The sequence below is a fragment of the Spermophilus citellus genome (genome assembly GCF_964194105.1).
Source record: "Spermophilus citellus genome assembly, chromosome: 4".
NCBI classification, from domain to species: Eukaryota; Metazoa; Chordata; class Mammalia; order Rodentia; family Sciuridae; genus Spermophilus; species Spermophilus citellus.
The window spans coordinates 215,603,397-215,863,900 of NC_138185.1; the positions used below are offsets into that span (position 1 = coordinate 215,603,397).

The 260,504-nt window shown below is 50.0% G+C and overlaps 3 protein-coding genes across 4 annotated transcripts; 2 read left to right on the plus strand and 1 right to left on the minus strand.

The window, feature by feature from the left end:
• The first annotated feature begins 19,222 nt into the window (after nt 1–19,222).
• On the plus strand, nt 19,223–136,251 carry RIN3 (Ras and Rab interactor 3). Of its 2 annotated transcripts, XM_081288687.1 has the most exons (10): nt 19,223–19,743; nt 53,771–53,972; nt 65,894–66,011; nt 94,549–94,621; nt 100,732–100,823; nt 108,426–109,925; nt 112,223–112,531; nt 125,486–125,617; nt 132,326–132,489; nt 135,107–136,251. In XM_081288687.1, the coding sequence occupies exons 1-10, from the start codon at nt 19,433–19,435 to the stop codon at nt 135,425–135,427; spliced, it is 3,222 nt and encodes a 1,073-aa protein (XP_081144813.1). In that variant the 5' UTR covers nt 19,223–19,432; the 3' UTR covers nt 135,428–136,251. The 2 variants fall into 2 exon arrangements, with proteins under 2 accessions (XP_081144813.1, XP_081144814.1); XM_081288688.1 differs by lacking the exon at nt 19,223–19,743 and having other exon boundaries at nt 53,793–53,932.
• A 7,355-nt stretch (nt 136,252–143,606) lies between these two features.
• LGMN (legumain) lies at nt 143,607–173,851 on the minus strand. The gene is made up of 14 exons (XM_081291019.1): nt 173,716–173,851; nt 163,900–164,065; nt 153,486–153,583; nt 152,617–152,698; nt 150,986–151,071; nt 149,975–150,050; nt 149,309–149,371; nt 147,676–147,742; nt 146,565–146,683; nt 146,391–146,480; nt 146,029–146,229; nt 144,990–145,160; nt 144,428–144,495; nt 143,607–144,160 (listed from the first exon to the last, which is right to left on the minus strand). The coding sequence occupies exons 2-14, from the start codon at nt 164,035–164,037 to the stop codon at nt 144,118–144,120; spliced, it is 1,302 nt and encodes a 433-aa protein (XP_081147145.1). The 5' UTR covers nt 164,038–164,065; nt 173,716–173,851; the 3' UTR covers nt 143,607–144,117.
• A 28,963-nt stretch (nt 173,852–202,814) lies between these two features.
• GOLGA5 (golgin A5) lies at nt 202,815–239,353 on the plus strand. Its single transcript, XM_081291077.1, has 13 exons — nt 202,815–203,126; nt 205,574–206,147; nt 213,382–213,609; nt 215,162–215,381; nt 215,839–215,962; nt 218,477–218,680; nt 222,716–222,886; nt 225,153–225,281; nt 228,950–229,048; nt 232,588–232,798; nt 234,723–234,828; nt 236,668–236,731; nt 238,806–239,353. The coding sequence occupies exons 2-13, from the start codon at nt 205,604–205,606 to the stop codon at nt 238,884–238,886; spliced, it is 2,181 nt and encodes a 726-aa protein (XP_081147203.1). The 5' UTR covers nt 202,815–203,126; nt 205,574–205,603; the 3' UTR covers nt 238,887–239,353.
• The last annotated feature ends 21,151 nt before the right edge of the window (nt 239,354–260,504 follow it).

Genomic DNA, 260,504 nt, shown 5'->3' on the forward strand with positions numbered 1-260,504 from the left:
CAGACCTTCTGTGTGAGGCAATGCACTGTCTGTCCAGGTTTGTCATTTCTTTAATGTTTTAGCTTCATAACCCCCTTGTGGAAAGACGCAGTTCTTTATATGCCCAGCCAATTTCAGAACTGATGGTTTTAGTGACAAGAAGAGAGATTTCCTTCAAAACCATGAATTGCTCTCCCGTTAGCTGGAGGCAAGTCTGAAAACCATATCTTGGAATTTTTAGAGCTAATTTTCTTGAAACTCATAGTTTACTACATATGAAAGGCCGGGGATAGGAGACTGATTAAAAAATAGAGAAGCATGGAACTATGTTCAACTGCTTCGTAGCTCTAAAATGTATACTGAAAAGATTTATGAACACAAACCTTTCTTGGGTTCTCAAAAGCAAGCACAAATTAATTTTCTATAGAGAGTGTTCTTTTATTTTTTTAACGTTTCTATCGCAAAAGTCTACCGGATCTGATGCACTTTTAATATTGAGATATTTTGCACAGGAGAAGATGTGGGAGCCACCCCTGTCGATGTCAGAGGAAAGGTTTTTAGTGATTCACCAGAAATCGCTTTAAACTTGGCAATGAGTTTAACTCCAGTAGCTAACCCCCTCCTGAGACACCAAGCTCATGACCCATGTTGGAATTTGTGACTATGCTCTGTAAGGCCTCCGGAATTCCAAAAGGAGGAAGTGTTCGAGCCTGCGTCCCCAAGTTCCCTTAAGCATGACCCTGTGGTGGGACTTGGCTCCCGGCACCAGTTCCCATCCAGGACTCACATCAGTATTAGAGGGACACCATATCAATGCTTCTCTTTCTGTTTCTCTACCCAGAGCCTGGGCTCAGGGGCCTTCAAATCGAGAAAAAAAGGATTTTCCTAAGAAATTGGCTAAGCAGGATGGGAGGGAGCCCATGCAGCAGTAGAAACTTAGCTGCAAGAGGTTTCAGAGCCACTGGGGACCAGTCTGGGTCTGAATAGCTTAGTTCAAAACACATACACCACACACACACACACACACACACACACACACACGGGGATAGTTTTTCCCACATATTCATTTAGTCTTGGGCAGGTCAAGTGATCTAGTTTAGTGGCCAACGGTAGCATGCTTGTCCAAGCGCCACGCCACCGCCCCTCCCCAGCTGAGCCAGTGCACGTGGGTTGGCCAGCCTGGGGCAGCAGGCATGGGCGTGAGTTTGCACTTGTGGTTGGTTCTTTTCGTTTAAGTCAGAACCTCATCAAATATTTAACTGACTCCTGGATTCCCCAGATCATCTCCTAAGATCTGTTCTTATCTGAAGTCTTTTTTCTTTTTCTGAAAAAGACTAAAAATCATTTTTAGATATGACAAGGACCAAGGTACATGGTCCCTGAAGATGTCCCTGTTGGTTTTCAATTCACTGAGTCCCTGTGTAACTTTCAGAGAATATATCCTAATCGCCCTCTTCTCTGCAGAATCCATTTGAGGTTATAAAGTCGACTACAGCTGCAGTTAGAGACTATGAAATCATGTTTTTAATACGTAGTATGCTCCTCTTAGCTAATGTTCTTTGGACTTTAATGTGCCAACGTAATGTCCTTAAAAGGCTCTATGCATTTATCAAACCTAAAATACTCTATGAACAGTGTAGGTGAAAAATACTCTGTTTTTAACTATATATATTTCCATCACAAGTTTAACAGTTGCTTGATGATTTAGGCCTTCATTTTTTAACTTACGCTTTCAGCCCATGCCGGATCACTCCCTTTATTTTTATCTCCAAAGCTAATTAGCATGGGGTAATTATTTCTGCTACAAAATAGACAAAAAATACATTAAGCTCTTCTCTGGGGGTCAGAAAAGCAAAAGGAACCATGTACTCAGGTAGAAAGTGTCTATAGAACAGGGGCAGGTGATTCCTGCTTCTGGTCTGGAATTTGTCCTTACTGGCCCAAGGATTAGGGTGGACAGTGTGAAGTGTCTTGGGGACCTGACCCTGAAGGAAGGTTCTGGGTCAGCGGCTGTGAGAGATGGAAGGTTCAGGGCACTGTGGACAGTACAGCACCTGTGCACACACCTGGCTACAGGTGTGTGTCTGCACCTGCTCATTCCCGTCCCCACCTGTGAGGGCTCTTCCTGGCTTTTGCCTGTCCACCCCTGCCTTTACAGACCCGAGCAGCCGGTAGGCGCTCACCTTCCCAGAGCCCTCGCCAGGGTTTGCACACCACCCAAGCACAGTCCTGAAGACAGGGACCAAAAGCCCCAGCCTGGGCTGCCTGGGGTCTAGGTTTTTCCGACCTTCTCTTCCCTGGACACAAGGATTTGCAAGCTCGATCACTGCAGCAGCCCACCCTTCAGGGAACCCTGGACTCCCCAGCAGGCAGGAACTCGGGAAGGGTGTAGGTGGCATCTTGGCCCCACACCTGTCTTTCCTCTTGGCCTTCCTCCTCCTGGAACCACAAGGCCCCTCCCTCTCTTCAAGATGGGGGCAAAGAAGGCCAGAAGGACAGGAGAGGGTCAGCTCATTGCTTCTGGGGAAAGTGGGAGAGAAGCCCAGTACTAGCAGGGAGCAGATGCATCCGGGATGCCTGTGGTTCCTGTCTGGAGCAGCCCTGTTGCCACGTCGTGTCCTTAGAAACTTCTAGAAATTCCTGGAAATGCTCTCTGGTTAGCTCTTGGGTGGCAGGAGGTCCTCATCCCCACACTCCTTGGACCCACTGCCCTCTCCATATGGACTCGCCCAAAGAGCATCCGAGCCCTCGCCAGGCGAGAGCGCTCCCTCCTGGGGTTTCTGGTCTCTGCGGCTCCTCACATGAGCCCCTGGAGCGTGAGGCCTACAGCCGTGGGGCAGGGGCTTCCTGTTCTCTGGGTCACTATGCCCCACGGTGTCAGTTGTGTGGGAACGAGAGGGGGGTCTTTCACAGTACAGATCTACAAGGCGGAGAACCAGGGTCCGCGGCCTCCCGCCAGGTCTTGTCACGGGAACCTTGGCCTCATGCAAAGGACTCTTCCCCACAGGGCCCATTCCACGGGTGCAGATTTTTAAAAGGCATTTCCATTTAGGTTGTTGTAGTTGCTTGTTAATAAAGAAACCTGAAACTGGATGCTAGCTTCATACTTCACCTCGAACCTGGCAGCTTGCTAGCGGGTGGACATGGGGCTTGTCACAGTGCCGCCCAGCTCCAGCAAGTGGGTGCCGCGTGAGATCGGGAGGGACGCCCTCTCCACCCCAGGTGGAGCAGTCTTTCCCAGGAAGCCAGCTGAGTGGTATCCAAGCTCTGATTCTTCTATGAAGATTTTTAAAAATCCTGACTTTTCCATCACAGATGGCTTGCGGGTTCTACTCACTGCTGCCAAGCCCTCACACGTCCTAGGCACACACCGCTAGAGACTAGTGGCCCTGCTTGGTGTCCTCTTTGACCTTCGTGCTTCTAGGACATTGTGTCCACTCTTACAGAGTGAGTATCCAGTTGTCCAGGTTGTGAATCTTTATCCCGCCTCATGTCCACCTGAAATCCCACCCTCCTCCAGTCCCTGTAGCCTCCAAGAAGCATCTCTGAAGGGCAGGGCCTCAACCGTGTGGCTGTTCCCATCCATTGGATTTTCGGGGCTGGGGATTGGCTACTCCTTCTTTAAAAGCCCGGTGACAAATTCCAGCATAATCCACACCTATCCCACAGTGTTGCCAGAATCCAAGCAACTGTTCCTTATGCACCTGGGTGGTTGGGACTTTTCCATTTATAAGGCCAACAAACTTGTTGATTCTGGGGGGAGTATGTGCCCTCCCCACCCCGTCTCCGAAAAACAACATTTTAAAGCTACCAGAGGAACGTGCAGCTTTTGGTTTCTAGATGCAGGGCTTGGTATGACCAGCCTTTGCGCACAGAGGGAGGGACCCAGATAGCAGAGCCCTCCTGCCAGCACTCCAGGGGAATCCCCCAGGGGACACGTGGTCCCCTTTTAACAGGAGGAGGCCTCTCCTCCCCCTGAAAATTCAAGGCTTTTCTGTTTTTCCAAATAAAATTTCCTAGGGTTTTTTTTTTCCCCTGACCACTGGGCATCCTGTCTCACCTTCCATCCCTGACCCTCTGAGCTGTAGACTCTGTGACCACACTGTCCACACTACCCAAGGCTTGTACCAGGGAATTTGGGGATCCAGCAAACAGAGATGTGGCTGAGCTTCTTTGGGGGAATCCCTGTGGGTGGCTGCTAGTCTAGGATCCCAAATCTCCAGCTCAGAGCACAGGCTCCCTGGCAGGGTGCCCTCTGCCTCACCTCCCTTCCAGCTGGGAGTAGCTGCTGGTGTCTGCGCACAAAGGGAGCTTTGATTCCCTAGAGAGGAGGAGGCTGCTGGCCACTTGGGTCCAGGCCCGTGGGCAGATGCAGGATCACCAAGGCAAGGACCCAGGTGCAGAGGCCAGGCACTACGAGGTGCCAAGAGGCAGGCTGGGCATGGCTTCCCCCAGGTATTTGGATCTTCCTAGGGCCCTCCTGACTTACCAAGTAGCAGGTGATCAGGGTTGTCTTGGGTCCTGAAAGGACCTTGTTAAAAAACAGCGCAGACCAAGAACATCTAGGGCAGGCCACACATGGCCTGGGTCCCCCACAAGACACTTTGAGCGCGCTGGGCTGCACCCTTATATTTGTTCATTCTCTCAGAGCAGGAGCAACGGGTTGGAAAGTTGTAAATAATAAATATATTTATGCCGCTATTTATTTTTTCAATAACTGTGACCTCCTGCACTGTGAATGCTCTGTGACATGAAATTCTTAGTTTAATAAAACTGACATTAAATTTGAATGAATTGACATTCTTGGTTCCTAAACACTGGCATGAGTTTACTTTTGTTGTAAAGAAAAATCTAGAGTAAATACAAACTGAACCTTTATGAGAAATCTGGCGGTCAGTATTGTAATGCAATATATCAAAAGTCTGTACACTGTCAATAAAATAAGTGACCACAAATTGTCTTTCCCTACACAGAACTTCCACTCATGTTTTCATAGACCTACATATTTGTATTTTTTGAAAGAATTACACTGGAATAAGAGCCATTGAAAACCATTTTTATTTGCATATGGAGAAAAAAAATAAACGTCAAAAAGGATGAGAAGTTGGAGCTTTTAATTACAATGGTTGGAAATGAATAAAGCAAATGATGTATCTGGCTAGCATGATGGGGCCCAGAATGACCTTTCTTACCTCGCCAGCTCCATGAACATGGGACCTGTGGTCCCTTCCACCCCCGTCAGAAGGGCCCCCACTTGCTTGTGTCGCCATCTTGAAATTCTTAAGACCTTTTAGAAAGGGGTCCCATGTTCACATTTTGCACTGGGCTCTGTAAATTATGTAGGCAGTCCTGTTGCTCAGGAAGACGGTTTCTGTCTTCTGCTCTTGTGTGGTGGGAGATGGTGTCTGGGAGATGGAAGTTCTGGCTAATTCCTTCATCCTGTGCTCCACCCACCCTGGCGGCCACCACTCACCTTAGCACGCCTGTGAATTGCTTGGGCATCTTGTGAAAAAGCAGACTCTGGGTCAACAGGAGAGGGCAGGACCCCAGGCACTGCAGTTCTAGCAAGTTCCCAGGATGCAGCCGGTCCAGGCCAAGAGAAGATAGGTCGGTGTGATCTTGCCACCCGAGCTGGCTCCCAAGCTCCATCTGCAGTGAGACAAATACAGAAATTGAGGGAGAATATACACATTGATGGCAATTTGATGGAAACTGATTTTTGTTGCGTTTCCCTAGTTATTTTATTTCATTGTAGTTGATGGGGTTAGCTTTTCATCACTGTGACCAAAATACCTGACAAGAGCAACGTGGAGGCAGGAAGGTTTATGGTTCTAGAGGTTTCAGTCCCTGGTCGCCAGATTGCATTGCTGTGTGCCTGAGGTGAGGCAGAGCCCATGGTGGTGGGAACGTGAGCAGAGGAGACAGTTAAGAAGATGAGAGAGAGAGGAAGGTATTGGGGACAAGACACCCAGTGACTCACTACTTCTTCCAGCTGGGTCCTGCCTCCCAGTGGCTCCCTCAGCCATCAACGGATTAATCCACTGACAAGGTCAACGGATCCAATCACTTCCCCAAAGCCCCACCTCTGAACACCTGAGACTCTGTGGGACATTCAAGGTCCAAACGGTGGCATTTGTAGATATAGTCTACCATGAATTAATCTTTTAAAAATAATTTCAAAACTTTCCCATGGTTGGTTTGAGAAGTTGAGAGTCAGATGCTGTTTCTTCTTCACTCACTTCCTGTTGAGAGGGAGTCGACCATGTGGGAAGGCCTTTGTCTCAGAATCCCAGTCAATCTTGTCAACTTTTGGGATTTGCTGGCTCCAAAAGTCTGGATACCCCAGTGTCCCTCCGTCTGTCTATGTGACGCTTCATGCTTTATAAAAGCAGTGAACGCAGGATGGGTTCTGTCCCCAGGGCACAGATGAGGATGGTGGGGCAGATGGGGCAGGTGACCGCGGGAACCAGTGTCGGGAGCCACATCTCCTCCCGTCACAGGCAGCACAGACCTGACCTGGTGACGGAGGTTGGCTGACTGTGACCTGCTGGGTGTCCAGGCCCTATCAGTTTGTCTTTGATGTTTTCTAAGAGTTGTTCCAGTCATTTCCAAGTTCACTGGGAGTCCTGGGGCAGGCAGACTGCTGGTCCTCGGCTCTTAAGAAGCAGACCTTTGCCAGGGTTCTGTCACCCACCCCTGTTGGCCAGTGTTCACCATGAAGAGCAAAGGGGAGCACGGAGGAGGGTCCAGGTCTGGGTTCTGACCTCCCTCTGTCCTCACCTGAGCTCTCTCCTGAGACCCCCACGACACTCGCTGACCATGAGGTCTCACGTTCTGCCATCCACCCTAAATGGGCCCCCCGGGTCACGGCGACCCTGGGCTCTCGTTCCCAGCCCTCTGCAGGTGTCACTGCTGTGGGTGTTGTCCTTGCTGATGAACAAGCTCCTTCTCCTGGTGCTCCTCCTCTTCTCCATTTCCCCATCCCCTTGCCCAGTTCTCCTCCACCTTCTTAAAAGTGTTTCTCTGCAATCTGTCCTGGAGCCTCCTTCTTCTACCCAGTGGTCCTCCATCCTGGCTGCCACTGGTGTCCTCCGAAGAGGACAGAGACACTGAGGGCCCATCCTGGAAGTGAACCAATGGGCCTGGACATGCAGATCATTGAAAGCTCTCCCAGTGATTCTAATGCACAGCCAAGGTCAAGAACCAGGGACCAGCTCAACACACCCCAGAGCCCTCCCAGGTGGAGCAAGGGCCAGCCCAACTGCTACTGTCCCCAAAATTGACACTTCTAGCCCCAAGGTTCAGAGTCCTCCCTCCAGAGATGCCCCCTACGCATCTGACCTCCTGGGCTCTTGGGCTAGGTGCCTCCCCTGCCCTGCCAAGTCAGCATCACCAGTAATAAACTTGTACAAACCAAGTTTTTTTTTTAATAAGAAAATTTTCTCAACAGATTATTCAAAATATCCCAAATCTTAAAACAACTCGAATGGTCATCAACCAATGGGTGGAATGAAAAATAAATTCTAAATAAATGCTAAAATAATCAGGATAAAAACACCTTAAAAGACAAATCTTGAGCTCTAGTTAGTGCAAAAGCATTTAGAGGTTGAGCATACCAGTGTCTGCAACCTACTTTGAAACACATTAAAACAAAGTGGGCCAGGCGTGGTGGCACATGTCTACAATCCCTGTAGCTCAGGAGGCTGAGGCAGGAGGATCTTAAGTTCAAAGCCAGCCTCAGGAACAGTGAGGCACTAAGCAACTCAGTAAGACCTGCCTCTAAATAAAATACAAAATAGGGCTGGGGATGGGGCTCATTGTTAAGGTGCCCCTGAGTTCAAACCACAGTACTCCCCCGACACACATACATACACACACACACCAAAAAAAAAAAAAAAAAAAACCACAAGATGGATGGACGCAGTCGGAGAGCAGACAGACGTGTGATAAAGCAGATTCAGTTACAACTCACTAGAAGAATGGAGATGGGAGTATACAGGTGTTCATTGTTCAATTGTTTTCTACTTTATGTTTAGAAATTTTCACATTATATTGGGGAAAAGTCAATTCGTGCTCCCAGCCTAAATCCACCCTGTTGTACATCAGAATTATTTGCACTGAAAAATGTCAAGCCTCCCCCCACCCAGGGTCGGGCACATTCTGGGTCCTCTCATCTCTTCCGGTGTCCTTTTTGCAATCTCTCCCTTTCGGCCTCAGCAGTCCCTGTCCCCCTGTGAGTCCAAGCTATCAGTTCCTGGCTGGCCTCCTGCTCCCCTCCCCTGTCCTCCCGATCCTCCCTCCACTCAGCCAGAGAGACCTTCAAATCAGGCGGCTGATTGGTCCCTCTCCTGCTCAGAAACATCACGAACTCCCAGGTGCCTCAGGGCCACTTCAGGTCCTCCAGTGTCATCCCCCACGTGGCTCCTGTCCCTCTTCACCTTGCGTGACCCCGTGCTTGTCCTCAGGCTCTTCCCTCTGCCTGAAACACCTTCCCTGCCCCTGTCCTGAAGAAAAGGGCCCACATGTGTTTGGAGGCCTCCCCAGACCCAGACCAGAATGAATCACTTGCCTCTGTTTTTATCATCATCCCCACCATCACCACCAGTTTGTAAGCTTCTACTATTTTTAGGCAATTACTCATTCCGAATGTTCTGGAAGAATTGCAGTTTGAAATATATTCACTCTGTGCCTCTGCCAACCATGGAAGGCCATCAATTGTGGAGTGTTTCAACTACACCTCTCTGGCCCCCGAAACTTAGAAGTGGCACAACACACTTTGTCCCTCATTGATTCATGCATAAACACGTACTCAGGGCCTACTGTGTCCCAAGCATCATCCCAACTGCTCGTTGTAGAGATAGAGGGAGACGAGAGCCCTAAGATTGGGAGGCAGTGAGCTCCGGAGGCTGCAGGAGCCCAGAGAGGGAGCACCCAACCTTCCTGGAGCTCAGGAGAGGCAGCAGCTCAAACTGGCTTCCAGAAGGAAGGTGAACAGGGAGGGCAGGGGAGGGAGGTGTGGAGAAGGCAGGAGCCATGATAAGGAAACACACTGCAACCACAGCACATATTTGGGGATTGAAAAGAGACAATGAATAACCAAGAAAACACATAGATAGTCAAAGGTTTCCAAGCAGCCTCTGGTAGGCAGGAAAACGGCCCCCACACATGTCCATGTCCTGCTCTGTGGAGCCATGAATACACTGTCTTCCGTGGTGAAGGGGAATTTGCAGATGTGGTTAAGGGAGGGCTCCTGGGTTGTCTGGGTGGGCTCCATGAAGTCACAGGGGTGAGAGGGTCCAAGGAGGCAGATGTGGGGGTGGAAGCAGCGGCCATCAAGGGGCAGGGCTGTGAGCCACGGGATACAGGCAGCTCCCCGAGGCTGGCAGAGGCAGCAAGTGGATTGGCCCCAGGACCCCCAGAAGGAAGGCAGCCCCCCTGACACCCTGGCCTTAGCCCTTTAGAGCCCATTTGGAACTCCTGACCTCCAGGACACAAGCTCATAAACTGTGGAGTTTTAAGCCAACAACTTTATGGAAATTTATTACATCAGCCACAAGAAATGAACACAAGGCCCCAGGAGTGAGAGCAGCAAATGACAAGTGGAGGATGTAGGTCAGTGTGAGCCTGAGGGGGGAGGGTCTCGGGGGTGGGGTGGGGGGGTTGTGGTTTCTGAAGTGTCACTCGGAGCACAGCGTGCAGATGTGGCTGGGATGCAGGAGTGGCACCAACCAGGGGTCCAAAGCCGAGAAAGAAAATCTGGGGGTTTGCAGAGGAGAGACAGGCAGGGCTGGGAGCCCAGTGTTTGCCCAGTCACTTGGGGCCCATGGTCAGGTGCCACAGGATTTGGGAACCGACTGTCCAGGTAACGGAGACACAGGGGGAAAGGAAGGCTACCAGCTCTCCGACACTGAAGCCACCACAGGAGCAAGTTGGGGACCTGGAGACGGTGGGTTTCATTTGGGACCTGGAGATTGTGGGTTTCATTTGGGACCTGTGGATCTGGAATTTGGGCTTTTTGATTTAGCCTCTCAGAGACCCTGTCCCCTCCTCTGAAAAAGAGGATGCTAACCCTCCTGCACAGGGTTGTTGAACCTGGGGATCTGGAAAGGAAGAGGGTGGGTCTCAAACGGCCTTCTTCAGGATTTTGCCCTGGAAGGGAGAGTGCATATGGGGGGAAAGAAAGTCCAGGGCTCTGGTCACACTGCTCCTTGGGGTCCAGTCGGAGCCAGCTGGGCTAACCCACAGAGTCCCTGGTGGCCAGCGTGATGGACACACAGGAGGCTGCTCCTAGGAGCAGAACCCAGAGGCCCCTGTGGGGCTGCTGATCTGCACCCAGGGGCTGGCGACGAGGCACTTCCAGATGTGGCGGGACCAGCAGGGGACACTGGAGGCTGAGCTGGTTCAGTGCAGCTGCCGGGCTGTGACCAAGGTGGCCCTGGAACACGTGTTCCTGAGAAGCCCCTCAGACTGGGCAAAGTAAGGGAGTTGGTGGGCCTGGGGCCAGGGCTCTTCACAGACCCCTTGCTAAGAGGGTCCCCACACTGGAAGGGCCTCAGTCAGCTGAGTGCTGTCCTGCACTGTCTTGAGGGCTTGCCCGGTTCACTTTGCACTGGCCCTTGGACATTGTGTAGCTGTTGGCCAAGGTCGTTGCGAGGACCACACCCCGCAGCGTCAGTGTCTACAGCTTCAGTAGAGAGACCTTGGGAGGCAGGATGTCACATGGCCCGGCCCTTTCGGCTCCTCACCACGCCTTCTCCAATGGCAGCTGAATGCCCCAAACACATCTCTTGGGACACCTGCCCAGGCACAGAGCACCAGGGTACCAAAGAGCCCACAGAACTGGGCATCTGCTCTCCATGGATTGCTCTCCCTGCGTTGATTTTTGCAATTCAAGAATTTTTCTCTCTCACTGATTTTGTCATGAGCCTGCAACTTCAGAGTCACTGTCAGTCGCCTTCCATCAGATCCCTCCAAGCAGCTGTGGGGCGGGAGACCCCCACAGCCATCTTCCAAAAGAGGAAACTTGGGCCCAAAGAGGCCAAGAAACTGTGCCTTAAAAGCAAAAGAGGAGCTGAGACTAGAACCCCTGGTGTGTGGTTCCAACGCAGCCAGAGGGTCCCACCCCACCACCACAGCCTCCTCGGCAGCTCTTTGAGGAGGGGAGTCCCCAGTTGGGAATGTTCTTAGCTCCCACGAAGTGCACACCTGTCCATAGACTCTCACTTGAGATGCAGCCCAAGCACAGGCTGAGGCTGCAGGAGACCAGTGTGGGACCCGGTTTCCCTCAGCTGGCCGGCCTGTTGTCACACACGGTTTTGAAGGAGCACCCTGATTTTTCAAAGTGGAAGAAGTCCTGCGGACACCACACTTGATTTCCAGGGGAAGTAGGTACCCCGGAGGGAGAAGTGAGACTAAGCCAAATCACGTCCACACTGAGGAGGCAGAGCCAAGGACTCAGCCGGCTCCGGCAAGAATCAGTCAGGAATCACCGCGCCGGGGCTAATTCCTGTCCTCTCGCCACTAGTTGGAGAAAGAAGGGGGGTCCCGCTCCTGGACCTTTCCTTCCACCAGTCCCCCCCCCCCCACACTAGGATCCTACCCATTAGAATCCTACTCCAGGTTTTCCGACTCCAGGAAAACCTCCAGATAACAGTGGCTGAGACGGGTAGGACTTTATTTCTCCCTCTCAGAGAAGATGAGAATGCTCAGTCCAGGGCTGGGGCCTCGCTCCAGGGCGCAGTGACCCACCTTCTCTGCTGCTCTGCCTTCCTCAGCAAATAGCTTCTGCCTCATGGTCCAGAAGAGCTACCCAGCTTCATTTTGGCTGCAACCTCAGGACCGACCCTGAACCAGGACTGCTACCAGTTCCTGACCCACAGAAACTCTTAATATTAAACAAGAAAAAAAAAAAAAAAGAAGAAGAAGAAAAAAGAAAAAAAAACCTCATTGTTATTTAAAGTTGTTAAGTTAGGGGTCACTTGTTATGCATCATTGTGAGCTAATGCTGTGTGTGCAGTTTGGCTTTTTTCCACTTATTCAAGAGTCCTGAGCCCCAACCTAGGCATTCATGGATGGATCCCTATTGTTAAAGATCGCCTATCCGGATCCCGGTTCCTATGGAAACTCTTGCAATGGGCAAGGTTCACAGTAGGATAGTGGTCCTGTTACACAGCTGGAGTTCTGCTTCCAGAGAAAAGCCCGGCCTCTGGCTCTCCCGGTGGACAAGCCAGCTTACAGATGATGAGCTGCTAATGCTTAATCACTGGCCTCTCGTCAAAAATGTGGCTGTTTCCCAGAGGTCACTGTTGCAAAGCCTCTTTCCATTCCCTCACTCCCAGTCCTGCCAAGAGCAAGGACAACGGCCAACCCAGCCAGCAGGGCCTGTCTGAGCCCCTGCCTTCTGCCTGCAGGGCACTGGTGGGGTGCCTTCAGGGGGCAAAGAAAGGAAACTTCCAGAAAGGTATCTCCTTGTACCCAACCTTTACGAACATGTTGTCAGAGCAACTTGAGTTACACCTCTAATTCATGGCCTCAATTTTTTTTTTAAATAATAAAATAAATAATATCCTTTACTATAATTTGCTAATCTTGAGTTTTTCTTGTTTTTTTTTTTTCATTTGTTTGTTTATTTGTTTTGTACTAGAAATTGAACCCAGGGGCATTTTACCCCTGCGCCAGTCTTATTTATTTAGCTATTTATTTTTGGTGCCAGGGATTGAACCCAGGGGTACTTAACCACTGAGCCACATCCCCAACCCTTTTTATTTTTTATTTTATTTTTAAATTTTGAGACAGGGTCTTGATAAGTTGCTGAGGCTGGCCTCAAACTTGCGAGCCCCCTGCCTCGGCCTCCCAAGTAGCTGGGATAACAGGCGTGCACCACCATGCCAAGTTCTGCTAGGACTTTTTAAATCCCGATTCAGAAACGTATTTATATGCATCTTAAAAAAGCCGACACATCCTGCACCAGTCATTCCTATATGCAGTGGGCCATTTTTGTCAGAGACTGTTCTAGAAAATGTGAACCAAGAGGTTGACCAGCAGCACCTAGAGGGGTCAGGAGAGGAAGCCACGTGCGGTTGCCCTCCGAGGCAGCCAGGCCTCCTCCTGGGGCCCGTGAGCTTGGTGTTCCTAGGCCTAGTTCGTATGTAGGAGCGTCAGAACCCTGAGGTTTAGACACAGGAGCATGAGCAGAGCTGGGGGGTCACGCAGCTGGCCACCTCAAGACCCCTTCTAGGACAGCCCTGCCCTCTCACTCTCTCCTCAGCCTGTCACCTCACAAACAGAACTGAAGTGGGTCAGAGAAGAGAGTAACTGTCGCTGGAACCTCTTTTCCTTGCCAAAGTCCAAACTCCTATTAGGACTAGAAGTTCCTACTGTCCGGCGCAGGACGGGAAGCTCATCGCAGGGGAAACCAGTATCCAGGAGAAGAGTGCTAGGAGAAAGAAAAACATTATTCAGAGGCCAGAGAAGAGAGAAGAGGGGGCTTCTCCACTCAGGGTGGGGGGGCTTTAGATGCAGGCCCGGCTCGGTGACGGAGAGCGGAGGCTGATGGAGGAGGAACATTCACACTCTTCTGGGATTGGCGAAGACCTTCCGGGAACCCAGGTGACCTCTCTTCGTTCCTCCCAGGTCTGTTGATTCTGGTCAGGATGGCTGGCATGTGTCTTCAGCCTTAAGAGCCCCGGGTGGGGGCCAGGGGAGACCAGGCATGACTAGGTCAAGCGAAGCCTAGGGTATAGCTTTGCAGGAAGCATTTCTCGGGTGTTCAACAGGCCTCCTTGCAGAGCTGAGTAAACTCTGACCCAAAGGTTAAGGCAGCCAAGGAGACAGGTACAACACGGAGACAGAGAGGCCAGGCCTCCACTCCTGTATTCCAGTCACCCACAGATGTCTGCAGGCCTGAGTGAATCAGCGACTCCAGGAGAAGCCCCCCAGGTCCCTGCAGCCGGGTCATCATGGCCACACCTCAGTCCTTTCACCTTCCTCTCTGCATTTCCTGATGCTCCCAGGCTGCTACAGACATCCCTGTCTCTTGGGGGCATGGCAGAGGACACGAGTTAATATGCCACAAAGCCTAGCTGTGCCTTTGAACAGCCTTCACTCTGAGGCTACTTCCCTCCTCCTTTCCTTGGTTTTTAAACAATTCTTTTCTGAAATTATAGTGAAAATAAATAGGTGGGTGTGTCTTCTAACGTTCTCATTGAAGAAATCAAAGCCCTCCACCTCGCCTGGCCTGGGATACTCCGGAGTTTGGAGACGGCTGTCCTACAGGGTGAAGGTGAAGTTCCCAGGGGTCATGCTGCCTGCCTGGCCTGAGCCAGCAGAGGTTCCTGGGGCTGAGGCTTCTGGGGTGGCCTCCAAGCAGCTCTGCTGTCCCAAGGTACTACCGCTGGCCTCACCCTCTCTCCCAGTCCTCTGAGGTCCTTGCCCATGCTGGAGCCCACCTGCGAGGTGTGTGGCAGGCTGCTGCACTGCCCATGACCTGGGCTGTGGTATCCACCACTAGCCGGCCCATCCGCACTGTAGCAGCCAGGCACTGGACTCCTGCACCCACTTTTGATTGTTGAATGAATAAATAAACCACATGCCCTGGAAGTGCCCTCCCAGCTCTGCTCCTCGGGGTCTCCACCAAGACAGAACCTGAGTTGAGGACATTACATCAGCAGGTACAGGTCTAACCCTTGCTGTGCAGGCCGCTGGCTGCATAAATCTCACAGAAGCCCCTCATCAGTAGCCTCCTCCCCCGCGCCCATGGGAGACCTTGATTGTATGAGATCCAACATGGAAGGCTCTGAGATCTTGGGGAAACCCGCAAATAATGAAAAATGACTTCTGCAAGGGGACGCAGGAACACTCCACAGGGTGCTGGAATGGAGTGTGGGGACAAGGACAGTGCAGTGGTGCAGCTGGCCCCAGGCAGTGGTGCTGGGGTCTCCATCCAGCAACTGCAGGCCCAGGCCTCCTGCCAAACTCACGTGTAACCAACGCCTGCTTGCCGTTGATGAAGATACGGGTAAATGAACACATTCTCATTTCCACGCAATGGGTCTGACCCCAGCAAAATGATAAAGACATAAGTCAGAACTTGACCCACTCATCCGTGATGGGAACGACTTTGCTGCAGAATCAGATATGTTTTTGGAAACTGGAAGAGCGATTGTTTAGGTTTTGTGCTTTCAAATCATAATGGCTACAGCGATGGCAGAACAGTTTTGCTGAAGTATAATCTACAAACAGGAAGGGGACAAGTTGAAAGCATACACTTTGAGAAGCCTTGATGTCCATATGTGGATACACAGGAGCCCATCACCATCATCGACACAATGAACCTATCTGCCAACCCCACGTCTCCTTGTGTGGCTTTGAGTTTGTGGTCATTTCTACACAGAGGTAATGGGAGAATGTTCTATTCTCATTTCAATATCCTTCTTTTCTTCCTTTCTGAAAGAGTCTTGATTTTTTGATCAGGTTTTAATCCCCCCAACATGATCCAGGAGAAAGGCACCCCAGAACCCTAGGGCCAAGTTTGAATCCTCATTAACCTAAACAGGTAAGTGCATGATATTCTCTTGTTGACCAGGGCAGGCCTGTGATCCAAAGTGACCAGTCATACTCCACAACTTCTATTCCCTGGGTAGGAGGGAGGCTTTCCCCCTTTCCTGCAGAATGAACCCAGGGAGTAGGATCCCAATTGCCAGTAGAAGCTATCTTGGAACTGTAGGAAAACTGGGATTAAGAAGGAGTCAGCTCTGAGGTCAGAGCAGAGATTGGAGCCCACCTCAGTGACCAATGACTACACAAAGTCCCTGATTATTTAGCACACAAGCCTGCCCATAGCAGACAGCATCCCAGATGGCTACTCAGGATTCCTGCCTCCTGCTCTCCATGCCAGTTAGACACCCTTCCCTTGAGCGTGAACAGCATCAGTGATTTGCTTCTAACCAACAGAACAGGGCCAGGGTGAGGTGGTATCACTTCTGTGATTTGATTCTACAAGGCAGGGACTTTTGTCTTCCAATGAAAATGCATTGTCTCAATTGGTTTCTCAGCTGCCCACTCTGAGGAATCCAGGGGCCTTGTTGGAGAGGCTCTGAGGATGGCCTCCAGTCACCAACCAGGAAGCAATGGAGGCCCCCTCTCCAACAGCCCTCAAGGAACTGAATCCTGCAACAACCATGTTTGGAAATAGAGTGTCCCCCAGCTGGGCATTCAGATGAGACCCCAGCCCTGGACAGCAGTTTGATCACAGCCTGTGAGAGACCACCAGATGGTTACTGGGGCAACTATCAATCCTGTGCCAACACACCCAACACAGGGACTGTGGTGCCTATCACATCTATCCTACCCTCATCCCCATGGATAGGTGCCAGCAAGAACAGAGAAGAAGCTGCTCCTTCTGCCAGAGTGAGCCCCGGTTCACCCCAGACCCAGCTCAAGATGGGCAGACATTTTTGTTCCTGTCTGATTTTGCAACAATAGCACTCTCTTGTTCTCTGTTTCTCCAAATACTCAGGCATTGGAGAGGTGGGAGCTTGCTGGGAATCAGAAGAACATAGAAAAGCCCCGGAGAAGCTGTTTTCCGCTGATCTAGTTTTACAAAACGAAATATCCCAAACAGTAACCTTTTTATTATAATTTACAATTTTACCAGTCAGGAATTCAGGAAGGGCTCATCAGGTTATTCTTCTATCCCACGCAACATTGACAGCCTGGACTGAGGTGCCCTTTCCTCCCTATTGAGGAAGGGCAATCTCTGCTGTCCTTCTGGGTCTGGTCACCACCTCACTCCTCATCCTTTGGGCTGAGGACAGTCACAATTTCAGGGTCATGGCAGTCTCTCAGATATAACTGCCTACACATTTCTTTTCTTTTCTTTTCCTTTCATGGTGCTGGGGATTGAAGCCAGGGCCTCAAGAATGCTAGGCTAGCACTTTACTATTGAGCTACATCCCCAACCTGCTACCTATACATTTCTTAAATCATCCTAATCAGAGGAGCTATTTGTTTCCTGGGAGACCTGACTGATACATCAAGGGCCTCTGCCATGGTACAAATCATAGCCAATATGTATTGAGCAATATGTATTGAGCACTTACTATGTTCCAAGCACTGTCTAAAGCACCTCACCTCCACTTCATTAGCTCCAGTATAAGGTAGGCACAAAAGGGAAGGAGTTTGAGGGCCCCAATAACACCAGATTCTCGCTTCTATACAGGAGTCCATGTATAGAATGTATGAGATCCATGGCTAGGGAAGAAGATGGGGGGTTGGGAACTTGGGAAGGAAAATGGGATTCAGGAAGTGGGGCAAGGACAAGCCTGGGTTGACATCACCCCAGGATGCACCAGAGACCACACCTAACAGCACCTGCTCAGATTTCTGTAATCTTGGCAGTTGTCAGTAACAGGGTTGCCTTGGGGCCTCATCTGGTGTGCACCTGAGGAACTTGGGCTTCTCAGAGAAGGTGAGCAGTGAACTTCAGAAGGCCTCCGTGGTGACGTGATGAGAGCCTAGGGTTGCTTCCATGGGACCCACACTTTGAAGGGCCTGCTCTGTTGACTCGGGGAGTGGAAGGAAATCTATTCCTGGAGAGGTCAGACAGCACACGGTTACTCATAGTCTAGATCAGCCTAGAGGGCTTTCAAACCCATTCCAGGTGCGGTGGTTGGATACACCCCTTCTCTGGGGCACAAAGAGATCTAAGAGTGGCTTTTAGGCTTGTCTTAGGAACAACAAAGGAATCATAATGGTGCCCACCTTATCTGTGCTCATCACTATTGCAGATGAGCACACTGAGGCTCTGGGAAGGGACTTGCCCAAGGCCACCCAGTTAGAAGGTCTTTGGGTTGGATATGAACATGGGCCTGTCCTCAAAACCCATTTTCAAATGGGAAGCTACAGGCCTGTTGAGGGGTATGGTGCAGGGAGGAGTAGACAAGCCAATGGCATCTGGTCATGGCCCAGCCAGGGGTCTGAAGGGATCTGGGCTACAGAGGGGGTATCGTTGTGGGCTTTCGCAGTCAGGGTGGTCTCCTGGAGACCATGCTTTTTGTGCCTTTTTAAAAGAAAATAGTTTTATTGGGATACAATTTGCATACCATACAATTTACCCACTTAGAGCGTATAATTCAATGGTTTTTAGTGTAGCCACAGAGTTGTGCAACCAACACCACAATCAATTTCAGGACATTTTCATCACCTCCCCCCAAACAACCCTGTAACCATGAACAGTCATTCCTCACTTTCTCTTCTGCTCCCAGTTTCTTTGCAACCACCAGTGACTGTCTCTGTGAATCTGCCTGTTCTGAGTATTTGCTTAGTCAGTTTTCAAGGGTCATCCATGTTGTAACATGTTATCAGTGCTTCTTTCCTTAGGGATGGCCAAATAATATCCCCTGACATAACGGCACCACCCTGTGCTCACTGCTCATCAACCAAGGGACACTGTCACTTACAGGCTTTGACTGCTGGGAACAATGCTGATATAAACACTCATGTGCAAGTTTCTGTGTAGAGGAGTTGTCATTTCTCTTGGGTATGGACCTGGGAGGGAGTCACTCGATCACAGGACGACTCTGTTTTGCCTTCTGAGGAACTACCAGACTGTCCCCAAACCTCAAGGGCTGCACCATGACACACTGCCACCAGAAGGCTCCATTTAACAGAGGGGTGGTGTGTTGCTGGCATCTAGTGGGTAGAGGTGAAGGGCACTGCTAAGCATCCCACCACAGTGCATCAAGTGGCCCAACAGCAAAACATTAACTTGCCCCTACTGTCCATAGTGCTCAGGTGGAGAGAAACCCTGCTTTAGAGGGACTGATTCCCTAAGGTCCATCACTCGGCAAAATGCTCTGGGAGCACAGCAGGCTCAAAATGGAGCATTTTTTGAGTGCTTGAAGGGAGGTCTCCGGGGGGCCACCTGGGTTGCTGAGGATGTCCCCTGCTGGCCTTCTCCCTCTGCCAGCATCTAGGTGCCCCGTGGCACAGATGAGTCATTGCCAGCCTTATTAGATAAGGAGCTCATAGAGGAGGAGGGATCCAAGACAAGACAGAGGCCACCTGTCAGAGATGCCAAGGAGGCGCCCTGCCTCCAGTCTGAGGCTGTCCTTGAATGATTTCCAAACCCTTCAGACCGGAGGCAAAGCCCTGGCTTCCCGTGGGACCAAGGAACTCCCGCTCCAGGCCTCCCCACCTGCCGGCAGAGGTCGGGGCGGGTCGGAGGGGAGAGGGCCTCCTTTCCCAGCCCAGTTGGGTTCATTTAGGTTTCCCTCTCCGGAGCCCGCAGGCTGCCCGGGCTGCAGCCCCAGCGGGCGGAGGCGGCACCCCGAGACTGGGCGCCCGCGCTGGGGGCCTCTGCCCGGGCACCGCCCGCTGCCAGGCCCGGCCCCGGGGGCGCGGCCGCCCGGCTTCCGTGTGCCCCAGGGGGCTCCGGGCCGCGAGCCGCCGCCGAATGGCTTTTGACAAAAAAACCCTTGACCACCAAGGCCAGCCTCTTCCTGAAAGCCCCGCTCGCTGCGATACAGGAAGTGGAAGGGAGCGAAAGCCCCAGAGCGCGGCGGCGGCGGCGGCTTCCCCACTCGGCGCGGGGCTGGCGGCGGCGCCGGCCGGGGCCCATCCCGAGGGCCAGCGCCAGGGACATGTGGGCACCGGGGCCACCGCGTTCCGCGCCTCGCGGCGCCTGAGCCCTTCCCAGCACCGTGCCCGAGCTGCCGGCGGCATGATCCGACGGGCCGGGGCGCCCGCGCGCGGGGACCCCCAGGGGTAAGTCGGGGCGGGCGCCGCTCTCCCGGCGGGCTGCTCGGCCTCCCCACTCCACTTCTCCGTCCCCGGGAGTCCTCGGGCTCGGAGACCCTGTACCGCGCACTTCGGGCCGTGTGGGAACCCAGCCGCGGCCGAGGCCAGCCCGCGGTTCCTCGGGGAAGGGTGACTCTGCAGCAACCGACGACTTGGCTAAACTTTTCAGCCCGGACACCGGGAGACCAGCACACGCTCGCGGCCGGGCGCTGGGCTTTCTAGGGTTGCGCCTCTACCTGCCAGAGCCCCGGCGCGGGTGTTGACGCGGCTGTCCCCTCTGGCTCCTGCCTGGTCTGAACTTTGCGTGCGAGTGTGCGCGGCCAGGGCCCCGCCAGCCTGCAGCACCGCAGCTCCGCCTGAGCCCCGGAGCGCGCCCTTGGTCCTGGGGTCCCTCCGAGCGCGGGATAGGGGGCCCAAGGCCCCAGCAATTTCAGGCGATCCACAATTTCAGCTGATCCGCTTGCCCGGAAAGAGGGCCCACCATGATCCCCTCCCCCGCTGAACTGGCCGGGCCTGGGGCAATGACCTTTGGACGGGACTTTGCGGAGCCTAGTGGTTGGGGAGGGTCCAGGGTGCACCGGGTGGGTATGATCTTGCAGGGCCCTGGAGCGGGGGACACAGCTTTGAGCGCATAAAGCTGAAAGGTTTGGGAACCGACTTCCCAGAGGGCTCCCTAGCATCTGATTTCACCTCCCCCTCGCCTGCCCCCACCTTGCAATCTCATGCATTAGGGTTGCGCTCCGCAGAGAAACCTGTCGCCCGATCCATCCCAGAGGGCGCCAGGGAAGCTTCAAGTTTGTTAAGGCAGATTCCTGGGAGAGCCTTTTGGAATCTTTTTGGGTGCCATGGTCCATGAGCGCGTCTGGGGGATCCATTCCCTGCTTTGCAGTTTGAAAGTCCCGGGTCTGTTTCATGATGGACACCCTGCCGCTGCCTCCTCTAGCCTTGTGACCTCATCTCCCAGGGCCTCAGTTCTAAGCCCAACAGAAGAGTTGGGCGGATCTTGTGCAAGCGGAGATTGGGGGACAGCTGGAGGTGAGGACCCCTTGGGTGGGAGGGACTGGGAGTGCCTTGGAGGGGTCCTTAATCTCTTCTGGAAGCCTCCCTTCTTCTAAACTCCTTCCCTTCCTCCACTGCAGCCCCAGCCCACAAATTCTGGACCCTGAATGCTTGCTTTTCCTTGGAAGCCACCCTGCAAAGACAAATACCATCTTGTGGGAAGGACTGGGGATTCCAATGGGGAAGGGGCCCCGGAGGCAAGTGTCTGCCACACCCCAGATTGCAGGGTGGAATTGGCCAGGATCTGGGAGGAGGGAGGACAAGTGGCTGGGGCCTGACCTTACCTACTTCCCATTTTTCCCAGGGATGACCTAGCCTGACCCATTTCCTCTTACCTTTCATTGTTCTTTACCTATTCAGTTATTTAGCCTGTCTGTGCTTCAGTTTACTTCATGAGACTATGCAGTATTAACTCCTCTTTGCTGTTGTTTTAAGTATTAAATCCAGAGAAATGGTGTAGCACATTGGCCTATTGGGAAAACCCTCAATAGTTATTGTAAAATAAAAAGGTGTGATCCTCCTTTTGCTCACTTGGACTAGAGAGCTTGCCTTTCCCTCTCTGTAAATCCAACACCACCGGCTGCATAGGATTGCTTCCTGGACTGGATGAGTTGTATTTAAGCAGCTGCCCACAGGCAGCATGAGGTTATCGTGCCATTTCAGAATGCACCTGCTCAGAGCTCTGCCTGGTCCATCCTAAACACTCTGAGAGTTTTGATTTGCTGCTAACCATGCGGCTCTAGTGCAGAGGATCTTTTGGGTTGGAAGGGTTCATAGGTAGCATCTTCTTTAACCTTGCCCCAGGCAAAGGAATGCCCTTGACAACCTTCTTGAAATGCACTTGCTTAGCTCTAGTGACAGAGGGACAGCCTTTCCAACTGGCAGAAGTCTAGGAAACTTGAGCAGTGCAATCTGTCTTGTCTGATTTCTACCCTGTTCTTCTGATAGGAGCCTGATCCTTCTTGACCCTCAAGTACTACAGTGCAGTTTGGGGGTATGACCCCCACATTCATTGCTTCTTATTGGCATACCCCAGACGTTACAGGACCCAAAGATCAGAAGGCAAAGACTCAAAGGCCCTTCCCCCCCAAGCCACTCAAGGTGGTGTCCTGAGTCCTTGGTGGCATGTGTCCTTCCACCCTGCTGTTCCAGAGCCCCTCCTTCCTTCTGGGGGGAGGATGCTCGGATAACTAGGGAATGCATCCTGCCTCACCTCCACGGGGTTAGGAAGCTGCCACTTAAGTGTTGGTCCCTGGAGGATCTTTGCAAGTAAACCCTACCTACTTCTTTTTGAAAACATTGGCTAGGCAGAGAGAAAATGCAGATAGGTTGCCTAGTGCCCTGGGTGCAGGGACTTCCTCTCACCTTTCAGACTCTGCCATTCATTCAATATTCATTTAGCAGTCTGCACTGGGCAAGGCTGGGCCCAGGCTTCAACCATGCCCCTGCCCCTGCAAGGCTGGTGTTCTACCAAGAAGAGACAGAAAGTCAGCCTAGGAGGTGTGGGGAGCCCAGGGAGACATCTGGACACGTGGGCAGGAGCGGCCACAGCGTGGACAGGACATTTAGCAGAGGCCTTAAAGCAAGAGCAATCCCAGGAGGATGTGGCTGGCTGGGGAGCAGAGAGTCAGGACAGAGGGAGGTGGGGCCCCAGAGGGCCGGAAAGGCTTTGGTGGGTTCTCTGAGCAAGCCAGGGCCACAGGACAGTTTGCACAGAGGGTGACAGACTGTAGGTGGAACGGAAACAGAAGCGGAGAAACCCGTGACAGGCCTTGAAGGGCCAGGAGAGGCCAGGACGAGGTGGGCAGTGGTGACACAAGACAACAGAGCCTCTGGATTTGCTGATGGATTCCAGGTGACATGGAGGGAAAGAAGAGCCGGGAATGACAAGCGAGGCTGAGATGGCTAAGGGACCGGGGCTTCAGGGCTCAGATGCCCAATGGAGTGGAGAAGTCACCTGAGACGATCTTCTCTTAGAGGGCATTAGGGCCAGTGGTTTGGGGCTCAGGGGAGACCTGGCTGTCACCCCACGCTGCCCCACCATGGCAGGCACCAGGTGCATTTCCACAGGTTTGCTGTTTGAGTGTCTGTGTGAAGTTTCATCTGCAAAAGAACCCGCCTTGGGAAGAAATGTGCCTGTCACAGCCCTAATCCAAGCCCCCAGTGTAACAACCAGGGAATGGAGACCCCGCAGAGAAGAGTGGAACTCAGGTCCAGGCCTGAGATGGTAGAGGGGTCCTGCCGAAGCCCTCAGGAGCCCTCCCATCACTCCAGGCGCCCAGATGGGGCTCTCCCCGGGCAGGGCCAGCGAAGATTCAGTCTGAGCCAGTGGCTCAGCTCTGTGCCCTGACCTGGGCCTCCTGGCTTTGAAGGTCTGGTGTTCCCACGTGTCCTTCCAGACCCTGAAGGAGACTCTGGCCACAGCAGCGAAGGCTTCTCACCAGCCCTGGCCCCGAGAAGCCCCAGTACATCCCCCAAGAAGCAGCTGAGAGGACAGGGGAGGCAGGCAGGTCTGCTTGTGATGAGGGGACCCAGCCCCTCTCCCCCTGAGGCCCTCCTCCCCCGTACCCTGACCTGGGCCTGGAGCCCTATGCAGTGATCGTCACTGAAGCAACAAGTGTTAAAAGCTTAAAATCCCCCCACCCCCTGCAGCCCCAGGATACCCTCCTGTTAATCCAGGAGATCCCCAGATCCACAGTGGAGGCCCCCAGGACCTGGTCTTCAGGAAGCAGAAGGAGGCCCCAGGAGCCCTCAACCTCCTCCCCTGGAGCTCCATGTGGCAGACAGGGTCCCAGCCCCGCTGCAGGGCCTCCCAGCCACAGGCCAGAGCAGCGAGGAGTAAGAAATGAGTGACAAATGACCACAGATTCTTCCCTCTGACACTGTCGTGGCTAGTGAGTCATCCCTCTGCGCCTGTCATCTAGACAGTGACAACTGAGGTGGGCAGCCGGCAAGGAGGGAGGGGGAGGGCAGGAGAGAAAGCCCCAGCAAAGGTCCGGAGGTGGGGCGGTGGGGGACAGGGCCGGGCAGGGAGGGCACCTGGGTTGTGGACCCGGAGCTGGGTGACAGGTGGCTTCCCAGAGGGCCTGACACCAGTCAGCTGGGAAGTAAAAGCTGGCCGGGGAGATGGGTGAGCGCAGCAGGGCATGTGGGGGCCGCCCACAGCGCGGTCCTGGGCACTCTAGGGATGGGGCTATGTGCCAGAGAGAGCCCAGGGAGGGAAGTGACCCAGACAACCCCTTGCCCTCTGGTTTGCCTCCTCTGCCAGCCCCCTGCCCCCTGTTGGGAGGGTCATCTTCAGAAAGAAGGGGCCACAAATCGTCTTGTTCTTGGGGGCCACTCCATGCTGATCTGGTGGCCAATTCTAGAATGTTTGGTGATGTCCTGTTACCCCAAGCCTGCTATTTGATCTGAGAACCAGGAAATGGCACTGCTCCTGTCCCCAGGGGCATCTGAAACGTGGAGGGTCCCAAGAGCCACTGAAGGCAAGAGGGGTCACTTCCATGCATGCGCCACACTGCTGGTCCCCACCCACTCCCTGCAATGAGCCCTTTTGGTGGCAAGGTTCTCGCTGGTGAAGACAGAAGGTGCTCATGCCAGGCAGGGGGGGAAAGCCTGTCCCCCGAGGCCCCCTGGTCACCCTGAGGTGTCTTGCTGTCTTATTGCAAGGCCTTTGGGGAGCCCAGTCTAGCTCGAAGCCACACACAGCTCACCTCCTCTGTCCTCCCCAGTGTGTCACCTCACGCCTTTGCCCATGAAGGTCCTGCAGGCCAGGGTGACCTCTGCACTCCTTCTGCCTCTTTTAAAGGGCCCACCTCCTCCGGGAAGCCCTCCACCTGGGCAGGCTCATGGGATTCCTCTTTGGGGAACCTTTGTAACTTCTTTGTCATGAACCCCTTTTTTCCTAGCAAATTTAAAGAAGCCAAAACCCATTCAATATCACGTCTTCCTACTCAGATTATAAAATTCTATACACGAGTCAGATCTCCCGTGTCCATATCCTGTGTCCTGCACACAGTCGGCACTCGGTAAGTGCCTGTGGGCTGTGGTATCCTGAGTGGAGTCTGAAAATCTCCGAGCCAGTTTCTCTTTTGTGCCCCAAGGCCCCTGAACTCTGGAGGGATTTGTAAAACTGCCCAGACCTGGGGGTGGGGAGGGTCAGGCCTGGGGATGGGGTGCCCAGCAGCTCCCCTCTCCATCAGGTGGTGACCCTCCAAGGCCACCACACCCCCTCCCCCAACCCAGAAGGAGGAGGATGGCTGGTCACCCAGGGAATTGAGTGGGGACCCTGCTTAGCCCCTTCTCCCTCTCCCAAATGCAGGTCTCTGGGCCACTGAGAAACCAGGAATCTAAGGGTGTGTGTGTGTGTGTGTGTGTGTGTGTGTGTGTGTGTGTGTATACACAAGGTGCCCACACTGTCCTTTTCTGGAACTGTCCTTTGCTGATTAGGAAGATGCTTGGGGAGCTGGGTGCTAGAGGACTGTCAGTAGGGACCGGAGGGTATTCCAGGGTCCTGTGCCCTGTGGTGTTGGGGATTCTTTTCCTAGGCAGTCTGTCCCTCTTCTCTCTGGCCTCAGTTTCCCACGTGAGGTGTGAGCTCGAGATCTCCGAGGTCCCTGCTCCGTCTGACGTTCAGGGATTCCCTGCAGTACCAGCTCCCAGGCAGGCAAAGGGTCAGGGGTTGAAGTGCCGCTGCAGATGGGCAGCCTCTTCCCACCCATGCTGGAAGGGCAGCCTGAGGAACAGTCCAGAACACCTAGGTACACTTTTCTCAGAAACAGAGACCCAGGAAGGAGACTTCTGGGTCATCTCCCTGACCAAGGACCTGGAAGGACACATCTTTTCACTGCTGTGGGTTTATTTTGAAAACTCTTCTTGGAAAGCCTGTTTGCTTGGTAGCCCCCTACCTTGGGACAAGGCCCAGGGCTTCCTGCGAGAACCTGCTGACGGGACGTGGGTCGGGGTGTCTCCCGGGAGGGGGGGGCCTTGGTCTGGCATTGAGGTGCCTGGAGCAGTGAGTGGAGCCCCTTGGGGACATGGAGATGGGGGACATGGTGGTGGCCTGGGGGCCTCCTAAGGTCCCCCCGGAGGCTGCGCAGAGGTGAGGTGCTGCCAGGCTGAGCCTCCCTCCAGCTGCCCCTGTGCAGGTGGGGCTGGTGACCCTGACCTCTCCACAGTGTCACCAGGTGAAACCCAGGGTGGCCCCTGAGGAGGGGAGCCTGCCCCCAGAGCAAAAATTAGGCTAGTGTTCAGGAGAGCCCCGCTTCCCCCTTGCCAGCGATTCCCGGGGGCTCACGAACCCCACTCAGCAGAATTTGAAAGAATGAACGGCTCTCCTGCAGAATGTCAGCTCCTTCTAGACTAAACGGCCTGGGGAGCAGCTGTGGTGGAAGCTTGGGTACATTGGAAGCGGTGGCAGACACCCTCAGGCCCCACCCCAAGGGGTGCCGGCACCAGCCTCCGGGACACGGCCCCAGCCTCCCGTCCAGGGACCAGGCCAGGCCAGAGGTCCCCAGCGCTGGCTCCATCCACAAGCGTGGAGCCCGTCAGCAAGGAATCGAGGAGAGGGTGGCAGGAGTGGGGACCCTGAACCCACCAGGAGGGGACACACAAGAGGGGCCCTTCTGCAGGACATGCTCCCCGTCCTACCACTGATTCTGAGCAAAGCCAAGAACTTTTGATTCTGTAGTTAAGAGATGTGAGACTTCAAACGCCCAGCTCCTGATCGTCGTGGACAGGCGGTGTCTGGACAGATGGAGGAGCCTGTTCCAAAAGACCAGGGAGGGGAAGAGGAGAGGGGAGCCCAGGAGAAGGACAGGGGACGACAGTGACAGAGAAGCCCTGCCCTCCTCCACAGGCTTCCCAGGGCTCCATGCCTGGGTCACCAAAGGTCATCCCCATTGTTCCAAGGGACTTTGCGTCTGAATTCACAACCTGATGGCCTCTGGCTAAAGGTCAGGCTGCCAAGAAAGTATTCACCGAGGACCTCTTTCCCCAACCTCCAGGTCCCCGTTTCCTTACTCTCAGTGTCACAGGCGGATCTTGTAGATGTCTCTAGGATGTTGCAGTTCAAAGCAAGGACAGTTCAAAGCCGTTGGCATCTGAAGGTCACATTGATTATGTTTGTATCTTTCTGATCTGGACATTTTGGACAGAGCATCAATCTGAAATGAATGCAGGCATTTTTTTTTTCCCTTGGTGAATGTCTTCCTCACCTAACCTCCTACCCATCCGTCCATCCATCCACCAATCTACCAACCCTCCACCCATCCATCCACCCATCCATCCACCCATCCATCCACCCCTTTCCTGAACACTTGGACTTTCAGGAGTTGGCACTTTACAGGGAGGTAGGAGAGAGGTGCACATAATTAAAGGCGAGGGTCCCCTGCAGAGGTGCGGAGCTCCATCACACGTGGCTGTGGTCATCGGGGAGGACTCCCTGGCAAAGGTGGCATTCACAGAGACATTGGGCAGGTGCAGAGGGGGGAATTCGGGGAGGAGGAGGGTACTGAGTGGGAAAGTGGGTGGGACAAGTGAGTGGGGCCCTGCTGAGCCTGCCCCGGGGTAGGGAAGGGTGCTGAGTGTGAAGGGCCTGGCCACACGGGGAAGAGTGACCTACTGACCTTGGTGACCTTGGTGACGGAGCCCACAGGCCCACACCTCACTTGGAAGCTCAGTGACCCTGGGCAAGACGCTGCACTTGAACCTGCCGTGAACCCTTGTCCTCTCCTAGGCAGGGGGTGGCCACTGCCTCCCCAGTGTGTTGTCAGAGCACCTGAGATGGTTGCTCTTAGCTCTTTAGGCTCTGAGGCTGCTGAGGCCTGTGGTAATGTGTGTGTGTGTGTGTGTGTGTGTGTGTGTGTGTGTGTGTGGACACTATTGATTTTAAAAATGTGGCGTCTGTTCTACACTTGAAAAGAGTTCAAACACAGAGACACAAAGTGGAATTGAAAGCACTGGGATCTGTGCCTGGTCCAGGGTGCTCTGTTCGCCTGGGCGGGCACGCTCATGGTGGTTCTCTGCCACCTTGCCCCGTGTGTGCTGTGGACATGCACTGCCCACCCCCATCGCCACAGCCATCGTGAGTGATCCCGTCAGTGGGTGGAGCTGCCTAGTCCTGTGCCTGCGTGGACTTCTTGGTTTCTTTCCAAGTCTCCTGTCTTAAATGAAGATCCTGAATACCTCTGTGGGTCTAGGGTTTGGGGACCACTTCTTTGAAATGGGTCACTATCCTGGAATCTTTGAGCTGGAGGGTGGCGCAGAGCCTGTGCATTGGCCCCTGAATCTTAGCTAGGTGTAAGTTTTAGCCAAACTTTTCCTGATTTCCTTAAAGTGAGATGTGTCCTTGTGAGCTATCGGTGGGGAGTGCAGTTTGCTTGAAGATGCCTTAAAGTGGAAGGGAATGTCCTTCTCTTTCCTGTTGACTTGAATCCAGAGATAATGGTGGGAGCTAAAGCAGCCATATTAGACTCTGAGGTAAACTTAAGAGTAGAATCTGTACAGCGTGGGATAACAGTACAGTAAAGGTCCCAAACACGTTGGGGCATCATTTTACCAAGAGTTTTATATAGGAGAGGAATACATATGTATCTTGCTTAAGTCACTATTATTTTAGATTTTCTGTCACTTCCAGACAAACTTAATTCTAACTAACAGAATGTTCTCTCTCTTGTCCAGAGCACCAGACACGCCTATCCATACGTTCTCATTTCCTAGCAGAGGTGGGAAGGAGGAAGAGAGCAGAGAGGTAGTTTTGCACTGACAGGCTCATGTTTCAGGGATTAGATTGCAAATCTTTTTTTTCGTATTGCATGTTTGTGAGTTTTAGATTTCACTAGAAACTTCCGCCTGTTCATTCCGTGTGTGTTTGTGACTCCCGGATCCTGTGCTTTGATGATTAAAGTAGCCCTGCTCTCGCCCAGCCTCGGCTTCCCCGTCCAGAGCTCTCCTGGGCAGACCGTCCCTGTGCAGATGTTCTGCGGCTCCTGGGAGCAGGTCTGCGCTGTGGCTGTGTCCTTGCCGGCTGCCCCCTTGTGCTCAGGACCCCCTCTTCACTGAGTATTACTGGGGGCCAGGCCAGGTTTAGGCTGACCTTCAGTGGCCACCTCCCTTCTTGGCCTGGACTTGGGAGAGGCTTGTCCTGACCTGGCTGGGCCTTGACCCCCCTTTCCGGGTAGAGCAGTCTCATTCTGAGCCCGGAAGAGCCTCTGAGGTCCGGGAAGGGCTGGGGTTGTGTGTGAGAGGCCCAGTGTGGCCTGGGATTAGGCAGGGTGGGCTGTGTCCACATGCTGGGCCAGGGCCTTCAACAGGGCTTGAAGGACAGGGGGGGTCTTGTTTCCGATGGCTGGAGCAACGCCTGCCCTTGCTTACCTCAACCAGCAAGGGTTGATGGGAAATTGAGAAAAGACAAATGGACACACAGAGAGGAAAACCTGGGGCCAGGTGGGGCCTCGTCCTCCCATGGAGGAGCAGGACCAGAGCTGGCTCAGCACGTTATTCTATAGGTTTTGCCATCAAAGCTTACTTATGACAAAATTTCAGTAAAGCAGAATTCTCTCTCCCCGGGACCTGGTGTCTGGGCTCAAGGTCCCAACTGGTACAGCTCCGCACCGGGCGTCACCCTAGCAGCTGGGCCATCTTGACCTGCACCTTTGCACAGGAAGTTCCCGGCACAAACGCAGCCATGAGTCATGAGAAAGCACAGCTCAAGTCACGGCCCTCCACTCCTGCTCCAGCAAGAGTTCATTGTCCCAGAGGTCCCCGACCCCCGGGCCCCCTGCTACAGATGAGTCTGTGGCTCAGAGATGGGAAGTGGTTTCCCCGAGGCAGGCCTGGGTAGGCCAGTCCTTTATGAGGCCCCAGGGATGAGAGCCTTCACTGGCTGCCACTCTCCAGCCTGTGGAAGGGGCTGAGCTCTTTCCTTTCTCAGGCCCCACCTCCACCTCCTATATGTCAGGCCTCTGGGCTGTCATATACCATGGTTCAGGTTGTTCACTGCTCAAATGTACCTGGCTGAGAAAAAGGCAGGTGGGAGCAAAATTCCATGCTCCTGTGACATGACAGCTGTTGGGAGAGGGGCAGGGGCTGACCTACACCACAGCGGAGTAAAGAGCATATTTCTCTAATTTATGCAGAGGTGCCATTGGGTGGTCAGGGACGCTGGCCCTCGGGAGACCCACCAGCACACTCTGCCTGGCAGCTGGTCCTGCAGCAGCCAGCTCGCCCGCTGTGGCTGGTGAGACCGTGAGCCCCCTTGGCAGGGTAGTGACTCCTGGTGGAGAGTGGGCTGTGGCTGCCGGATCAGCACCCTGCAGGGGCAGATGTCAACCCCGAGGACACTGTGCTGAGTGGCAGTCGCTAGGGCCGGTAAGGAACACCCAGAGCAGGGCAGGCAGGTGCTCATTGGGTGAGCATGTGGCAGGTTGGCGCCCAGGAGAGGGCTGAGGAGGGGCTGCCTCAGGCCAGAAGGACCCAGGAGAAGGGCAGGGACCCACGGGTGGCCTGAGAAGCAGGGTGGGCCCCAGAGGCTTGTGAGCAGGGGCTGTGGCTGGAGAGGCCGAGGTGCACCTGGACAGGCCCTCTGCAGGGCCAGGGCGGAGCCAAGCACCACGAGGCGTGGCCGAGCCGTTCCTCCAGCCCTCGGCACCATGTCCCGGAGAGAGGCGCCCCCCTCGCCTCCTGGGTGCTACCAACAATGACCGGGGACCCTCAGTCCCCTGGGATTCTCGCCATTCAGAGTGGGCCTGACGAGGCACCGACTGTCTGAGGTCACTTCACCAGGAGCTCTTAGTTCGCCATCCCAGGTCCCCGGGAGGTGGGTGGCAGTGCCCAGCTGACAGGCAAGGAAACCGAGGTCAGCAAGTGGCTGGACGGAAGAGCTCAGGTGGAGTGGCAGAGCCAGGCCCTGAATCCAGGTCTGTCCAAGGCCAGAGCCTCTGCTTAGCCCCCTGCGGGCATCTCAGTGCTGCTCCCTGAGGCTCTGGGGCTGCTGCAGAGCCCTGAGATTTAGGGGTGCCTGGACCCTGAAAGGCCGCTGCTGGGACCTACACAGGCTCCCCGGCCTCCCCAGCCTCCCTAGCTGCCCCAGCCTCCCCAGCCGCCCCAGCCTCCCCAGCCTCCCCAAGCTGACCTGATGCAAACAGGCACCAGGAAAAACCTGGGAGGTGCAGAAAGGTGAGGCAGGCCTGACCTTGACCTCTGCTGGCAGCCCTGTCCTTGGAGTCCCTGGAGGACATTGTAGCTGGGTGGTGTGCAGTGTGCCCTGCAGCCCCAGGACTCCTCCTCATAGCTGGGCAGCTTTACCACCATGGACATGCCCTTCTCCCAGCCCCAGGGCAGGAAGTCCAAGATCAAGGTGAAGGTGGGTTCAGTGTCTGGAGAGGCCACTTCCTGGTTCGGGGACAGCCCTCTTCCTGCACAAGGGGTGCTCTGGGCCTCTGTCCTAAGGGCCCCACCTTGTAACTCCGTCATGCTGGGGGACATACATGCACATTAGGGGACACAGACCTTCAGTCTGCAGCAGCCAGGGTCCTCAGCTTCTCCTGCCTCCCAAAACCCCACCGAGGTTGACGCCAGGCCTCGCCATGGAGGGCCCAGCCGACTGACGGGGGCAGTGGGCCACAGGTTGATGGGGAACGGGAGCCCATTGGTGGGTTTCAGGCCAGGGGAGGCGGCCTGCCGAGGGCTGTGCCAGGTGGGCCTGGGCCAGGAGGCGCCCACCATCAGCCTGAGGCACACACGTCACACTGATCCCCCCGAAGAGGAAATGTGGTCACAGCAGCAGTTAGGTGGGCCGCGGGTGGCTCAGTATCACGGGGTTGGGGGGAGGTATCACACCTACAGGGTCAGGTCAGGGCTGTGTCCCTGCTCCTACCTCCTGATGCTGGCAGTATCCCCTGGGAGGGCGGCTTTGGAGAGCCAGGCTGACTCCCCTCATGTCCTGCCCTACGCGGTCATTTTCACCCTCCTGGCAGCCCGGGAAGCAGGTGGGGCCAAGTAACCTTTCTCTTATTTTACTGCTGAGAAGATGAGGCCCAGAGAGAGAGGGAGACTTGCCCAAGGTCACACAGCAAGCCTGTGCTGTGCGTGCTTCTGGTGGGGACTGAGGACCCACCCAGCTGTCTGAGCCCCAGAGCTTCTTGCTCCTGTTTTCCCAGCCTGGTTCATCCTGGGGAGGAGACCACCAAAGCAAGGCTGGCCTAGGATCTGGGTCTCTAGAAGCCAGGGGACTGTAGGGGACAAGCCTAGGAAGGACAGGGTCTGTGCAAAGCCAGGCTGTGACATGTAGCTAGCCTGGTGGAGCCACTCCCAAGAGCAGGGGCCATCAGACACCAGGACAAATGACCCAGGGCTGGAATTTCCTTTCCAAAGAATGTTCCGAATATAGCGACGGTGATGGAAATAACACCCGGCGTGCATGGAGCCTTAAAGTCATTTCTTTTCTTTCTAGTTGAAAACAAACCTGGCAAGTACACACACATACACACACACACACTGAAGAGATTGGAACAATCGAAATGTCTAGACTTGCCACGTCCAGTGTGGAAGCCAGCAGCCGGGGGTAGCTATTTTCCACATCGAATGACATCGATTTCAGTAAGATGACTTTGCGGTGTTTCGTGGGCTCAGTGGCCACATGTGACCGAAGGTGACTGTTGGAGGGTGCACATACAGAACGTCTCCATCGTCGCTCAGATTCTGTTAGACGCACTGGCTAGAGTGTGAACCAGGGAAACCCACCACCCCCAGAAATGAAGTCTGGAGTCAGTCTAATTCCTTCAGTCTGCGTGGTGTCTACCCAGAGAGACCGCCTTCCTCTGCGTGTACACCCTCTCCATTTAGAGGATCCTGTCTGATCTGCGCTGCTTCTTCAGCCTGTGATCACGAGAATAGTTCAGGAAACTGAGGCACAGGGAAAGCCAACAGGCCCCAGTTGGGGCGGGCGAGCGGCCGGTTTGCTCCCTGGGTGAGGCCTGCTTGTCCAGGGGGCTGGGGTGCAGCCAGGCAGCGGGGCTCCCTCCCCATCCCTGCTCGTCCCTCTGTATCGTGGGGGGGGGGGGCTCCGGCAGAGCCATGAGTCTCGCTTCTGGGTCACTGGTCTTCCATTTTTATTGTGTCCCTGAAATTTTCACCTGTTATTTTCTGATAACAGTAATTAATGATCATAAGAGCAGGCTGGTTGTTCCAGTTCGGTGTGTTGCGAAAGTGTAAAAGAGGAAGGAATCTCACTCTTGGCCCTCGGAGCTGCCTTCGTGCCGGCCTCTGCTGCCACGCAGAGCCACGGTGGGTACCGTGGTTCCTGCATGTCCTCGAGGTCCACGGGGTCTTCCTTCCCGTGACCCCTCCCCCGGGCTCTCACGGGAGTGTTGAGATCCCCCGATTCCCCGAGCTGCTGAGAGTCTTTCGGGGGTTTGGTGGCCTTTGGACACCCTCTGGGTGACGGGCCAGGCCACGCCGCTCACCCACTTTCCTATTGCGGTGCTGCCTTCCCCTTAGCGATGGGCATGAGTCGCGCATGTGACCAGGTGCGGAACTGGGCTCCTGCGTGGCTAGATGGCGCTCCACTCCACACCTTCCAGGGGGTCCTGCTTGACCCATTCACGCCTTGGGTCAAGGTCGGGATGTGTGGGTGTGTGAGTGTGTGCATGTATGTGAGTGTGTGCATGTGGGTGTGTGAGTGTGTGCATGTGTGTGAGTGTGCATGTATGTGAGTGTTGCATATGTGTGAGTGTGCATGTGAGTGTGTGCATGTATGTGAGTGTGCATGTATATGCATCTGGGTGTGCATGTGTGTGAGTGTGCATGTGTGTGTGCACTGTTATAAGTCTCTCCATCATCAGGTGGTGTTGGTGTCCCTCTGTATCTTCTGGAAGCTTCTTTGTTTGGTCTCCGCCTTTCTCTGCACAGGCTGCTAGAGATGCCGAGGGTCTCGTGTTCCCCACGTGGGCACCCCATCATCCTGGTTCACACCCAGCCCGGCCGCCTGCTACCTCTGCAGACTCAGTGCTTACGTCCCTAGCTCGGTTTCCCCCTCTGTGGAATGGGGCTGATACCAGGGTTGCCCTCTGGGTTCCTTCTACAGGGCTAACTTATTCCTGTGTGCAGAGCAGTTAGAGTGATGCGTGGCCGCAGGACACAGTAAGCCATGGGAACATAACCAAGTTCTTTTTGAGTAGGTAATATGTTCATAGGATTCAGAATAAAAATATATAAAGAAAAAGATGTACAGGAAAAATGTATTCCCACCTTCGCCGCCTCCCCTGCCTCACTAATGGTTTCCTGTGTCTTCATCCAGTTGTTGTTGTTGTTTTCTCAATGCAGATGCAAACAATTCTTCTTTTTATTTTTTTCCAAAAAGGGAGTATGGACTGCATACAGGTCTGCACTTTGCTTTTGCCACTCACAAACCCTGGAAGTCTTTCCATATCCATGCACAGACCTTCCTCATTTTTTGCAGTTGCATAATCTTCCATTTGTTTACCTGGTCCCCAGCTGATGGATATTTAGGTTGTTTCCAATCACTTCTCCTTTACGGACAATGCTCCAGTGAATCCACCACGTGTCGTCCTCACGCGGGGTTCTGTCTATAAAGACAAGTCTCCACAATCACAGGGTCAAAGGGCTTGTGTGTTTGCAGTCCTGGTTAGAAGTTACTGATTAGCCTTCCATGAAGGCTGTGCCCTGAGCATGTGTGAGAATGACATTATTTCCGTACTTTTTAGTCAGTTGAATATCTAAAGTTGCTTCCTCCGTAGATCAGAAGTGGATGAACATTGCAACCTCCAGTGGTACTAATATTTCCTAACCACTCAGTGGTTAAACGTCTTTCTCTTGAACTCCCGTCCTGCACCAGGCCGAGCACACGATTGCAGAGGAGCCAGGCGCTAGAACACAGAGCGCGGGGAGGCTGGCCAGCACCAGGGCGGGTTCTAGTTTTTCACAGTGTAAGTCGCACTGCAGGGGGCAGCTCTGCCCATTAAGCTTTATTTGCATTTTTGCAATATCTCCTTGCGGCAGGGTCTAGGAGGAAATTGGCCTTCCTCGTGGAGTCCTCACTGAAAGGAGCCCAGAGTCCTCTGAATCGTTCCCCCCAGAGCCGGCTAGGCGGCACCCTGAGATCCTGCTACGGAGAACTTTTCTTTTTCAGAGTTTTAAGTCATTTTAATTGTCCTTTGAACAGGCAGCATAGTTACAAGGTTCAAATTCCTACAAACAGGTATGAGGGAGGATTCTCTGTCCCACCTGTTGCCCTGCCCCCCTGGGACACCCCTCGTCCTTGCCTGTCCCAACAGGCCTGCGTGACAGATGTGCACAGGGCCTCTCATTGCCCTTGGTGGTTCCTGTGCCCTGAGCCTCCAGCTTCAGTTCTGGCCATGTTTGTCTCCCACATTCTGTCTTCTCTAGTAACTTCTTCACGTTCAGTGACATTTGGGGGGGTCTTGGGGGAGCGTGGACAGGATGATGAGTTCCACGGGCATCTGCCCTGTGGTGGGTGCCCTAATTGCACTCAAGTCATTGAACATTGCTAGGCACCAGTGTCCCGAGCCCTTTACAACAGCCACATTAGGTGGCCATGCTGATGTTCCCTACTGAAGATATATGCAGATTGAGGCTGAGAGGTAAGATCACCTGCAAAGGCCACCACGCTGACACTCTCATTCAGGCTTCCTGGTTTTCAAGCCCTCACTGAAACCACTAGGCCACACAGCTGTTGTCATACTGAAGTCCTCACTGCACACAGCACTGGGGACAGAACTGATACCATCATCTGTGAGCTGGGCCCCAACATGAGTGGACTGTCCGACCAAAGCCTTGCAGGGTGGGTGGTCAGCAGGCCTGGCTGAATTAGCCAGGTGTGGGCATTTAGAGGCTGGGACCTGTGAGCCAAAGGAGGCTCTAGAGGGAGGTAGAAGGACTCAGCTCAGGTCCTCAGGATGCTACGGGTGCCCAGGCTGTCCAGCAGAGACCCAGGTGAAGACAGAGCAGCCAGGTCAGAGGCCACAAAGAGCCTGAGGCTGTGCGCCCTTAGTCAGGGCATCTGAGAAACAGGTCCAGGGACAGGTGAGGCACAGTGGAGCAGCTGCCAGAGGGTTCCACGCTGAACCAGCTCTGCAGGCAGGATTCAAGAAGAGCAGAGCACCTGGCTGGGTTAGGAAGGCCAGGCCGGGGCGGGCAGTGCCCAGCAGCCACTCCGAGCAGCAGAAGGCCTGTGGCACACAGATGTGGAAAATTTGGAAGCCTTTGACCTGCTAGGTCCCTTGATGTGGGCTGTGACGTGTGAACCCAGAGAGCCTGACCTGGCCTCAGCACTTCCGGGCCCAGAAGACCTGTTCAAAGTGATTTCCGCTGAGAGGCTGTGGGCAGGGCGCAGAGCTGTCCAGGTTCCTGGGCTAACCCACCAAGGACCAGGCCTCCAGATGCACCTGGGCCCACATCGTCATGGAAGGCATTTTGGTTTTCTGCGTAAGGAGAAACCCCGGGAACCATCTCAGAACAGGGTTTTCCGAGCGCTGTACAAAGAGCCCAAGCGCCTGTGGAGCGGCCGAGGCCTCGTGCCGTCATTCAGCTCCTGAAACCAGGCTGCAGGCTTTTGTCAGGCGTTTGTGAGGAGGTTTCTCAAGTGGCTACTTTTCCTTCACCCCCATGGACCTCTGTGGTCAGCCTGTAGCTGTGGTGTGGATCCTGTATGTACCCAAGCCTGGCCAGGGGTGGGAGGGGACAGCAGCCAGGGCTCAGCGTCACACTTGTTCAGGAAAAAGGATCTGGCAGAGAGGAACCACAGAGGCTGGCCTGGCCGCCCGCCCTCTCCGGCTCTGCCCTGGGGCAGGGCCAGCCTGGCTTGGAACAGGAGCCTCGGGTGGCCCCTGGCCAAGGGTCTGCTGAGTCAGAAAGTCGTGGAATTTTTAGTGCTGGAGGGAGCCTCAGCCCAGCCCTGACGCTCCCCTCCCTGCAGAGTCCTGTGGACATCTCTGGCAGGTCCCCACATCCTCTGTCTCCAGGGCGACCATCTCAGCAATACCACCAAGAAACGGGAGTTCACGCGGAAATTCACCCTCCTCGCATCCTGGATCCGGTTCAGCCCTCTCATCTTACAGACTAGGCTGCGGAGAGTTGCCCAGGGGCACGTGGAGAGCAAGAGTGGCCTGTGGTCTCCTGACTGCAGCCACAGCACCCCTTTCTCGCAGCGCCCCTTCCTCTGCACCACCCCTTCCTCACAGCGCCCCTTCCTCTGCACCACCCCTTCCTCACAGCGCCCCTTCCTCTGCGCCACCCCTTCCTCGCAGCGCCCCTTCCTCTGCGCCACCCCTTCCTCACAGCGCCCCTGCTCTCCCAAGGAGCTCAGAGTTGGCGCTGCTCATCTCAGACACCTGCCTTACCTCCCTTTGTCTCCACAGTGTGATCCCATCCTCCAATCCAAAGAACTGTGTAGCTCAGGCTGAGGGTGTAGCTCAGTAGTAGGGGGGTGGCCTAGCATGTGAAGACCCTGGGTTCAAACCCCAACATTGCCAAAAAAAGAAAAAGAAAGAAAGAAAAGAAAAATGCCCCAAGTATTGTCGCTGTAGAAAACCCAACACTGTCGTAGAGGATGAGCGTCCAGAAGAGATGGCTACAAGCCTTTCAGTGTGACAGGTCATCGCCCTGCCAAGCTTCAGAGACGCAGAGTCAGAAGGATGCACAGTATGGTCAGAAGCACAGCAAGAGTATGACAAGAGGACCCAAAACTACTCCGTAACTTGTAGTCAGTTGATATTTAAAAATCTGACAAGAAAATTCGATAGAGAAAGAATTGTCTTTTCCACACATGGAGCTGGAACTACTTGATATCCATATGCAAAAGAATGGAGTTGGACCCCTACCTCACACCACACACAGATTAACTCAAAATAGAACGCAGACCCAAAGGCAAGAGCTAAAGCCAAAAAACTCTTAGTATATTTTCATGGCCTCGGAGTAGGTAATGGATTCTTACGCGTGCACCCAAACTATAAGCAACCGAAGGAAAAAGACACAAATGGGACTTGTCCAAGATTTAAAACTTCTGTGTTTCAAAAGACACTCCCAGGAAAGTGAAAGGACAAACCACCATGGTGGCCCACGCCTGTAATTCCAGTGACTCTGGAGGCTGAGACAGGAGGATCAGAAGATCAAGGCTAGGCTCAGTAAGTTAGTGAGACCCTGAGCAACTTTAGGAGATGGAATATCAAAATAAAAAAATACCACTGGGGATGTGGCTCAGTGGTTCCATCCTGGGTTCACTCCTCAGTATCCCTCTCTCCCCGCCCCAAAATAAGAATGGAACAAATATTTGTAAATTAAAGGCACTTAACATTGATAGCCATCAGGGAATTGCAAATCAAAGCTGCAAGGAGATGCTGCGTCACATGCACTGCAGTGCCTACCATAAAAAAGACAGATATAACAAGGGTTGGAACGTATGGGGTGTTAGAACCCTTATCTGTGGCTGGTGGCAGTGTCAGGTGGCACAGCTGCTGTGGAAAACAGGAAGTCGGTTACCATATGTCCTGACAACTCCTTTCTGGATATATTCCCAAGGGCACTGAAGACATCTTCCATGCAGAAACTTGCACATGAATGTCACCAGCATTATTTGTAAAGTCCCCAAAGTGGAAACAACACACACGTCCATCAACAGCTGAATGGATAACTTAAATGTAGTATGATTTGTCAACTAAACATTGATATGGAAGCCCTGATCAATTCTGCTGGCCCCTCCAACACGGATGGGCCTCGAAAACACTCTGCCGAGTGAAAGAAACAGCACACGTATGGTCCCGTGTAGAGGAAATACCCAGAGCAGGCGGATCCGTAAAGACAGACGGTAGAGCACCGAAGATGGCGGTGAAGGGAGTGCAGCACCCCAGTGTGCTGCGCCACTGTGCGGGAGAAACACGAGGTGAAACGGCTGAAGGCTACCTTGGTGGGAATCCCCAGTGAAATTGAGGTGCTCCAGAATCTAGAGGACAGAATTCCAGCGTGCGGGATTCGGCTGCAGGGGCTTGGTCGCGGGCGATTTCTCCGCACGGAGGGAAGCAGTACCTGGTCGGCGGACCGCCCTGTGGATGGAGTCTGGGACGTGCCCGAGTTAATTAGCCGCGAGGTAGCAGAGCGGGATTACAGCGAAGCGGATTCTGGAGGCTCCTGCCAGTGGCGCACTGGCCGCGCTGAGTGCTGAGTTCCAGCTTTGAAACAGAGGAGAGAACCGGTCCAGTTCGATTCCCGACACCGGTTGGAACACGGAGGAGGACAGCAGCCGCCATCATGGAGAGCTGATGCAATCATCCCTGTTTTCTACTGATCTCAGCTCATTCAACTACGGAACAGGTGATTCCAGGCTGGTATTTGCCTGCGTCGCGCAGACAGATCGCTCAGGCTCGGGACTGGAAAATCTGAGGAGAATACTCTTCGGGCCTCACCCCTGGCAAGGCGGGCGCCGGACTTTGAGCGGCCAGATTCTAGTTCCCCGGGTTGCTTTGGCCCAGGGCGGGAGATCCTTCGGGGACTCCGGGCGGAGGCCAGTTACAAGTGGATTGTGCGCTGAGGGGCGGCGTGGCTCTAACTCCCGGAACAGTTTTGGCTTGGGGCCAGGGAACCCACGGGGACTGCGTCTTTGACCCTGCCCCTGGCTGAGCGTACACTGAGCTGGGAGAGGTTGGAGCTGCCAGGCTCGGGCTCCCGGGGCTGCTTGGGCCTGACGCTGGGGTACCTCTATGGAGCCTGCTCCTAGCAGAGTGTGGCAGGGATCGGAGAGGCTGGGTTCTGGCTCTCGTGGCTGCTTGAGCCCAGGGCCGCGGAGCCTGCGGGGACCGCGAGCTGAGGCCAGCCACAAGTGAAACTTGCGACGAGGGGCAGCGGGACTCTGTCTCCTGGAACAGTTTTGGCCCGGAGCTGGGGAGCCCGGGGGAAGTGCATCTTAGGCTCTGCTCCCAGCGGAGCGTGCACCGAGCAGGGAGAGTCTGGTGCGGCCAGGCTTGGGCACCGAGCAGGGAGAGTCTGGTGCGGCCAGGCTTGGGCTCCCGGGGCTGCTTTGGCCTGGGATTGGGGAACCCGCGGCGGTTGCTCTGAGGAGCCTGCTCCTAGCAGAACGTGGCGGGGATCGGAGAGACCGGCTCCTGGCTCCCGATGCGGCTCTGGCTCAGGGTTGGGGATCCTACAGGGACTGCTTCTTGGTCCGGGTCCTGCTGGGTGCTGCGGGGGCCTGGGGGACAGAGTGGAGCTGCCTCCTGCGCCCAGAGCAGGCTAAGGGTCCCGCCGGTGTGGTATCGCGACACCCCAACTGCAGCTGGGGCCGAGGAGAGTAGCCGCCCACGCCTGGAACAGGACCAGCGATCCGACGGCAGGGTAGCCAAGTCAACCCACTTGGAGTGGAGGCCGTGAAGAGCTGCCGTCTGATCCTGCAAGGTAGGCAGTCCTGCGTCCCACTGGCAGGACAGGCTCGGCAGCCTGCCAGTGTGGTGGACGAGTAGCATCGAGGCAGTCACGTCACACTGGTTGGAGTGGGGGTTGAACAGAGCCGCCGCCAGCATCCGGAAGGAGCCCAGAGACCTGTTGGAGAGGCAGTTAGGTACCCCCACTGGGAGTGGGGGTTGAGCAAAACTCCCGCCCAGGCCCGCAGGGTGGGCAGATCTGAGACCCACTGGCGGAACAGGCTTGGAGGCCGACCAGCGTGGTAGACACGTCACATCAATTGGAGTAGGGGTGGAGAAGAGCTGCCGCCCACATCCGGATCAGGACCAACGATCCGAGGATGTGGTAGGAACGTCACCGCAATTGGAGTGGGGGCAGAGTAGAGCAGCCACCCGTGCCCGCAGGGCGGGCAGACCTACGACCAACCAGCGTAGTGGATAGATCACCCTGATTAGAGGAGGATCACAGCCACTACCCGCCCTACAAGAGAGATATCCCAACTATACAAGAGCAACATAAATAAACAGGGGGAAAAATTTCAAAAACACACCAGTTTCACCAAGCAGAAAGAAACGCAAGCAACATGAAAAGACAAGGAAGGAAAGGACCACAAGCAATGCAGGTCAACTCAACTCTAGAAGAGGTAATAGCTGCAACAGATGGAATGTCAGATAAAGAGTTCAGGATATACATGCTTCAGATGATCTGGACTCTCAAGGAAGACATGAGACAGCAAAATCAGACAATGAAAGATCACATTGACAAGGAACTACAGAAACAAATCCAGGAAGTAAAAGATCAATTTCACAGGGAGTTAGAAGTAATAAAAAACAAACAAATAGAAATCCTAGAAATGCAGGAAGCAATAAATCAACTTAAAACCTCAATTGACAATACTACCAGCAGAATAGATCACTTAGAAGATAGAACATCAGACAATGAAGACAAAGTATTTCAACTTGAGAAGAACATAGACAGTTCAGCAAGACTGCTAAGAAACCATGAGCAGAACATTCAAGAAATATGGGATAACATTAAAAGACCAAACTTAAGAGTCATTGGGATACAGGAGGGCACAGAGCTCCAAACCAGAGGAATGAACAATCTATTCAATGAAATAATACGAGAAAACTTCCCAGACTTGAAGAATGAAACAGAATCCCATATCCTAGAAGCCTACAGGACGCCAAAAGTGCAAAATCATAAGAGATCCACACCTAGACACATTATAATGAAGATGCCCAACATACAGAATAAGGAGAGAATTTTAAAAGCTACAAGAGAAAGAAAGCAGATTACATTTAGGGGCAAACCAATCAGGATAACAGCTGATCTCTCAACACAGACTCTGAAAGCTAGAAGATCCTGGAATAACATATTTCAAACACTGAAAGAAAATGGGCTCCAACCAAGAATCGTGTATCCGGCGAAATTAAGCTTCAGGATGGAAGATGAAATTAAAACCTTTCACGATAAACAAAAGTTAAAAGAATTCGCAGCTAGAAAACCATCTCTTCAAAAAATCCTTGGAAAAACATTACAGGAAGAGGAAACTGAAAATAACATTGAAAACCATCAGTGGGAGGTAGGACAGTAAAGGGGGGAAAGTAATCAAAGAGGAAAACTAATCAGGTTTAGTAACATAAATAAACAAATATGACTGGAGGAACAAACCAAATCTCAATAATAACCCTAAATGTTAATGGCTTAAACTCACCAATTAAGAGACACAGGCTAGTCGAATGGATCACAAAACAAGATCCAACAATATGTTGCCTACAGGAGACGCATTTGATAGGAAAAGATATACATAGACTGAAGGTGAAAGGCTGGGAAAAATCATTCCACTCATATGGACTGCAGAAACAAGCAGGAGTGTCCATACTCATATCAAACAAAATAGATTTCAAGCCAGAGTTAATCAAAAAGGATAAAGAAGGACACTGCATACTGCTCAAGGGAACCATACACCAACAAGACATAACAATCATAAATATATATGCCCCAAACAATGGGGCAGCTATGTTCATCAAGCAAACTCTTCTCAAGTACAAGAGTCTAATAGACCACCATACAATAATCATGGGAGACTTCAACACACCTCTCTCACCACTGGACAGATCTTCCAAACAAAAGTTAAATAAGGAAACTATAGAACTCAACAACACAATTAACAACCTAGACTTAATTGACATATATAGAATATACCACCCAACATCAAGTAGTTACACTTTTTTCTCAGCAGCACATGGATCCTTCACAAAAATAGATCATATATTATGTCACAGGGCAACTCTTAGACAATATAAAGGAGTAGAAATAATACCATGCATCTTATCTGATCATAATGGAATGAAACTGAAAATCAACGATAAAAGAAGGAAGGAAAAATCATGCATCACTTGGAGAATGAACAATAGGTTACTGAATGATCAATGGGTCATAGAAGACATTAAGGAGGAAATTAAAAACTTCTTAGAGTTAAATGAAATCACAGACACAACATATCGGAATCTATGGGACACATTGAAAGCAGTTTTAAGAGGAAAATTCATTGCTTGGAGCGCATTCCTTAAAAAAAGAAAAAACCAACAAATAAACGATCTCATATATCATCTCAAAATCCTAGAAAAAGAAGAGCAAAATAACAGCAAAAGAAGTAGAAGGCAAGAAATAATTAAAATCAGAGCTGAAATTAATGAAATCGAAACAAAAGAAACAATTGAAAAAATTGACAAAACCAAAAGTTGGTTCTTTGAAAAAATAAATAAAATCGACAGACCCTTAGCCATGCTAACGAAGAGAAGAAGAGAGAGAACCCAAATTACTAGCATACGGGATGAAAAAGGCAATATCACAACAGACACTTCAGAAATACAGAAGATAATCAGAAATTACTTTGAATCCTTATACTCCAATAAAATAGAAGATAGTGAAGGCATCGATAAATTTCTTAAGTCATATGATCTGCCCAGATTGAGTCAGGAAGATATAGACAGCCTAAACAGACCAATAACAATAGAGGAAATAGAAGAAACCATCAAAAGACTACCAACTAAGAAAAGCCCAGGACCGGACGGGTATACAGCAGAGTTTTACAAAACCTTTAAAGAGGAACTAACACCAATACTTTTCAAGCTATTTCAGGAAATAGAAAAAGAGGGAGAACTTCCAAAGACATTCTACGAGGCCAACATCACCCTGATATCTAAACCAGACAGAGACACTTCAAAGAAAGAAAACTACAGACCAATATCTCTAATGAACCTAGATGCAAAAATCCTCAATAAAATCCTGGCGAATCGGATTCAAAATCGTATCAAAAAAAATTATACACCATGATCAAGTAGGATTCATCCCTGGGATGCAAGCCTGGTTCAATATACGGAAATCAATAAATGTTATTCACTACATCAATAGACTTAAAAATAAGAACCATATGATCATCTCGATAGATGAAGAAAAAGCATTCGACAAAGTACAGCATCCCTTTATGTTCAAAACTCTAGAAAAATTAGGGATAACAGGATCATACCTCAACATTGTTAAAGCAATCTATGATAAGCCACAGGCCAGCATCATTCTGAATGGAGAAAAATTGAAGGCATTCCCTCTAAGATCTGGTACAAGACAGGGATGCCCTCTCTCACCACTTCTGTTCAACATAGTCCTCGAAACACTGGCCAGAGCAATTAGACAGACGAAAGAAATTAAAGGCATAAAAATAGGAAAAGAAGAACTTAAATTATCACTATTTGCAGACGATATGATTCTATACCTAACAGACCCAAAAGGGTCTACAAAGAAACTATTAGAGTTAATAAATGAATTCAGCAAAGTGGCGGGATATAAAATCAACACGCATAAATCAAATGCATTCCTGTATATCAGCGACAAATCCTCTGAAACGGAAATGAGGACAACTACTCCATTCATAATATCCCCCCCAAAAATAAAATACCTGGGAATCAACCTAACAAAAGAGGTGAAAGACCTATACAATGAAAACTACAGAACCCTAAAAAGAGACATAGAAGAAGACCTCAGAAGATGGAAAAATATACCCTGTTCATGGATAGGCAGAACTAACATCATCAAAATGGCGATATTACCAAAAGTTCTCTATAAGTTCAATGCTATCCCAATCAAAATCCCAACAGCATTTCTTGTAGATATAGATAAAACAATCAGGAAATTCATATGGAATAATAAAAGACCCAGAATAGCAAAAACAATGCTAAGCAGGAAGTGTGAATCAGGCGGTATAGCGATACCAGACTTCAAACTATACTACAGAGCAATAGTAACAAAACAGCATGGTACTGGTACCAAAACAGGCGAGTGGACCAATGGTACAGAATAGAAGACACAATAACCAATCCGCAAAACTACAACTATCTTATATTTGATAAAGGGGCTAAAAGCATGCAATGGAGGAAGGATAGCATCTTCAACAAATGGTGCTGGGAAAACTGGAAATCCACTTGCATCAAAATGAAACTGAATCCCTTTCTCTCGCCATGCACAAAAGTTAACTCAAAATGGATCAAGGAGCTCGATATTAAATCAGAGACACGGCATCTGATAGAAGAAAAAGTCGGCTATGATCTACATACTGTGGGGTCAGGCTCCAAATTCCTCAATAGGACACCCATAGCGCAAGAGTTAACAACCAGAATCAACAAATGGGACTTACTCAAACTAAAAAGTTTTCTCTCAACAAAAGAAACAATAAGAGAGATAAACAGGGAGCCTACATCCTGGGAACAAATCTTTACCCCACACACTTCAGATAGAGCCCTAATATCCAGAGTATACAAAGAACTCAAAAAATTAGATAATAAGATAACAAATAACCCAATCAACAAATGGGCCAAGGACCTGAACAGACACTTCTCAGAGGAGGACATACAATCAATCAACAAGTACATGAAAAAATGCTCAACATCGCTAGCAGTCAGAGAAATGCAAATCAAAACCACCCTAAGATACCATCTCACTCCAGTAAGATTGGCAGCCATTAAGAAGTCCAACAACAACAAGTGCTGGCGTGGATGCGGGGAAATGGGTACACTTGTTCATTGTTGGTGGGACTGCAAAATGGTGCAGCCAATTTGGAAAGCAGTATGGAGATTTCTTGGAAAGCTGGGAATGGAACCACCATTTGACCCAGCTATTCCCCTTCTCCGTCTATTCCCTAAAGACCTAACAAGAGCATGCTACAGGGACACTGCTACATCGATGTTCATAGCAGCACAATTCACGATAGCAAGATTGTGGAACCAACCTAGAAGCCCTTCAATAGATGAATGGATTAAAAAATGTGGCATTTATACATAATGGAGTATTACTCTGCATTAAGAAATGACAAAATCATAGAATTTGGAGGGAAATGGATGGCATTAGAGCAGATTATGCTAAGTGAAGCTAGCCAATCCTTAAAAAACAAATGCCAAATGTCTTCTTTGATATAAGGGGAGTAACCAAGGACAGGGTAGAGACGAAGAGCTGGAGAAGAAGATTAACATTAAACAGGGATGATAGGCGGGAGGGAAAGGGAGAGTTAAGGGAAATTGCATGGAATTGGAAGGTGAGCCTCAGGGTTATACACAATTACATATAAGAGGAAAGGAGGAGTAGGAGAAAAATTATATAAGTGGAAGAAACGATTTATAGTAGAGGGGATGGAGAGAGAGAAGAGAAGGGGAGGGGAGGGGAGGGGAGGGGAGGGGGGACAGTGGAGAATGGGATAGACAGCAGAATACATCAGTCACTAGAAAGGCAATTTGTAATCAATGGAAATGTAACTGATGTGACACAGCAATCTGTATACGGGGTAAAAATGGGAGTTCATAACCCACTTGAATCAATCTGTGAAATATGGTATATTAAGAACTATGTAATGTTTTGAACAACCAACAATAAAATAATTAAAAAAAAAAAAAAGACAGACGGTAGATTCCAGGCCTGGAGTGGGAGCGGCCAGCAGGAGGAGATGGCGGGGGGTACTGCCCGTGAGGAAGGAGTTTCTTTCTGGAGTGACGGAGATTGTCCTAAATTCCCTGTGGTCATGGCTGCACAACTCCACAGTGTATTAAACATCACCGAAGTTGACATTTGCCGATTGCTGGGGACCGTGTGTCCACATCCAGTCCAGTGTCCCTCAGGAAGGCGGTTGGTGAACCTTACCTGTGTGGGAGAAGGGGCTGTTCCACCTGGTGGCCCGAGACCCCGGGGTGGGAGGTGCCCATGCCCTCTCTACCTGGGCGAGGAGCTTTGTGGGGACAGCGATTGTCCTCAGTAACCAATAAAGTGTAGAAAAGCACATGAAGTAAGATTTCAGGGGAACTGGCTTCATCTCAGAATCGCTTCTGAGAATCGCTTCTCCGAGTGGTCGCCCTGGAGGCCGCAGGCTTGTGTCCCTAGAGGCCTTTAGTCAGATGACGGGGCGTTTCCGCCATGGGACCCGGCGAGCCTTGGCCACAGGGCTTTGGCTTTCACGCGAGGGTCCAAATGATGGGTTTTCCCGACAGGTGCCTTCACACACCCTCATCCAAGCCAGATGCTCCACGGGTCTCTCTGGGAGCGTCCCCTCCACCTCCATCCCCAGGGAATTCCTGCTCTGCTCTGCCCCATGTCCCTTCAGCCTTGCCCTCCTCCTAGAGCTGTCCCCAGGTCTGCTGTCCCGCTTGGCATTTGTCCCTGTGGTAAGCCAAGTTCTTCATTTGCTTTATCCTGTTTGACCCCCACACGACCCTTGAAGCAGGTGGCATGTTCCCCCCATTTCCCAAAGGACACTGAGGCTCATGGGGGAGCATAGCTCCCTGGGACCCTGGGTCCCCCAACCCAGAACACGGATGCATCGTTCATCACTGCACGGCTTTGGAAGGGGGGCTGGCCCTCCCTGCATGCCAGCAGCCCACGGGGGCCCTCCTCTGGCATCTTTGGCTGGAACCAGGAACTTCAGGGTACAGTGACCCCTGGCATAGCTGCTGCTCTTTGGCCTGAGCACCGTGGCTGCCATAGAGGAGAAGCCGTCCCCAGGGACCTCCCCTGGCTTCTGCCCTAGAGCACTGTGGCAGCATCAAGATTTCCCTAAAAGTCTCTTGGAGACCAAGTGACCAGGCGGGTCTGTCACAGGGCGGGAGGTCCCAAAGCAGGCCTCTGGGCTTCTGAACTGGGAAGCTCCGGTGTGCTAGAGACGGTCCCGGCAGAAGCAATAGGCCCAGGTGACGCGCTCTGGGCCTTGGGAGGTGTGCGTGTGCGGCTTTCTGTTTTATTCTTTGGTTGAGTATTTCCAGCGGAGAGAAGTCCAGAGGAAATCGGAGAACGCCCTGGGCAGCTTGGCCCAGCCAGTCTTGCAGAGCTGGGTGGGGCCTCCCATCCTGTGCTCCCCTCCGCCCCAGGAAAGAACTGAGTGTTTTACACATTATATAAATGTTTTCATTCCTTCTTAAACTTGCTTGTTGCACTGCACATTATGGTTTTTGTGTTTGTTTGATTTTAGGAGTTTTTAACTTTCTCTTTTGACATGTTTTCAAACTCCTAAGAAAGTTCAGGAGCAGAACAAGGAATCCCTCTGTGCATTTCTCACCGCCTCACACCGGGTAACATTGTGTCCAGTTTGCTCCTGCCCTGGCTCTCCCTCTTCCTCTCTCTAGTTTTTTTCTGAACCGTTGGAGAGTAAGTTGCAGACATGGTGCCTGTGTGCCTGCCCCCGCCCACCCGAGCTTCTCAACCCCAAGGCCATTCTCATCTCAGCACAATGGAAATCAGAATCCACACCATCATCAGGATTTTGAGATTTAGTCGGATAGGTTTGTTACAGCTGTGTGATGTGACCATCCAGGGCTGACTGGTCACAACTTCCTTGTGCACTCCCTCACTGATGCTCGCTGGCTCTCCCCATCTTCTCCTTATGCACATGTGTGTCCAGCAGGGGTATCGCTGGGATGTGACCCTGGCATCTCCCTCCTTTTAGATTTTTTTTTGGTACCCCAGGGATTGAACCCAGGGGCGCTTAACCACTGAGCCACATCCCCAGCCCTGTTTCTACACGTCTTTGTGTATGTTTGCATCGATTCCCAAATAGGATTTAAAAAACAAACAACAAAAAAAAAGTTATTGAACCTTGTTTGCTGGATACTACTAGGATATGTAAACATGGAAACTTTTTTAAAAACAACTTTCTGATCTTAAAAGCTTAAACCTTTTGAAACTTTTCTAGAGCCGTGGTTAGGAGCAGATTCTAAAGACAGCTTACCCAGATTTGAATCCCAGCTCTGCCCCTTACTGACTGTGTGACTTTGGATGAGTTTATTCACCTCTCTGTGCCTTGCTGACCTTGACTTTACATGGGGCTATGAGGTGCACTCATTTTGTAGGGCTGCAGTAGCAAGTTACCACCAACTTTGCAACCTAAAACACTAGGCACTTATTTTCTCACAGTTCTAAATGCCAGAAGTCCAAAAATCAAGGTGTCAGCAGTGGGTTCCCCCAGAGGCTCTGGGGAGGATCCATACCATGCCTCTTTCCTGGCTCCAGGTGGGGCATCAACCCTTGGCATTCATTGGCCTGGGGGCATCCTGACTCGGCCTCCCCTGCTTCACATGGACATGGTCTGTTTTGGTCTCTCTCCCCTCTGTAAGGACACCTCACATTGGCTTCACAGCCCACCCTAACCCCAGGATGACCTCATCTTGGCATCCTTGACTTCATTACATCTGCAAAGATCCTTTTCCAAGTCATATTCCAGGGGTAAAGATTGGTCTGCATCGTTGGGGGGACACAGTCCGACCTACTACAGATGTGGGGATGGCCAACCTCCCAGAGTAGGCCTGGGACAGACACAGTCCTCCCTCCCAGGAGCCCAGCTGGTCTCCCCACCCCAGACCTGGGGAGAAAACCCCCTAAGCTAGACACCGAGTACCAGGGGACGTGCCTCCTAGGCAGTTGTGGATGGGGAAGTCTCTGGGGATGGATCCGCTCATGGTTCTGGGCCCCGTGTGTGGAATGGGAACCTGGTGGGAGAATTTCTATGTGCAGCAGTTTGCTCTGGATCTCGGGGGTTCCCAGTTTGGCACTGACAGTGCTGTTGGTGACCCGGCCTCCCTGTCACCCTTTGCCTGGGCTGGGCTGGAGCTCGGCCAGGGAGAGGAGGCCGTGGATGTCGGAGTTCCTGCTCAGCCAGTGGACGACGAACCTGATGCCTTATGAGCTCAGTGACAGTCCCTGGCAGTTGGAGCTGATGTGACTTGGCCCGTTGACAGCAGGAATCTCAGCCATAGAGCAAAGCCTGGTGCAGGGCCTGCTCAGTGGTTCTGCCCAGCTCCCACCTTGGCAAAACCCATGTGTCCTCAGGCGGCTGCCTGCCTCTACCCGATTCCTGCAGCCTGCACAGAGCAGGTGTCCACCGGCTTGGTCACTGAAGGCTCTTGGAGTGCCAGGTCCCGCCCTCCCAGCCTCAGGGGCTCCTGCTCTGACTTCTGGACCTTGCTCAAGGGCAAGGGGCTGCAGCCTTTGGCCTCTTTCAGATTCCCATTGGGTGGAGATTCTTGTTCTGCAGACCCCTCCCCCAGGGTCCTCCAGCCAGCCTCCCAGAGGGCCTCCTGTACTTTGCCTGCCTGGCCTCTTGGAAGGAGAGGGGGCCCTGGCAGGGCTGGGGTGTTCCTGGAAAGTAGCATTTTAGGAGCTTCTGCAGCCGAGGTGGCCCTTTGGTGCTCATCACTGCGAGGCGTGCGGGAAGGGCCGGCTCCTATTCGTCTTTTCACCGCCACTTGCTGGGCTCGGGCATGAGGGATCCTCCCCGTGGTTTGTCACTCTGCCAAGAAAATTGGGGTGTTTTTTTTGGCAATTGTGCCTGTGTTCATATCAAGCCATGTGTTTCCCAAGCACTTGAACTTGTGGGTTGCCGCTGGGGACAGATGGTATCTTGGGCGCAGACCTAGACCCCAGCCACTCCATCCAGTGTGCTGGGTCCTGAGCTCACGGCTGCAGAGGGGGAGGAAGGGAAGACCGCAAGCTGGAGAGTCGCAGGGTTGGGAAAACAACAGCCAAGCTTTATTGAATTACGTGCCAGGCACCAGGCTGAGCACCCCACAGGCATCTCATTGAGTTGTCACGGTAACATACTAAACAGATTTCCCGCTATCACCGACTGTTAATCTATTGCACAGGGTACTGTGGTCTCCCTGTCCCTGTTCCTTTGATGGACACCTGTACTGACTCTGAGCTCTTACTATAAGTAAAGCTTCTATGGTCATTTACGCACAAGTCTCTCATGGACACCTACTTTGATTTCTCTTGTGGACACATCTAGGAGTGGGATGGCTGGGCCACACAGTAGGCGTGTGTTCAGGTTTATATAGAGATTTTTTTTAAATGCCATATCTTCTCCCAAAGTGATTGTAGAGTGTACATTTTCCCCAGGATCAGCAAGACTCCCAGTGGGCTCCCACCCGCTCCGACACATGGTGGTATCGGTCTTGGATTCTTCCTGCTCTAGTGGTCCAGCCCAGGCGTCGCCTGTCGCCTGAGGTTTTCATTTGCATGTCCCTGCTGACTGAGGGTGTGGGGCACTCTGTCACCTGCTTACTGGGCCATCTGTCTTTTTCTTTGAGGAATCTGTTCGCATCTCTTGTCAACCCCCTCCCCGTCTTTTTAAACCTATTTGCTGGTTCTCTGATGTGTGTTTCGCAAACATTTCCTCCCAGTTTCATGGGAAGAAGCCGTGAGCGTTGGGGCAGCCTCTTACCTATTTTCCCTTCTGTGGTCATTGCGGTCTCCTCCGATCCCTTTGCCTACCTGGTGGACAGGATCTAGAGGCCCTGCCGGCCCTGCAGGTGGACAGAGGAATTGGAGGAGGGGCAGGTGGGACAGCTCAGGCTTCGTGGGGGTGATGGAGAGCAGCCTCTGGAGAGGGAGGGGTCTTAGAAAAAGAAAGCCTTAATTATTAGGGGCCTGGCCTGGATTCTTGGCAGTGGAAGCTCTTTGTGCAGGGAGTGTGAAGGCCTAGCCCCCATGACTCACTTTGGAACCTGGGACAGGATTTCCATTTGGTCACCCTGAGAGCAGTGGCCTCCGGATGCAGATGGGGACCGCAGGGAGAGTGAGCAATTTCGTCTCTGTGGGTCCTCCAAGACTCGCCAGGCCCCTGCACATCTCATTTCTTCTTCCCCAGGAAGCCCAAAGGCAGCGGTGACCCCAGACCTTCCTTCCTTTGGCCCTGGGAAAATGTGTGAACTTGGAGCCCATGCTCCTGGGGGGCCCAGAATCCCCAGGGGCCTGGCTCTGACTCACTCCAGCCTCTAGAAGAGGAGACTTCAGCTGGAGGGTTGGGAAAATAATAGCTAAATAAAATCACATCTGCTCCTCCGGGAGCAGCTCAAGGCAGAGTGAATGAGAGGCCACCCTCATTTCTCCAGAGCCCATTTGATGGCAGTGGGCGCCCAACCAATGGGGGGACCATCCAGCCCACCTACCCAGATGAGGAAACTGAGGCCGTGAGAGGGCAGGACTGGGTCAGGGGCAGAGGGAATGGGAGCAGCTCAGGCTGACTCCCAGCCGCATGGAGGGTCCTCCCTGGCCCCACCTGGATGTTCCAGGAGGATTGTCAAGTCTTCTGGTGCCGGAAGACATTGCCATGTTTCCAAGTGGGTTTAGAGGATCGTGTCAGCCCTGAATACTTCTTTGCTGAGTAATTTGGGCCCCACCATCCCCGCTTCCTTCCCAGAGAGGATGCTGGGACTGGAAAGTAACACCTCATTATAAGTCAGCCTCCCTGGCTTGAGCTCCAGATGACACAGCTGGTCCCCAATGCCACAGGCTGAGACGTCCACAGGGCTGCCCTCCCCACCTGCTCCTGGTCCCACTTCCTGCCACTTCCCAGAACATGCGGGCCCTCCTGGCAGCCTGGCCCAACTCTGCCCAGGCTGTAGGCGGTGAGCAGAAGGTGACCCACACACGGTGGCTGCACAGCAGCCCCTCGGGTCCTGGGAGGGGAGGCCGAGGAGGGAACCTCATCACACTCTGCCGAGGCTGCTCCAAGACTTCGCCCTGAACCTCACACGTCTCTCCTCTTGACGCTCCTTCCCAGTCAGGTTCCGGCAAGACCTGGGTCCACAAAGAGCCCAGCTGTAGAACCCAGCTCCCCGCCTCCCCCCTGTGGGCACCTCCTCCCCCATCAGCCCTTCACCCTAACCCTGCCTCCCCTGCCCCCCAGGAGGGCTTCCACCTCCCTGTGTCCTTTAAAGGGCCCATCCTGGTCTCACCCTCTCCCCTTGCCAAATGGCTCCTCCCGGCAAATGTCCTGGATGCTTCCAGAAGGAATGTCAACGCTGCTCACCGCTACCCCTGAGCAACGCGTCAGAGACACAGGGCAAACTGGGAGGCACCGCCCCCTCTTCCCAGCCTCGTGAGTGCCCTCCTCTGAGTGGGCTTTCCACCCCGGACGGTGCCCAAGAGACTCGGGTCCCTAGGTACAGTGTGCAGGAGCTCCCGGCCACCCGCCTCGGGGTTTGAGGCACTGATGTATGGCTCGTCCCTCCCTGGAGTCAAAACTGGCTGTGCACGTTGGGCAGCATGGGAATGGGGTGCTGGGGCGGGTCCAGGGTCTCCTAAACCAGGCAGGATGACGTGCGTGGGCAGGGCCTGTTCCCCAGCAGGCCCCCTGCGTGGCTGGGCCATTTTAGGGGTCTGTGATCCTCTTCCTTTCCTTACCCTGTGTTAACACATCCTCATCCTGGAGGGGAGGACATGCTGACAGCGAGGTGCACAAAGGAACCTTCTAGAAATGTTCTGTATTGGCACTGTTCTACAGAAATATGATGCAAACCACTTAGTAATTTAAAATTTTCTTGTACAAAAGAAACTGGTAAAATGAATGATGCTTTATCTAATCCAACATACCTAAAACATCATTTCAACATGTAATAATATAAAATATTGTTAATGAGCTACTCTTTTCTGCACATTAAGTCTTTGAATTTGTGCATATTTCACACTCACAGCCTGTCCCCCATGGACCAGACACTTTCAAGAGCTCCATGACTACCTGTGTCTAGTGGCTGTGTCATTGGACAGCACAGGTCTCTCCCTGGTCTGCAGGAAGGACAGAGGTGGGGCGTGTGCCCAAAGCAGGCCAGCCATGTGCTATGCATTTTACTGCCCAGAAAGTTGCTCTTAGTTACAAGCATATGAATGGGCTGGGCTGTCGCTCAGTGGCCGAGCCTGGCACCCCCAGCTCTGGGTTCTCAGACGCCCCCTGTGCTTTCCAGAGCCCACCTGGGTACGAGAGCTCCTGTCATGTTCCCCCTCCTTGTGCCGGGGCCGGCTGTCACAGGGCTGTATGTCTCACCCACTTTGTCACAAGCTCCTGAGGTAGAGACCATGGTCTGCTCCTTTGGTAACTCCCCAAAGGTCCCCAGCCACGGCGATGCTAAACAAGCCCGTTGGCTGTCCGTTGCGTGGCTGGGCTGCGGGAACTTGACCGTTTGCTTCTCTTTCTCAGTCCTGCTGCAGAGGCCGGCAAAGGAGAGGATGAGGAGAAGGAGGACCGCGTGGGGCTCGGTCTGCCAGCCGCCCCCAAGAACTGCCTTCCACGCCGGGGCATCAGCGTCCTGGAGAAGCTGGTCAAGACGTGCCCCGTGTGGCTGCAGCTGGGGCTGGCCAGGTCAGAGGCAGCCAGGATCCTGCACCGGGAGGTGGCGGGGGTGAGTCTGGTCCCACCTCGTGGGCTGGTGGGGGGGACACCGGTGCCAGGGCCCCGGAGACCCTGCCTGGAAGCAGCTGGGCGAGTGGCTGCCCTCTGCTGCCCTTCAAGCTGCTGTGCCCAGACTCAGGGGTAGGGACTTGATTCTGCTCTGGGGAGCAGGGCCTGGTGCCCGGCCTGGCCTCTGGGCATTCAGAACCCGGGAGGCAGGGCTGGTGTGCACAGGAGGACCCTGACTGAGAGCTCACCCGGGGCCAGGGCCCAGAGCAGAGCCAGCTGCTGTAGACCCCTTAATTTACAGGAGAAAGTAAGAGGCTGTGTGTGTGTGGGGGGGGGGGTCTGTGAATTGAGCAAATGGCTAAGTGATTTTTTTTTCCCTATTCTTTTTGGATACACATGACAGTAGAGCATTTTGACACATCATACATACTCCATGTATGTATGACATCATACATACATGGAGTGGGACTTCCCATTCTTGTGATTGTACACGATGTGGAGTTCCACGGGTCGTGTTTTCATATATGATCACAGGAAAGTTTCCAGTTCGTTCTACCGTCCTCCCTCTGCCCGTCCCCCTCCCTTTCCTTCATTCCCCTTTGTTTGTTCCAAAGTCCTCTATTTTCCACCCCCCCCCCATTGGAGTCAGCATCCACATATCAGAGAGACCATTCGGCCTTTGATTTTGGGGGACTGGCTTATTTCACTCAGAATGATAGTCTACAGTTCCATCCAATTACCAGCAAGTGCCCTAATTCCATTCTTCTTTTTGGCTGGGTAATATTCCACTATGTATATGTGCCACATTTTCTTTATCAAATGGCTTAAGTTTCCTGAGCCCCATTTTAGTCACTTTGAAATGGGGGCATGGAACTCCCACCCAGAGGTGCTATTTCTCTGATATGGGAGGAGGACATAGATGATAGATGGATGGATGGGTAGATGGATTCTTTTAATTTAATTGAGTTGAAATTCTTATCTTATAAAATTTTTCTAAGTTCATGAGGCGGGTGTCCAGGGCACATGTGCAGATGGGGTGGTCCAGATGGTGAGGGACAATCCCAGGAAAACACAAGTGTGTTTCTAGGGCACGTTGGGGCAGGCATATGTCGTGACCACTTTGACAAAAGATGCAGGGAGGGTAGCTCAGTGGTAGAGCTTGCGCCTAGCATGCCTGAGGCCCTGGGTTCAAAATCAAAAAGAACAAAAGGGGGTGGTCCTCTCTTCAGAAAGTTTGAATAAACACAGCTGAAATGACAGAGGTGGTTTTCCTTGGGATTCTTATTAGCCTGTCTGTGTGCTCTGCCGATATCATCTTGCCATAATCCTGTGCCGGGGGCTCAGATAGTGAAACTGAGGCTAGGAGGGGCCTTAGTTCCGGGTCCCCGAGAAGCAGAATTCAGACAGGGATTTGAGAGCCAGCGGTCTACTGGGGAGGTGGCCCCACGAGTGGCCGTGGGGAAGAGGCCAGACCCAGAGGGCAGCGGGGGCACAGCAGTTATCCTGCCTGCTCCTCAGGGCCGTTGGATGAGAGTCTTGCTGGGGAGTCATAGGGGCCAGAGTGGGACAGACGTCTCAGAATCCCCCGCATGAGGGGTCGGGAGCTCCTGACATCCTAGTGGAAGGCTGCCAGGTTGAGGGCTCCCGTTCAGGCCCTGCTCTGGGCCCTGAGTGTGGACTGACTCAGCCAGTGACGGCCTTGGGGCAAAGGGATGCAGATCTGGCCACTGGCCAGTGGGGGGCATGGGCAGGGCACCCACTGGCCTCCAGCCGGGAGCACAGTAGCCTGCCCTGGCACCTGGCTAATGAGAGAAGCCGGCTGAGGTGTGAGCCCAGTTACAGCGAGGACGCAGCCCAGCCCTGCTCCCGGAAGCAGCAGGAAAGACAGAAACACAGCTGGGCTCTGCATCCCCGGCTCTGCGTCTGCAGATTTAGCCCAGTGTGGATGGCAAACAGGGGCGTGGGTGGCACCAGACCCACACGTGTACAGCCGCGCTCCCCACACAGCACAGCAGGGTGAGTTGGCACGGTATTTACACCGTATCAGAGGTCCTACGTGCTCTAGAAAGGACTTAAAGTGTCCAGGAGGACGTGCACAGTTATGTGCAAATACAGTCATGTGTCACCTGGTGATGGGGATATGTTCTGAGAAATGTCTTGGGGCTACTTGATCATTGTCCTGCCAACACGATGGTGTGTTCTTGCACAGACCAAGAGGGCCGTTTGCAGTTTTATTTGGTCCTCACAGCAGTTTCCAGCAGGCAGTGTAATTAGTGTCCCCGTTTCCAAATGAGGAAACGGAGGCACAGAGATTTCGAGCCGCTGACTTGCGGCCATGCAGCTCTTACAAGTGGAGTCCCAACAGGGGCCAGGAAAGCCTTTGCTGCATAATATGTCTCCCTCAGAGCGGGGACAGTCCATCACTGCGTGACTTCATCATTTTGAAAGGTGGTCCCCATGCTGTGATAGCTCTCAGGGGCCACCTGGGTCCACCCCTTGCAGGACCAGAGAGAGGACGTGCTCTGCCATGTCTGCAGCCGGTGCTCGGAGGCTGAGGAGCCAGGTCTCTTGTCCCCAGAATCTGGGGACCTTGACCGCATCCCACGGCCTTCCCCAGTCCCTCCCCCCACCCCTCCTTTCAGCCTGGTCTCTGATAAGGTGTGGAACATCGTTGTTTGTCTTTTGTGAATTCAGCAACAAGATAATCAAAAAGTTGCCTTTATTTATGCTGCAGATGGCTTTTTAAATTGTGGAGTCATTTTTAGAGTGACAGAGAAGTTGCAAAGACGGTACAGAGAGTTCCAGATACCTGGCACCCCTGGCATCTGCCCTTGGCCACAGCCGTCCCGCGAGCCCTGTCCTCAGTGCTGAGCCGGGCCCTCCTTCAGGTCCCCACTCCCATCCAGCGTCTGTCTGTCCCAGGTCCCACCCAGGACACCACAGGTTCCTCTCCCTGTGACAGTTTCTCGGACTTTGTTTTCCATGGGACTGGCCGGGTCTTGGTGGAGGTCCCTCTGTGGGGACTTGTCTAGAGGCTCGATGGGGCTTGGGGTTGGGGAGGAGGACCACAGAGGTCAAGGCCATTCGCATTGTCTCTTCAAGGGCACAAACTGTCAGCATGACCTCCCCGGGAGATGCCAACCTTGACCACCTGCCGAGGCCTGTGCCAGGCTCCACTTCAGAGGACCTCCCGTCCCCCTCCTCTTCTGATGAGGTCCCTATGCCCCATCCTCTCCTGAGGACAGTTAGACTCTGCCTCCTTGACCCAGATCTGTGGGAGTCACCCTTCTGCAGAGACCGCTCGTCCCCTGCCTCTGTTTAATCATCACTCACATCAACATGGGGACATGGATTCCTATTTTATACTCTGGGTCACCACATGGTTCCACTGTGGTTAATTTGTCACTCAGGTTGTTCCAGCTCTGGCCACTGGGAATCCTTCTCTTGGTTCCCGTGTCTGCTTGACACCTGCATTACTCTGTGTGTGTGTCCGGGTGTCTGTCTGTCTGTCTGTTGGAGCCCTTCCTTACTGTCCAGCCATAAAAGAGGCCACAGCCTCACCTGGTACAAGCCTCGCCTCAGTCCTGGGGCCAGCATTTCCCTAAGAGCCCGGCCTCCCTTTATCAGAGAAGGAGCCTGGACACCAAGCCCAGGGCGCGTGTGTTCGCTGCTGCCGGAGCGTCAGGGCTCCCAGGCTGGAGGGGGCTTTAACAAGGGAGACCGCCTGTGAGCTGCCTGTGGTTCCCGGGGCTGGTTCAGGAGCTGCAGGAGCCCAGGCTGTGATACGGACCAGCACGTAGGTGGCCGGGCACCTCCCCAGGCAGGGTCCAGGGACACTCAACCCATTCACTATGGGCTTGGCCAAAACCCGCGGACGCCCTCTGGCCCCTTCTGGTGTCAGGGAATGGCTGTCCTCAGCTGTTCCGAGGCTACAACGGCAGAGGCCGCTGAGCTGGGAGGAGCCTCTGTGGGCTGAGCCCGGTCTCCCAGTTCTCCTAGACCCTGTGGGTCGGGTCCTGATCTCTGCTCCACAGGGGGAATCTCAGCTCTGCCGCCCGAGGGCCCGTCCGGAGCAGCATGGCTGATTGAATCCACCGCGGATCACCTTCAAGGGCCTTAAACACAGCCCTGTCCCCACCAACCTGGAAGTGCCAGTTTCTCTGGTTTGGAGAGGGGCCTTGGCCACCGGTGGGTTTTTGAAGCTTCCCGAGAGGTCCAAAAACACGCCGATGGCTGAGCAATGCCGCCTGCGCCATGTGTGGTGTGGCACGCGTCACGGCAGAAGTGGGCCTCGGTTTCCCCGGATGTAAAACAGAAGCGCCAGGCCCTGGCCCTTCCTTCCTCCCAGTCCCTGGACGTGTACACGTCCCCCAGCTCTGTCGGGGCCAGGACCGGGACACGAGGCCCTTTGCCGCAGGTTTGCCCACCCACGTCCCCTGTGTCCAGGATGGGCTCTGGCCACTGGACCGGCCTCCTGTCATGGCAGCCTCTGCAGCTGTGGCCTCAGAACTGGCCACTTCTGTTCCTGCCCTAATGGGCATGATTGGAAAATTTCCCCTCGCAACTGGAAAATAATCCTAAAATAACAAAAATGGAAAAGCAGACAGATGCGGCCTGGCAGCCAGGAACGACAGAAAAAAGGCCACCCATGGGATCCGGCTCCGGTCCAGGGCTGGGGGGCAGCCAGTGGCTGAGCAGCTCTTGCCTATGTGTGCTCCGTCCCAGCACCAGCCACGCTACCCGAGGCACACGGGGTGGACACCCAGGCCAGTTGTGCCAGCCTCCTGGAGTGCATGAAGGTGTCAGGAAACTAACTCTCTGGCAAGTCTTTGGACCCTGGGGAAAACCCCAGGGGCACTGAAGGCTGGTAGAGCATTTCACAGAAGGAAGGAGTTCTGGGGTCCTTCACCTACCCCTAACTACAGACTGGCAAAGTCAGCTCAGAGAGGGCAAGCGACCTGCCAAAGGCTGCAGAGCAGACTCGCACCAAAACCAGGAAGGACACAAGTGTCCCAACTCACAGCCTGGGGCTCTGCTGGGCTGTGTGGAGAGGGTTCTGATGGAACCCACACTTTTCAAAGGAAATTGAGTCCCCAGAGTGGCAATCTGTACAGTTGAAGGAAGAGGAACTTCTGCTGTCAGAGTTCCTAATGCAGTGCTCTAGGGGAGTGAGCAAGGGAGAAAAAGGGAAGAGAGGGAACTGGCGGCTGGCTCAGACGTCAGCTCAACAGGGACAGCCAGGCATGACCCGGAGGAGAGGTGGGTGAGGACGTGGCCGCTTCTTGGTCTCTCGGGAGCAGACGGGGGTCCTGCCATGGACACTGTGAGCTGAGTGCTAATGACACCCCAGCGCTCTCCAGAAGTCACTCTCCAGAAGTTACCTGTGCAGCTGCGTCATGATCCTCCGAGGCCTGGGCCAGGGGTTTGCTTTCCGCTTCAAGTGACATCATGAGTCCTTCAGCCATAAAGGCATGGTTATTTGCCTAGTTGAGAAGTCTGGAGGTTGGGTCCAGGGCTAGTTACCAACTCACTGATATCTTCAGGTTCCCACTTCTTTCCACCTTCTTTCTCCCATCTTCAGGGTATTGGCTTTTGGGTCTGCAGATTTGTTACCTCATGGTTGCAAAACGGCAGCTCCAGCTCCAGGCATCTCACCATTCAAATGCAGGAGGTTAGAGGCAAATGATTTTCTTCTCCTAGACTCTTTTTGTTAGAGTGCATCTTTTTTTTTTCTGTATGCCTTATTGGCCACCCCTCACTGTGAGGCAGGCTGGGGAAAAGAGTGAGCAGTATAACCATGATTAGTGCCACCCAATATGATGCACCGCCTGAGTCAGAGCGTATAGACCCAGATCAGAATTAGAGTCTGTGACTGTCACAGAGAGGATCTGTCATGATCCCAGCCTGCAGGGGAAGAAGCAGCCTTGAAGGGCACTGAGTTTGGTGTGGCCCACTAAGCACCAGAGCCAGCAGGCTGAAGTCTTCCAAGAAAGGGCCCCAAGGCCTGACACTCGGGGCCTTCCCCATGGCCACCCACCCTGTCCCTGTCTCTACCCTGCAGTGGGCATGACCTTCCGTGCCTTGGGCTGGAGTGATGCCATCTGTCCAGCTCAGCCTGGAGCCTGGCGTGGAGGACACACTCACGGAACACTGGCGGGCTGGTTGGGTGGTGGGAGGTACTCTGGTGTCACCACCCTGTCCTGCTTCTGCCACTAACAAGCCCTGTGACCTGAGGAGGTCTTTTTCCACCTCTGGCTGTAAAGGGAGGGGCTGGGCCACACTGAGCTGAGTCTCCCCAGCAGCCCCTTGCAGGAGGAAGAAAGGAGGGGATCCCCAAAGGCTGCACCCCGTGTCCACATGCTGTGGCAGGATCGTCACTATGGCAACGTGCAGGGTCTTAAAACCGTCACATTTTGCTTGCTCACTGTTGGGTGGGTGGGCCGAGTTCCTCTGGTGTCCTGGGATCAGCTGAGCATCCTCAGTCCTCTGTCAGGTCCGCTGGAGCCAAACGGTCTCCGATGGCCTTGCTTACGAGTCTTGTGCTGGCTGCTGGCTGCTGGCTGGGCTGCCCGTCTCCCCAGGACAACACGGGCTTCTTCATATGACAGCCACGGTCCAAAAGGCCGAGCGTGGGAGGGCGTGCCCCAGGCCCGGCTCAGAAGCCCCTCCCTCTGCTGTGCTCTGGTCAGGCTCAAGGCCACCCTGGCTTTCTCCCTGGTGAAGGAGCAGTGAGTTGGACTTGGGGGCCGTTTTCAGTCTGCCCTCTAGGTGACTGACCTCTGAGTCCTTTGTCCTCTCTCCTTGTGGTCCAGCAGTGATGTCACTGGTGCTGTCATGGACTTACCCAGTGGGATCTCGCATTTAGACTCTCAGCCCGCGGCTGAAGCCCAGTGACTGGCCGCGGCCTGTAATCCTAGAGCTGTTGTATTATGGAGTGCATACAATGGCCCCGAGTGTTGTCTACATGATCAGTGATCCTCTCACCCCAGATGATGGGTACTCCTATGCCTGGGTTCAAATGAGGAAAGTTGGACCCCAAGAAGTGGAAGGAACTTGCTGGTGGCGGGCCGGGCTGGAATCCACGGTGAAGGGCATCTGTAAACAGTTGGCTGCGGGCAGGAGGAACAGTGAAGGGGGCCGGAGGATCTGCTCTGGGTGTGGGAGGAAGAGCCCTGGGTGTCCAGCCAGCTCCTGAGCACCCCGTGCACTCACCTGCAGCCACCATGGTGACATCTCCTCTCCTTCCAGCGCAGTGGGAGCTCACCTGTGATGGGAGGCGGGGGTGCAAGGAGCTCACAAACATGGTTTGCATGGCACTGACTCTGAGCTGTGCCAGGTTTTCTGCATAATCTAGAACATTCTTCAGAGTCTCTGCTGCACAGTGATGCTGTTTTCGAGGTGCTGCCGTGATGCCTTCCTGGAGGGGACAGAGCAGACCCTCGTGTTCCCGTTGGCTAGGGTGCACTGTGCCCAGGTTCTGCTCACAGAGGACATCTGATAGCCTGGGCCTTGCCCCCAGCACCTGGGCAGGCAGCCTCAGAGGACACCTCCAGCCAGGCCACACGCAGACTCCCTCCCTCCCCGCAGGCTCACAGCCTCCCTGCCCCCATCAGCACCTTATCATGGTTTTCAGATAAGAGCGCTGTGACTCAGCCTGGGCAGCAGAGACAGCGGAGCAAGAGCTCTGTGGCTGTGCTGCAGGGTGGGTGATGGGCGCCCAGAACTGGGCCTGCAGAGTCCAGCTGGAGAACTTTCCACTTCTTCTGACATCCCCGTCCCTCAGTGAGCAGATCCGGGTGCAGTGGCAGAGACCTGAGATGACTCACGGCGGTGGGGATGCCTGGCCTGAGTCCTGCTTCTGCCCTTGCCCTCGGCATGACCTTGGGTTTCCACCCAGAGCCACAGACCCACCCCAAGGGCCGAGGGGAGAATCCAGAGGGCACGCTGGCACAGAGCCAGGGTGATGGCTGCTGTCACAGTGGGATGCTCCCCCCACCCCTGCTCCTTCTCTGTTGCTCCTACGGGTGGCTTGACTGCCTCTTGCCCCAGATCTGTGAGTCTTCCCAACTGCGTCCAGGAAACCTCTTTTCCCACAATGAACACACGCTGGTTCTAGATGGAGCCGAGCCTGGGGAGCAGAAGGAGCGGACGCAGGCATGGAGGGGGCTAGTGGAGCATGTGTCCTCGAGCGTGGGGGGGGGCGCTGTTGGCACTGTCCCCATGTGTTTCCGGCAGGCACGGCTTGGTTTCATTTTTCTTTCTGCTGGGTGGCCACAGGTGTTATGCCCACTTACAGATCAGAACACTGAGGCTCAGGGAGGTCACACTGTTACCAGGGTCACAAGGTGGTGCCCAGCTGCTCGGGGCTGCCTGGGAGCTAAGAAGAAATGGCGCCCTCCCGTCGGAGGAGCTCGCGACCTGTGCTGTCCCGTCCTGTCCCAGGCCCCCTGTCTTCTTTCTCTCCCTCTGCACAACCTGAGGGTGCGGAGCAGGGTCCACGTCTGAGTAACGTGGAAAAGTCGAGAATTAGTTATGTCCTGGGTGTACTGCAGAGTGCAGGGGCGAGGTCCCCGTGGAGGCTGGCCACCATGATTTGTCATGAGTCACCCCGAGGAGAGATGACTCCCTGTTCTTTGACCCCTCCGTAGAGGTGAAGTGCTGCATTGTGAACAGGTGACAGGCTTTCCCCCCTAACTAAAGCCCACCCTCATGATAAGCAAGGGTCTTCTGCTTAATATTCCTATTTTATTTTGGAAATCACAGTTATCGGCGGCATCCCTGCCGACGGTCCTGACCACCCGTTTGAGAAGCACTGGCTGGCGTCCTGCCGTTCCTCAGAAGGGCAGGGAGCTGGCCATTGCCCCTGTGTGGGGCAGGAGTCCCCCTCCACCGTCAACCTCACCACACACTCACGGGGTGCACAGTCCCAGAAAGGCAGAAACTCTGGTTTGGTTTCAGCTCAGGAAGGTGCCAGCCTCAGCTCCCACCGGCTCAAGGTCAAGGGTCAAAGTTTGTTTGCTGGCCTTCCCAGGGGCCTGGCCGGCTCCTGTTCTGTCTCTTTTGGTGTCCAGCTCAGAGAGACCCTAGGGACACCTGGAGTTCACTTACTGCACACGTACACTCACACTCATTCACACATGCACACGCACACATGCGCACACACATACACATACACACACACACACACACACTAATACCAGTTCTTCAACGCCCTGGATGTCCAACAACTCAACTTGGATCCTACCTACAATCACCACAGACCCCATAAGTTAAAGGACAAGGCCCCCGCCACACTGCCCCTCAGATGCCTGCCACAGGTGGGGTCCCTGAGCTACCCCCACTTCTGTTCAGTGTGATACAAATTTGGGGATTCGAACAACTATGTTCAGGTCTGATGGAACCCCCCAGAACTCACTGGAATTCATAATTACAAGGACAGTCCTCATCACAGAGGATAAAACTCAGGACCCACCGGGTGGAAGAGGCACATGGTCAGATCTGGGGCTGGTGGGGCGCTGAGCTCCGGTGCCACTCCCTGAGGGCCAGGCGCATGGCTCGCCTGTGTGTTTCCCAGCCCCACGCGCCTGCGCTCCCAGCCCAGAGGTCCATGAAGGCTTCTCTTCATAGGCCTGATGGGCTCCATCACTGGTCTGGAGCGGGGGACACCTCCAGTCTGCTCCCCTCCCCAGACAGAGGCGGCTAGAAGAGCTGACCCTCTAGCCCGGTGCTGGGTCTTTCTGTGGTGGCCATTCCTCAAAACCAAGGCCTCTGGAGTCACCTGTGGGCTCAATCTCAGGTGTGAACAGAGGGCTCCTTAGGCATGATGGACTCCCCTATCAAGAAATTCCGGGGTCTTCAGAGCTCTGTGCCAGGACTCAGGAACCATGACGTGTTCTCTTGTGCGGCCTGCTCACCCACATGCTCATTCACACTCCCACTGCCTTGCACACTCGGGTTCCCTGGGCCTGGGGGCGAGAGGCAGCTTGAACCTCTGAGGAAGAGGCACAGCCATCTCTTCTTGAAAGACGAGTCCCGGGTCAGCTGAGTTCAGGGGAACACTCAGGGTGCCATGGTGGGAGCCCCAGCATTGCCCCTGAGCAGAGAGCAAGGGCCGCTGAGGCACCTGGGACTGAGCCCAGCCTCTGCCAGGCCCCCTTCCACCTGGCAGCCCCCAGGAGCAACCCTCTTGCCTCCCTCCACCCTGCGCCCGTCTCTCCTCCTGCTCTGCTTGTGGAAGGGGCTGTGGAGCCACTTCCCACCGCAGTTCAGTGACTGACAGATTCACCATGTCACCTCTCAGGAAGGGCCTTGCACACTCTTAGACAGCAAGCCTTGAGCGATGGTGAGGCTGGGGGACATTGAGTGTCTAGAGTCCAAAGGGCCTGGGCTCAAACCTCATCCTCAGCACCTCCTGCCCTGTGATCTTGAACATTACCTGCCTCTCGCTGCCCTCAGTTTCCTCGTCTGTGAAATGGGGACATGGCCTTCCCCATAGATTTAATAAGAAATTAGTGAGACTGGGCTTGGGGAGAGTAGGGAGGCACACACATCAACTGCTACGAATCAATAGTAGTAACATTATTACTATGTTTTATTAATAATTGCAGTAGCGGTTATAATGCTAGCAATATAGTAAGAAGATCAGTAACCAGTACCGACGGCAGAGGACCTGGAGCCTTGCGGGAAGTGCTCCTCCAGAGCCTCCCAGGCTTGAGGCCACGTGCTTGCCCTCTGGGGTGTCCCATGGCCTTACACCCAGCTTGACTCAGCAAGGTGGGCCACAGTCCTGTCTGGGGCCCTGGGGCCCGAGTGCAGGAGACTTAGACTCCAGGGCAGGGGAGGGGGAAGGGGGCCCTCTCCTTCCCTGGAGGCTGTGCCCCAGGAGTCGGGGGAAGGAGGTCTGAGCTTGGGCAGGGCCAGCTGAGTCTGAAACGGACATTGTGAGGCAGCAGTTTGTGACAGACAGCAGAGAGGCCTCTCCCCTTGATCGCCCCAGGGAGACCACTGCCCATGGGGACCCCCCTGGAGTGGAACCATTGCCTGAGCCAGAGATGTCAACAAATCCACTGGCTATGTTCGGGCCTCAGCTCACAGTTCCACCCCCGGGTCAAAGCAGAGGCAGGTTCCAGTCCAGGGGAGAGGCTCTGTGGCAAGACAGAGTCAGGTCTGCTGGCCCTGGGGTCTGCATGGAGAAGCCCATGTCAGGGGTCCTGGGCACCAGTGCCCGTGTCGGGGCTGGATGCCAGTTCTGTGCCCACAGCTGGGAGGCCTTGGCAGGCTAAGCTTCCTGCGCGTCCTGTGGCTCAGTCAGCTGTCACACAGCCTGAGGGAGCAGGTCCTGGGTGAGCAGGGACAGCTGCGTCTCTTCACCTGTAAAGTGGGGACAATAAGGAAAGTGTCACCTTGGAACCAGTTGAGAAGATAGAATCTGTTACTCTATGCCAAGTGTAGTGCCAATTCCTGTCACCATGAGGGTTCCTCCTAAATACTAGCTGTCTTTGTTTGGGCATAGAAAAAGAGAAAGTGTGAATGGATGATGCATTGACTGTCCCCCAAGCCCACGCCCCCAGATCTGCGGGCTGGGGGTGGGGGTGGACATTCACCCTGAGTCCCATGCTACAGGGCACATCAGAGTGGCCACAGCCCCCCTTGCAGAGCTGCATGGCAGGGTTCAGGGTTTCAACCCCTGGACCCCGAGACCGAGTCTCTCACACCCTGAAGGAACATCCACTTGGTGGGCAAATGAGAAACTGGGACTAAGGAGACTCCATCGGGACATGGACCAGAGCCCAGATCCTGGGAGGGGTGACTGACCGCCTCACCTGCCTCCGGCCCTGGGAACCTGCGGATGACGGCGGCTCCCTGATGTCCTTCTGGCCTCCCCCAACTGTGATTCATGGAGCTGCCTCTTCTTGGTTTCAGATGTTCCTGGTCTGCAGGGACAGCATCTTGAAGCGCCTGGTGCTCTGTGTGCACTTCCCTTCCCTGAGCGACAGCTCCTCCGAGGTGCTCGAGTACACCATCAAAGAAGAAAAGTCGCGTGAGTACCCGGCTCCTTGCTCTCCTGGGACCTCGCGGGGCTGCAGCAGCAGCAGACGTGGCACCTGCTAACCACAGCTCTCCTGTCTGCGCCCACAGGGTCTAAAATTAGAAGGGGACAAACTGTCAGCCTGCTGATGTTACCTGGCCAGGCTGGCTCTGAACTCAGCTTGTCACACACAAGTCAATGTTAGTTTCCAGTCACCCTCATCAGGGCTGTGGTCTTTGCTCCTCGTGGCCACAGAGAAGCCTCCCCTGGTTCACTTAGCACAGGATGCTGGGGCTGGGGGGAAAGGGGGAAAGAAACTGCCTGGGCCCTCAGAATCAGCTGGGCATGCCCTCAAGCCATGTTCTGGGACCAGCTCTTTAACCTCTCCAAGCCTCAGAGGTCTCTTCTGTTAAATGGACATGAAAGTCAAAAACCCAAAGCAGGCATGGGCCTCCTCTGAGAGCTGGTTAGGGGTCCAGTTCAGGGTAGGTTTGTACTGATAGAAAACATTTTGGGCCCCTCTTGACCTCTGGCTCAGTTACCTGAAAGGGCTTGCCTCTCATCTATGGGTCACTTTCGCACACTCCAGGCATTAAACTCCAAAAAAATGTTTATTAAAAGAACCCGTGGAGGCTGGGATGGTGGCTCAGTGGTAGAGCACTTGTCTAGCATGTGTGAGGCACTGGGTTCGTTTCTCAGCACCACATATAAATAAATAAATAAATAATCCCATCAACAACTAATAAAAATATTTTTAAAAAAAGAACCCGTGGAATATTCCAGGCTCTGGTTTGGTTTACATCATCTCAGAAATGGGACCTTTTTACCCTTCATCAGCCACCGAGTGACTGCAAAGAAGGGCCCTTGAATATTCTTGAGCGCTTCTTTCTCAAGAAACATTTGTACGGACAGAAGGAAATGCAAAGAGGAATAAGAGGGAGTCCCAGCCCAGGGGTCCCCAGTCAGGTTGAGGGGGGGACTTCCCAGGGTGGGAGGGACAGCCCTCACCTGCTGTGTGGTGAGGCAGGTGGTACTGCAAAGAGGGCTGTGGCAGGGGCAGATCACTGGGGGAGGACTCAGAGAGGGTGTCTGCTAGAAGGACTGAGGTGCATCAAGAAATCAAAGGCATGCTTGGAATGGGTCGGCAAGGCAAGGCTGTACTTCTGCAGAAAGGTACCCCCAGAGCCAATCCGGCCAGTGAGCACACCTGTGCAGGCTGGCCACCTGCTTTTGTCCCTAGTGTAGTACTGCCCCTTGCTCGAATAGGAGGAGTTCATGGTTACAATATATGTGATTAGCTAATTAAAATTGAGGAGGGCACAGGAAACAGACTACAGTTGTGATTAGGTACCTGTTAGGGAATTTCAAAATGACTTCATTCCTCAGGACACGGTGGCGCACACCTGTAATCCCAGTGGCTCAGGAGGCTGAGGCAGGAGGATCCTGAGTTCAAAGCCAGCCTCAGCAACTTAGCGAGGCCCTGACCAACTTAGTGAGACCCTGTCTCTAAATAAAATATAAAAGAAGCCTGGGGACATGGCTCAGTGGTTAAGCATCCCTGGGTTCAATCTCTGATACAAAAAACAAAAAAAGGCTACATTCTTCTCCACAAGGTTTCCTAATTTAAATGGTTCCATTATACATTGTAAAATTTAAGTTACAGTAAACATGCTTGTGTGTTACATTACAGGTTTAACTTTGATAGAAGAGAAAACATTAATTTTACAGTGTCCAAGACAAGGGAGGATTCGGGCTGGGTCCCAAAGGTTTATTAGTTCAATTAAAGTCTAATTTTCTAGAAAGCAAAAGAAGTGGGTCACTTTTCCTGTTGGGGAGGGTCTTTCCACAGAGACCCAGGCCACGCAGCATGGGTAAGGCACATCTCATTCAGCGCGTTTAACACCTGGTTATGGGGGTGAGGCGCTGCTCCACTGGTGGGGACACAGCAGAAACAAGAACTCCTTGCCTCTCGGCATATGGTTCACATGGAGGGAGAAGACAGTAAGCAGTAAGGGCACAGGGTGACTGTCAGGTGGAGTCACAAGTGGACCTGGAAGGATCCCATTTCCGTCACACACGCAAGAGTGCTTGTCGTTCAGGGACCCTAGCTGAGTGGCTCTGTCACCTTTGGCATACAGCTGAAGTTTCTCAGGGTTGGGTCCAGGGTCCCCGACAGGCTACAAAGGGAAGAAGCTTGTGGGAGGGTCTTACAACCAAGGCCCTGTGACTGCATTTCATTGGCTAGAATTCAGTCATATGACTGTACCTAACTGCAAAGGAGCTTGGGAAATGTAGTCCAACCATGAATCACAAAATGTAGTCCAACCATGGGGTACCCAGGAAAAAGAACCCTGGATGAAGTGCTGGAATCCTGCTCCCTGGGTCAGGGAATAGGAGTGTGGGGCTTGGGAAAAGGCAGTTCATTTATGTAGACGACCTAAATGACGGTCCCTCCTGTGGAGTCCAGGAGGTGGGAAAGTGTGGGGTGTTATGGTCTTTCCTGACTAAGTATACACACAGCCCCCCATGACTGCAGAAGGGTGGAGTCACTCTCTTACTGAGAGAAACCAGGCTTTCTGGGATGAGGCTTCCAAATGTTAGGTACCTACAGTCCTTTTGGAACCCAAGAACCTCTGGGGCCTTGAACTTCAGCAGCAACATTGGAAAGGTGGCTGAGAGAGGGGCGTGGTGCTGTACTCCAGGAGCCTGGTGAGAGAGAGTTGTTCAAGAGCAGGGGACAGAAGGCCTCTCTCCAGGGGAATCGAGCTGGACCCGCAGCCTGGCTGGAGTTCTGCTCGTCTCTGCCCACCCAGCAGTCCAGGTCCGGGTCTCTCCAACCCAGATGCAGTAAGCTCCCTGGAAACCAGGACGTCAGATCTGATTCAGTGTCTCACTTTCAGTGAGGAACCTGTCCAAGGAGAATCAGAGCTGGGCTGTTACAGGGGTGGTGACAGCTTTTGTTGAGAACCATTGCAACAGGGGAGAAGAGACCTCAGTAGTGGACTGGCCCAGTTCTGAGTTCAGCATGGGCAAGTGGGCATTTATAACCAAGGAACAGGGTAGGGGTCAGTGGATGCAAAGTCACGAAGGGCAAAGAATGATTCTGGCTAACCTGACCTACCAGGAGTCTCCATTCTTCAAGCTGTCGCCTGAGGAATGGTGAAGGGTGAGGAGCCTGCTCAGATATTGAGGGTTATTGGTGAGGGGGGGGGGGCGGAGGCGCTGGCTCAGTTGACCTAGCAGGGTTCTGGCTAAAACTGGATTTTCCAAGGAAGTACACAGATGGGCCTAGAGAAGGTCCAGGAGCCCAATTCAAGTTTGGTGGAGGAAAGAAGTTTTGCGTCACCCCAGGGACAAACCAGGGCATTCAGGATGGGAAGAGCTTACTTCCCATAAGGTAAGACCCAACCTCCTTGGTTTTTGTCTGTCTCTCAGGGCTTGCAGTAGAATCTCATTTTTCATTTTAAAACTTTTAAAAATGCAGTGCACAACTTTTCTGGGAAGACAGCACCAGAAGCCCCCCAGGCAGCCTGACTCTCCCCGTCCTTCTCCTGGGTGTTCACCCCCACACACACGGGTGTCCAGGACCTGGCGTGTGTTGTATTCCACTCTGAGCCTACACGGCATCTTCCCAGGCTGTCCACCAGGGCAAACCCGACGAGGGCACAAGAACAGCGCCTGGGGTGTCCTTGGCTTTGTTGGTTCATGTCCCCCTCTGCTCCCTCCTCCTGCTGCCCTCCTGAGCCCTGGGCTGTAGCCTGGGCCATTGAAGCCACACAGCCTGATTGAATCCCAGCTCTGACTCCTCCTCTCCAGGTCCCGGTGTCCTTGCTGTGACATGGGGAGGACGACGGGGCCCCCCCACTGGGTCCTGGGAGGAGTGAGCCTGTGCAGAATGCCTGGAACTCAAGACGCTGTGGCTGCGGTGGCAGAGGAGGAAGTGGGCAAGGGAAAGACCCAGGCCTAGAACTGGCGCTGGTGTTGGGGTTCCCCACCCAGAGCAGAGGCGAGGGAAGGAGTCAGGGGCTGCCCCGAAAGTGAGTGGTCAGCAACCTCTGTGATCAAAATACTCTGTTTTCTTGGAACATCTGTTTTGGCCACTTCTGTGCTTCTGTGGGCTCAGAGTGTCCCCTAGCGTCTTGTGAAGAGTGTCTTTGAAAAACCCGGAGCCAGTCGGCTTGGGCCAGTGTGGCTGTGGTGACTGACAGACAGCCCTAAGCCCTATGGCCTTGCACAAAGTAGCATGCCGTCCAACTGTGCCGACATGTATGTTCTTTTGCTGTCCTTCACTGGGGTGGCTGCTGGGTCTTTCAGGCACATTTCCTCACTGGTGCAACACCCATCCGGGGCAGTGGGAGGGGCAGAAGACAGAATCCCAGGATGGCTCTGGAAGCCCACAGAGGACAGGCAGCACTTCCTAGAATAGCTTATCCACCAGAACAGGTCACGTGGCCGGGCCAGACATCATTGGACGAGCAGAGGAATCCTCCCGTGCACGTGTGAATGGCAGGGGCAACTCTTTGGAAAAGTAATCCTTGGGGAGGGGCCAGAGAAGCAGCAGCAGAGATCGGGGCAGGAGCTGTACAGGAAGGCCTAGAAGATTCTGGGATGGGTAGGGGCTGGGCCAGCTGCTGGCTAGCAACCCTGCCCTTGATGGCCGAAATGAAGCACCTAGTCAGAATCGCTACATGTTGAGTATCCCCTCTCCAAAAGGCTTGGGACCAGAAGTGTCTGAGACTTTGGATTTCTTTTTCTTTCTTTTTTTTTTTTTTTTTTTTGCAGGGTTTGGAATATTTGCATATATGAAATGAGATGTCTTGGGGATGGGACCCAAGTCTAAATACAAAGTCTATTTGTTTCCTATTCACCTGTGAACATAGCCTAAAGATCATTCTACTCCGTGTTTTCAGTCTGTCTGCATTTTGGCTGCGACACATCCCAAGGGGCCAAGCGTGGGATTTTCCGGCTGTGGCATCAAGTCATCATTCCAAAAGTTTTGGATTTGGAGCATTTTGGATTTTTAGGTTAGGGATGCTCAACCTGGACCTACTTTTTCATTAATGGGCTTTAAAGATGGTGACAACACATGCCTACAATCCCAGCAGGTCAGGAGGCTGAGGCAGGAGGATTGCAAGTTCAAAGCCAGCCTCAGCAACCGTGAGGCGCTAAGCAACTCAGCAAGACCCTGTCTCTAAATAAAATACAAAACAGGGCTGGGACATGGCTCAGTGTTCGAGTGCCTTGGAATTCAATCCCCAATACACCCCCCCTCTAAAAAAAAAAAAGATGGCAACAATGACAATCATGGGATGTTGATTTTCTGTTGACTGAGAAAAGCAAAAAGAAAACCAATCTGCCTGTCCCTGGAAGAGGAACCGTGAGGCCACTGGGCGGGTGTGGTCTGGCCTGTACTGCAGGGAGCCGCCCAGCGCTCAGCGGGAGCTGAGCCTTGGCCCCTGTCACCTGCTCCCTCCTTCCTCCTGCACAGCTGACCCTGGCTTTAGAGAGGCCCGCCTGTCTAGCTCCGTAGATCTCCCACTCAGAGGCTTGCAGTTTAGTGGATAGATACCTGTGTAGCTGGGAAGGCACCGTGTCCCCAGCCAGTGTGGTGGTGAGGCTGGTGCTGATCTTACTGGTGATCCTCACCACTGCACTGGGGCACCTTTGAAACCAAGGGAGGGAGAGAGTCTAGGTCAGTCTTCCTGGGCAGCAGAGATCTGAACACCTGGGCAGGACAGAGCCCCGACTCTTTGACTTCTCCCAGTGCTCTAGGATTTGACTGCGTCACCAACTGACCCTTTATCCTAGAATGAGATTTAATCTGTATTTGAATCTAGATAGGCTAAGGCCATTAAAAGAGGGAAATGATCAAGATTATTCAAGGAGAACGAGTGTGGAGAAGGCAGCCTCGTGGTATTTCCATGGGGAGGTGGTACTATGCATCATGGAGGGGTCTTGCTTTCGTGTCTCTGACAACCTCTTTTGAGAGCATGACATTACAAAGGCTGTCAGTTCTAGGTTTTATGCTTGTGACATCAGGCAAGTTGAGTTACTCAACCTCCCTTGCTTCAGTTTCCCCAACGGTCAAGAGAGAACACCTCCAACACCCCCCGTTGGAGGCTGGAGGAGAGATCCCATCCGTAAGCACACCGGGGGCTTAGGATGGTGTGGCCCAGCAAGCAGGAAGCACGCAACAGCCTCAAGTCCAGTAAAGACACTTGTGGGAAACAGCTGTCACGGTGCCCACGGTGATCAGCACACGTGATAAGCCCTCAGGGCCCCCGTGGCAACACTCAACAAGGCCCAGCAGACATGTCTGCTCTGGGGCTGGAGTAGCTCACACCTCAACCCTTCATTTCCTGGTGCCTGGACCCGGGAGGGCTCCTCCCAGGAGCCGGTACTTCTCACTTAAGTTAGTACCCACGAAGGTTTGGGCTAAAATAACCACAGTTTGTTTCTGTTTTCTACTGTCCTCTTCAGCATCAAACCTGGGGTTTGACTTAAAAAAAAAAAAAAAAAAAAAGACAGGACAATTTAACTCCAAGAACTTTTTGTCAACTTTGGTGAATTTCTTGGTTTTTGAATCCTGGGCTGTTTTGGGCATATTATCATAGGTTTTCTCTGTGTTAGTAAACATTTCAAAGACTTTGCAACTACTGCAATATGTGCTGAATGGCTTCTGAGGGGAGACACTTGCCACCGGCTAAGACAGAGCCCCTGAGTTTGGACCAGCAGGGAGACAGGCACACCCGTGTCACCAAGGGTACAACCAGACAGCCCCAAGAGCCAGAACGTCAGTGTGCATCGAAGCTGATTCCTGTTGACGGAGGGGAATCAACCCAGGCCTCACTGGAGCCTTGGAGGCTGAGAAATAATTAGGAGAAAGAGCAGAGAGGGTCCAGGTTTGGGAAGTTGCGGTCGCAGTCTGCCTCGGAGCTCAGAGCGAGAAAGACACGCAGGACAAGGTGAAGCTCTGCTGGGTCAGGCGACTGGAAGGGGGCAGCAAAGGACCGTGAGGACCACACCAAGGTGTGAGGGATTTGGTTCCTAGTGTTCTAAAAAGCCACACAAAGATTTTGAGCAGGAAGTGGCCCTAGGAAGTGCTTGGCTTCTGTGTGGGAGCTGGAAGGGGCGGTGACCTGGCCAGGCCAGAGGAAGATGGGGGAGGAGCGGCAGCCTTGGTGGCTGCCCAGGAAAGAGGCTGGGGAGCTAAGACTAGGGGGGACCCTGAAGCAGAGATGGCAAGGCCCAGCTGCAGCAGTATCTCCAGGAAATGCAACCCCAGGGACTGTGCCCGAGTTGGTTTTGCACTGAGAAAATTGGATACAGTGAGAGGTTTGGACAGAGATGGAGAAGGATCCAGAGCACAGAGCCTCAGAGGCAAGAGAAGGCAGAAAGACAAGAGGCCTGAAGGTTGCGTGAAGTCTCTTCTATAAGGGCCGGAGGCTGGGCTGGAGCTCAGAGGTGGAGTGCTGGCCCAACGTGCACAAGGCCACAAATATAAACCAATAACTCGCCTCAGTGCACAAGGAGGAGCCCATGGACGGACAACCTCTAAAGACCCCTCCTTTCATTATGTCACATTGGTCATTAAGTTTCAACACCTGAATCTGGGAGAGACACATTCAAACCATAGATCTTTTTATTTTTTTAGTTGTCTGTAGACACAATACATTTATTTATTTATTTTTATGTGGTGCTGAGGATGGAACCCAGGGCCTCGTGCATGCTAGGCAGCGCTCTACCGCTGAGCCACAACCCCAGCCCCGTAGCAGTTTTATAAAGACTCTAGTCCGTTCATGGGGGTGGCCCTCATGAGTAGACCCTGCCTCCTGACACTATTGCACTGGGGCTTAGGTTCCCAAATATGCATGTTGGGGTGATGCCCATATTCAGACCATAGCAACATCTGCATCTGGGCACCCCTGCCTTTCAGGCTCCCTCCGCACCCTCCTTCCATTCCCTCCCTGAAAACCTACACTGTGGAAATCCTCTACTTGGTAAACAGGTTTATACCAACACGTGAAAGACTAACACCATCGAACAGTAGTGTCCCCTGCCAGGGGAGAGTGCCTCTCCACGGGAATGAAAGAGAGTTCCGGTGTTAAGCGCAGGAATGTTGGGCAGGGCGGAGGCACCTGTCCTGGGTAAGGCTCAGTCTGACTGACAGCACCCTCCCCACACCCACCATGCACCCACACTCCCTGCGGGGCCCTTGGAGGAGCAATAATCTCCCTCCTCATCTGGAGTCATGGGCTTTCTTTCCCCGCTCCTTTGTATGAATAATTTTTTAAATATTTTTTTTAGCTGTAGATGGACACAGTCCCTTTATTTTATTTGTTTTTTAAGGGGTGCAGGGGATTGATACCAGGGCCTCACGCATGTTAGGCAAGCCCTCTACTGCTGAGCCCCAGCCCCGGCCCTGCGTGTGACATTATTCCAGCCTCTGTGCCTTTCACAGGCCAGTTCGTCTGCGTGGCTTGCTCTCTGCACTCCTCTCGGTCTGCCTGGGCTTCCTCGCCCTTCACAGTGTGTTCTGTGTTTCCCAGGGTGGGCTGGAGGTTTCTGGGTGGGTTTGTGTCTGACAACACCTGTGGCCCCCACAGCCCAGGGAGAGTGAAGCATGTTGTGGGCATTCAGCAAGCACTGGGTCTTTGATCAGCTGGTTAATGACACCTCACTCCTGTGCAGAGACAGCCTGGAAGGACTGAGAGGGTAGATGTCAGTACCCAGTGGACCCAAATTCGAATCCTACTCCTTTGTTTTCATCTGTTGGAAGATGTTGGTAGTTAATGCTCAGTCCTCTGTTTCAGCCTTGCCTTTCCCACCTGTGAAATGGACTTAAAATCAGAGTCATAATTAAGCGGACCTATATTCCATAGTGCTTGGCACATAATAGGTGCTCAGATAACATTTGTCTGGACTGGGGTGGAGCTCAGTGGTGGAGTATGTGTTTAGCTTGTGCAAGACTCAGATCTCCATGTCCCCAGCATGTGATGCCCCAGTAGTTACTTGTCTCTCCTCCATCCCTAACCTCCCTCTTCCCATGTGGCATGAGTCTCAGGGTAGAAAAACCTGGGTTTGGCCCTGTGTGGCATACATGAGGCTGAAACTAGCCATTCTATCCTAATAAGAAGTAAAAATCTGAACATGCAGAGAAACCAACAATTCTAGATTTCTCGGGGCTGGGGTCACAGGGTGGGACCACTGCCCCCAGAACGGGACAGGCAACAAGCAGATGCAGAGTCACCACTTCCCAGAGCAGAAACCAGCAAGCACACACTGGCTCTGGAATCCAAGCCAGGTCACAGGAGGCTCTGAGAGGTGGACCTGTCCTCAGGGGGCCCTCGCCTTTGAGAGTTTCATCACCTGAGCTTGACCAGAGTCTCACTGTGAATATCAGAGAAAGATCCCACTGTGCTTCCAGCAGGGGGAGGGGAACTGTTTTTAAGTGAATCCAAGCATTCTGTTCCTTCAAAGAGACAGTTTTTCAGTAGAGCCTGACCTCCCTGTTTTATCAGAGAGCAACCTCTCTGAGGATGAAAGGTACCCGTCCTGGCCCACAGAAAGGAGGAAGGCACTGGGCAGCACCTTGGTGCTCACCGTCCAGGGGCACAGGCTCACTGAAGGATGTATACTCCCAGGACACAGAACTCTCCCGCCCCCACAGCAGAGCAGGTCTGTCCACACTTCTTCTGCCCACGGTTCCTTTATCCTGTTATCTAGTGCAGCATGTTAGCCATCAGGAAAAAAATCACAACAGTTTGAAGAGACAGAGTAAGACTTGGAATACACTCAAATATGGCAAAGAGGCAGGACATAACAGAACTAGAATTTAAAACAAGGAAGATTAAGATGCTCAGGGCTCTGGTGGATGAAGCAGGCAACTGTAGACAAATGGGCAGCATCAGCGGAGAAATGAGGCTCTAAGAGAGAACCAAAAGGAGATGCTGGGGGTCAAAACAGCCAGGCAGGCGAAGGACGTCTTGGGCAGGTTTAGACACATCGAGGAAAGAGTCGGAGTTTGAGAATGTCACATTAGAAGCCACCTGCATTGAAAAGCAGAGAGAACAAGACCGAAAAACTACAACAGCGTACTTAAGACCTGAGGACAGTCATAACACACACCTGGGAATACCAGGAGAAGACAGTGAGAAAGGTCAGAGGAGCTACTGAATGGCTGGGAATTCACTCAAGTTAATATCAGACACCAAACCACAGATCCTAGAAGTTCAGAGAATGCTGAGCAGGACACATCCCTGCCCCATCCCCCCAAAAAAACCCAAACAGACCTTGCCATATCATCTTCAAACTGTGGAAAATCAAATAAAGAAAAAATCCTGAAAGAAGCAATATAGGAAAAAAAAAATATATATATATATATATATATATATATATATATATATATATGGGTTAAAACTAACTTCTCAGAAACAATGCAATAAATAAGAAAGTGGAAAGAAATATCTACACTGATGGGGAGGGACACCAAATGAGAATTCTGAACCCTGTGAAATCATCCTCCAAAAGTAAAGAAGAAATACTTGCTCAGACGAGAGAGAGAGAGAGAGAGAGAGAGAGAGAGAGAGAGAGAGAGAGAGAATTTGTTGCCAGTAGACGTGACTTGCAAATGTTAGGATTTCTCTAGGGAGAGGAAAATGATAGAGGTTGGAAACTCAGATCTACATGAATAAAGAAAAGTCATCAGAGAAGGAATAAATGAAGGTGAGATTAAAATTTTTATTTTTTTTTTACTTTTAATTGATCTAACAGTTTATCCAAAATAATATCAGCAATAATATACATGACTGTATGTGCATGTGTGTTTATGTATAAGCAAAATGAATGGCAGCAATAAGGGGTGGCAAGGAGGAACTAGGATTATTTTATTTATACCTGTGAAGCAGCATAGTTATTTCAAAGTGGACTTGGCTTACTTGTAAATTGCAAGCTCTAGGGTGAAAACTAAAAATAAAATAAATAAATAAATAAATAAATTTTATTGCTGATACCAATAAAGGAGATAAGATGGAATCATATGAACTGCTCAGTTAAAATTACAAAGGCAGAAAAGGAGTGGAAGACAAAAATTGGACCAAAAACAAGGACAATAAATAGAAAACAGTTGCAGATAGGGTAAATGTTAATCCAGCTCTTTCAGTAATGACTTTGAATGTCAATGGTCCAAATTACCAACTAAAAGATTGTCAGAATGGATCAAGAAACAAGGCCCAACTGTATGTTGTCTACAAGAAACCCACTTTGATTATAAACCCACTTTGATTATACATTAAAAGTAAATGGCTGGAGGGGCTGGGGTTGTGGCTCAGTGGTAGAGCGCTCGCCTCACACGCACGTGCAAGGCCCTGGGTTCCACCCTCAGCACCACATAAAAATAAACAAATAAAATAAAGGTATTGTGTCCAACTACAACTAAAAAATATTTTTTTTAAAGTAAATGGCTGGAGAAAGGTATACCACACTAACACCAATCAAAAGAAAGCAGGAGTAGCTCTATCAATTTTGGACAGAGCAGATTTCAGACCAAGGAATGTTATTCCAGACCAAGGGATACAGAGGGATATTTTATAATGATAAAGGTCAGTTCTCCAAGAAGACACAACAATCCTTAATGTGCATGTGACCAACAACAGAACATCTCTCAAGGCAAAACTGATGAACTGCAAAGAGAAATCAATCCACTTTCACAGTTGGAAACCCCAACACCCTGTATCAGATGTGGGCAGATCCAGAAGGCTGAAAGTCAGTAGGGACATAGTTGAGCTCCACACCACCATTTATCCACCCGATGTGATTGACATCTATGGACCACTTCACTCAGTGAGAGCAGTGTGCACATCCTCCTCAAGTTTATGTGGAACAGTCACGAAAAGAGGCCACTTTCTGGGTTGTAAGAAGTGCCTTAACCAATTTGAAAGACAGAAATCATACCATGTGTGCTCTTAGGCTACAGCGGAATTTAACTAGAAATCAAAAAGTACTTGGAGATTAAGCTTGGATCAAAGAAGAAATCTAAAGGGAATTTAAAAACACTTCCAAGTAAATGAAAATGAAGACACTGTTGATCAAAATGTGTAGGATAGAGAGAAAGCAGCACCCAGAGGGAAATTTACAGCATCGAGTTCGTGTGTTAGAAAAAAATAAAACCTGGCATCATAGTTAGTTCTCTCCCCTAACTAGCTCTGGGAACTAAAGCAAGTGATTTGACTTCTGATCCTCATTTCCATCACCACGCTGTGGGGTTCAGGGTACCTCCAGGGAAGTTGTTAGGAAGGACAGGAAAGAAAAATATGTGCACATATTTTTGCATTCAGAAATGCAAGAGTGCGCTGAACCGCGCCGGGGGCGCGTGTGTGCATTCATTCGTGAATCTACGCGCCCAGCGTCCACCGAGCCCTGATTCATGATAAGACAGGGTTCCCTGTATTAAGATGCTCAAGTCTGGCCAGTGAGGCAGAGCAGACCCTCGCAGCACAATGTGATCGGGGTCTTGTGATCAAGATGGATAAGAGAGGGCTGTATGGGTGGCTCCACAGGCAGAGGTCCCTGGCTGGGCACACGTGTGGCGCTGGGCCTGAGTCTGCTCATAGGAGGTTCTCCTGGCATCTGAGTGGATGGGCAAGAGTGGAAGAAGGAGGTAAAGTGCATGCACTGGAGATGGCCCTACATGGAGAACCCAGGAGATGTTCCTGGGTGACTCAGCTCTGGGGAAGTTGTCCCAAAAGGGAAGTGGATCGGTTACCTCTGAGCACTTGCTGGCCCACTTCCCAGATTTGCTTTGCTCTGGGAATTCCCAGGCAGCTTCACCCTAGGAAGTAGGGACTGGGTTAGAGCCAGTGTGTTCTTCAGCCAAGCCCTGGGTGGGTGTCAGTGAACTGGGTTTTCATGGTAACTTGCTGTGTGACCTTAGCAAGTCACTCAATGTCTCTGGACCTCCCGAGAGAAGGCGGCACCCCTGACCTTACCTGGCAAGAGAAAGATACAAAACACTGGGAAGGCTAATGCCCACACATTGGCTTGACCCCCCAGTGTCCCGTACACTTAGATCAGAAAGTCTCCCCACAGCCTAGGAGAATATATGTCGCTCCATGTCCAGGCAGCCCAGCTGAGCTCACGGGAAGTTGTCACGCTGTTGTGCCTGTTCTATCAGCTTCTCCTTTCTGCCCAAACTTTAAGAAAGGAGTTGGAGCTGAAACCTTCTGGAAAGTTCCACAGAATTGGACTGTTGTGTCCCCGGGCCCTCTGTGTCTCTCCCCCTCGGCCATCCCAGCTTGTTGAGTAGTGGGCACTGATTTATCAGCAGGCCCAATCCCCCTGCGAGTGCTCAGGGTGTTCTTGTGGTCTCCTCTTGGTTTTCACAGAAGAAGCTTTTAGAGAACTTGCCCCAGAGAGATTTCCCCTTCTGGAATTTTCCTTTAATATAGTTCCCTGTCTGAGGCTGCCCTCGGCACCACAGAGGCAGGTCTTCAGGTGAAACCCGGCTCTGCCATTGCCAGGCCCTGACCTCTCAGGGACCTGCTGCCGGGCAGGGACAGGGTGGCTTCACCTGTCTTCACCACCTGGGAGCAGGTCCTATTTTGCAGCTGAGAAAAATTACACCCAAGGAATAGCAGGGATTCAGCACAGGTCTGCAGATGCCACAGGCAAAGCTCTTTCACTTGCACCAGGTGTTTGGGGTCTTAGCGTCCACATTCCTCATCCAGGGCCTCTCTAGGGTGGGGGGTGAAAGGGGAAAGACAACAGGAGAGAAGAGCAGATACTAATCAAGTCATTAAACTTGTTGCATGGTTTTGTCTTATCCTTGTCTTGTGTTTTTGTTTTGGTACCAGGGATTGAACCCAGGGGTGCTTAACCATTGAGCTACATCCCCAGCTTTTTTTTAATTTTTATTTTTTGAGACAGGATCTCACTGAGTTGCTTAGGACTTTGCTAAGTTGCTAAGACTGGCCTCCAACTTGTGATCCTCCTGCCTCAGCCTCCTGAGCTTCTGGGATGCCCCATCTCTTTTAGCAGGGGGTTTATTTAACAGAAACTTCGAATTACCTCAGAGCGTGGAGCTGAAGCTTTGAGGATATTCATTGCAGACAGGTGTTGGTCAGAAAAGGGGGCAGGTGGGACTAGATGGCTTCAATGAGGACAGCCATGGGGAAGAGGTTGCCCAGGTTCCCTGGCTCTGCCTCTTGATGGCTGAGTGAAGGTGACTTTGTCTTTGGGCTGTGGTCTTGGTGGGTCCTGGAGTCAACTCCAACCCAGCAGTGAGAACCGCCTGCCGGTGGTCTCTTCTGGCTTGGGAGTGAATGCCCTAGGGAATGGGCAGGGCTGTGAGTCAGGGTTGTGCCGGGTTTCTGTTCTCGCGACTAAAAGGCTCAGGGGTCACTCCAGTTGAACTGGGCTGACTGGGCTGCGCAAAATAACCACACAAGAGACACAAATGCCTTTTTCTTTGGGGTCGCTGTGACGGCTCCTCTGACCTTAAGGGTCTGCAGGAAGAAAGAGCGAGAGCACGCACTGACCCCTTTTATTGAGGAGAAGCTTTTCAAATGAGGCAAGGGGCCAGGTTTCAGAGGGCTGAGTCTATCTTCATGATGTCCACTGTCAGCAGGTTGACTGACACCTGGGTAGGCCACACCCAAGGGCACAGTAAGAAAAAGGGGACACACACAAGGCACTTCCATGGAAGATTCCATCCTAAACAGGGCAAGGGGTTATATTACAAAGGAACAGGTGAGCATAGCTTCACCCATGGGGCTGTAGGAAGACACACTCATGCACGAGACACGGACCCTCGCACCCAAGAAGGGTGCCACATTTCTGTGACTGAGCGCCTCAGCACCCAGCCGGAGAGTGTAACTCAGTCACGTGTAAGGTTGGCCTCCCACAGGATTGGTTCCCTGGGGAGTTGTTTGTAAGCTCTGCCGGCACACTGTGCCCAGATGCCTCGTCTGTAACCAGGGATGGAAATACCCACCTGATAGAACGCATGGGAGGTGACATGTGAGAGCATTTTGTAAACCAAAGCATGACATGTGTGTGCATGTGAGATAGGAGGGGTGCCTGTAACTCTTTACATTTCTTACATGAAGAAACAGGAAATAAGTTGGAATGTGAGTACGATACAGTAGAATCATAGGTCCCCAGGCCACCGGACGGATAATGTGAGAGCGCAGGCTGACCGTGGGCAATACTTGGGATTGCTCACTGCTTCCTAGTGGAAGTCCCCGGGATTCTCCCTGGCTACAGCACCCTGAGGACCAGGGAGCCCTGTCACTCACTGAGAGGACGCTGTGGGGCATTCGCCATGGTTTTCTGTGGGAAGCAGCATGGCAGGGCTGTGGTGGGAAGAACCAGCAGACAAGCTGACTGAGAGTAGAAGTCCCATGTGTCCCTTCCCACGTGGGTGAACGTGGGCGGTCTCCTGAGCTTTTCCAGGCTCCGTGTCCTCATCTGTAAAATATGGGAGCTCCATAAGGGGGCTTGAGGGAGACCACCTCCAAGGGTAGACTGCCTGTTACGTGAGCGTGATCTCTGCGTGCGCTCGCTCGCTCTCTCTCTCTCTCTCTCTCCCTCTCTCTCTCTCTGGGCCTCTCAGAACTCCACGTTTATACCAGGGACTTAGGACCCCAGCTGGACCCCTAGTCTGCCGCATCTGGCTCGGGGGGGGGGGGTACCAGAAACTCCCTCTGTGTAACCCAACCTAGAACATTCTCCCTCTGCTCTTCCTTCTCTGAGTTATGACACAGCCTCTTTATGGAGGCTCCTGGGTGCTGGGCTTTTGCTGGGCAGAGTGAGAGAGACCAAGGACCTAGAATAAGAATAGGTAAGCATTGTGTATGAATTAACCTGATCTGCATGGTGACCCTCGGGTATGAACACCACAGGGTTAAATGTGACTGCCTTCTTCCAGACTTCCCCCTCGGGAGGTGGAGTCTGTGGCAGCCCCCTGAGTCTAGCTAGTCTGCGACCTCTTTGACCAACAGAATAAGGCACAAGTGACACTCTGCCAGTTCCATATGTAGCTCGGAGGAGAACTGGGATCTCCTGCTTGGACTCTGGAAACTGAGACCCCCTGTCTTGGTCCCAGAGGCCTGGAGACCCTCAGGAAGGGGAGAAAGACCAAGAGGGAGTCAGGCCTGGCTGAATCCAGCCTTCCAGCTGTCCTGCCAGACACCAGGCACGAGCAAAGGCGTCTCAGACTCTCCAGACCAAGTGACACGGCCGGTGCTATATGGAGTGGTGCTATATTTGAGCTCTGCCCAAATTCCTGACCATAGATCAAGAGCTGTGGAAGGGCTGTTATTTTAGGGCACTGAATTTTTCAAGTAAATTATGCAGCCATAGATAACCAGGACAATCATGACCCCATTTTACAGAAACGCAGGCACAGAGAGGCCCCGTGGCTGGCTCAGAGTCCCATGGCAGACAGTAGCCAGGCCAGGATTAACCCCAGCCACCTGGCCCCCACCAGCTCATGTGCCGAGCTCTGTGTGGCACTGACAGTGAGTTGAAAACATGCTTCTGCTCTCAGGGAAACCTCTGTCCGATTTCGAGATGCAAGAATCATGCATCCTGTGTAACTAAAGAATCAAATAAGATGTCCATTTATTGACTTAGTCGATTTCAGGCCACCAGGGATACAGAGGTGATTACCCTAGAACAATGTTAGCACTTAGTGCACTCAGAGAAAGACCCCCCTCCCAAACACTGGCAGGGGTGAAACTCAGGGGAGCAGCTCTCAGGGTGAGGAGGCTTTGGGGGCTGCATCCTGAAGGATGGGGAGACACGTCCTGTTTGGGTGCAGAAGGAAGAGCACACGAGGCTGTGTGACTGCTCAGCTGAGGTGCAGAGGGCAGGAAGCGGGTGTGTCCAGGTGGAGTTGGGTGACTGGAGTAGAGAGTGCACAGAAGGGGGGTCGAGCAGAGAATGGGGGGACAGCCCAGCTGTCCCCAGGCCTTTGCCCCCAGGCCTTGAGGGTCAGCCCTTATCTAAAGGCCACGGGAACCGGCGAAGGACGTTACCAGGGGAACCTGATCCAATGCGCCTTCTCGATGGCACTTTCGCAGTGCAGGGAGGGTGTGAGGCTGGACACAGGGGAGGCCCCCGGGGATGAACAACCAAGGGACTCCATGACTACCACTGGGGTACCCTGGAGGAGATGGACCTAGTAATTATGGTGAGCGCTGGAAAGAGGGGACATTCTCCAGAGATTCTTAGGAGGAGAACTAACAGGTCTGGTCAGCAGAAATGGCTGAGGACGGAAGAGGTGGCAGCACCACCCTATGTGCAGGAGGAGTCATGGGAGGGACAACGGCAAGGAGCACTGCCAACTGCAGTGTCTGGAGAGAGCCCACTGCACCCCCAACCTGGAGAGGACGGGCGCATAGTAGGTGCTCAGCAAAGAGTTGACAAATGAGGGCTGAGTGGGTCCCTAGGTCTGCGTCCAAGGACGAGGGTGGAGAAGAGGTACAGACTAATGCCTTGAGCAAGGGAAGGCTCCGGAGCTGAGATGCCAGCTTGATGCCCCTGCGTCATGTTCTTCTTTAGGTAAAGAGACCCATGTCCATCCGTGGGCTTAGACACCTGTCGGCTCTGGGTGGTAAACCTGTCATCTGGTGGCTAAAGGGAGTTGGAACTAAGTGACCCGCCAGAGAAAGGGAGACCCCAGGCTTCTATCCAAGAACCTGGAGCCCTCATCCCCTGCAGTCACAAGGAACTTCCCACTGAGAGCTTTTTGCAGCAATAGTGGCATCCCCACCCTGGCCAGGGGCATTTAGAGTGACTTGGGACCCCCCTCCCCCCCCCCCCCCGTGCCTGCAGGGGTTTTGGTGGTGGAGGGGCTGTGCTCTGAATAACTCCTCTTTCTTCCCCACCTGCACTCGGAACCAGAGGGGAGGGGAGGAAAGTGGAGATGGGCCAGGGCAACCCTAATCCTATAGCCCCAAGCCAGTATCCTAATTGAGCCCAGTGACTTTGCTCCTGGAGCTGCAGACTCCTGGCTGAGCAATGGCGGAGCAATGGCCCAGCCTGCCCCGGGTCCTAAGGCGGCCTCCTGAGCTGGGTATCCAGCATCATATGCATCTCCAAGCAAGTTAGCCGTAGGTTGTCCTGAGACTGCCCTTGTTCTTGGTCTCATGACTCGTTCTGTGGCTCTCAGCAGCTCTGCATTGCTGGTCTGGAGGATGGAGTGTGCTCCCTCTGAGGCTGAGGTCATGGTTTGGGGCCGGGTGGGCTTTGCCGTCTTCCACTGAATCCAGTTCCCAGCCTGATGTTGGCAGCCTGCGAGGCGCTGCATCCACGGCACTCCGGGCTCTGCCCGTGTCTCCAGGCACAGACTGCTTCCTCCTCCAGAGAAGCTCTGTGGACTTGAAGCAGGTCTCTCCTTGACCGCCCTGGCACTGTAGAATGTGGGCAGCCGCCCTGGCCCCTGCCCACAAGGTGCCAGGAGCACCATCTCCTGGGTTTCGACAACCAAAATTGTCTGCAACACCTAAGTGTCCCTTGGGGGATCAATTTGCTCCTGATTGAGGGCTGCGGCTTTAGGGCTACCCTTCCAAAGTGCTGGCCATGAGCACGCAGCCACCAAGCACTTGAAATGCGGCTTGTCTGTTTGAGGTGGATTGTGGTCAAATACACCCCAGGCTCTGAGCACTTGAATGACGAAAAGAATGCAAAATATCTCAAGAGCAACTTCTTGGCATTTATGGTATTTGCCACACTGCTATCTGGGATAGGTAGATATGTGCATTGGGGTATACACATTCAGTGTTTTGGTCAGTGACGTCCACCCGCAGGATGGTACACACATAGAGCCCAGGTGTGCAGCTGGCTACCCCATCTAGATTCACTGTGGCATTTATACGAAAGAATCGACTAAGGACACATCTCTCAGAATGTACTCATTGTTAAGCACAACACAACCGCATTGGTATAATATATTATTAGGATTAATTTTACCTGCTTTCCCTTGCTATTCCTAATGATGTTATGAGATTTTTTTTTTCTGGGCTGGACATGGAATCCAGGGTCTCATGTGTGCTAGGCAAGTGCTCTGCCACTGAATTTACAGCCACAGCCTGAGAAATGGTCCTATTGTGTGTGCGCCTCACATTCTATTCCTCTTGGATGGCGGCTCCAGCCCAGGGCACATGCTGGCTGGGGAGTTGGTCTTAGCTCTAGGCCACATCCTGGCACTCTTACTTCCTAGTTTAGTGACCCTCAACAAGCCACAGAACCTCTCTGGGTCTCACAGTTCTTCCTGGGGGTCAGTTCTTCTAGACCTTGGATCTGAGTTCCCCAGTCCTGGGCTGGGATGAACTTTGTAAGATCCTGAAATTGAAGGTGGTGTTTTATGGGTGTTCTTGATGGGTCCTTCTGTGGCACGCAGTTCTGTTCTTCCTGTCAGGGTTGTGCCCAGGGCCACCTCCCTGCCCTACCACCCCATCTCTCCCAGAGGGAGCAATGTGTTCTTTCTTAATGGGTCCAGTCAAAGACATCCCCGCGTCCCTGCAGCGTGTGCGGGGAGTAGTGGGGACTGCTTTCCCAGGTCTGCAGTTCACCTGGGACAGCTGCTTCCACTCAGCATCTCCCGTCCACCCTCCACCTCCCTCCTCCCAAAGACCTCCCTGTCTCTCCTCTTGGTTTACTCTTCCCTGACACTTGGCAACTTTCAAATCTGTCCAATGTCCCTCTTGGGTTTTGGCATCTGAACTTATAAATGGAGCCCAGATGAAATCCCGCCTGCCCTGGGCAGCTTCCAAGAGGAGGGATCTTTTATTTTGGCATGAACAGTGTAGTGAGGGTCACCACAGTGCAGCTGCCCATGGGGGCTCGGTGACAGTGCTTTCAGTAAACACAAACCCTGTGAATCATGGGATATGGTACAAAACTGCCCCGGACCCAGGACAGTAAAAAGAAATAAGTTCTGGGCCAGAGCCAGGCCTGTGAGCTCACCGTGGTGTGGTGGCATCGTGCTCTGGGTGCAGGGTGTACCCAGCCAGAGGAAGGGGCCGGCAGCGCTGCCCAGATAGTCCTCACCAGGGTAGCTGGAAGCCTATCAGGTGACAGGGGAGGAGATCTGGCCCACAGGACAGGTGTCTCACTGACAGTGAGGCAGGGACAGTGGATTGCATTCCAGTGGGGACTCTAGACACCCTCCCCCAGCTCCACACCACTCCTGAACAACAGCACCTACTGTGCGGGCTGATGGCACCTGGTCACCACTGGGGCACACTGTTGGGCCAGAGACAACCTCTGGGAGCCTCGGTTTCATCACCTATAAAATGTAGATAATGGAGTCGCGATGATGATGAGAATACGGAGGCTGACCCAGCAGGAACCTAATAAGTGGCAGATGGAATCATCAGCATCCACCTGGAACACGTAACCCTCCATCGCTACCCAGGAGGAGCAAATCTACACTACCCAGGGCTGGGAAGTTGGGAGAAGAGGTCAAATAGTAGCAGAGTGTGGAATTAGAATCCGGACTCCAGAAAGGACCAGAATTGAACCGGAAAGCACCCAGGCTAACCCCCTCCTCACTAGGCAAGGCTGTATCTTCTCTGGGCCTCAGTTTCCGCCTCCATGCAGGGGTGGAAGGGCTGGATCAGAGCTGCCTCTAAGGGCCCTTCCTTTCTGACTTTCAGTGCTTCCCTGTCCCTTGGTGAGTTGGGGCATTTGGAAGGGCCCTACTTGGACCCCTGGCCAGTGCTGGGTTCTCCCTGTCCCTTTCTCACCAGCCAATACATTCTTGAACCAGCGTCCTCTCCCAGCTGCCTGAGCCCTCACCACCCGCCCTCACCCCAAGTGTCCTGTGTGGGGTGCAGCTACCCACGGGGACTCGGTAACTGTGCTCCCCCCAGAGCCCCTGTTGGGCACCACTCGGGCCTTTGCACCATGACAAACTGGGCCCAGGTGAGCCTCGCTTGCTCTCCCCGTCACCTGGCAGGTAGAGAAAGTAGGTCTTAGAGAGTCAAGACTCTGGCCTCATGGTGGGTGGTTGGTGGAATCAGGAACCCACACCTGGTCAGTACTGTCCAGATTTGAGCTCCCCCATGCTCCAGTCCTCACCTGGTCCTAAGTTTTCCCAAAGGACAGAGTTGAGGCACTGGGCAGCCCCGGAGTAAGTGTCCTGCTGATGGCCCTGGCAGCCTCTGCCTTCTGCTGGTTCCAGCAACACCCGCAGCTTGGCCATCTTCTCTCAGGTAGAGAGAGGGCTGTCCTCCCAGCTCACAGGTGAGGTGGCTGCCCGAGCTGGACCTGAGCCCAGGGATCCCCAGGATTCCAGGGAAGTCACTGGCCTCCCCTTCCACTCCTGGGGAAGCTGTCTCCATTTGTTTCAGAAAACTGGGCCCATGGGTGGACCTGGTGACAGCAGCACAGTCCTTTCTCCACCTCAGCTGCAAGCTGTCCAAGCGGTGTTTCCCATGGCAACTGCAGTACTACTGGGCACAGCGGCCCCCGCCAAAAGGCAACCGTGACCTTCAAAATGAGGAAGGAGTCTGTGCCTTGCAGTGGCCTGTAGGGGCCCCATGCTGGCCAGGGGTGGGAACAGTCCCTGGAAGAGCGCACTTCCTCCTTCCCCACCGCAGGCCGCTGACCGCAGCCTCCCTGACGATTCAAGCCACGGTGACTTTATCCTCAGGGTTGGCTCTCGGCCTTTCCTGTCAGGACCCAGCGCAGTATCCAGGGCCCCTTTCAGGAAAGTAGGGGCTGGGGATGTGGCTCAAGCAGTAGCGCGCTCGCCTGGCATGCGTGCGGCCTGGGTTCGATCCTCAGCACCACATACCAACAAAGATGTTGTGTCCGCAGAAAACTAAAAAATAAATATTAAAAAAAAAAAAAAAGGAAATGGGTCAGCAGCCATCAGGACAGAGAGGTGGGAGGATTCAGGGGACCTTTGGGTAAGGCATGTCTCAGGCCCACCCCAAGCTCCCCCACCCCGATGTGATGGGGTCTTTTCCTCCTGCCTGCAAGCCCTCTGAGAGGTCAGCGGCACCACTAGCCCTGCAGGAGTGGCACCAGCCCTTCCCTAAGGCCCTCTGGTGACGGTTTCCTCCTGGGGCAATTGTCAACCATCCCGTGCACCGTGAGGCTGGTGACAGGCAGCAAACATCCCCCCTCCCCACCCAAAAGAGTCTTCGACTTTCCAGAGAGAATGAGTGGATTGTTCTGAATCTCTACCCCTAGGAAGTAGTTTCAGATAGGTCCCCTGGACCAAGCCATTAGTAAAGTCCCTGCCACCCTTCTAACTATGAGACCTCTTAAAGGGCCAGGGTGGATGATTCCATTTACTTGAGATGCCCAGAAGAGATAAATACGTAAAGATGGAACAGAAGCTAAGAGGAGGGGGAAACGGGGTGACGACTAATGGGTCCAGGATTTCTTTGGGGGATGATGAAAACTGATTGTGGAGATGGTTCACACGGCTGTGAATTAGACTAAAAAACCTCTAAACTGTACGCTGTAAGTTGGAACAGTGTGTGGTATGTGAATTACGTCTTACAAGTAACTGAAAAAAAAGAGAAAAACCCTCAACATTAAAAACAAAGAACAATCCAATTCATAAATGAGCAAAGGATAGGAAAGACAGTAGAATGAATTGGACGTGACTTTCCTAGCTTCATGAATGAAGGCACGAACAGTGAAACTCCCCATCATGTTCAACCACAAGAATGGGACATTCTACTCCATGCATGGACTACGCCAAAATGCACTCTACTGTCATGTGTAACTAAACAGAACAACACTCCAAAAAAATTAATGACAATATATGTCCTCATACATTAAAAAAAAAAGATCAGACATTTTACCAAAGAAGATATACAGGTGGCAAGTTACCATATCAAAAGAGGTTCACTATCATCCGCCACCAGAGAGTGCAGATTAAAACCACAATGAGCTCTCCCTCATACCTACAGGATTGGCTAAAACAGAACAGGAACACGGGAGAGACGGCCACCCACACACACTGGTGGGATGTGAATGGTCTGGACCCTCCAGAGAGCAGACTGGGGACTCAGACCAAAGATAAGCTCACCTTCTACCCAACAGCCCCACTTTGGGACACATATCCCAGGGAAATGGGACACACTGTCACACACAACACTACACGCACGTGTCATGGCAGCTTTACTATAGGGACTAAAAACCAGAAATGACCCAAGCGTTCTTCAGCTGAGGGAGACTAACCCAGCCAGGACGTGCGCACTGTGGAATATTCAGCAAGGACTGGAGCCGGCTGCCTGATACAGCAACTCAGAGGAAACTTAAGGAAATTATTCTGAGTGGGGGAAAAAAAATCTCAAATGATATATACTTTGAGATTCCATTTAGCTGACGTTCATAAAATGACACAGCTCCAGAGATGGCGAACACAGGAGAAGTGGCCTGGTGCTATGATTTGAATATGGCGTGTCCCCTTGAAGCTCAAGTTTGAATTTGGTCCCCACGGGCAGTTATGAAGAAGGTGGGAACTTCTGACGCATGGGGGAGTGGGGTGCTGCAGGAGGCGATGGATCAGAGGAGGTCATCAGGCAGAGCCCGTGATTGAATCCTGGGTGGCTTATGGGGAGACACGTGCTCCCTGTCTCTCACCAGGGGAGACGGTGCACCGGCTGGGACCCTTCCAACAGGAAGGCGCTCACTAAGTGCCACCCCTTGCCCTTGACCTCCAGAGCCACGCACCACAATAAGCCTCTTTATAACGTGCCCAGTCTGAGGTGTTGTGTTATTAGCTGAAAATGGATCAGGATACTGGGGCTGGCAGTGGCAGGAGGGCAGACGTGGTACAGAGGGGTGGCATGCTGGAGCCTTGGGGTGATTGATGGTACTGTTGTTGTGTTGGTTGTGGTGGTTCATGTGATAAAACTGCATAGGAGTACACGTGTGCACACACACATGTGCAATTGTGTGCATGCTAAATTGGTGATGTCTGAATAAGCTCTGTGGATTGTACCAAGGCTGGTTTCCTGGGTTGGTACTGTCAATTATTTTCAATTATACACAATTACTCACAACTGGGAGGAACCCAGGGACAGCACACAGGACTTCCCTGTACACTGAGGATCCATAAGCATTTCAAAGTGAAGCATTTTATTTATAAAGAACTATGTAAGGATTTGAGAACTGACGATGGGCCAGCACCATGCTAGGTGTTGGAGGTGCCCTGAAGAAAGAGACACAGGCTGTATCTGTCCTGGTCAGGATGTTTGTATTACTGAGTGACAAAACAATTTCTAAAAAACAAAAAACAACAACAACAAAAAAAAAACAAAAAAACCAACTTCTCATAGCCGTCAGTTTTTCAGGAATGTTTCATTTTGATGTTGAGGTTGTAAGTCCAGGAGCCAACCTGCTTCTCTCCCTTCCCCGGCTCAACCTTGATGGTGAGCCTCAGGGTGACAGGTCAGGGTCACCTTTCCTGTGGGTGGAGCTAGGGTCTCAGTGTGATCCCCTCTGAGTGCACCAGCCTCGGCTGGCTGGTGCCCACGCTTGAGCCTTGCCCTTGGAAATGGATTAGATGGTGTCTGGAGCGTTCCCACTCAGGCTCTTGCTGCGGCCCCAGGGATTATACACAGTGTGACCATCAAGGAGACCTGCTGCGACCACTGGCACCTTGGTCGGGAGGGACAGCTGGCTGCCTCTGCCGCAGGCTGTTGGCAAGGGCACAAGTGGGTACTGGCCATCCCTCAGACGTGGCCAAAAGGCAATCTGGCAAGACAAGGGGTGACATGGTCCCCTTGGTGACAGGTGGCACAGGGAGCTTGTGAGGCTGAGCTTCTCCAGAGAGGACACTGGAAACATTCAGCTCTAGAGAGAAATCTTTACCAAATCTCTACAGACAGTGCATGCACATTATAAAATCCCAGAAAAACCTAATGCAGGAAGTAAAATTGGTCCGATCTTTGCGTGTGTGTGTGTGTGTGTGTGTGTGTGTGTGTGTTCTCTTTTTAGATAATAGCTTTTTTTCGGAAGTGTTTTTTGAATGTGTTTAATACCATTTTCTTTATTTGAAGTATGCAGTTTGGTAGCTTTTAGTGTATTCACAGAGTTATGTGACCAGCGCCAGTCAATTTAAGAACATTTTTATCACCCAAAGAAGGAGACCGCGTGTCACATAACGGCGTGAGTACACCTAATGCCACTGAACTGCACACTTAAAATTGGCCCAAATGCTAAACGTCATTCACAGTTTACCATGTTTTTAAAAACCCTTTAGCTATCACCCCTTATCTCTCCTCCCCAACCCTAAGCAACCCCCAACGTCCCTTCCGTGCCTTTAGATCGGGTCCCCCCTTGGCTTCAACACCAAAGGCCCATTCACCCCTCTGTCCTTTGCAGGCCCTTGCCGAGCTCTGCACAGGGGATGGGAAAAGTGAGACCCTGTCCCACCCTCTGCTGGTCCCCAGCCTCGTGGTCTGAGGAGCCATGCCCCTCCCTCTTGAGGTACACACGCACTGCTGTGGGGACAATGCCCTGTGGGTGGCTTTCCAGAGAGGGCGGGATCAGAAACAGGTCTTTGGGGCAGAAGGGCCTGGAACTGAGCCCTAACACAGAGAAGGACTGGGAAACGGTGGGAGTAAAGGCCAAGGAGGCAGTGTCCAGAGGGAGGGAGGGGGAGGTCCAGCCCAGGGACAAGGTGCTGAGCCAGAACCAGATGTGAGGCCACGAGAGGCAACGACGCCCACCTCCAACCTGCTGTCCCCACCATGTCCTACTGGCTGCCGTTTCCCCTGATGGAAGTGCGGGTGCCATTCGCAGAAGCTCCGGGGATGCTTTGTTTCATGCTGATGAGGTGGCCTGTTAGTTTCCCATGACCGCTGTGACAAAGACCACAAGCTGGATGACTTAAAACAGGGGACATATATGGTTTTGCAGCTCTGGAAGCCAGAAATCTGAAATCAAGGTGCGAACAGTGTTGCTTCCCTCCGGACCCCAGAGGGAAGGGCCATGAGCCACATGGTGGGAGGGCTAAGACCCTGGCCAAGGCCCCTGTGCCCCTCTGGGGTCTCCCTCCCAGACACTCTTATTGTAAGCGTCCTCCAGTCTCCCAGACGATGCCCCATGCACACTCTGCTGGGTGCCTAGTGGTGCAAGAGGCCCACCCCAGTGTGCAGGTGCTGCTGTGGCGTGGCCTGATGTGAAGGATACTGTCGGCGTGGTCAGGCAGGGGGTGGGGGGGGCAGAGGGACAGGGGCATGGCCGGGAAGAGGGGTAGGGGGTTGGGGCTGGGGGCAGGGACAGGGGGCAGAGGGCGGGGGAAGGGGACAGGAACTTGGGGTAGGGACAGGGGCAGGGGACAGGGGCAGAGGCTGGGGGGAAGGGCAAGGGCTGGGGGTAAGGGGCAGGGCAGGGGGTGGGGGTCAGGGGCAGAGGCAGGGGACAGGAGTAGGGGACTGGGGCAGAGGGCAGGGGCAGGGGCTGGGGCCTGGGGCTGGGGGCAGAGGCAGGGGCTGGGGAAAAGGAAGTTCAGCTGACAGAGAGGAGCAGGAGCCACACCCACTGCTGTGGATCTACAATCTACAGTTTTCACAGTGACACTGCGAGCCGGCCTCTGTGCCCAGGACCGTGCCGGGCTACAGAACCCAGGGAGGCCTGGTCTCTGCGTGAGAGCAGAGGCTGGGAAACCAAGTCTAAAGCCATGGGCACTGCTGGTGGAGACAGGGGGCAGGCTCTGTGTGAAGTGCCAGGGGTCCCAGCAGTGGGTGGCTACCCTGGTCCTGGAGGAATCCGTCCTGTAAGGTCAGCCCTTGTCTCCTGGCCAGGGAGAGCTGCTAACCGTGGGGCACCCAGGCACGTGAGATGGGGCTCTGTGCCCCCTCGAGGGGTCCATGAGGAGGGACTGTCTCATCCGTTTTCCAGATGCAGCAGCCTCTCTACCTCCTGCTGCCACAGGGGTCTTTTGGGCCCTGCCTCCCTTGACCACTGTGGAGAGGGTTGGTGACATACCAGATGCAGGCACTAGGTGGTGCTGGGCGCCCTGGGGCCACCCCCACATCCCCACCAGTGAGAATCCACCAAACGTGGAAACACCATGAGCTGGAGTTTCTCAGACTTGGGTCATTTGTAGGCATTCTCCAAATCCTTCCTGTGCTGGCAGCTCTTGAAACTGTCTTGTCGAATGTTTTTATCTGATCTAATGGAAAAATATGGTCTCTTCACCATAAATAGATAAATGTACATTTTTTTAATTATGTGAACTTACATACCTGTAAGCTCAGCAGCTTGGGAAGCTGAGGCAGTAAGATAGCAAATTTGAGGCCAGTCTCAGCAACTGAGGCCCTAAGCAACTTAGTGAGACTCCAACTCAATAAAAAGGGCTAAAGATGTGGCACCCCTAGGTTCTATCCCCAGTACCCCCCCCAGCAAAGTCATGTGAACTGTTGAGAACAGTGTTTATTATATAGCAGGAAAGCAAATACAGAAGTGAAGCCATTCAAACAGAATACATTGGTGTGTGCAGCCCGTCACCATCTCCAGACCTCCAGCATACGACAGTGCTATCCCAGGCTCTGAGAACTGGCATCACCTAGATGTGTGTGTCTTTGGAAGGGCTCTGTCCGTTTGCAGGAAGAGGAGCTGAGGCACTGAGAGGTAAAGGGACATGCTTGGAGGCCACGTTGCCAGGCCCAGAAGCTGGCTCCTGCCTTCCCCCTGCCTCTCACGGAAGCTGGAAGGATCTCGGAATTGTAACTCGCCTGTGATATTCACGTGTTCCTTCAACCCCATGATTGTCCAAAGAAGTTCAAATCACCCATGGAGCCTGTGGGACACAGGTGTGAGAGTTAGGTGTCACGGGGTGGTGCTGCTGGCACCACCAGTGGCCCAGGAGAACTCCGACAATCCACTGATCTTCTCTGGATCCCTTGGCCTGTGGCTTGGAAGCTGGATACAACAGGGTCCCTTGTTCTCCACCGGTCAGTCCATCCCCAGCCTCAGGCACCCTCTGCCATACCCTAGCACCTTGCCCCTGCTCAGATGGGATCCCAGGCCAAGCGTTTCCATCCCTCTTGCCAGTCAGGGCTGTAAAATACCAGGGTCACCCTCACCCTTGGTTACCTGGGCAGTCCAATCAGGTTAGGTGGCAATAAGTCCTCGGGACTTTGGCCCCACCTCAGCACCCCTGGACCACGGCATCTCCCGGGGGCAGAACTGGGCAGCGTCCCTCCCCTCATAGTCCTCAGAGTTGCCAACTCTAGGCTGTTCTTGGGGAGGACTCTCATTAATTACATGCTTCATTCTGCTTTTGCAATCTAGAATCTTCTGTGTATTTTGCCAAAAAGGATGTGTGTGTATTAGTCAACACCAGCTACGATAATAGGTATCTCCTGAACCCTTGAATCCCATTTCTCACTTAAGGTTCCGTGAGCAGCTGGTATGTATGGGGCTGTCGGGGACAGGCACGTGGGAGTACCAGGGCCCACCATGAACATGGCAGGTGTGGGCCACCCCCGTCCACCTTCGAGGAGTCACCACTTCCTGCTCCCCTGGTCTTTGGTGGACACTCACCCGGGCCTTTCTCATCTCTCCCCAGTATTGTACCTGGAAGGCTCCGTTCTTGTGTTTGAGGACATCTTCAGACTGGTCGCATTCTACTGTGTCAGTAGGTGAGTAGACCCCGCCCCACAGGAGGTCCTGAGGAAGGTCTTTCCCTCCTCGTTTTCAGGGTGGACTGTCACAGATGTCCACCTGCTGCAACCCCCATCTGGAGACAGCCCAGGCAGCCTTGGTGTCCATGTCAAGCAGAGGGGAGATCACAGAGAAGCCCCAGAGGCAAGGGTGTGGCCCAGAGGATGCAGAGAGAGGGGACAGTCCCTTGGCTTTGCCCGGATAAACACAAGGCAGAGGTGTTAGCTCTGGTGCTCTCTTGGACCAGCTGCTAAGAGTGCCCCTCACCACCCCTGCCCTCGGGCCCCCAACTCCCAATGTCACCAGCGTCAGGGCAGCGTGGAGTCTTGCGTGGCCCTCATCTAGTAAGAGGGACTGCAGCCTCTTCACGGAGGCCACTTTGGTTACTACGCAGCTGCTGGGTGGAGCAGGTGTCACCACCCTCAGTATAGCGCCATTCATTCAGAACTGGTTTCAGACCAACAAGATTTAAAAATACATTTGGGTGCAGAGGTGGGGCTGATGTGTCGGTGTCCCAAAGCAGCCCAGGACTCCAAGCTGCCTCCCGTGAAACCTGTGCTCCACCCGCAACCTTCCCCACCCACCTGTCAGGACCCCTGGGCCCCATGGGCAGGCCCTGCCATAACAGCTGCCACATGGGGGCGCTCGCCAGGCTACCAGCCCTGGGCGAGCTCATTCTAAACTCATCTTTGACATCCTGCCAGCAGTCCCCGAGGTTCCGCACGGAGCTCCCCTTATCCCCATTTCACAGCAAGGCAACCCCAGCCTCAGCCTGACCCCGTGGGCAGCTTCACAGTAGACCTCGGGACAGTCCCACCTGAGGACAACAGGACTGAGTGTCCTACTCCCCGGCCACCCTGCCGGCTCCTGGAGCTGCGGCTGCGGCTGTTCCCAGGCAATCGTGAGGCTCCAGGATGCCAAAATGAGCCCCGAGGGTCCCATGTGCCAGCTCTCAGGAGAAGCCCCATGGGGGCTGGGCAGCAGGTGTGCAGAGGTAGTGAAAAGACCCAGGGCTGGGGGTGGGGGAGGCTAGCAGGACCCCACAACCAGCCCCCAGGGATTGGGCATCTGCATCGCATCTGGCTCTGTGCCGGGCACTGCCCACAGAGGTCTTCTAAGCCCTGCAACAGCAGTGTCCACAGCACAGGGACTCCTGCCCCTAGGATCTCTGAGAGGGGCAGCAGAGCAACTGGCACCAAGCACCCAGGAAACAATCAAGCAAGTTCTCATTGCTGTCGTAGGTGAGGGAACTGAGGCGGGGTGTGGCTGGCCCTGGGTGGCACAGAGAGTTCCGAGCTGGGTTTGAACTGAATCTGTGTGACTCCTGCGCCCAACTGCTTCTGTGAACAGAACCTGCTGTACCAAGGTCACGGCTGAAAGGATGCATGTGCTACCCCCTGCAGCCCCTCCCTCCATAGCTGGAGACGCGAGGTCCTCCTGTGGAGGAGGGGACATGGGAGGCCAGCCAAGGATGGCAGGAAGAGGATTCCGGGCAGGGGAAATCAGCTCAGGAGAGGCTCCACGGGGAGGAAGGGATATGTGGAGACCAGTTAGGGGCCACTGCAGCCATCCAGGCCCTACAGGGAGGCACTGCCCAAGAGGGGTGGGGGCAGCCACTGCAGAGCAGAGAGGAGGCGTGGGGGAGACCGGGAGATGTGGAGGTTCTGTCCTGATGACACCTTTGGCGAACACTACTGTCACTGCGCCTGGAAACCTCTGGTTGATGACTAGTTGCTCAGAAGTCTTGGTGGCCCAGGATTTGAGAATGGCATCAGAAATTGGGGCTGGGTCTTAACAGGACCAAACCCTGAAATCTGCAGAGTCTGACTTTAGCCCAGGTACTTAGCATCAGAATCAAACGTACTGCCAGGCGCTCAGGTGGATGGTGCTGTAAACCCCTCTAAGGGGTTAGGAAGCCAGCCTGGTGGGTCTGCTCAGCTGTTTTTCTTTTAAGGAGAAAGGAAACTGGGCTAGAACACAGAGTATGTCTCACAGGGTTGAAACAGGTCTGTGTTGCTAAACTTTTAGTTGTGAGAGTGTGCATGGGTGGAGGCACGCTGCTCTGTGATGTCAGAGGCACCCCTAACACAGTCCTGGTCGAAAGTGAGAGGCACCAGCTGCAACAGGGGTCTCCGCAGCCGGGTGTTGGCACCTGGAGGGTCCCCAGCCGACCCTCCACCGTGTGAGAGAAATGTTAGAGCGTTCATTCTGAAAATCCCATTTTTAATTTCTATTTTTATGAGTGCTTTTTAATAAACTTGATAGTTTAGGAGGAAACACACGCACACACCTGGAAGTTTGCTTAGTGTTGATATTTCTTGATACCTTTGCTTTAAGGTCCCTGATTCCCACCCATATCTTCCCCACCCAAGGCAGTGCCCCTTAGGACCCCCTTGTGAGCTGTTTAAAAACATGGATTCAGTGGCTGATCAGTGGTCATGTTCTCACCTAGCATGTGCCAGGTCCTGGGTTCGAACCCTAGCATCACACACACACACACACACACACACACACACACACACACACACACACTCGTGGCTTTGTCCCCAGACCTGACGCTGGGCACCCTCAGGCTCGGGTATGGGAATCCACAGTTCCCATAGCTCCCTGGGGAATTCCAACGCTGGCTGTCTGCAGAGTGTGGACAGGTGTCTAGGACACAGTGGGGTCCCTCCAAAGTGTCTAGGCCTTTGAGGTTTTCGCTTGCCGATGAGGGTTTAGCAGCTGCCCACTGCCCCTGCAGGGCTGTCCTGGCACTGTCCAAGGCCTGAGGACTTGGATTTGGGGTGACCGAGCCGGGCATCTCAGCCAGTTCTGAGCCTGCCTCCCCCTCACACCCTCCAACCTTGGCAATGTGATGCCGCTGAGCAGAAGACACCACTAAGGCCCCCCGAGGGCAGGGTAGAGGAGTGGGTTTGGTCAGAACTGGGGAGGGAGAGCCAGCTGCCCTGTTAGCCTGGGACAGTTTTTGTTGAAGTGTAAGTTGGCACAGTCTTGAGGAATGGGGTCCATTTGGCAAACTCTGTCATTTCTTAAATGCATACGTGTGGCCAGCAGGCCTACCCTCAGGGATCTACCCCATAGAAGCACTCACCTGGGCAGAAGGGTCACGTGTGGGGCTTGCTCTTCCCAGGGTTGTGTGATGCTGGTGAAAATTTGGAAATCACTTCTGTGCTAAAAGCCAGTGGAGTCTGGGGGCTGAGACCCTGGACCCTGGAGCCAGTCTGCCTGCGTTCAAGTTCAGGTACTGACACTAACAGCTGTGGGATGGGGGCAAGCACTAAGCCTTTCTGTGCCTCAGTCTTCTTAGCTATGAGATGGATATAGGAGCTACTTTGTGGAGCTGTTGGAAACATTTGAAAAGCTTGTCTATGTAAAGTGCTTAGAAGAGCACCAGGGTGCAGAGCAAGTGCTGTGTTAGCATTAACGAAAGAGAGATTAAAAAAAAAAAAAGCTTAAATGTCCATCAAAAGAAGAAAATAGCGGTGACCATATTGGAATACTCCACAGCACAGGAAAAAAAAAGGTCAGTATACATGTATGGACTTGTGAAATGTTCTCTTGCTGCAGCTTTACCATTGTGCAAGAGAGCTGCAGAGAAAATGTATAACGTAATGCCATTTTGTGTGTGTGTAAATGCACAGAGAAGGACAAAGGAGGGCACACATGTACACCAAGAGTTGGTATTGAGACTCTGACGAGGGGAGGACCTGCTCATTTTATTTGAAGCACTTTTGTATTGTTTAACTCCATTACAGGGAATATGTTTCTTTCCTAATTTAAATGAAATCTAGGTCTGAGGGTGTAGCTCAGTGATAGAGCGTATGCTCGGCATGAGCAGGGCTCTGGGTTCTGTCCCCAGTGCTGCAAAGAAAAACAGAAATCTAACAGTTTAAAAATTGGAGATGAGCTAGGCGTGGCACACACACCTGTAATCCCAGCAACGTGGGGGCTGAGGCAGGAGGACTGCAAGTTAGAAGCCAGCCTCAGCAACTTAACAAGATCCTATCTCAAAAGAATAAAAAGGGCTGGGGAAGTAGGTCAGTGACTGAGCACCCCTGGGCTTCATCCCCAGTACTGACAAAAAAAATGACAATAGTTCTACCTCATGGATTGTTGTAAAGATGAAGTGGGATAACATCTGAAAAGCTCCATTAATGATAGTTCCTTTTCTCTTAAAAAAAATGTAAGTGGCTTGTGAATTGGCTGGGTGGGCTTGGGCAAGTCTCTTGACCTCTCGGAACCTCTGCATCCTCAACTGTAGCACAGGGGTTCCCACCTTCCCGTCCGGTCGCTGTGACATAGTAGAATGGTATCCTGGGGCATGAGGCTGGAAAGCGCCTGCCCACAGAGGAGCTCAGCAGACACCCACGCCTTGCATGTGCCCTTCCTGGATGGGAGGCTGTGATGGGTGGAGTGCCGAGCTGGTGGCGGAGGGGAAGCAGAGATGGATGAAACCCTCAGCAGCCACCGTGGGGGGAGGAAGAGGTCCTGGTGTGGCCTTGAGGGACTAAGAATCTAAGCACATGTGGGTGGAGGGGACGGGCTGCTGTCCCCACTCCCTGCCAGCTCAGAAGTGGGAAGCGGGCCAGTGGCGCTCGCTGTGGGACATTGAGCATGACCTCCTGGGAGGCAGCGGGAGTCCCTTGCAGATGTTGGGGGGCGAGCTGGAGAGATGGCACAGGGACCAGACCGGGAGGCCCTGGACGTGGGGTTTGAGGCAACCCTGCCTCTGCAGCAGGGGCTGAGGACAGAGAGAAGTGAAAAATGCCCTGGGTGACCTCTGCGGACCGTGGTACATACCCTTCAGGCGATAGAGACAGGACACCAGCATCGGGAACCCTGCGGGATCCAGAATGGGGCCCTCGACAGGGGGCCTAGGCGGCCTCTGGCTTCTGAGAGGGTCACACCACAATGACAATGAAGGAGCTGCAAGGATCAGCTGGAGGCCTGTTCCATGGGACACACCATGACCTTGAGAGCAGGCCCGGGACCTCCCGCCATGCTCCGCTCATCATTTCCATCCACAGAATGGACTCCCAGTGCAAGCACTTCCAGCCCCCCACCCCCACCCCGAAGCCGCATCCACACCTCAGGCTCAGGAGTGTCTGGGGACCTGCCAGCCCATCCCCCAGTCTCTGTGCAGTACCTGTCTGCATGAGACCAATGACAAACAGCCTGCAGGGCATGGGGACCTGGGCCGTTGCCCCATCCTGCCAGGAGCCACCAGGGGAGGCTCTCCTTGGAGAAGGGTGGAGGGGATTTCAGTGTTGGAGGACAGGGCTTGAGCCAGGAGCAGGAGCAGAAAGCTGATCCTCATGGCAGCTGCTGGGTCTCCAGGTCCTGTCCTGCGTCCTCTCCTTCCTGTATGATTCCCATCCTCATGGGGCAGGAAGTGGCCTTAGGGCAGCCGGAGAGCAGGACGAGCTGGAAAGGGGGCTGACAGCCCTGAGCCATGGAGTGGGCATAGAGGTGGGACCACCCAGCCTGGCCCCAGCAGTGCCACAGCCCCCCCACCCACCCAGAGGGACAGCCTTGAGCTGGAAGTCAGCAGTGTGGGGTCCGCCATGCGACCTTGACCTATCCTTTTCCCTCCCTGGGCCTCCTGTTTCCGTCTGTCTGAATCTCCTCCGCAGATCTCAGGAGGGAGCCCTGACACCCCCGTTCAGACCACAGGCCTGGGTAGAGCCAGCTGCCACGTGCTGAGCGGGGCTCCTGGCTGCTCCTGCAGCGTGACCCCATGTGGAGCAGAGGGTCTGAGGGCAGCATGGGGTGGTGGTGGGGATCAGCCCTTTCCCCTGGGTGGCACCGTTAGAGGAAACCTAGACCAGGGAAAGCAGGGAGGAGCCAGCCCCGCCCACCTGGGCTCTCCCACATCTCCAGGTTCCTGGGCGGGCAGGACCTGGATCTGCTGGAATGCCCCTTGGCCTCAGCCTCAGCTCAGGGAAGTTTCCAGTCTGAATGGAGAACCCAGCAGCTGAGATGCAGGGCTCCTCCCACGTGGGCTGCATCTTTGGCTGAGAAATCAGGGGGAGGGACACAAAGACCCCTCCCCAGACGTGACCTGTGGCCCGTTGTGTCTTCACAGAGATTTACTGCCCTTCACTCTGCGGCTGCCCCAGGCCATCCTTGAGGCCAGCAGCTTCACGGACCTTGAGACCATCTCCAACCTGGGCCTGGGTAAGTGCTCCCCATGGAACCAGGAAAGCAGGTGGCAGGTGAGGAAACAGGGCCCTAGGGTTTCCCTCAGGGCCCCTCAGTGAGACCAAACTGGACCTGGAGTTCCAGCTCATGAGACCACCCCATCCTGGACAGCTGACCAGGAGGACCTCTCATGTCAGGCCATGGCCCTGGGACAGCTGGGCAACGCCAAGGCCTGTCTGGGTGGTGGCCAGATAGTTGGCCACCAGACTCTGGCCTCTGACCTCAGCATGTGCTGGCATCTCTTATACTGCTGTCCAGAGACGTGGACAGTGGACGGCTGAGTGGTAGACAGCAGCCTGGCCTGGGGACCCAGGGAGGGTCTTGTCTGACCCCAGGTCTGGCCCCTCCTCCTGGATCTGCCCTCTCATTGGCTGTCTAACCTGGAGTTGACAGCCAATCAGCATCAACTCTGTCCTCACCTCTTTAGCTGCAGTGACTCATCCCAGTTCCAAATAGCCTGGTACAGACTGTTGTCATCATCCCCATTTTGTGGCAGAGGAAACTAAGGCTCAAGAGGTCAAATAGCACATCCAATGTCACGGCACCTGGTGGAACAGAACTTGAACCCAGGCAGCTGAACGCAGGCACCTCCCTCCATCTCACACTGCCTGTGACCACCCAGAAACTGCTGCTGGGCAGAGTCACCCGGTGTATAAACTCTGGGGCCAGCTTTCAGTTGACATTGGAAGTCAACCCTGAACTCCATACCTTCCCTGCCCCCACAGATATCTCAGTTGTTGGGCTTTTGCCCTCCCGGGAGCTTGGGTGTAGGACAGATGACAATTTTGCAATTAGCACAATCCAAATGACCTACCCCAAGGTCTAGAACAACATTATTGATACTTTCTAACCACTGCCAAGCACTAGCTTTGTGTGATCCTTGTGTATTTTAAAGACATAAAATACAATTTAAAAGTAGAAGGGCAAGTTTTAGCCCAGCTGAGGGGCTTGCCCAGCTGGCCTAGAAAGGTCAGAGCAGAGCTGGGTGGGACCTGCACTGAGAGCTCCTTCCCACAGTTCACTGCACACTTCGTGACCCCCTCTGTGGCTGTTGGAAGGAGCAGTCGGTGGCCACATTGCAGTGGCATGACCTCCGTAAGGGTAGGTTTGCTGCACCCCTGACCCCACTTGTGGGTCAAGGCAAGTGTCCCTGGGCCTGCGTGTCTGGAGACCCCTGCAGGTTCCTCTCTGCCGGCAAGAGCCTGGTTGCCCCAAGACTTCAGAACACTCTGGATTTGAAACAAGCTGCTCCTCTTTGGAGGACCACATTCCTCTGGTACAGATGAGCATCTCCTGAGAGAACCTGTCCCCAGACACCATGTGGGAATGCAGAAAGGAGGCACCAGTGGAGGCCCCGGTGAAGACCCAGGGCAGCCCAGATGCACCCCCGGCTCTTGCTTCCTGGAGAATGGGAGTTACGTGAAACCCCAATGTGTTGCAGCTTAGGATCTGGAGGGCACTGTTCAGACCTAGTGTCCCCAAATGCTGAAGGACAGAGTGTCCCAGGTGCTGAAAGCTGGCCCAGATTCAGAGCCAAGGAAAGGCTAATATTCCAGTCTGTGCCCTGAGTGGAAAGGGACCTAGAACTGAAGGGGTCCTTTGTGTCAGGACTGGCCCTGGCCCTGGCCTTCACAGGCTTGAGCCTCAGCAGCCCTCAAATGTGGCCCAGGGGTGGCCCAGGTGTTAAATAAGCAGAGCATGCCATCTGCAAGGGCCAGGCACCCTGGGGTTGTGCTAAGCATATCACGTGCTGTTCTAGGCAAGGAACTCTTGCAGCAGAGAACCAAACCCCCTCAAAGTAGCATGGATAAAAAGAGAGAAGGGTACCATGCAATCTCCCAGAAGGGAAGGTGGAGAGTCTCTGGGCTTGGGGCAACAGTCGCTGCCTTTGCTCTTTGCCTGTGGCCCCCTGGCCTGCTCAAGTCCTGCTCCCTCTCTCCTCTGACTGGCCAGGCCCTGACCCCAGCCCCTCTGGCTACTGCTGTTCATGCAGGTTCTCCAGGGAAAATTCATATGACCAGTGGCCAGCCACATAATGTGGAGGGGGAGAGGGGGACAGTTCCCCAGTATAGTCAGTGTTTCAGGGAAAACCAAGAGGACTTTTGGAGGACGATTCCTGGACACAGGTGCACACATTCATTATTTCATTTATCCACATAAAACCCATTTTACTAATGAGGCAAATGGAAACGCAGAGAGTCTAAAGGGCTTATTCATCTGGAAAAAGAAGCGAAACCCTGATGCAAGACGGACGCAGCATGGATGAACTTTGGCGACACATGCTGGGTGAAGGGAGCGGACACAGGTGGCCCGGGTCTGTCCTCATGAAGTGTTCAGAACCGGCAGATCCACAGAGATAGGAGCAGGTCAATGGCTGCCAGGGGATGGGGACATGTGCTCGTCTGTATGGAGGCTCCCTGGGGGATGGTTAAGATGCTCTAAAATGGATTGTGGTGACAATGCACGGCCCTGTGGATATACTAAAAGCCACTGGGGTGTTTTTTTAAGTGGGTAGTTATGTGAGTGACACTTCAGGAAAGCTCTTAAGGAGACACAAAAATCCACAAAAGCTTTCCACACTAGGGCGAGGCAGGGGCTGGATTCACCCTTGGGCTTTCTGAGCGGGAACTCAGCTGTGTCTGACCCCTGCCATCGGTCTTCGGCCAGGCCTGGTCACCCTCAGCCCCTCAGTACTGCCCTCCCTGGCCTTTGCCCAGTGGAAATCAACGTGGTGGCCTTTAGGCTGTAGGGCCAGGATGTGGCGTTGGGAGATGGACGGTAGCCAGCCCTGCCTTCTGCGTCAGACCCTGCTCACACCGATGTTTTCTCCTGTCGCTTCCCCATAAATGTCTAGCATGCCACTGGGCACAGTGGCGCACGACTATAATCCCAGCAGTTCCGGAGGCTGAGGCAGGAGGATCATGAGTTCAAAGCCAGCCTCAGCAAAAGCAAGGTGCTAAGCAACTCAGTGAAATCCTGTCTCTAAATAAAATATAAAAAGGGGCTTGGGATGTGGCTCAGTGGTTGAGGGCCTCTGAGTTCAATCCCTGGTACCAAAAAAAAAAAAAAAAAAAAAGCCTAACTTGCTGTGTTTGCTTTTAACTGGCAACCCCAGATAAACATGAAAATGAAAACCATACATAACCCGTCAACCTTTGCAGAAAGTACGGTTTTGTGACTTGCCTTTTGATTTTGTTCTGTTTGAACTTGAACGTACTTGTGATTTTCGGGTTTGTTTTGCCGTAGACCCAGTGTGAAGGGGTGTTTAGTTCAGCATAAGGATCTGTCAGACTTTCAGCCCATCTGACGATCTTGGGATCGTAAGTGTTTTGAGGCACATGTCTTCCTTATCTTTAGTATCAGTTATTTTCTTTCTCTGACGTTCAACTCATTTTCTTAGGTGGGTAAAATAAGCCCTGCTATTTAGACAGGGATGATGTTGCTGAAACAGCTATTTGCTTGCAGGTTCAGCTTCATGTGACGGCTCAGAATGTTTGTTCCTGAGCTGACGTCAGGAAGTCCAAGTTTGGACTGGGAAAAGCCAGCGTTCAACAGTGCAGGCTATATAAGGTGTAATCTTGGACTTCTAGAGTTTCAGGTTAGCTGGGGCTACAAAACCCGCCTAGGGAGTAATTCAGCTCTGAGCTGCACACAGTCGATTCTAAGTGCAGAAGGAACTCAGGGAATAAGGGTTTCAGGCAGTGGTTCTCAAACATATTTGCAATATATATGTTTAATATTTTAAAAGTACATTCAGGAAAAGCATTATGTTCTCTAGCTCACCCATGTTTGCTTGTAACTTGCTTTTTCCTTATGATAACAATGAGAATTTTCCTAGTTATTAAATATTCTTTGGAAACTTGAACAACTAGCCAACAACCCACCTTTGGGAGGCCCCCAAAATATATGTTCCCTGAACTCCCTGTGCTTCAGGGCTGTTTTGATGGCATTTGGGGGCACATTACTGTGTTCATTCATCTCCTTCTGTCCTGCTGCTGGCTCAGGTATCCCCAAGGGTGGAGCCTTATTTTGCTGTCAGGTCCTCAGCCTGGCCCTCTGAGGACTGTAGGAACGGACACTTCACAAGAGACATCCCCCACTGAGGCTCAGGAGGCTCAGGCCAACAAAATGGCGGCCTTGGCTAGAGGGATGAAGAGAGGCAGCAAAGGGATGGGCCCTTTCTGGGAACTTCCACAGCTTGGCACAGTGCCCAGGGCACTGGTGCACGCAGCGCTGCCAACCACTAGGATTGCATGACACTATGTTCCTCTTCTCTGGCCTTGGCATTTTGCAGGTTGCAGAGAAAGTTACTACTCCTTTTTTTCTTTTTTTTTTTTTTTTTTTGAGCATAAACCCCTGTGCTGCGGCTGCGCTTCCCTCACGGGGCCCAGACCCCACAGTGCAGCTCCCAACTTCCCCTCTCCCCTGGAGCTGCAATGGCTTGGAGGTCTGTGCCTTGCTACTTGCAACCACCAGGGACAGGAAAGCAGCATCCTGGTCCCTAAGCCCTTCCCTTGAAACCCAGTGTCTGCTCTGCTCCTCGGGAATCCAGATGAACTGAGGGAAGCGTGTTCTTATTCTGCATAGGGCAGCCCGCCCTGCTCTCCTGGGCAGGCCATGCTTCGGGCGGTCCACCCACGTACAGCTCGGATGTCCTCCTTTTGGCCCCCCTCGCCCACTGTCTCATCTCCTCATCCCCTTTGCCTCAGGCTGTCCCACCTTACCATCAGAGCTGACCCTTCCTGTATCCCCTCCCCTGGACCCTGCCTCCACACTGGCTGAGCTAGTCCGAGGCTGGACCCCTGCTCTGCTCTATGCTGAGCCCTGCCTTGGACACTAAAGATGTGCAGGTGGGCCAGGTGCAGGTGCTGTCTGTGCCTGGTGGGGCGTCAGACAAGAGAAGAACTGTAGCTCAGTGGTCACTTCAGAGCACACTCAGAGCTGGGGGACACAGGAGCCAGGTGAATGCATCCAGAAGCCTCCACCAGATAGGTGCCATGTGACCTGAACCATAAAGGATGAGCAAGAGCTTATCAGGTGGAAAGGGTGGTCAAAGAATCCCAAGCAGCACAGGAACAGAGTCAGGTAGCACGTGGCCTGTCCATGACACCCCAGCACAAGGAGTGGGGTGAAGACTCAGCAGACGATTTTAGAAAGGAGATACAGGGGCCAGAACAGCAACCCACCACAGGCTTGACGGATGTAGGAAGCAATGATGGGAGGGTCCTGGTCCTGGCCAGCAGTTCTGGGCATTTTCTAGCCAACATCCACCTTCACCAAAGGAAGGATCTTGGGGGAACTTGGGCTGCTGCCCCAGTTACCTTTGAGTCAGGCTGGCCACCTGCTGCTTGGTGCTCTGGAAAGTTCCAAAGAGACACTTGTATTGAGCTTGTGCAGAAGTGCTCACCTCATAGAGCATCTGAGTCTCAACACAAAGCACCCAGGGAGTGAGTCCACCCTGGAGGGGCCGGAAGCTGCCCAGGAAAGCAGAGCAAGGACTGGCAATCATGGAGAGTAGCTGGCCCCGACACAGGGCAGCCTGCCTTGGACAGACGTATCCTGTGGCTGTGATGTACAGAGCTTTGCATGCTGGAGGGACACATGGACATCTGTCATCTTGTTATGGTGGTGACTGCTGGCCTTCTTGGCTGGTGGCCATTACACAGGGTCTCTGCCCAGGGTAGGGCTGAGCAGTGAACCCCACTCCCCTCCAGTAAGGGGTACCCACGCCTGGCGGAGGCAGCTGACTTTGTGTCCTGGAGTGCACGCTGCTCACCTTGACCCTGGCCAGCAGGATTGTCAATGACCACATCCCTGAATGTGCCCATGTCTTAGAGTGGGCACACACTGTTGCCCTGACCCCACCCACCATCCAGCCATATATCCTTACTGTCAATGCCAAGAGGCCGTTGTGTTCTTACCACATCCCCAGCTCTGGAGTGCAAGCCACCTTCCACTCACCAGCACTCGGAGAGCAACCGAGAGGGGAAGTGTCGCAAGTTCCTATGAAGAAAGGCTGCGTGACATGGTGGCTAAACAGAAGCTTCAGAGCTGGTCTGCCCCTTCCAATCCCAGCTCCCTCACTCACCAACCCTGTGACCTCAAGCAAGAGCTTTGGCCGGAGTTTCTTATCTTCATCCGTAAAATGGGAACAAGGCCTGCCATCAGGGTGTGGAGATAATCCAGGGAAAGCCAGCCTCCCACCCGCTGGACACACCAACAACTCCCTGGGTGTTGTGATGCATGGTTTTCTTTTTCCTTTTTTAACATTAAGTTTATTTAACTGATACATAAAAGCATAAAATTGTACATATCGATGGGTCACCGAGTGATGCTCCGGTTACACAGCGATACACTGTAAGGTTTAAGTCAGACCAAACACACCAGTTTTCTTATTTATCATTTCTTTATGGTGAAAACTCAAATTCCTTGTTAGCTTTGTGAAATACACAGCACGTTGTCGTTATATGCAACCGTCCTGTTCTACAGTCGCACACCAGAACCTCCATGTGTGGCTTTCTTATGAATGAATCTCACCCAGGTGGCAGAAGCCCAGTGCCAGGCCGGGCCAGCTCCAGCTTTCACGGGAATCCTGGTCGGCCTGGCCAGCCCCCTCTCTGCTCCTACAATCCGCAGGTTGAGCAGGACCTGGGTCCCAGGTTCCTCTGAAGGAGGATCTGCTTGAGCGAGCTCAGGGTGGCTTCTCTGCCAACTGAAATTGTTTTCAAGATGTGTCCCCATGCCCTTCTGGGGAGAGTCCTGAGCATTCCTGGAAGCTTGACAGTGTGGCACCCAGAGGTCAGGGACTCCCGAGCCAGGCCTGCCTAGTTGGCTGCAGGCACTTGCGGACCCAGCCTGTTGGCAGTGCTGGGCCCCACTCAGCACCAGAGCCGCTGCTGGCCGAGCTGCTCCCCACGGGGCCTGGTCCCAGCTTCTCAGTCAACTTCAAGAGCCCGAGTGTGGTGGGTTTGCAGCATCAGGTACTCTCCATGGGCTGGCTCTGATCCCATGGGCCTCAATCCCTGGGTTCCTTCTTCCCATATCAACTACGGGGGCCAAAACAGGCCAAGTCCCCTCCCAGGACCTATAGTGTCCTCTCTTGTGTCCCAGTGATGTGGGCACTGCTGAGATCCTCTTAGAGGTGACCAGGATGAGGCCCAGGAGAGCCAAGTGACCTGCCCCAGAGCACCCAACTGGGCAGCTGCAGGACTCCAGCCTCTGTCCCCCCACCCGTCTGCGCCATGCCTTCCCCACGGGAGCCTTCTGCTGGCCTGGCTCTGGAGCGTGGCCGTTGTCACCCCCACCCTGGGTCCCGCTGCCCTCCGTGTGGGCTGTCACATCAGGGGACGGAACTGAAGCTGGGCCTGTCACATCCCCCCAGCCCCACCCAGCTCTGCGGGGGAGGGTGGCCGGGGCTTCCCCTCGAGGCAGGAAGTGGGGAGAAGTTTAAGAGTCTAAGGTGGGAAACAGCCAGAACAGTGAAGCAGCCACCTTGACTGGCCTCGGGGCCCTGCCCCCCACGCCCGCGAAGGCCACCCACCTGAGCACTCACAGCCTCCCCGTCTCTGCTTCCCACAGGCTTCTGGGACTCCTCGCTGAACCCCCAGCGAGCCCACAGGAACTCAGCAGAGCCCCCAAGAGACCCCGGGCCCGGGGCCCCCACAGCCTGCAGCCCCCGGCCCCCCGCTCGCTATGAGAACTGCTCCTGCGAGATCGAGCTGTCCACGGGGAGCGACCGGCTCTGGCTGGTGAATCCCATGTTCATCGAGGACTGCAGCAGCACCCTGCCCCGCGACCTGCCACCTCTGGGCAGCTGCCCCTCGCGGGCTTTGCCAGCCACCTCAGACACCGCCTCGCCCACCTCCAAGTGGGCCCCCTGCCGCCCGCCGCCGCCACCCCCAGCACATGCCCCGCACCCCGCTGGCCCAGCCCGGCCCTTTACACTGGCGGGCCCGGCTTGTCCACTGCCCGGCTCTCCTGCAGCATCAGCCCCCCAGACCCCAGGGACCCCAGGGACCCCTGACCATCCAAGCCAGCCACCCATGACAGCCTGTGAGAGGCTCCCACGACCTGCCCCTGGGCTGGGCCCCCTCAGGGAGGAGGAGTCGTCGCCAAGGACCAGCCCCAGCCCTTCACAGCCGGCCCAGGCCCCTCCGCTGCCCCTGAAGAAGACTCTTCCAGCTGCTCCTCCCAGACGGCGCATCTCCGACAGGGTGTCCCTGGAAGACCACGGTGCAGGGATGGTGGCAGAGGGGGACCCACCAGTGCTTTCCAGGGCAGCCCCACTCAGCCCACCTCCCCAGGGGACATCAGGCAGCCCAGGGGACAGACTTCCAAGGACCACAGAGCAAGGCCAAGAGGCAGAGGCCAAAGCCAGTGATCTGGGCAGCAAGCCAGAACCTCCCAGGAAGGCCAGGCAACCCCCGGTCCCGCCCCCCAGGAAGAAGCAAGTCTCCAGGCAGCTGGCCCAAGGCCTGCCAAGTCCCTCGGAGAGCGCGGAGCACCCCCCTCAGGAGGTGGCCTCAGAGAAACCCACACCCAGCGCCCCCAGAGAAGGCCAGAGTCCTGCTCCCCAGGCCGGGACTCAGCTCCTCTATGCTCCTGCCAGCGCCTGTCCCCAGAGCTCCGCGGGGTTCAAGGGCTCCCTGGCCTCGCTCTCAGAGAACCTGGGGCTGCCTGCTTCAGCCACGGACCAGGACTCCTACTCTACCAGCAGCGCCGAGGAGGAGCTGGAGTTCGGCAGCCCCAGCGTGAAGAAGAAGCCCTCCATGATCCTGGACAAGGCGCGGCACCGGCTGAGCTTCGTCAGCTTCACCAGCGTCTTCCACGCCTTCCTCTCCAGCGACCGCAAGCTGTACAAGAAGGTGGTGGAGCTGGCGCAGGACAAGGGCTCCTACTTCGGCAGCCTGGTGCAGGACTACAGGGTGTACAGCACGGAGATGATGGCGCGCCAGACGTCCAGCACCGAGATGCTGCAGGAGATCCGCACCATGATGACACAGCTCAAGAGCTACCTGCTGCAGAGCACCGAGCTCAAGGCCCTAGTGGACCCCAGCCTGCACTCGGAGGAGCAGCTTGGTCAGTGCCTGGGCAGGGGCTGGCAGCTGGTGGGAGGAAGGGAAGGATGGCGTGGCACATAGACCCCACAGCCCCTTAGGACAGAGGAGGCTTGTGCGGTGGGCACACTTGGTGTCCCCCACCCCCTTTCCTGGGTGCATGTCCCTGTCTGCAGCCACTGCAAGAGGTGGCTCCTAGTGGTGGATGCCCACCCTTTTCTAGAGCAGTGACTGCAGTTATGTAGGGGCCACCCTCCCTGTACCCCCTTCTGCCACCAACAGCCACCGTCCACCATGGGGGGCACACTGGGCCCTTCCCTCAGGCGGGACTACCATGTGGTGCTGTTGATGCTCCCGGGCACCCTGTGGGACCAGACTAGGGCTGAGACCTTGTCCTCACTGCCTCACTTCCCTGGTCACTTTCCCTCTGTCCCACAGAACCTCTGGGGTGCCCAGATCCCTCTCCTGGGCTCTGTTTCTGGGTCACCAGCCCGAGGCGGCTCACTCCTCTGACCCCCCTGGCCTTCCCAGCCCCACCAGCCTCTAGTCCAGTAGCTGTCAAACCCTCTGTCAATTGTGACTCACACTGAGAAACAGAGGGGTCGTTGCGATCAACCTCGCAGCCACATCAGCATTGGAACTACTCAGTCAGGTCACACTGCTGGGGCCAAAGCAGCTGCCCAGACATCAAGTTGCTGATAAGCTACCTGGCAGTGGTCACTTCCCCAGCCCTCCAGGGTCCCCTCCCCCGGGCTCCCCAGCCCTCGAAGCCCCTTCCTGTAATGAGAGGGTCAGAACTGGGCACAGGAAGGGGCACGGGGCACTCCACGTCACAGGCGGTTCATTGTGAGTGTTTCCTGATAACAAAGGGCCAAGCTGGAGGAGGCCTGTGGAGGCTGGCCTTGCTGCCCGACTCCTGGGAATGGATACAGTCACCAGGCCACGGATTGGGGCGCTGCCAGCGTGGGGGGTGGAAGTCTGAGGCTGGTGCCGTGTTTGCACTTGTGCGGGGGCCTGGGGAGCGGGGTCCTCCTGGGCAGGAAGCTCTGGGCAGTCTGGGCGAGGCCCACCACTGCAGCCTCAGTGCAGGAGAGTGGAAAAGCCAGGAGCCCCTCCTGCCCTCAAGGAGCTTGCTGGCCAGCAGGGTGGCCGGCCACCGGTGGGAAACCTGAGCAATGGATAGAGGAAGGGGTAGGGGACTGGGCAGGCAGGAGGCACCGGGAAGGCAGGTCACACAGGACCTGGGCGCCTCCCCGAGGACTCGGCTTCCCCTGCAGCAGGTCAAGCCTAGGGTAGGGGGGTGCGGGGGCGACGTGGCCTCAAATATGCACTGGGGGCATAGTGCCCAGTGGGAGCCGAGGCCAGCTCCGAGGCTACTGTCACTGTCCAGGCACACGTTGAGGGTGGCCAGGAGTGGGCAGGGCCTGGGCAGGTGGAGCCGGGACCTGGATTTGGGTCTGCTGGGGAAGCCAAGCAGGACAGGCTGACGTGGGATGTTGGGGAGAGAGGAGATAGGCCAAGGACAGGCGCTGGTGTCCCTGGGAGGCCACTTCCTGACAGGTACCAGGGAGAAGTCCAGGAGGTCAGTGTTGGACATGTGACCTCGGAGACACTTATTGTCCTAGGGGGCCGTCGGGTAGGCCCCGGGGACCTGAGTCTGCAGTTCTGGGGAAGAGTGTGGGCTGGAGGTAGATGTTTAGGAACCGTCAGCATAAAAAGAGCCGCGAGGCTGTGAGATCATCCCAGGCCTGGGAACGGGGCTGGCCCGGGGGACGTGGAAGGGCATGGCAGGCTCCAGGTGGCCCGGAGCAAGCTGTGATCAGCCCTGCCTTCCAAAATAGGGGAGGAGGAGCTGGGCCCAAGGGAGGAGCAGGAGAAGGGTGCCCAGCCGTGGAGAGAGTGGTGGGCCTCCTTGCAGGGAGAAGGCAGTGTGGACACAGGTGGAGAGCTGAGGCAGGCGGACCCAGGGCTGCTCGGGCAAGGCTGCTCCTTTGGCTAAGAGTCCAGCCGAAATGAAGTGGGGAGATGAGTCAGGGCTGACCCAGAGGCTGGGACAGGGCCAGCAGTCTGTGTGCCAGGCTCTGAGGGAACCGCTAGGATATGAGGACCCTGGGACACTATTCCCCGGGGGCTCCTGAGCCACGGTGTCTGCAGTGTGGCTTTTGGCTGGATGCACTACACGTCCCCACTGTCAGGACCATGGGGTCTACCTGCTGGGCTGAGAGGTGTCCCTCCCGGGACCTGGCTATGGAGGGCTGCAGGGCGGTGGCAGGGTCCCTGCAGCCAGTGCCCTTACCCTCGCCCCCTGGCCACCCGCAGAGGCCATCGTGGAGTCTGCCTTGTACAAGTGCGTGCTGAAGCCCCTGAAGGAGGCCATCGACGCCAGCCTGCTCGAGATCCACACCAGGGACGGCGCGCTGCAGCAGCTCAAGGACAACCAGCTGGTGATCCTGTCCACCACCACCACGGACCTGGGAGTGACCACCAGCGTGCCTGAGGTGCCTGTCATGGAGAAGATCCTGCAGAAGCTCTGCAGCATGCACAAGGCCTACTCGCCCGAGAAGAAGATCTCCACCCTGCTCAAGACCTGCAAGCTCATCTACGACTCTATGGCCCTCGGCAGCCCAGGTAGGCCCGGCCAGGCCACCAGTCACAGGCCCAGTAGTGGGAGGGCTGGGCATCCGGCACCTCCCAGGGGTGACCTGGGACAGGGAAGGTGTGATGGGCTGCTGCCCTGGAGCGGGCGAGAGAGCCACCCTGGCGGGGCCTTCGCGGGCACTGGGGCTGCTGGAGCGCGGCCACAGCAGGAGATGCGCTGTCCCCCCCTGCGCTGGGGCTGGGAGTTCAAGGTCACGGTTCCCGAGGCCACAGAGCATGGGCACCCACCTGCCTCCTTCTTGCTCTGCCTTCTGCACTGGGTGTCCCCTGTGTGCGTGTCTGTGCCCAGGTTTCTCCTCTGCAGCTGTCCCTGCTCCAGAGTGACCTCATTGAGCTAATTATATCTGCAACCAACAACCCCACATCCAAGTAAGGTCCGGCTCTCGGTACCGAGTTAGTTCCTCGTGAGTTTGGAAGGGACACCATTCCTCCTAGCAGTGATGCTGGCCACGCTCAGCTGGGCTGCCAGGTGGCCAGTCGAAGGCCTGCTGGTTGGGGACAGCAGTGCCCCTCTGGTGGTGGGCTGGTCTAGGATGGCCAACAGGTTACCCAGGCTTGCACCTGTGGCCGTGGCCGGGGTCCAAGCGAGGCCCGTGGAGAGCCAGCCCGCACAGGCGCACTGACACATCTCTCCAGCTTGTTTACTCACAAGATGAGCCAGACTCAAGGGGTGAGGCACTTCCCCTCTGACAGGATCTGCAAAACCACAGCGCTGGGGTGCAGAGTGGGAGGGGGATCACTGGGATGGTTCCTAATACCGTTGCCACAGCGCTCCTCCAGGCAGACCAGAGCAGGCGCCCATGGTGTGCACCTCAGTGAACAGAGCACTGGGGGGATCATTCCCCAGTCACCCGTTGTACAGTAAGCAACATGTCTAACTATACATGGCAGCCATGGTAATGGAGAATGCAAAAATTGTCACCTCTACAGCCGTGTAGAATCGGGTTCAAATTCCTGGTCCCGAGCTGGGAAGTAGCTAGGAGGCAGAATGCTTGCTCAGAGTGCATCAGGCACTGGGTTCCATCCTTAGTACCAAAAAAAAAAAAAAAAAAAAATCTGGTCTTCACCTGCTACCTGTGTGAATGATCACCTTACCCCTTTGGGCCTGATTTCCTCCCCCTTCACAGACAGCTTTTCTGGGAGGGGAATGAGCCCTAATGGTTCAGAAGCCACCTCAGTCGCTTGGGAATACTGGAAACAAGCCCTGTCAGACGTTGGCCTCCGTGTGGGCAGCTGCTGGCTGTTGGAGGACAGGGATGCGCTCTGTCTCCCGGGAGAGGGGCAGCCAGCCTGGCCATGGGCTAACAGAGAGCAGTTGTTGATAGAGGAATGGGAAGGGGGGACAAGGGCCCTTCACCCCGGGAAAGCTCCCTGGGGCCTGGCACAAGCTGGAGTCACTCTTGAGTTGTGCTTATCTGTGTCCCTTGCCCACTTGTGAGACGGAATAGTGTCCCCAAGGGCGGACACCACACTGAGCGGGAACTCTACAGACACTTCACTGTGACCTTGGGAATGTGATAGAAAGAGAGGACCGTGGCAGAGCCAGGGTGTGGCCTAGAGTTTCGGGGAGTGGACGTTGGACTTGGCAGTCAAGGGTCTTGTGCAGTCTTCAGGCCAGAGAACAGGCCCAGCATGCCAGCACAACCGAGGACCCTCCTAAAAACTGTACCAAAGAAGTCAGGCGGGCTCAGCGGGGAGCCTGCAGACCCCGAGCCCTCAGCGAGCTCCACGTGGCCAACCCTAGAGGCACAGAGCCCCAGGAAAACGTCGTGCCCGGGAAGCGCTGGCTGGAATGTTCCAGAGGCTTGCCAGACCTCCACAGGGCGGTAGTCCGGCTCTGCAGCAGCTGGGCAGGTGGGCTCGGGGTGCCCAGCATGGCATGTAGGGACAGCCTCAGCAAGGGCCAAGCCAGGAAGGAGACAGACCCTGAGGTCCCTCTGCTGGGGTCAGCATCAGAGAGACCATAAGCTGCCCTGGGGCTGGGGGGGATGTGGAACAGCCTGACCCACTCCCCTCAGGTGGCACAGGTGCCCGCCTCACGTCCTCCTGTGGGGGGCACAGCCACACCCACCAGCAGGTTCCCGCACTCAGCACTTAGAGTGTCACCTTCCCTGACTGGTGTCTCCTGAGGGACGTTGTCCACCCCTGGGCCTCGCAGCATGAGGGGGGGAGTCAAGGCCAAGGTACTGGGGAGCCTCGGAGGCGGTCAGGGACCAGCTGCAGCGGGGAGGGGGCTGTTCCATGGTTGATCAGAAGCCTCGGGCTTCCTGGGATTCTGTTTAAAACCTGTCACGTGGTGTGACCTTCAGATGCCTCCGGTTTCTAACCAGGGAGAGCAGGTGGTGGGGGGGATGAGGAGAAAGGGGACTGGGGACGGGAGCTGGGGGGGCGGGAGCTGGGGCACAGGTGGAGCAGCAGCCTGATGGGGAGGGAAGGCTGATCAGGGAGGCCCAGGACAGAGGCAGTGAGCCAGCAGGTGAGGCCAGGATCAGGCTGGTGTGAAGAGCCCCCACCGTGGGTTCCCTGTCGGGGGACAGTGGGCTCCCTGCCCGCCGCTGGCTGAGTGCTGGACAGGGAATCCAGTGGTTCCCAATTTCATCTCCACCCAGCTGGCCAGGGCCACGCCCTCAGGCCTGAGCGCCTTTGCCTGTGAGGAGGCCCCCCAACAAGGACAGGGCTTTGGGGTTCATCCACGGGCCTGGGCTTAAGCGCCCACTGCCATGTGCAGCCTTGGTGGCATCTCCCGGGGGGGACGAGACTCCTCAGCTGCTGCTTCCGGGCGGAGGGCGGGCAGCCGGGTAGCACCTGGGCACCAGGGCGCTGGGTACTGACCTCCCGGGCCTCAGTCTGCCCACCCACAAAATGGGCTCAGATCCCCTCTCGGGCATGTGTGTGGGTGCTAGGATGCAGTCACACTGCTCCCCACACTCCCAGACCACGGAGGGGAACCGCTTCGTGGTTTCCAAGCCGGGCCCCACAAGGCACCCCAGGGAGGCCACCTAAGGGACACAGACAGCTGGGCCCCAGGCCGGCCTCACTCCAGACAGCTCTGCTGGGACCTGTTTTACACGCGTGGGGTTTTGTCTGAAATAAATCGTTCTGAGGCTTTTTTTTTTTTAACCTTTCATTTGGAAATATTTTCAAACTTGAAGCTCTGCAAGAATGTAAATAACTCGTGGAAAGAGGAACACCTACCTGTCCCTGGGAATCACCTCCTCACCCGCAGCTTCCCCCACCCCCCTGCCCATCTCTGCAAACCTGACCTTTCCTGAATCACAGGGGGAAGTGACACCGCCTAGGGCCGTACCCCTGGGTGCTCTGCTGGGTGTCATGGAACGTCTGAGGCAGCGAGACCCCCGCGGGTGACCACTGTGGCGTTTTCCATTTCAGTAGTTTTCATCCACGGTGCGTTATCTGAAGCACCAAGTTGTCACCTGGCTCTGCGAGGTCCTTTCTGGCTTTTCTGGGTTCGGGACGCAGTGACAGACCAGCCAGGGGCTGCGTTTGCTCGGTGCCTGTGTCTGGCCTCCTTTAATGCCGGGTATTTCCAGGGCCTGATCTTGGTGTTTTAGGACCTTGGCATTTTTGAGATTGAAATGCAGGCTTCCTTCCCTGCCCCCACCTCAGTCCTTCAGGCAGAAGCTCCGCCTCCGCGCCAGCAGATGTTTCCCGAGATTGGGTTGAGGTCCTACGCTCTCCGCCACATAGAGCTGACTCCTCCTGAGACTTTGACATTTGGAGATCTTAAGTCCAGGCCCCAGGCACTCCACTCACACCCCTCTGCCGGCCCTGTCCCCACCCGCCCCAGCTCGGGCTCACGGAGGGTGCCCTCCCTCCCGCCTGCCCCACTGCCAGCTCCAGGCCACTTGCCAAGAATCAAACAGGGCCTGGCTGCTGGTGGGACCTGCTGGGACAGTGGGCGGAGGGGAACTTGGAGCCTGGAGTTCTGGGTTAAGTGGCCACCCTGTCCTCCAGGAAGGTGGCTGCTGTCACGCCCTTAATGCTGGTGGGCCAGGATCCACACCTAGAGTCACCTTGCTTCATGCCAGCCTGGAAACGAACCCCAAGTTTGAGAATCAAAACCAAGTCCCTTTTCCACTACAGCAGGTTTAGGGCCTGGGCCCAGCAGGTGGGGGAGCCCCCAGGGCAATGGCTCTGAGTCCACGCGGCCCACCCTCCGTACCCTGGAGCACACCCCGTTCCTGGGGGCCTCATGAGCGTGGAGAGAGTGGTAGGTCTCTAGGTTCATCTCTCCTGTCACATTGACTGGCAAGTCATTCCCAGCCTGGGACATCCTCACCAGGCATTGAAAGCCGGCCCTGCCATTGAGAGAGAAGGGGACCCAAGCCCAGGAAGCCCCCTTGAAGGTGGTGGGAGAGAGGTGGTGCCCGCCCCGTCCTAGGAGGACGAAGAGCAGGAGACTCCGAGAGGCCGTGGAAGGCCCCAAAGCTGCCTGTGGTTCCCTCAGGAACCTGATGCCACAGGAGCCCGGAGGTGTGACCTGGCTCTGGCCCTAGGGAACATGGAGCTCCCCCAGCTGGGTGGTGGACATGAGGCCAGTGGAGCCTCATGCAGCTGGTTCGGGTCGGGGCGGTGGCCGGGGAAGAGCACGGGACAGGGACTTGATGGGGACTCCAGAGGCCTGTGACGTGGAGGGGAGTGGGGACTCAGCATTAACATTGAGATGACAAGTGCTTACTGTTGAAAGGTGGGCCGAGTGTTTGGAAGCCTTTCTTCCCAGGCGTTTTGAGGGGACCTACCAGGCAGGTGGGTAATCACCAAGGACACCCCGGCTCCCTACCAGGCTGCTCCCAGAGAGGCAGGATGCTCCCTATGGTAGTCTCGGTCCCCCTAGGCATTGTGGTCCATGTGACAAGAGAGCACAGGCCTGGAAGAGACTCCCAACCCCACTTTCCTCCCTCACAGAGTCCAGTCTGATGTCACATCCTGAGGGTCCTGGGACACCTCACGCTCCCATCTTTGGGTCAAAGGTCTCACCCCAGTGACGCAGCAGGCACCATGCCGAGACTTGCCTCTCTGCCACCTCGTGGGGGGAGACCCTATTATCACCCCCAGTTTAGAGTCAAGAAAACTGGGGCTCAGGGAGGCAGAGTGGCACGCTTAGGGTCACAGCTGAGTGGTGGACAAGGGACTTGGACCGTGGTCCTAAGCTCAGCCACTGCCTCCCTGGCTGGCCTCCTCGGGGTGCCCAAGAGTCAGAGATGACCTCAGAAAAGGCAGGCCCACACCGCAGACGGAGTTTGGCTGCCCGGCTGGTGGACTGGTCTCTCCAGAGAAGGGTCGGGTGACCGCCTCAGGGATGCCGCGTGCACAGAGCAGAACGTAGACTGAACCAGCGTCTGAGCACCCGGCGGGCGGGCAGGGCACTGAGCAGGAGGGAGGGGCTGCAGGCGCTTTGGCACTGTGGGTTCAGACTAGACCTGCAGTTTTCACACTGGCTCTGGAAGACTGTCTGGAGGTCACAGACATAGTTGGGAGTCAAGAGGAAGTAAGCAGATGAGCCCTGCTGCCCGCACCCTGGGCCCACCAGAGAAGCCGAGCTGTGCACAAGGTGGCCGCTGTCACAGGCCCTTCAGGGCAGGAGCGAGTTTAAAACCCCCTGTGCCAGACACGGTGTTTTACCATCGATGTTTTCATCAGATAAATTCATTCTCCACAGTTCAACAAACATTGGTTGATACAGATGTTAATAGCAAAACCCAGGAAGACCCAGACCCGTCTTGAGGAGGGTCCCCATTTATGCCAAAAACAGAGCAGTAAACAGTCAGCAATCGTGTGGGGTGATATCTTATGTTCATTCATTCATTTAGCAAATACACATATTAAATACCCGCCGCTGTGGGGCACTGGGGGCCAGGCACGGCCAAGGCATTGGTTATAAACTCTGAGCAAGGCACAGTCCCACTGAGTAATGATGACATTCTGCAGGGGACACAGAGAGTCAACAGATAATGGAAACTCAAAGCATCATCAGATGAGAGACCACGAGGAACAAAGCAGGGCGAGGGCTCTGGGCTCGCGGAGTTGCTCTCCGGGCCCGAGGAGGCCTCTCAGAGTCAATGTCTGCTAATTATTTTTCCACTCCACGCTGACAGGACTCAGGAAACCCACCCTAAGGGCATGAAGCCTCATGGGTGGGGGTCTTAGGGAAGACTTCTGGGAGGAAGGGAATTGCTTTAAGCTGGAAGCATGGTGCAGGGCAAAGGTCAAAGCAGCTCAGTCCTGCACCTGGTGCAGCCCCAGGACTGTTGCATCAGCCACCTGCGTTCAGTCCTTCAGTTGGAGCCGTCAGCAAAACCAGGGGCGGAGCTGGTTAGCCCAAGCCGATACACCCTCTCCTCTAGAGCAGGGGTCTGCTCACTCTGGCCCGCCTCTGACTTTATAAACACATTTTTATTGAAAAGCAGCCACATGTGTTCATTTACACAGTGTCTAGGGCTGTTTATGTGACATCAGCTCCGTTTTAACAATGGGGACAGAGACCGTGTGCTGGGCAAAACTAAAAATATTTATCTGGCCCTTTACAGAAAGCATTTGCTAACACTTTAGAGATTCCCAAGAGACCAGACCTTATTTCATCCTCTCAGCTGATGCTCTAACGGCTCTATATGATGCCCTGAGTGTATTATTATGTGCCAGTTTTCAGATGGGGAAACTGAGGCTCCGGGTGGCTTGGTGAGAGACCCTTGGTCACCCAGCACATCCGCTGGCACAGTCAGGGCCTCTAATCCTCATGGTCTTCATGACCGAGGTGAGCGCTCTCCAGCTCAAACTTATCTGCAAGAGTGCTTTCCTTCTCCAATATCTCCCAGCCGGTGAGACTGGCAGAGGGGCCAGACAGCTCTTCCCAGCGTGATCCCCAGGCCTACAGCTGGCGACCAGATGGAACGTGGCAAAAAAGAAAGCAGAAACACCAGGAAATGCAGACTGCAGCTGGCAGGGTTTCAGATGCACAGCCAGGCGGGCGTGAGCCCAGATCCACAGACACAGATGTTCAGATCACAGGAGAATTTTCCCACAACCTGCCCCAGCATCCCGGGGTGCTGGCTGAGGACCTGCTGTGCACGGGTAGGCCAAGCCCTGAGCCTTGGGCTTCAGGCTTCCCAGGAGAAGCCCCAGCTGCTCCCTGGGGGTGGGCTCGAGCCAGTGCACTTCAACTGTGCTTGAAGCTTGTGTTGGTCCAGAGTCTACAGGATCCTAGGGGCCGTGTGGACGTCTCCCACCTACATCAGAGGGGGAGACCCAGATTCTAGTCCAGCTCCACCAGGGACCAGCTTGGGCCTCTGAGCAAACCCGGTCAGCTCTGAGCCTCAGCTCTCTGGTGGGGAGGTTGGCCCTGTGACCTGAGGCCGCTGATGGGCAGTAATAGACCGTACCAATTTATGGGAGCTAACTGCGTGCTTTTCCTTCATCCATGTTCAAGGTGGTACCTTGCAACTGGCCATTGTGGAAACAGTTACATGATGGAGGTTGGCAAACCGGCCGGCCAGAGAGGTTGTTTTTTCTTCTAAAAGCCAACTGTGAAGGTCTCCCAGCACAGCACTGTGGAAGGTCCACAGCAGACCCTAGTATCTGTGACGGTGACCCTAACCTTGGGCAGGACAAGTCGGGTCAGAGGACCCCCGAGGAAGAGGCAGGCCACCCAGCTTTGTGTCTGGGGACTGAGAGGGAAGCTGGGTCCTTGATGGGCATGGGAGGACCAGGAAGGGCTGCTCTCGGAGACGGTGGTGCACACCTTGGCGTGGCCGCTGGTGGGGGAGGGACCCCAGCCCTACAGAGGCCCGTCCAAGTCGGCTCTGGGGTCCTGCTGGGAGCTCGGCATTCATTCACACACTGACCCTCTGCTACTCCTGTGCCCCTTCACGTGCTGGGCAGGCTGTGGGCACAGGGGAGATGGGGTGCAGTGCTCGTGGGTCACTGGAGGGACAGAGGTGGGAGGGGTGTCCCCCACAGTGGGCAGCTGAACACCCTGGGCAGAAACAAGGACACCAGCCCAAGGCCCTGCAGGAGTTGAGCAGGAGTCCTCAAGGACTATGTGGAGAGCAAGTGAGGGCCAAGGACTTTCTGTCCCCAGAGGCACAAAGCCAGTCTTGAGAGACCCCCTCCCCACCTGTCTCCATGGTACCACATGGCCCAGCTGCTCTGTCCCCAGCCCTGGGACCTCAGATCCCTAGTCCTGGGGCCTCTCTGTCCCTAGGCCTCTCGGTCCCCGGCCCTGGGCCTCAGTTGGGCCATCCTGGGGCTGAAAGTCCCACCCCCGGGCAGGGCTTCTCACCCCGGGCACTGAGACTTGGGACTGGGTGACTCTGTGTTACGTGGCTGTCCTGTGTGTTGGAGGACGTTTCCCTGACCTGGAAGCCAAGAGGTGGCTTGCCAGGTGTCCCCTAGAGGGCAAGATCACCTGGCTGAGAACCAGCAAAATCGCTTGCCTGGTCATGGAAAGTTCTTAAAGGCGCAGGACTGTCACGGCTGCACCATGGCACCCACCCGCCTCGTCCCCCAACTCGTAACTCAAAACAGAAACAAGATCTGCACACGGCTAGTGACCAAATAAACCCAGGCACAAAACTGTCTTTCCCCAGGAGCTCCTCAGTCATGCCTCAGGCTCATAAAGGAGACGGGAAGTCTCCCCAAAACTGACTCTGCGGGTTGGAAGGCCACAGAGGCCTGGAAGAAGGCAGGGCTGGAACACAGAGCTAGAGGAACCAATGTTCCCCTCTAGCAGACGTCTCCATGGGAGCAGGGCGGGAACACCCCATGAACAGCCTTCTATAGAATCCCCACCAAAACCCCACAGGATGGTCGTGTTCTCTGTGCCAGTTCACGTAGGACTAGAGATGCAGGTTCAGAGAGGTAAAGCAATTGGCCAAGGCCACACAGCTGGAAGCTTTATGCTGGGACTTGAGCCCCAGGTCTGTCTGGCTGCTTTTCAGTGCTGCCCACGGCCAGTGCGTTCAGCCTGTGCATCTTACAGGTGGGAAAATTGAACCCACTGAGGGAGCAGAACACGGACGTCCCCTTTGGGCAGCACTTCACAGGTTCTGACGCACTTTCCCATTCTTTTTCTGATTGTATTCAACCTAAGCGCCATCAGGGCCGGTGATACTGGCTCCATTTTGCAGATGTAGGAAAAGCATGGTCAGGAGGACTGCGGCAGCACACTGTCCTCCAGACTGGGCCCGTGGCAAGCACAGCCATGCTCCCTGGGCAGGCCGTCCGCGGCTCCTCGTGGCCAGCACTGCATGGTGTGCTCTGGAGGACCTGGCAGTGGGTGTGCTGGCTGGGCCCTGCCTGCCGAGGGGAAGCCTGGAGATGCTCCTGTCCACCCTGAACCCGCTGAGGCAGTGCGGTGGGCTCCTGGGGTGTGACCCAGACCCCGGGGGGACACTGTCCACAGATGTTTGCAGCTCACATCCTATAGAAGCTGGGCTGTAGCTTGGGCCACTGGCAACCCACACACACACCCCAGGATTTAAACAGACCTTTACTCCCTCTCAGGCGCCTGTGCAGGGTTCAGGTCCCCTACACCATCCCCAGGGACCCAGGCTCCTTCTACCTTGCTACTCCACCATCCTCCCGGCTTCTCTCCATCCACAGGCTCCTCCCACTTAAGGACATGACCTGGAAGTTGAAGGTGCCACCTCCCTCACGACCCCTTTAGCTAGAACCTAGGTGTACGGTTGCACCTAGCTGCAAGGGAAGCTGGGAAATGTAGTCTTTATTTCGGGGTCGCCCTGTCCCATTTAAGCCTGGATAGTCCAGGAGGAAGGGAGCAGCCGAATCTCCAGCTCTCTGGCCAGCCTTAGCAGGACTGAGCGGCGAGGAGCACAAAGCCCTCCTTAGCCAGTCCTCCATGACCCCGATGTCACAGTCCCTGGCTTGAGACTTAGAAAGGCTTTGAAGGAGGCTGGGGATGTGGCTCAAGCGGTAGTGCGCTCTCCTGGCATGCGTGCGGCCCAGGTTCGATCCTCAGCACCACATACCAACAAAGATGTTGTGTCCGCCGAGAACTAAAAAATAAATATTAAAAATTCTCTCTCTCTCTCTCTCTCTCTCTCTCTCTCTCTCTCTCTCTCTCTCTCTCTCTCTCTCTCCTCTCTCACTCTCTCTTTAAAAAAAAAAAAAAAAAGAAAGGCTTTGAAGGCAAGACCACAGGGCCCCACACCAGCACCCCTCATAATGGCTGCCAGGCACCAAGTGCTGGTCCTGCCAGCTCCTGCCCTGGGCCTCTCCCACTAGGCCAGGATTCCGGAGAAGGGGCTGAGATTCTCCCCTTAGGTACAGACTGTAAGGGTCCCCCAAAAGCTCAGCAGTCAGGATGCACTTTATGTGTGTGTGCGTATCCACAGGTGTTTTAAAACAGGGCAGTGGTTTTTGGTGTCTGCCTGAGGTCATGTGACCAAGACCACTGACGTGTACCCATCAGTGGTCACTCTCCCTTCGGGCCTCCCCCAGCCCAGCCCCTGGAAACCACAAATCTACTTTCTGTCTCTGTCGATCTGTCGAGGTCTTCACATCCTAGCATGGACCATTATTTGGTTCCTTTCTGTTTCCAAGTGGTGTCCATTGGACAGCTGCACCACATGTGATCTGTTCATCAACCAGCACTGAACGCCCGGGCCATCTGCACTTTGGGGCTATTATAAATAATGTTGCTGTGGGCTTTTGTGTACAAGTCACTGGGTGGAAATAATGTTTTCATTTCTGTCAGGTATGTAACTAAGAATGGAATTTGGGGGTCATATGGCAAGATAAGTCATATTTTACCCTTTTTGTGTATGAGTGTGGGTGCTGGAAGGGAACCCAGGGCCTCATGCGTGCTAAGCAAGCGCCCGACCATTGACTGCACCCCCGACCCTTAATGCAATTATCTTAAAACATAAAAATTATTTTAAAAAATCCACAATGAACAACAACATATCAGCTTTTAAATAAACGCGGGCAGTTGTACGTGTTGTGCCACAGGAACAGTCATTTCTAGTCAGCCAGTGGCTTCCAGGGCACGCACGTGACTTTATGGGGGCGGGTGACAATGTGCAGACGAGTCGGAGACACAGGATTTTGCACTCAGTGTTTTGTTCTGTTTTGTTAAATTGTAGATCATTCATTAACTTTTTCTACTTGGTTCAAAGTATGAGAGGCCACTTTGTTCCAGGCCACCATGTCAACTTGGACCGACCACCTGTGCTGCTTCATGATACTCTCTGGGCACGGAATCCCAACCTCTCTGCCAAGGTTAACTTTCCCTGGCCCACCACTAGTGAGTGGTACAGGTGGGATTCTAACCCAGACCCAAGGCCAGAGGCCAGCCCTTTACACTCAGAACCCTAGGGAGGGCCAAGGGACAGTCACTGGAGCTCTCTGAAGTCTTCTCCTTAAGGAGGCAAAGCAACGCCTACTTTATATCATTGTTGTGAGGAACAGATATGAACAAGCATCAGCAACTGTGAAATTTACTCCGCTTCCCGGAAGTGCTTGCCCTGAACATGACATCCTTGTGAAATGTCCCCATGTGTGCTGCAGGGACTTGCCAATCACAGCTCATGTCCCCCAAATGAAGCCCCATGTGAAATTTTTATTTTAGAGCTAAGGGTTAGAATAATAATTGGGTTCCCCTGAGTCTCAACTCTATCTTCTCTTGAGCAATGAGAAAAACAGAACATATGAGGTTTCCCTCCTCACTCTGGCCACTAGGAAACTCAAAGCCAGGTTTGGAATTCTAAAGAAGCAACTGCACAGGTTCTTGTTTATTTGGGTTTTGATTTTTTCCTGGAATTCCTTTCATAATTTATATTAGCCTTGATGTTTACATTTTTATTTTAATTTTCATGTCATAAGTTGTATTTCCCCAATGGTCACCTAAATCCTTTGCAAAACGTGTCAAGCGGAAATAAATCTTTTGAAAGAACTAGAAATTGTTTAGCAAGTGTTCAGGCTGTTTATTAGTCTCCCCAAAACACAGGAGGCAGCAGCACCGCTGAAGACCTTTCTGGGGTCACACACCACCCTGTGGCCTCTGGCTGAGCCCAGGCCTGGGCCTTGACCTCCTTTTGTTAGAGCAAGTAGGAAGCTGGATGGGGGACCAGCAAGGCTGCGCCCCACAGTGCAGAGCCTCGTGCCAAGCTTCAATCCCCAGGTGTGCTCCAGAGGCAGGCTGGACGCCAGGGGCATCCTGTCCCCAGGTGAATTCACGTCCAAACTCCAGTTTTGGGGTTGCCAAAGGAGGGTCTCAGAGCCAGCCCAGGGGCAAATTGGGGCGGCCCCTTTTGGTCCCAGCTTACACCCTCCTCTCTGCCTCTGTCCCTTACTGGGGACCTTCCACCTGTCTTGCGAGGGATCCCTTGCCATTGGGATTCTCTGGGCCCCGGGGACCTCTCCCCCAAAGGCAGCGGGGTGCTTTGTTGCTCTCCGGGTTTGCAGGAACACCCTACCTCAGGAAAGGCGGAAGCTCAGGGTCATGGTGAAGGTGAGATCCTGGCTGAGGCCTCTGGCTGAGGGAGGTTCCTGGTTTGCAGGGCGGGAGGGAGATGCATGGTTAGCGGGGACAGGGACCTTCCCAGAGGTCTTCCGTGAGAGGCAGACAGCTGCCCTTGGGTGGGTCTGTGAATAAGTGTGATGTGATTTTGGTGGCCAAGCAAGGACATGGTGGCCAGGCGGGGGAGCTGAGAAAGGGGAAGGGGCTGGGTTCTTTTTCACCCCTGACAAGAGCACTTTCTCACTTCCCTATTCCCAGACCTGCCCTGGGCCTCAGGACCTCCCCAGGAGGCTGATCCCAGGGACAAAGAGTGGGCATGTTCCTCTGCAGGGGTGACCACCCCGCCAGCAAACCACAACCCCCCACCCCAGCAGGGAGCAGCTCCCAGGGGCGCCTGGGTCTCACAGATTCCTTCTTGTCCCCCCCAGGGAAGCCCTACGGGGCCGACGACTTCCTCCCGGTGCTCATGTACGTGCTGGCCCGCAGCAACCTGACCGAGATGCTGCTCAGCGTGGAGTACATGATGGAGCTCATGGACCCCGCCCTGCAGCTGGGGGAGGGTGAGTCGACCCCCGGCCCCCCACACCCCAGGCCAGATGGCACAGCAGTCAGGGAGCGCTTCCCGGAGGAGGTGATGCCCGAGCGAAGCACTGGAGGAGAACAGGGCTCAGCAGATAAAGATGGGAAGGGTTTCCTCCCTGAGGGAAGAGCCGTGGCAACTTAGGAGATGAGACGTGACACGGGCAGTGTCCACGTGAGGAGTCTGACAGGGAGTGGTCAGTTCCTCGAGTGGCCCCAGGGACCCCCGGCCCTGCTCACCCAGCCCTGCTCAGGACCTCTGTTGGTGGGGCAGGTTACTGAGGTGGCAAGGCCCCGCTCCCCAGTAGGACGAGGGAGGGGTGTGGTCAACTGCACCCACCCCCAGCCTCCCTTCCCCTGCCTCCTTCCCTCCACTTCCTCCGCCCACAGCCTCAGCCACCCTGCCACCAAGAATCCCTTGAAGTGTAGATGGCCCCATACCAGCTCTGAGGGAGCTCCGACCAGGCCCCAAGTGTCCCCTTTAGGCTTTGTGGTTCTTGAGATTAGCTGACTCTCTTTTGCATCTATTTGCATTTTAGCATGTTTCTGGGGTGAGTGGTTCTGTGAGTTCTATTTTAAGTGTTTTTAGTTATGCATAATAGTGGGGTTCATTTTGACATCATCATACATGCAGGGAACATTATTTGCTCCATCTCAGTCTCCAGGAATTCCCTTTTCCCCAAGTCTGTGAGTTCTTGGAAGATCAGGGGAGCTGTGAGCTTTACTGTCCTATGTGACAGTGGCTCGTGGCTCTGGTGTCTCTGCAGCTACTTTCCTCTTTAGTTAAATATTTCCTGCAGGTGGGGCAACTTGTCATACATACATACATGAGGTCTAGGAGCTCAGAAGGAGCCAAATTTTCTTTAGTTCATCCATCCACCCACCATCCATCCATCCACCCATCCATTCATCAACTCATCCATCCATCCAGTCTTCCATCCATCCATCCAGTCATCCAATCTTCCATCTATCCATTCATCCATCCATTCAACTCATCCACCACACATCCACCCATCCAATCACCCATTCATCCATCTATCCATCCATCCATCCATTAGCTTATCCATCCATCCACCCATCCATCCATCTACCCATCCAATCATCCATCCATCCATCCATCCATTTATCTACCCATCCAATCACTCATCCATCCATTCTCCCATCTATCAGCTTATCCATCCATCAACTCATCCATTCTTCAATCCATTCATCTACCCATCCAATCATCCATCCATCCATCCATCCATCCATCCGTCCATCCATCCATCTGTCCATCCATCTACCCATCCATTTATCTACCCATCCAATCACTCATCCATCCATTCACCCATCTATCAGCTTATCCATCCATCAACTCATCCATCTTCCAATCCATTCATCTACCCATCCAATCACCCACCCATCCATCCATCCATCAACTTATCCATCTATCAACTCATCCATTCCATCCTCCCATCCATCTATCTACCCATCCAATCACCCATCCATCCATCCATCAACTTATCCATCTATCAACTCATCCATTCCATCCTCCCATCCATCTATCTACCCATCCAATCACCCATCCATCCATCCATCCATCCATCAACTCATCCATTCCATCCTCCCATCCATCAACTCATCCATTCCATCCTCCCATCCGTCTATCTACCCATCCAATCACCCATCCATCCATCCATCAACTTATCCATCTATCAACTCATCCATTCCATCCTCCCATCCATCTATCTACCCATCCAATCACCCATCCATCCATCCATCCATCAACTCATCCATTCCATCCTCCCATCCATCAACTCATCCATTCCATCCTCCCATCCGTCCATCTACCCATCCAATCATCCATCTATCCATCAGCTCATCCATTCACACAGCCATTTGCCCATCCAGTCATCCATGCCAGGCTGGACTTCAGTGCTGGGCAGGACAGGCTGATAGGCTCACAGAATGAGTGAACACTTCATTCATCCTACACCTGGGGACCTCCGCCTCCTCAGGTCATCCTCTTAGGATTCAGCACCCCCAAGCAAGCACACGGAAGCACTACAGGCTGAGGAGATGGGAGGGGGCTCCAGGCAACACTGACCTGTCCCCACAGGCCCCACAACTTGAGGGAAAGAATGGCAGGGTGGGGGAGGCAGAAGGGTCAGGGACTGTGAGCCCAGCCAGCATTCTTCCTCAAACCTGTAGCACTCCATTCCTAGGATTTACCCCTATGAGGAACAGCAGCCTGCCTGGGGCTTTCAGCAGGAACCTTTTCCATGGTCTTGGGGCTGCCCTACATGTAACCCCTAAAGGTCAAAACTCTTACATGTCAAAAATGACCCTAAGTAGAAGATAACAATCAACCAGGAGAAAGTGTCCCTACAAATCAGTAAACCAAGACTTAACAGCCTCCATATGTAAAAGACTCTTATACATCAACAAGAAAAGTGCTAAGACTCTTACTAAGGTCCCTGGGCTGGGGCCAGTGACTCGTTCACTCAGCAGGTGGTGCCAGGCTTCTGCCTCTGTGTGGGGTTTCTCAGAGTTTCCTTCCAGGGGAGGAATCAAACCTCATGCAGGTTAAACCAATGAGCAAACAAGATGACTTCACACCCAATCCCACGTGACAAACGCTGAGGAGAGGCTGATGAAGTGGCTGGGGGACAGAGGGGCTGGGGGGAGGGACACGGTGACCAAGGAAAGCCCTGAGTGCAGAGCCCGTGGCAGCTCCTCTTCGCATTTTTTCCGTTCTCTAAATCTCCCACAGCAGCCACGTGCTGCTGACCGCCTCAGGAGAAATCATAAAGTCCTGCCAAAGGAAGGGCCCAGACCCTGCGGGGGTGGGACTCAATGTCCCTGGAGGTCACTGCAGGGTGGAAATGTGGAGGGGGCCCTGGGGCTCTGGGCAGATGTCTGGGTGGCTGGCTCTTTGGCAGTGGTGGCCCCATGACTCCTGCTCTGTCCTCATCCTGAATCCTTGTGGCCAAACAGGGCCCCAGGCCAGGCACCATGCTGAGCAGGGACAGCAGGAAGCCCTCCTCGTGGCTAGCAGCCCCCGCCGTGGACCTGCATCTCCCTCCCCAGTCCTGCTGGGGCCTCCAGGGCTCCTTGTCCCTGTTCCCAGGAGCCCAGTAGGTTGGTGGGGAGCATGAGGCAGCTCAGGCAGGAGGTCTGGTCTGTTCTGGGCACTTTGGGCACTTCTGAGACCCAGCAGACTCCACGTCCTCCATGAAGGTCTGAAACCGTCCATAGGTTCTGACCCGAGGCTCCCGAGGACCTGCAGCCTGCCTTTGCCAGACCTGGGTAGTCAGAGTCTCTGCCTACCTCGGGCCCTGCAGGCAGGTCTCCAGGGCACCTGCAAGGTGTCTGCCAAGATGACGGTGCAGCCATGTCACGGCCCCTCCCTCCTAGCAACCCTCGTCACCCACAGCAGTAGCAGACCCACCATGGCAGCTCCAAGGGCCAGAGGACAGAGTTCACGAGCACCTGGAGGATCCGTGGTGGCAGGGGCGCCTCCCTGACCCTCCTTTTGCCCTATTCCAAAAACCAGGGTGTGGGAGGTCACATCACCTAGGACAGGCCCAGCCTCACAGCTATTGGTCTCTGGTACCAAGATGGCCTTGGGGTCTCCAGCGTGGGCAGGGCCTTCCCTCATTCAACAGTCTCAACCCTCCATCTAGACATGTCTGGGCCCAAGGACAGGAGGACAGTGTGAGGTGGGAGGCACTTCTGAGTTCCCCTGCCTAGCCCCCATCTCGGCTGGGGGTGTGCCCAGGACCCCCATCACCTCAGCTCCGAGAAGCAGGAGAGAAGACGGGTCCCACCTGTGAACACTAGAAGAGGGTGAGGAGAGGGGACAGACCGAGCCCCCCACTGGCGCAGGCTGCTTGCTCCACGGAGGTCAGAGACGCTTGGGCTGGGGCAGGCCCTTCAGGGCCCAGGCCTGGAATTAAGTGGCTTGAACCTAAAAGAACGAAGAGGGTGGCGTCCAAAGAGCAGTCTGGGCCGTTCTGCCTCGGACTGCAGGACAACCTGGGCAGATCACCTAAGCCCTCTGGCCGGCACAGTGAAGGTGTTGGCCAGACTGGGTGCTGCAGCACTCTCCGGGGTACCTGAGCGTCAGTGGCTTTGGGCTGCCATGACCAAAGCCGCTAACTGGGCAACCTGTGAACCACAGAGATTGCTGCTTACAGTTCTGGAGGCTGAACATCCAAGATCAAGGGACGGGCAGATTCCGTGTCTGGTGAGGGCCCTTCCTCCTAGATGGCCCTCCTTGCTGTGTCCTCGCATGGTGAAAGGGACAGGGCAGCTCTCAGGGCCTCTTTTAGAAGGGCACTGATCTGATTCAGGAGGACTCCCCCTGGTGACCTAGTCACCTCTGAAAGGCCCCACCTCCTAATGCCACCCACAGCAGCTGGGTGACCACATGGGCATTGCCAATCCAGACCAAGGCAGGCTGAGGCTGGAGCCGGCTCCGCCGTCCTGCAAACAGTCTGCGTCCGTCCCACAGAGAGCCTGGCAGCTGACCCATGTGCTCTGGAGGTTCCTCCAGGCCTGTTCCAGGTGATGTCATTTATTTAGCAAAGGCCAGCCACCATCTGCAGTAGGCCTTCAGGGCAGAAGAGCTCAGAGGCTTCCTGGAAGCATGAGGGAGGGATGGTGGGACCCGGCCCCCCAGTGCTCCCACCACTCTGACTGACAGGAGGCCCAGGCACTGGCTGGAGCCTGTCCAGAATTCAAGCCTTTCCACAAATGCCCTCAGGGACTCCTTTGCTCAGGTCCCCTCTCCACCCTGAGTTTTTCCAACCAAGAGATATCACATCCCAGAGTCCCCAAACCTCACATTGGTGTCAGCCACCACCTAGTGGTCGAAGCAGGTACTGCATGGCTCACCGCCCAGGGAAGGGAGCGCTCCAGCAGGCGGCTTGGAGGGGCTTGGAGTTCCTCCCCGACCCCTAAAGGGCAAGGAGCCTCTGAACACTCTGAGGTCATGGAGGCACATGCATTGCCCACAGGTCACTAAATCTGTGCCTGACCTGGCTCCTCTCGTTGACTCTTCACAATGTTATGGGATTTGCAGAGGAGAAACCAAGGCAGAGAGAGCTCGCCCAGGACCACAGGACGGCTGCTGCACGCCCTGTTTCCTGACTCCTGAACTGGACAGAGTGTCCCCAAGGGAAGCAGGACTGTGCTACCTAGGGACATGGACTCAGGGCAGCAAGGGCTGGAGGCATCAGAGATCCTGGACACTCAGGCTTGGCATTCACCTAGGAAGGGAGACACATGAGTGGCTTCGTGGCTCTTCTCTGATCAGGGTCACCCAAGGGTGGGTGATCCTGTGGCCACAGACCCCTTTAGCGCCCCCACCCTCCCTGGCCCAGGGGTGGACCTGGCCCGCACTGGTTGTGGGACTCCTCCATCCAGCATGGCCATTGGGAGTGTAACTCATAATGGCTTAATCAGGGCGAGGGATTGGTTTGTGACCTGGATCAAGAAGTGCAGGCTCCGAAGCTGATGAGGGTGAAATCTGGGCCAGCTCTTTTCAGCTCTCCTTAGCAAGTGGGCCTCTGTCTTTGTGCCTACCACCTCTGATCACAAGACAGCTGCTGGGCCTCCAGGCTCATCTCTGTATTCCAGGAAGGAGGAATGGGGACAGGCAAAAACCCAAAGGGATATGTCAAATGAAGTCTGTCCCTTTCAAAGGCCTTCCTGGAAGCCTCACTCACATCCAAGGAGCCAGAACAGGGCTCCTGCCCGTGCCACCCTGGGAGTCGGGAAATGAATATTTTCATTCCAGTGATAATTCCCCAAATAACAGTGGGACTCAGTTCATTAGGGAAGATGGGATTTGGGTCATTGGCACAATCAAAAATCACTGTCTTGGCACTAAAAGGGGCCAGGGAGAGAAGTCTGATGAAAGGCAGGGAAGCCAGCTCCTGGGAGTGACAACACTGAAGATCCGAAGAGTTCTGAGAACTCCTTCCCCTCCAGGGCCCTGACCACTGCGTGACCTTGGCCAAGTCACCCCCCCCCCAACTCTGGGGCTCAACAAGGTTAATATTTCTCAGATGTTTCTTAGCCAAAAGCCCCTAATAAGCTAAGGACAATGAACCAAGCATCCATGCACGATATTGTCTTTTATCTTAAAACCGTATGTAAATTTTGAGGTCTGAAGTATCTGGAAGCTTCCATTACTTCAGGAAATGTTAGGGATTAAGAATGCACGTGAAGTGACATAAGAAGGTGAGAAGAAATGGGCAACTGGCTCATTCAAAATGCTTACTTATTTTAAATCATTAAAAACTGCACAGAATAATTAAAGTGTCCCCCACATCTTTTAAAGCTATTTTTAGAATAATAAGACATCCACTGGCTCAGAAGGTGTGTGATCCAGGAGAAGCTCCCAGCCACTCCCAGCCCACTTTAAAGGCATCCACGTTTCTGTCTCTTGCGCATCCTTTACATTGTAATATACCGCTTTAAAAATAAGCAAGCGTTTTCATTCTGAAGGGAAAACGATGACCGATGACCGGTTTTGAGCAGAGCTGGGCTTTGGGCCCTGGCCCGGCTGCGCGGTGGGCATGGCCAGGAGCTCAGTCTTGGAGGCTGGGGACCCGGCTGCAGGCGCCCCCTGGCGGCGGCGGGGCGGAGCCTGGACACCTTCCTCGTGTCCTAGCTCAACCTCCGCACCCTCGACCCCGCAGGCTCCTACTATCTGACCACCACCTACGGGGCCCTGGAGCACATCAAGAACTACGACAAGATCACGGTGACCCGGCAGCTGAGTGTGGAGGTGCAGGACTCCATCCACCGCTGGGAGCGGAGGCGCACGCTCAACAAGGCCCGGGCCTCGCGCTCCTCGGTGCAGGTGAGCCTGGTCGACTGATGGGAGCGGGTAGGAGGACCCTGCCCAGACGCCAGTCTCACTGGCCAGCTGGCTCAATGGCTGTGACAGCGACTGCCTGCTCCGTCTGGCCAGCCCTGCCCTCAGGGGATAGCGGGGCTTCCACCAGGGGAAGGAACCCCAGCCCCGGCCCAGTATGTCCAGCTCGGGGCCAGGGACATGGGTGGGCTTAGAGAAGTCCTACCAGCCATGGGAGTTCTGATGGGGCAGATGAGATGACTCTAGCCCCTGTTGTGCACTTAGCCCCACTAGGGCTGGAGATGGGGACACAAGCTGACCTACAGCCTTGCCCCTGGGTCCCTGGACAAATGCAGAAGCTGCCAAGCTTCCCGTTACCCCGATTCTGTCCCCACCGACCAGCCGCCCACCCCTCCATCTCTCCATCTATGCAGACAACATTCAGGCAGCATCCTCCCCCATCACACCCAGGCTTCAATAAACCCAGTCACTCACAGCTCCCCAACACCGAGCTCGGCTCCTGGCTGCTCAGCCTCCACCCAGGCTGCTGCCTCCCCTCACCGGCTGTCACGCCAGCCCTCAAGACAACACAGGGTCTCTAACAGCCAGAGGCTTTCCTGATGCCCCCTCTTGCCCCGGACTCTGTGCTTCCACTGCCACCCCCATTACAGTGCAGATCCCACCATGTTGTAACCCTCTGTGTATGAAGACATTACCTCTAGGAGGGCAGCATCCATAGTTCACGTGTCTCAGGGGTCCCAAGCCCAGGACCTAGGACAGAACAGACAGTAGTATGTGGAAAATGGAGAGAGTTATAACAAGCTATCGCTATGCAGACACCACCACCCCAGCTCCCAGAGCTCACCAGTCCTGAATCCCACTCCTGGCTTTCCAGATGGCCCATCTATAACAGATGCAGCCCAGGCCTGGGAGGCAAGAAGCTCAAGCTCTGGACCCAGCTCTGAGCTAGCTCTCTGCATGACCCTGAGCAATCCCTGCCTCTCTGGGACTTAGTTTCTCTATTCACACAAGCTGACTGTGAGCAGATGAGCTCCGCCAACCCAGCACCTGTGTAGGCTTCCAAGCTAATGTCCCTACTCCTTCCTCTAATCAACAGCACCTTGTAATGGCTCTCTCTGAAGAAGGAGAAGGGAAAAAAAACTCTTGAATTTAGCTTCTGTCAATTTCCATGGTGTAAACTCCCAGTTTCAGCTCGTATCCCTGATCTTAGAGTTGGAAAGAGAGGCGTGCTCTCCCAAGCTGATAGGAGCTCCAGCCCACCACTATCCCCATACCCTCCTGGCATGCCTACACCCACCAGCTTGGGGATATGGATGCTCTTGGTCCAAGCCTGGCCCAGCCCTTCCTTTCTTCTTATTTGCAGCCGGTGGGTTCCTGATGCTGATCCAGAGGATTAGACAGACCCCCACCACTGAGAAGAGGGAAGCTTGGGAGAGAGGCCAGGAGCCCTCAATAGAGTTTCTGGAACCTGGGCAGCGCACACTCTCTGCCCAGTCCCAGCACTTCGTCGACACCCAACTCCTTAAATCCTTTCCCTAGGGGATGGACACCCAGAGCCCCAAGGTCAACAGTAGGAGGCAAGGGCCCTTAGGAGGCCTAACAAGGACAGCCCTGTGACACCAAGAGAGGGGGGCGTGGCAGCAGCAGTGAAGCCCTTGACCCAGCCTGGGGCCTCATAAGCACTCACTACTGTGGTGGCCATTGTCATCTCCATGGCCTGGCTGCTGTGGAGCCGTCTGCCCTGCTGTTACCACTTTGTCCAGCAGAGGGCAGTCACGGCCTCACACACGCTGCACACCTGCTTGGTCCTGGGTGAAGGAGAGGCTGACTTGGTGTAGTTCTCCCAGCCCTGTCATGACTGATGTACTCAGTGGACAGTTGAGGAAACAGGCTTAAGTAGGTCAAGGTTTCACAGTAAATGGGAGAAGATTCAGAACCAAGCATGGGACTCAGGGGCCACACTGTCCTCTTTCTGGGGCTGGTGGAGGGTGGTGAGTGTGCTGGCCAGGTACTTGGAAACCTTGCTCACACCATGCCCTTTCCACATGTCCCAGCTCCCCGCCCTCTTTCCCCAGGCCTTCTCCCCCACCCTCCTGGCCTCTGAGCCCCAGAGGCAATTCCAGCCTTAAGGGCCTGAACTGTTCCGCCTGTCTGAGTTGTGGGACATTGGGAGTAAGGTCCGCACCCCTAGTTTTATTTACGCTGATCTCCAGCATTGTTCCTGGGCACAGGGGAACTCTGGGAAAGAGAAGCCATGGAATGATGAGTGGAGGGAGGAAGGAGGGTGAGCCTCTAGACTGGCCACCAGGGGGCGCACTGGCTCCTCAATGCCAGGACTTAAATGATCCAGAACAGTCAGCCCAGTGATGGAGAGCAAAGGGTCACCCAGCAGGCTCAGTCGCAGGGTAAGGGAGGGCTGCAGGTGCCCAACCCCCAGCTTCACAACTGCTCCTGCGAGCCTGGGGACCAGAGAAGGCAATGATAGGTCCACAGTGGTCCAGCTCCTCACTGCTGGCCCCAGTCCCCAGCACCAGGGTGGGGGCCAACGAGATGCCCACTTGGCCCTGCAGGTGACTGGCGTGCCCTCTGTCTCGCTCTGCAGGACTTCATCTGTGTGTCATATCTGGAGCCTGAGCAGCAGTCGCGGACGCTGGCGTCCCGGGCAGACACGATGGCCCAGGCACTGTGTGCGCAGTGCGCTGAGAAGTTCGAGGTGACCCAGCCCCAGGAGCACCGGCTCTTCGTGCTGGTGGACGGGCGCTGCTTCCAGCTGGCCGACGAGGCACTGCCACATCGCATCAAGGGCTATCTGCTGCGAAGTGAGCCCAAGCGCGACTTCCACTTCGTGTACCGGCCCCTGGATGGTGGTGGGGACAGCGGAAACCCGCCCTTCCTGGTGGTGCGGGAGCCCAACTTCCTGTGAGGCCTGGGCTACCAGGGTCCCTGCCATGGCAGTATTTCCTGAGACTGGTGGGACAGGAGAACAGGGACTGGGGCCTCACTCACTCACCCCACCACACTCAGCTGCACCCACTCATCCAGAAACGTGCCCCCACGTCTGAGCACACGTGGAGACTCCCGGCGGGTGCCCGCCTGTGCACATGTGTACCACCCACTGAACATGGTAACCCAAGGGCACAAAATAATTGTGAGGATGACATGAAGCAGTGGCCAAGGGCACTTCCTGAGGTGGAGTCATAGCACTGAGAGGCCATGTTCTTCATCAGACAGAAAGGGAAACTGAGGCTCAGAGAGGGAAGAGGTTCTTCAGCCAGCTGCAGCTACTAAGCCACCCCTGCTCATGCACAGGCCCTCAGGCCGTCTCCTCTGCCTCCTGCAGCCCTTCCCCTCCTTGCTGTTTCTAGGGCTTCTTTTCCAGGGCTGACTGAAGAGGGAGCGCCTGGCCCCCCCGTTGCTCCTCTGCTACTCAGGATGGAGCTGGGAAGTTCTGGAAACATGCAGCATCTCAGGAGCATCTCTCAGGGTGTGTGTTGAAGGGACAGGCCCCCTGCCCCTGCCAGAGAGCCTGCCCCCAACCCCCAGTGCCCACAGCCCCCTACAGCACCTGTACCCCTCCAGAGGCAGCCAGACACCAGGGCCACCAAGCCAGGCCACAGATACATGGACAAGCCCCACCTCCACCAGGGGAAAACTGACAGGGCCATTCCCTGGTGGACACCCAGGGCTGTGGCAATTGTTGAAAGAGGCACTGGGGGGAGTTTAATAAAAGCCCTTGTGAAAGCTGCATTTCCTTCTCTGGAGAAGCTGGAGCTCTGTGGCCATCCCAGGCCACGGCCTGACTCTCCCAGTTGGGGCTCAGAGGGCCCCTGCCCTTTGCCAGAACCTGCAGTGTTCTCAGAGCCTGCAGCCCTCGGGGCCCTGGCCCCGTCTGACCCTCAGCCTGGTCATCTTCTACACCCCCAGCACCCTTGGTTCTTTCCATCCCAGCTCTAGATGACTTCCAGAACCATCTCTCGCCCCCCTGCTGCTGCTGCTCCCCCCCCCCAACACCATTCCCTGCGTCTTCACCTGATCAGCTCCTCTAGAGCCTTCAAAGCCCTTCTCCACAGGAGGCCTTTCTTGACACCCGGGTTGAGCCAGACAGTGCCTACCATGGTCCGCAGCCCTGGACAGTCCCGTGACAGTCTGCCCATCCACTGGCAGCTGTCTGTCATCCTCCTCTTCCTCCAGCAGATCTGTACTGTCCCTGTCTGTCCTTGGCACTGATTAAAGATGGGGGTTCACTGGGGACCTGCTTAACGTCGGCACTCTTCGAGGTCCTGGGAACAGCAGAGGAAGCAGAGCTCCTGGGGACCCCAGTGTGAATGGGGGCATCAGGGAACAGCAGCCTGGGCTTAGCCTTACTGAACCCAGGCGCCAACCATCTCAGTGAGTCCTCGAGGCAGGGGGTGCCCCAGCATGAGCCCTGCCCTGGAGGTCAGTGTACCAGACACCAAGGCTCCATCCCCGATTGCCTGTTCCCCGGCCCCTGCCAGGTGCAGACACCGTCCTCATCCTCGGCTCCCAGCACCGCTCCTGGACTCAGGCCAGACTGGGCTCTGCGACTTCATGCCCAGCTGGGAGGCACAGTGCCCACCGCCTGCCACCTGGCCTGAACCAGCTGGGGAGGTCAGAGGCTGCCATTCGCCCGAGCAGTAGGTGGAGTTCAGGGGGTGAATTGGGCACCAGGTCTGCCCTCAGGTCTCTTTACCCTGAGGCCATGAGTTCCAGAGAGCAGGAGGGACAGTCACCCAGAGCTTTGGTCATTGGGAGCCTCAGGGAGCTGTGACGGATCCAGCCGAGCTCTGGGTGCCTGGCACCCACTTGTGACTCCCCTGCATTATTTTATGTTCTCCACGCAGCCTCCCCAGGGGGAGGAATTCATGGAGGAGACCACAGAGAAAGGGAACGTCCAGGTGGCCTGGGGTGGCAGAACAAAGCACCACGGCCTGGGGCTGAACAGTGGGTGTCCAGGATGGGGACGGTGGCTCCTGAGGCTCCTGTCCTCAGCTTGGCCTGGCTGGAGTCCCTCCATCACAGAAAGCCCTAACCTGGCCCCAAAGATGCCTGGACCCACCACACCTTAATGCAGTGTGTGGAATCTGTCCAGCTGCTCGCTGCAGCCAGGACAAGAGGAGCAGAAGCCTCGGGAGGGTCCTCTGGATGCAGCGAGGACTCCGCACACAGGAGCCTGCCCTCCCACGGGGCAGCCCCAGGCCAGTCTGGAGAGCTGACACCGGTTCCCTGATGCCCTTGCCGTGTGCACTCAATGGCCAGAACCCATACCAGGGTGCCAGCTGCTGGGCAGGGTCATCTTAGGTGGGGAAGAGGGAACAGCAGGGACAGGATGCAGCCCCTGCCTCCACATGGGGCAGCGCTTGGGGGAGAAAAGTGCCAACTCAGCGGTGGCTTCCCCTCGCCCTGTTGCCACACTATTTGCTGGAAAATGTTGAGTCCTGAGGAAGCTTCAGGAAGTGCCTCTGCAGCCCACGCACGCAGCCGCAGCCGGCCACAGGGATCTAGGCATCTGGCTTCCATGCCACAAACCTACTCAGCGTCCCATGGTGGGCGGGTCCTGGGAGCAGGAGACCTGAGCTCCAGGCTGGCAGTGGGGACGCAGCATGTACCTTAGCAGCTCTGTGCCTCGGTGCCCCCATTTTTATTACACCCCGATTTCCCAGGCTTGGTGCTAGATCACCCCGTTTCCTGGGTGGGGGCAGGCAGGAGACACCCCCAGTCTTTTTATAAGGGTAAATAGACACGGGGCTAGCACCATCAGTCACAGGGTTGTTCACTGCCAAAGTCGCACAGCTGGGAGGACGTGTGGGAAATGTGTGCTTCACCTGTCGGGCCGGCCTGTGTCAGCCCCGGGGAGGGGACAGCTCGCCAAAATCTATTCAGGAAGTAAATGTCTCCTGTGAGCAAGGGGCACACACTCTGGAGCTGGCTAAGCCTTGGGGATATTTTCAGTTTAAAGTGACCTGGGTGGGGACAGTGGTAGGCACAGCATGCTATGGGGGCCTGCAGCATGAAGGTACAGAGAGCTTCCTGGAGCCAGGGGTGCCTGAGCTGTGCTTGAAGGAGAAGGACCTGGCCCGGGACAGAAGGGCCTATCAGTCCCGCCAGGCTGCTGGGAGCCCACTCTCCGTGAAGCTCTTGCATTTCTGCGTCCTGGGGCAGAGTCCTTGATGGCTTTTCTCTCTCTCTCTCTCTCTCTCTCTCTCTCTCTCTCTCTCTCTCTCTCCCTCCCTCCCTCCCTCACTCCCCCACCCCTCATTTTTGTTTTTGGTATCAGGGATTGAACCCAGGGGCACTTAACCACTGAGCCACATCCCAACCTTTTTCTTTATTTTTCAATTTTGAGACAGGGTCTTCCTTAGTTGCTTAGGGCCTTGTCAAGTTGCTGAGGCTGGCTTTGAACTTGTGATCCTCCTGCCTCAGCCTCCAGAGCCACTGGGGATTACAGGTATGAATCTCCAGGCCCAGCCAGACACTCATACACTCTCTCTCTCTCTCTCTCTCTCTCTCTCTCTCTCTCTCTCTGTTACAAATGGACACAATATCTTTATTTTATTTATTTATTTTTTAATGTGGTACCAAGGATCAAATCCAGTGCCTCACATGTTGCAGGCAAGCGCTCTCCACTGAACTACAACTCCATTCCCCAGACTCCCTTTTTTAAGAGCATTTGAGTGACCTTGGAAGAGACAGATCATTTCTTCCTTTTGGAAAAAGGGTAAAATTTTTTTCCCCATTTTCTCACCTTGGAGGATATCGTTTCCCTGCAGGGCAAACGTCTGTCAAGTTTACTAGTCATTTTCTTGAAAAGATGGATCTTCCTAAGTTGAGTTTCCGAGGGTGCGGCGTATCCACTGTGTGCTCGGCATTCCCCTGGGCCCAGCTCGGCAGCACACTCAGGGCACGTGACAGAAGAGAAGCGGCAGCAAACATGAAGTCCTTGCCACCTGCCCTGCTGTGAATAAGTCCTTTGTCTCTGACCCAGGAGTCTCGTGTGTGCCGGCTCCTGCCAACCTGTGACAGGCCATGGCAGCCTGAAGTGGGGTCAAACCTCAGCCTCTTGACAGTTCTGGACAAGGAAGAGGGAAGACAAGGGAAAAGCTCATAGAAAAAAATGGACAAGAAGCTTCTGTTAGGGGAAGAGACCTTTTCAAGATGGCTTGAATGTGAATGGAGATGAGGCAAAACTGGAGATTCTCCACCCATGTGGAACCGGATTGCACGGGCCAGCTGGAGGGGGAGGTTCTGCTGTCCCACTGTGACAACCCAGATGGGAGGAGGGGAGGTCTGAGAGGAAGAGCTACTGTTGGGAAAAGCTGGATGTAAAAGCAGCAGAACGTGGTGGGTGACTGGAAGGTGGGTGGGAGAGGACAGGTCCTAGGAACTGCAGTTCCCAACATGATGCTGTGGTGAAGGGCCTGGCCTCAGCTGAGGCTGGACATAGCTGCAGGCTTAAGAGGAAGCAGGGGACGCCAGCTCTGTGTGTTGTGGAGTGGGAGGTACACGAAGGACACTGAGCAGTGGTGGAGGCACAGACTTGGGGGCCACCAGTCCCCCCCCAGGCTGAGCCGGGCATGGCCTCAGTCCCTCCCAAGGACCACAGAGGGAAGGAGTTCTGCCCTTGGGAGGTCCTGGCCTGCCTTGTGGTGAGCACCCAGGCCACTTCCTGCCCCCCAGCTGGCCTGGGGACCTAGGCCGCAGCCACATCAGCTGACTTAATTACTCCTCAGAGCTGAAATGGGGTAACGGTTCTCCTGGGGACGATGAAAACACACAAGAAAAATGTGTCCCAGAACAGCTTTAGAAAATGTAACGCACTGTTTCATAAACATGAAAAAAGGGTACCAGTCTTGAAAGGATAACCTAAGCCAGGATTTGAAGAATTCAGAAGTGAGAGAACAGATGTGTTAGCTAGCTCTGCACCACTGTAACCCGTGCCTGAGACAATCAACTTAGAAGAAGAAGAAACGTTTACTTTGGCTCACAGTTTGGGAAGCTCCAGTTCATTGACTGATGGGCACAGAACGCCATGGCAAGAGTGTGGTGGAGGAAGCCGGGGAGCTCTGTGGCCAGGTGGAAGAGAGAGAAAGATGAAAGTTTCCATTGTCCCCTTCAAGGGCATGCCCCCCACAGTGACCTCAGATCCCGTAGGTCTCACCTCTTAAATCCACCACCTCCTGAGAGGGCCCCTGGGGACCAAGCACATGGGGACACTCACAATTCAAGTGATAGCCGCACACCTATCAAAATGGCTAAAATCCAGGACTGGGGATATAGCTCAGTTGGCCGAGTGCTTGCCTTACAGGCACACACACAAAGCCCTGGGTTCAATCCCCAGCACTGCAAAAAAAATAAATAAATAAAAATAGATTTAAAAAGGCTAAAATCCAAACCGCCAAATGCTGGTGAGAAGGTGAAGCAAGAAAAGCCCCTGTGGTGTCTGGGCGAGCACAGAACAAGGCAGGCACTCCCGAAGACGTTCCGTGTCTGCAAAGCTAAACGGCCTTATCACATGATCCTAAATTATGTTCCTATAATCAACACAACTAAATTTACAAGCTAGGCTCACACAAAGACCTACACTTGAATGTTTCTAGCAGTTTCATTTATAGCCACTGGAAACAACCAAGCTACCTCCAACAGGCGAATTAGCAAATTAGGGTCTATCCACCCAATAGGATTCTGCGATGGGAAGAGCAACCAGCCATGAAGAAGACAGGGACGAAACCTAAACGCATGTTGCTAATGAAAGAAGCCCATTTGAAAAGATCATACGATCCCAATTCCATGACATTCTGGAAAGGGCAGAAGTATAAGCAGTAAGATCAGTAGTTGCCCGTGGGGTGGGGGAAAGGAAGGAGGAGTCGCTGAAACCCAGGGGACTTTCAAGGCAGTGAAACTGTTCTATATGAAAATGTCATGGTGGGAACCTGTCATAGTGCCTTTATCACAACAGAAGTTTACAGCCACCAGGAGTGAATTTTAATGTATACAATCTCAAAATATCACTTCGGGAGGTCAGGAGACCCCAGAATGGACTGTAGTCTGCTACGAATAAATCTGACTATCGCCATCTATCCTAGCTGGTGACCTATGCTGGGCTCACAAAATCTGACTCTTCCAATAACTTAAGAAAACGTCAAAGACAGCACACAAACACACAGAAGTACCTTTTCACATATCCAGGGACATCTCTCTGAACTTAGGGGTCTGTGGAAAGAGAGAGAGCCTCTGGAATTCTTTATTCTTATATAGGGGACACACAAGAGGAGGTTCCATGGGACATTCTATCCCCAAAAGGGTGAAGGGGTAGATTACAAAGGAACGGGTGAGTGTAACTCAGCCCCACTGGGTGAGGCCTCATTATCTGAGCAGAGGAAAAGCCCAAGTTATTGCAGGGTGCAATAATTGTTCAGTATCTCTTGCTGAGGACTTAAGGGCATGTATTTCCAGAGCATCTCCTGACATCTGACTATAGTACAGGGGAAGGGGCTGACCTGAGGAATTCTGGAAGTGAACCTGAAGGAGAAGAGGCCATTACTCAGCAGGAGATTGCACATAAGCGCTGTGCCCTAGTTGAAAAGGCTGTTCCCCAGGAGGGGGCCATTCTGACGCTGCTACACGTGTACACTGAAATCAGACAGGTAAATGGGTGGCACATGGAAAGGGCACGCTTCCCTGGCAGAGTGGGAGTTCATAGATAAGAAAGGGCAGGTGGCTAGAGCGGTCCACGTGGTGATGGAGTTGGAGACATCAGTAGGAACCATGTGCAGCTAATATAGGCCCACAGTCACCATGGACACTCAGGGATGCACACATGCTTCCTGCTCAGCCAGCCTCCAGGTGACACCCACCCCAGGAGCAACATGCACATCTAATACCCAGGTCTTAGTTTCTGCAAAGATTTCCAGTAAGAAGAACCAGGGCTCTTTGGTAAAAAGGCTGATGCTAAGCCTGGAATCAGAAAATAGACAAGATAAGTCTAGAACATCTTGTTGCCACAGAAGGTAAGGAAGTCCTCAAACAGAATCGAGACGAGGGGCCTGTATTGATGGGGTGTGGCATGTTTAAAGGACAAAGTAGCCAACTGAAAGAGTGCCTGAAGACCAAAATTGGAATAATTTGAGCAAAAAGTATTGAGTTAGAATCCAAATGAAAAATGAGTCTCCCCATGGGCCTGGGCCTTGATTTGGAACTCTCAGCCATAAGAAGGAAATTCCAAGTTACTCAGCTAAAGCATTTAGTTATAGTAAAATAATTTTTGTCCATAGACAGAAATCTAACAGAAATGGCTTAACACAGGGGGGAAGGCCCTTTTCCCTGAGAGCCTAGGAACCACAGGAGGAGAAAGTCCAAGGTCTTGTGACTTGGGAAGTTGTTATCTGAGAAGTGAAATAGGGCTGCTTTTATTAAGTGGTCAAGTATGTTTTCATTCCATAGGGAAACAAATAAAAAGAGAGGAGTAGGGCCCTGGTGGCAGTGGGCAGTTCTGGAAGACAGAGGGACCCACGTCTTACTCTTAGCACTGTATCTCTTTAAAAGCCCGCCAACCCTCAGGTTTGCTGTTGAGCATTGGCAACAAGTGCAGAGGGTCTTTTGTCACTTGTTACCTGAAACCTCAGAGCCCACCCCACCATTTTTGCTGCTCTGTGGGATTCTACCGTGTAGACTAGACGTGGTGACCCTCATCCCTGCACAGGGTCAGGAGAAACAGGAGCCAGTGGCCTCTGCCCTGAAGGAGGTCATGCTCCCCACTGGGAGGTCCCCTCCCTACCCTGCAGCTGGTGCAAGGACAGACCCTGATGTGGCTGTCAGAGGCCGGAGGAGATGGTACTTGTAAAGAGAGGGGAGGCAGGGAGGGAGGGAAGTTCAAGGACTGTCACTTGGGCACTCAAGATGCAGTTCAAGGGTCTGTGGCAATGAAGGGAAAAGCACCAGGCAGGAGGAACAGGAAGGAGCGAAGGCAGAGGAGCCAGAAGTCCCAGGCCTGCAGGAGCAGAAATAGCAGAGCGGGGGAGGGGAGACCGGGCCCCACCAGGAGGGCCAGGAGAATGGACCTCAAAGTCATGGCCAGGAATTCATACTCAGCTTCAGTTATAAATCTTTATTTTTTAAGACTCATCCAATGTTACAGAATAAAATACAAAAGCAATCAAAAATTATAATTTTTTTTTCCTAAAAATAATTTTCCATTCGGGGCTCACTTCCCTCTGCAATCAAATCATCCTGAAGACTTAACGTGGTTCCAGCTTCAACTTTCTCAGAACAAAGATCCTTTCACAGGCTCTGGCAGCCCCGGGGAACTGCTTGCTCCTGAAAACTAATGAGTAAAACCCCCAAAACCTCCTGGAGAGCAAACGTCCCTTTCTCGACACAGTCCCACCAGTCAGTGTGCAGTTCCTTCAGTTTCATGGCTGTCCTTGCAGAGGACAGGGAACAAAGGTGTAGGCGGTCTTGTGACAGGAAGGCCTGGGAAGAGGCCCAGAGTGGCCCACCAGCACCCTGGGGCCCGGCAGCAGCTCCCCTTCCGGCTCCACTCTTCAGTCTCTGGTTAGTCCAGTGTTCACGTGGGAGCAGCATCCCGAGGGCAGCGCCTCAGTAGTAACCAAGGCACACCTTGTCCATGGACAGTTTTATGCTGTAAGAGACAGGAAAGGCATTCACTGAGCCAGCCCGACAGTCCCACGGGAGCAGGAGTCCTTCAAGACAGACTCCCAGCCACCCGCCAAGAAGGCAGCTGCTCTGGTCTGCACTGGCCAAGTCCCCACAAGGAAGCCAGGCAGCGGGTGAAGCCAGGCAGCGGGGGAAACCAGGCAGCGGGCGGCAGAAGCAAACTGGACACTTGCAGAGACAGATAGCAGTGTGCTCCCTAGCACTCTCAGAATGTCACCATCGCGGGCATTACCTGTCGATGGGATAATCCTTTTCACAAAGGTTGGCCAGCACGTACAAATGCCTCAAAGCATACTCATACTAGAAGAAAACAGAAGAATCACGCATCACCGTCACCGTGCAAGGGACTCGTAGCTTGGGAGATGCCACCTCTGCCGTCACAGAGACAGGCATCTCAGCCAGGGGTTCCTGGCCTTTCCATCTGCAGAGACTTCACTTTTCCTGCTCCTCCAGGACCAGGGTGTGACAACATGCATCTTAGGGAGGGGTCAGAAGAGCCCAGCAGGGAGAACCCCGTGTGGCTGAGGGGGCGGGGCTTTGGGCAGGGACAGCAACAGCATGAGAAGTAGGCACTTGAAAGACACACAGGGAGCGCCACCTGTGTCTTGGGGACTCCCTTACCCGCTGGACCATGAGTGCACCAGGGCCAAGACTCATGGCCAGGGAACTGGGCATCTCCGCCTGAGGGCCCTCAGCCAGGATGGAACCTTCCTCAAGGCAATGAAGCCGAGGTGACAGCCAGCACACTGAGTGAATTTAGCTTCCGGGCGTCAGCTGCGGTGGCCCAGGCTCACCATGGAGGAGTGCCAGTTGAAGCAGTGGGTGCGGAAGTGCGTCACGGCCTCCTGGTAGCAGCTGTGCTCCGTGAGCGGGGCTCTCTCGGACAGCAGCCTCTCCCCCACAGCCTGGGAGGTCGTCAGCAGAGACACGATCTTGTTCACGGTCTTCTGGATGATGTGCCTGGCCTGGGGGGACGCACAGCCCTTCAGTGGAGTCTGGCTCAGCACTGCTGGGTGCAGTTACAGACCCCTCTCCACACCGCTCCAGCCCCGTGGGTAAAACATGATGCCAGCTCACGCGTCCTGAAGGGGACAAGTGTTTGGAGCTTGTGTGACCTCGCCTTCTGGGGCCTCCACTTTCAGGGAAGTGTTACTCCTGATACCAGAAGGGAAGCTTTCACCCAGAAGATCGAGGCCCTATCCCAGAGCATTGGTCCCTGCTGGGCTGCAGAAAGGGACAAGCAGAACAGGCAGCAGGCTCTCTGGAGGGACAGGCAACCCTCTGCCCAGCATGCCAGAGAGCACGCAGCTGGAACGTGGGAAACAATCCTGCCAGTTCCAGACCAACTGAGGAGCTACTCAGACAGATGCAGGGAAGTCAAGGAGAGCTCAGGAGCTGTGGGAAGCACTTCAGGCTGTGGCCACGAGGATCGCAACAACAGGAGCAGAAGCACTACACATATGTGATTAGCTAACAACTCAATACGCAGCAAGACAGAACTGGCCTCTAAGAAACAACGTATAAAAGGGGGCCACCACGCCCTGGCTTCTTGGCAGGACAGGGGAATAGGCACCCAACCCTTGGCACCTGACCACCAAAGAGGTCAAGGTCAGTTTCCTAGAAGGGAAAGAAGACGCCCCTCCTCTGCTGCACCTGGAGCACAGAGGTCGGTCCCTTTCACACACACTCTTATGTGGCCAGAGGTGGTGGCCTGAGGTCTCTCAGCTGGCTCTGAGCCGTGCTGGGTACAGGTGGGGACAGGGGCCTCGGTGGCCTAAGCCACCCACCTGGGCTGGGAGCGGGGCCTGCAAAGGATCCCTGGGTGCTACTCACATCCTGGTGCTGCTGGATCTGCTTGAGGAGACTCCGCGACTCCTGCCCGTCATTGGTCTGCATCAGTTTCCTTTTCAGGATGGCCAGGGTTACCTCCCGGCTGGGAGTGAGGTCAAGGCGTGTGACTGGAGGCAGAGAGATAGGGGAACTGGCTTTGTGCTTCATGCCCTGAAACTGCATCACTTTCATGGCAGAGATGGACTGCAGAGGGAGAGAGAGAGAGAATATCCATGTAAGCAGACGGATGGTCCCTGCCTAGGAGGCGCACAGTTGGCTCCCACAGTTTTGGGGCCACGGAAGGGCCCTGAGTGTAGGCTGAAGACGAGGCCAGCCCCCGCGGAGGAGCGGGGAGGCCCACTCACTTTGTTTCCGTACTGCATGACGTGGCTGGTGTTGGTGTGGGACTTCACCAGCTGGTACTGCTTGTGGAGGGTCTCCTTGGTCAGATCCTCCTGCAGAAAGGAGAACGTGAAGGTCCTCCCAGGCCAGAGCCCGACTGTTCAACCCAGGGGCTGCCGGCCCCCACCAGGGCTCACCACGTCCGAGTCTTCCATCCAGTTGACACTGTACCAGTCACCCAGGTAGGTGTTCCTCTTCTCATCGTAGTAGCAGGCGTAGGAGGACTCCTTGGGGTTGGCGGCGGTAGTTGCGTAAACTACAAGGAATCAGAGGCACCTTTGAGTTGCATTTCCTTCCTCCCCGAGGGCCACACTTAAAGCTCCCACCTCCCCTGCCACCTGCTTCGACCCAGGATGGGTGGCCGGCCCTGTCCACTCTGGTGTGTTTACTAGCATTCAGTGGGTGGTGCTAGGGATCAAACCTAGGACTTCACAATGGCAGGCAAGTGCTCTACCACGGAGCCACACTCCCAGCCCAGTCCCCTCAGTTGAATAATCTGTCTAAAATTAAACACGGAAGAAAGAGAAGCCACTTGACAGACTCCCTGCAGCAACACAGTGAGCACGCTGACAACATCCTGCTGTCCAGCAAGCTGACAAAGCCTAAGGGCTCATGTAACCTAAGAATGGGACTAATGTGGTTTCTAAGAGTTAAGATGTATTTAAAAAAAAAATTCAGAAGGGGCCTGGGGGGTAGCTCAGTGGTAGAGCATTTGTCTAGCATGTGCAAGGCCTGGATCCCATCACGAGCAAAGAAAAAATAATTAACTTAAATCGAATTTAAAAAGAAACGGAGGCACTCAGCTGGACAGACCTCCTCAATAGTTGCCACTTAGTCTCTGTCCACATGGGCTCCAAAGAGTGCTGGGCACACGTACTGATTCAAAGCATGACTCTCCCAACACACGCCCTAGCTAGATCCCCATTTTGCAGATGAGGATACCTGAGGACCAAAGAGGATAAGTCACCTGCCCGAGATCAGAAAGCAGGACCCACACGAGGCCAAAGCCCATGGCTGATCCAAAGCCCACTGGTTTTGGACTCAAGTAGTTTGGCTAGAACCTGGGAGTGCACTGTGAGGCTTGCAGATTCTTTATTCCCTAATAATCCTCAGGGAGAAGAGGAAGTGAGAGCTGCTGGCCTGGACGCCCCCACGTCTGCACACCAGCTGCCCTGGTGGCCCCTGCTGTGTAGAGCTCACAGTTCCACCCGCTGAGTGCCCTGCCCAGCAGCCCTGCTCTCCACCTACCGTTGATGTTATTGGGCAGGTGGTTCATCATGGAGCCGGACTCACAGGCTTCGATGTAGAACACCATCTGCAGGCAGACAAGATGTTTGCCGCCCAGCCCCACGAGTGCCGCTGGGGTTCTGCTGCCCCCACCCTCACCACCATATGTTCACGGGAGGCTTTCACTTTGGCCTTTGGAGACATGAGTGCTATAGGAGACTGCTGCAGAGCCCACATACCCATCCGACAGGGGTCAGTGCACACATTGCTAACACACTGAAATGATCAACTAGTTAACGTACAGCAGGGGAGGAGGAGCCATGTGATGCTAGGGAAAGCAGTGTCACCATGACACGGGGAGCAGCTTCAAAGAGCAGAACCATGAGGCAAGCTGTCTTTCTGTCACCACCACATGCGCCCTGCCCTCCTGTGAGGATGGCCTTAGGCCTGAGCATAAGCAACTCCATTTTTAAAACTCCAGTTTGAAACCCGCAGTCTCTCTAGGCACACCTAATGCAGCCCTCGGTATGGCCCTCAGGCACAAACAAGCCACCTCCCCAACCCTGATAAACTCAGAGTGAAGCCCCTGGCAGGCTGTCCTCCGATACCTCGTGGCAGCTGATAAGGATTGAAAGGGGGATCAAAAGCCCCCAAATTTAATATAAATAATAGCGCAAATGAACAGACATCCAGCCAGCAGATACTGATGCCCTCACACTGAGAGGAGGAGGAGCACCTGGGCTGACATCCCAACCCTTTTCATCATTTGCTGATCCTCTGCCTCTTCCTCACCACTCTGCAACTCTACAGCCACATCTTGACCCTGGTAAGAGCCAAAACTTCTCCCTACGACCCGTCAGCTCCACCCCAGGAGAAGCCTGCCTTGGTTCCTGATCTGTGATCACCGCGGTCTTAGTGAGTGTGCATCTGCTGGACTTGCGGCCTAAGGCTTGAGACTTTTGATCTGACACTTGAACTTAGCACACAGAAGGAATGTCTGTCATGAGCCTGTCATGATTAAGTGTGTTTGCAGTGCTTAGAATTAAACCAGAATTGTTTGTTGTGAATTGATTATGTCTATGGCAGTGCCTAGCATTAAGGATTGTCGTTTTCTTGATTAAGAACCTACAGAGTGAAATTGTTCTGAGTGATTTGAGTGAATAAAGCATTCAGTTGGGCAGAAGTGCGTGGACATTCTTTATCTCTCCCCCTGGACTGCACCTTTTGCCCATCGCAGCACCTGCACATTTCTAAAAGGTACCAGAGAGGCAAGAGGGCCAGGGTAGAAATAAGATGGTGGTTTGTTCCTCTCCAACAGTTCAACCATGGGGACAGCTATCCTCAAAGTGTGGTCCCCAGACCTGCAGCGGCAACACCTGGAAACTGAGAAAGTCACCCTTCTCAGCCTTCATATCGCACTGGCCAGACCTGGGGTGAGGCCCTGCTCGAGGTCCTCGGTGCTCGCTCGCGGTTCTGATGGAAGAGCTACTGCCCTAAGCTCACAGAGGCTCCTCCTGGGCAATCTGTGGTCCATCCGATCAAAGGAGGAAACCCCTTCCAGAAACACAGCCACCTAGTTATAGGACCAGTCATGCCATGGTGGCCTCTGCTAACCCTGCTTTCCTCCCCTTAGGCCACCCGGGGCTGACGTCACCTTTTGGTACATTCTGTGTTCATGCATGTAATGGATGGTCTCGTTCAGGTCCTTCACGTGAAGCTGCAAGATAAGAACACTGACATCAGGCAGGCACCAGAGAGGTCCCTGCTGGGAGCCCACCAACAGAGACTTTACCAATCCTCTCCTTTTACCCTCGTGTAACTGCAGGGAACAGTCAGACCCTCTGAGGTGACCTTGGCTGTGTTCATGACGTGTTTAAACAGGGAAGAGATCACGCTTCCCCACTCGGGGTTTGTCCTGGCTGTCCAGGGACTTTGCTCTTCCACGTCTAGTGTGACATTCTTGTCCTGAGATGGTCACTGATGCTGGAAGAGGACTGTGGGCAAAGCCAGATGGGAGCGGCATCCCTGGACAGACCTCAAGCTGCCAAGCTTGTCCCCAAGGCCAGCTGCCACAGGACTTAAGCAGCCCAAGAGGGCTTCGGGAAACAGGCCACAGGCCGAGTCTTGACACCCAGGCTTTGTATTTTTTATTTTCCAAGTTTGTCTTTAAAAGGTCAAGGACCAGTGCTGGCGGAAAGGGCAGCTCAGAGGTACAGCGCTTCCCAGCACACATGAGGCCCCCGGTTCTATGACAGCACTGTGATCAGAAGGAAAGCAAAACCAAAAAACCTCCCAGGATCAAATAAGAAGAAAAACTCACGTCATCGTTAGGAAAAACCAGGATTCCAGTAGCTCCGTGGTCAGTGAAGTAAACGAACACGTGGTCCTGGGGGCCGCTGCGAGGAAGAATGGCCAGTGAGAGCCCAAGGGCGACGGCTCCTGTTTCTATTTTTAATTCCATTTCTCTGAACAGTCAAAAAGCTAAGAAGCTCGAGGATGAGGGCTGCCCAACAGGTCAAGGAGGAGCCGAGGCCCTCAGGTGACTGCCCCCTCTGCTCCCAGGGCCCTGTCTTGGTGCCACGCTCTGCACCACAGCTGGAAAGGCAGAGGGACCTCTGCTGGGCAGCTGGGCAGACAACCAGGTGGGACCTGCAGAGTGCGCTCCTTGGGAGTCCTGCAGCCTCCCCTCCAGGCCCCTCGGACCCACCTGCCCACCCTTGGCAGGGCTCCAGCTGGGAGGGCAATGTTCAGGCAGCAGAGACCCAGAGACACACTCAGAGCCAACTCACTCCCCAGCAGGATCCCTCCCCTCCAACTCGCCTCTGGTTGGATTATCTGTGCCCAGGCCTCCATTCCCTTCTGATCTGCTGCCAAAGTCTCCGACATCTCTTGAAATTGTGGCTCAGGGAACACTAAGCACCAGACATCTCCAGCCACCATCAGTGGGGCAAGTGCTAGGGTTGGTTTCCCTAATGCCAGGTTTGCCCTCCCTATGCCAGGACCTGTGGCCAGAGGAGGCTGGAGGCAGGCAACCCACGGGGCCTTCAGGGACTCCCCCAGGTGACCAGCACCACAACCCACAGACAATGCAACAGTGGGTCTAAGTGACAGGGACCATTTCTCCAGAGTAGTGAGGGACCAGGGATCACAGGGTTCCTGAGCACAGAAATGGGCCATCCAGAGAAGCCACTGAAAGTCACCCCTGAACCGTGGTCCTAGGAGAGGACAAAGCTCCCCTCTAAAGCCTCTCACAGAGGGACAGGGGCGCCTGGCTGAGCCCTGGCTGGGCACCAGCTCTCGAGAGAGGTGTGAGGCCCACAGACGGACGTACCTCTTCAGGACCTTTCCAGAGCCTTTGCCCTTCACTGCTTCAGCGTCACCTCTCAACACAGCCAGGAAGTTTTGTGGGGTGACGTCCTACGAGGAATCAGGAGTCAAAATCAGATGCAGCTACCAGTCCCGACCAGACAGCTGGACAAGAGCCCAGCCATGGCTACACAGGCAAGGGCTCAGAGATAACCCTCCAGAACCAGGAAGGCCCCAGGCAGTGGCCCCAGGCACTGCAAGGGCAGTGTTGGGCCCGGTGCATCCCAGGGCCAAGAACACCTCAGGTTCCGCTCGGCAGGCCTGGCCCCTTCCTGACCACCGTAACGTATGCGGAGAAATGCAAAGATGACAACAGACAGGGACCACAGCAGAGGAAGAGAACATACTCCAGGGACAGAACATACTCCTTCCTGACCACCGTAACGTATGCGGAGAAATGCAAAGATGACAACAGACAGGGACCACAGCAGAGGAAGAGAACATACTCCAGGGACAGACACAGAGACAGAGACAGAGACAGAGACAGCAGCGACCAGCCTGCTCCCTGCATCCAGCTGGCTACCCAAGAGGCTGAGTCCCAGAGGGGGATGGAGTCCTTAGAGGGCAGTCTGTGAAACTGATACTGGATCATTAAATGCAATACAAAAAAGAACACAGGAAGAAACAATCACCCCAATCCTGACACCCAGATTCCAAAGATTCCCTTCTATAACCATGTAGAAAGAAACAGTTTCACCAAAATGGAATCGACTCCGTTATATGTATGATATTAAGCTGAACTATATTTGAATGTAAAAGAATAAACAATGAAACTGAAAGAAATACTAGACTTGAGACAAATGTTTATCACAAAGAAAAATCTCCTAAGAGATCACTCTGAAGATACGAAAGAGGTGACAAAAACCAGACTGAAGCCACTATGGTGTTTTAAACGTGTCAATTTATACACTCTCCATCAAGTGGGGGAAATATAAAAATGTTTAGATGTGATGTAGTATAATATCAACAAAAACCTACCCTCGGGAAAATCCTGAGATACCGTGCACTAGGCCCAGGGCTGAGAACATTGATTTTCATAAAAGAGCACAGATAATCCAAGATCAGATTAATGGTAATAACTCAAGAAGATCAGGTTATCACTAAAGAAATGTATTGCCAGACTTAAAAGTATGCACAGACCTGAAACCAAATAATGGTAGATTGCAATTTATTAGACACGTTTGTCCTTTTTTTCATTTTTTCTGTTTTCTTGTAGAACTCTCATAATTGAGCCAGGTGTGGGAGCATACACCCAAGCCCGAGCCACATGTGGGACTGAGGCAGGAGGATCACCTGAGCCCAGGAGTTCAAGGTCAGCCTGGGCAACACAGTGAGACCCAGTCTCAAAAAAAAACAAAATAAAATAGCTCAGTGGTAAGCACTTGTCTAGTATGAGAGAAGCCCTGTACTGTGTGCACGTGCAATCTCTCTCTCATGATTTACTCCTCAAGCACTAATCCTAACAGAAACAGGAAACACGGACAAGAAATCAGCCTAGCAAGGTTCTGATTCTAGAAATACAACAAATAATGAAAAATCATCAAGGAAATGAAACAAGATCCACCGTCCCCACCCAAAGTCCCTGAGTGCTCTCACCTCCCCAGTGTAGTCCTTGGGGACTCCCTTGTACACGTCCGTGCCGTTGGGCCTGTTGATCACGATACCTGGGGTGGGGTTCCTGCAATCAGAGGACGTGACAGAAACAAAACGTGACTGTCTCTGAAATCTCTCTTCAACATCTACCCCATTGTGTAAAGAAACAGTAAACCACTATGTTTGTCTGAGACATCTCTCGCTGCCTGCGTGGTCCCCAGGCTGTTAGTGGCTTAGGTGGGTGGAGACCTCAGGTGGCACCATCCAGGAGCTCCTGGCAGCAGTGGGGGGCAGAGCTCTAAGACCTTAGGCCAGGGCCAGGGCCCACCTCCTGCTGGATACCACACAGCACCTTGGGACCGTGGCTCACCAGGGCTCCCTCAGACAGAGGCCAGAAAGAGGACTCGGACACCAGCCTCAGAGTGACTTGGTGAGCCCTGTGATGGCCATCGAGGGCAGCACCCCTCAGGACCACTGCAGGGTGACCGGGGAAGGGAGGACTGTCAAGCTCAGTGCCCACTCTGCTTGTCCTTGTCCTTGTCCCTCAGGAAACTAAGGGCAATGAATCACAAAGGTGCAGAGTAGGCCGTGGGGGGCCGATGCCTGGACCAGTGTCTTCCAGGAACAGGCAGACCTGGGGCCCCACGGGGCAGCTCTCCAGGGTGAGAGGGAATCTAGCTTTAGCCCTCTCAGGGGCCGCCGCCTTCCACTTCCCCACCCTGCCCGGGCTGAGATGCACGGGGAGCTGGACAGAGCCTCCGGCCTTCCACCGCTGTGACTGGCTGCAGCCTGTGCTCTGGGAGCCCTGGAGCACAGCGGTGCTGGTCTCAGGCCCTGGCCTGCGCCCCCCATTCACAGTGCTCCCCACTTACTCCTCGTTGTTGGCGATGTCGTCGTACATCATCACGATGATCTGCTCGTCGGGAATCCCGTTGCGGTGGATGATCTGGTAGGCGTGGCACGCATCGGCCTGCGAGGAGAGACTCGGTCACCCTCGGCCTGGGAGGGGGCCCCTGGGCTCCTAGAGCCACCCACGTGCCCCCTCCTGGAAGACGGGCTGCACACGGCTGCCTGCTGATCGGGGTTGAGATCATTGCTTTTAAAAACGTACATTTCTGGGGCTGGGCTGCGGCTCAGCAGTGGAGCACTTGCCTAGCACACGTGAGGCCTGGGCTCGATCCTCAGCTCCACGTAAAAATGAATAAGTAAAATAAAGGTACTGCGTCCATCTATACCAAAAACATTTCACCTCGATTTTAAAAGATCCCCACCCACCCAAACTCTCTGGATTCTGGCCTGGGGGGAAGCCAGCACTTGTGCAGGCCACACACACGCAGCTAGGGGCACGAGGGACTTGCAGGCCTAAGAAGCTTGTGCTCATGTTTCAGGCCACACAGAGTCTTCTGAACACAGGGATTTAGCTCTCAAAAATGAAACGGCTCAGAGTGACTGACAGACAGGCTGACAGCTCAGGGGCCGGCTGTTGTCACACAGGCCTCTTCCGACCTGAGGACTTCACCTGCCACAGCCTCTGTTCAGAGAACTGGGTGAAGACAGGAGCTCGGCCGGGAACTGGAACTGGAAATATGCTGTCCAGTTAAGAACGCAGTGGTGACTCAAAAGCCGACACCTCCAGGGCCACAGAAGGCTTCCTGAGCCCATTCCCACCACCCTGGGGGACACACAGCTTCCTTACTGCACATGGCACACGCCAGCCTGCGCGACGTGGAAATCACCTGAAGGCAGAAGGGAAAACCTGCCTAGCTCTCTGCTTATGGCTAAGTATGTCCTTCCTGGAACAAAGACATAGTGGGTGAGAGCAGGGGTGCCGGCTCTGCCTCCCTGGGAGGACCTGGACCCCTGCACGTCCCGTTCCCAACCACACCGGCTCTCAGTGAAAATAAAGCTTGCCACTGGTGCGGCAGTGCACGCCTGGAAACCCAGAGGCTCGGGAGGCTCAGGCAGGAGGATCATGAGTCCAAAGCCAGCCTCCACAACCTAGCAAGGCGCTAAGCAACTCAGTGAGACCCTGTCTCCAGATAAAATATAAAAAAGGGCTGGGGAGGTGGCTCAGTGGTAAAGCACCCTTGGGTTGAATCCAGTGAGACCCACTTCAGACTCTCACCTCCAAAAGTAAATAAATAAAAATAAAGCTGGCCAAACACTAAGCCTGTATCGGGCCTGCAGGGGCCCAGCACAGATACACTCATTTCATGGCAAAGATGGTGCTCGCGGCTCAGTTGCTGAATGCTGAACGGGCAGGCTCCGGGCCTGGCACACAGAGATGTTAGATGAATGGACGGCTGAGGAAATGCGCTAACAGACACTTCCGCTGGCTCTTCCACCGTCCAGCCCTGTTCTGGAGCTTCCCACTCCTCACAGTGACCCCAGGTGATGGAGGTCACACCCCACTTCACCAACAAAGAAAGAGCAACCTGCCCAAGTCACACTCAGCTCATGGCGAAAGACCCCGGGCATTCTCACTGCAGAGCTTGACGGTGCCTCAGACAGAGGCAACAGGGAAACCAGTAAAACTACAGAGGTCCAAGGAGAGAGAGCGGGGGCAGAAAGTCTGAACAGAGACCACCGAGTCACCACCTAATGCCTCATCTGCAGTCATGGGTCACCTGACAACGGGGACTTGCTCTGAGACAACGGGGACTTGCTCTGAGAAATGTGTCATCAGCTGATTCTGTTGTGCAAACATCGAATATTTTCCAACCAGCTGGTTACCCTGTCACTAGGCCATTGAATCTTAGGAGACCATGGTCGTACATGAAGCCCACTGTTGGCCAAAACGTCATCGTGCATCACACACACACAAACCGCAATGTGCCTGAGTCCCCTGCCTGTGGAGTAACGAGGACCTTCCTGCACCAACTGTGGCAGGCAGAACAACATCCCCCAAAGACGTGCACCTCCCCTGCCCAGAGCCGGGAGTGTAGCACAGACCACGCCCAGGGGGAACCGACCCAGCACGGTTTTAAGGTGCTGATCAGCTGCACCCAAACACAGAGGTCTTCCCCGATTGATCCGTGGCCCAAGTTAGTCACAAGGCCTCTGTGGAGAGTGGGGCAGGGGTCTGTCTCTGAGTGACACAACAAGGTCTCCCTGGAGGCTTGCTGACTTGAGGAGGGAAAAAGGGGCCCGTCCTGCGAGGAGGCAGGCAGCCTCTAAACACTGGGAATGGTGAGAGAACGGAGCCTCCTCCAGAGCCACCGAGGAACATGGATTAACCCGGTGAGTCCCACTTCAGACTCTCACCTCCAGAAGTGTAGGACCAACATCTGTGGCCTTTGGTTACATCAGCAATAGGAAGCCAACACAGCTGTGGCAGAAGTTGGGTGACTGGCACCCCACTCTGAAAACACCCTGTGCTGTCCGTCAGGCTGACGCACGCGCCCTCTGACCCGGCCACTCTGCCGCAGCTGTAGCTACTGAAGCTCACACCCGTGGTGCTTCACGGCATCACCCAAAGAGCAAAACCCAGGAGCAGCCCGGGGCATCAACAGCTGGAAAGAGAAACTGCCTTTTGACTGCATGTGGGAAACCTGCAGATGAATGAAGTGCAACCAACCCAGGCTTCAATCTTGGGACCACAATGGGAAAAAGAACACGAGGGAGAAAAACACCTTTCACTGTGACCACACTTTTATAAAGGTCAAAACCAGCTAGCGCAGACATCATGTCATTTACAACTAAATACACGTATAAAGCCAAACAGAGACTGACAGAAGGTTCAAGAGCCTGATCCCCAGGGAAGAGGGAGGGGTTCCTCAGACAGAGACAGTTCTAGTGGTTTTCTTTTCCTTTAGCTGGTGCAAGGAACACAGGTATTCATATCATTGTTGTTCTGTAAATTGTCCACTTGTGTTATAGACACATTATGTAACTTGCTATTTCATAAAAAAATCAAATAACTATTATGTCAGATACAACCTACCCCTAAATGAAATGTGAGCAGATTCACCCACCCCTAAGACAAGTCCCCCATGTTTATTCCTCCTGTCAGAGGTCAAAAGGCAGATTCAACCAAAACTCAACAGGAATAAATTTAACTTGAACTTGTGAACCTCCTGCCTCAGTCTCCCAAGTTGGTGGGATCACAAATGTGTGCTACTGCACCTGACTTGGAATAAAAGCTTTAGAAAGCAGAGAAAATCTTTGGGACCTTAAGTTACAACTATAAGGATGCCATATATGACACCAAAAGCATTGGTCCATAAAAGAAAAAAATTAGAAAGTGGACCTCATAAGTGTATTAAATGCCAGGGCTTCAAAGAACACCTTTAAAGGGCTGAGGGTATCGCTCGGTGGTCGAGCACCCGCCTAGCATGCGTGAGGCCCTGGGTCTGATCCCCTGCACTGTAAAAAAGAACAGGAAAAGGAAAAGATAAAATTAAGAAGACCAAGAGGCAAGCAATAAGAAGAACATATTTACAAACCACCTACTTAATAAAGGGCTTGTACCAGAAGATGCAAAGAACGTCTGCACCCTAAGATAATTGACTGAACCAAAAAATAGGAGGAGGATTTGAAGGAGCACTCCACCTAAGGAGGTGTACTAATGGCTACGAGCTCAGGAGAAGAGGCTTAGCATTAGTCACTAGGGAAATGCAAATCAAGACCATGATGAGATGCCACTTCACAGCCAGACGGAGGACAAGTGCTGCCGAGGACCAGAGAAGCAGGAAGGCCACGCATGGTCTGAGGGAAGGCAGGTGTCATGGCTGGCCACTTTGGAAAACAGGTCAACAGTTTCCTCAAGTGCTCCTGTGAGACTGGTGGCTACAGCAGGCATCCACTCAGAGAAACAGAAGCATTTATGACTCAGAGATGTGCACCAAATGTCCTTCGAGGTGGAGCCCAAGAGCCAGCACCTGGACATCACCCAGATGTCCAGCAGCTGGAGCACGGACAAGCACACGTGGTCCATCTGGTACGGTGGCAGGTACTGTTTGGTGCTGGAGAGGAATGAAGTTCCCATGCACAGAGAGCACCAGAAACATCCCGTCAGGAGCCAGCACAGAGGACGCATGTCATGGTCTAGCACTACACACAATGTCCAGCAAAGGCCAGCGTCAAGGCAAAGAAATGACCGGTGGTTGCTGGGGCTATGGTGGGACATTACTGGAGCGACCAGCTGTCCTAAGACAAGTTTGTGCTGATGTTCACACAACTTGGTGAACTTACTCAAGTATCACCGAGCTACACGTGAAATGGGTGAATTACAGGTGAATGTAAACTTCACCTCAATCAAGTTATGGATTTTGAAAGGGGCAGGTGCAGAGAGCCTTGTGTTGAAGCCCCCCAGGACACCTTGACAGGCAGGCACTTTTATCCCCGTGTTACAGATGGGGACAAGCTCAGGAGGGGCAAGGCGTGCTGGGGACGCAATCCCAGGTCTCCTGCCCCACCAGGCCTCGTGTCCCTTCTTCCACCCAGTGGGGTCCAAGGCAGACCAGGCTTCTCTCAGGGCCCTGGGAGGCAGTGGGGGCCTCTACCCATGAGAGCTCAAAGGGTTCTTTGTTGGAGTCAAAAATGAAATGAAATGAAGTAGGGTTCCAGCCACTCGAATAATTTGGAAACGGTGTTAAAGGCCACTTGAATCACTTCCCCTGAACATATGTGGCCTGAAAGCACTTTTCCCCTTTAAAGCAGAAAAGCCACATGAGGTAACACTGCAGGGGGTTGAGCAAGACTGTAAGAAAGGCAGAGCCTCTGGAATGATGCTCAGGGACTGCGTGACTCAGCGGGTTCCCCCGCTGGCATTAGGAGCTCTCCAGTCCCACTAAGGCCCCGTGACTTCCTGACTCAGGCTGCTGTCCTCACGTTGTCCTGGTCTCGGCTGCCAACTGTGAGCTCAATAAGCAAATGGCTGGGAGCAAAGGCCAGTGCAGCGGCCATGCCCGGTCACCGCGGCCAGGTCCACTCTCCAGCTGGCTCTGCTCAACTGACAGGGATCCTCGCTTCCTGCTGCACATCCAGAGGCTGCCAAGGCCGGGAGGGGCTGACTTTGTGCCGTGCCCCACTCAGCCCTCCTCTGAGCCCAGGGGCGGAAGCAGAGGTTCAAAGTGAGATGATGTCATCTGTTCAAACCAGCAGGCAGGTGAGCAGAGCAGCAGCTGCCTCCCTCCTAGGCTCCTGGGTGAGGAAGACAGTCCTGCTGATCCAGCTGCTCTGCCTCTGCCCTGCTCTGCCCTCAGGCCACAGGCCCTCCCCACCAAGCCCTCTGCAAGGGCTCATTCCTGTTTTTTAAATATAAGTGATGCTTTGCTCCAACAGGGACTAACCTCAGGAACTTAGCACTGAGCTAAGTGACCATCTGAAGACCAGACTGAAGACCAGACCGTCTGAAGACCAGCTGTCGCCGCGGCTCCTGGCTTCCACCCCGCACCCTCGATTTTGCCTCCCACCGCACCAAGCGTCCAATATTGACGATCTGGTCCTCTGAGAGAAACGTGTGCAGAGTCCCAGGCGTGAGGCCCTGAGGGGGAAGGGGCTTACCAGGGGCACACTGTCCTCGATCTCGGTCTCACGATGCTGGGGCCACCTGGCTTCCCTGTCTAGCTCTAAGTCAGAGGGAGAACTGGTCCTCCCACTCCTCACTCCTCGCCTGTCCTCACTCAAGCTTTCCAGCCTCCTCCCTGGTTCCCCATTCCTGTCTATCTGACCTTGTGCTGATCTTGCTTCCCTCTGGTCATCTTCTTCCTTCCTATCGGGTCAGGAGCTTCCCTGAGTCAGAACTGGAAATCCCTTTCCCTCAGAAGGAACTGCTGTAAACACTGGGCAAGTAATGCCACTCTGGCCAGGCAGAGCCAAAGCCCATCTTTAGCTCCAGGGAAAGGTTCATGCTGATTAAGGGAGAGACAGACAAGATGTACAGATGGCCTCTTCTCCTCCAGGGTTTTGCTTTGTCTGGATGTGACACCTGGTATTGCTGCTGCCATCTTGTGAACATGAGGACTTTCCTGAGGACAGGTTATCACAACAAGGATGGCAGAGCGGAAAAATGGAAAGGCCCTGGGTTTGAGACAACGGGACTGAACTGCCTAATGGGCCAACTGTGGAGTCTCCACACTCCATGGCCTTCAAACCACTGCGGGGGTTGTGGTTAGGTGTACTCAAAGCACCCGGATGTGCTGGCTGCTCCCTTCACCATGGCTGTTCTCACTCAGTTCATGCTCTTCCCTCCTCGTGGGCCACTCGCCCTTTCTCCCAGCTCCTCTCATGGAAGTCCCATTGCCCTTCACGCCCACCTCCAGACTCTCCTCCAGAAGTTGTCCTCCTGTCCCTCCCTGACCAGCTCACAGACTCCTGACCCAGAACCGGCACCTGGAGGAACTGGCCTTTCTCAGCCTGAGCCTGGGGGCCCCTGAGTCCCCTCTCACCCCACCCACACACCCTCTGCGAACCACAGGCCTCCAGGTGGAGGGCGTCAAGGGGACAACAGGTCACGTCTGTTTCCATGCCCAGGGACCTTCTGCCTTCGCGCCGTTCAGAATACAACACCACAGATGGTGATCCTCAGTGGCACAGCTGACCCACCTTCTTTTGCTTATTTGGTTTTATTTTTCCTAAGTTTTCTATAAGAAGTCTTAATGTGTTGGTTTTCTTAATGTGTTGGGTTTTTTTAAAAATAAAAGGGAAACTATTTTTAAACAAAAGGTGATGAGCTAACCCAAGCTCCCTGTGTCACGCGGCCAGAGGAGTGGCTGTGAGCATGGGCTGTAAGAGCCACCTGGGTTCAGATCCCTCTCCACCCGGGATTATCTGTGTGACCTGAGACAAGTCACCTACCCTTTCTGTGCCTCAGTTTCCCAGTCCTAAAGTGGGTCTATTTAACAGGACCTATCCCCTTCCACTGTCTGGGGGTTAAATGAGATGATACATGGCCCGTGACTGGAGCTGGGCCTGGCACGCGACGCACACTCGGTAAGAACAGCATTCCTACAGCAGGATGTCGGCACCAGCACCTGAGCAGCTCCAGGGGGTGCCATTCCCAGTTAGTGATGCTCCCTCTGCAGCTCCTCCCGCCCACAGCTCGCTCAGTCTGGCCTCCACTCTCAGGACCAGGGCTTCCAGGGCGCTCTCCTTCCTCCCCAGACACGGGACGCCGAGTGTCCTCCCAGCGTCCATGAGAGCAGCCCCCTCTGTCAACCCTTTCAAAGTGAGAAACAGAGAAAATCAGATCTGGTCAAGACAAAGTAGTGCTGAAACCACCCCCAGAGCAGAGAAAAGCTGGCGATGTCGCCGTGTGCCTGGCCTGTTCTTCCCAGGACAAAAGGGAAATGGAGACCTCTGCAGGTGCATCAGCTCAACCTGCTCAGGCTGTGACGGGGGGAGACAGACATGAGCAGGGGAACGTGAGGGAAGGGAATAATTTGGAAATCGGGCCCACCGGGCTGACCCCCACGTGCCTGGCTTCTAAAAAGCAATTCACCAGCAGCCCTGCCTGACTGAAGTCTACAGGACAAGTGACGTTCTTCAGCACACGACCTGACACTCACCCAAGTGCAGGCCCCGAAAGGCTGATAGGGCCAAAATGACCTACAGTTGTCACGGCAGTGGGGACTTGAAAGTCTGATGGCATCCTGCTGTCAGTCAAAAGTCAAGAGGAGGACCTGGGCAGGACTTTCTGTAGACTTCCTGGAGGGCAGGAGGGGCACACCATCCCTCTCTTCTCTGAGGACCCACTCTCTCTCTCTTTTCCTATTCCTTCTGATGAACTCACGCCTGTTCCTCTCAGTGACGTCTGAAATCTTTTTGGTATCACTGCAAGCACCAGGTGTGAAGGCATCTCCCTGCAGCCCCAGCTGCACAGAAGGCCTGACCCTCTAACAGTCCTGTGGGAACAGTTCTTTGAAGTGCCCCTTTGCTGTAGCCTTCAAAGTTTGGAAGCACATGTTGGTGGCCAGGCAGGGACACAGGCTGGGGGGGGCGGCGGGGGGGGCGCTGACTGAGCACAGTTTATCTCCTCCACACAGCCTCAGGGCCACCATCCTCTGCAGCTGGAGACACACTGCGGTCTGCTTGTCCCCTGACTTCTTGTCCCCTGACTCCCAAACTAGCAACACTTCTTCAAAAAAACAAAAGTGTTCTGGGATCAAAGTGTAACTGGATAACTCCCACGAAACGTTTAACCCATGTATTTTTTTTAGAAGTTGGTTGTGCAAAAACCAGCGTGGCTGATGAATCAGTCCAGTCACCCACCGTCTGTGACCTACTCTTCCTTGTCTCTCGGCCTTGTGGTTAGGCAGGAACCTGAGAGAGAGTGGCACAGCTGCGGCTGCCGCTCTTTCCCTGGTCAGGTCTGTGGGTAGGAAGGAAAAGAGGTCGCACTGCCAAGATCAGACCTTTCTCATCAAGCCAAATTTCCTATCTGGCTAGCACACAAAACCCGATCAAGAAATGAGTCATGACTTCACCTAAACCAACCCTTCCACTCAGTGGATATGAACACAGACACCGTGGGGAGAGGGATCGGCCCAGTTCTCACTGATGGGCCAAGTGGTCAAGGGCACAGGCTTTGCAGCTGGGTTGTCCAAGGCGACAGCCACTGGCCACACGTGGCAATTGGGCTCCTGATGTGCTGGGTCCAAAATGAGATGCATGGGGCTTGTGATGCACACTGGGTTCTAGTGACTCGGTACAAAAGAGAGAACGGAAGGTACTTTGTTGCCAGTCTTTATGTGGATTACACTAATGTTTGGGCATACTGGTTTAAACAAGATATTCAAATTAATTTCACCTGTTTTAAAAAATATTTTTTAAAGGTGGCAACGGGAAGATTTACGACACACATGGCTCTCCTGCTGGACCGGGCTGCTCTAGAGCCTGCAGCCTTGGTTTGAACCCTGGTCCAACCACATGGGCCAGCTGTGCCATGCTGGGCAAACCGCTGACCCTGCCTACAGGGTGGGGAACAGGAAGCAGACCTGCTTCACACAAGACCACCACAGGGCACAGCGATCCAGAAGACAGCCCACAACACAGATGACCACACAGTCTAAGCAGCTGGTTCCTGAAAAGATTGAATTGTTTTAAATAACGGCTCTACTGAGGTATGGTTCACATGATAGAAGCCGGCCTCTCCAAATCAGCAATTCAGTGATCTCTAGTGTATTCACCATGACCACCAGCCAATTCCATGACCATCACACACACCCCAAAGACCCCTCTCCATTAGCAATCACTCCTAACCCTCTGTGACCAGTCCTGGGCAACCACTAATCTACCTTCCATCCCTGCTGACTTCCTTAACTTGGACTTTCATTTAAATGGAACTATAAAACGTGTTCTCCGTGACTGGCTTCTTTTACTTAGCACAAGGAATTTAAGGCTCGTCCATGTTGAAGAATGTCTGAGCACCCCCTTACACGAGGGCACCACCCTGCACTCACCACTCCTCAGCCAAGGGACATGGTGGCCCCGGGCTTTGGCTGGGAACCAGGCTGACATAAACCCTCAGGTGCAAGTTTCTGTGTAGATGAGCTGTCATTTGTCTCCGGTACTGACTTGGGAGGAGTCGACGGATCACAAGACAACTATGTTTCACCTTCTGAGGAACTGCCAGACTGTCCCCAAGGGGCTGCACCTTGTCACACTGCCACCAGGAGGCTTGATTCAACGTGTGACTAGACCTGGTTTCTTCTCGGACAGGCTGATCTGGTAGAAATGCCAAGAGAGACAGGAGGAGCGGCCAGGACAGCAGCCTGGCAGAGGTACAGAGGACAGAGAGGCCTGGTGCCTGCACCAGAGCCCTGGCCTCGGTCCTGTCTGCCTCCCTGGCTGTGTGGCCTCAGGCATCACCTCCTCTCTCTAGGCCTGTTTCCTTGTCTATAAACAAGCCAGTGGGGCTTGACCTGGGTTTTGCCTCCTGGGGACATCTGGATGTGCCTGGAGACATTTGGGCTGTTACAGGGGGTGGACGTGTTGCTGGCATCTAGTGGTCAGAGGTGAAGGGCACAAGGCACCCCACAGTGCACCAGGCGGCCTGATAACTAAACATTATCGCTAAGGTCCAGGGTGAGACATCTTGCATCAGACTCAAGGGGCCCCACAGGGACTTCTAAGAAGCTGCCAACCGTCTTCCTAATGGCTGTCCATTTTATAAACCCACTCGTAATGCAGGAGAGTGCCCGTCTCCCCACATCCTGGTCAATACACACATCTTCGTCACCTAATGGAATGTAATGGCTTTTCAAAAAGTCTTTTCACCAACAATACCCAGGATCGTTATCGGAACGCCAGGGTCTTAGAGAAGCAGCAGCACTGCCGTCCCACCTGGTGCCTGTAGTTGTACCAGCCATTGGAGCCTGCCACGATCACCACCCAGTGCTTGCCGCTATCCTCAGGGTCGTCCACAGGAGCAGCAGCGACGCCCAGGGCCAGGCCGAGCAGCACCACGAGCTTCCAAGTCATTCTGCTCTTGGCGCTCACCTGCAGGAACCTGGAAGCAAGCAGCAGAGTCCATCAATAGGAAGGACAAGGACATGCAGCGCCCAAGACCCACACAGTGAAGGGAGCAAAGACAGGACCCCTGGGCCACCACACTGATGGTGACGCTGAGGACACGGCGCTTCTGCTCGGGGCTACGCGGCTTCTTCCACTGCCCCACGCCTCTCTCCCCAGCTTCCCTACGAGTGGAAGTTACCTCTATGACCACAGAATATCCAGAAAGCACTTTGGGGACCTTTTAAAGTTTTTGTCCCAACTCAACATTGAACAGATAAAATTCACCAACAAAATTCATTGTGTGGGCAAAACATTGACCACATACTAGGAACGGTTTGTAAGAAAAGAATACACAAGTAATAGAAATTATGCATAAAATGCATAAAATGCAGACCATTTAATAGCAGTGACTCTGGTTGGTGGGTGGGGTTAAGACAAATCTTTTTCATATTTGCCTCTTTTAACAGTTAATGTATATTACTAAGTCTGTAAACATTCAGTACATGTTCAATATCAACAACACTGATGGACAATTTATTTTTATGGGTGAATTATCCGGATAAGCTATAGTCAAATATTAATTCACATCTTTGTGGAAGACTTAGTAGGACACGTTCGTGTGTTTCACGAAACAGGTGGGGCAAATATTTTCATGTTGCTTTAGTGGGGGAGGGGTGGAGAGCAAGTGACTCGTCCAATGTCCACAAAGAGTCAACGTGGCCAGAGACCAGACCCTTTTGCTCAAGATTCCTGCCTCAGCCCTCTGCTGTATAATTCTGCCTCCTAGGCTTTACTCTTAATGAAATACTACCCTATTTTATACTTCAATGTCAAAACTTCTTTTTTTGAAACACAGTCTCCCTACCTTGCCCAGCCTGGCCTAGAATTCGTGGGCTCAAGCAATCCTCCTGCCTTGGCCTCCTGAGAAGCTGGGACTACAGGCATTACCACCATGCCAGCTCATGTCAAAACTTTAAATAAAGATTTTTAAGCACAAAAGGTGGGCATGTGGCCTTGTCCCTGCAGTACGAGAGCAGACCTCTCCCGGGTCCAGCTATGTCATTCTAAATTAACTGCCTTCCTGTTAGAGAAAACCCAGCCAGCCTGGGACTCTGTGATAAAAGGAAGACACTGCATTTGAGAAGCGGGGACTGATGGCAGAAGGGAGTCTGTGAGGCTGACCTCAGCCTCCACTCAGCCACTCGTTCATCCACCACTCCGCCAGCCTCCTGCCTGGCTCTGTGAGACAGCGCTCGCTCTAGGAGCTGAGAACCCAGCCGAACAGCAACAAAGCCTCTGCCCTCGGGAGCGAGCAGCCAGCTGAGGGGTGACCCATCTCTTAGGGAAGTAATCATCCTCAGCATCTGTGCCTTGAGCTCCAAGCATGGAGTAAAGCCCTGGAGCTCTTGAGAAGGTGTCAAGAGCTAAGAGCGCCTTGGGCCAGGCTTTCTACCTGAGCGAGCACCCAGCTCACCAGGGATCAGGGAGGATGCAGATTCTGACCAGCAGGCCTGGGGGAGGGCCTGGGAATGCATTTCTGACAGGTTTCCCCATGACCCAGAGGCCGCCAGCCTAAAAGACTTCACCTCCAGACGCCCCTGCATGCCCCTGCAGCACCAGGCCTCCGTGGCTGCACCCTGCCAAGGCTCTGCCACTCCACCACCGAGGGGTCTCCCACCCAGGAGCTTTGCTCCCAATCCGTAAGCCTAAGTTATGCTGAATTCGGGTTCCCATGACTCCGCTCTGAGGTCTGTGAACTGGAGCAAGGTGCTCCTGGATTCACCTTCACTGGTTGTTTTTTGGGAGGAAAGGAGTTCAGTATGACACATTAGAGACGAGGTCCATGGACTGCGGGGTCCCCCAAGGCCAGAAGCTGCTGACCTGTCGATGTGTACCTGAGAAGGCTCCTCCAAGGTCCCATCACCTGCCAGGGCTCACGACAGGGCTGGGAGGTGACCAGTAAAAGGCACAATATACAAATGTTCCAGGAAGCAAGAGGGAGGTGAGGCACAAGAGCAAAAACATGCATGTCCCCAGGCTCCAGGGCCCCAGAGGGGTGAGACAGGACCCTGAGGTGGCCAATCGGCAGCTCTTACCCAATCAGAGCCCACCCAGCAGCCTCCTGGCTGTAACCAGGGCTTGCCAGGAAGCCTTCCCTAGGGTCAGCGACATTTCTCTGTATAGGAAAGCCTGAATATTTGTGGCTTTTCCAATCAGGCCATCTTTATTGCAGCCAATCAATTCAATTCAGTATGTAAATGAAAGGACACAACTGTGTTTCAATAGAACTTTATCTATTTAAAAAAAGGAGTAGTAGGCACAGTGGCTCACATCAGGAACCTGAGGCCGGACAGGGCAGGAGGATGACAAGTGCAAGGTCAGCTCTGAGCAACTTAGCGAGATATTGTCTCAAGATAAAAATAAAAAGAGCTGGGCTGCAGTGGACAGCCCTCTTGGGTTCAATCCCTCGAACCACAAAAACAAAAACAAGACCAGGAGGTGTGTGTGGCCATGGGCCATCGTTGCTAACCTTGCCCTATGGAATGCGAATGTTCCCCCAGCCCATATGACAGGGACAGCGGCTGGTGAGTATCATCAATTGGGCTCATCAATCAATTGGGCTCTCCAGTTGGCATATTGTTCTGCTGAGTTTGGTTTGTGCGACAGTCTCGAAGAGGCTCACTCCTCGGGAGGCCTAATGAGTGACCTTCCCCCCTCATGGGTAGGGTTTAAAAGAATACATAGAACACAGTCAGGTCCTCCACGTCCAAGGGTTCCATATCTGTGGACCCAACCTCAAATCAACAATATGTGGGGGAACAGCAACTCAGGAGGCTGAGGCAAGAGGATCACAAGTCTGAGGCCAGCATGGGCAACTTAGCAACACCTTATCTCCGAATAAAAAATAAAAAGTGCTGGTGATGTAGGTCAGAGGTAGAACACCCTGGGCTCAATGCCCATTAGGAAGGAAGGAGTGTATATTTGTTCTAGCACACATATATATTAGGGGGAACCCTAGCAGTGTACGTATGTATATTTGGGGGAAGAACTGCATCTACACTGAACATGCAGACATTTTTCTTGTCATTATTCCCTGAAAGTACAGTATGACAACTACTTACACAGCATTTACATTTATATAAGGGATTTGAACATCCACAGATTCTGGTATCCAAGGGGACCCTGGAGGTAATCCCTGAGGACCAAGGGATAACTGTCCTCAAATCAATGGTTGACCTATGAACAGAGGGGACCCCACTAGCTTAACTGTTCAAAATTACCCAGTGATGCAGCAGCCACCTAAAAAGCACCTTGGTTATTTTACAAAATCAAGTTTACCCTTAATTCTTCAAATACACCAGCTAGTCACTCCTCAGTGAGGAACAGTACCTTATTAATACCCAAATGATAGATACATGGTGAATATTTGATGGTGACTCTCTCTGTCATCATTTTTTTTTTTTTAATGAACAAAGTTGTCATTCCTTTAACACTAAGTTAAAAGCCACACAGTGGGTCACTGAACAGAAAATGACACTCAAAAAACACACACTCATGCTATTCTGGGAACCAATTTGAGGTCTGGGGTGAAGTTGAAACATGAAACTAACATCACCATCTCCATTACCCTTGGCAGCCAGCCCGTCTCACAGTGGCCAGCCTCAGATATTAATATTCCTTAAGGAACATTGATGGACGGCAATGATGGACATTACTGCATTATCACTGGCAGAGTCAAAGCATTGAAATCAAAATCTCGCAGCATCCATTGATTCTTGTTTTTATCAAAGTGAAAAGATGATAAAGAATGTATGAATGATCCCTGCTACACTAGCTCCTGTGTCTCTGCTATTTTCAATCACACCCTCCATGGTCCCAGCACACAGGTGACACTGTCTACCTACTCCATCCATCCAAGAGCCTGTGAGCAAGTATCACTCTGTTCAGACAAGAGAGGAAACTAAGGCTCAGAGAGACCTGCTGGTGAGTGGCACCACTGTGACCCATACACACACCTAACAGTAAAGATGGCTTGTTCCACTGCACCATGTGCTTCTCTCTCTCTCTCTCTCTTCTCTCTCTCTCTCTCTCTCTCTCTCTCTCTCTCTCTCACTCACTCTCGTGAAATTCTGGCAAGCCCCATAACCACATGCACTGCACTCTTGGCCTGGGGTCCAAGTACAGAGATACCCTTAATGCTTCCTCTGCAACAGGCCCCCCTGGGTGCTCCAACCACATACCAGTCGGGCTCTCTGAATAAAGAGCACTTGTCTGCCCATCCGTGCAGAACCTGAACCACACAAAGTCAAAATCAATGGGCAATTGGCTAGGGTTGTAGCTCAGCGGTAGAGCACTCACCTAGCATGTGTGAGGTCCTGGGTTCAATCCTCAGCACCACATGCAAATGAATAAGTAAAATAAAGGTATTGTGTCCAACTACAACTAAAAAATAAATATAAAAAAAAATCAATGGGCAAACACTACAAATGTCACCAAGACCAGTCCTCTGCCATCCCATCATGTCCCTGCTAAGGCTATTGAGCTATCCTAGGTTATGTGAATGTGAATGACTCAACGCAACCTCAAGGAACGTACCACCAAGTGGGTTTAATCCATTTGGGAAGTTTGGGACCAAGTGCACACTCTAGATAAATTATCACGAGCAATACAGATAATAAGGCCAAGGTCACAGGCCCCTAAGTACTGACTCAAGTTCAAACCCAGTACTGACACCAAAGGCCACACCTCAAACATCACCCAGGGTGACCTCCCACTGGAAGCCCTCATTCACCAGGCCCTGGTTACACAGAGCAAACCACCAAAGCCAGATGAAGCACCTAGTTAGACAAGGACACATATAAAGAGCCTTCTAAACTGAAAAGCCTTCCTCCTACGCTGTGCTCCAGTTCAGAATAAACCCATCCTGCATGTGAGGTTTGCTGACAGCGGACAAAAGAAACACGGAAGGGGATGAGGACCGTCTCCCTGGGCAAGTGTGGGTCAGACTCCCCTGAGCTCTCTCCTCCACAGGTCCTTGGCCTGGGGAGCCCAGTTTTAGCAAGAACACTATAAGAATTCCCTCACTCTTGATAGCCAATCATGTTCCTCTTGGTAAATTTCCACTGACAGTGCTCAGGACATGCTACCCCTAAATATGGCATCTTAGCATACTAGATATCTCAAGCTGAAGGACTTCCACCAACCCCCTCACCTGGCCTAAGTCCCCACCAGACCCCTGCTGTACTCAGTTGAGCTCAATTGTATCCTGCAGACTCTCCTTCCCACTGCAGCAGCTAGAAGATAATCTGTCTTGCTTTAAAAAAAAAAAAAAAATCCGGTATAATTTCTTTTTGAAGACACACAGTTACCAACACAGGAGAAACCCTTTCTCTGGGCCTTGATAGTCCATCTAAGAAATGAGACAGTAGAACTAAATTATTAAGGGCCCATTCAGTTCTTAAATCCTTTGATTTTTCTAGCTAAAAAATGGGATTAAAACAAAACCCAACTAGATTTTATCTCTAATGGAAAAAATGCATTTTATTTAGGTTAGCTTATCATTTTTTCCCCTGTAGGGAAAATCTATAATTCAGTGGTAAACTAGATTCTAGACTGAATAATCCTTCAAGGCTGACAAAGTTATTTTCTAACTCTGTATATTGGGTGTAATAGAAATGCAAATATTTGTCTATAGATGTGCAAGTGAATTCTATAAATGGAGGCTCCGCTCCTCCACTTTTGCCTCCCACTTGTACATTCACTTCAATACTTCTAATCTTGAGATGTGACTGTATTCTAAAGTTTCCTTTCAACTGACTGTAACTCCTCACCTAGTCGCCTCATTAATAAGTTTCAATAAAATCCTCAATATGTGTTCAGTTTTATATTTGTACAGTGATGACTATCTTAAAATACACACACACACACACACACACACACACACACATAAAATGTTATAGAAACCACAAACAACTTACATATATTTCAAATCCCAGTCAAAGACAGTTGTATGAATTTACTAATGATCAGAAGATTTTTACAACTCCAGCAAAGTAAATTCCGGCCCCGAGGTGACTAGCTTCTTCACCATTGTTTTCAATGCTTATTGGGTATTTGAATTTTCTTTTGCCCAAATCACTGTTTTTGAATCTTGGTGTCAGTACAGTTTGTGGTCTTTTCCCCGATGACTGAACTTGACTTGTACAGCTACCTGTCAATTCTTGGGTTAAATTTTTACTTTTAAGTTTTTACTTTAAGAAATTTAGGAGTAGATATTAAATTGTAGAAACATTAAAAAAACATAAATCACTTATTACCTACCAACTAGACCATCAGCTGTTGATATTTTGTACCTCTATTAGGTCTTTTGTTCCCGCATAAAACAAAAATTACAGATGAAATTTTCCCCTACACAGTACTATCCTCCATACACCAAAGGTAACCACTATCTTAAATAAGTATTTCTTTCCAATTGATTTGTCATACTCTTTTTTTTTCTTTTTTAATGTACTGGGGATTGAACCACTACCACTGAGCACATCCCCAGTCCCTTTTATGTTTCAGTCAGGATCTCACTAAATCGCCCAGGCTGACACTACACTTGAATTTGTGAATCTCCTTTCTTAGCTTCTCAAATTCCTGGATTATGGGATCACAGGCATGCTACCACCTCACCTGGGGATTCATTGTACTTTTTAAAAGGATACATATCCATTCTATCCAGGGATCCATTATACTTTTAAATACATATTTACTCTATAAACATTTCTCACTGAATACTTTTAGACTGTTTCAAAAAAAATTAAACATTATAAACAATGTTGCAATAAACTGTCCAATATCCCTCTCTTTGTATACAAATGTCTAGGGTATTTTCTAGAAGTGGAACCAGTGGGTCTTAGGACACCCATTTTGCTATGGATATACTGTTCTAAAATACACTGGTATCAGCAAAAAATGACAATCTCATTTTCTCCAAACATCTATTATCTCGATATTACCAAACTTCACAATTCTTAATCTGATGAATACAAAGTGATCTAATTATAGTTTTGATGTGTGCTTCCTAAATTACAAAAAATGTAAATCTTATCATAAGTTTATTTAATCATTCATATTTCAACACCCTCAAAACACATGACAACTTCCCTATCATAAACTGGGATTTGAATTAGCGTCCACTAAGCAACTTCTGCAGCGAAAGAAAGAAAGAGAGAGAGAGAGAGAGAGAGAGAGAGAGAGAGAGAGGGAAAGAAAGAAAGAAAGAAAGAAAGAAAGAAAGAAAGAAAGAAAGAAAGAAAGAAAGAAAGAATGAATGAATGAATGAATCTTGGAATTTCTTCAAAAGATAATCATAGGGTCAGGGACAGCATACACACCTATAATCCCAGCTACTCAGGAGGCTGAGTCAGGAGGATCGCAAGATGGAGACCAGCCTGGGCAATTAGTGAACCTTGTCTCAAAATAAAATGAACAAAGGGGCTGGATATATAGTTCAGACATAGAGCACCCCAGGGCTCAATCCCCAGAATCCCCTCCCCTGCAATAAAAAGGACAGCCACAGGAAGGAAAACTCAAAAGGGACAAAGCTCACTTCAACATACAATCATGCGCTGCTTAATGATGCTTCTGTTACTGACTAACTGCATATGCAACCGGGGTTCCATAAGATTATACTGAGATAAAAATTCCCTGGGCTGGGGATGTGGCTCAAGCGGTAACGCTCACCTGGCATGCGCGGGGCGCTGGGCTCGATCCTCAGCACCACATAAAAATAAAATAAAGATGTTGTGTCCACCGAAAACTGAAAAATAAATATTAAAAATCTCTCTCTCTCTCTCTCTCTCTCTTTAAAAAAAAAAATCCCATCACCAATGATATCACAGCCATTGTACTGCAGCCATCATAGTGAAATGGCTTTACTCCCAAGTCTGAGGTGATGCATGTGTGAACAAGCTGACTACACGGCCAGTCGTATGAAAGTAGAACACACACAGTTATGACCAGTACGTGATACTTAATGAGGATAATAAGCCACTTTGTTATGATTTATGAACTTACTATACTATACTTTTATCATCGTTTTCCAAGTATACTCCTAGTTTTACAAAAGAAAAAGCTTACTGTAAAACAGTAGGCCATGTGACATTGGCCGCAGGCTCATTCATCTTCTGTGGACTGCATCCTCTGACCACATCAACAGGCCGTGTCCAGTGGCTGACCTATACCATCCGGCTCCATAATGCACAGCAATGAAATCACCTAATGACACATTTCTCAGAACATATCCCCATCATTAAGCAACGCATGGCTGTATTTTCCTGAACCATGCTTGGTACAGTGTATTCTATTTCCTTAACAACTCTCAAATCTTTTTTTCCTTTCCTCTCCCTTCCCACTGCAACTGTCTTTAAAACTCTCCGTAATTCTTTGCAGGACTATTGCAAAGACCTGCCTGTCTTTCTTGTGGTCTCTCTCCAACACTTTTCCTACCCTTCGGAATATCAAAGAAACAGATCTCCTTAAAATTCAGGTTCCTGGACGTTCAGGATAACATCCAAATCTCTCACAGCAACACAATACCTGTAAGATGTACCTCTCTATTCACTTGGCTCAGAAAATTCACCACCCACCAGAAATCCCTTGCTCCTACCAGGCTCCATGGTACCAGGTCCAAAAGTATCCCTCCTTCTGTGCCTCCACAATTGCTGCTATCCTCCTCCTCCATGTCACCAGCTTCTGCCCCTCCCTAGAACTTCCCTCAAGCATCTCCTTCTCTGGGAAGTCCTACTCCTTACCCTAAGTCAGGGTCCAAAGCTGTCCCTGTACACCCACCTTTCTATTCATGTCCCTGTAACACTGGGATTGTTCAGAGACGTGTCTCTCCCCTCTTACCTCAAAAAGCTTCCTAAAGTTTGTAGGCAGCCCTAAATAAAGAAAGCCCGGCTATTCCCATAGATGCCTACCACAGGGGAGTCTCAGACCTTGGGTGTTTACTTTCATCTACAAAACAAAGCACATGCCACAAAGGTCCTTGTTCCAGTCCGGACTGTACAGAGCCCGACCCAGAATACTCCGAAATCTAACAGGGGCTGGGGACCACACCCGGCTAACTTTCACTTTCCTGGTTGATGTGAGTGGTCCTGAAACTCACCTGCTCAGCTCCTGAAACCGAGGCTCCCTCGACTTCTCCGTAGGAATATTTGGGGTATTTTTGCTTGGGTATTTTTTGTTGTTGCTAAAGTTCACAGACCTGCCCATGAGCGTAATCCTCCACGTCGAAAGCATCAACAGCCTCCACTGTTCCTCGGTGGTGAATGTCAGAACCCACCCCTGGACCCAGCCGGGCACCCAGCAAATCCCGTCTGCTCTGGCGCCTCAGTTTCCCCTCCAGAGCAACACGCCGCTCCTGCCAAAGCCCAGCTCCACCCACCACCCCTCGCAAGAAGTCAGGCTGAGCGGTCGCAGCCTTTCCCTCGGGGTCCACCGTCTCCCGAACCCCCTTTGCAGGACGAGAAATGGAATGCCCAGAAAAGGTCAGGGGAAAGGAAAAGCAAGGCCACGAGGCCAGGAGCAGCTGGACGACTCTGGCCTGAGATGCGATCCCGGGCCAGGGTCCCTCCCCACGGCGGAGTCCCGGGTTACCTGTAGCCGGAGACCGCGGCGGCGGCGGCAGCAGCAGTGCGGCGGCGACAGCACCGTGGGAACTCCGGGCAGCGCGCAGCCTCAGACCTGACCCTCGGCCCTCCGCCCGGCCGTGATTGCGCCGCCCTGCCGCCGCACCCGCCTAAGGACCCACAGAGTCGCGGCGATTGGTGGAGCTTCGGGGCGGGGCGTCTGCGAAGACCAATAGAAGACCACAGTGAGGCCGGCGTGTGTGGGCGGGGCTTCTGGGCTGCGGTTGCGCAATGTCCCAGGGTTCTGGGGACCCGGGGTAAGTGGGCGAGCGAGCCGCAGTGATTACAGGTGTCCACTAACCCGATGGTTCATTATGCCCCTGTGCGAGATGGATACGGTTATTGTCACCCCAGCTTTAGAGATCAGGAAACAGGAATTTAGTAAAGGCAGGGGGATTAAGTTAATTTTCCAAGGTCCTAATAAATGTTACCCGTCTGGACCAGAACTGGATCCCAGGCAGTCTGGTTTCTGAATCCTGTGTTTTTAATCCCTAAACAATGGTATTTCTCAAAAGGTTTGTATTACCTCAGAGCGAACTGGAGAGAAAAATAAAATGCCGTACATAGGAGTGTCATGTGGGGGCACTCAGTAAATGGAGTTGATGGAATCGGCAGAGTCTGCCCAAGGACACCAAGCACAAGATTCTGGACTACATTAGTGCCTTGTCTCCTTTGATGATTTTTTTTTTTTTATAGTATGTCTTAGCATAGCTCTGGACCTGTTACCTGCTTTAGTTAAAAAAAAAAAAAAAAGTTTATGAAAATACAGTCACACCTTTTGGTTTGGATATTACCTCTGGCTATTTTTACAAACAAGGCAGAGTTGACTAGCTATGTGAGAGACTGTATGACCCCTAAAGTGGAGAATATCTGCTCTGTATAGCTGGGTGGCCCAAGATCACAACTTGAAAAAGAGTTGTTTGGCTTCAAGCCAAAGTCCGAGGCCAGTTTTCATGACTGCAAATGTTTTCAGTCTTCTGCCACAGAGAGCATTTGTTAGAACTTCATTCTTCCATGTATTCCACACATTTAGTAGGTGCCCCTCATTGCCAGGTGTAGTTGAACATTGAGATAAAGTAGGGTTTCATTTCTTACCTCCTTTTGAAAGTAAGAAACAGAAATGTGTCCTTAACCCCTCCCTAATTCACCCAGAATAAACGGTGGCCTGCTACCTGGCATGTTTAAACAAAGGGCCAGGAATAACCTCTTTGGTTTCCCTCAGCAACAGCTGGGTTCAAGAGCTCAGAGTGCAGGACAAGAGAAGGCTGGAGGTGGAAAGCCAATGGGAAGAGCTGCTGGAGGGTGACATGGTGATGTTTAAGAACCCCAGAGGAGGCTAACAGGTGGCCACCTAGCCCAGCCACAAGAAGGAAGCTGAGGGTAGAGAGGCCTGATGCGGGGCCTGAGTGACATGGGGGATTCTGCACTCGAGCTATCTGGATTCAAATCCCAACACTACCACTTACAAGCTGTGTGGCCTGAGCAAGTCCCTTAGCTCCTCTGAGCCTGAGTTTTCCCAAATGAGAAGTGGATAAAACAATACCTACTTCATAAGTTCTGAGAACTCGATTTGTTAGCACAACGGCCCGTAAATATCAGCTACTGCCTAGGTCAGGGATCCCTTTGGGTTATAACTTAAGTATTCCAGCAAGGGAAACAAGACGGGGATCTGTCAGGGGAACTGCGTGTACCCCAGGAGGGATGGCGGCCCGAACAGAAAGCACTGAGCGAACGATAAGCCCGGTTGGCTCAGGTGAGCACCTGAACAGCCGGGAGCAGGGCAGCACGGGGCGGGCAGGCCTCAGGCTCCCTGGGGACATACAGATGCCCAGGCCTGATGCTGCCGTACCATGCAATTCGAGATTAGAGAGACCAGAAATGAACGAGCAATACCACAGAGTGGGGCAGATAACTGGGTCACAGAGATAACAGCCCTGAGGATTCATTTCAAGAAGAGTCTGTTTTGATTGAATAGTGGGAGATGGAGAGATTAGGAGTATGACGCCACCAGAGTGGAGGAATGCGGGTTAGATGTAGAGCCATGCAGATGTAGAGGTTCCGCCACCTCTGTGTTATTTTGGGGGTAGGGTAATTCTGTGTTTGGCAGGGACCTACCTGTTCCTGTGCATTGCGGCATCTGTGGTTAGCAGCATCCCTGGCCTCTACCCACCTCATGCAGTAGCACCCCTCCCCAAAGTTTTGACAACCAAAAATGTCTTTGTAGATATTGCCCAGAATCCCCTGGGGTGGGGAAATGTGCACACTCATCCCGTGTTGAGAACCATTGATTCAGAGAGAGGAATGGACGTATCCATCACGTTTGCTGTGATGCTTAAAGGCATGGGCTCTAGATCTGGCCGCCTGGGTTTGAATTCCAGCTCTGGTCTTCCTTGCTGTGCAACCTTGAACAGTCATCTCCCCTCCCTGTGCTCCAGGTTCTTCGTGTGTAAAATAGGGAATGAGAGCACTGTGCTCTATTTGGTAGGGTGGTTGTAAAAATGAGGTAAATCAACACGCATGCTGTGGTTTGCATGCATGCCCCAAAGTTCATGTGTTGGAAGTTTAATCCCTAATGCAACAATGCTGAGATGTGGGGCCTTTAAAAGACCAGAGCCCTCATGACCCAATGGGTCAATGCTGCCATGGCAGGAGTGGGTTAGTTACCAAGGGAATCCTTTTCCCATGAAGGAATGAACATGGCTGTCTCTCTTACTCTTTCACTCTGTGGTGTTTTTCATCATACTCTGACTCAAGGCCCTTACCAGATGATGCCCCTTGGTCTTGAACTTCTCAGCCTCTACCACTGTGAACCAAACAAACTTCTTTTGTTTATAAATTTCCCAGCCTGTGGAATTCTGTTATAGGTGCACAGACAGACTAAGACATTATGTAATGAAAAACTTAGAACAGGATCAAGACATGGGTTGGCCTGAGCCCTAGTGTCCTATGGTCAATTCTCCACAGAGGGAGGGACTGCTATGGTTTGAATGTATTAAACGGTAACTCTCAGTGCAACAGTATTGGGAGGCAGTGGAAACTTCAGAGGGTCAGGGGAGCTGGGACAGGGCATTAATGCCATCCTTGAGGGAATTATGCGTTCTTGTGGGAGTTAGTTATCCCTAGAGCAGGTTGTTGTAAAAGCGCGTTTGACCTCCTCTGCTCTCCCTTGCTTCCTGTCTCACCCCTTCTGCCTTCCTGCTGTGTCATATGGCTGCATGGGGCCCTCACCAGAAGCCAAGCAGGTGCTGGTGGGTGTTCTTGGACTTTCCAAATTTCTCCAGAGCTATGAGCCTCTATTCCTTATAACTTACCCAGTCTCAGTTGTTTTATTATAGCAACAGAAAATAGACTAAGACAGTGATCTTTCTAAAAATGTAAATAGTTAAAGTAAAATATATGTAGAAAAAGCCCATATTATAAACGTGCAGCTCAATAAACTTTCACAAGTGAACACATGCAGGTATCCAGCACTCAGATAAAAACTGCAGTACCCCAACGCCTCCTTTGGGCCCTTTTTAGATTTTTTTTCTTTTAATATTAATACCCTTCCTTATCCTGGCATTTAATTATGCTCCTTCCTCACAGCTCCCTTTATTTTTATTCTGATCAAGCATCTTATCCTTTTTTTCTTTCTTTCTTCTTAATTTTTAAAAATATTTGTTTAGTTGTAGATGGACACAATATCTTTATTTTTATGTGGTGCTGAGATTCGAACCCAGTGCCTCACACATGCAAGGCAAGTGATCTACCACTGAGCTACAACCCCAGTCCCTCTTCTTAATTTTTAAATATAGCAACTACACATAACACAAAAGTTTTCATTTCAGCCATTTTAACCGTACGGTTCAGCAGTAGCAATTATGTTCAAATTGTGGCACAATCATCATCATCATTTCCAAAAGTTTGCATCCCGATCTTCAGCTCAAAGACCCTTCTAGAATAAAATCCTCCAATGCTAATATCCCCTGCAACCCGCCTCTCCCCACGACCTCATTTCCTGCCACCTCGCCCACTCAGCCACAATGCCCTTCTTACCTTTACATTTGAAGCTCTCAGTTCCTGCAATATCTTTTCCTTCCAGTCACACAACCGGCTCCTGCCCCAAAATAGCACCCGGCCTTCCATCAGCCCAGCTTTCCACCCGGCTTCACTCTCTTTCTAAATGCTTGTTCACTTCCTAGATGCAAATAAAATATAAACAGCTTGAGAGCGAGGTTCTGGCTAAGCTTATTTACTTTCTGTATTCCCCATGCCCAAAATAGTAGCTGTCACATAGTAGGTGCTCAGAAATTGAACCAAGTGACATGGTAAAGGTAAGTACAGTTTGCTGTGCTCCTGAACACGTCAGTTTCCAAAGGATATCAGTCGATTGATCAGCATGTCTAACTCTGGGGTAGGGAGTATTCTAAGAGTGACTCTCCCATGAACTCCCCAGTGTATGATCTCTTCCCCTTTGTAATGAGGGAAACCTCTGCAGTGATGACCCCTGGGATTGTGTCATGTTCTACGGCAAAAGGGAGATTTGCGGGGCAAGTGGGCCCCCTCGAATCTCATGAGTCTTTTAGAAGCCCAGAGTTTTCTCTGCCTGGTGGTGGAGAGGTTCGTGGCTGGTTTGAACATGGAGGAACCCCAGGAACACAGGCAGCCTACGTTGCTAAGAAGCCCCTGACCCCCAGCCCGCAAGGAAATGGGACTCTCAGCCCCACAACTGTGTGGAGCAGAATTCAGGCAAAAACCCCAAGAGGATTGGAGGTGGGTTCCTCCCCAGAGCCTCCGGGGAAGAGGCCAGACTGGCGACAGAGACAGAAATGCCCATTTGTGGATTACATTTTACAGATTATTATTTATTTGAGTTATTTCTTATACCGATAAAGAGTGAGGCAATTTGCCTTAAATCTTAAAGTTCATGTATGGGACACAGACAGAAATCAAGGGAGGTCACGTGACCTGCTGTCCAGCGAGGCCACCCTGGGCCTGAGCTCTGGTCTTCGTGTCATGATCTGGGTTTGGGTCCCGGCTCCACGACTTACCAAATGAATGTTTCTGTCTATAAAATGGAAATAACCATGAACTCTTAAATTCGGGGAGGAGGAAGACACCTAGGAATGGCTCCACAATTGTTCATTTTCTCCTTCCTTCCTCACCTATTGCTCTTTGTAGAGGTTCCCGACCACCCTGAGGTTCTGCACAGTCAGCAGAGCTGCATCCTCAAACCTGACATCCTTAGACCTCGGCCCTGACCAGAGCTTACCATGTCCTGTGCCACTTCTGTGGCCTGGCTTCCCAGACCCCTCTCTGACCACTACCTGTCCCCTGATTCCTGCCTGGCCAGCTGCTTTGTCCTCTTAGTAGAATCCAAACCCTCCCAGCTCACTCCTGCCTTGGGCTCTTCCTTGGGCTTTTTCCTGGGCCTGGAAGCTTCTTATCATCAAATTTCCAAGATTTATTTGTTTATTATGAAATACAACAAGAACACAGGGAAACACATAAAAACATGGATGTATTGTCGGATGGATAATCACAAAGGAAAATGACCCGTGTACTCACCACCCGAGTCCAGAGATAAACCCCCACCAGTGCCTCGAAAGCCCCCCATGGGCCCCAGCTGGATCACAGTCCTGCCCATCCACCAGTGACTGGCCCCTGCGACTCCAGGATTATTTCTTTGCTTTCCTTTATAAGTTTGGCACTCACGCCTGTGTCCCTGAACAAGAGTTTGGTTTTGCCTATGCTGGGGCTGGGTGTGGTCAGAGTGTCCCCCAGGGCTCTGTGTCAGGGCCTGGCTCCCTGGGTGGTGATGTTGAGGCAATAGGACCTTTAAGAGGCAGAGCCTCTTGGGTGTCCGGGGATGCTGCCCCAGGCAGGAGTCGCTGTGGTTCTCAGGGGAACCCTGGTTAGTCCTCAAGAGAGCAAGCTGCTATAAAAGCCTGAGCCTCACCCCTGGATCACTCTCTGGCTTCCTGTCTCCCTCCTTCACCCCTTCCCACCTTGATGTCATCTGGCATGAGGTGATGCAGCCAAGGAGGGTCCCTTGCAAGGGCCAGGACTATGCTAGTTGAACTTTCAGCCTCTAAGCTAAATAAACTTTTTTTCTTTTTAAGTAGCCAGCCTCAGGTATTTCCTTCTAGTGATGACAAACAAACTAATATAGCCTGTGTTTGAACTTCATTTGCATGACTCATACTGTTCTTTTGTGCCTTACTTCACATAATAAACATCACATTCTTGACAGTCTTCCCCATGGCTGCTCACAGGGGTAGTTCATTTTCTTTGCATCATCTTACATGGTATGATCCTATCACAATTTATCTTTTTATTATTCATGGACATCTGGGTTGTTTAAAGTGGTGCTGATGCGGCTGTGATGATTTTTGCATCCGGTGCATATTTGCACGAGTTTCTCTTGGGTAAATGCCTAGGAATACATTGCTGCAACTCACAATAAGCAATTCTCAACTTTTCTTTGTAATGTCAAGCCTGTTTCCACTCTGCATTCCCCCAGCCGTGTTTGAGAATTCCACTTTCTCTCCAACATCCCCAACACCTGGTATGGCCAGACTTCTGACTTCTTGCCAAGCCAAAATGATTATAATGGAACCTTGTTTGGATTCTTGCTCCACCTGAAACTGACTTTTGTGTCTTGAATAAAGTGTTTCCTCACTTCCTTCAGTCTAGTCTGGGCTCAAATGTCTTTTTTTTTTTTTTTTTTTTTTTTTTTTTTTGGTACTGGGGATTGAACTTAGGGGCACTCGGCCACTGAGCCACTTCCCCAGCCCTATTTTGTATTTTATTTAGAGACAGGATCTCATTGAGTTACTTAGTACCTTGCTTTTGCTGAGGCTGGCTTTGAACTCATGATCCTCCGGCTTCAGCTTCCCGAGCTGATGGAATTGCAGGCGTGAGCCACCACGTCTTGCAAATGTCATTTTCTTAATGAAGTTTCCTTGAATATTCTATAGAATAAGTCCCTCTGGGCTCTCATCTGTCACTCTACCCTCTCACCCTGTTTTATTTTTATTAGCTTCTGACACTATGTTCTATATCTATTTCTCTTATGGCATGCTATTCTATATTTGGTTATTTTTATTTTTGTAACAGATACCCTCTGTAGTCTAAAGGATTTGCATGAATTACTTATTTTAATCTTCATAACAATTCTATGAGAAGTTTTTGTGTTGCTATTAGCCTGATCTTACAGATGAAGACACTGAACTCAGGGAGACTAAGATACTCAAGGTCATGCAGTTGGCAAGTGGCAGAGCTGAGTGATAACATGATTGTTTTGTGTCTTTTTGTGCATTACCAGAGGTTTAGCATCATCTCTGACCCTGCCCACTAAATGTCAGTAGCAAACCTCTTCTCCCCAGTTGTGATGCTCCAGTGTGTCTCCAGACATGGCCAAATGGCTCCTGGGGGATAAAAGCCCCACCCCAGTCGAGAACGACTGAGCTAAGCCTTGAAGTTTATTCTGGGGATGGGGTGTAGGGAGGCATGGAAATGCTGATCTGGAGATGCTACACCCAACAGGAAGAAGCAGCTTGAGTTGGGTGTGGTGGCACCTGTAGTTTCAGCCACTTAGGAGATTGAGGAGGGTCACTTGGCCCATGCATTGGAGACCAGCCTGGGCCACACAGCAAGAGCCCAACTCAGGAGGAAGAGGAGAGGGAACAAGAGAAGAAGGAGAAGGAAAAAAACACTCCAAGTCTCTCCAGAGAGGAAAAGTGCAAGCACCATTGTCCTCTTCTCTACCCCAAGTTTCAGTTGCAGGAGGGGATTTGTGGATTTAGAGAAGTCCACTTCCCACCATTCAAGCTGGGAATTTGCAAGCCCCTGTGGCCAAGGCCCACATTGAGGGAGTAGTTTAGAAAGGGCTGAGGAAAGTGTCTGGGTGGGTGTGCAGGGTGTCGGAGGGCAGCCCAGAGGCATCTGCATACCCCAGAGGAGTGTGGAGAAACAGACCAGAGCTTCCAGACCACCACAAGGCACAGAAATGCAGAATGAACCTGTGGCCTGTAGCAGCACGCGGCACCTGGCAACCCAGTGCGACCAGCCACCAGCCACCAGGGCTGTGTGCCCAAGGACCAGACTAGGCGGGCTGCAAGGCTTACCAGGCAAGGGGAAGGGCCCTCTTGTCACTGCCATGTGGCTACAGAAGCCCACACTGTCTGCAGACACCATCTTGCAAGAGAGGCCAGTGGCTAGAACAAAGGCAAAGGTGAAAGTGACCTAAACAAGACAGAGGTTTCTCTCTTGCGAAGCTCTCCAAGTATTAGCAGTCCAGAGCTGTTAAGGAAGCCCCTTGGACTGCAAACCCGGTGCTTCTCTCTCAAGCTCTTCCATTCCTGGACTGTTGGCTTCATCTGATCCAAACTGGCTCCACGTTGTTCCAGGGCAGAGGCCTTCCGGGAAACGGAGGCAGCACAAAGGCCCCCACTTCACACCCCAGTTCTTACAATCATGCCAGAAAGACTTTAGACACTTCACTCAGAATGACAGCCATGAGTTTATTAGGAGGGATAGGAAAAGGGAGAAGGGGACACTCAAAGGAGAGTGGGCCATGGCAGAGAGGAGAGGGATATGTGCCCCTCCTTTCCTCCAGTTTTATTGTTTTATTGAGGGGTCCCAGGGAAGTTTCCAGAAAGTCCCACCCAGGTCCACTTATTGACTGAAAGCAGGATGCCACCAGACTTTCAAGTCCCCACTGCTCTGACAAATGAAGGTCATTTCATCCCTGCTGACCAGTCCTCACTGGAACCTGTTGTTACAGATTCTACGATTAGGGGGAATTACTCTTATCTCCCTGAGCTCTGGGATCTGGTCTGTGTAAGGGTCTCAGAATTCCCCTTTTAGGGGTAACTCATGTTTTTCTTATTGGCGTTTCAGGGCCTGCACATCTGTAGGTAACAGGTAGATTGCTGAGGAATGTAACTTGTCCTGTGGACCTTAGCCAGGCAGGGCTGCAGGTGAATTGCTTTTTAAAAAAGCGAGGCACGTGGAGGTCAGCACAGTGAACCCGGTTTATAGAATTACTCCCTTAACCTCATCATGTTCCACTGCCCACATCAGTGGGTCCCCAGTCACATACCATGACACCTTCCAGGCCGCAGGATGGAGATTGTAGGTGAATATTATCCATTGGCCAGAACTGGGTCACAGGCCTGTACCTGGATCCCAGGGAGGCAGAGAAGTGCAGTCTTTAGTTAGGTAGCCATGGGGAAGGCTCGGGGATTCTGTTGCTAAGAGAAGTAAGACAGAAAGGATACTTGGGGACAGCCAGCTATCCCTGGTGCCAGGAAGATGCCTGAAAAACTAATGCACTTTCCCAAAAGAATTCTCAAGAAAGTGATTTAAACCAGAAGAATGCCTGAGGTCTCTAACTGGCTACTTTAAGTCATATCCTCCCCTCCCCAATCTTCCCTTATAACATGGGGGCTCTGGACCAGATAGCAGTTAATGAAACCTTATTTGCATAATCAAGGATACGGCATACATTTGTCACCTTGGTGGACCAGAAAACAGGGGACTGTTTGAGCTCCACCCACTCTGTTCCAGACACCCAGGCAGGGCTGCAGCTGGTTCTCAGCAGAGGGGGAGACTGCTCTGGGGCCACATGCTTGCTGCTGAGGTTTCAGTGTGTCCCCCAAAATTCCCATGTTGGAAACACCATCCCCAGAGCAGGGAAATGGAGTTCAGAAGAGGTTATGAGGTCCCAAGGGCTCTGCCCTCATGAAAGGATTAATGTCATTGTCACAGCAATGGGTTAGTTCTAACAAGACAGGGCTTGTCAGAACAGCAGCCCTGCTGGCTCTCTTGGGCTCTGGAATGTGCTCCCTGCCCTTCTGCCTTCCATCAAGGAAGCACAAAAGCCCTTGACAGAGGCCAGTGAGGAGCCCTCAGACTTCCCAGCCTCCAGAACAATGAGCCGAATAAATCTCTGCTCATCATAAATCATAGATTCCCCAGCTTCAGACTTTCTGATATGGCAACAGAAAATGGACTAAGATGTGTGGTCACCCCAAAGCAGGGGTAAGGAGAAGCATGTCTGCCTTCTGCAGAGGTCCCCTGAAGATTCGGCAAGTGCCCTATGATGACAGAGGAGGAGGAGGTTGTAGGTTAAGAGGGAACAGGCTTGAAGTCAAGGACCCCATGAGCCTAATTTTAACCCCTGTTACCCTCCAGCGTTATAAGAATAGCATTCTTATTGTTGTCGTTGCTAATCATGTTGTTTTATCATTTAACTTTCCTGATAAATAAGTGAAGTAGGGACTGTTACTATTCCCGTCTTACAGATTAGAAAGCTAACACTCAGAGGACTCAAATAAGTGGCCCAGGGTCTGTAAGGAAATTGTTCCTGCAGGCAGGGGCCAGCATCAGAGCTGTCTTGCGATTTTCTCCCCCAGGGATGCTATCAAGGATGCTTTCATTATCTCATGGAAAATGCTTTTCAGAAGAACAGGAAGAAATTCCTGACTGGTCTTAATACAGTTGGTTCCTAAAGGAAAGACACAGTGAATTGCATAAATGAGCAGACATGTGTGCACACACATGCGCCCACACATGCACGCGCACACACATGCACATGCACACACATGCTCACACACATGCACACGTGCACACACACACACACATGTTGAAATATAAGGTTTATTGAAAAATCTCAGACCTACCCAAAGGAAGCCCAACCCATAGTATTCAGACTTATTTCTGTCCACATCTTTTGTCACCACCACGGTTGTTTCTTCTTTCACTTCTGCTTTTTCTTCCAAAGTCACTCTTATTGCAAAAACTTGTTATTGGAAGAAAACATTTGATTCTATGGAATCAGGCTTAAGTGCAATGTGTGTGTGTGTGTGTGTGTGTGTGTGTGTGTGAAAGAGAGAGAGAGAGAGAGAGACTTTTAACACAAATGGAAAAAATGTAAAGATCCTCTGTTTATTTCAAGCAATGCTGTGGACAACAAATGACATGATAAATTCCATATAATATTTTGCTAAACCAGGCAGGATAAAAGGAAGGCAGGGATCCATGGGAGCTGTCATAGGTCAGTTCCTTAGAAGCCAAGCCAGAGGGGTGATTCTATGCAAAGGAGTTACTGGGGGGTGCTCAGGAGAAATCTAGAGGGGACTGAGGGGTGAGGGGCAGGGCAAGGGAAGAAGGTCAACAAAGACGTAGGCTGAGGAGGGGCAGACCCCAGCCTGACCCCACAAGGAGGCTCCAGAGCATGGCTTCTTTCAGACAGGTTGTTCTACCCCGAGGCAAGAAAGTTGGCCTGTGCAGACCCCTGCATCAGTCAGCCATCGGCCAGTAAGCAGGGCTGCAACTCCCAGGGGTCTCCTCTGGGGGTCTGCTTCCCACAATCAATGGCAGAGTGAGCACCATCCCGAGAAGGATGAAGAGGACCGCAGAAGGCAGGAGATGGTGACTGGACCCCATAAAGGGACCCGGGCAAGGCACCAAGCGCGTGCACTGCACTGAGTCATTGCCACTTAAGCATGACACTGGACTCAGGTATATATACTTGCACTGTTTGTTCATTTTTGTTTTTTAATGACTGTTATTAAAGCAGTTTAGGCTCACAGCAGATTTGAACAAAAAAGTTCGTTTGGTCCATGGGAACTCTGCTAAGTACATAGACTGTCCATTCCCAGCCAACAGAGGCAGCTTTAATACCCTCACCAGAGAGGCTCACTTATCACCATCAAGGAACCCACAAGGACCATTGTCTTCCAAGTCAACGCGTAGCTTAGAGTAGAGTACTAGGGCTTCGGAGCTCATTTCATTTTAGCTCTGAATACTATTCCAGCCTCTGGAGGCACCACAGTTCATTAACTCATTCACCTACTGAAAGCCACGTTGGCTGCTTCCAGGTTTGGGCTGCTATGAGTGAAGCTGTACGTGCAGATTTTGTAAGTGGACCTCCGTTCTCAACTCTGCTGGGTAAAAGCAAGGGAGTGCAATCCTGGATCGTACGGTATGAGTGTGTTTAGTTTTCTAAGAAACCCACGAAGTGACTGTGCCATTCTTCACCAGCCTTGAGTGAGAGAGTCCCTGTCCCTTCACGTCATGGCCAGCGTTTGGTGGTATCAGTGTTCAGGAATTTGGCCCTTCTAATGGGTATGTGGTGGAATCTCATTGCTGTTTTTTCATTTGCATTTCCCTGATGACATAACTGACACCTTTTCATATGCTTACTTCCCATGGCAGGTCCTCCTTGGTGAGATGTGTGTTGGGGTATTTTGCCCATTGTTTAATTGGGTTGCTTGTTTTGTTTGGTGTTGAGTTTTAATTAAGAGTTCTTGAGATGTTTTGAATAATAGCTCCTTATTTTCTTTGCAAGTGTTTCCCTTATTCTCTACCTTGTCCTCTCACTCTATTTTTTGTCCTATGTGATGTGGATGAGCCTACTTCTTTAAGTATAATAAGTAGGCAACCACCAAAGGCCATATAGTGTATCATTGCATTTTTAAGAAGAGTCTACTAGAGGAATCCATACAGTTGGAAAGCAGATTAGTGACTGCAGGGCCGGGAGAGAATTAGGGGTGACTGCTGATGTGTACAGAGTTTATTTTTGTGGCAATAAAAATGTTCCAAAATTAAATAGCAGTGATGGATGTACTTCAAATATATTAAAAATCACACGGGTTTACATGTTAAAGGAGTGAATTTCATGATCTGTAAATCCAATCTTTATTTAAATCTTTAAAAATTCTAATTTGTTACAGATGATGCCAGAATGCATTAAAATTCGTATTATAAATATAGAGCACAATTCTTTTTAGTTGTAAATAGACACACAATATCTTTATTTATTTTTATGTAGTGCTGAGGATCGAATCCAGTGCCTCACACATTCGAGGCAAGCACTTTACCACTGAGCTACAGCCCCAGCCCCTAGAGCATAATTTTTCATATCTCTGGTTGTACACAAAGTAGAGTCACACCATTCATGTCTTTATACAGGTACCTAGGGTAATGATGTCCATCTCATTACACCATCTTTTCTACCCCCTGCCCCCTCCCTTCCCCTCTTTCCTCTTTGCCCTATCTAAAGTTTATCTATGCCCCCCTCCCATGCCCCCCCTTCTCCATTATGAATCAGCCTCCTTATATCAGAGAAAACATTTGGTAATTGTTTTTTTGGGATTGGTTAACTTCACTTAGCATTATATTCTCTTAACACCATCCATTTACCTGCAAATGCCATGATTTTATTCTTTTTAATGCTGAGTAATATTCCATTGTGTATATACACCACATTTTCTTTATCCATTCATATACTAAAGGGCATCTAGGTTGGTTCCACAATTTAGCTATTGTGAATTGTGCTACTATAAACATTGATGTGGCTGCGTCACTGTAGTATGCTCTTTTTAAGTCCTTTGGGTATAAACTGAGGAGAGGGATAGCTGGGTCAAATGGTGGTTCCATTCGCAGGTTTCCAAGGAATCTCCATACTGCTTTACATATTGGCTGCACCAATTTGCAGTCCTACCAGCAATGTATGAGTGTGCTTTTTTCCCCACATCCTCACCAATATTTTTTGTTGTTTATATGCTTAATAGCTAACCATTCTGACAGGAATGAGATGAAATCTTAGAGTAGTTTTGATTTGCATTTCTCTAACTGCTAGAGATGTTGAACATTTTTCATATATTTGTTGATTAAATGTATATCATCTTCTGAGAAGTGTCTGTTCCATTTGTGAATCCTATCTTGATAAGGTTGTTTTTTTTAAAAAAAATGTATTATAGAACTACAAATTGTATACACACTTTATAACTATAAATACTTTAGTCAAATAATTTCCATAGATATTTTTACTAAAAAATCAGGGTATGAGTCAAGAAAACGTCTTGGACTCTTGGTCTGTATTTACAGGACCTCAATATCACTCTCCCTTTTAACTTAGGCTCTTTATTTAATGCATCCTTGGAAGCGCCCTTCAATCCTTTCTCGAACAAGATTGGGTGGTACGGACATGGATGGCTGATCCGTCTGTGCAGTTCCCAAGGACCTTGACCCTTGAATGTCCAGGAGGTTCCACAGGAGCCTCTGCAGCATATTTGGAACAGTGAGAGTGAAACAGGGATTGTGGCACCAGGGTCCAACCCCAGGGGTTGCAACTCACATGTCCATTCTGCTGAGTCTTGGGGAAGGGCCCTTAGTTACCAACAGACACGTGGACATCTGCTCCTTTGGGCTAATAAGCACTTCTTGGTCACTGGAAGTTGCATTTCATGGACTTTGGCTGTCATGTGATGATGTGGCTGGTCCGGGTCAGGTGATTCATCCAGATTAGTTCAATTCAGTTGAGCCAAGCATTTCCCCTAGAGCTGGGTCCTGGATGAATTAGCCTCTTTAACATTTTTACCTGCTGGAAATGTCATTCCTTAGGGGGATCTGATAGGCAGGTTGATAAAGAGTTCTCAAATCTTAGAATCAAAAGGCACCTTGGGGATACAGTTCATAACAAAGAAAACAGTGTGGGCCACCCACAGTCTGGCTGGGTAGCTTCGGATGGGTATCTCCCCTCCACAGGCTTCCAACTCAGCTCCTCTTGAAAATGAGTAGGTGGAACTCGGGGATCCATAAGACCTCTTCCAGTCTTAACAGAGAAGCTAGCCAGAGCTTCCCGGACTTGGATTTCACCAGGTAGCACAGTTTTCATCACCTTTCAGGAACTGATATGGGGTGTTTACTTTCCAAGGAAGGACAATAAAAAAAGAACTACTGCTACTATTTTCTATCACACCATTTCCAGAAATAAGGGACTTATTAACTTAAAAAAGAAGTCAGAGGACATAATCTCAGAATAAAAGATAGTCCTTGCTAGGAAAACGGGGTTCGGCAACAACACTTAAATAACTGCTCTAAAGAATCTGCAAACCATACACTTCGCTCAGTTGAAGTGTACAGCCTAATCATTTACAGTGAATTTACATGGTTGTGAAATCACACTTACAGTCTAATTGTAGAACATTCCATCATCCCCAAAGATACCTCAGGCCATTTGCTATCACTCCCTGTTCCCACCTGCCAGGTCGGGGAAACACTAGCCTGCTTTTTGTCTCTATAGATTTGCCTGTTCTGGATGTTTCCTGTGAAAAAATCATGCCTTACAGCCTCTCCTCTTGCATCTAACTTCTTTCCTTTGGCATCATGTTTTCCAGGACCTTCGTTGCAGCACACATCAGTACATGATTCCTTTCTATGGTTTAATAATCCATTATTGCAAAGATGTACTACAGTCTATTAATCCACCTGCTGACGGACACGCGCTCATTTATTCATCAGTGGATATTCGGATTGTCTCCATCTGTTGGTTATTATAGATAAGGTTGCTGTGAATATCTGTGTGCAGGTTTTGGTATAGACCATATGTTTTCAATGACATACAGTCACGTGCCACATAATGTTGTTTCAGTCAATGATAGATAGTGTGTGCGATGGTATTGCCATAAGATTCTGTGGCCTACTGACAGTGTGGCTGTCCTAATTTGTGTGATACACTCTACGATGTCCACCAACCATGAAATTGCCTAATGAGGCATTTCTCAAAATGTCTTCCCATTGTTAAACAACCTGGCCACAGATCTGTGGGTAGTACTGCTGGGTGTGGCCGGCAGAACAACGGCTCTCCAAGGATGTCCAAATCCTAATCCTTGGAACGAGTGAATATGTCACCTTATGAACAGAAGGGATTTTGCAGATGGGGAAGCTCTTAGAGGGTGGAGGTAGGCCAGCGGAGCCACCAGATCATTCTAATGGACAGGGGGCAGAGCAGGGTGATCGTCAGAGGGAAGCAGCGTGAAAGAGACTCATCTGGACACTGCTGGTTATGAAGATGGAGGGAGGCCAGAGCCAAAGGACATGGGCACCTGTAGAAGCTGGAAAAGGCAAGGAAACCGTCCCGAAGAGCCTCTGGAAGGAACGCAGTCCTGTTCAGACCTTGATTTTAGCCCAGTTTTCAGACTTCAGACCTCTAGGACGGTAAGAGAGCCCATGTGTGCTGTTCTAAGCCATCCAGCTAGTGAAAGTTTGTTACGCAGCTATAAGAAGCTATTATGCTGGGTGACCTCAGTTTCATTTCTGCATCACTAACAGACCCACTGAAGAAGGCCTCCCTGGTTGGGACAAGGAGCACTGTCTGTGATGTGTACGCCAGCTCAACTACGGACTGCGTGAGATGTTGGGTAGATTGTTTAACTTTTGTGTGCCTCGGTTTCCCTATCTATAAAATGGGGCGAGTAAGACCACCTCCCTCACACTCGGCTCTGAGGATGAAATGAGTTACTGTGCATCGAACGAGGCTCAGAACAAGGCCTGACAAATGGATAGAGGAGAATCATTTGCTCTTTTTTAAATATTTTTTGTTAGTCGTAGATGGACACAATACCTTCACTTTATTTATTTTTATGTGGTGCTAAGTGTCAAACCCCGTGCCTCACACATGCTCGGCAAGCGCTCCACCACTGAGCCCCAGCCCCAGCCCCTCATTTGCTCCTAATCACTGATTCACATGGTCTTCCCAGAAAGTCACTCTAAGAACCTGCAGCAGAGATGACGTAAGAAGCCTGCTGGAGTCTTTCAGAAGACATTTTCTTCTTTCCATCAACCCCATTCAACTATCAAAGTTCTCAAGGACAGGCTTCCCCTAGATCTCAAGCGAAGGGTTTCAAGGAAGTCCCCTCCCTGGGGAGTTATCTGCAGGAACACGTTCCCCAGGCTCCTGACTGAGAAAGTCAGAGGGGCTCTGTCAAAATCCCTTGACCAGTTTTCTGGTTCCCACAACCGCATGTTACTCACAAACCACTGTTTTGGCCCAGGAGCCCGGGGCTGATGTGTGCTTTATCCAGTTCCTCAAAACATCTTAAGCACTCAGCAAATACAGGCTGAATACCAAACGAGTGAGTTGACCAGAAGTGTCCTCTTGCTCCAACTTCTTGTGACTTTCTAGAATAAAGGAAGCCCTTTTCTGACTTCCAGCTGTAGAATTTTAGAACTGAAATAACTCTGGCAATGATACAGCCTAGGTCCCTGATTCTGCAAGTAAGGTAACTGAGACACTGACGGATACACAGTGCCTAAGACCAGGCAGCACCTAAAGCAGGGGCCCTCTTCAGGTTTCCAGCTCAGCCACCTCTCTACGGATGAATCTGGAAACTCCACTCCAGCCTCCAGCCGACCTCCAGACACACCCGGAGAGTTCCTGGTTAAACCAAGCTCCTATCCTCCCCCTGTCTCGTTTTCTTGTGCTTTCTCTCTCAAACAAAACATCTTTTTAACATTCAGACTTCACTAAATCAATTCAATATCATCTCTCATCAAATCTACCTTCACTGCAAGGACATTGGCAAAATCCCCTACAGTTTCTGGTTGGAACCCCGGAACACCTGACTTTCCAAACCAGGGCTGAAGTGTAAAAATTGTGAGTGGCTTTCATATCCAACAACACAATAATTAACATTGGTTCGAAAATAAAAATAGTTGGCATGAGAACAAAGTTCTTCTTTCTCTATGACAAAACATTTGGTTAAGACTCAGACTGAGGAAATTAACAAGTCAAAACAGGAAGCAATAAATGGCTAGCGAAGCACTAGTTCAACAGAGACTCCTAAAGGACGTCAAGTTCTCGTAAATGAGTGGCAGACCCTGAATGAGTGAAAAAGTCACGCAGACTGTGTGGTGAGCTCAACACCCACCCCGGTAGTGAGGCTTGATGCTAGAAAACCCCAGGGCCTCTGTCTTTCCCTGATGTCACTCAGGGAAGAGGTAAGTTTTTATACTGCTCCTACTCCTGAATAAACGCTATTCAACCACAAACACTATAGAGCCACAATTGCCCATGGACCCTCCGTCGGCTTTCCCAAGTCCTAGTAGAATGCCCTATTTGCTTCTGATTCTTAAAAAAAAAAAAAAAAAAAAAAAAAAAGATCATGACCCCCACTTCCATTTATGTCACCTCTTGGAGTGCATACCCAAACCATTAAGCCCTGTTGGAACAAATACAAAGCCAAGAGCATGACTTTGAGAGGAGTTCCTTGTAATATGTTGGATTCTTATTAGGTGAAATTTATGTGTAGCAATTTGGAAATAATGCTTTAAATTCCCTTTTACTTCTTGTAGCAAAAAAAATTTCCAGTTAACGAATGTGACGTTTTGACTTTTGGTTCTCCTCAGTCTTACTAGAAATATCCCAGGACAAATACTTTAATTGAATACACCTGAGAGACAAACTTTTCCATTAATCAAAAAAGTTATATACTTAAAATTGAATAGGATAACAAGAACCCCTCTTACCCTGCTTCCTCCATTCAAAAAATAACTAGCATCATAAACTAGCATTTACTATTCTAGAAATTTTTATACTCTTAAAATGCATTTCCATATCTATAAAATTACATGTATTCTTTTACAGATTTAAAATTTGTAAATAAAATTCCTATGCCATAAATATCCTTCTGCAACTTTTTGCCAATTCTTTTTTTTTTTTTTTAATATAAAAATAACTAATTGGGCTCTGGGTGGTTCTGACCAGCTGGGCAAGTGAGCCATAGTGAAAAGGCAAACTTGGGTTTGGAAGTAGCAATTGCAGCCCTCTGGCTGAATACAAGAGCCCCCACCTCATATCACATTGTCTTTTTTATCTTAACAATTCATTACGAAAAATCTCACACAGGGTGGTGTTCTGATCAACCAGCCTCCCCACTGACCAATGATGGTCAATCTTATTTGTTTTGTGCCCCCCCCAGGTCCCCCCAGTCCAAATTATTTTCTAGAAAATTACAGGCATGAGTTTATCTTATCTGTGGTAGTTGGCCCCCAAGATGGACCCTCAGGAGCCTCACCTGGTACTCATGCCTTACATGGAATCACAGACAGCCTGGGTCATCAAGGACAGTAGGCCTTCCTCATTGGTCCCTTGGATTGCTCACTGTGAGAGATTGGGCTAGGACTAAGAAAATGTAAGCACCAGGAAGCACTAGGTGGCAAAATTAAAGGACACACTTATTCTCGGGTGCCAACCCTGCCCTCATATGACCCTGAGAGGGAGAGCCTTCCTCTGCTCACGTAAGTCACTGCCCTAGCAGGAACAGCCAGCTGCTATTCCAGGAGAACACTAAGGATCCCCGTGGAAAGGCTCAGGTGCGGAAGAACAGCAGCCATCCACCAGCAGACAGCACCAACTCACTAGCAACCTAAGACGGCCACCTTAGGGGCAGATCCTTCAGGCCCAGTCAAGATCTCAGAAGCAACTCATGAGAGATTCTGAGGCCAACACACCCAAGGCTGCCCCAAGTTCCTGCCCACAAAAACTGTGGGAGATAATCACAAACATAATGTGGTTTAAACTACTAATTTGGGGATAATTATGTGGCAAAAATAACTAATGCAGAGACTGAGACTGTGGGAGCAGCTTTGGGGTCAGGCAAAGAGTGGAACTGAAAGAACTCTGGGAGTGCATTGATGATGGGCCCTTCACGGAGGCTAACAGGGAAGGGTTAAAGGGAAACCTTGCTACTTATATTAAAATGCAAGAGACAAGAGATATGCTAAGAAAGTAACTTTGAAACACAAAGCTGCTAGGATTCACCAGGTTTGAAATTTCCCTGCCTCTGTATAGGGCAAAAAAAAAACCCGATAAAATTAAGAATGACTTCCAGGCAAAAATCAGAACACAATTAGGAAAACATGGTTTAAAAATGAAATCAGGGTAGGGCTGGGGCTGGGACTCAGTGGTGGAGCACTCGCCTCGTACAAGTGAAGCCCTGGTTTGATCCTCAGTACTGCATAAAAATAAATAACTAAAATAAAGGTACTGTGTCCATCTACAAATAAAAAAAATATTTTTAAAATGAAATCGAGGGTAAACTGTAAATCCTCTGTTGACATGTTGAAAATAACTAAGGCAGTACCTCAGATAACTGTTCAAACAATAATACTTCAAACTATCTTTTTTTTAAATCTTTACTTATTTTTATGTGGTGCTGAGGTTTGAACTCAGTGACTCATGCCACTGAGCCACAACCCCAGCCCTCAAACTATCTTAATAACATTGTTCTTAGGCATCACAGGTGAAGCCCAAGTAGAGAAGCTTATCTCCAAGAGATTTGTTAGTGTTGGTTTATCTAGTGAACTACAATGTGATTTTGATTTATAGGAAACCAGATAAATTTTAAAGAGAATTGTATTAGCAGAAATACCATCAATCTGTATAACAAATTAGAATAAATAAATAATTTAATTTAAAAAATACCACCAATCTGGACTGGTAGAAATAAGATAATGCAAAATTAAGAGATCTTTGGGCCCTCAAAATTCAATAGGCAGAAAGAAGTCTAAGAAAACTATATAGTAGTGAAAACAGGCTATCTTTCATGGAACAGGAAAGATTGAACTCAGAGGGCGGGAAAGAGAATCATCCTCCTCTAAGAACTAACAATAGGCACCCACTTGTCACCTGGACTTGTGCAGTTGGTACAGCTGGAGCAGATCACCTGACCTGACTGACTCATCTCACTGCACACTCATGACCTCCAACGACTTCAAGTGGCCTAGAAGGCATCTGTTTTCTCCCTCCTCCTTCATGTCCCCGCTTTGCTAAGTGGCACTTTCACACTTCCTTCCTCAAACCCCAGAGCACCCTCCCAGACCCTCACCTTCACCTGGTGACCTCAGTTCTTATTTCATTGAGAAAAAGGAAGTGATCAGAAGAGAACTTGTATAAGTTCCTATGAGCACCTCCAGCCCCACCTACAACCGTGCCCATCTAGTCTCCTTCATGTGAGGCAGGGTGAGCTGGTGTTTCTAGCTCAGGTTGTCCTGTCCCCTCTGAGCATGCCCTGTGCCCAGTATGCACCGTCCTCTCCCTTCCACTTCAACCACTTCTCTTTCCTCCACCATTGTCACCGTCATCACCATCACCACCACCATCATCAACAATTTTCTCTCTCTTTTGTATCTTTCTCTAAAGACTTCTTTTCCAAAAGAAAAATAATACAAAAACAAATAAACAACAACAACAAAAAAACACCTCTTGACTGCACCATCTCCTCCAGATACTGCCCATTTTTTCCCCGATTCCATTCCTACAAAATGCCTTAGAAGAAAAGTCGGAGGCTGGGCATGGTGGTGTGCCCCTGTGGTCCCAGCCACTTGGTACTGCAAGTTTGAGGCTAGCCTAGGCAACTTAGCAAGATCCTGTCTCAAAAATAAAATTAAAAAGGATTGATCCAATGGGGCTGGGGTTGTGGTGCAGTGGTAGAGTGCTTACATATTAAAATGTATTACCCAGTTGCATATGTTTTATATATTTAACATATATATTTATGCACATATATTCTAGATGTACATTTAAGATATGTCCACATATTAAAAATCACAATGAGAGGACACTAAACATCTACCAAATTGGCAAAAAAATTGTTAAGTTAGACAAAGTCTCTTCCTCCCCCCCCCCCCACCCCTCTCTCTCTCCCATTCTGGGGACCTTGGACATCCCCATCTCACCACCCAAGCCTGCCTTGCCCAGCCTTCCCCACCTAATTCCTGCCAAGTCCACCCTTCCAAGTGCTCAGCAGAGAGTATTATCATTTTCAGTTACGGTGGTCCTCTTTCTCTCATACCCTATATTCAAACTGTTGGCAAATCCTATTGGTTTTCTTCAAAATAAACCCAGAATCTGAACACGTCTCACCCCCTACCCAGCTTCCACCGTCCCTTCCCGCCAGGGTTACTGCGAGAGTTACAGTCTGTGTACAATGCCACGGCCCACAACTGCTGCCTGATCCTGGCCTTGGGCCTCTGTAGCACACTCCCAGTGCATTAGCCAGAGACACCCTGTAACAACACAAAGTGAAGGTTCCTCCACCCAAAGCCTTCTAATGGCTTCCCAATACGTTTAGAATAAAATGCAGACTCCTCAGCATGGCCTATGAGGACCTGTGTTATTTGAGCCACAGTTACTTGTCCATCCTCATCTCCCCTCAGCTGTAGCGGCTCAGGGGCCTGGCACCTTCTCCCATGGAACACACCCCACACCCAGCAGGCTCACTCACTCCCTTCCTTCAGGTCTCAGACCTCCTAACCTCCCAATTGAAAATCCCAAACATCACAGATCTTCCCTACTTTGTATTTCTCTGCAGCATTTACCGCCATCTTAGACACCAAGAATTTGACTTATCTGTCTTCCTTACTAGAATGTAAGCTTCCTGAGACCAGGGGTCTTTGTTCTGTTCACTGCTAGATCCTCGAACCCAGATTTGTACCTGATGTATAGTAAATGCTCAATAAATATTTGTTGAATTAATGAAAGAAAACCTTTTCTGAAAGAGAGCCCTGACTCAGGAGGCTTTAGGCATCCTAAGAACAGATGAAGTGATCTTACGGACTCACCACCCAAGCCTGCCCTTGCCCAGGCAAACTGACAGCTATGAGCAAGGGGTGAGTCCTGCAGGAGAAGTCTGAAGTCTGCTACCACCCAGGAATAGGGTGAGTGAAAGACTGGTCACACCCTCCAGGTGGGACTACCAAATTGAAGAGTTTGAGATACAGCCCAACGGCCAGATTAGCTCCTTCATTAATTAATTCACCAACTCATTCATTCCTCAGACTTCTCCTGCAGGACTCACCCCTTGCTCATAGCTGTCAGTTTGCCTGTCTGCCCAGCCATGCAGGCTTGACCTCTTTGAGAGCAGACCTCTCATCTGTACTCTCCACACCTAACCCTGCAGCTGGCATAGACGAGGCAACTCGGTAAGGGGCAGTGAATGGATGGACAAAGACAGGTGCATCAGTTAGAGAAAGAGCCAGCAGCTGGGGAATCTACAAGGTGTGTCTCCAGAATGGGGAGAGAGAGCAGGGGACATGTTGGGGACAGAACATGGGACAGGTAAAGCAGGGCACTAAGGTCTCTGCTCCAGTGCCCCCATTCCCTAACTAGGGGGAAGCAGACCACCAGGGACATAAAGGCTGAAACGAGCCCCCATATACTTGGCTGCCTCCTATAGGGGTACAGGCCCCACACCCGCTGCCCCACTTTTATTCAGATGGCAGAGCTTTAAATCTTATCCTTAATTTACAGGAGAATGATATTGGTGACCTGGCTTTCCGGGGCCTCTCACCCAACTCAGATGCCTGTTCTCTACTCCCTTTGCCTCCGGGATCCTGAAGCTGCACTCAACACTGCTTCCTGAGGCCCTCAGCTCCTTCTCTAGGCTCCTAGCTCCAAGAGAAGGAGACTGGTCTGGTCCTACTCCTCAGCCCCTGTTCCTGTCCACCAAAGTCTCCCACAACTGCAGGGACGGACATCCCCTGAGGGACGGAGAAGACCCCTCCTCTCTGGAACGGGAGCTCTGCCAGGCTGTTTTTACACTGTGCTCCAGGCAGCTTCCAGCATTTCCACGGAATACTCTACCTCCACATTCCTGGGACCCTTGAAGCTAAGTAGGGAAGAAGCTACCAGAGATGAGTCTGGGGGAGGAAAGAGGGAAATCAGACTTGTGGGATGGACAGGCTGGATGCGCCAGGCCAGGGAGGCCATGGTAAGGCCCAACTATTCATTTTAGATGAAGCTGGGGACAGAGTGGACTTTGGATAAAGAAGAATGTACAGACGGAGAAAATTCAAGAAGATATAAAATCACACCTACCATTCGTTAAGCATCTGTTTTGTTCCAAGTATAATGCTGGATGCTTCCGTAGGCAATCGGTTCTTTCTGAGGCATGTACTGATTATGTGACACTAACTTCTCCAGGCCTCAGAGGTGGTCCGCGACACTCATTCACTTAACATAAGCACCCACCACGCAGCAGGCCCTGTCCTAGGCTGGGAATACAACAGGAAACACAGACAGCTGTGGTTTTGCCTTCTCAAAAGGCAGGTGGACACTAATAAACAAATACATACCATCACAAACATATCATGCAAATGATAAACGTGCACAATTACAGTTGCACTAGTTATGGAAAAAAATCAAATTTTATTCTTACAAATGTAGGGGGATATGATGGAATATGGAAAACCATAGGGTCACGGTGGCCACAGGAGGCCTCTGCTGATGAATGTACAAAGATTTTTTTTAAATATTTATTTTTTAGTTTTATGTGGACACAATATCTTTATTTTATTTTTATGTGGTGCTGAGGATCGAACCCAGTGCCCCGCGCAGGCCAGGCAAGCGTGCTACTGCTTGAGCCACATCTCCAGCCCCTGTACCAAGATTTTTAATTCAGTGAACATGACATGTTTGCAATATTTGCTACTATAAGCCATCATCTAATAACTCTATATGTCATTTGCATGTGTGTCAATATATCTGTAGGGTAATTTTCTAAAGGTGGAATTGCCTCCTGGCAAGGGCCTTCTTACTACATCATCCCAAGGCAGGGGACAGAAGGGAAGGAGGGTGTGCATGCCAGAGAGAAAGGGGCCCAGCCCATCTTTTTATAACTAACCACACCTGTGATCACATACTTATGATATCAGTCCATGAGCTCTGCCCTCATGATGTCATCACCTCTTAAAGGCCCTACCTCTAAACATGTTGTATTGGGGATTCAATTTCCAATAAACGAACCCCAAACGATACATTCAAACCACAGCTGGGATTAGAGACACAGCTCAGTGACAGAGCACTTGCCTAGCATATGCAAGGCGTGGTTTGATTCCCAGGACACACAAAAAGAAGATGGATAGAGGAGTAGGAAGAGGAGTAGGAGAAGGAGGAGGAGGAGGAAAGACAAGAGAAAAGGAGAGGAGAGGCGAGGAGAGGGGGAGGGGAGAGGAGGGGAGAGGAGAGGAGGGAAGGGGAGGGGAGGGGAAGGGAGGGGGAGGAGAAAGTGGGCAAACTATAGCCTTGGAGCCCTAGGAGTTTTCGTGAGGGGCTCCATGGTTGAGGGGTTCATCTCTGGGAGCAGTAACATGAAAAACAGCAGAATTGAGCGGCCACATCTGGAGGAAATTTCAAACAGGGAAGAGTGAAGCAGGATAAAAGAAAGAAGAAATGGGGAGAAAGGAGCCATAGAAGGAGGACAAGAAATTAAAACTTTAGTTCAGAAGTTCTGCATACTTTTCTTATCACCCCACCCCCAAGCCAGTCTCTTTCTCAGGCTTGTCACTTCCAAATTCCTGGGAAATCTGTAAATCTTAAAGTCACCCTAAATTCACCCAATTATGATAATTACCTATGCAGTGTTAATCAGATCACTAGATTAAGTAAAGAAAGATAAGCTATTTTGAGGAACCTATAAATTAAGGAGACTTTCCAGAATTCTCTATGAATCAGATAATGGAAACCAAGTCAGTCTAAAGATCCTAAGAAGGACCAGATCACCATAAATCTTGGAATTACCAGACTGATGTCATGCCTACCCTATGTACCTTCCCATACCTACCCCCCTCACCAAGTTTCCTCTAAAACAGCTGGGAACCCCCAAAACACCTCTTTCCACTCTCAGGATAGCACTTGTTTTATCCCCTGTTTTCCTAAATAAATTTCTGAGCCTCTACTGACATGTATTGAAATTCTTTTCGGTCATGATGTCAAGGACCCCACTCATCCTGAGTTGAGTTCCCCTCTCTCTGGCAACCCCTCGGGATCCTCTTCTGGAGATCTCTCTTCTCCTACGGCAAGGGAATGTAAAATACCCTTGGAACATCCAGGGGGTTCATGGAGACATTGTGCCCTGTGCTCCATAAACAAAAGGAAACAGCAATCCTCATGTTACCTGTCCACCCAGGTAGAACATACACCAGTTCATACAGACTTTTAAGTCCTGAGCGCCCTCTGCTGCCGAAAGGTAAAAATGAACAAAGAGGCTCATAATTTCATTCTTGAGATCCGTGCAATAAGGAAGTAGAATTACAGAACTGAGGAACCAAATGGATGGAGGAATCTTTCAGTGAGAGTCACAAAATCCCCAGGGGATACCTCCAGCAGCTGGGCAGACCGCCTAAATGAAGGGTTTCGGGGATTTGAGGAAGCAGCTGAACTGAACTGCTGACTCAGGTGGCGGGGGTGGGGTGGGGGTGGGGGACCCACGCTGGTCAGAGTAGGCCCAGGTTTAACTTTAGCAGATAGAGCCTAAGGTTTCCAAATGGTCCTATCACTAGCCTCTCAAAAATGCATAGCGTTCCAGGGGCTCCACATCCCCATCATTAGGTGGTATTTTCCATCTTTTTACATCTTAGCTACTGTGCTTGGATGCCAAAAAGTGTTACACAGAGATTTTCATTTGCATTTCTCTGATGGCTATGAATGTTGAACACACTTCAAGACATTCCCCTCTTCCAGATGGGCTTGGGGGAATCCGGTGTAGCCTGGTGGTAGAACGCCTGAGGCCCTGGTTTTCATTCCCAGCAGGGAAACAAAACAACAAAAACATATTGGGAATACATTCAAAACCAGACAATTTACGACACTACCCTGGTTTTTAATTTCCTGGCTTTCTTGTGTCTCCTCCGCACCTGTGTAAGGCTTTAAGTTCAGTCAGGAATGAGGAGGCAGCTAGGGCTTCTGCCAGGCTCTGCTGAACTTGCAGAATCTTCTAGAACAGTGTATGAGGCAGCTTACACAAACCCACTGTGCCATCTCTGCCTGGCTCTCCCTGCTAAGCTCCCTGCAGGCATTCAGTTGTTTATCCACCAAGATTGCAACCCAGGCAGCTGTGGTGTCCCCTTCCCAACTGAGCCTTCCCCTGGGCCACAGAGCTTTCCTGGCTCCACTCCTAGTAAAATCAGCTCCTCCAGCAGCAGAGCTGCTGGGCTTTGCAGCTAATCTAGCCCTGACCATTGACCTACTCTCTTGGAGCTGGGGGAGAAGGATCCCAGGCTAAATGTCCCAGACTCTCATTGTTACACAAGGTTTAATAGTTTTTCCTAAATAACTGCTGCTTGACTTGGATTAGGCCTGTGGTCAATTTCCAGGGAGCTGAAATGGTTGGTTTTCATAATTTTGTTGGATGTTGTCATTATTTGGGGGGGAAAGGATTTGCCAAGCTCCCCACTCTGCCATTGCAAAAGTCATGGTACAGCTCATTAGTTTAAAAATGTATCCTTAAGCTCTATTCTTCCCCTCCCTCCCCCTGGAGCAGAGGAGCTTGGCTGCTCTAGGAGGTTCCTTGTTCCCTTTCCTTTTTCAGGAATTAGTGCCACTGGTGGCACTTGGGCAGGGAAGGGGGGAGAAAGTGGCAGATTTTCTTCTCTCCACTGGTTGTGCCATTTCTCTAGCTAATCCTGCCCTGATGGCTTCTGGGTAGGCAGGTGTCTATATTGATTCTCTAGGGGGGTGTATGTGGGAATTCTTCAATGCTCCCTTTTGAAGCCTGACCACTGCTGATGTTTTTGATGTGGAAGAGCTGGCCCTGCCTCAGCTCCTTTCATTCTCAGCTTTTCAGTGGCTGAGAACAGAATTTCTGGAGTCACTCTGATCTAGGTTTGAATCCCAACGTTGAACTTACTCCCTATGTGACTATGAACAAGTATCTAAAACTCACTGGATTCTCTTCATCTATAAACTGTCAGAATGCATTAGTCAGATTTCATCAGATAAGGCTGTGTAAGAATAAATCTTAAATTCTGGCTCCTAACAGTAAAGATTTATTTCTCACTGATGTGACATTCTAGATGTGGGCTACTTCATTTCTCTCTTCCTTTTTAGGACCCAGGCTAAGGAAACAACCCCATCTGGGATACAGATCCTTAAGAGAGAGGGAAAAGACCAAGATTGCTGGTAGAGCCGAATGCAGCTGTGCACACCTGTAATCCCAGCAGCTCAGGAGGCTGAGGCAGGAGGACCACGAGTTCAAAGCCAACCTCAGCAAAAGCAAGGCACAAAGCAACTCAGTGAGACCCTGTCTCTAAATAAAATACAAAATAGTGGTGAGGATATGGCTCAGTAGCCGAGTCCCCGAGTTCAATCCCCAGTATCCACCCCCAAAAAAGATTGCTGGTGAAAATATATCATGACTCTTAATAATTCTGCTTAGATGTGGCAAGACACTTCCGCTCACATTCATTGGTCAAAGTGGGTCATACAATCAAGCTGGAAAGGACACACATCCTCCAGGATGCGGAGCTGTCAGGCAACCAGTGATAATGTATAATCCTTAGCAGGAAGAGCAACCTAATAGTTGAGAACAACATCACCACTTACTACAGGATAGTCAGTACCTTCCTTAAGGTTGTGAGAATTCAGTGAAGTGAAGCACATCCAAAGCTTAACAGAGCGTTCTACAGTTAATAAGGGCTAAATATAAATATTCAATGTCATTATTATAATTGTTATTCTTTTTACTGGACAGGGCTAAACTTGCCCTGAGAGAAAGAAAAGGAGTTTCCTCATTTTAGTTTGGAGACAATAAAGTATTGAGTCTAAAGTGCACAGGTTTTGGAAGAAGGTGGATGCCTTTATTACGGCAGATGATCTTAGACAAACTATTTAACATAGTAGTTTTGGGATACCTAGAACTACATTTTAGTCTTGTATTTAGGGTCAAATTAACCTAAACCTGTTTACACAATAGGAACTGAGTATTTGGTGAATTGATGAGCGTGGATTTTAGATTAATTGCATAGATTCTATGAACTGTGTGCAGAACACACTACAATAGTGGAGTCTGGGAATTCCTTTCCTGGTCTTTTCAACCCTTTATAGCTCACCTCTGCTGCCTCCTCTATAGGAAGAACTTCGCTGACCGCCTGATTTAAAGCACTTCCCCGCCTCCAGTCACTTCCTGTTTTTAACTGCTCTAGTAAGATTCAGAAATTGTCAAGTTCATTCATCAGCTTACTTAATGTATATATATCTGTTACTTAAAAGTAAGCGCTATGAAATCAAGGATCAAGTTTTGGGCATTCCCACTCTCCGCTGTGAGCCTCAACAACTGCATGAGTAAAACTAGGGACCAGAAGGTAGAAGGTGGGAAGGTGAAGCCTGGAAGATCCGCGGCTGCCGCCAACGTGGCCCGCCCCTAGACCACGCCCTCGAGGGGGCGTGGTCTCCAATGTTGTGCTGGCCGCGTGCACGCGCCGTCCGCTGGAAGCGGGCTACGTCACACGCAGGCCGGCCCTTCTCTCGCCCGATCTCCCCGTGGGCGGAAGAGGGGCGTGTCCAGGCGCAAGGCCCCCACAGCCGCCGGCGCCGCCGCCTGAGTAGCCTGCAGGTGCTAGCGGCCCTCGGCTCCCCGTCGCTCAGGCAGCTTGAAAGTCACTCTGTTTTGGGGTCCTCGCCGTCCTTCCACGTCTCCCGGAAGAGGTAGCCGGGCCACGGCAGGTCCGGGAGGAGGTTTGCTGATCCTGGACTCTCTCCGGGCCGGCTGCTGAGGAGGCCCGGCCGGGGAGGGCGACGAGGCCGCGGTTCCGCCGCTCCGAAGTCCTCAGGTGAGGCGGCGGCAGGGGCCAGCGGACGCGACGGGTCTGCTCGGGGCATTGACGGCCCCTGGAGCGCGGCGCCGGCCTCAGCCGGGACCTGTCCCTCCGGCTCCTTCGGACCGCACTGGTCTTTGCCGGGATTGGGACAGCGTCGAGGCAGCGGAGTCCCCTGCGCTGCAGCCAGCGTGGTTTGCTGCGCTCCCGGGTGGGCTGGCCGCGCTGCCCGCTCCCGAGGCAGGGGCGAGGTGGCGAGCGCCGTGGAGGTCCGTCCTCGCCCGCCCGCCCGTCCGCCCGGGGTCGGCCGGCTGACAGGCTCCCCGGGCCTGGCCTCCCCTCCTCTCCTCGATGACACCTGCCTTCGAGGTGGGCCCAGCGGTCCAGGGTGCAGACCCTTCCCCAGCCCGGCGCTCGGCGTCCCTGCAGCGCCAGGTTACCGAAGGCTTTGTACCCGCGAAGGCCTCGGGCCGTGTTTGTCACTGGGGCCAGTGCCCGGGGCCATATTCTGTTCTTTCATTTAGGTGGCCAACGGTGAGACACAGGCTGGTGTTTTAAAGCCCTGTTCACGAAAATGGAGGCAGATAGAAGGAATTAGTGTTTTGGCTGTTGCACTAGGAGTGGTCATTGGCCCCAGTCACCACCAATGTTTACCTGAGATTGATCCCTGACTCCTGTTTGGAGCTTTATGTGTCACAAAGTATTTCGCCTTCGTTTTCACTTGGTTTTACATAAACTCTGAAAGAGTCACTAATAGTCACATTTTATAAAGAAAACTTTAAAGGAGTAGGTTTGTTTCCTGAGATTTATTTAGATTTTGAGAGGCTGATATGGGAAGGAAAGGGTTAAAAGGTGGGCATGGCTCTAGGTTGACTTAGATTTCAGTACTTTGGATGCCATCAAAACTCTAAACCTTTGCTACATTTTAAAGTGTGTGTGTATATATATGTATATGACATTATGGTTGTGAAAATTAAATATGATAATGTTTGCACAGCATCTGACACTTTATGAATTTTGTTCAGTACCCTGTGGCTACATGCTGGAAAGTCATTGGTGAGCAAAATAGACATGGTGTTTATCCAGCCACTCCCCTCTTCCCAGACAGGGAGAGACATGCGAAAAAGCAACCAAAAATTATAAAGCATGAAGGGCTGTGAGGTAAAACAAAGGGTGAACAGAGATTAATAGGACCTAATTGAGATGGAAAGGAGAACTCTGAAGCAGAGAACATTCAAGTGAACAAAGAGTAAGAAAGAGTTAACTGTAAGAGTTCAGGCAAAAGGTTTGATCCCCACATTCAAGAACTGGTTGTAGACTTTTTTCCAGTCCTCTTTGTTCTATTCCATAAGGGTTAATGACTTCATCATCACCTTAATCTACTGTAGCATACTGTAAGTACTCAAATCTATGTGTGGAATGGATATAAGATGTAAGCATATTCTGAACTTAATGTGCCCACGGTAGGTACTCAGTTTTTGAGTTATCAAAAGTGTACTTTAGACATATTATGTATGTATACACCTGAATTATCCAAAATAGTGCTTCAGTTTAACATTGATAACTTTTGTATTAATCAGAGGTAGTTTTTTCAAGTTTTAGCACCACCCTCTCCCCGCTAAACTTGGAATTAAATGCAGGGGTATTTTACTACTGAGCTCCATCCCAGTGGTGTTTTGTTTTTATTAGAACTATCTCATAAAACTAAACTGTCTCATAAAACTCAGAAATTAAATTGCTGAGGACCTGAGGCTGGCCTCAAATTTGCTCACTTCTTGCTTTAGTTTCTTGAGTCGCTGGGATTACAGGTGTGTGCCACTACACCTAAGTTTTAGCACTTTAAAACAAACTTCAGATATTGTTTTTATTTGATTTGGCTGGAATTTGGCCAAATGTGTCATTTGCTATTTAGATGCCAAATTAATTTGCTAGGACTGACTGCTGTAACGAAGTACCAAAGAATGGGTGGCTTGGACAATAGAAATTTATTTTCTCACAATTTTGAAATCCAACATCAAGGTATTATCAGGGTTGGTTTCTTTTTTTTTTTTTTTTAATATTTATTTTTTAGTTTTCAGCAGACACAACATCTTTATTTGTATGTGGTGCTGAGGATTGAACCCAGGCCGCACGCATGCCAGGCGAGCGCGCTACCGCTCTCCCCAGCCCCAGGGTTGGTTTCTTTTGGGACTTCTCTCTGGCTTGCTGGTGGCTTCTTTCTTCACTTGGTCTTCTTTATTTCTGTTTGTGTCCAAATTTCCTCTATATTTTATACAGTAAGTGCACTTGTTTTCACCATTTTCTAGATAAGGTTTCTCAGCTTTAGTTAGTTTGCTCCTGCTTACCTAGCTAGTAAGAAGTAGGGTTAGGATTTCAATCCAGGACTGTCTGACTCAGAACCCAGTCTCAGCCATTACCTTCTGCTTTTATGCCATACTGATCATTTCATGTCCTTTTTTCAGGTTCACCAGTAGGATTATTCTGCTACCATCATGTCTTGGTTTGTTGATCTTGCTGGAAAGGCTGAAGATCTTTTAAACCGAGTTGATCAAGGAGCTGCAACAGCTCTCAATAGAAAGGAGAACACCAGCAGCAACATATACAGCAAGAATAGTGGCTATCCGGAACTTCATCAGCAAAACACAGATTTGACTTATGAGACTGAACCTAAAGCTACTTATATTTCCTCAGCAGCTGATAACATTCGAAATCAAAAAGCCACCATTTTAGCTGGCACTGCAAATGTGAAAATAGGATCCAGGACATCTGGGGAGGCCTCTCAACCTGTTGAAAATGCATCTCTTCCTAGGCCTTCATCCCAGTTTGTTCGAAGGAAAAAGTCAGAACCTGATGATGAGCTCTTATTTGATTTTCTAAATAGTTCACAGAAGGAGCCCACTGGGAGGGTGGAAATCAAGAAAGAAAAGAGCAAGGCACCTGTCTTATCAAGGTCTCGGACTTCAAGTGCCAGTTCTATGAACACAGGTGTAACAACTGTCAAAACCTCTGAAGAAATTCCTGGGAGCCAAAGCCATGGTAGTTCATCAGTCCTCCATTCTTTCAAAATTAAGCAAATTGAATATGTCATCAAAGCTTAAGATGTTGTCATAGTATTTCTCACCTGCTGTTCTACAGTCTGTCCCCACTGTGTAAGAGCAGGCTCTCTGCCCATGTGTGGTATAGACAAAGGAAGCAACATTTAATGTTGGTAGTCAATATTCCCTATAAAGAGGGACTTTGCAATGTTGTCTGTTGAGTAACTACCAAACCCAGCATCTAGGAAATTATGTCATATTTGATTCCTAAGATATTTTATGATAAAAAGAAAATTTTGAAATCTGAAAGAAAATGTAGTTTTAGATTTGAGACTGTCTCAAACTATATTTGTAATGGGGATTATAAAACATGACAGGAATTGTACTTCACATATATTCTAGTTGGGGGTGGGGTTCTCCACATTCTTCAGACATAAAACTGAGAGACTGAATTTTGATTCAAATTGAAGAATTGAAGGCATTGACTAACTAGTGAAGTAAGAGGTTAGAATTTTGGTTTCCAGTGGTTTTGTGAGTTGTGAATTACCTTTACAAGTACATGTCACCTGTAAAGTAAGGTAAACATGGTAATGTGGCTAACTGAAGTACCTACTATGCATTTTAAAATAGTAGTCAACATGAAAGGTTATTGCAGAAATTCTTTTATAGAGTTCATGATTAATAGAAATGTTCTTAAATGTTAAAGCTTCCCTCCCTATTTTGGCTGTAGGGGATAAAAATCTGTATCTTCAGATTAAAAAGTTGTATAGAATCATGGGTTTGGAGCTTTTAAAACAGGAGCATGCAGTAACAGTTGATGAATTATGTTTTTTACACTGCTAAATTTCTTATCTATTTTTTGATTAATTATACATTTATCAAGAACATATTGAGTGCAAGGATAAAGAAGTGTCTTGTAGGTAAGGTAGACATGTAAGTAGATAATTATAGTGAAGTAGGGCTAGGATTGTGGCTCAGTAGTAGAGCGCTTGCCTAGCGAGTGAGAGGCCCTGGGTTTGATCCTCAGCACCACATAAAAAAATAAATAAAAAAATAAAGGTATTGACAACTACAACTAAAAAATAAATATTAAAAAATTAAAATAAATGAAGTAATTAAAGTATTTATGAGAGTGTTGTGGAAGCCACCTAGATTATTTACCCATTTTGTCCCATTGTCCCAAATGTGGAACACCTATAAAAACTTAATTTTTGTATATGATATATGATTGCATAATATATGATTATATAATGATAAAAGAACATAATTATAATAACATTTAAGTTTTAGATTATTTTTCAACCTGTCTGTAGTTTGAACTGGGTCTTAAGGGATGAATTAGAGAGTGCTAGAAAAGAAGTTGGAGATAACATTCCACGAAGAGATAACAGGTCCTTAAAGGATTAGTAGAGTGGGGCTGGGGATGTGGCTCAAGCAGTAGCGCGCTCGCCTGGCATGTGTGCGGCCCGGGTTCAATCCTCAGCACCACATACCAACAAAGATGTTGTGTCCGCCGAGAACTAAAAAATAAATATTAAAAATTCTCTCTCTCTCTCTCTCTCTCTCCTCTCTCACTCTCTCTTTAACAAAAAAAAAAAAAAAAGGGGTTAGTAGAGTAAATAAAAGTACACAAAAGTTCTGGTAACACCGAGTGTGAGATGTATGGCCATGAAGAAAGTGAGACCAACAGAGAATGGTGGGAGTTATTCCTGAAGGACGCTGTAAAGCACTGTTTTACCTGTTTAAATAGGTTCCTATAGATCATTGATAACAATTGATCCCTGAGTAACCTGCATTAGGATCACTTGTGTTGACTAGTAAAAAATGAATTTTGGGTCCCCCTCAGACTTAATCAGACTTTCTGAGGATGGCGCCAGGCCAACTGAATTTTCTCTCCTAGATGATTGTTAGGCCATTAAAAGCTGAAAGTGACCGCCATAGGCAGTGTAATGCTGACAGAGGTCTTTAGGCCAAGAGTTGACATGAGTAATTTTAATACTTTTCAGGAAAACAACTTGAATTTCATTGTAAAGAACAGACCAAAGGGAACCTGGTTAGCAGGGAAATGAAATAGAACCAATTATAATGGTACATCAGTTGTAATAAGTTTGTTTCTCTAAGGTAGGGTCTCAACCTCAGAACTATTCACATTTGGGGCCAAATAATATATAGCTGTGGGTTGCTATGCTGTCCTTTGCAGGGTATTTAGCTACATCCCTGGCCTCATAACCCATTAAATGCCAATAGGCCTCCCAGTTGTGAAAACCAGAAATGTTTCCTCGTATTGCCAGATGTGCCATGCTAGGCAAAATCACAGGAGGTGAGACTCAATGCTTTAGGATGCCCAGAATTGAAGACGTTGAGTTGTAGGGCATGACAGTGCTCAACTGCACTAGTAAACCAAAGTGGTTTTCTGAAAAGTTGTACCTATTTGTACCCTGGTCAGCTGTGGTTAGGAATTTCCAATATTTGATGCTTTCGATGACATTTCTTGTTTGAATTGTTATTTTATTTGCCTCATTGCTAGTGTGATTGAGCATTTTTTTCCAAATATTTGACTATTCCTTTTCTGGGAAGTGTGTTTTCAATTTTTTTGTGGTACTGGGGATTGAACCCAGAACTTCACACATGCTAGGCAATTGCTCTACCACTCAGTTATAACCCCAGCTCTGTGTGTGTGTGTGTACATACATGTATATGTGTATACATATGTATTTTAAATATTTTTTGTCAAAAGTGGATCTTTATTTTATTTATTTATATGTGGTGCTAGGAATCAAACACAGTGCCTCACAAATGCTAGGCAAACCCTCCACCATTAAACCACAGCTGCAGCCCATTCTTTTTATATTTTAAATGCCAGTTCCTTCTCAGTTTTACCTTGGTCCCTCACCCCAGTCTCTGGTGTCTCAAAAAGAAATTTTAATGTAGATGAATTTCTCAGACTCTTTTTTTTTAATGTATATTTTTTTAATTTTTAGTTGTTGATGGACTTTTATTTATTTATATGTAGTGCTGAGAATCGAACCCAGTGCCTCATACATGCCAGGCAAGCTTTTTGCCACTCAGCTACAACCCCAGCCCCTCAGATTTCTTAATGGTTTAAATCTTTCTTTATTTTCCTACATCATCTTCTAAAGGTTTATGTTTTTGCCTTTTATCTTTAGGTTTACCAAAAATTGATTTTTGTGTTCATTATGAGATTGCCATCCAAATTCAATTTTTCTCCATGTGAAAATTAGCTATCCCAGCAATATTTATTGAAAAGACTGTCCTTTCCCTACCAACTTTCATTCCTATCTCTGTCATATATCAAAACTATCCATCCATTCCTTAGTGTGTTTCTGGGCACTTAATTCTATTTCATTGCTTTATTTGTATATCCTTGGGCCAGTGCCACATTGTCTTAATGTAGTTTTTAACTACATTTTGTTATCTGATAAGGCAGCTTCTACCTTGTCATTATTCAAGAATAGACTTTTACTCTTTCATATATATTTTAGATTTGCTTTTCAAGTTTAACAAAAATTTAGTTGGTCTTTTTTAGGGAGGAGTCTTTTTTTTTTTTTTAATCTAGTTTGGTAAGAATCAGCATTCTTACTGTATTGAGTTTTCTAGTCCATTAATGTGGTGTAATTTCAACTTTAATGTCTTTCATCAAGATTTTATTGTTTTCTCCATGGAGATCTTGCATAATTTATGTCATACTTATTTATATTTTGAAACTTTATCAATGATATTTCTTAAGAATTTTTATTCGTCATTGCTGGTATGTTGGTTTTTATATATACATTTCAAGCAACCTAGAAAGTTCCTAATCTTCATACTTTTCTGAACATACATTTAGGTTTTCAACAACATAATCGTATCATCTATAGATAATGGCAGTTTGTTTCTTATTAACTCTTTTTGTCTATTAGTAAAACCTTCTTACCTTACTTCTTTGGCTAGGATTTGATGACCAATTTTGTTTTTTGTTCCTTATCTTAAAGGGTTCCTAAATTTCATGTTAGGTGTTTGACAGATACTTTTTAATCAGGGTAAGAAGGTATAACTAATTATATCTAATTAGTTAGAGTTTTTATCATGTTGAATTTTAGCAGTTTTTTCATCTACCTTTTGAGATGACAATGATTTTAATTCCATAATATTACTATAGTATACAATTGATTTTTTTTAACATAAAATCAAACTTAACTTTCAGGTGGCTGATGTTCAGTTTAGGATTTTTGTATCTTTTTTTTCAGTGAAATTGACTTGTAATTTTGCAGTTTTCGTATTATAGTTATGTTTGCCTTATAAAATGAATTGGAAATTATTTTTCATTTGTGTAAGACTGAGATTATTTTCTGCCTGGATATTTGCTACAATTCATTGGTAAGACCATCAGATATTCTTAGTGACAATTTTAAACTATTAATTTAATTGGTTTTTTATTTCTTAAGAATTTTTCTATTTCATGTTCATTTTGGAAAGATTACTTAATTTCAGAAAAATAATGAAGTTGTCACAGCTAAAACTGACATTAATCTATTCTAATTTTGCAGAAACCAAAATGTGATCACACCTACTGCCTGAGGAATATCAGTATCTGACATACCTTAGAATGGGCCTCGAAATGTACTAAATGGCTGAACACCTTTATCAGATAATATTTATTTATTTATTTTTTTAATATTTAGTTTTTAGTTTTAATGAGGCAAGCACTTTACCACTGAGCCACAACCCCAGCCCCAAAATGTGCATATTTAAAGCATACAGTTTAATGACTTTCAACACCATGTACATTTCAAAACTTATCTGCCCAATATTGTTTTTTTTTTTAAAGAGAGAGAGAGAATTTTTTTAATATTTATTTTTTAGTTCTCGGCGGACACATCTTTGTTGGTATGTGGTGCCGAGGATCGAACCCGGGCCGCACGCATGCCAGGCGAGCGGGCTACCGCTTGAGCCACATCCCCAGCCCCCCCCAATATTGTTTATATCTACTAGCGAACCGCTTGTGGTTATGAAGATTTTTTTTTAACGTATAGAGTACCCCTAATGCCATTTTTATTTAAATTTATCTATCAAGTAAATGAATGTATATATTTTAAACTATATTATTATTTTTAAAAAATTTTCTCCTTAATTCCAAACATGAGACTTTTTTCCCCCTAGTTTTAAATGACGCTTTCTAGCTTAATTGCATTGAGGTCAGGTTGCATGGTTTGCATGATACCAGTTCTTTGAAATTTGATATTTGTTTTATGTGCCAGTGACTTTTTATGTGTTCTGTGTATCTTGTACTTGTATTTGTTCTGTATATGTTAAATCCTATGCAATAGATACAGAAATATAGATGTCCCTGTATTGAATTTTAAAGTTATGCTTTTAGATCTCCTTTAACTCACACTCTTCACTAGCTTGATCAATGCCATTTTGCAGTCAATTTTTAAAGTTTTTTTTTTCTTTTTAGCTGTAGATGGACTTTTGTCTTATTTATTTATATGTGGTGATAAGAATTGAACCCAGTGCCTAACACATGTCAGACAAGCACTCTACCACTAAGCCACAACCCCAGCCCAATTTTTTTTTTTTTTAAACTGGGTATTGAACCCAGGAGCGCTTAACCACTAAGCCACATCCCCATCCCTTTTTTATATTTTATTTAGGGACCGGATCTCACTGAGTTATTTATGGCCTCGCTTAGTTGCTGAGGCTGGCTTTGAACTCATGATCCTCTTACCTCAGCCTCCCTCTGGAGCTGCTGGAATTATAGGCATGTACCACTGCGCCTGTGCGGTCAATTTTTTAAAATAATTTTACGTGGAATATTTAAAGCCTATATTAAGTAAACAGAATAGTATTATGAACCCTCTTCACCTACCATCCAGCCTCAGTACTGAGAAGCATTCCCATATTTAAATCATTATTTCTATCCATTCCCTATTACACTTGATTATTAACTTTTGTGTTTTTTTTTTCTTTTAGGAAAATTTATATCTGTTGAAATATGTAAAAATCTTAGCTATACAAATGATACACTAATATAACCCACACCTTTATCATGATAAAGGTTTTATTTGCACCATGAAGTTTCTTATGTACCTTTTCAGTTATTCTCCCTACACCATCCCTGAAAATGCCCACTATTAGGATTTTTTACCTTATTTTTTGCTTGTTCTACAACTTTGTATACATGGAATTAGACCATTTATACACTTTCCAGTCTGACCTCTTTTAATTAACTGTATTTGTGACTTTCATCCATGTTGTTGGTCCTTTTCATTCTATGGTATTTTATGTGGATACACCCAGTTTATCTAGTCTCCTTATTGACATTGGGATTTTTTTCAGTTCTTAGTATGAAATATTTGAGCTTGCCTTTTGGGGGCAAATGTTTTTATTACTCTTGGATAAACACCTGGGAGTGGAATTGCTGGGTCAAATCATAGTGCAGCTTTAATTTCGGGAGAAATTGAGAAACTTTTTCCATGGTGGGTGTGCCACTTTGTACTCCCACCAGCAGTGTATATGAGTGCCCATTCCTCCATGTCCTTACCAGCATTAATCATTCTAGCTGATGTGTATTGGTTCTCATTGTGATTTTAATTTATATTCTTTAGTCATTAAAGATGTTGAACTCTTTTTCATGATCATTTGCTTATCTAACCCTGTAAAGATTCTTTTGCCCGTATCACTTAGACATGGTTCATTTTATCATATAATTTTTTAAATAAATCAGAGTGTACTTGCTAAATTAGTTAACTTAGTAACAAATTGATAACAAGATGAATCTGAATTCATGAGGCTATATGTCTGGTAAGGCATTTTAGATTTCAATTTGATATATAACATATTAGTATGAGCAGTTATTACTCTTCTTGAAACCCACAGCTGTTCTGGTGTACCGTCCCAATATTTTAATGTTGAGACTTCTCCCTTTTTTCCTCCAGAAACATTTCAGAAACTAAAACACAACCACTCAAGTTGTGTCGGCATTTTTCTTCCCAGGACTATATTCTTACTTTCTATATCATGATTTATTCAGTGTGCCCAGACTTTCAGTGTCCTCAGAGGAGGTCTGTAGGCTCCATTTGTGGGAATGAATTTTCAGCAGAAGGAAGGGAAGTCTATTGAGAATTTGTGGTATTTTGATGGTATTTAGCTGTAGCAGTCAACTTGAGCCAAGTAAGTTACTAATATACGCATGGTGTCCATGCCAGTGTAACAAATGTGTTCTTTTTATACAGAAGCTGCTAATAATTCAGATTCTGGTCCTGAAGGCCAAGAGGATTCTTCAAAGGAACATGCATCATCAGATGCTATATGTGCTGATCCTAATCCAGCACCCAGTGATGGTGGCGAATCCCATGAACTGTCTAATCTTCGACTGGAGAATCAACTGCTAAGGAATGAAGTTCAGTCTTTAAATCAGGAAATGGCCTCATTACTTCAGAGATCCAAAGAAACTCAAGAAGGTAACTTTATTTAAATTGTCCAGGATTAGGAGTATAACTTCCCAGATTAAACTAAAAATTTTACATCTAACCACAAGTAGATTAGATGAGATTTGTAAAATGGTATCTGCCTAGAAATAAAGGACCTAAGTTTGGAAATGGGACTAACCCAAAACAGAATATTGCTATTTGGGCATTTTTTAGGAACCGCTAAGTCTAATCAAACATAAGTAATCATTCATTTTTTAGGGGGACTGTTCATGACCAAATTTGGGGATTAAGTAAAGAAGTGGACACTAGTACAGTGTCACAGTATTGCCTCTCCAAGGGTCATAAATGTGCATGGAATTCAATTCGAATAGTGTCCTGAGAAATTTTATGGTGAGGTTGCCCTGAAATAGGAAGCCCTCAAATTTCTCAGAAATGACTAATTTAAAAGGAAATAATCTCAAGACCTAGGTAGTGACAGGGGAAGATGTGTTATTTTAAGTGTGACTGAGGTTAAAATAAAAGAGAGGAAATGGCCACCATGGTCCCTGGTGAGAGGAGTGAAAAGACTGGGAGAAGTTTTGTCCAGGCATGAAGGAGACCCAGGATAGCGGAATACGAAGATTGTTTAAAACTAGTCAGACTGATTTTAGAAAAAGCTTCACTTTGCCCAGATTAATGTAGATACAGAAATGGAGTTTCTTCTGTAACACTGTAAAGTTTGTTTCAATTAAAAACAACAACAACCAAAAAAAATCACTTTTCTTGGTGACAAATTGCAGATGGTATATCCAGGTATAGAAATGCTCTTGTATTCTGAAATGAAATATTATAATAGCCTTTTTTCCCTCACCAGTACTAGGGATTGAAACCAGGGCATCTTCAACCCCTCCCCCCTTTTCAAAAATTTGAAACAGGATCTCACTAAATTGCTGAAGCTATCCTGCCTCAGCATCATAAATTGCTGGAATTACAGGCATGTGCCACCACGCCCAGCTCTACGTTGCTCTTTTCTGCACCATTGTACTAGGTTAAAAGAGCATCTTTTTGTAATAATTATTTAAAGAAACAGATTCTTTCTTTTGTTTATCTTAAAGTTTTTATTTACTTCTGTGAGGGTGGTTCCTTGGGATTGCACCCAGGGCCTTGAGCGTGCTAGACAGTTATGCTATCACTGAGCTGCGCTATGTCCCCAGTCCCTCCCTATCTTGTTCTTTTTAGACTGTACCTTCAATTTGAATTTCCATTCTTCTGACTGCCTCTAGCAGAATTCCACAAATTTACTGACCATTTTGCTATTGTTAACACTGATATTTGGGCTGCCAAATACTTTATATCTCCAGAAAAAAAAACAACATTGTAAAGGAACAGCTAACTTCTTGCCCCTTTGTACCCTTCTAAATGTAATATAGGTGTAAATATTGGCCTTGAAAAGTGGTTGTCCCATATGAGGCAAAAAAAAAAAAAAAATTGAAGTTACTTAAGCTTCTAATTTTGACAATATGTGCTAAAGGAACACAGGGATCTTTGCCATGAAAAAGGTGTGTGTAGTTTTGCTTATATGGAGAAATTTCATTTTGTATAGAATTAAACAAAGCAAGAGCAAGAGTCGAAAAATGGAATGTTGACCATTCAAAAAGTGATAGAATAACTCGAGAACTCCGAGCCCAAGTAGATGACCTGACCGAAGCAGTGGCTGCAAAGGATTCCCAGCTGGCCGTACTTAAAGTGAGACTCCAGGAGGCTGATCAGCTGCTCAGTTCTCGAACAGAGGCATTGGAAGCCTTACAGAGTGAAAAGTCACGGTAGGTAATTTTATCAGTGGTGAAAAACATACGCTAGAATGACTCTTTATAGGACACATAATGATAAGTATTACCTAGGTTATGAATAATGGCTTGTGAAAATTTAGCTTTTTGGAAATTTGCAAAAGGAAAAAATTCTTTTAGTAATGTTGGAAACCTGTGATTAAAATGAATTCATTGTTTGAATCTTGGCATGCACTGTTAGCCGATTTGAATTTTAAAATATTTGAAGACATGGTATCACTAATCTTTTGATTTATGGTATGTGCTAATTATATTTGGAACCCTAAAAATATAAGTTACATGCCACTAAAAAGGAAAAAGATATCTCAAAGAATGTTTTAGACAAGCCATCTTTTTTGTGCTTGACTAACCCATAGGTGCTATAAAAATTATTCTACCTTCTGATTTGTACCCTATGGAAATGTGCTATTTCACATGATATATTTTTTTGTAGAATAATGCAGGATCACAATGAAGGCAGTAGCCTGCAGAATCAAGCTCTGCAAACTCTTCAGGAGAGACTGCATGAAGCAGATGCCACTCTGAAGAGAGAGCAAGAGAGCTACAAACAGATGCAGGTGAGAAAGGAGATTGATGGAGTTCTGCTGATATTTGGACAGGAGGAGTGACTTCTCACTGTTTCATAACACATTTATTCCTCAATAAAATTCTGTGGTACATTTCAGAAAAGTCACTTTTTATAACAAAAACTAGATAATTAAACAATTAGCTTGATCCTTGTTAAATTTTATTTTATGTGTAAGATATGATTAAAATAGTTAATATTCATTAGACATAGGCATCTTTCACTCAATTCACATGTGTATGTATGTCATATTACTTAGAGTTTTAATCTTAAATGAACTTTTATTTCTAGTTCAGTCTTGGCCCCGTCTGCACTTGTCACCTGTGTAATACTTCCTGCTGCTCAGTCTCCACTTCTGTAGAGCCTGATTTAGCTGTGTGAGGCAGAGCCTAGGAAGTTTGTTTTTACAAGATTCACAGGTATATCTATTAGGCAGCTGGGTTTTGAACCACTGGTCTGAACCTTCTTTTTAACAGGTGAAAATAGACCAGCCCTGAAATTAAATATCAGGTAGTATGTTTTGTTGTTTTTGTTTTTAATTTTAATAATATTTTACTTAACATAGTATATCCACAATTTGAGCAACCCTAATCTGAAAGCCCCAAATCTGAAATTCTCCAAAATCTGAAACTTTTTGAGCACCATGATATCACAGTAGAAAATGCACACGGTAAAACTGTTTTATGCGCAAAATTATTTAAAATATTATATAAAGTTACCTTCAGGTAATTTATATAAAATTATCTTCAGGCTGTGTGTTTAAGGTGAAACATAAATGAATTTCATGTTTAGATTTGGGTCCCACCCCCAGGGTAGTTCATTATGTATAAGTGCAGATATTCCAAAATTTGAAAAATAACCAAAATTTGAAGCACTCTGGTCTCAGGCGCTTTGGATAAGGGCTATTCAACATGTATTGTCATCTCAACATGTAGTCAATATTAAAAATTATTAATGAGATATTTTATATTATATTTTGTATACTGATTCCTTAAAACATGTTATATTTCAATTTATTCACTAAATTTTTTTCAGGAACCTGTACTTAGATTTTATAAAATTTACAGATGAACAAGTAGATTCATATACCTAAGTACCTAAGTACATTAGGAAATTTTCTAATAACAAATAGCTTCTCAAAAATGAAAGACACAGGTTATCACATGACCTAGCAGTTCTACTCCTAGGTATATACTCAAGGGAATTGAAAATATATGTCCACATAAAAACTTGCATGTGAATGTTTATAGCAGTATTGTTTATAATAGCCCAGAGCTGGAAGTAATACAAATATTTATCAGTTGCCTCATGGGATACAAACTGTAAGATAGTCTTACCGGAAACTCATAACATGGTCATAAAAAATAATGAAGCATTGATATATGCTATAATGTGTCAGTACTTGGGTGAACCTTGAAAATATTAAAAATTAAGACAGACACAAAAGGCCTTAGGTGTGTGATTCCATTTATGTAAAATGTTTAGGTAAATCCATAGAGAAATCAAGTAGATTAATAGTTGCCAGGGGCTGTGGGGAAGGAGGATGGGTATGGGATGTCTTTTGGGGTTGATGAAAATGTTCTGGACTTAAAAAGTAGTAATGGTTGCACACCTCAATGAAAACACTGAACCAGTGAATTATAAATCTTAAAAAGGGGAACTTTAGGGCCCAGGCTGTAGCTCCGTGGTAGAGCACTTGCCTAGCAAGTGCGAAACCCTGGGTTCGATCCTCATTACCAAATTTATATAAATAAATAGATAAATAAATAAAGGTATTGTGTCAAATACAACTAAAAATAAATATTTAAAAAAGCGGGGAGGGACTTTATTATGTGTGTATTGTATCTCCTTAACTCTGGGGGGTTTGTTTCTATGTAGCCTAATAAATGACAGGCAGTGTGTTTTTAAAGCATGTTTTAAAAATTTCTTAAACTGGGGCTCAGTGGTAGTGTGCTTGCCTAGCATGTGTGAGGCACTAGGTTTGATTCTCAGCACCACATACAAATAAATAAAATAAAGGTCCATTAACAACAAAAATATTTTAAAAAATTTCTTAAACTAAAAAATATTACCAGGGGGCATAGCCATGATATTAGAAAAGATCTAGCTGTTTATGTCATTCTTCCATTTATTTTCTAATAGGCTCTCTAGTTTTCTATAGACCTGTTAGCCATGATCAGCCATCAGACTAGGCCTCATATTTAAGCAACCAGATTCACCTGGAAAATTTCTTTAAAAATAGATTCCCAAGCACAGTCTTGGAAACTGCTGTTTGTGAAGCCTGACAAAGGCCTGCAGTCGCCTTTGTCAGTACTTAAACTCCCATTTGATTTGGATGCATTGCCGTGTTTGGGAGCCACATAACTAGGTTTTCTGTTCTTCAGCAAATTCCCCCTTTATTATGTTGGTGAGGTGAGCTAATCTCATAAGATTTCAGAACAAATAGTTGTAAAATATACTTCAAAATGAAATAATGTGATAAGCATGATGTAAAAATTTATCACAGAGTGAGTTTGCGGCACGACTTAATAAAATGGAGGTGGAACGTCAGAATTTGGCAGAAGCAGTTACTCTGGCAGAAAGAAAGTACTCTGACGAGAAGAAGAGAGTTGATGAACTACAGCAGCAAGTCAAGCTGTGCAAGTCAAATTTGGAGTCTTCCAAGCAAGAATTAATCGATTACAAGCAGAAAGCTACTAGAATACTCCAAGTAAGCTTGAAATGTGCACTTTTGAATGTTAAGATGTGCCAGTTACCTGAGAGACACTGACATTTCATAGCAACTATGAGTGTTTGTTCATGTTTGGCTGAATTGTCTTGTTTGACTTAGAAATTTCTTTTTATAAAAAAGATAAAATGTCTCTTGGTTCTACTGCTTTTTAAAAAATAGTTATTCTGCCACTACTTAGTTCAGATCTTCAACTTATTACCTCGATCGCTGTGATGGTATTAATGTCTTGTTGAGTGGTCACTTTATTCTTCCTCACTGATTCCTTATTGAATTTTTTCAAAGCAACTGATCTCGGTCTCATCCAGCTCTCAGAATCACCTCACCCAGCCTTTTTGCCCCTCCCTTAGCTCTGAAGTGACTTTACCTTCTGTTTTGCCAAAAAAGACCATAGTTACCTAATATATATTCAATTTCGTTTTCCTTTGCCTCTCATATGTGTTTTCCTAAGACTTTCCTCCCCATACGTTGATTCCATCTCCTCCTACTTCATCCAAGCCCTTCCTCCATGAGTCTGTCTCTCTTCTTCCTACTTGTCTCCCTCTGCTGCTGCTTCTGCTTAGCTGAAGAAAGAGCACATGGTTACTTAGTGGAAGAACAAAAGCTAGATCTTGGGTATTTGTTTAAGAAAACAATAATCTTTTTAACTTTTTTACTACTTTGAACTATTTACCTGTCATCCTCCTTCCTTTCAGGGTCAGGTGTATCAGAATTATCTCTCTACCCTTTTCCTTCAGCGTCATCTTCAGAATGACTTTTTGATTCTACCTCCATGAAAGATCATATTCTCCTCCACATTCATTGAGAAGGGACTTACGAGTGACCATTCACTAGATACCTGATGGATGCTGAGGAAACAAAGCTCAGTGGGAAGAAACCAAAGTCTAGACTAAGGGATAGAATAAAGTTACTGATGCAATTCAATGGGCACTGGAGAGAAGAGACCCTTATAGTGTACCTGGGGATGTCAGGGCTCATTGCATCAAGGAGATACTGTGTAAAGAAAAACATGAAGGATGAGTAGGAAGACTCAAGCTGAGGAGGAGATTTCAGACAGAACTGCCTGTGCCAGAGCCAGGGGACCTGAGAGAACATGGCATACTAGGGGAGCTAGTTCCCTGTTATTGGAGCATAAAGTATTCGAGATTAAAAGATGGGAGATAAGACCCAAAGATAGAGCACATGGTTATTTAGTGGAAGAACAAAGACTAGATCTTTTTTTCCTGTAGGGAACAGGGGGAGGGATGTTAAAGAATTTGAGTAGTGTGGTCGGATTTGAGTGGCAGCAGTGAAGAGGTTAGGTGAGAGGTGGACCTCCATCTGTTCACCATTATATATCCCAGCACAGTGCCTGGTTCACAAGAAATTACTGAATACACTGAGGGAACAAAGGGTGGGTTGGTTAGATCAGAAGCAGGTAGATGATGAAGAGGTGATTATAAGAAAGAATGAGGACCTGATCTAAAGTTTGTGGCAGCAGGGATAGCAAACAGGACAACTGATCCATAGACGGTAGAAAACATGAGACTTGGGAATTTAATTAGAGGAAGAATGGCTGCAGATTCTGGTTTGCATGTGTGAATGTAACAGAGAAAAACACTGTACTGTAACAGAGAAAAACGGGAATGGCAGCAAGTTAGAGTTGAAGGAGATTAGACAAGTTATGGTGAATTTGCAAAATTGATGTGACATTGGGCTACAAGTATCAAGAAGGAATTAGAAACACAAACATGAAGCCTAGGAGAGAGATGTGAGAATTTTAGCCATGGGAATATAACCTGTAAGTTGTGAGCATTGGTAAAATTAATCAAGAACACTATGTAGGGCTGAGGCAGGGATAGCAAACAGGACAACTGATCCATAGACGGTAGAAAACATGAGACTTGGGAATTTAATTAGAGGAAGAATGGCTGCAGATTTCTGGTTTGCATGTGTGAATGTTGTCCCCTGTACTGTAACAGAGAAAAATGGGAATGGCAGCAAGTTAGAGTTGAAGGAGATTAGACAAATTATGGTGAGTGCTTGCCTAGTAAGCATGAGGTACTGGGCTCAATCCTCAGCACCACAGAAAAATAAAGTTATTGTGTCCATCAGCAATTATTATTATTTTTTAAATTTAAAGAACAGTATGTGTCCTGAGAGGGGAGATTCATAGACCAATGGCAAAGAACAGACTTAAACATCAGCATTTACAAAATAGAGGGAAAAAGCCCACAAAAAAGACAGACACTGGGAAGGGAAATGGTCAGAGATTAGAAAGAACGGAAAGAGAGTGACACCTGCCATCCAAGGAAGACAAGCAAAGAGAGAGTTCCCAGTGGGGGTGACCAGAGGCACTCAGCTGTCTCTGGTGTGATGACAGAACAGAGTTCTTGGATTTGGCACTGGGAGATCCCTGGGGATCTCACAAAGGAGATTTCCAGGGTTCAGTGAAAGGTGAAGAAATGAAGATAGGGGTAGTTTGACTATGAACATAAGGAAAGGACCATAGCTAGATGGGGATGTGAGGACAAAAGGTTTGCTTGTTTAAATAACTTAAAATCATATAAATGGTCATGTTCATTACTGAAAATTTGAAAAACACAAAGTTCAAGGAAGGCAATAGAAATCACCTGTAATTCTGCCACTTACAGAAGGGAAAATTCTCTTTGATAGAGGAGAGTGACTTTATAGCATATTTAAGATCAAAGCTGTTAGTCATTGTTATTACTGATCTAGAATTGGCACTTTATTAACTGATCTTCATATGGCAGAACTCTTCTTCCAACTCATACTTCATGCCAGTGGTCCACAGACTTTCTCTGCAAAGGACCAAATAGTAAATACTGTAGACTTTGGTGGACTATATGGTTTCCATCACAAATTCTTTTTTTTATTTTTTATAATCCTTTAAATGTTTTTAAAAAGTCAAACATTTTTAGCATATGAACTATAAAACAAACAGGCCACAGGCCAGATTTGACCCATGGACCGAATTTTGTGAACACCTGCTTCACAGAACTATCAGACTAACCCTCATGAGATACATCTCTGGTCATATCACTCCCTAGTCAACCTTTGCTAATTTTTTTTAGCTTACCAAATAAATTAAAAGAGTTTAGCCTGGCATCTGGAGCTCTTAGAAGTTGGTCCTAATGTACTGTCTGAGCAGCACAATACTTTCTCATAGATCCTCTGTGCTTTTGCATTCTTATGCTTCAACCTGGGTTTTTGCTGCACTTTCAAAAATCCCAGCCATATGGGATAAAAGCTCTTTCAGGTGATCTGGGCATATCTCTCTTGCATTGAGTTTTTTGCCTTCTGCTTGATGAGGCAAGAGGGTACTATCTGGGGCAAGAAACGTTATATTCAATACACAGGACACTTGGCACAGTACTAAAGTTGTGTTAAGTGTTCCATAAATATTTGTTGAATGGAATGTGATGGGGGAAAAAATGAGAAAAAAGTAAGAAAAACTGGGGTTTTGTTTGTGGTCCTGGGGATTGAACCCAGGGATGTTCTACCACTTAGTCATATCCATGGCCCTTTTTATTTTTTATTTTGAAACAGGGTCTAAGTTGCCGATACTGGCCTCAAACTTAGTATCCTCCTCCCTTAACCTTCTGAGTAGCTGGGATTATAGGCATGCACCCTCATGCCCAGCAAGAAAAATCTTGTGGATGAGAAGTTTTCAACTATAACATGATTTCGGGAACTAAAATCCAAGGACATTACAAGGCTCTATTGCATTTTTATTCTCACAGATTTAATGATTTGTGGACTTTCTTTGATGGATATAATGTTAGAATGTTTCCATAGCTGGTTAGTTTCTGTGTGGTGGGATGATACTCAGTATGTAAGTATAGAACATAATAAACACAGGTAATATAATTCAATGGTAGAGTGTGTGCTTAGCAATCATGAGGCCCTGGGTTCTATCTCCTATACCACCAAAATATAAATAGGTAAATAAAAACCTGTATGCACTCTAATGTCTGCCTTGTTAAACATATTTCTTTCTTTCTTTCTTTTTAACAGTCTAAAGAAAAATTGATTAACAGCTTAAAGGAAGGCTCTGGTTTTGAAGGTCTAGATAGCAGTACTGCTAATAGCATGGAGCTAGAAGAACTTCGGCATGAAAAGGAGATGCAGAGGGAGGAAATACAGAAGTTGATGTGCCAGATACATCAGCTCAGGTCTGAGCTACAGGTAAGATGGACTGTCAGCCTCCCAGACAACCATTTGCCTCAGATATTATCAGTTTGAGAGATGGTGGATTCTGTATTTTGGAGGAGAGGGCATTATTGAAAAAGTATGTGAAACTTCTTTGGGAATATTACTTACCACATAGAAGTGAATCTAAAGCATTAGTGCTCTTGTCCACTAAATGACTATAACTTTAAGGGAATAACAAACAAGTAACTAGATTCATTCATTCAATAAATGCTTAGCAATTACTGCCAATGTAGCTAGACTTGGAGTTATAACAGAGAATAAGACAGAAGCCTTAAGTTTACAAATCTTACATTATAATTGTTAAAAACAGATTTTGAGCTTGTTAGTAAACCTGGGATGTTTTCTAATATTAGCATGGGCTCAGGGATGCTCTTTTAATTATGGTGTTATGTGTAATCTTACAGTTCATAGTTACTATATTTAATTTAAATATAAAATTTGGCCATCTCTTTCACTTAAACATGGGATCTTTAACATAAATATCATAGGAGCAAGCATCTGAGAATAGAAGATGAAGTACAGGGTAGTGATCTTTCTTTTCCTTAAAAAAAAATCTTGCAAGAATATTTATCTTTGCATTCATTATGCAAGTTATTGACTTGCAAAACTTGTGAACTCCAAAGGAAGTGTGGAGGTTGTGTCAGCAGGACCTCTGTCTAGAGCAGAGGCTTTCTGGTGTGTAATAGATGTTAACTTGCATAAGGTGCTTCACCTCACTGACCCTCAGTTTCCTCATGTGTAAATGAAGCTAAACAAAAGTTCTCTTGAAAGTAAGGATAATGCATAAAGGGCCTAGCATTGTTTTTGACTTGTAACAGACCCTTAATAAACAACAACTGTTGTGTTTCTGGATTTTTTTACATTCCTTAAAATAGGATTTTTTTTCTTAATGTGTAAATAATTCTAAATTCTAAAGAATTCAATCCTATGAACTTAGAAATTGGGTAGATAATAAATTTTATTTATAACAACTATTTCATATCTTTTGAAATGGTAAAAAAATAACTCTTACCAATCATAAATGTCATTGACCCAGTTTCCTACACCTTCTAAAGTTGTTTATGAAATCTACAATAAAAAGTATTATGCCTAGTAAAATGGATGAGGTGTAAGTAATTATAACAGCTGTCACTTACAGATGTTTCACCAAACACTTGACATATGTCCATATATTTATTCCTTACCATAATCCTGTGAGGCTAATTATGTTATTTTCATTTTATTCTCAAGGAAATTTAGGTACCAGAAGGAAAGTAACTTGCCACCAGACAGTAAAGTGGCAGAACCATGATTAGAACCTAGTCTAACTCCAGAATGTGTATTCTTAACCACTGGACATTCTGCCTGCCTCAAGAATTGCCTGACAAAGATTGAACTACTTTCTGATAGCCCCAAAAGTTCAGGGAAAAAAAAAATAATCAGAATTAATGTTTTTCTTCTACATTCACAAAGTTGTATGAGCTTAAAGGATTGCACTTTGATTACCTGGAAGGTTGGTCTTGGGATTTTGAAATAATATCTGAAGTTCAAGAGTGTGTGGAGATAACAGATGAGTTTAAAAGAGAATGTACCAAAAGGTAAAAGAAAATTAAGATGCTTTCAATCTCCTGTAGAACCCTATGAATGGAGTTTGGCTTAACCTATGTGGGAAAAATATAGAAACCTAGAGCTATGTGCTTTGCATTAGTAGATTTAGCAGGAAATCCAGAGAGTGGTTTTAAGTTTGAAGAAATCAAAGTAAGAAGGAAAAATGTGAAATCAGATAATAGTAATAAAGCTAAAAGAAGAAAATAATATGCCAACTTCAGGTGATGTAAAAGTTTTGTTGCTTATTTTAATTCCCAGTGCATACACACAGACACCCACAAATTGTATCCTGCAGTAATGAGAACGAATGCAGTGAAGTCCTTCTTGGTCTTACACTTCTGTTCCTTTTGAGATTGTTTCAGCGTTATAGTAGAGACTTACCTCTCTCTGCAAGCCACTGCCCATCCACTCTTAGGAGACCCCATGGTTTACATGCTGTTGCAGCGGCAGCATCCTGTTCATTCTGCTGACTGTTAGCTGTGTTGCACAGGGAAGGTGTCGGGGGTGCTTCTTGTGGGCTGAAGCCACGTCTCACTCATCTTTATCCCTCCAGTGCCCACTGAGCCCAGTTCATGACTCGTGATGGTTGCTCCATACATGTTGAACTGAATGGTTAATTATTGCTTTCTACATGTAAGGTTCTTCTTTTTAGGACATGGAAGCTCAGCAGGTTAGTGAAGCAGAATCAGCAAGAGAACAGTTACAAGATTTGCAAGACCAGATAGCTGGGCAGAAAACATCTAAACAGGAGCTAGAAACAGAATTGGAGCGACTGAAGCAGGTAAGATTCTGAGATGGACAATTATTGAGGAAGCCTCTGTCCTCTAGTGGTCAGATGAGAAGACTCCCTTCAGGAAAGCTAGAGTGTGGGCTTTGGAAACGTGAATGGTAGATGGGATCTTATAGCTTTCCCTATATCTTACATACCACCTTCCTTGTTTTTTGTTTTATCGGATGAAAAGTAGAAGCACAAAATGGTAAATATGACTTGCCTAAGATTGTAAAACTAATTAGAGAGTAGAATAGAACCTGGGATTCCTACCTCAGAGCCCAGAAATCCCTTTCTACTACCCTTTGTCTCTATTTTGTTGTATCTCCTTGTTAGGGTATATATCAATAGAAAACTGATATTAGTTTGTTGATTTTCATAGTTGACTATTTTGGTACTTCCTAGGAACTATGGTAAATATTATTTAATAGAAATACAATGTTAGTGCTGTGGGAACTATTCATCTGTTTGAGAAAACATCCTTATACAGACCATTCTTACAAATCATGTTTAAGATTGTGTTTCATTTTTCACTTAGTAATTTGTTCTCCAAGCTAAATTATTGTACATGTATTTATATAAAAGTTTTTATATTAAGATAGTTAATATTAAACACATTTATAGGGTGGAGGATGTGGCTCAGTGGAAGGACACTTACCTAGTACATGTGAGGCAAAGGGTTCGATCCTCAGAGCCACATAAAAATAAAGCTATGTCCATGTACAACTAAAAAAATATTTTTAAAAACCACATTTATAGCTATATTTTCAGAATGAGATTCTATATTTAATGTTAATATTTCTAATGCACTAAGTAGCTACATTGTTATAGACACTTGATAGAAATAAAATCATTATGGTTCTCTTCATTTTATAGAAAAATATTCTTATAATTCTCAGTGTATCCTATATGACATTTCTGCTTTGTATTTAAATTTGTTTTTACTTTTTCATGCTTTGCTCTTAGATTCTGATTCTGTGGATTCTTATTTTTTTTTCATGATAATTTATTATGAAAGTAGCACTTAAAATCTGTTTCCTGAGTAGTAAGAGAATAAGTCACCCAGCAGCAACCTTCAGGGTGTGTCATAGGCTATTTTAGATCATTTAATCATAAGATTAGCTGTCCTTTCAGAAATTGCACTTCATTCAAGGAGCTGTTATATATTAAGACAATAACGTGATATGCTCAGTGGTTCCTGGGATCATTTTCTTCCTGTTAGTGCAAGTGGTTTTACTACCCCTCTCCCCAGGTCCCTGTTTAAAATGAGGGAGTCAAGTAGGAAAATGAACTAAATTTAGCTGTTGACTGTTTATTTAGTAATCAATTTCAGCCTTGAATTTTTGTGCTTTGAGGGGTAAAAAAGCACACTTTGTCAGTTGTGATTCTCCTGCTCTAATTCCCCCATCGATCTGTCTCTTTTTTTATCTCGAGTTTTTCAATCTGAAAGGAGCAGGTCCAGCTGAGAGTATGAAGTAGTCTCCTGCAATTTGAGTCTTATTGCCATGGCTTCTTCCTACAGCTCTCTTCCTGCTGCTTTATCACTGCTGTATACAAGTATAGTGCTTTTGAAAGTTCTTAACAACTCTAATTATTCTTTCTTCCCCCTCCTACGTTGTACGTTAGTGATTTGGGCATATTTTTGGATTGGCATATACTTTGCTCTTAGATTCCAACCTGTGTCCATTGTACAAATAATGCATCAGTGCAGGTGTAAGTGAATCCAGAGGTTCTTTTTTTTTCCCATCTCACTCTCAGTGCTGAGCAAAACAGGTGGAAAATATTACCTAATACATCCAAGCACATGAAAAGCTGCTCTACATGATTAATCATTAGGGAAACGTGAATTGAAACCACAGTGATACCAATACACACTCACTAGAACAGCTGCTCATTAAGAATGAAAATACAAAGTTTTGACAAAGGTGTGGGAATCTGGATCTCTTATTGCAGAAGACAGTGTGGTAGGGTTTTTTCCTTTAAGTTACACATACTTAAGATCCAGAAATTTTATTCTTTATGTTATCTATTTACCACAGAAAAATTAAAACATGATCACATAAAGACTTGTGCTTGAGTGTTCATAGAAGCTTTATTCAGAAAAGCCGAAAACTAGAAAGAACCTAATTATCCATCAGAATGAATGATAAATTATGGTATATCCATGCAATGAAATAGTACTCGGCAGTTAAAAGGAATGAACTATTGATATAAGCTATACTCAGAAACATTATGCTAAGTGAAAGAAGCAAGATGCAAAACATAATATACTGTATGTTTCCATTCTAGAAAAGACAAAACTGTGGTGATAGAAAATAGGCCAGTAGTTGTCAGCCGCCAAGGGACAGGAAGGGGATTGAAAAAGAGTTACTTTTTGAAGTGATGGGAATATTGTACATTGTGGATGTGATAATAGATACACAATTGTCAAAGTGCATCTAATTTTATACTTAAAATTGGTGAATTAAACCTCTAAGGCTGATTTTTACATAGTCTGATAGAATAAGAATTAAGAATAAGAGGTCATGGCCTGTTGATTGTGTATGGTTTTTTAAATTTTCTTTAATAAGGTGATTTTTTTCCCTCCTACTTCCCAGAAATATATCCCCTGCCACTTTAGTGTGATAGCAAAATTTGGTTAAGTTTTTCCATTTTTTTGTGCTTATATACAAAATTTAAAAACTCAAAATCCATCTTCATTTTTAATTTTCTATAATTACTGACTATTACATATTTTTCAAAAGCATAATATTAATGTCTATATAATATTCCACAATAGGGATGGACTATCATTTATTTACTTAAACAATGAACTCTTTTTGTTATTTTTCTAAAATTTTTTGTATGATTGTCTTGGTATGAATATCTTTAACTTTAAATCTTTGCTTCTTTAAATTAGATATCTGAGAAGGGAATTACTAGATCAAAAGCTATAAATCTTCTAAGGCATATAATATATTTCTGCTTTTCAGAAGGGGTTTGTGTCAATTTGTTAATAATGATAAAAATTTCTCCTGTATTCTTGTGTATATTAGATATAACATTAGATAACGTTAGATATAATTAAACATTTGTTTAATTATTAAACATTTGTTTAATTAACTTATTGCTCAATTTACATTTCTTTGATTATTAGGGAGAATGAATCATTTTCCCTGTGTTTGGTACTAGAAATGATATTGCTGGAGAAGAGAATACTATTTATTTTTTAAACAATTATTTTGTTGTTGTATATTGATCTTTCTAAGCAATCATGAAATTTTTGTGTATATTGGGGAGATTAGCCTTTTTTTCTAAGATATGAATTGTAAAAAGTGTTTTCATTTATCAACTTCCTTTTAGTTTACATGGGTCTTTAATTTTTTTTTTGTCATATATGTAGTGAATATTTTCTCCAGTTTGTTATCATTATTTGTATTACTACATGCCTGCATACATTGTTGCAAGATAAAAGTATTTTCTGTTTTTTGATGATTTATCCTGTTAACAGATATATTGGGGCCTGTATTTATGTCAAGTTGAAATATTAGCTATTCATCTGAGCCATCCAAGTCTCTGGTTTTCATTCAGTATATAATCAGCATGGTATTGAGGTGCCCACTAAAGGTGCCCACTTTAGGTTCTGGGGATGATATAAGGACACTGATTTAGGTTTATTCCATTCATGCTTCACTTTGTAGGAATTCCACTACATAGAGGAAGATCTGTATCGAACAAAGAACACTTTGCAAAGCAGAATTAAAGATCGTGAGGAAGAAATTCAAAAACTCAGGAATCAGGTAGGAATCAGCATTCACAACTTGTGGGAAATGTCATAATAAAGCTACATTTTTTTAAAAGGATGCAGCAAGATCTTCTCTTCCCATGTTTTCATCTGAGTTCTGACAAATATTTATCTCTTGCCGTTGAAGTCTACATTTGTTAAATGCCAATATTTGCTTTTTTGAGAGTCACGCAATGTTAGAATTACCTGCATATTTTCATATCTTCTGATTTCAGTGTGATTGTACTGATTATCAGTTTTCTAATTATGTATTATTTTTCCTTAAAAAAAGTGATAGGTCTCCTATTAATAATTGCTAGGATGTCCATAAAAAAGTCACCAAGCTTTTTTGAAACTCTAAAACTATAAACTTAGAGAAATTGATACCCATGTGCCTTCCACCCAGATCTACCAAAGCCTTTACCGTTGTGACTGTAGTTGTCCTTTTCTCCTTTACACACTTCACAAATGTAGGCAAGGGAAGAGGGAACACTTACATCAGCTTTTCCAAAATCTTATAAAAATTGAGAAAAAAATATTTTATAACATTTTAAGTTATGGACTGCTTTTCAAGTCTGAGAACTTAAAACTAAAATTATTTACTTTTCAGGGTTCAAATTAGGTCATTAGCTAACTAAATAATGAAGACTCATAACCAATGTGTCCATTATATATTAAGTCTATCTAAATATAAAGGATCTTGCTAGCAAAAGGTCAAAGACATGAAAAAGAAGGAGCAAAAAGACTATATGGCTTAACCCTTAAATAAGTGTTTCTGTATATACTAAATATATATTGAGTGCTTACTACGTCTAAAATATGATCATGATATTTTTTACTTTAGTTGTTGGTTGGTTTTGTTCTGCTTTTGGTTAGAGACTGAACCCTAACCAAGTAACAAGCTAAGCATGTGCTCAACCCCTGAGCTACACCCTCTGATTTGGGCTACTTTAGCCAATCAAAAATTAACCATAAGTCTATGGTTGTGGCTCAGTGGTAGATTGCCTGCCTAGCATGTGTGAGGCACTGGGTTTGATCCTCAGCACCACATAAAGATAAATAAATAAAATAAAGGTATTGTGCCCATCTATAACTAAAAAAAAAAAAAAAAAAGTATTTTTAAAAAAATTAACCATAGCTGGGCACAGTGGCACACACTTATAATCCCAGCAGCTCAGGAGGCTGAGGCAGAAGTTCAAAGCCAGCCTCCGCAAAAGCAAGATGATAAGCAATTCAGTGAGACCCTGTCTCTACATAAAATACAAAAGAGCGCTGGGGACATGGCTCAGTGGTCAAGTACCCTGGAATTCAATCCCTGTTTACCCCCCACCCCCCAAAATTAACCATAGAAAAATTTCTCTTTAAAGATTTTTTTACTTTGGGATAGGTTGTGGCTCAGTAATAGAGTACTTGCCTAGCATGTGTGAAGCACTGGGTTTGATTCTCAGCACCAAATATAAAAAAAATAACTAAATAAAATAAAGTTAAAAGACTTAAAAAAAAGATTTTTTTTCACCTAATTAAGAACAGAGAAAAACTTTTGTCTCATAGAAGGAAATTGATTTGTATAATTTAAAAAGAAATTAGCATGTTAATATATTATAGAGAAACCTCATACGATGAGGTTTATTTTAAGTGAATGAAAAATGCTATTTCTGCTTATCCTGTTGCCTTTCGGCCTCCTAGGAGAGCAATATGTTTGTTAACAAGTAGGTTCCAGTTTGAATTTTTTTATTCTTTAAAAATTACTGCTCCCATCCCCTAACTAGACTTGTGAAATTAACAAAAATTAATTTGAAAAAGCCAGACCTGAGCTATAACACGTAGAAGAAACTGTGAGAGAAACTTTACAGTTTAGAGGAAGGTGAATTTCTTCAGAAGACACAAAAAGCATTTAAATGTAGATGAAAAAGAGATTGGGCTGGGGTTGTGGCTCAAGTGGTAGCACGCTCGCCTAGCATGCGTGAGGCACTGGGTTCAATTCTCAGCACCACGTAAAAATAAAGACATTGTGTCCACCTAAAACTAAAAGTAAATATTTGGGCTGGGGATGTGGCTTAGGTGGTAGCGCGCTCACCTGGCATGCACACGGTGCTGGGTTCTATTCTCAGCACCACATAAAAGTAAAATAAAGATGTTGTGTCCACCAAAAACTAAAAAAAATAAATAAATATTAAAAAAATCTCTCTCTCTCTCTCTCTCTCAAAAACAAAAATTAAAAAAAAAGATAAACTGGAATTGATCAAAATTAAAATTGCTGAGCTGGGTTGTGGCTCAGTGGTAGAGTGCTTGCCTGGCATGTGTGAGGCACTGGGTTCAATTCTAAGCTCTGCATATAGATAAATAAACAAAATAAAGGCCCGTTTAAAAAAAAAATAAAGGAATTTCTTAAAAAGTTAAAATTGCTCATCAAAGATATGAGTACAAAAATGAAAGAAAGCAAGCCACAGGCTGGAAGAGATTTGCAGTATATCTGTCTGACAAAAGATCTGTAATGGGGGTAGAAGTTCTTACTAATAATAAAAAGACACACAACCCACAACCGTTTTTTTAGCAGGTGGAAGGCTTTTGAGAGCTTCACAAAGGAAGATGCAGGGAGGGTCAGAGGAGCCCAAGAGTGGGTGCTCCAGATTATCAGCTGCACCACTCCACACCCTCTAGAATGATAAAAATTAAAGGTTGGCGGTGCCACTTGTTGGTGAGGGTATAATACAACTAGAACTCTTACATGCCCTGGGGACACTCAATAGCATGACCACTGTGGAGTGGTGGCTATTTCTGACAGGGTTAACGTGCTTCTCCCTATGACCGTAGACACTGACTCAATGTAACTGAAGGTGGATGTCCACAAAAAGACGTGAATTGTCATAATGTGTGTGTTTTTAAGTAGCCAGAAACTGGACATATCCAAGATGTCTATCAGCAGAAAAATGGATAAGCAAGTTGTGACACACTTCGCAGTAGTTGTTGCACAAGAAAACTACTTTTGTAACAATTTAGACAAATCTTTTTTTAAAAATATTCACACAGAAGCATTCATACTGTATGATTCACCTTTATAGGAAATTCAAGAATAGGCAAAACCAAATTCTGATGATAGAAATCAGAACAGTGGTTATCTATGGTGTTGAAAATACTCTTTTTTGTCTAAAGTCAAATAGCTAGAAAATTGCAGAATAGAGATGAGAACCTAGGAGTATGCCCTTTGCCCTATACCACAGTAGGAAAAACCGTTTGCATGTATGCCAGTATCACGTGCATTCACACACACACACACAAAGAATTTCACAACATAGTACCCTCACATACTATGACATGTGAATGTCAGCAAACATCCCATTCTGTTCTGTTAACTTTTTGAGTGCTCATTTTTGAACTACCAAATTCATCAGTCGATACAGTTTGAAAATTACTTCTGTAGACATTAGTGAATCATTTTAGAGTTTTGGAAAAATAGTTAATGCCACAATATATATGTGAAAATGTAGTAATGTGATTTGTATATTGTTTTACTTTAATTTAGTGTGATAATTTTACGAACGCTTTGTCTTTCAGCTTACCAATAAAACTTTAAGTAACAGCAGTCAGTCCGAGTTGGAAAGTCGACTCCATCAGCTAACAGAGACCCTCATCCAAAAGCAGACCATGCTGGAGAGTCTCAGCACAGAAAAGAACTCCCTGGTCTTTCAGCTGGAACGCCTCGAGCAACAGATGAGCTCTGCCTCCACGGTTCCCGTCAACATGTCTGGAATTGAGAATGGAGAAGGTAACCCACAAAAAGAACACAGCAGGCAAACATGGTTTTGAAAAACTACAGAAAGGCGGTTTTTATTTGAAAAGAAACTTTATTCCATGAAGAACCCAGCACTTTCTGAACTGAGACCTGGGCCATGTGCTGCAGTGTGAGCATAGTAAGATGGGTAGTGGACTAAGGAATGTCCTCACAGGTGTTGGGCAAGGAGAAAGAAGGCCTGAAGACTGGTCATCATGCTGAGACACATAAGATAGTTGACAAGATGCTGCTGATGAAGTAGATAACTCGTAGAGAGGGGCTCTTAAGGAACTTAAAGCACAATGTTTTAATAAATAATTATGAGTATTAAAGGTGATATGCAATTCACAGAAATTCATCCATGCTTTATGGAGGAATCTATAATTTTCCAGAATACATATTCAAAGATAATGTGCCAGTATAAGCATCTGCAGATCAGATTTTTCTCTTTTTTTTTTTTTTGGTACTGGGGATTGAACGCAAGGACATTCAACCACAGAGCCACCTCCCCAGCCCTATTTTGTATTTTATTTAGACACAGGGTCTCCATAAATTGCTTGTGCCTCACCATTACTGAGGCTGGCTTTGAACTAGTGATCCTCCTATCTTAGCCTCCTGAGCCACTGGGATTACAGGTGTGTGCCACCACATCTGGCAGCAAATCAGATTTTTAATCTTAGAAATTGTACATGCAGTCATTCAGCAAATCTTTCAGTTCTATGACTTAAAAATTCTTTAACAAAAAATATTTTTAAAAGAGAAACAGTGTGGGGAGGAAATCATAGTTTAAGTAGAGTGGTCAAAGAAGGTCTCATTGAAAAGCGGCACGTAAGTCCCAGAGGAGGAAAAGAAGTGAACTCTAAGGAGCCTATAGAGAAAAGCAAGCAGAGAAAAGAACAGATGCAAAGGTCCTGAGGCAGGTGTGTTCCTGGATATTTTAGGAACAGAAAGGAATTCAGTGCAGGTGGGTGAGGGCAAAAGAAGTGTTTGATGAATTCAGAAAGCTTTCAGGAGGCTCTGTAGGCCTGCGTAAGGACTCTTTCTATGAACAAAGTAGGAAGCCATTGAGGCTCTTGAGCGCCTCTGATCTGAGTTACATTTTATCAGGATGCCTATGGCTGCTACATACAAGTGACTCAGGCTGGGGGTGTGCTTCAGTGGTAGAGCACTTGCCCAGTATGCACAGGGCTTTGGAGGTGATCCTCAGCTCTGCATTATAAGAAGTAAATGCAAAGAATGGACTGCAGAGGGCTAAGGCCTGGGGCAGGGAGATTAGGGAAGCCATTGTATCCGTTCATATGAGAAATGGTGATTTCAACCAAAATTGGATTGTGGGGGTCAGTTGAGCTGACAGAATTTGCCAGATTGGTTGTGAAGTTGGAGAGAAAGGAGTGAAGGGTTTTGGCCTGAGCAGACGTCACATACTAGGTCTCGGAAAATGCCAGGAGGGGAAGGTCAGCAGGGGACGTCACGTCCAAAGTGTTGGGCCTGAAGCATTTGAGGTGTCCCTCAGACATCCTGAAGGAGGTACACAGCAGAGGGTAGGTTGAGAGGAGGGGTCAGGACTAGAGGTAAGAACTTGGGAGTCAGAGTCCTCAGTATCCTACAGAGACTGCTGGCTCAGGAGCAAAGGCCATTCAGGCTGACTCTCACCACACTGGATATTCATAAACTTTGATTTTTGCTAAAATTATTTTCTTCATTTTTATTTGTTTTATTTTTGTGTATATGGAAGTTTAAACATTTTCTGTAATTGAATTTATCTGTCTTGTCTTCATGGTCTCATCTACTTTGCGTATGATGCTTAGAAGGCTGGCCTGGAGAATTCCATCCACGTACAATATATTTCCAACTGTAATTTTCTTAGGATGTTGCTTTTGGTGTCAGTATATTAATCTATTTTTTTTTATTTAAATAGGCACACGTTTGCGAAATGTTCCTGTTCTTTTTAATGATGCAGAAACTAACCTAGCAGGAATGTATGGAAAAGTTCGCAAAGCGGCTAGTTCCATTGACCAGTTTAGGTAAGCAGTACCTGTCAGGATGAATGATCAACTGTTTTTAAAATGCCTTCTATGGGCTGGGATTGTGACTCAGCGGTAGAGAGCTCGCCTAGCATGGGCACAACCCGGGTTCGATTCTCAGCACCACATTAAAAAAATAATAAATAAAGGCATTGTATTGTGTCCATCTACCAAAAAAAAAAAAAAAAGACTCCCCCCCATCTCTCTTAAAAAAAAAAAAAATGCCTTCTAGTGGGTACAGTCACAGTTGAGTCCCATCCAGCAGAGCTGAAATTTCAAGTGACATTTACCAGACTTCTTTTGTGATATTTCAATGCCATGAAGTTGCTTAAAGAAGTCTGCCAGTGGGCTGGGGATGTGGCTCAAGCGGTAGCGCGCTCGCCTGGCATGCGTGCGGCCCGGGTTCGATCCTCAGCACCACATACAAACAAAGATGTTGTGTCCGCCGATAACTAAAAAATAAATATTAAAATTCTCTCTCTCTCTCTCTCTCTCTCTCTCTCTCAAAAAAAAAAAAAAAAAAAAAAAAAAAAAAAAAAGAAGTCTGCCAGTGCCTACACTTTATTGGAAATTTCTAACCCTGGCCATTTCTCTTCTTGGTACAACTAGTTCTCATTAAATCTCATTGAGAAACCCTCTCCTTCATGTAAAATTATCAATTTGAATGTTTTATCCCACTACTTTATGTATGGCTAGAAGAAAAGATGTTGCTGTATCTAACTGAACATGATATTTTTATTCAAAGCACATAAAGAATACATAAAATGTATATAGTGTTATATTTACGTATAAATTTTTTGCACTAGCAGACATCCACCTAATTGAGAAATGTTTTAGCAGTTTGTATATAGCCTTGATAAAGTTCATATCTAAATAACCTATGTACTTTTGCTTCTTGATGTTTATAAATTATAATAATTTTAAGTTTGTTTATTCATTTACTTATTTGTGGTGCTAGGGATGGAACGTGAGATCCCACACATACTTGGCAAGCACTTCACCACTGAGCCAAATCTCAGTCCTTCCCTCCAGATTTCTAAGCTTTAATAAGATGGTCAAGTGGTTCAGAATGCCAGAATAGAGCTATATTATTAAAAATAATAAGTTAATAAATTTTATATAATATAGTAGTCTTTTCTGACTTTTCTTGTCAGAATAGAGCTATATTATTAAAAATAATAAGAATGATATACTAAGATTCTTAGGATGCCATAGTAATTATCTCCAAACTAAGTGCATGAATTTCAACTCTTCATTTATTTAGCATATGTAGTGCAATGTGTTGTGCTGATACCAATAAAAAAAAGCAGAAAGTTGTTTATACATGCGTCCATCTTAATAGGGAAAGAATGTTGAACAGGGCAGGGTGTGGGTAACATGGTCAGGAAGTCACAGGCTTCCACCCATCTACTCAGGTGTTCACTGAGTGTCTACAGCCTCATCCTTTGAAAGCACATATCCACGCAAAAGCTTCCAGATTAGCTGTTTACCAGTTAATACCAACCAGACTCTCCTTTTCCGTGTGGCTTGCCTCATCTTTTGTAACTTCTTTTGTTCCTAATAGAAAAATTATTTAGAGAGGGACCAAGTTTACCTTCTGTATTTGTGGTTATAGAATTAATAGAAATACCTTATGCTAAAGTTTAACAGCCAAAACCCAAATAATAACTATGACATTTCTATGTGGTTATCTGAAGTAACCATTTAACAATCTACTGTAAAAATCATTGTTCTATGATGACTATATAAATAGTTTTGATTTGCCAAATTATTAAATAATAACAGAGCAAGATTTGTCTTTACATGTAATTCTCTTCTCTCTCTCCCCTGTTTGCACAGTATTCGTCTGGGAATTTTTCTCCGAAGATACCCCATAGCTCGAGTGTTTGTAATCATCTATATGGTAAGTAACAGCTGCCGGTCTTGTTGATATTTTAGCAGTCACTTTTGAAAGAGAATAACTCTTATTTTTGGTAATAAGTTTTCTTTCCTTAGGGCTGTAGTGTAGCTCTGGTAGAGCACTTGCCTAGCATCCCTGAGGCCCTGGGTTCTGCTCCAGCACTATACCCAAAAAAAAGAAAAGAAAAAATACTTTATTTCTAGGATGTGAGGGCGATCTGGCTGCGACATCTGTCACCCCATTGATCGCCAGGGTTGATTCGGCTGATCTGTCTGGCTAGGCGGGTGTCCCCTTCCTCCCTCACCGCTCCATGTGCGTCCCTCCCGAAGCTGCGCGCTCGGTCGAAGAGGACGACCTTCCCCGATAGAGGAGGACCGTTCTTCGGTCAAGGGTATACGAGTAGCTGCGCTCCCCTGCTAGAACCTCCAAACAAGCTCTCAAAAAATACTTGATTTCTTAAGTAAACAATTCATTATGTCTAGAACATAAATTGTTCAAAGGCTTTTCCAACAAATAAAATTTAAGTGCAATTTAATAGTTATCTCCATTTTAAGCCCCTATACTGATAAAAGTACAGTAAAAATTATTAGTTGTCTTTTTATCTTGATGTTATAAAGTTGCTTAAATTATTTTCATGTGTTTTGCTTTGTTTTCTAAACAGATGTCAAAGCTCATATATTTCCTTCCAGATTTTTCTTTTTCTTTTTCTTTTTTTTTTTTTTTAAGTTTGTTTATTCATTTACTTATTTGTGGTGCTAGGGATGGAACGTGAGGTCCCACACATACTTGGCAAGCACTCCACCACTGAGCCAAATCCCAGTTCTTCCCTCCAGATTTCTAAGCTTTAATAAGATGGTCAAGTGGTTCAGAATGCCATTGCATATGTCTTGTGTGCCTCAAAAGCCAGCTCACAATGCTGGCTGGGTGTGTCTCATAATGATTGGGTTGAATTAAGATGGGCTGATTTCTTGAAAAGAAATAAAAATCTACTTAAAAAGAAATTTCCATGTGAACCACTAGAGGGAAGAATTCTTCCTCTAAATAAAAAGTTTTTAAGGAGGGAGGATGGGGAGAACCAAAAAAAAGAATGGCATCAGAAAGGATTCAGAACACACCCCACTGGGACCAGTTCCCAGGTAGAGTTTTTCAGAGACACAGATACCATCTGCCAGCATGTGATGCCACATGTCGAACACTCCATGGTGATGAGGCATTAAGGAAGCCTCTCACATCATTTCAGCATTACCCTGGGGGAATTAGAAGAGATTTGTCACTGGATTGTATATATGCCCTAAATCAGCCCGTGACACTGACACATTACTCCTGTCAAGAATATTTTCCCAAGGCTGGGGAAAGTGGCAGAGCACTTGCCTAGCATGTGAGGCACTGGGTTCCATCCTCAACAACACCACATAAACAAATAAAGTTTTCTGTCCATCTACAAAAAAAAAAGAACATTTTCCCAGCCAGGCACAGTGTTGCATGTCTGTAATACCAACAGTTTGGGAGGCTGAGGCAGGAGGATCGCTAGTTCAAAGCCAGCCTCAGCAACTTGGGCCCTAAGCAACTCAGTGAGACCCTGTCTCAGAATCAAATACAAAAAGGGCTGGGGATGTGACTCAGTAGTTAAGCGACCCTGGGTTTAATCCCTGGTACCAAAAATAAAAGAATATTTCCCCATCTCCTCTTCACTAAGTCTTTCAGTCAACTCCCTGTATATCTAACGATTTTAATCCTGCCTTCTACTCTGCATGATCCCCTGATTGGCTGTCTGCGCTCTGGTGTGTGCGTGTTGGGAAGGTGTTGAAGCTCAGGGCTTGACTACTCTCTGCTGAGAAGTCTGTAGGCGTAGCACCTCTTGATGACCCTCCTGCACTGAGCTCCTGTAGTTGTTCATTTGTTCCTTCATTATTCACCCAGTAAACATGTTTAGAGCTCTGCTGTTTGAGATCTGGTGCCTCCACAAGGGTGCTGAGACAGGAGGCACTGCCCTTCCCTCAGTGCACTACTCAGCGGGCCTGAGGGAAAGACTTGACTTTATTTATACATTGTTTGTTGTTTTTTCCCCCATTTTTAGGCTTTGCTTCACCTCTGGGTCATGATTGTCCTGTTGACTTACACACCAGAAATGCACCATGACCAACCGTATGGCAAATGAAAGAGCCCAGTTGTTTTGCTGATTGTCTTTGACTAAACCTGGAGTTTTCGGGAAGGCCAGTTGCCTAAACTGCTGAGGAGGTGCACAAGATGGTTTTATCACTACAGCTTTTAACTTTTTAAGTTATTATATAACTACTCTGCTACCTACATCTCCCTCTTGTTTCCTTCAAATGGTAAGAGTTTCTAAAACAGACATAATTCAACAAGCTCAGCTCTGCTTTTTGAGTCCAATGGTCTTAATATATGTAGATACTGGGGTTGCTCACCTTTGTACAGACCTCCCTGTATTTTAGGTGACACTGATTATGGGTTATAATCAGGGAAATTGTATTTACTGATAAAAATAAAAAGTTTTCTTTTTTGGTAATTCAGTCTGCCTTTGTATTTTCATATATTTAACTTTGCAGATAGAGATTTACTTTTTACATGTTAACGACCTGACTGGTGTAAATCTTTTTGTAAATATATAAATAAAATTCACTGTGCATTTTTTCTTTTTTAAATAATGGTTTTTCATCCCCATTAAATAAATAAGACCTTTGCAGATGGATTTCAGTTGAGTGGAGCCTTAAATCACAGCTGAAATCACTCCTAAGTGACCTTAGAGGATTGCTGCTGCTTCCCAGAGGAAGCTCTTGCCTGAGGACCTTGCTCTCCCTTCTTCCATCCAGAGCAGGAGGCCCCTCCATCCCATGCCGTCCTCCTTAGACTCTTGTATACACTCCGTTGACTTCCTCCTCTTTTCCATTTCTCCAGCCTATACCTTGGGTTAATTTATGGCATCCACAGCCCCTGCTTGTCACACGCAGGAACAGATCTGTTCTAGCAACTGTGCGCTTTCATTTCAGTGCAGAGATACCAGAGTTGTCCTCTGAGGAGAGTCATTTTCCTTAAGTCTGCTATAATACCTGTTTGACTTTGCTTTTCTTAAGCTATTTTGTCAGTTGAGGTTTGGTAGCCTCTTCACATGTGACTAATACATGTGGCTCTTGGCTGTCAAGGAGTATTCCTCCCTATCAGGGAAACGTCTTTGACGCAGTCCCAGGGTACCTAACTGACAACCTGACCAGTTTTATTCCTAACCATATCACGACCATGACGCTAATCCACTCGGAAGCCTATATATAAGTCCTTTGAAAGCCTTGGCACATTATGGCATGTGTGTTTTTCTTATTTTTTATCATAAAATAAAGTTTTAAAGGTCAGGGTAGGTGTGTGGGGGCTTTTTCTTCAACTTGTCATGAATGAAAAGATTCCACATCATGTAAAATAAATACTAGCGGTTGGTGTAGAACATTCCTAAATCTCCATGGAATTTGTGCAGGGTTCTTGGTTGGGAATGACGCAGTCTGTGAAGTCAGGTGTGATCTCAAACAATAAAACCAGAGTTTAGTCCTGCTGATATTTTGAAGGGTTTCTCTCTTGCTGTCTCTTCTAATTTGGAAACATTCCTTAAAAATGGAATGTGATGTACTTAAAATGGAACACAGACCCTGCCTCAGCACTGTGCACTGCCAGGCAGTCCATCTCTGTGTGTGTCCTCCTGGCTTTTGTGGGGTGTCTGTGAATCTTGTTCAGTCTACACATTCTTGACACTGGAAATAGTTGGACTAACTGTTTCTAGGATTATTTTTCTGTAGTTACTTATATCTTTAATTGAATTTTGGTTTCATTATTCTGGACCACAAACAAACTGGAGAATTTTAAAGTGTTACCATTCACTTATCCTCAGAGCACATGAAACCTTGACCTAATTAAAGGGCTTGTACAAGAATCAAATAGGTATTCTTCTCAATCCGGTGTCTTCATTTAAAGGTATGTAAAATAAATAGATGTGTGTATATGCACACACACGTGGTAGCAGAGTTCCTGCACAGCTCTGTATATTCAGGTGTCAGTTGGAAAGTGAGATTATTTTAAATTTTCCTTTCTTGGGCTGGGAATGTAGCTCAGTAGTAGAGCGCTTGCCTAGCAAACCAAATAAAATTTCCTTTCTCTTGAAATTATGCTTTGTGAAAGCCACAATTTCTATTACCACAGGACAAAAACCTCAGGAAAAGCATGGATTTTGTTAAAGTGTGGTGGGACCAGGTTCACCCTGTTAGTTGGGCAGATGAGGAAGGAGAATGCGGGGCCAGGAGTCCAGCTGTATTTTAAGAAGCCTTAAATTCATTCAGCTCTTGCTGTGGATGGGCAGGGAAACTGCTTAACTGGGCCTCAACAGGCTCCAGCTCCCTATTGCAAGAGGCCTGCTGAGTGCTAGGGCTGACCCTGGTCAGCCCCTCGGTCTGGATGGAAGGAGGAGAGAGCTAGTCAAGGACTAAAGGACTTTGAGTTATGATTGGCCAGAAGGAAGAGCTGAGATGCTGCTCCAGCCGCTCGTCAGCACACGTTGAGAAGAGTATTCCTGTTGGTTCCTGAGAGAGAATGTGGATTAAATGATCCTGAACTTCCACACTTCTGATCCATGATGGGCTTCCCTGACAGACTCAAATTATCCCTCCAAATGAGCAGAACTTACGTAAGAGCACTTGAACATCAACTGTGTCATAGAGGAGCCATATTTATGAAGATACTGAAAGGAAAAAGGATGTGTGGTAAAATGATTTTAAGACACAGTAAAACTACAAAGTGAGCTAAATTCTGAGGGCCCTGAGCACTGGCCACTGCTAGGGGCAGGGACAAAGTAGTGCTTGCAATTAGGTAGGAAGGGCAGGCTAATGCACACAGCCTATCACTCAGTGTAAAATCTTATGAAGAAAAATTGCAAGGATGTGGAGTGAGATAGCAGGGTGACAAGGAAGGTCCTGTCTGTGGAGGTGGCACTTGGGCAGGGCCTGAGTAAAGGGATGAGCTTTCTAGTAAGAGGCACCGTCCTCTCGATGGGAGTATGCTTGCTATGCTCGGGGCCTGGGACAGCAAGGCCAGTGTGGTCAGAAGGGAATGACTGAGCGGGGAGGGCGTGTGTAGCTGTTCTTATGAGGACCTGGACTCATAAGAGTCTCTGGACTCTTCCCTTCTCTTTTCTGTACGGTAACCCCCTCTGCCTCTGAACCACTGCCTTGAAACAGGGAGAAGCTAAGCAACACCTGGATACAAGGCAGTTATTTCCTAACGTGACATTACGTTCCCTCTGGACCCCACTGCAATGCTCCTGTCTTTACTTTTTGCCTTGTAGCACTAGTCACACTGAATTTGACTCAGTGGTGAAATTTATGCAAACTTAGCAACTGCTAGAATTTTCTTTAATTCACAAACATGGTTTAAGTCAGTGGACTCCAAGACATAATTAAAACTTTAAATATGATCAAGTCTAGAACAGGGCCTACCCCACGTGGAGGAACATTGGTTTTTAGGAGGGCAAAAATATCTTATTGCTATGGTATGTAAAGTGCAGGATGCGTGCAGAGATACAGTAAGTACGCCTGTAGTTTAAGGTTTTATGGAGAATAGTGATGGAAAAATGGTCGAGAAACACAGGCTGGGGCTGGGGCTGGGGCTCAGTGGTACAGCGCTTGCCTTGCACATATGAGGCACTGGGTTCAATCCTCAGCACCACATAAAAATGAATAAACAAAGATATGGCATCCACCTATAACTAAAAAATAAAAAAAGAAAGAAACACAAGCTGGAATGATAAGGCAGAGACTTGGTTCCTGGCTTTACCCAGTGCAGCTTGGTGTAGGCCATTCACCAGGTTTTGGTCTACACTCCAAGAAGTGAGTTGCTGTCACCAGTGTAATGCCAGCAGAGGGGACGGGTGCTGTTCCTAAGCCGAGGCTTGGTCCTCTCAGGTCTTACCACCCAACTTTTCCCTTCTCCGTGGGTCCAGCATGTCCCAGAGAGGGGCCATTTCCTCTGCCCAGATCCTGAGTGAAGAAGTCCCTGGGGCATGTCTACAGTGGACAGACAGCTTGACGAAAAGTAAGTCTTCATCCGTGGTGACCCCTGAGACTGGGGGACCGTGTTGCCATGGCATAAGCCAGCCACGTGTGTCCTTCCCTAGCAGAAGGGCTGTCCCCTGCGTCTTGGGAACACGTCGAAGAGGGCAGCAGAAGAGCCAGAGAAGACGTGGCAGGGGAAGTGGAGGTTGGAGCCATGTGGCTGGCCTAGAGGCAGAGTGTGTCAGGCAGATTTCACCCCATGACCAAACCCTGACACAACAACTTAGACAAGGGAAAGTTCATTTTGGCTCCCATTTCAGAGGCTCAGTCCATAGTTGGCCAAGTCCATGGCTCTGGACCCAGTTGAGGCAGCACGTTGGGACAGAAGGGTGTGGCCAAGGGAATCTGCTCATGGAGGCTGGGAAGCAGAGAGAGTAGGGAAGGGTCCTCATGGAGGAGGTACCCTGCGAGGGCACGACCCCAGTGGCCTCCTCCAGCCAGACTCCCCACACCACCTACAATCCATTCCAGCTAGGATGGTCAAGCTGACAGCTCTCACAAGCCCATCATCTCACCCAGAACATTCCTGCATTCATCCAGGAGCTTTGGGGGACACCTCATACCCAAACTAGAACAGGGAAGCAGGAGCCAGGAGCCAAAGAATGCAAGCAGACCCTAAAAGCTGGAAAGCCAAGGAAAGGGGTTCTCCCAGAGCCTCCAAAAGAAATGCAGCTCTCCCAAACCTTGATCTTAGCCCAGTGAGACTTCAGAACTGACCTCCAGAACTCTGTGTTTTTCAAGCCATAATGGGTGGTTACTTGTTACAGCAGCAGTAGGATACTAATACTGTCCCTCTCAGGTCTAAGTGCCCTCAGCACACAGGAGCCCCCAGTCATAAAACCTGGGCTTCATTAGTTGCCTCTTCAGTCTCTGTCACTCTTGCTGGACTCTAGGCTTGTAGCATTATTATGATTATTACAATTCTATCTAGAACCTAGATTGGTAGAAGGCACTTAGTAAAATCTCAAGGCGGATTTGTGGAATGAACAATCACTTTACAAAACCAGGACAAATGAGAAACAGTAATGTGATATCAAAAAGAACCTTGAAGCTGGCTGCTGCTGTCCTCTGGCCGGCTGGCTTTTTAGCTGTGGTGTGAGGCAGGAGACCTGACATCTCCCACCCTCGCTTCCTCCGTAAAGTTGGAGAAAAGGCACCATCGGAAAAAGGGCATTTTCTAAGCTGCAAAGTGCACTCCGTGTTGGTCTTATTTTAAAGTGGAATGAGACTGAGAAAGTGAAAACAGCCCCGCTGACAACCCGTCGGCCCTGTTCCCTGCAGAACATAAGCAGTACTCAGAACACGACATTGACAAGGCCACTCTCGTAGGCACAGAAACCTCTAATCACCCCTCCAGGCCCGGGCTCCTTTCTGGGTAACTGCTGCTCCCCCAGGAAGAGAATTAGCCCCATTTACCCTCTTCCTAAGTAACATTATTGAGGTCCTCAGTCACTCACTGCCCCTGTTGGACAGTGTCCACCCAGGCTGGCTCCTTTTCCTTCACCATCACCAGACACAGCCCCGGAGGCCCATCTCTGAGCGCTGCCTCCAGCTCCGCACACCTGACCTCGGGAGCCTGTGTTCTGTTTACTGTTTGTTGTGACCACAGGTCAAGGCCACTCCTTGGCCAGCTGACTCAGCGAGGCGCCACCTGGTCAATTTGATAATTTTACAAACAAACAGGTTCTGCGATGCACCCCGGGTCCTTCAACGACTTACCAGTGGGATCACACGTATCTTTTGTTTGTTTCCATGTCGCCATGGATTTGGACTCTTTGGTTTCAAAACAAGGCAGTTTCTCAAACCTGTCTGACGCGTGGTCTCCGATTTCACATCTTGGCTAACCCTCCCCGGAGCTTTTAGTCGCTGGAGAAAACCTGCTATATTTTTTTCAAATAACGCTCAGTCCTGGGGCGAGGCCAGATGTGCTGATGGGAGGCAATTGCTCTCTGCCAGCCGGAGAGGACACAGGTGTGTGTCCCCACTTACATCTGCCTGAGGTCTGGGCCCTGGGAGCTGTCGCTCCACCAGCCACCCAGGCAGGAACTCGCCTTTCTACAGGAGGTGAACAAGAGTGTTTGTTTTAATTTTAGCCATTACACTGCCCCTAAAAACATTTCACATCACTTTAGTTTCTCTGATTATTAGAGCAAGAGTCCCTAATCATGGAAAATAAAGTCCCGCCTTTTCTTCCCAATTGTATGTGTATACGTGTATAGGAGGGTCCAGGCGAGCAGCAAGCGGCCTTGGCTGAAGTCATACTGCATATCGTTTCCTTTCCTTCCTTCCTCCTTTTTTCCTTTCTTCTTTTGTCTTTTTATTTATTTAGTTATTTATTTTAGGAATGCATGACAGTAGAGCATGTTTTGACATGCATAACGAAGTATAACTTATTCTAATTAGGATTCTTTTCTTCTTTTTCTCTCTCTTTCCCTCCCTCCCTCCTTTCCTTCCTTCCTTCCTTCCATTCTTTTTTTTTAAAGAGAGAGTGAGAGAGGAGAGAGAAAGAGAGAGAGAGAGAGAGAGAGAGAGAGAGAGAGAGAGAGAGAGAATGAGAATTTTTAATATTTATTTTTTAGTTCTCGGTGGACACAACATCTTTGTTGGTATGTGGTGCTGAGGATCGAACCCGGGCCGCACGCATGCCAGGCGAGCGCGCTACCGCTTGAGCCACATCCCCAGCCCCTTCCTTCCATTCTTTCTCCAGTGCTAGGGATGGAACCCAGGGCCTCACACATGCTGTACTACTGACCACAGCCCACCATTTTCATTTTTGATTGTGTTTTTAAATCACACACGACACCAATACATGCTCATCATAAAAATTCCAAGCAACACCAAGTGCAGAGCAGAAAGCCCTGGGTGCCCTCGACTCCAGCCCCCCTCCGCACCTCCCAGTGGTGACTCGGGTTGAATTAGGAAGCCACAGGATGCAACCACACACAGCTTTAGTGCTCAGTTGTAAATACTCAGTGAAAAAAAGAAGGTGTTCAGTGGTGTGGGGGGAGCCATGTGGTTCTTGACAGATTCTTCCCATGCCTCTGTAGGGAACAGACCCAAGCAGCCTCCAGGAGCTCCTGTCTCCGGGTGCCAGGCCTTGGTGCCATTTCGTCTTTCTGAGGTAGGTGGAACCTGTGACCTGCTTCCAACCAACTGAATGTGACAAAGGGAGGCAAGGTCATTCCTATGTTTTGGTCACCTCACATGGCAAAGGTGAGGGGACATCAGACTGGTGATTGTGTGACGTTATGTAGGAGTGTGTCTTGCCAACTGGCTGGAAGAGAGTGGCCATGATGAGGGAACCCATATGGCAAGTGACTGTGGGCTGGAGGCCTCCAGTCAGAACCGGGGTCCCCCGCAAGCCACCTGCAAGAAGACAAATGCTGCCAACAGCAGAGGAGCTGGAAGCAGAACCTGCCCCCGTCGAGCCATCAGCTGATACCCCAGGCCCGACTGACCTCTGGGCTGGAACCTGAGAGAACCCATAAGAGGCCCCGGCCACACTGCCAGACTCTTGACCCCCAGGACAGGTGAGGTGTCCTGAGTCCACTGCTGGACTGAGGCCTGTGTTAGGCAGTGAGCACACTGGTCTGCGCATTCCCACACTGTGGGGAACTCCTGGGCACAGGCCACAGACACCCAACTCTGACTGGCGTGGGCAGAAAGGAAACCTGTGGGTTCACCTGCTTCTGTTGTGTCTGAAACCAGCCCCGGCACTGCTCTCCTTCCTTCTCAGCTCCCCTTCCTTCTGTGCCAGCTTGATTCACAGGTGGCAGCTCCCCAGAGGTGACCACACTGCTCCAGTCACATCCCAGCTGTCTCCCAGCAGCCCAGCACGCACCCTGGGGCCGGAGTCCATCGGCTCAGGATGCACCGACTTAGAACTTGAGCCCGCGGGTTGTGAAAGGAAAGAGGGACCGATGGGGGCCCAAAGGAAATGACAGGCTGCTGTGGGAGAGGGGGGTGGGGGCCGAGGTCCGCCCAGCAGGACAGTGCCTGCCTAAAATGCTTGAGGCCCTGGGTTCCGTCCTCAACCCCAACACCAAATAGGAATGGAAGCCAAAGGATGAAAACCACAGCCATCTTCTGTGAATGCTCATCCAACGTAGAAAGAACTCCATGAGCTATTCTATCGATATAATGGGGGTCAGTATTATAGTAAGCACCTCCCATAGGCTCTCCACTACAGTTAAAGATACAGACAGGAAAAATGTCAAACATACAGAGTTGAAAAAATAATACAATGAACACCCACAAGCCCTTCGCTGAGACTCCTTCATTGTTGACATTTGCCCCGTCTGGAGTCTCGGTCTCCCCCCACCCTGCCCACCTTCAGGTTGGCATCTTGAAGAGCGTGAGCTGATTATCTCATGCCCTTAGGACCATGGTGTGGATTTGACATTTGGGGGGAGAATGTTATAGAGGTGACCCTGGATCACTCCATCAATGCAAGAGGCACAGGCCTCTTGGTTCAGAGGATGAGATCACTCCCCCTCCCAACAGTGTCTTCTTCCCTTGGCTGTGAGTGAATGTCCTCGCAGGCAGGGTGACACCTTGAAAACTTGCAAACTTCCTATTCTCCAATGAACGTTCGTGGTTTGGGGAGCGCTTTGATGATCCTTAGGGAAATTATCACACTCGTAGCTGAAATGGTGATTTTCTAACTCTGCCATCTTCCGTCTTGTTGGCTAGTCTTTTTCTTTCCCTCTACTCCCCCTCTTCAAAACACTATCTCTGATTCTTTTAAAATTCAATTTGCTGAGATGCATCAACCTCATTTTTTTTTTGAAAAAAAATTTTAAAATATTTTTTTAGTTGTCAATGGGCCTTACATTAATTAATTTATTTCTATATGGTGCTGAAAATAGAACTCAGTGCCTCACACATGCTAGGCGAGCACTCTACCACTGAGCCACCACCCAGCCCCCTCATTACTATTATTGATACTTCAATTGTCCCAGATTCAGCTGGCTTGATTTCACCTTCATGAGTTTTGAGCATTTCTTCGATTCCTGGAACACTGAAATGTTCCAGTCTAATCTGATACTTTCTTGCCCTGGACCTGAAACCAGCCATATCTACAACCATCCACCTGGTTCCTTTTAGTGGAAAATGATGTTTAGAATCCAAGAGCTCAACACCGGACCTTCCATACAATTTTTAAAGTTGCTAACCACCATTTTAATCGTGTCATGATATTCCCATTAAGTAGTGGGACACTGCAACTTCACTCTACCATTAGTGCTGAGTTTCATGGCTCTGCAGAAGGAACCCAGGGCCTGGCTCACGCTAGGCAAGAGCTCCACCATTGAGCTATGTCCCAGCCCTGTAGTACCGGGCACTTTGGAGAGAATCTTTCACTATTCAAAACAATACTCAGATGAAAAGCTGTGAGTGAAAGTCTTTGTTTTGAATTGCTCCAGGAGACGTCCTGGATCAGGGTCTCTGGGTTAAAGGGTAGAGACACTTTTCCAGACTGTTTCCAAACCACCTAATTGCCCTCCAGAAAGAGTGTGTGCCTCTACCCACCCTCCAGGAGCAATTCTTATTGAACTCTAAGGGCGAACGTTTTAGAATTTGAAAAAGGACAGCTTAGCAAACGCAGCAGCCCTCACGGCATCTCCTGGGGGTCAATATTCGTGTCTTTGATAACCAGTCAGGCAGAATTTTTTTATGTTTATTCTTCGAACATGTTTTATAAAATCAGGTCATTTTAACCAGAAGACTCAGCAGAAGAGGAACTGAGTGACAGCTGTGTCCTCACGATGGATAATGAGTGGGAGGGGGATTGAGACAGGTCTCCCCCAGTGTGGGCCCTCCCAAGGCAGACACTGCTGGTGTGTCACCTGCAGGTGAGGCTCTGAGGCCCCAACCCCCAAGCCTGCAGTCACTGCCCACTGCAGCCCCTTCCCATGGACCAGAGGACTCCCAGGGGAACACGTAGCCCTCACCATGACATGCACAGCCACTAACCAGGGGAAAGACAGCCCCGCAGAGAGCTGGACCAGGCCACACTCAGCCCTCAGCACACACAGCATCAGCCACAGCTGGTGGGACCCCACTGGAGCCCACTCCAAGCTGAGCACTTCATCCTGAGGGTGAGGATGGCTCTCAGGAGCAGCAGCCTTGGGTCTGGGAGTTAAAGAGACAAAGATTTCAGTCAGATTGGTCGCAATGCAGATGAAGGTGTGCTACACAGAGAAAGGGACACCAGGTGCTCACGGCATCTCCACTCAGCATTTTGCACCCACCACTCCCTCCTTACTCTGTTTTTTTCCTGGTCCGGTCACCACCATCGCCACCCCTAAGCCCTTCCTGGCTACACAGCACCCACTGCACGCCCACCTCCGCCGTCACCATGCTGGCTCAGGAGCCAACCGCTCTTCTTTCCTCGGTTCATTCATCCATGCATCATCCAAAAACGTCCTGGTGGCAAGGAATACGCTTACACACAGGACAGCCTCTCCCCGCCCCTGGGATCTCAAAGCTCAGGGGAGGAGGCAGGTGTTGAAGGGCTCAGGTGAACTTACTCTTGGTGACAACACAGGAAGGGAGAATAAAGGCTGCAGGAGGAGCCACAGAGGTCTGCTCCCCAGCCAGCTGGCCCTCCCCTCTCCCCCCTCCCCTCCCCTCCCCTCCCCTCCCCTCCCCTCCCTTCCTCACACCCATTGATGGCATCTGCAGGTCTGTAGCCCACCAGCCTGGGTGCTCTTTGAGGACTGAACCCTCCATAGTGCTGTCCTGGGCCCCACCTGGTGCCTGGAGAATGGCCTTTCCTCCACCATCTGCCTTCACATTGGCACCCAAGGCCACCTGCAGCCTGCCCTGGCCTCCTCCTCCCACCGTCAAATGCCATCACTCTGGGGATTAGGGCTTCAACATGAATTTGGGGAGGACACAAGCTTTCGGCCCATTGCAGGATATAGGCTGGAAAAGAGATTCAAGAAATGCAAACATCAAAGAAATGTTCAAAAAGAAATTGGCAAAGAATCAAATGGAACTTCTAGAGATGAAAAATACAGAAACTGAACCTAACAGAAAAAGAAACAAAAAGTCCAAGAGGGAAGGAAAAAAGAAATACAAGACAAAGGTACATCACTGCCGACACATTAAAGAACAAGATGATTCATTTGCAGTGTAGACAGATTGTTAGTTTTCGATGACATGTCAGGGTGAAGGCTGCCGTCACTTAGGTGTAAGGACCTTACCTGGTGGTCTTTGACTCACCTCCTTCCCTGTACTGATCAACAAGCCATCGTGGAGAGGGGATGCAGGAGGGTGATCAGCAACGTGAGAGCACACAATGCCACCATTTGTGGCTAACTGATTGTTAGGTCCATAGGTCCCGAGTGATGGGCCAGCGGCTTCAAACCAGGCACCTGTAAGACAAAGGCTCCAGTTATGTGCCATCTAGGGGGGGCTCTATAGGGGGCTGTGATACTACCATAGTTTCAAGGTTGTAAATGAGTATAAACAATAATTCAAGGTACAACAAATGTGATATATAAAAATATCTGTGATTTCCATTGGTAATGGAAGAAAATAATAATGTAATGTTTTCCCAATTTAATTTAATGGATTCTCCAAATTGTATCCATGAACTTCTCAGGGATCGAACAGGGCACCCAACTAGCATCACTTATTCTAACTAATACAGAAATCAAGCCTTGGATTCAAGAAGTCCAACAAACTGCAGAAGGATAAAAAAAAACCAATAAATTTACTTTACATAGACAAATCATAATAACATTGCTTAAACACAAAGACAATGAGAACATCTTCAGAGCAGAAGAGGAAGAAACAGAGACTGCTTTCCAAGCAGGAACAGGAAGATTGATAGCTGACTTCTCATAAGCAATAACAGGATCCAGAAGGCAGGGCATGTTTACTTTTCATATTCTGAGAAAACAAAACTGTCATCCTTGAATTCTACATTCAGCAAAAGCATCTGTTCAGAATAAGGATAAAATAAAGACGTTTTCAGACAAAAGAAAATTGGACTGTTGAATTGAGTTGTAACAGGTTCTGGGAAAAGTTGAAGAAGGATAAATCCTAGGACCTGCTGACAGGTTGGTCCCAGGCTGCTCTGAGCTCTCTACTTTTGCTGAAGCCCAAGCAATAGGAAATGGGAAATGGGGACCTTAATGGGTCCAAACACTGTTCCAACCTGAGAATAAGTTACACAAATGAGTGTAACTGTTAGCTATCGCCAGGTAACAAGAATCGCACTAAAGGGGCTGGGGATGTGGCTCAAGCGGTAGCGCGCTCAACTGGCATGCGTGCGGCCCGGGTTCGATCCTCAGCACCACATACCAACAAAGATGTTGTGTCCTCCAAGAACTAAAAAATAAATATTAAAAATTCTCATTCTCTCTCTCTCTCTCTCTCTCTCTCTCTCTCTCTCTCTCCCCCCCCCTCAAAAAAAAAAAAAAAAGAATCGCACTAAAAACTCAGTTCCTTAAAACAATATTATTGCTCATGAGTCAGCAGGATGATCTGCTGACCTGCACCAGGGTCAGCTGATCTCATCGGGGCTTGCTCCTGATTCTGCAATTAGCTCCAAGTCTGCTGCCTATCTGCTGGTCTACATGGCTCTGCCCTATGTCTGAGTTGGTGTGATGGGGGTACCTGGGCTCTGTCTTTCACCATCCAAAAGGCTAGCCTGAGCTGGTCACAGGAAGGTGCAGGGATCCACGGGAAGAGCAGCAGCATGCAAGACCAGGCACAGAAATGGCACAGTGTCACCCCCTAGCCCAAGCCCCCAGAGCTAGGGAAATAGACTCCACCCCCTAGTGGAGAAGCTAAAAATCACCATAACAAGGCAGAGAGGGAAACCATGCATCATTGGGGCCAGTTTTTCTCATCAGTCTATCAAAGTGACCGAAAGAAAAGCACAAGCTACTGTGGAAGAAGGAACAAGTCTTCTTCCTTCCAGAGGAATGCCATGCCTTAGGCTAAGGATCTTTCACGTAAATATTTCATCTACCCAGTTTTATTCCACTGGTAGGGAGAGAAAGTAACCTGACCAAGGTTGCACAGTCAAGAGGCCATGACGCAGGCAGATGGACGTGAGAGCCAGCCTCTCACCTGCCCACTCCATTGCCTTCTTGGCCCCGCTGGGACAGTTACCTGGGCGTGTACCATGTGACATCAAACCCCTCTGGGCTTCAGGTACTAATAAACAAATGTGGGCCTAAGGTGCAATAATGTTTGTTAATGCTTTGGAGAAAGACCCCCCCCCCCATACCGACTAGTGAATAAGTGTGAGCCTGAAACTCACCCAGACCTGGCTCTGCCAGTTGCTTGGCAAGTGGCTGATCTCTCTGAGTCTTTGTTTTCCCATCTGCAAAATGGGGGACCCATCTCGATTGCAAGGATTAGGGGAGACGATGTCTTCTACAATGCCTGGGTCCAGCCACACACAGTAGGTGCAGGATAAATGCAGGCTCCCTCCCCCGCTATCTCCTTCTGTTCACTAGGGGTGGGGGTGGGACTGGAAAGGGGTCTCGGAGCAGCTTTGCCAGCCACCTGATGAGAAGAGGGCAAGCTCCGTCTCCTTAGTCATCATACACAGATCGCTCCTTCCTGCCAGAGCATAATTAAATCTGAGAGAGGCGAGCACAGATAATTAATGGTGAGGCCTGTTAGGCGTGACTTTGGTTAATGTCTGTGACTGTGGAAGAGCCTAGTCATGGGCAATTAGTCTTTATCGGCTCAGTTGACCATAGGGGAGTGAGCAGCTTGCAGGTCTGGGGCGGCAGATGGAGGGCTGGGCCTTCCTGGGCATCCAGGACAGACTCAGGCCAGACAGGACAGGAGTTCTGGGAGGAGGTGGAGGCCACGGGGACAACTCTGCTATCAACATCAGTGTCCTAGAGGGGGATATTTGAAGTCTGAGTTAAAAGAAAATGGAAAAATGAATTATTTAAACTTTACATTGTATTCATTTATTTACCTTCTGAATAGGTAATACATTCCCTTGGTTCTAACACTGAAATTATGAAAATTGTGAAAATCTTCCTTCCACACTGACCCTCATTGTTATGCAATGTATGTTCTCTACCCCACTTTTTTTTTTTGATTGAACCTAGGGGTGCTTAATGACTAAGCCACAACCCCAGCCATTTTTTGTGTTTTATTTAGAGACAAGGTCTCTCTGGGTTGCCTAGGGCCTTGCTAAGTTGCAGAGTCTGCCTCTGAACCTGCGATCCTCCTGCCTCAGCCTCCTAAGCCGCTGGGACTATAGGTCTGCACCACCACACCCAGCCTCTCCCCCACTTTTCTAAAAAACACAAATGTTAGTAAATACATTGTTTATTTATTTAGTTAGTTATCACAAAAAGCTTCCTCTAGGGCAGGTGACTGCTCAGTGTGATACTACGCTGGTGGTGGGCATCATGTACATCTGTCCAGGCCCACAGAGTGCACATAGCAAGGGTGCACCCTGTGGGTGACAGTGGTGCCTTTGTGGGTCTGTTGACTGTAGGTTTTTGTAGGTCCAATGATCTCAATGGACCATTCTATATGACGTTCTGGAACAGGCAAAGCTACAGAGATGGTGGAAGGATCAGTGGTTGCCAGAGGTTCGGGAAGAGATGGTCGGTGGGGTGCAGGGGGTTTCAGGTTGGTGAAGCTTCTCTGCCATTACATAATGGGCACGTGTCATTCCACTTTTGTCCAGATCCCAGGAGTGAACCCCATGGGCTATTGCTGTCAAAGGTCTGGGAGTTCCATTGTGGAAGGAGGATGGTGGCGATGGGTGCAGAGCATGAGTGTCCTCAATGCCACAGAGATGCTCACTAAGAAACAGTGACACAGTAGAATTTATGTTGTGCATATTTACAATTTTAAAAAGAGAGAGGGGCTGGGGCTGGGGCTCAGCGGAAGAGCGCTCGCCTAGCACGTGCGAGGCGCTGGGTTCAAGCTTCAGAACCACATAAAAATAAATAAACAAAATAAAGATTTAAAAAATATGTTTGAGAGAGAGAGAGAGAGAGAGAGAGAGAGAGAGAGAGAGAGAGAGAGAGAGAGAGCTCTGTAAACCATAGACTTTAGGCCCTGATCATGTAAGGACACTGGCCCATCGAGTGTGACCTAGGGGCAAGACCAGGGCAAGGTGTTCACGGGAAATCATGGGCAGGGGGGTGGTCAGTGTGCATCTGGAACTCTCTGTACTTTCTGCTCAATTTTTGTGTCAACGCAAAATCGTTCTCAAAAAATAAAGTCTTTTAGTTTCCCAAAGCCTGGGTTGTGTCAAAAACCATCTTGTGATGAGCAAACCACAGGCTGTGTGTCTTCCCAAGGGATCTGGGCAGGCTCTTGTGCTGTGAGAGGGGTCAGCTATGAATCATCCCCTGGGTCACAGAAGTGACAGGTCCCCGCCAGAACTGGAGAGCAAGCGTTTATCATCCTGGCTGAAAGCAGAGCTCTCCGGGCTCCCAGGAGTGCGCACGCGGTGAGTCTCATCTCTCTGGGCCATCAGGTCCCAGCTGGTTGGAGGCAGCAGTGCCAGGGCTGGGAGCAGGCTCCTGGGTATCAGACCAGGGTGGGCACAGATACAAGGAAGGCCTCCACAGCCCCCACTCCCACCTGTTGGCAGCCCACTAGCTCCAACCCCCTGACCTCAGCTGTCTGTCAACTGGAGACACTAATCCTTTCTTTCCCACCCCTGCCACATCCTCCTGTGTCCAGGGCATACTTGGAGGGGAGGGTGGACAAGCACAGGCTCTGTCCAGGATGCTATCTGCATCCATTGGGAAAGCAGAGGCCAGGGAAAGCACTGGTGACTTGCTCAAGGTCATGGCCCCTCCCACCTCCTTGAGACTGATGCAATTCAAAGATTGGCTGGAGAAATTTCCAGATGGCTTAAGGTAACCTTGACCTCTATTCCAGAGAGATCCTGTACCCAAGGGCCCTAAGATTGAGCTTGCTTGTTTGTTTTTTCTTTTACTGCTTTGTATTTATTGTTTTAAATAATTTACCATGGTTTTAAGCAATTGCACATTTTACTTTTTAAAAAAAATTTTAGTTGGGCTGGGGATGTGGCTCAAGCGGTAGCGCGCTCGCCTGGCATGCGTGAGGCCTGGGTTCAATTCTCAGCACCACATATAAACAAAGATGTTGTGTCCGCCGATAACTAAAAAATAAATATTAAAATTCTCTCTCTCTCTCTCTCTCTCTCTCTCTCTCTCTCTCTCTCTCTCTCTCTCTCCCTCTCTCACTCTCTCTTAAAAAAATTTTAGTTGTAGATGGACACAATACCTTTATCTATTTATTTATTTTTATGTGGTGTTGAGGATTGAACAAGGCAAGCCCTCTCCCACTGAGCCACTCCCCCAGCCCCACCCCCACACCCCCACATATTACTTTTAACTTACCATCGTTTAAATAATCACCTCCATTGTTTTATATGTGTTACTGCAAAGTTGATCAATGTTGTATGTAGAACATTTAGACCAAAAGAAAGAAAATATATATATATAAGAAAATTAAGATCCATGCATTCACACCACTCAAAAATACAGATGTGGGCATTTTGAACTTGAACACTGGTTCTTTTTTTCTATATCTTTTCATGTGTTTGTGAAACAAAGCTTTACCAGTGCTCACTGTGTGTCAGGCACTGTTCTAGGCACTGGCAACATAATGATCACTAAATCTGGGTTCCTGACCTCAAGAAGCTTAAAACTGGATACACGGACACAGGCTCACTGGCTCCAAGGCACACGCATGCGCACCTGTGTTCCCTCTGTCTTCCCGTCTCCCTCTTAGAGTTTGGTTTCTTGACTGGTACAGAACAGAATGTCTTGGAAACCGTTTTTTTTTTTTTTTTTTTTTTTTTTTTTTTTCCTGACTTAATGTATTCCCAACCCTTTCCCATGTGAGGGAACATTGCTTCACAATCTCATCTCAAGGGTTACATAGTGTCCTGTTCTGGGAAAGTGCCAGAGCTCTTTAATCAATCTGTTGTTGCATAGTTAGGGCTTCTGTGCAAATCTTCCTAGCTGGATCTTTGAGCACCCTCATGGTTATTTCCTTTATTTTTTTTTTTTTATTGTGGTCAAATACCTAGAACATAAAATTGGCCATTTTAGCTGTTTTTAAGTGCACAGGGGCATCAGTACATTCACATTTTGCAAACTTCACCGCCCCCCCACCCTCCCTCCACAACTCTCTTCATTTCATGAAACTGAAACTCTGTAGCCATTAAATACTAACTAACTCCGCTCCCCTCTGCCTGCCCTGGGAGGCATGGGTTCTGCTTTGCCCTGTCTCTGCATTTGACACCTCCAGGTGCTTCCCGTAAGTGGGATCACGTGGTGTCGCCGCTGGCTTACTACACTTAGCCCACTGTCCTCAGGGGTCATCCATGTTGCAGCCTAGGTCAGAGTTTCTGTCCTTGCGAGGCCAAGTGCTACTCCATGGCATGATCTGCCACATCTGACGCAGCCTTCTGAGGTCCTCTCTTCGGACCACGACCTGGACATGGCCTTGCCAGGTGAAACTCTGCACTGCTTCTCCCTGAGCATCTCCAGAACGCCTGCCCGTTTCCTGAAGCTTTGCCAGCACTGAGCATCGTGAACTTTTTTCTTTTTAAAAAACATTTTTATATGATTTTAAATTTGCAGAAAGCTTGCAAGAAGAGTGCAGAGAACTCCCCACCTGTTCTCCTTCTCGGGCTCCTCCTCCACCTCCTCCCTCCTTCACAGTTTTTCTTTCTGAGCCTCTGAGTAGGCTGCTGGATCATACCTTAGGTATGTCGATGTGGCTTTTCCTAACGACCTCTTACATAACCACGTACAATTACAAATAAGTAAAAATCAGTAAATTCACCCTGATACAATACCACAATTTTGCAATCCATATTCAGTATTTTACCAAGTGTTCCAGTAACGTCCTCCACAGTTTCCCCGAATCCAGGATCCAAATGCAGGCTCACACATTGCACTTAGCTGGCAAGTCTCTTGAATCACTTTTAATCTGGGATATTATACATTCTTAAAACTTTTGCCAGCCTGAAAGACACCAAATTGTATCTTCTCCTTATTTGCACTTCTTTGATTTCTGGCAAAGGTGAACACTTCTCCTGATGGGAATGAATTATTTCTCTATATCCCCTTTTGGAACTGCCTGGGGATGTCCTCTGTCCCTCTTTTGCTCCTAGATTTATCCCAGCACTTTAGGACTCAGAGTTGACCTTCCCTAGCTGCGCTGCTGCCCTGGCTCTGTCTCCTCAGATGGGCCTCTTGGCCAGAGTTTTGAAATAGCACAGTTGCATTCTCTGACCAAGGACACCCCATCTGTCCTTCCAAACTCCAGGGAGTACAGACGAGTGATTCCTGTTTGGGTTCCGTGTTTCCTGCAGGATCTGACCCTCCAGCCAGCCCCGGCTCTGTTTCCAAGAGGCCACCTGCTGCGTGTCAACGTGGCCAGCGGCCCCCAAGGTTGCTGTTGATCAATGTCGGCTGCAGGTGGGTCCTGGTGGCCAAGGCCTGGTCTGTGTCCTGGAAAAGGGGGACTGCAGGGGACAGGCGGGGGTCTCAGCTGCCCAAGCAGCGGCAGACGCAGGCTGGATATCATTTATTTAACCTGGAAAAGCCCCTTGGTGTGGCAGAGCTTGGTCCCTCTCCTGGAAAGACGGAAAATGCTGACAAAGCCACCAGCCGGGAAAGAACAGCCGGGCCACCAGGACACCGCGTTCTCTTTGTCACTTAGGATTGCTATTTACTATGAAGATTTTTATACTCTTTTGTGTAGTCTTAAAAAGGAAAAAAAATAAGAAAAATAAACTTTAGTATTCAGGTTCTGACTCTTACTTCACATTCTTTTTTCTGTCTTAATTTTTTCTAATGAGGGAAAATTTAAATATGTGAAGTTAGTGCAAATAGAACAATGAGTTCTCAGGTGATGGCTGTGACTTCTGGCCTTATCCCCACCCCTAAACCTACACCCCCCTCCCAGATTAGTATGGAATAAACTTTAGACATCATTCACTTTCCTCTGTAAACTCTTCAGGGTTTTTTTCCTTTTTTCTTTCTTTTCTTTTTTTCTTTTTTTTTTTTTTTTTTGGTACTGAAGATTGAACTCAGGAGCACTGAGCCACATCCTCCGCCCTTTTTAATATTTTATTTAAAGACAGGGTCTCACTGAGTTGTTTAGGGTCTTGCTAAATTGCTGAGGCTGGCTCTGAATTCACAGTACTCCTACCTCAGCCTCCTGAGCCGCTGGGATTACAGGCATGGGCCACCACGCCCAGTCAAATTCCATATGTTGAAACATCATCTTCAGTGTGATAGGGAACTTCAGGGGGTGGTTGAGTCATGAGGACAAAGCCCTCATGGATGGAATCAGTGACTTTATAAAAGAGCGGAAGAAACTAGCCTGTGTCCCTTTGGCCCTCTGCTCTGCCAAGTGAGGCCACAGTCCCCCCCCTCCTCCAGAGCATGCCACAACAAGGTGCCACCTTGGAAGCTGACAGATGGGCCCTCACCAGACACCAAGCCTATAAGTGCCTTCACTGTGGACTTTCCAGCCTCCAGAACTGCAAGAAAATAAATATCTATGGTTTATTAATTTCCCAGCCTTGGGCATTTTGTTATAGCAGTGCAGCCTCAGACAACATGTCTCTCAATGTCTTCTAATCCATGTTATCCCTCCCTCATTTTTTATCTTGCAATCTGTCGGTAGAAGAAACCAGGTCATTTGTGCTTTAGAGTTTTTGCACTCTATCAGTTTTGTTTTTATAATATAATTTAGCATTTCTCTAATTCCTGTATTTTCTACAAACTAGTAGTTAAACCACAAGTGTTTTGATAATCCAAAGGAAGATTATTGCCAAAGTGCCTCTCTCAGTAAATGTGAATTTTCCTTAAAGAGGGCTTGGGAGAGAATCAGAAAAGACTGAGCAGACCAGGACGATAGGGTGGAGTCAACAAACCCAACTCTGTTACTGATTACAGTTTGAGGTGGGTTACAGGTTCTTGTTAAGTGGGAAGGGTGGGGACAGACATGAGATCCTAAGGCTCAAGGGAGCAGGCTTTCTGAAATCAGGTGCCAAGGCCTCTAGAAGGGCACCTGGGCAGCCGGTGAGCTCAGCCCAGCTTCACTAATCTGAGAAGTGAAGGCGATTGAAGGCAACTGGTCTACCTGGTACAAGGAGGCCCAGGTCTCTGCACGGCTCCATAGACCCTTGGAGTAGACGCTGAAGCTGGCCTGGCCTTCAGATTTCCCAGAGGGGTTTAGATCCACCTGCCTCCTATGGAATATTTGTGCCCAAGGTCCCCAGTGAATGCTGGCTCCTGTCTGCACTAACACCAGGGATGGCCACAGTAGGTCTCCCGGTGCCCACGTCCCAGTCCCTAGACAGGGTTATCATTTCTGTCCTTTCTCTTCTCTTCCTTTCCTCCTTCTCCTTTCCCTCTCCCACCCCCAGGCTCCCCATGCTGGCTGTCGCTCTCTTCCCCTTTTTAGTATCCATCCCGTTGTTTTCAGTGCACTAGAGGGAGCTGTTATTTAACAAACTCCTCAAGCCGGGAGGGCTATGGAGAGCCACCTGACTTTCAGCCCCTGGGGAGGATCAGGTTACAGGAGTGTTACATAAGCAACTCCTTCCAGCTCCTCACCCACTAAACACAGTGAGCTGATCAGAGACCTGGGTTTGAGTTCTGCTCTGCCATCTGCCATCGCCAGCTGTGGAGAACCCTCCCCCAACCCCCGCACCCCCTTGGCTTGGTGTCCTCAGGACAGCTCCTCAGGTGGCTAGGCATGCGACTCTAAATCCCAACTCTACCACTTACCTGCTGTGTAACTTGGGCAGGCTCCCGGCCTCTCTGAGCTTTCCTCAGGAGTACACCAGGGCAGCCTCCTTACATACTCGTAGCGCGAAGCCCAGGGGATGGGAAATACTCCATAGTATTATTATTTACGAGATGAGGTTGGCCCAGGTGAAATGCGTTTCTGTTTGTGTCTGCAGCCTGGCAGGGACTTGTGGCTTGAGGATGTAACCTCTGCTGACCTCCAGGTGACACAGACCTAACTGGTCCCTGCAAGGTGGCTTCACGGTTCTGCTAGGAGGACTCTGTCAGGGCTGCTGCACACAGATCTCCATGGCGACCCCTCAGGACGGCCTTGGGTGGTCCCCACTGGGGTCTCAGCAATGGGAGAAGGATGTGAGCAGACTGACTGGCCTGAGGGGGTACCCAAGTCCAAACCCCACCCCAAAAGCCCGAGGGAAACAGGACGGCTTCTTGGTAGATGTGCAGGGCCCAGATGTGCAGGGCCCAGATGTGGGGTCTTAACGGCTCCTGTGCAGAGGGGCCCGAGGTGGGGGGACAACAGTGGCAGTGGGCAAGGCTACAGCCTGGCCTGCGCTTCACTCAGGGCCACAGCAAATGGGCTCCGGGTGTTTTTACTAAAGTAGGAGGAAATGGGACTCAGGTGGCCTCTGCCAAGCCTCCAGAGAAACAGGCCCTCTCCTCTGGCCTCCAGTGTGGCTGCCACTTCCCGAGGCCCCTGCTCAGCCCCACAAGCCCAGTCTCCTGGCGTGGTGGGGGTGATTCAGGAAAGTGGCCACTGGGGATGCCCTTCTCTGCCTGATTGATAGGATATGAATTTTGCCCTCTGATGAGGTTAAAGATGAGGAAAAGCTAGAGATGCAGAGTACAAAGGAAAGA

Coding starts and splice junctions, on each gene's coding strand:
- RIN3 (XM_081288687.1), top strand. CDS start 19,433: ATGGCTTTTGACAAAAAAACCCTTGACCACCAAGGCCAGCCTCTTCCT. Junction 66,012..94,548: donor CATCAAAGAAGAAAAGTCGC/GTGAGTACCCGG, acceptor ATCTCTCCCCAG/TATTGTACCTGGAAGGCTCC. Junction 125,618..132,325: donor CGCCCTGCAGCTGGGGGAGG/GTGAGTCGACCC, acceptor TCGACCCCGCAG/GCTCCTACTATCTGACCACC.
- LGMN (XM_081291019.1), bottom strand. CDS start 164,037: ATGACTTGGAAGCTCGTGGTGCTGCTCGGCCTGGCCCTGGGCGTCGCT. Junction 152,699..153,485: donor GACATCGCCAACAACGAGGA/GTAAGTGGGGAG, acceptor CTCTGATTGCAG/GAACCCCACCCCAGGTATCG. Junction 145,161..146,028: donor AGATCCAGCAGCACCAGGAT/GTGAGTAGCACC, acceptor GCGTCCCCCCAG/GCCAGGCACATCATCCAGAA.
- GOLGA5 (XM_081291077.1), top strand. CDS start 205,604: ATGTCTTGGTTTGTTGATCTTGCTGGAAAGGCTGAAGATCTTTTAAAC. Junction 229,049..232,587: donor TTCAAAAACTCAGGAATCAG/GTAGGAATCAGC, acceptor TTTGTCTTTCAG/CTTACCAATAAAACTTTAAG. Junction 236,732..238,805: donor TGTTTGTAATCATCTATATG/GTAAGTAACAGC, acceptor CCCCATTTTTAG/GCTTTGCTTCACCTCTGGGT.